The sequence below is a fragment of the Pseudopodoces humilis genome, chromosome 2 (assembly GCF_049639895.1).
Source record: "Pseudopodoces humilis isolate 2021_Gansu_Grassland_sample_001 chromosome 2, ASM4963989v1, whole genome shotgun sequence".
In the NCBI taxonomy this organism is placed as follows: Eukaryota; Metazoa; Chordata; class Aves; order Passeriformes; family Paridae; genus Pseudopodoces; species Pseudopodoces humilis.
In genome coordinates this window covers 64,517,571-64,805,928 of record NC_142201.1, presented here as the reverse complement: position 1 = coordinate 64,805,928, position 288,358 = coordinate 64,517,571, and the positions used below count along the sequence as shown (strand labels likewise).

Below are 288,358 nucleotides of genomic sequence, written 5' to 3'. Positions count from 1 at the left end.
ATGAAATTATCTGAAAAGGCATCTATATCCAATAACAGGGGTTTTAAAATTAAACTACACAATGTTCCAGATAAAATATTCTATTTATCAAGCTACATAACACATTTAGCATGAAATATAATGTTTTAAGATGCACATAGCTAAAGGTGTAATACAAAACCATAGAATGGCTTGGGTTGGAAGGAACATTAAAGATCATCAAGTTCCAAACACCCTGCCATGAGAGGGACAGCTTCTACTATACCAGGTGGCTCAGTGCCCCATCCAACCTGGCCTTGAACACTTCCAGGGATGACGCATCCACAAATTCTCTGGGAAACCTGTTCCAGTGCCTCACCACCCTCACAGTTAAGAATTTCCTTCTAATAACTGATCCAAACCTCTGTCAGGTTAAAGCCATTCCATCCTGGTCCTGTCACTACATGGCCTTGGAAAAAGCCTCTGTCTAGTTTTTTTGTATGTTCAAGGTGTGCTGGGTGAAGAACTGGATGAAGGGCAGGCAGGGCTCAGAGGGCTGTAGTGGGTGGGCCTGCCTGGTAATAGGTCACTAGCAGCATTTTTTCAGGGGTCAGTTCCAGGGTCAGTTTTGTTCAATATTTTTAAGTGACAATCTGGGTGCAGGAATTGAATGCATCATTAATAAGTTTGCTGGTGATACCAAACTGGGAGGTGCTGTTGACTCTCTAGAGAGACAAGAGACTTTGCAGAGGGATTAAATAGCTGGGAGCGTTGGGAAATCATTAGTGGGATTAAATTTAACAAGAACAAATGCCAGATTCTGCACCTGGGATGGAGTGATGCCAGGCAAAAGTATAAAATGGAAGACAAATAGCTGGAGATCAGCCCAGCACACAGGGATCTGGAGGTTCTGGTGGATAGCAGGCTCAATATGAATTTTATTGCATGCTATTACTAGTTATTATCTAGTGCAAGCTCCCATCTGGGGTCTTTACATGGAGAACTAAAGAATTTGAAAACCATAAAGCATTAATTGGGTTAATGAAAACTGATCTTTTACAAATCTCTTCTACTGACCAAATCTTGAGTATATGATTAGCTTGTCACCACTACACAAAATTCCATATCGATTTTGTTGAGTAGTGTTTTTGTTAACGACTGTGACCAATGTCTCTGACTAAATCACCATTCAGTCAAACTGTCTAGAATGAAAAAGTTTTTAGTAGTAGTGAAGAACAAGTCCTTTGTCTCTTGTATCTAAAGATTTTGCAGGTCTTGTTAACAGCCAAAGAAAATTCGTGCTAATACAAACATTTTTATGCTATGAGGTAGTTTTGTTCTCCAGAATTTTTCTGACTGAGGCTGATTCTAATAAAGTTGATTTTTGAGAAACAGTGTCAGGCAGCAATAAAAATAAATAATGTACTGTTTGATTCAAATTCTATCTGGATGCAGACTGTTCCCAAATTCTTGTCATAAGTAACACCATCCAAAAGTACTGGTCCTTGCTTCTAGTCATATTCCAAGTGCTTTGGATGGTGTTGGAGTGAACAGTGGTGACTCATTTAACATAGAGTCATCAGCTGGACCTGCAATTTAGACTTCAGGAAAGCATTGCACAGATGCCAAAGCCACATATTTATTTGATTTATTTATGTTTGAGGAGAGAAGACTCCTTTGGAACCCCTGAGGAATTGTCTTCTCTGTTTTCTCCCCTGCATCCTTGCGGCCCTTGTGGTCCTTCTGCCCAAGAGGAATGGGACACGCCTTTGTGAGCTGCCAAACTCTTGTTAGCCTGGAGCTGGGCTCTTATCATCCTCAGCTTATCATGAGAAATACAGAAATATGACCCAATGGATTTAAGCACCTTTGGGAAATCTCCACATAAAATAGAGAAAAATGCCTTCCACAAGTGGAAATGATCTTCCTTTTTCAGCTCAGGAACTGTATTTAGTGCATGAACATGTGGTGTGTTCCTTTCTGCAGGGTACTGGTGCCATCTTTATAATCCCTGTGAGGCTGATATATAAGTGTACACCTGGATGGAGGGGATGGTGATATTGGAGATCTGCATATTTTATGTATGTTTATATACATAAAATATATATATAAGGCTTTATATATATATAAGGCCTTTATATATATAAGGCTAATGAAATAAGATTATCATGTTCCCAGTTTCTTCATAGTTTTGTTTATGAATGCTGGCGCAATGCATTTGAAAAGCTGTTGTTTTGTGTCACATTCTGACATTCTGTCCATGGAGCAATGAGATTCCATACCCAGCATTACAAGCCACCTAGGCTCTCTAAATTTTCTTTCAAATTGCTGTGAATTACAACTTTGTATCTATGACAGCCACTTAGCACCCACAGAGACTTATCTGCCCTGGTCTGAAAATAATTTTCAGTAGAAAAAATCCTTCTGAGAAGACATGAAGTTTGTAAGGAGTGTGGATTCATTGCTAACTAAGCATGTTTTGAGATCAGATTAGAGTGAGAAGGATACTGGTGTAGGCTTTGATCTTGACAGCATGTGCCATCAAACAGGCATATTTTCCTCCTGCCCACTGAGAACCTGACTGAGATTGGTCAGAATTCACACTTCTGATCATGAATACAGGAGCTGTAACCTTGGTAAGGCAGTGAACTGTGTCCTCTGACTGAATTGTCCTCAGCATAGTGCAAAAGAATGTAAATGACCATTTTTCACTGAGGTAAGCAGCAGCAGACTTGCAGGCTCTTCAAAGTGTTAATTTTTTGAATTGTTCTTTTTAATACAGAGCCAAACACTTACATGATACACTGCAAAAATTACAGATGCCCCTGCATAATTTTGCAAGTGCAAAAAAAAATACACAACACAATGCTTTACTCAAAAATTGCTTCTTAATTAAGACGTGCAGTCAGATTACTGTTTAGTTAAATTCCAGGTGTCCTAGCGAGCCGTGTCTATTAGACATATGTCTCATATCTAAATTGACTTGAATGCAGATGGAAATTTGGAAACATGGAATTTCTTAGAATACTGTTTTTCAGTTCAAATTATTATACTGATGTCATTCAGAGTATTAAAGTCTCTAAGGAATAGAAGTCTGGCATTTTCTAGCTGAGACAGTTCTAATCATACCTTCATCAATCATCTAAAATTTATTTCTAATGAGACTTTTGCAAATGAAATAAAAAATATTGCAACATACTTAAAAAATTATTTAATAATTTAATGGAGGCCTTAGGAGCTTGAGCACAACAAAATGACCATGTGGACTGGAGAAAGACATAAACAACAGGAATGTGAAGAGGAAGTGTGCCCAGCAGGAAGGTTTGCAGACTTGTGGTTGGGGTGTAATTTACTTTTCACATCATTTTGAGAGAGGCTAATCTGCAGCAATCTCTTCACCGGCTGCTGGTTGTAGCCATGCCTGGAAATAACGACAACATTTATATTTCTACACGTAACAATACTTTACACGAAGAGGTTTTCCATGAAGCAATGAGAAGTTTCATATGCTGAAGAGCAAACTAGAACCATTTTATGACTCTCATGTGTTGCAGTGTGTTTTTTTTTGTTAATGGTATGTTCTGTTATTACCTAAGTTGATGGTTTGGTCCAAATGAGACCCTCCCACTCCATGCTGTCAATCTACCCTGAGTCCCCTGTCAATCTGTCTTAGGCCCACCGCACGCTTGGAATTCCTCTTCGGAAATCCCCTAAACTTTGACGCTTGATTAGTCCATGTGACCCAACTTTCCCCCCCACCTCCCTCATTGGATGATGATTTTGTGAACCCTGTCTTTTACCCTCCCCAGGATATCTCTGATTAGCTGATGCTTTGTACCCTCACTTTGAACCACCTCCCTATTTCAGCTGTTGCACGCTCACATTTTCTGTCCTTTGCCCCCAAGATTCCCCAGAGCAATAAATCCTCTATTATCCCATGCAAAAGACCTCCCTCTTGTCCTTGTCTCCTCAGAGCTCAGACTGACAGCCAAAAAGCCGTAGAGTGAGTGCTCTAGTCTCACCTCGGGTCATCCTGCTCCTGGGGTGTGACCCACTCCTGTCGCGGGCCGAAGTGATAGAGCCAGATAAGCTCTAGCGAGATGGGTTACTCATGGGTGTCAAGGAAATTATTTTCTTTTCATTTGCCCTCTTACAAACATTTTTATACTAAATTTCCTCCTAGCTTCTCTTCTGCTTTCCTTATTATAGCTGCTGTGGTTAAGGTATAGGATTTAAACCTTGACGTTATAGTAAAGGTTTTATGAACAATCACGCGTGAGTTACTTTAGGTACAGTGGAAAAGAAATGCTTAAATTGAGCCTTCAGGCTCAACAGGAATTATAAAAGTTTTGTTACAGGGTTTTTGTTTTGAGTTTGAGTTTTTCTGGAAGATGGCAAAAAAAAAAAATCTGCTTGTCTGTTCTGCATGAAATTAATGCAAATTGCCTCCAGTGTCAAAAAGAATATAACAAATAATTTATACTAATTAAATAGCTTGTTTTAGCTAGCTCATAGCTATGCTGTGACACACTGTGACATTTACTGATTACTTACCTTATAGCACAATTGTCCTTTTTTCTATTCATTACTACTTATTAGGCATTTGTTTCTATCATTGGTGCAAGTGCCACTTCTTTAAATTTAATTCTACAAGTAGATATAAATCTTCCTATTGTTAGTAATCAATGTTTCCATTTGAGTATTTCTTTTGGTTTTTCTCAGCTTTTAACTTTTCCTTTTTCCTTTTCCTTCTTCCTTTTCTTTTTCTCTTCTCCTGTAAATTTAGATAGTCTGTAAACATATAGGCTTAAAAGAAAGTCTTTTTAATGATAAAAAGAGAAAGAAATTTTTGGTTTCTCTATAAATTTTCACAGTTGCTTTATTGAATTTCTTTGAATTCCTCTACACTCATTGTGCTTCTAGTGAAGCAGAAATAAGAACAGATTTTTTTGATCTAAGCGTAACAATTACTGTAGATGTATAAGCTGCTTTCCTACAACTGATCTTTCTAATCTCTCTATGACAATGAGACTTTTAAAAAAGTTATGTGATAAAGATATTCCCTGCAAGTTTGCAGGGTCTGTGTTACCATATGCTTACAATCTATAAACCGCAGAAACCTAGACAACCCAATCTTTTGTGTAATCTGCTGGAGGAAGAGGCTTAAAGTTTGTTATTGTTGTGTACAACTCAAACAAATAGCAATTGTCCAGAGTTGGTAACTTTTTAAGCCTGAAAAAATAAAGCTGATAAGCTCCAGCCAGATCTAAACTAGGTACTTGAATCTTGCAAGTCTCCTGTGGGAAAACTGGCAGCATTTCTAAGGTTTGGGAGAAAATAAGCAGGAAACAATTTAAACATTAGCCTGATTGAAAGATGTTCTGGAAATTTTCCAGGAAGTTAAAAATAGTAAAAAATAAAACACTCATGCATAAAACTTCCTAAATTATTTACTGATAGATAAAATTTCTCTAGAGGCTTCTTTGATGAAATAAAGCAGTTATGGGGGCTTGGTCACTTCATCTTAAGTTAGGCAGGTGAGAGATTTCATACAGCACTGTTAAGAGGTATCAAGAAATGTAGCAGAATGCGCAAGTATGAAAAGACAAAGTTCAGAGCACAAAGTTCTAATGTTCATCTTATGTCTGTGGGTCACATAATTGTGTCTATTGAAGTACAACTCCAGTTGCATATCAGAAAGTATTCTGGTGTAAATCAATGGGTTTTACACCTTTTGGGTCCTAGTGTCATACTCTGATATCTAAAGAAAACCTGATATCTAAAATACCAATCTTAAAATATCATCTGTGTGGTCCTTCAAGGCTCAGATTAGCTTTTCTTTCTCAGTGTGAATAACTTATGCTTTCTGTGTAAAAGGTTCTTGTTGTCAGCAGTATCTCTTTCATTTGCATCTACTTTTAATTTTTTCTTTTCAAACAGAGATTTCATGGGGTACTGAGGTCTACATTTAAGAATGGAATAATGAAGTGGTGTCACTGATCATTTAATCTTCTCTTGCTGGGAGGAAGCATTCTGGTTTGTTCTATCTAACAAGGACAATTTTAATTTTATTATTCATTTAATAATTTTCAGTCAATATGTAATTATAGTGGTTTTGTTATTCTTGGCAAGGCATATTTCCCAGTCTGTCCCTATTCTCTTTTCTGATGTGGTGCTTGTCTTGTGGTGCTTTTTTTAACACATTAGTGTGAAAATTTCTCCAGAAGGGGTAAATATCATTCTAGTTCAAAGGATACTGCTCTGTTTGAATATATGAAGTCAGGACCACACTACAGGGTAATAATTTTGATCCATGCTTAATTAAAATAAATAGTTTGCCTTCTGGGAGACACCATGAATTGGTGTGAGGTTAAAACCCATTTCATCCATGGAAATAAACTAATACTCTCTTATTTTTTAATCCTCTATAACCTTAATAACTTAGGTATGGCTTTCCTTAATACTGGGGAGAATACTAGTAGAAAGAAGGCAGGTGCTGTGCTTGCAGATGTAACCACACTCTGAAGTGTGCATTTTCCTTCCAGCTGTGGAGTCTGGCTGCCTGGAGCTCTGTCCAGTGAATCTCTACCTAAGGCAAACACCGTCTGCACTTTATCAGGCAGCAGCCAATGTCTCTGTGTCATTTCCTCACTTACTATGGCTGAAGGGAAAGTGGACCTAAGCTTCAACCCAAACAGTGGTGAATACTTTTATCTACTGTGGTTCCTTAGGCATTTAAGACATTATATTTCCACATAAGCCAAGTAACAGTTACTTAACTCCACAGGAAACTACAGAAAAATCATACTACAAAATTTTCTTGATAGTTCATACATAATCTTTGTTAAGGTGATAAGACTAACTGTTCAACTAGACTTCTAACTTGCCAAGACAAGGTCTTTCAGATGCTGAGTGTTTTTACTGTGCAATTAAGGGAAAACATTTTTTCCATCTCTAATCAATGTAGAGATAACCTTATTCAGTGTATTCTAAAATCTACTCTAAATGTTAAATTCCAGTCTAAGGTAAATATTTATGCTCCTACATTAGTCAGTAGAAAAAAACGTAGATCCAGGATGTTTTTCTTCACATATGAAAAGAAAAACAAATGTTATGTATGCTTGCTTTAGAGTGACACAAGTCATATTCCAGAAAATTTATCTCGCTTACAGAGTGATCCTAAATATAGGATCTTAATTAATTAATCACTTAATTCTAGTTATCTAAAATAAGTAAGTGGACTAGCTAAAATATATATAATATATATAATGCATCTAATACATATACTATATTATATATATAGTATATGTATTATATATACTAGCTAGTCCACATACTTACTTTATATATCTGGAATTAAGTGAAATTAATATTAAGTGAGATAGTCTTTAGTTAATTATTCTAATCTAGTAATTGGATTAGCAAAATTTCCCATGAATGAATATATGATAAAAAACAATATGTGTGTTTCAAAATGGGAAATGCAAGTTACATATAGATATAGATTTTAAATTCATAGTTCATTTGACCTTTCAGCCAAACCTTGTAGTGGCAGCAACAGAAAATCTCACAAGTAACCAGATAAATCTCTGTAAGTCTTATCTTGAAATTGAAAAGGACAATATGGAGAGAATTGCTTCTTCTTAGACTATCTCAGATTTCTCTCTCAAGCACTAGGTAGACTATAAAAAACTATATAAATACAGAATTATCAAAAGTTTCAGTAGTTTGAAAGGAAATTTTACAAACTCCAAACCCTCTAGCTTGGTCAGGAACAGCTTTCTTTAGATCAGGTTGCTCAAATCTCCATTGAAACTTGGACTGTTCCAGGGGTGGGGCATTTCCAGCCAGGCTTCAGAACCTGTAAGCCAGGCAAAGATACCAAGAGACCTGCATGGATGAACAAGGTGGGATGTTTCAGATGGATATTTCTCTATTTGATAAATATTTAAATAAAATTTTCACCTGCTCATTTAACCAAATCTTCTGTGTTCTTTTTTATCTAATGCTGTAGCACAGGGACCTTTCCAAAATATATGTCAGTTTCAAGGAAAGGGCAATAAGAGATTTTTGATTCATATCTTCATTCTCACTACATCAAAGACTAAAAAAAAAGGTGGACTTCATCACTATGAATAAGTAGAGTGAAAAAAAGACATCTCCAGCCTGACAGCACTGGGCTCTCAAATATCATACTACAGAAAAACCTCAAAAACTTTTTAAATTATATTCCTATGCACAGACTGCAAAACTAGATATTGAACTGCTTATTCTTTTTGCTGAGTGTCATGTGTCTTTCTGTAGGTTGGTCCATGTTTAAGAGACACAGGGAAGAGATGACTTTACTCACAGGAACTCTCTCTAAATTAGCATTTATGTCCCTGCAGAGGTCTGGAAACCCAGAGTGTGCTAGGCTATCAGTAATTGCCAGCTTGACAAGATGAGATTTTCTTGTCCATTTGTATGTGCCTGTTAGACTGGGCTAAGTGCTTCATTTCTGCCATATCTAAAAGTCACCATGTGGTCAGCATATGGAGTCATCTCTACAGGAAACTCAGGATTGTTTTGTAGCTCTTGTATATTTTCTTGGAGGAGAAAGAGGGAAGATTCACGGTATAATAATATCTTTTATCCTTCTGTATTTTCCAAGAGGTCATAAGATGAGTTTGGAACTGTGAGCTCCTAGTCTGAGTGACAGTGCAAAAGAAAAATGTTAGGAAAAAGGAACCATAACTTTATTCCAATGTGAAGAGACACATACCCTCCTACTGATTTCCCATTCTCACTGCCATCCGCAAGTTGGGATTTTATGAGGTATTAAATCATGAAAAAAAAAAATATATATCTGACACAAACAGCCTGTTCTAGAAATGAGGAGCAAACTTTTGATAATGAAAAATGGAGTTGCAATATTGACACTTAGACAAAAGCAGTTTGAAGGAAATAAGTTCATGTCTTCTCTTACTTTGAAAAGGAATGTTTTTGTGTCTTCAGTATTTCTTCTCTCAGGAAAAAAACCCAAACACTAGGAGGCTTAGCAGATTATGTGTCTGTTGGGACAAAAAACCCCTCAGACTTGGCTTGATCAATGTCATGTTTTCCAAACTTGAAATGATACATTAACTGTGCTTTCAGAAAGACACTTTTTACTAGGAAGGCAAAATCTGACTCATAAATTGTTCCCTTGCATAAGTAATGCTGATTGCAGTTTATATCAAGGATAATTTTCACCTCTCCAGTTGGGTTATCTAACAGCACAAATTCAGTGGCTCAGCTGGGAAAGTTACAAATTTCATAAATACCTGGCCATACACTTGTAGACATTTCTGGGGATACACTTGGACTGTGCTATATAAAGGTGTAAAATTGTGAGAGAAAAGAAACTTTCTACTGCTCAAATAAGCTACATGGGAGTTAAATGCTTTCTGCATTTAATTAAATTATTTAATTGTTTAATTGTTAAATAATTTAATTAAATGCAGGTTCCTGCCTCATTTTAGCCTTAAGTTCAAGCATAAAACACATTGAGAATGGATTTTCTGTCTCCAAATATGTTGTGGAAAGGAGTTCTATTCTGCTTCCTTCAGGAGGTTGAACTGCTTTGGTGTGTCTGGAACTCCTCAGAAATAGTCAGGAGGGAAACATGATCTTGAAGGCCTTCTGTACTTGCTGATACTCACCTGGCTGCTGGCCCAGCTCCAGAACAGGCTGGCAGGAACAAAATTTTGTTGCGGTATTTTCTAAATTTCAGTAAGGAGATGTCCTCACTTTGGCTGCTCCTGTGTCAGATCCACACACTCCATGTAAATGGCAAGAGAAAGGGCCCAGAGAAGCTAAATTTAGTCACAGTGTGGATTGTAGTGGTGCAACCCCTCCCTGCTTACTTGAACCTGAGCTGAACTGCTGAATGGGAAAGGATGTCACCACTGTTGGGTGGATGGTGACAACAATCATGATCTTATTCTTATTCTTATTCTTATTCTTATTCTTATCCTTATCATCTTTAGCAAAGTTCATCTTCTGATTAACTTATCTGATTAGTTTCATTTATACTATAAGGTTTGAGTTATCAACGGGTGGGCTTCCATGAAAGAAGGAGGAAAGCTTTCTGAGCTACAATATAGAGACAATAAGGAGAAATAAAGCATACTAGTGGTAAAGTCAATATTCTCAAATACCTCCTCAAGTTTAAATAACAAACTTCATACTGCAAAGGAGGGCACTTTCCTTTTGGAGTTACTGTATATTACTTAAATCATGAATATTCCTTGGATTAGAGGAATTATTTAGAGATGCTGTAACTTTGAATTAGTCTTCCCAAATATCTGGTGACTGGCTTGATCGCCGAGATCCTATCTGGTTTGGATTGTGCTCTATGTGTGTAAACAGCACATTTCAAGGATTTTGTTGTTCTGTGATACAGCATGAAACTATGCAATCAAACTGAAAACATTCCTTCCTAACCTGGCAAAAACCAAGGTATTTTCTTACTTTGGTGCAGGTGTTGCTCACTTGTCCCCATGTAACTAGAAGCAGGATCTAGCTCAAGAATGGAAATACCAGATGACTAGAAAATATGAATATCTTCCTTCCCATGGAGATCACCTTAGTGGTGATCTCACAGACATGTAAAAATTGAGCATGATCCAAGTCCTTATGCTTTATATTTCATGCAAAAAGCCCTTCACTGAAACTATGCGATGTGGAAAATATGCATTATTTAGGTATACCCTGACATATGTGACTGATTAGGGTTATTAGCATATGCACATATTTGCAAGAAAAACAGGGCCTGGTTTCAATGGTACATGTCTTCTGATTTATTTTTTAGGTGTACTTTGATGCTTTTTTTAATCAAATATTTATAAATCCAGTGATGAATGAATATCGCTTCACCAGTTTAAGCATTAATCCAACCAGGGCATAGAAAAGCTGATGATTCATTTTTCAAGAGAGAATTTTTAATGGGAATCAGATTATTCTGTGATTTTTCCAGCACTACATGTATTTATTAGCATAATAATTATTACCATAGCTAATGGTTTCACAATCAAGATAATCTTTCATTAGTAATGAATGGAAACGAGATGCTTTGCCATAAGCTTTTCTATAAGTTTCAAGTTTATTATAAAGTTACAATCAGGCTGATACATTTGAATGTTTATGGCTTAGATAATCTTTTCAGTCTTTTCTCAGGAGTATCTAGCAGTTATGGGCAGTTACCTTTACTATTCATCACTTATGACAGTGCAGAGTAAACTGATAAAAATTAAATGAGAAAGTTCTGTTTACATCCTCTATTACTACAGCTATCTGTGTTCAGGGAAACACTCCAGGTAATTTGTATGATTTCCCTTCATTTTTCCAACTGTTAAAAAAGGCTACTCTAAACTAATTGTTTTGTTTATTGGTGAATGTAGAAGAACACACTTCCTCTGGGGCAAACTATTTCAGACAGATGAGAGGAGGTGAATCATTCCACTGACTACTGAGAAAGCCTGAAAAATGAGGCTGGGTAAGATATCTTAATTTTGCTAAATAAATCAATTTGAATTCTGCTTTAGAGAGGAAAGGCAATACCTTTTATTAGTCCAGCATTTCTAAAGCCTTGAACACAGGATGGAGGTGTCCATGTACAAGGCAAAAACTGGGTATACCAAACTCAGTGTTACTCCACAGTAACTTGCTCCAGAAGAAAAAGACCGCTCCATCCTTGGGAGTGCTGCCAGAAGGAACATTTCTATATTTGCACGTACTGAAATGGTAGTTTCAGGAGGTGATGTGTCTGCCTGCCTAGATGTGACACTGAGGTTATGTGTGGTAGCAAGTTATTTGTTGGTGCCATGGACTTTTTCTTACATTTTAACTTTCATTTTTACTTTAGTGTGCCAGTTACTGAAAACTGGCAGAATGTTTCAATCCATCTTTTGTGCAATTTCTATATATATATATATATTTTTCAGGGTTTGAGGACCCTAGGTTTAAGCAAAAGTTTGCTTTATAGAAAAAAGTCACACCTCTGCTTGTCTTACAAAGTCAAACACTTGGAAACACTTTTTATTGGACCCTGAAAAAGAGAAGGCAGATCAGCGTGACATGCTATTCCACAGGGAGGTAAGAAACAAGACACTGTTCTATTATCTCCCCACAGATCTCTTTGCTTTTTGGTCTTTGTGATTTCCCCAGGATAATTTGCTTGCAAAAGACCTCAACACATTGAGGGGTAGGTTTATCAGAAGAAGAGCAAACAGGTCTTTGATCTTGTTCTGTGCTAGCATGAGCAGAGGTAACACAAGCCTACATCACCACTTGACACAAAGGCTGATGGAAATGGCATAGTCCTTCAGCCACACTGTCCCATCATGCACACATGCATTTCTTTGGAATTTTTGTTGTCTTGTGCTTATGGCTGGATTGTTGTACTGAAGCCATTTCTAATTCTACATTTCTCTCTTTGCTGTTCAGAATGCACACTCTTGTGCTACTTTGGCACAAGCTTGCTCCCAAAGCGATGTTGATCTTCTATTATATTCCATTTAAAATGTAACTGAAACAACAACAACTGCATGTCTGAGAAAAACACAGTTCATAAGCTTACTTAAAAAATAGGACCAAACCAGATATTTTCCACAAACCTTGAAAAATTCTATTTTCGATCAGTCAGTTATTACATTGAGATAATACCAGTTAGCAAGTACTAAACTTTGTACTCAGTTTTGTTTTCCATGTTTCTGATAGAAGTTAGTAAGGATGATGAAATGATATGCCACTTTTCAAATCTAGCTAGGACAGACTGTTTGGGTTAACCTTAATGCCATGATTTACAACTCCTATACTGGCTGTTCTGTGGGGACGTTCTAAAGGTACAACTCTGAAAAAATAGCAAAAATTCAATTGCCTGTGACCCTATGGGTTCAGTGCTTTGAGAAATCATATGTTTCAGAGCTGTTTCATTTCAGTGCTTGCCTACACAGTCTGTGTGCTGATGAGACCTGTTGCTCTGCCAGAAGAAAATTCCTTTGTCTGAAGGTAGTGCTGGAATTGGAGGTCCAGCCCTTAGCCATCTGCTCATGAATCAGCTTCTCATATTGCTCCATTGCTCTTTTACCTCGAGCATTATGTTAAGCCTAACTCATATTAAATGGTGATTGAGAGGATTGTTTTAATCCTGAGTTAATTAAGTCCCCTCCAGTGACACTTCTGCTGCAGAGACTTGTTTGTCGTAAGTGTATTTTTTGTCTGTTGGCTGAAGGAGAGCTGCTATTCCATCCCCTCACTGCCTCAATGAGGTAAGGACTTGTGTTTAAGTGTTTAAACTCAAGACAAGCCTGAAAATGTTGACAGATAAGGAAAATAGTTTGAAGAACTCCAGTTCTCAGTAATAATCCTGTTGCATGGAAGAATCTGCCTGCCATTTAGTATGTCAGCCACCTGGTCCCATACTGTGTCAAGGGGTTGTCCTCACAATACTTGACCTGGCTGCTACCTGAGACATTGTGATAAAAAGATGCTTTGTAAAAAAACATGAAGTTTCATGTAAACCAACCACCATCAAAACACATGAAAAAGTGGTGCTGTTTTTCCACTCTTTTAAAAATTCCATAGGAACATGAGTTAACACAGAGCAAAATTATACTTCTACTGAGTTCTGATAAAATATGACAATATAAAGAGGAAAGGTACAAGTACATGGTTACAAACCAGAATCTTGCAGGAAAAATCAATCTTTGGAAGCCTGTTGAATAAATAAATTTATTTTTTTATTATGAATGATAACTTTTGCTCCTTTTTTCTATTGCAATGACATGTGAACAGTTTTTAAGCAATTTCCCTCATTATGGATTCCTTTTTATATGGAATGTAAAAAAAACCCAAACAAACCATGGTTTATATACATCACTTGGATTTGTACATGCAAGTACAAAGAGATGAAGAAAAACCTTCCTAAAATGCAGAAGAATCACTCAAGTCAAATTCAAAGACAATTCAGGCAATTCAAATATAATTTAATGCAAGGATGAAAACTCGGTGTATTAAGAAAGAGTAATTTAAATGTCCTGCATTTTATTACTCCTGAAAGCATGTCAGACCATGAATAAACTTATGAAAATAGCTCCTTATAATCACATTTTTCTTTCCATATTATAACTTTTGCTACTCTAAGTACTAATAAAATTTAAATCATGAAAATGCATGTTTGAAAAATAAATAAGCCAACCTTAATTATATTTAATACTGGGTTTTTTTACCATTCTAATCAGTAGCCTGAGATGCCTTTGTTATGTTGTATACCAGCTTGTCCATATCACACAACCCATAATTAAGGTTTTAAGTTGCTATGTAATATGTGGTAAAGTTTTATGTTTTCATAATATATTTCTCTGCAACTTCCAAAGCACGCACCTCTGATTATATCTGCCAGTACACAGCCCATAATCGTAAGAATATCAAAATTCCTGAATGATGCAAAAATTTTCATGACAGCATATGAATAGATGTCACAGAACAATGCCATAAGGGAAACAAATGCATTGGTAAAGTCTCTAGCTGTGTAGTCTGACATTTTCTTTAAAATAAGAGACACTTTTTGTTTTTGTTTTTTTTTTTTTTGACTGGTATAGTTTTTAACTTGATAATTTAATTATAAAAAAAGAAAGTTCCAGATTTGGGAAAAGATTAATTTGATGTAAGAGTTTTGGCTTTGTTTTTGTCTCAGAGAAAGCAGCAGTCTGCAATTTAATTTACAGACTAGTTCCTTGAGTCAAGGCTGGCCATAGTTAACCACATCCCCTGCAGTGAGTTGGGCTTTTGTAGTTTACCTGTGTATCTGCAAGTTGTTGGTGCACATGGGATAAATCCTCAGGTGACTGCCTGAAACAGGCAGCAGTGTTGGTTCATTAATATAAAGGTGGGATTAGTCAGCAGGATGTTGCCATCTGCAACAACATGAATCTTACAGAATGGCAAAGTCTTGGAATGTTTGAGGCTGGAAGACAGCTTTGGAGATCATGGAGTCTAATCTCTCTGCTCAGAGTAGGGTGGGCTACAGCAGGTTGCTCACGGCTTTTTTCAGCTGGCTTCTGAGTATCTCTGTACAGAGACTCCACAACATCTGTGGGTGAGCTCCAGTGTTTGGCCATCCTCACACTGAAACATTTTTTCTTTTGTTTAAATGGACTTTATTGATCCATGCTGACTACTACCTTCTTGTCCTTCTTACATTCAGAAATGTAAGAATAGATATGCAATGTGGATGATGATGGAAGCAGAACTAAATTAATGACCACTTTTTTGTCGTGTGTTCCTGATGTAATTAATGTCTTTTGTGTGATTTTGGAAGGACTTTTAAGAAATGTGGGTGTAAATGTGGCTGTCTTATTTCTGTGTTGTAAATGAGGCTGAGAGACAGATTTCTGTGATTAATCCATGTAAAATAGCCAAGCTTCTGGATTCAGCTTTCAGTAAGAAAACAATTGTTTGTAAGAAGTTCTCGGTGTACTTCAGAAACCTATGGAATTGGGGTGGTTTTTTCCTTCCTCTTTCTTTACTTCATGGCAGAGATTATAGTTTCCTTAATTTGAACCAGTTGAAATGCTCATTTGAAGCAGAGGTGAAGGCTTATCCTTGGATCTATGAAATGGCTCATCAGAGGGATATAATTTCTGTTGTAACATGCAGAATCATTGAATGCTAGGGACATTTGTGACAGGTATGAACTGTCATAAAAATATTTTGTCTGTGGATAGATCATGTATTTTCCTTCTTGGGGATTTGCCTGTTAAAATAGAAATGATTTGCAAAACACAAAATTTACATCTACTGTCCTCCCACCAGCAAAATTAGAAACATTCTTTGATTAATCTCTAAGTAATTCAATGACACTTATAAAGCAGTTTTACAGGGCATTAAATAGTTTCAAAAGTAAAGTATGGATAAAATAACCATTTAATTTGATAAATCACCAACACAAATATTAGCTAATTTTCAAATGGTTATTCTAATTAAATCCAGGCTTCTCAAAGCATGGAAAGAACAAATAACAATACTAATGTAGGGTAGCACTCTTGTTCAATTGCTGAAGAAAGAGCATTTCATAGGATAAAAAGTGAGGTATTATTTGTTTGGGTTTTTTTTCCAATAGTTCCTCTAATTTGCCTTTGGTGTTACTTTTCCTATTTACTTTTAGAGCCCTTAGAATTTACTCTTTTTATTAAAATCAAAAATTAAAGAAACATTACATTATCACCTAATTTTCAGGCAAACCTTCATCTGTTTTTATGCTGTGAGCCAACATAGGCTCACATTACAGGTTATGAGCCCCAGGCATCTACATACTTAGCAGTCAAAGAGCTCGGATTAAAATGTCAAGTAATGTATAAATTTCATCATCTGAAATGGTAAGAATATACATGAATGGGTGCAGAAAGCAGGGCTGATAATTTGATGAAGAGAGCAAAGCTGGATTCAGATAGCTCATTTTTAATGCTCTTTAACAATAAAGTGTTTTGGGGAAGAAACAAACATTTAATGAAGTTATATCAGTCTCAGTGGAGTCCCTATGTGGATGGTTCCCCTGACATCCAAATGAAAAAGAAAGAGTTAAGAAACCAATGAATCATCTTCTGAATTTATTTTTATAAAGTTGCTTGAAGCATCAAAACTGCAAGCATTTACATTCATACTTAACTTTAATTGCATTTCACCTAGAATATTGAAGCCATATGTCTCACAACACAAAATTTAACCACCTCAATGTGGTGTTGGAAGGAATAATTTATAAAGAGGACAGAAATTCAAGGAAGCATTCCTGTTAATTTTCAGAAGTGTTTGAGAATAACATTTATATTCTCATTTTTGCAGAACGTGTGAAATGATCCTGAGGCATGAGAAGCTTGAAGGAGCACTGTAGTTTGTAAAGCAATATAGTAAAAATACCCTGGAAATGATCCCCCACCCCTCACAAAAATGCTTCCTGCAAACTAAAGCACCAAGAGAGAGCATTAACCCAAAGTAGGAGAATATTTGTAGTTTAATTTACTCCTGTATTTCTGCTTATGTTATAGCCTGGAGAAATAAGCAAGTCTATGGGAAAAAAAAAATTTATTCTGCTTATTAACTGTTAAAGCTTGTATGAATCCATTAACAATATTAATAATAAAAGTTCTTACAACCAATTCATTGCTCTTTTGTAGAGAATTGAAGCAAACTTTTGAGAAAAATATGCTTCTGGTGAGCTTGCATTGGTTTAAAAAAACACCCCATTTCTTCTTCCAAAAAACCTTTGAAGCACAGTATTTAAAGAGAGAGCATATTTTGAGAAAATAATTAAAAAAATTAGAATTCAATTATCATTTTACAAAATATATATATATATATATATAGTTTTCTTAATTTTCAAAGTCTAAACATGATCTTTATTTTTTTTTTCAAACCTTGTTTCTGTTTAGGAGAAAAAGGTCATTTTTTTTCTTTAAAAACAAAAATTTTGAATTATGAGATGCTTTAGATGGCATAGAAGTGTTTCTGACCGTGGGTTTATAGGTAGCTGGTGTTATTGTTCCATTAGCTTCCTCACCAGTCAAGGCATATAAATACTGTCCATTTTACATGAGGGCATGAATGCCTTGTGAGTTACTTCCAGCAGAGACAGAGGAAGCCTGCTATGTTAACTAAAACTATTTGTTAATTTACTAAATGTTTTAGTCACTTAACACACACTGGCAGTGTAGTAGAAGTCTGTCTAAGTGGGCGTTAGAAAACAACAGCAGCAGCGAATTCTGCATTTTCAAAACCAGAAAATTAAATGGCCTTGTTAGACTAGAAGGAAAAGGAAATTATGCTATATTTTTTAGCTAGTATGTCTTTCCTGATGGTCAGAAAGAAAAATTATGGGGTTTATTTCCTTTGACAAAACAAGTGAAATGTACAGGTCCAAAAGAAATGGTCTCTGTACACTGGGGACAAGTGAGCTCATACTGGTCAAAGTTTTCTGAACTTCTAACAGGGACCCATAAGCCAACTAAGGTTTCTTAACCTCTTTGAAGCCAAGTTACTCCAGTTACATGATGGCAAAAATAGGAGTACAAGGCAATCAAAAGACATAATATGAAATACTAAAAAATCAGTTGTTTGGAAAGGAATGAAAACCTTCTTGCCTTGTTCTTAATACAATTCTTGAAAGTTACTAAAATGATGGTACTGTCATCTGCATTTTACCATCTGAAAAAGAGTGAAGTTGCTCATTGCTTAGTTATAATAATGTAAGGAATTCTTTAAAAATCATGGTTTTAAACCCTCTGCAAACAAGTCTAAGTCTGCAACTTGGAGTAATTTGGAAACACAAAGTGTTAAACACAAATCTTGCATAATCTTAAATTATTGGAAAAAATACAATTCTGAGACTAGTTTTTCAGGCTAATTGTTAGCTTTTTATTATGATCAGTCCTCTGCAAACCTGAGATGCACCACAACAAAGTGATGTCCTTTTCTGAGGACCATGGAATACCATGGAATACCAAAAGTCAAAGTGTTGCACTGGAATGCTCACGTTATTCTCCAGTTAAGCCCTTTGTGAGGTGTTTATTGCAACTATTTGTATTGGATACTACAGGCAATGTTCTCTTTTCTTCCATCTGTGAATCACAGATGTTGCCTGTTTTGCTTTTCAATGTACCATTCTGCTTTTGGGAAATAAGAATACAGAGCATTTCTGGCTTTATGAGAGACAGAAGAGTTTTCCAGTAAATGAACAGCACATTGGAAAAAAACAGTATTTCATTTTCTCAATGGATAAGCAGCAAGGTCTTTCCAAAATTATAGCTTAAATTCACAGAATGTCTTTAAGTTTGCAGAGTGGCTGCTTGCCCGAAGCCATGTTGAGGTAATGCCAAATGCCAGAGTACTTATATACTTTGAAATAAAGTCCATATTCAACAGACTACTGCTCTTTATTTCCATATTTACTTCCAGTTTAAGCTAACAGAAAGATGGTCTGAAATAAGTTTGGGACCTCAACAATATGAACATGTCTGAAAATTTGCATTGATCATATGTAATGGATTTGTTCACATGTTCTTACAGCTGTAGGAATGTATTTTGGATATCACCTGGTTAGGTGGAAAACTTATGCTGAAACATTTTATTTTGGGAAGAACATATTGTAGTTGAAGATGCCATTTAATGGCATTGTTAAAAATCCATTATGCATATCTCCTGCCAGCTGTCAGAGGATTTGCCCAGTGCCTATGGAAATGAGGGGAAAACTCACCGATTTCAGTAAGTTTTGCTGGTTGACTTCATCACCATGTTATTCAGTGCATGCTCACTTCTGCTTCAAGCACTTCCTCACCTTGGCACATGCTTTAACTTTTCTCTAGCACTACTATACTAGAGAGGAAAAAGAAAGGAGTGTTAAAATGGGGTGGTGAGCTAGGAACAGAAATGAACCATTCAGTGGCCTAGTATTCTGCTGTGGAAATGTATTATGATTGAACACAGTGGAATAATTTGAGTAAGTGGCTATGCCCATGGAAAAGCAATACTGTGGATTGTTTTTACCACGTAGGAAAGATTTTTAAAGCAAGTTACTCTGGATTTTTGGCAGTTCAATAGGATTTTGCCATAAATTTTATTTATATTTCCTCTGCAATGAATGGAGAGCCTGGAAATAGCATTTCTTATTGCCAAAAATATGTGAGTGTTTGTATGTAGATGTAGTAGACTGAACAACATGTACATTAAAGATTAAATTTAATTCCTGATGAAAACCGAGCTGTACTTGCTTGTGATCACTTGGCCTTTACTCAGTGAGGCTTGTTAATGATTTCCAAAGTAATCACACTTCCACTGGTCCAGCATCATAAAAGAGAGGGATTACACAATACTGTACCACAAACAAGGCTTTATGACAGGTTGAGGAAAAGCAGCTGAGATTTTTCTATTCTTGATTAGACCATCTTGAGAAGAACCTGACAGGAAAAGGGAAGGAAAATGCTCTGGAAGAGCAGAAGTGATCATAAAATAGTTGGAGGTGGAAGGGACCTTCAAAGGTCTCCTCAAAGCCCCCTGCAATGAGCAGAGACATCTTCAACTGCGTTAAGTAGGGACATCAAAGGCTGCTCAGAGCCCCAGTCCAAGGTGATCTTGCCTGCTTCCAGGGATGGGCCATCTACTACTTCTCTGGGCAACCTCTTACAGTGTTTTACTACACTCATAGTGAAAAAACCCAACTTATATCTAACCTAGATAGATCCTCTTTCAGTTTGAAACCATTACCCCTTTTCCTATCACTGCATGCTCTTGTCAAAAGACCCTCTCCAGCTCTTTCTTAGGCCCCCTTAAGGTACTGGAAGTCTGAAATATGAGTTTTATACATCAGAAGACAATTACCCATGCTTTATAGTTGTAGATTTGACCAAGGGAACAAGATAAATCACAATGGTAAAAGCTATAATTTCACTAGAACCATAAAATAATTTTTAAAGAAAGTTTGCCTAAGCTGTATAATAAACCTTTTTCCACGTGGATGCTGTAAAGGGGTTTGACAGTGGCTGGCTCAAGGGGACAACCACCAAAGGAAATGTTATATTAGTTGAAGGGAATTTGCTTAAAAATCTCTGATTATTAACCTGTCTATGGAGTGTGAATTGTGTGGGCCTATTTCCAATATTTTCCAGCTTTAAAGCAGGCTTCAAAGACCTTCTTGTGTGGAGTTAATTAAAAAAATTGAGATTTTTATAAAGACTACAATGGACGATTTTATTTTGTTTAATTACTCTACTGGAAAAATAGCTGATTTTGATTTGGAACTCACTGAAATAAACCCCTCTTTGTTAGGCTAGACCTGCTTCTGATTCACTTCTACAGAGTTGAGATTTGCTTTTCAAGTGTGATTAATTGGCAGTCTTTGATATTATGATTAATTAAATATCTCATCCAGACCCTCTAAAAGGTAAAACTCAACACACCTCCAGTTAATCTTAGCATGTTGGTGGAGAGTTGCTATGAAACCACTGGGATTATACATTTTCTTTGTGCATAAACCAGCAAGTAGAATTACAATGCTGAGGTTACTAGGTCATTTTCTTCTGTACAAACAGATAAATAATGTTTGTCTATAGCTACTGGTGATACAGTACAAAAGTTCAACCTTCTCTGAATTCCATTTTTATGCATGCAAAATACATTAAATAAAAACACATTTGAAATGAACAAGAAAGAGTCACATTTTTTTTTTGTTTCTTAATTCCAGAAATGCCCCATTTTTTTTTGTATACCAGCTGTTTTCTGTCTTAAAAGGAAAGAGCCCATAACTTGGTACTAGTGCACAGCTGTGACAACTATTTTTATTTTTTACCTAAAGACACAAAATAATAAAAGTTAAGGATAAAACATTGTAATCTTCAGTGTTATGATCAGTTCCGTGGGGAAATTAATCTGAAAGCAAAAGGGAAAACCTCTATCCTGAAAGATATATCAGTCCTCTTCTATTCCATCCCCATATTTGAATAACACGATGTGACAGTACCTAGAAATCATCTCTTTCCACCTTTTCCTCACCTGCTTTTCAATCTGATGAAGCAATATACTTCAGAATAGGAAAATCTATCTATCAAAGAGAGCCCAAAAGAATTCTGTAAACCAGGTGGCTGTTATAAGTATTGAAGCAAAAGGACTGTGAGAAAATGCTTCATTGTCTATGGGGGATTTAAAGTGCCTTATAAAGGTTACTAACTGAGCTGTCTGTGCTTTGATAACATGGATATACTTGAAGTGCCATCCCATTAAATGCTGTATTTTTGGCCAAGTGTTAAAAATGTGATCATTTTAGTCATCTCAGATTCATGTTTTGAAGGTTTTGCTGGTTTTGTCTGGGATTGAGCTAATTTTCTTCACGGTAGCTGGGATGGCATTGTGCTTTGGATTTGTTCTGAAAATAATGTTGGTAACAGGAGGATATGTTTCACTGAGCAGAGCTTACACCTTGTGAAGGCCCTTTCTGCCTCTCTCTCCACCCCATCAGTGAGTGGGCTGGGATGAACCAGAAGCTGGGATGGGACACAGCTTTGACAGCTGATCCCAACTGACCAAAGATATCCCATATCTTATGGCATCATGCTCAGTGTATAAAGTTGTGGGAAGAAGAAGGGAGTGTTTGGAATGATGGAATATCTCTTCCTACATGCCTGTTATATGTGATGGGGCCCTGCTTTTCTGGAGATGGCTGAGCATCTGCTTGCCCATGGCAAGAGTTGAATTAGCTCCTTGTTTCGTTTTGTTTGCCTATTAAACTGCCTTTATCTCAACCCATGAGTTATCCAACTTTTACCCTTCTGTTTTTCTCCCCTGTTCTGCTGTGGGAGGGAGTGAATGGCTTAGCTGCTGGCTGGGGTTAAACCATGACAAAGATCTGCTCAGGTCATGGGCACTCTGGCTGACTGGAGCTGCAACTAACCACAGTTTTGCTTTCCTAATCTTTCAAAAAATTTCACATTTTTTCCTTCCAACATTCTATAAGCATTATGACTCTAACTATGGTTCTCATGTGACTGTCTGTCTTGTTTATGTGTTTCTGTATATCTTCTTATCTGGGTTTGCACAGACCTCTAATGAATTTTTCCATTCCTCCACTACACAAAGCCTCAGCCTAAGTTTGAAGGGGATAAATAATACTGGCATATTTCTTTAGAAAAATACAAAGTTCATTTTATTTGCTTTGACATGGCCATTGTTTAAGAGGGATGTTATTTTTAGTTCTTCCCAGCCTCATAGACCCTGACTTATTTTCTGGTTTACTGGAATTCATCCTTGGACATAAACTGTAGTAGTACGTGGAAAAACCTGATCTTTTCTGAAAAGGATGCATAGCTGATTTGTCTCTGGTAAATGCAATTTTCCATCAAAACTTGCAGTCTGTAAAAATATGATGTTTCATATTGACAGAGATTTCATATTGACAGATTTTTCTGACCTGCTCAAATATATGTGGCATACCTTCCACTGAAAATAATATAAAACCCCAAGCCTGTAAATGAAAATTAAAGCATAGCAATGACCTGTTTTTAACTTGTGTTAATGTTTATTCCATTCATTTATCTCACAGTTTTTTCTATTGTTTTAAAGTGAAGACTATCCGTCTTTACATGAGCAGTTGACAAAAATTATCATGTCAAAGGAATGTAGAGGTAAGAGCATTTGTTTGCTTAAAGACACAAAGCTGATAGCGAGGCAAAGAAGTATAAGGCCTGAAAGCAAAGATGGAAAATTGCTGAAGAGAAAGACTCTATCAAGTGGAAATTTTATACTTCTCTTATATCAATGCCTCTGTGCTCACTCATTATTTTTAATAATCAATTTCTTTCTGATATTGACAAGACATAAGTCCCTTTGCTACATAAATCATTGAGAAATCAGGAAGAGAGTGTTCATTTCTGCATTACACACTCTGATGTACTTGGACAAGGGGGAAAGGCATGATCTGTCCAGAAGACAAATCCTTCTTGGTGTCAGGTGTAGAATTTTAAAATAATTTAGGTTGGAAGAGCCTGCCAGAGATTCTCCATGCTCAGAAGCCTGTGGCTCAGGTAGGTTTGGCATACAGCTGGCAGGAGGAAAAACCTCACCTCATCTCCCATCCTCATTTCTCTGGCCCCTAGAGCTGTGTAGCCACTTTTGGTATGATCACATCTGCCCTGGCAGTGTCACCAGTACCCATGCTGGTGGTTAGAGAAGGATGACCTCTTTCTTCTTCTCAGAGAAGGATGATCTCTCTTTCTCCACCACCCCATATCTAGGTTCCTAGCAAGAAATACTTCTGCAGAACAACAGGTCTAGAACCAGGCCTCCATTCCCTGCAGCAGGAGTCCCAAACCACATAAAATAAAAAGTTCTGCTGTAGCTAGAACATGCTTATTTCTTAAGAAAAGCTCCAAATCATAGAGTGATTTAAAAACAAATGAGATTTTCTTCAGTGCTTGTCCATCTTCTGTCCTGTTTCCTGTATGTACAGTCTCTGGTATACTGCAAAAAGGTGTACAAATATGCCCTTCCTATCAGGGGAACATGTCCTTTCCAAGTCAATCAATACCCTTAAGAGTCTTTTTGAAGATGCATTCTGGGTATAACTGAATACTGAATATACAAAAGTCTTTGTGTGAGCTGCCCTTTTAAGGGTACTGTAAAGGGATTTAAAAGAGAAAGAACTGAGACATGCTCACATGGCATTTGACACATTTTTATGGAAGAAAAAATCTCCACATTCAACTTATTTTCCACATGCCAAGAACTTTGATGTCTTCATGCAAAATAAAAAGAAATGAAATATAAATTAGTGCAGAAAAATCAACATCTTTGTTTGCTCTCCTCTGGCCCAGAAGTTGACTTAAGTCATCTTTTCCCATTCTTTTTCCATTATAGAAGTTCTACGTGTACACACGTCTCCAAGTTTACTATTGACATTTATGTTACTCACATATGGCAGTCATTAACTGCTGCAAAAATGTACCACAGTTGATTTAATTATTTTTCTAGAACATTATTTAAGGAATTCAGGTACAAGCACACGTTCCTGGAGACACACTTTATACTTTGTATCACCTTCAACTGAGGAAAATACATACGGAATTTTGGAAATAACATTATATACCTGTCATGACTTACTAAAACATCTGATTCATTTCTCAATGGAAAAATTAAAGGCAGACTCAGTATTTTGCAACCGGACAGATTAAGCTGCAGTCTTGCAAAGAAAATTAGTGAAATATATCAAGCTCAGAAAACTGGAGGGGTCTTAACATTTCCTGATTTCAGAACCAGTTCGCTGGTACATTATGCCACCAAGAAATGTTTTTCCTTTGTGTCTTTTGACATCAACCATTACTGAATAAAGGTTAAAATATGGCTTTCCTGACCCATCTCTCTGGATTGTCACCCACAAGATTATTTTCTATCACGAATTTTAAACATCTTGGTCCATTTTTATGGGTAAAGGTCACTCAGTTTTTACACAGCTTTTGAACCAGACTTGTTTTCATGACTTTTCTTGTCTTCCAATGGCATCTCCCTTCCTCAGCAACATCCTCAGGATCACTCTTGCCTGTCCTAGTCTCCTACTTGTCCATACACCTCCTTTTCTATCTGCACCTGATCTGACCCTGGAAATGAGGAATACTCTTCAGATGATGCCATGAGACCCTTGGCTAGACTCTAACTCCTCTCTAAACAAAAACTATGGAAAATCACAACTACGTAAACAGAAATCGACACTGTAAACAACTCTCCAAGGCCAGTAGGAACTTGGCAGCATGAGCAGCCCTTTGGCTGAATAGTATTGTGGTCTTCTGGGTAGAGGTTAATTGATACAGAGCAGCAGAATACAGCCTTGTCTTTTTTCAAGTTGCATTTCGACAAATATTAAGTCAAATAATGCCTGTACTCGATATGGTGTCTCATTATGAAGAACTTCCTTTGTTAAATTTTTGCAAAATTTGGAGTTATAAGGTCCATATTACTAAAGGGAGGTAAGGAAATTTTTAAACTTCAATTCACCCGCCTCTAGCAATCTGAACATTAACTCTCTAGTGCAGTCTTGCTGTTTGGGCTCTCTGCGTATTTGTCAGAGAGCAAGAGGTAACTCCATGATTAATGAGAGATATCACAATTTTCTTTCCTTCTGTGCTTCCCTGCCATAAAGCAAGTGTCCATACTGACTTGAACAAAACTGAGGTGTTGTCATAGTGAAATTTAATTTAAAAGCATTTCTGGATTTTGATCTCCTCTCAATGTCACTGTCATTCTATCAGAAGGGAAATTTATGTGTGCCTGTTAGCCACATTTATTTATTAATGTCACATTTTCAAAATGGCAGTTTTCACAACGTTTTCTCCCCACAATTTTTTTTCTCTATTACAATTAGTTCTAATTATGTATGGAAAAATACAGACAATTCTATATATAAAAAAAAAATTGACTTATCAGTTACAGTGTTTAGTATGCCTAAAATGTTACATATCTATCTATATATACATAGATATTTCTATTTCTATCTCTATCTGTATCTATCCGTGATAACTTTTCAACAAAACTAATTTTTATGATTATCTAAATGAAAACAAATGTTAATAATGTCCCTGAAAATTCCTGGAAACTGGAAGAATTTTTTTATCCCCTTTAGGGCTGGTGATATACTTCTATGAGTTTATAAAATACTTTGTTAGGCCAGTTTACATTTTGAAACTTCTACTTTGTTGCCAAAAGTTATAAAAATAGTTCCCAGTGTAATGTCAATGATTTCATTCATAGCAGCCGTGCAAGAGAACACCCACAGCTCACTTCATGCAAAATGAGGTCTTCAAAGAAAGTACACAGATTGACAGAGGAGTTATGTGCTTGGAGAGATGTGTGATGGGTTGAGGGAAAACTGCTCCACCCTGAATGTCAGCCCTGGTGAACATTTTATCCAAATCTGATTTTGCTGGGGAAAAAAACCCAACATTCAGTCAACTAGCCTGTTATGCTAGAAAAAAAAAGATTCTGCACTTCATATACAACCAAGGAGCAGTGTCCATGTGAAACATTTTTCCACTCATTGATAATTGGTAGGACATGAGGTAGTGTAGAATGTATATGTATGTCTCTGTGTGTAGAGAGAGAGAGAGAGAGAGAGAGAGAGTAAATAGATGTATTTCTTTTTGCCACACAGCGTATTAATTAGTAGAGTGTGACACATATTAGAAAAGATATATCTAGAAAGCTGAATGACCTAAATGGGAATTTCTTCAAGCTTGTAAAAGCCCCTAGAGCTCAAATAATAAGGAAACTCTGAATTCACCCTGAGTTAGGTACAGACTGTGGTTTCACAAGTATATCACTATCAATCATGCCATGTTTATGAAGAGAAGGCATGACTTGTTTGTGTCTCTTCAGCTGCTTTGTCTATTTACTTGGAGTATCACTAATGTTATGACATGAAATATGCTTAAAACAACAGAAATCCCAAATCAGCAACTTTCTAGCTTCTTTTGACGAGCTGCTGCATGTTACTTCACTTTTTCACTGAAACGTGCGTGCTTTGAGTTAGCTTAAAAAAAAAAATCATTACTGCTTCTCTGGGTCAGCCAAGAAACAGAAGTTTGTGTCCAGCTTTTCTGAGGGTACTGCTATTTATCATAGAGTTTTACAAATGTGTCCAACAACTCCCTTCTTTACAGCACTCTTCAAAACATGCCTGTCGAAATTTTGATTTATACTTCAATTTCAAAGTTAGTCTAAAAGCAAACTTAATGCTGGCAGAAAAGTGCAACCACAAGTTTTCCACTGTTCATGAAAAACAGATTTTGTTTTCCTTGAGAGGCTGCACATGTACACATGGGAAAGGGTTCAGGACTTTCACAGGCAACAAGAACATAACCAAAACTACAAAGGAGGCAGGACACCATGCGTTCTTGAGAGGTGTTTGTGCTCCTCCTTTAGTGTCACAGCCCTTTCTGGGAAGGGTCTGTGCTGCTTTCAAGGCCCCAGCATCCTTCCTTGCAGCGACCATGGTCATAGTCATAGCACCTCGTGGAGCAATATGGCATGCTGGAATAGGATTTATGGAACAGCTCAGCTTATATTTTATCCTTGCTGCTTCTCAAAATATTCAAACTTTATTTTTTTATTTATTTTTTTCCACAAGCACACAGAGATTTGTCAGTCATTCACAGGACAGTAAATCTTTGCCTTTTTTTAAGGGATGTCCTATCCTCACCTCCACACCTGTTGTCTTTGAGGCCTCAGTGGGCTCATGAAGGGACTCACTTGCATACACTGCAGGTTGGACTTAGCATAGATTGTAAAACCAGATGCTGTAAAAATACATAGTAGGGGATGGATTTCCTAAATAAGCAGGGCTTCTGCTTACCCTACACTTTTGCCTTATTGTAATAAGACTAATGCAGGTTTACCCACACACTTTAGAATGAAACATTTTGATGCTTGTCCCAAAGAAGAGTAGGAACAGCAGGAAGGAAGCAGAGGTATTATCTGTAATATTCTTTCTTATGTTATGTGCTAACAGGCAATGTAGGGTGACTGAAACAGAAGGAAAAGAAATATCCAAAAATAGGATGTGGTTGACATTAGTCATATTCAGCAATTCTCTCATACTATGGAAGTTATTTTGCAGATTGCAGTGGTCACACTCTCGAGGGCTGATGATAAAAGAGGACCAAGACGGAGAAAGAAAGGGATAATGTAGCAAACACAGAGATGAAGTGGGCCAGGACAAGCCAAACAGATTTTTTTTTCTATCCTTTTGGTTATATAGAAGAGATTTTTTGTTTCAACAGTAACAGGAAAACAGTAAATTATTAAATGATGGTCTGAAACTGTGGAGCCTCACTTCCCCATTTGCTCCCTTGATTAATGGTTTTGAAGTACTTAAAAAACCCCTGAAACCCTGCCCCATATCTGTTTGCCTAAAGAGCCTGTATAGCCTGTGTATCCTGGCTGCTGCTGATTGTCTGAGAATCTGCTGCTGAGAGTGAACATTAGATTGGTATATAAGAATAACCCTTCTGTTCTGATTTATTAGTAAAAGATGTACAATAACAGGAACAAAAATAGGCAGCAGTGAGGATTGCCAGTGGATTCATGCAGTGGGAGGACTTGCTTAGAAGTTGCTCATGGTGTTTCACAAGTTATTTGCAAAGCTTTGTGAGATATTTGTGCTGTATGCTGGGTGTAGTGGTGGTTCTTAGGTTTTGGGTATTTTTTTAATTGACTTTACAGAGGCTGTGTTTTCATATGTATTTCTTTGGTGACCATACCTGGTTAAGCAATATCTTCCATCCCTCTTCCAGACTTTGCACAACCTCTGAATAAAATGTTTGTAGAGCTGTTTTCTAAAGTGGATTGAGAAGATGATCCAGCTGAAGACAAAACAATTTTTCTTCCCAGCTAAATACATTCCTCATTCCAGTGCAAATTACAGTTCATTAACCAGCTCTGCTTATATAGCCCTGAGTGACATGCAAAGAAGAAATGTGCTACACAGGCAAAGCCAGCTCAAAGGTCATAAATGCATAGCAGAACCCCAAGAGGGTTTCACCCCTTTTCCCTTGCCCACAGCCATTTTTTCCTTACTCCTCCAGTGCACTGGCACTGAAGTTAGGCAGATTGGGTGACAAGAGGGCTCAGGAAGCTGGAAACCAGCTGAAAAAGTAATGGACTGTTCCTGATTTGGCTTTGTTGTGTTGTAAGCTATGTGCCAGTGTAGTTCCACTGTAGGACAGACTACATTTAAGACTTAGTGTTAGACTTTGGCATCTATGGGTTTTTATACTCAAAGCTTATACATCCATCACCTTCTCTCTCTCTTTCTTGTCTGAATAAAGCTATAAAATATTAATCCCCAATTTGCAGGACTTACGTAATTTTGAACCTGTTCTAAATTATGTAATATATCCTGAAAGTTCCCACAGATTAGAAATTTTTCCTTATTTGACAAATGAAGTTGTCTTATTTTCAGGAAAAAATACGAAGATATTAGAGATGACAGAGTTATATTGATATTGTCTGTGGCCTCTTCCACACAGAAATGCAGAAATGCTGAAGAAAAAAATCTGACTAGATTTGCACATGTTCCTTAGTGAAGAAACCAAGTAGTTACTCCGTGTTATGAATTCAGAAACAGGGTATTGGTGGTGATGAACCAATAATAACCCATCTCATGGACACGGATAATTTTCTTGGTATTAAAAAAAAAGTACAGAAAAAAAAGGGCAGCATGTGTGCTTTCCTTTTCTAAGGAAAATCAATATCCTGCATTTCTAGTATTTCCTAGTGTCCAGCCTGTCTCATAATTTAAAGCCATTAAATTTTCTATTTGTTAATGTTAAAATACTTTATTCTTTCTGTCTTCAAATTAACCATGTATGTATTTCAGCAGTTATTATTCTTTCTCCTCTCACAATTGTCATTCTACAGCATTTCCATTTTTTTCAGCTCACTTCCTCTGCTCTCTTCTAAACTTTTTGCAATTACCTTCCACAATTAATTGATGTGTTTTATCCAATCTTCCACTCCCAATTATGTTTTACCTCTAGTCTAGCATTCTTTCTACTTTAAATAGAATGATTCCTCAGCGCATCTTTTTCAGACTGTACCTCTCTTCATATGTTCATGATGCTTTCTTGTTACAACATGGGTGCTCAGTTTTGGTGGTTGAATCTTATCTCTTCTTATGCTTTTTTTGAATTCAGATAAACATGTTTTGGTTTTTTTTTTCCCCCAATATATATTTCACGTGTCTGAGTATTCCTTCCCAAAGTGCATTTATCCCAAATCGCATTTATTGAATTTCAGTTTAAATTTTCTGAGCATGTTGCCAGTTTGTGAGCATTTAAAATTCTGTCTCTGTTCTCCACAATAGTAGTAGTATTGCCTATGTTTAGTTAATGTTAATGAATTCAGAAAATAATTTCCCTGTTTTACAATCCCCAAAAATAACAAAAAAATTATGAATACTGTCATAAAAAGACAGAATGGTGGACTACATTTAATGATTCACTGCTTAGATAGTGTTATTGCACTTATAAAAAATTATTAATTAGTCAGGAGACTTGTATTTTCATGAGGACTGGTACATAAATGGAAAACATAAGCACATCCTTTGCATTTAGTATCTTAATACTGCCTTAGAAAAATGGTCTCTAAGGCCTGGTGGGACAACACATTCATCTTCTGGTCCATGGCATGTCCAGTGACTTGTTAGCAGTGATCTCCCACATACAGTAGGAGTGGCTTTAAGCCATGCACTTTACTTGTTTGTTTTGGCAATTAAAATACCATCTGCACATCAAAGACACTTTATTACTGTTTGAAATTTCTAAACTTTGATGCGTGGGCAGATATTTAGAGCCAAACCAAAAATGCTCCTGCTTCTAAAGACTGCATAATACAAAGTCTAGTCCAGTAAATTATTCTTTGGAATAATGTGGTTTTAAGCTGTGTTTACTTTCAAGAATCTGATCTGCAGGAATGTGGTCTCCTCATATACCTCATGAGAGTTCAGCTTTGTTTAACACATGATAGGATGTTAATCTCCATCAAAATGTATACCCAAAGCTCTTAATCAATCAGGGCAATGACAGAAATCGTGGTTTTGCCAACACAGCAGCAAGTACAAATTATTCTCATGATCTCAGGAGAAACTTGTCACAGGAGTAAGGATGAATGTAAACTGTAGACTGGCAATTCAAACAAAAGGAGTTGTGCTCCTGCCTGAGTTAGAGATGGTTCTAAAACGCTACAGAAATGGGTGCCTGGACATGCCTGGATAATCCATGCCTGGTTAATCCATGCCTTCCCCAGAAGACTGTGAATCTGATTCTCCATTCTTTATTCCACTGATATTTTCAGAAGCAGCTAAGAACCACGTGTGATTGCCGATGGGATTTCAAACTGTGATCATTTCCCCATTACAGGGACCTTTGTCCAGCTAGATATTCAAGCTATAGCAGGAAGTGGGACCCTATCTCACTCTTTCTCAGATGTATGTGCTACAAGATGTGTGTAACAGCTTCTTACCATTATCCTGCAAGCACAGACAGGCCTCACTCTGCTTAGAGTTCAGAAAGTCTGATCCATATTCCTCCAAATTTTTGGTTACAATTTTTTTTTACTTTTACTGTCATAAATCCATGAAATTAATTTAAATTACTTTAAAAGTATTAATTTTGTGTTAATAAATAAATGAAAAATAAGAGACATCTGTTTCCCAAACTGATTTTAGGGAAGAAAGCTGAAGCGGGAAAAACAAATCTTTACTTTTTCTTAAGACTGCTCTCATACATTTTCCTCTAATACAAATAAAAAAAATTACACATAAAAAGATCAAATATCACTTTTCTTAGAGAAAGAGACATGATTGGAAATGTTCTTTCCCTTTTAGAAATGAGAGGAAAAATTAAATAGTAGTTAATGAAAAAAATACAAAAAGTTGCATTAGACAAATAGCACTAACCATTGTCTGTGATAATTTTTTTTAAAATGATACTGTTAGAAAAGCTTTGCTGCCTGTTAAATTCATTACAATGAAACTTCTGTGACTCTTAAAACACCATTTTACATATCTTTTACTTGAACATGGATGCACATTACTGTTGCTCATTTCAGCAGTAAAACATTTTCTCAGGTGTGTTGGTCAAGCAAGTGCCAAAAGACATCATGTGGGGAAAAATTCGGGTAAGCATGTCTCCTGACATTTTTTAAACCTCAAAATTCCCGTTGAAGGAAGTACAGGCATAGGTGGTAGTGGGCATCCTATAAGAATGAAATTATGTTGTTGAAACATAAGTCATTGCCTTAAAATAAAAAGTTACTGGTTACATTTCCCTTTTTTCAGTTCTTTCTGTTGAAGCAAATTTTTACTGCAACATTATTATTTTTCTAAAGTAGAAAGAAAGAAAGAAAGAAAGGTCTGTTTCACGTCTGTAATGGGATTAAATTTGCTTACGTGTCTGAAAAAACTTTGTGTCTTAAGTAGCTATGTACCCATATTTCTTAAAGAAAAGGAAATCCATTAATTGAAGACACATTTCACTAATACTGCATTTAACTTGAAATCTAGCTTATATGTGAATGAAGGAAATATTTTTTCCTCTACTATTCAGACTTTACCCTGAAGCTGTAGCCAGAATATTTGCTCTCAGTTAGGAGTAAGTTCAGCTGAAGCCTGTGACTTCTGAAACTGTGTGTTGGTGACTTAGGACAAATGTAGAGTAGCAAGCAGGTCACAGCTGAAAGCAAGTAAGCTAACCTCATCATCAGTGGATAGCTACCCACACCTTCTGACAGCAAGGATTCAAGCTAAAACTGAAGACAGGAAATCCTCTGTGATTTAGAATTTATCAAGTGGCAGGTGGCTGAATTTGGAAAGCTCTGGATTTTAAAGCTTGAGCTTACCGGTCATTAGTTTTAGTTTTCAAATGCTGTCATTCCTTGACAAACCACCCAAGTTAGTACTGAACTAAGGTATGTAACTATATTATAGTATTGATTTGGCTTTGGGGAATGTCAGCTCCAGGATTCACAGGGAAGGTTCATATCAAATTTCTGTCTGGCTGCAGATACATATAGAAGATATAGTGAGAGAGAGCACCGTATTTGAGTTAAAGGCAGTAGTAATGATTACAAATAGAAAAGGTAAGGAAAAGATCCAGGCAGTTGCATTTGCTGTCACAGATTATTTCTTCCTCAGCAGCATGAAAATATTTAGGAAACCTCTTGAAAGGGAGAGTAATTAAAACATGAATGTTAAAGAGGAGTATTGTAAAGAGCAATGCACATTTTCCGGAGTTGTATGTGCCAGACTAATCTGATAACTTTCTCTGATGTGAGAGTTTATTTTCTAGGCAAGAAAATGTGCAAGATTTTATCTGTCTGTATTTCTTCAACACTTTAGAATAGGGTGTTTCTTGAAAAATTACTAGTTAGGTAGAAATAAAGTGGATAAGCACGGGAATTTTGAGATAGGGGATGAGCTGGCTGAAGAGAAGATAATCATAAAGCATTTTGAGATTTCAAGGCCACTTTCTCGTGGCTCACCTTTCACTGTTTCCATTGGCAAACAGATGTTAGAACACTCATATGCAGGAGACGTATTCCTTGTAAAAGGATTCATTGGGAGGATGTCAAAACTGCAACATCTGGAAAGAAGCCATGGCTAAGTTCACATGCACAGAAACCAGTAACAAGAATTTCTAATGTGGGAGTTTGAAAGTTATCAGAGTACAGTAAAGGGTTCAAATGTGCAATGATCTACCAGAAACTTCTGACTTAGTCATGTATCACTAAGATGCACGAAGCAGATGTTAATGTCATGCGCTGTGTAGCACTAAGAAGGACGCATTTCATGTCCTGTGGTCCCGTCTGGCTAATGTCTTTTAAAGTAAATGAGGTTAAATTATAACAGTTTAGCAAAGGGCCATTAGTGCTACTGGAGGCATGGACAGCCTGTGCAGGGAGTACACAAAATAACTTCTCTTATATGGGAGCACTAAGGCAGGAATGGGACAGAGCTGTTCTTCATAGAAACTAAGGTGGGGTCTTTCAACTACATGAGTTGAGGGAGGAGGTTCTGTGACAGCCTTCTAATGCAATAAAAGGAGGCAATAACTGTCTGCTTGCAAAGTGATACTCTACAGACTCCTCAAAGGTCCTGAGCAACACTGCTCTGTGATGCTCCATGAGGCTGAATTCGGCCTCAATTTACAGCATTTCCCCATGCCTTTTACTCCAAATCTTCCTCAGATTTCGGTGCAGGTTTTTTGATCTGTGGTATCAAAGTTTAAAAACCATTTCCATTAATTGGAGTCATCCACTAGTGAGAAAATGGAATTTCTAAAACCCTTTCCAGCATTTTGCTAAATCTTTTCCTGAATAATAATTTCCATTTTTTTTTCCTAAGGCTCTTAAAAAAGCCAGTACAGAAACAGGCCTGATAATAATTAGGGAATTAGCAGAGTGCTACCTGAGGACTTGCAGGCTTGCACAAAACAATGAAAAATATTTACAAGTTAATGTTGGGCTTGGGAAGATATGTCTTCAAATTTTGAATTAAAAAAAGAGAAATGTGAAGAAGACGGTGCTTTTTAAAAATACTTAGAAGGCAGCTTCTGAACGGAAAAGGGGGCTAAAAATAATCACAGCTATTAGAATGAACTGGAGCTCCTTCAATATTTTCTTTATAAAACAGTGTTTGAATAATCTTTTGAAGTAACAATATAAAACATTGATCTATTTTAATCCTTTGTAGGAAAGATAGAAACATAATACCGCTTTTGAAATCTCACATTTAACTTACCCAGATAGTCCAGCAAATACTGAATGACAGCTCATGTTCACTAAATTCAAAACTATGAAATTATAAATGTTTTTAACTTTTCCCCCAACATTTGCACATCCATGACTTTGCAGATCCAGTGTGGGAATGTCCTGAGCAAAATATGTCCCTGAACTTTCAGTCTATGAGATGCTATGACTTTCCTCAGTGCTAAAAAAAACGTTATGGAAGCGAAGGGATTTTGACTTCAGCCTGTGGGAAAATGTTTAGTTTTGACATTTCAGCAACATCATTAAAACACAAAATGTTGCTTTTTTTTTTTTTTTCAAGATCCACAGATTGTATCAAGATCTGTTGACTGAGCATTGGAAATCTGGCAAATAGACATTGCTGAGGCATGTGGGACACACGTGCTTGTCACACTGTGCTATTACAGTGCTTCCTGTAGGGCTTTTGGTTTAGGTCAGCCCAAATCACCCAGGTAATCCAAAACTTGTGGTGTGAGAAACAGCATGGATCTAGTGACTTTTCCTGTTTGGGACAACCTTAACAATTCGTTCAGTTGTGATTCCATACCGCTGGAGTAGTGCCAATGCCAGGGATTGCTGATCATGTTCCATTTACTACTCTGGAAGTAGCAATTTTAATTTTTTATTGCTCTGTCAGCTAAAAGGCCTTTACACTTGCAATGGAATAAAGTTATAAGTCCTGTTTTCTGTAAGCAGGCAGAGTACCTTTTCCTCTGAATTCTGAGGAAACAAAGAATAAAATAAATTATTTAAATTAGCACCCAAGTACACAGTTAGAACCCCATCATCTCAACTGCATAAAGTTGCTGCAAATTAGAGGACCTTCACTAAATCACTGTAAATTGCACTGTCCTGCTGACTGCAATGGAAGTATTTCAACTAATATTATCCCAGGATCTGGATAACTCAAAGCATGTCATATATACACTTTTATAAACTTAATACAGGTAGTAAATGTTTAATTCTAAGTTTGAAAAGGTCTCATTTTGTTTGCATTCTTTTGTTTGGCAGTGAATGAGCCATAGATGCAGGTAGTTAACTGATGGGTGCCTGCAGGATACATTATGACACTGCAAAGCTGATGTCATCCACTGCTGGTTTAAATAATATTCACTGAATGTTGCTCTTTGCTAGTTTTACTTAATTTCTTTCTATGTATACTTTCTTGATTCATTGCAGTGTGAGTACACATGCAGGCAGGGACTAAAATGAATTAATTTTCTCTTTTAGGAGCTTTTGAACTCATATCAAGACTGAAATACCTGAAGGATTCTGTTTTGCTGGAAACTTTGTTCTGATAGCATACATGTGGCATGGGAATCACCCCCTCTCTCTTAGGATCTAAAGGTACAAACTGGTGAACAGTTAACATTTGTTTCTCCTGTTTTTGACACATACAGGAAAAGTAAGATATTTAGGTATTTCCTTCTTTTTTAAAACTCTAATTTTACTGCTTCTTTAAGCAACATTTATGAATTGGATTTTGAGATATTTTCAAGCACAAAAATCTATTTGGGACCTATGGTAAACAAATCTCAACTGTTCTCCAGTCTCTGTGCATCTGGTGTTTTGCCAGTTGCTTCGATGGGCCCAGAATCGACTTTTGCCTTACAGTTCACAGAACTGGGTAGACCAGAAGTCCTAGTATGACAAGCAAGCTGGTAGAAAACTTAATTTAAACAACAACTTCAATTCCTTTAACATGCGATAAAAAAAAGGTGAAATACCTTTATTTTCCTTTTTTGCCCATGTTTAGTACTGAATTGGGTAAAAGTTTGCTCTGTTTTCTGTCCAATAAGTCCTCAAAGTTGGGTACTGTGTTGTCTGTGTTATGTCCACTTTCTGCTCCTTCTCTCAGGAAATTGTCTCAGATTATTTGAGGTCTTATGAGCGAATTACAGCTCAGACTAATGAATGTTTGTAAGAAGTCAGCCAAGAGATTGAAGTGATGGAAAAAATTTTGACGCTCACGATGTTCTCTGTGAGAAGAAAGGGAATAAATCCATACAGTTTCAAGATGCTGTCTACTGATGGCAGTTTCATGAGGGAGCAACATTTTGTATAAAATGAAATCTACCGGGGGCTGTGTCCATGGTGTGCTATTGGACTTCAGTTCTCATTGTCCATATAATTCCTAGGCTGGTTTAAGAATAATCTGACAAAAAAACCCAAAACAAACCCAAGGGTTTTTTTGTTTTGACCTGGATAATTTTCCCAGCCTGAGTCACCAAGCAGCTGCATGGGCCATTGCAGCAATACAGAAGCAGCTGCAGGGCAGACATGAGTGAGGCGGGGGAAAGAGGGAGGAGGAACCCGGGAGCAATAAAGCATGTACTGCTGTTGAGTAGAGTTTTCCTAGGAAGGGAAAGGAATGTGTGCCTGGAAGGGCCTGGCAGGATACACTCTCACCTGACATGGCCTGGAAGCCTGTGTTTCCACTATTCAGTCCATAGTCCCCATTGACTACACTGAGAGCTTGTGCATCTCTTCCGTGGTGGACACCCTCATCAAAACAACTGCAGCAAAATTAGGAGGAGCCTGAATTTCATATTTAATGGTTAGAAAGCCACACTTGGATCTATAACCTAAATCTAAAGGTGGAACATGCTTTGACTTGTGGCCCTTCATTCTTGCTAGTATTAGTGGGCTGCAGTCGTATACTTTCAAATATGATACTACAAGGATTAGTAGAACAGTTAGGAAAGTTTTCTGTTAATCCTGGCCCCAGTTTCTTCATGCATTGTGTGGGTGCTGGAAAAGTATCCACCATTTGTACTCTGCTGCAAAAAGCTCAAAAAATGAAAAGCTCAAAGTGTCTAACAAGGAGACACACATACATGGGCAGAGCCATCTCTATACGGAATATCTCGAAAGTGAAGTGGCCTGTAAGGATCACTGAATCCATTATTTCGTCTTTCAACTTCAGCTCTTTTCTTTAGAAATTTTGATACTCCCCAGTGAGATTTGGAATATCTTCCAGCAGAAATCCAGTTTCAAGAAAACACAATGCTTTGCCGTATTGCAGTCAGCACTCAGTGAAAGAAGTTTGCTCCATATGCAGAGAGGAGGCTGTGAAGCTTAATTTGTGGTAGTGCCAATTACTTCATTTACTATCTTGAGTAAGGGGCAATGGTGACTAATTGCAACACACCAAATTCAGATTAAACATAAAGAAAAATGTTAATTTCAGGAGAGATGTAGAACCTCTGTTGGAGATTTTCAAGAACTTATACAAAGCTGTGACTGATCTGGCATGGTTTTAGCTCATCCCCCTTTAAGCAGGAGATTGGATTGTGCCATGCCTAGAGATCTCTTCCAGGCAACATTTCCATTGACCTGCACTATATTACTTCACTTCCAGTTGCCTGATTTCTCTGATAGTGTCTTTCAGTACCTGACATAATAATTTGTCTTAAAAATTTTGGAGATCTTGATGTTACTGCAGTCCATATGAATAAATATGGCATTTGGGAAAACATCCTGTAAATTCTACTCTATTGATCTAGCAGCTTTTTGATCTACACATGAGCTTTGGAAATTCAATTTGTACATTAAAATTTGTGTCCTGCCTTATTGCTGACATACGGTGTATCTGATATCCATGAGGTCTTCATCATGTTGAAGAATTGTAGTCTGTGGAAATAAATATGAGCATTTAAAAAAAAAATTCTGTCTGTAAGACCTTCCACCTAGAACACTTCTGTGGTGTTTTTCTTTACCCATGAGCTTTTGAAAAAAAATTTTCAAATACTATTTGCACGTTAAAATATTTGTACTTTGAAATCTACTATGCAAATAGTTCCTTTCATAAAATCAAGAAAATAGAATGTTAAATATGTACAGGAATAGTTGCCAGATGGCAACTCCAGAGCAACAGTCTGGAGCTACTAAATGGAAAACATTCTTCTTTATTAGTTCAAGGCAAAAATGTATCTGTTAGGCACAGCCCTAAGTCAGGTATTTAGCCATAAACCACCTCCAAGTTCCCTAAGAGACAGTCAGGAAATAACCTTTAATCCTATTGAGCTGAGACACGTCTGTGGTTAGTTTGAGAGAGAGATGTACCCTTCTCTCCTTCCTATTTCTGCAGTCTAAAGCACAGCACAGTTCCAGAGGATGGAGAAGTAATATCTCTGTCTATTTTGTCTCAAATTCTCTGGCTTTTTCTTCTAACTTATGGCACTCTTATATAAGAACAAGTTAGTAAAATTTTTCTTTTATTCCTCTTTCTTCTCTTGATTATTTTATACTAAAATTTCAATTGGCTACCCTGAAGCTGTATCAAGAGAAAGCAATGACATAGAAATAATCATGGCATTATTGAATTACTGTACATTTCTTTTAGATAAATATACATTTTATTAACATTAACCTGTTGTCAACCTTGTCAAATCATTATAAAATGTTCAAAACAGATCATGTGCCTTAGTAAAAAATGAAATATTCAGATATTTTTTTAAACCTTTTTAGATGGAGAAGATTTAAAATATTTTTTCAAAACCACAGATAATTTTTATGGTGCACCATATATTAACACAGATTTTTATAGCATGACTCACTAAAGAAAAATAATCAAAAACTGCCCTACCCAACTTGTGAACTACTGAGGACTGTTCACGCACTGTGGAATGCTTTATTGAAGAGATTGTTGCAAGTAACTGAGGCAGCACAAGTTTAATGATGTAGTTGATTATTTATACATGGTTACTTTTCAGTGAGATTAATAAATAAATAAATAAAAACATTACCACACAAATTAATTTTAAGTTGTAATATTCCTTTGAGCAAATCAGTATTGCAGATTATTCAGTTTTCTTCTGAAATCAGCGGTTCATAAACCCCTCCAAAGTGTCTATTTTGAAATTAGAGATTAGCTTGCCTTCTCTGAAGGCTCATCTAATTTCTTTCTCTTAAGAGGAGTATTATTACTTTTCCCCTCCCTTTTTTTTTCAGAGCTACCTCCCAGCCATCTGTACCCTGCACTGTTGCCTGACATCATTCTGCACCAAAGACAGATTCTGCTTTTGCTAATCTTCATTAGGTTTTATCATCTGTAAAATTACCTCTAGATCTATAATTATTTTACAATGGGTATGCATTTATTAGAGCACTGAAATCAGACAAAATCAATCTGCTCTGAAGGCCATGTCTACATAGCAAATGAATGTGTGGTTGCAATTTGTGCTAGCTTTAATCAAATATACCCAGGAAAAAAATATAACAGCTCAGGTTTCAGCATGGACTAACATCCCAATGGGCTTGGATTGACTCTGCAAGTATCCTTGGCTACAGGCTATATTCATGTATTGCAGAAACCTGGGCAGTATGAATTTAATGCATTGCTAAGCCTCAAACACCAATGGCCAATCAAGTTGACAAGCTAGAACAGGATGTGGCTGGATGGGGGGGCTGAACAGAGGCACGGCAGAGCCTTTTTGGGGCCAGCTTCTCTTTTCCGGCAAATGGTGACTGCACAACATAAAGGACTGTGCGAGTGCAGAAGTGGGGTCAAGAAGTGGGCATGCAATGTACACTGGAAGTCAATCCAGTAGAGAGGGATCAACACCACCAGAAGACAATCAAAGGCCCATGGCCCATGAAAAGTAAGGCTGAGAAGAATGGACTGTTCATGTTCATTCATTTACATGAAGAGCAAGAAACCTAATCCCAAGAGAGGGAAAACTTGTCCCCAGGACCCTGGACACCCTGAATCAACTGAATCATTGGACCCAGGACGGGTGATCTTTTTTCCTCTCCTATCTGATATCTCCTTCATGCTCTGCTTCTTGCCTCTAATTTTGTATTTTTATTTCTCTTACTATTAGAAGACAGGCACAAAACATATACCAATTTCCATGCCAAGTGTGTAGTTTTTTAATAAAACTTAGTGCACTTGTTTTTTTTTTTCCCCTTTTTGGCTTTTACCATTCTTTTTTGACCACGGGTATCTATGCATCTTGGATGCTCCATTCTGTGTAGGAGTGGGATGCAACATTTTTACTGGTTTCACAGGCAGAATACCATATCATCGTTTTCTTGCAGGGACATCCTTAACCTTAGAGTAGTACGGTTTTCATAAACTTAGAGAAATACTGCTTGTGGGTAAATGATGATATTCGCATACATTTGTAAAATTTCTGCCAGGTCATTTCCATAGAAGCTTCTCAGTACAATACTGGATGAGACAATGATTGAAGCACAAGTTAAAGAAAAGAGTAAAACACTTCTACAAATCTCTTTATTGCTACTTTACAAATAGGCAACTTAAATCAACTGATGAATACAAGTTGGTGTATGAAAAATTGTTTATCAGTTATCACTGATAAGCACTTTACCTGCTGATTGCCACTTTTGAGGGTTACTTTTCTGATTTACCTTCCTCCTTTTGAGCTTCCAGCCAGCTGAACCTTTTTCACACACCTCAGGTAGAAGTTTTCGCTCCAACACTTAGAAGACAGAGACATAAACAGTTTATTTACAAGCATGGTCTGAGAAGGGTAGTCAGGAATGGATGCAAATGTAAGCCTCCTTCAGGCATTTCTAGAAAGGGAATTCTGTTCAGGAGAAGGAAACCATCTTTTCCTTTTTAGCAATTCATTTCCATTCCCCTCTCCAGATGTTTATGTCCCTTGGGCTGAATATTGAATTGACAATCTGTGTGACTGAACTCAGAGTTGGCCGCCAACAAAATTCATTTGAGAGAAAGAAAAATAAATATTTGATTGGTCTTACAATGAAAAATAAATAGCCTTCCTGTGAAATGTGGGGACTGAGTATTCTTTCCAGTGGTTGTTCTCCAGAGTTTATTACCTTTGCACATTACAGTACAAAATCCTGCTAATTTCTAATCCTGGATGAAACGAAGTTTAGAAATCAGAGATTTGAATCTTTTGAGGTTGGCTAAACTATGGCAGTAGTAGTAAAAAAAAAACCCATGCATTTAATATTCAAATAAAACAGTGCTTCATTTATTTATTTAAATAAGGCTGCTAAATAAAGAGAACCAGGGATATGCATTTAGAATACATCTATCTAATTTGTGCCATATTAATTATTTTCACTGTACGAGTTTTTTTATTGGGATTACTAATTCAGTAGTAAAATAGAAATAGAGAAATACAAATAGAAATAGACAAATATTGTAAATAGAAAATCCTCACAAAGTTTCAACACAGGCAGTTGTCAACACTGACAGTAAAAAAGATTTTCTGCTGGCTTTTTTAGATATTCAAACATGAGGAAAATCTGTTGAGGACAAAGAAATGAAATTAGACAAAGTGGAACATTGGCATCACAACAAAGGCGATTAGCAGCCACAGATGGTACAGGGAGGTGAAAAAGGCTGGTGTACAATTGCTATATCACTTCTGTAAAAACTGAGTCCCAGGGCAGAGTGGTCTGCTCTGTGATTACACTCAAAAGGAACAGGAAGTCAGGAGGTGGTTTCACAATCCAGTTTAAAGTACATTCCCTGATACTGACTTCATGTTGTGGGACAGGCTGTTGTGGTCCCTGTGGCTTTATTCTAGCCCTTGTTTGTTTCCTCATGTCTTTGATGCTTTTGTCAGCAGCAAGTCTTGAGCTTGAGGATGTACCAAGTGAAAGGGTGCTGAGAAGCAGCAGCTCATGTGCTACTGGTACGGCTGAGACAGTAGCACTGTCCCTGGCCTTTTAAAGGTGGTCATGGACAGCAAGTCTGTTACAATACCCATATAAGTTCCAGGGCCTTTAGAGCAATGGAAGATTCAAATACATTAAGGAAACCTCTTGGCTCATCCTGGCGTAGATTTTCCAAACTGTCTTCTTAGCGTATTTATCTCTTAACTTTTGGTTTTAGGGCACACGGTTCAGAAAATAAAACTGATCTGGTTTGGTCTGCTGGTTGTGTTAAAGAAGGACCAGACAGGCCTTTGCTACTTCCATGAAATGGATTCCATGATCTCTGCAGATACTCTGCTACAGGGCTTTGCTCCCCTGAGAATTACAAAGTGATTTCCCAAATCCATCCTGTGGGTCTGATTGTCAGTAGAACTGGTGGGCATCCTTACAGTACCATTACTGCATCTTTCTTTTCTCCCTCCCCTTTCAGCTGCCCACTAGTTTGTCATTCTCTCCACAAAGGAAAAACCTAGTTCCTTCTCAGTTTTCTCATGCTTTGCTTTTTAGAAGAAATTAACCAATAATTTTCCTGAATATATTATTACTCCATACTTTTTAATGGGTCACAGAATCTGCCCTTTTTTTATAATTAGAAGATCATATTTCTTACTAATTTTTTTAAATGTTAGTGGCCTTTTGCATCCTCATCTGCCACTCCTCTGCCTAGCTGTGTATCTAATTCCTTCAATGTGTTTTCCACCCTCTCAGTTTGGTGTAACTGACCAACTTTCCAGAAATATTCTATTCTTTTCCTAGTATTTCAGGAAGTTAGTAAACAAACCCAGTAAATGTATTTATGGGGATCCTAAGAGAAATGCATCAAGCACTTCAGGAACAATCATGGCTATTGGCTCTGAGAATCACTCCTCAGACCTATGTACACCTTGTGATGATTTCCTTGGCTTGCATATGGAAATTCCACATTTCCTTGGCTTGCATATGGAAATTTCACCACAACAGTGTCAAAAGACTTATAGAGACATAAAGCCAAATAGTACCATGTGTTGGCTTTCCTTTACCATGCACCATGAGAGAGAGGAGAGTTATTTCAGTGGTTGAAAAGCATAATGGGAAATATGGTAGCATAATGTAATTATATATATTACACTCCTCTTGTTCTGTTTTTCCCTGTCATTAGAGGTCTGGGGGTGGATGTTGTCCACATTTCTTAGACATATGGTTTTATTTAGCTATGGTAAACCAATTTCAACTGGAGGGTGTATCTTCCTAATCAGGAGTAGCCTAATGCTATTGTCTAGGCTGTAGGAGAGGCCTTTATCCAGTTAATCCTTGTCGCTAATGGGAGGCTGCACATGATGCTATGAAAATTTGTCCAACAAACCTTCTGCAAATGAAATCATAAAAGGATTTCCATGCCATGAGTGCAGAACTAGGCAAAAATTCACCATGCAGTTTACAGTAAGAAAAAATAGAAAAGACCAAGAGCTGTCTGAGAGGATGGGAAGGCAGCATTGTTTCACAGTTGCAGCTCAGAAAAAATGAGCCTTTGAAGTGTTTGAAGCTACAGTAAATTTTCAACTGAAAGTTAATTTAAAAAGCCCCTGTCTATCATGGATAATCTTGTTTTCTCAATTGTCTACATTATCTACATTATTGTCAATTGTTTTCTCAAGTGCCTACATTATCTACATTATCCTTTCTTGGAAATAATCAGGATTTGCTGAAAGTGCTTCACACCAAAATTGGGACTTTGGGACAGCATTTTTTATTATTTTATATAAAAATTTCACTGAAATAATTGTGATGTGCAAATTTCTGTTGTTACATTGTTCATGATCCAAATATTTTACTGTATGTTTTCCTGCTTCCTCATTTGTCTCCTAAAGTGTTACAGCATCTCTACTATTCTCTTCAAGAAAAATAAAAAGACAGGTAATAATCCCAAAATCAGCAAAAAGGGGGTCATAAACCTTAAAATATTTTAAAATTATCCTAAATAGGATCACACTAATGTGTGAATATCTGCTAACTGTTCCAGAAGTACACTCATACACAGTGGTGCATGACAGAGATGAAAAGATGAAAATTTGGAGAAATCTTTTAGCCTATAAATAATATTAATTCCAGAAAATATTGCTATTTAGTGGCTATGACTGCAAAGACAATACAAATACAATTTCAGATATCATTATTATTATGGAAAGTAACATCACTTTACAGCAGTTTGGAATGGAGCATAAAATGGAAGCTAGGAACAGAGCTTGTGCCCCAAGGTTTTGATCCTCTTCTCCTGCTGCATCCCTTCCCTGAGAGCAGGGAGGCAATTCCCCAGGGGTTGAAGTGACAGCCTCTTTACCATTTTCTGAAGGGCAAACATGCCAACCTTCTGAATACCCTCCAAAGACTCCAAAGATTGCTAGGATTTTTGGACACTTGGACTTGTAGATATCATGTTGTCTCGTTTTATAGAGTGCTTTTCACCTAAGCTCTCCCCACCAGCAGCAGGGTGTCCTGGCACACTCAAAATCCCTGTACATGCTTGGCTGCATCTCTGGGTGCTTTGGACATGCCTGCATGGTGTGCAAGGCTGTGGCTGGGTAAACATAACCTGCCTCTGATCAGTGGGGTATTTCAGCCCAACAGGCCAGCTGGGCTTCAGGGAGACACTGGCACACACCAGCTCAACCCACACTGGATCTGGCCTGTATCCCAATATCCACTGTGCAACCAACAGGCCATTTTTTAATTCCACTAGATATAGTCTGAAATTCCTCTTAAAATAGGATGTGGGAAGCAAGCACAGTGCTGTTAGACATAAGATGTATCAAATCATAACACTTGAGTATGATTCAGTACCCAAAGCCATGAGCTATTCCATGTTTCTGCTTAGTATAAGCTGTCTGTCTGCGGGTTCCACCCACTTGCTGTAGTCACAGTGAAATCATTTTTTATTTACCCTTAATAATCTTTTTAAGAATATTCTTCTGGAATGTAATTCCTCAAACATGCACAGCATAAGGTTTTGGAATTTTTTAAATTAAAAAATGTTACTTCTTTAATATTACTAGGAGAACCTTTCTCATTAAAACTAAGTTGAACATTTCTTAGCTTTCCTTTATTAGGTATAAGTTTAAAATACAGACTCCCTCTGATTTCCCACTGGTATGTTGTCCCCAAAGCAATGCAAGTCCTCCAACAGGAAACAAATAAATCACAATTTAACCCAAGTACAGCCTGAAATCTGGTTTTGCTTTGCACAGCAAATATTGTGTTTCATTTATTTTTTCTGTCCTTTATATATTCTGGTAGTTTTTTTGTCTTTAACTGTACCCATATTTTAGTCTGTTGTTTCATATATGTATTTTACAGAAAATAACTATCAACAAAGATACCATTAAATCTCCAGAGCTTCCTTGTTTCTTTCTGCATCTGTTTTTGACTGTGACAACTTCTACAAGACCCATTAGTAATGTTCCATATTGTTTCAGTATCTTAATTTTACTTATATCCTATACAGTTATCAGGTCACTGCTTGTTGTTGCTGTTGTTTTCATTAGATACAGTTTCAGATGCAGGCATCTTTCTGCTCCATGAGGCTCACAATGTTGATCTATCCGATTTTAAAACCATCTGTATGCAGAGACGGACCTGTTTTTGGATGCACTCATAAAAGTAATAATTTCAAGCCTCTAAATGTCCAGGTACTGTCCAGAAGGAAACAGTCACTCTATAAACGTTCAAAATAATTTAAATTTTGTATCAGGGTTCTGCTTATCTCCCATTCTGTTGTAGTGTTGCTGCAGTTAAGCAATGGCAGCTGTTTGTGACATGTAATTATTCAATTTTATTATTTATTAAATATTGTGAAATTCAGAGATCGCATTAGACTACAAATTTTGACATACATCTAAGGAACTGGAATGTGTTTCCTGAAAATTTTATTTTCTGGATCTCATCAAAGCTTCCATAAATTTGTAAAACTGATAACATTCTGGGGTGTTGTGAGGTGACCTGACACTTCCTAGAGGCTGGATACCGTAGTGAAGAAGCAAGGTGACAAAATGTTGTCAGGGAAACTGAGGGTGCTTTGCCCTGGCATCTCTGCCTTACAAAATTCAATGAGAACTTTGGCCATAAAGCTTAGCATAATTACCTACAATGAGTATAACAGCTTCTTTTGAGGACATTGTATGGGGGTGGAAGATAACATACTTCTCTGTTTTAATGTGTGTGGAAGAGTTGCTGCTTGGCTATCACAGCACTTCTGTGGCAGTGGAGCCTGCCAAGGAAATGGAAAGAAGCAAGGGCACATTCCTACCACTAAATTCAATACCAATAAAAGGGAAATCCCTGTGACTGGGTATGAGAAAACCATGTAGGATTAATAAAATTAGTGTGCTATCTGAATATTGTATGTGAAAGAAACTGGGTTCACTTAATTAATAATTAAGTTTCACTTAATTTAAAAGTTTGTTATCTGTGTAGCTTGTGCATATGAATATTTTACTACTGTCTTGGGGTTTATGGAGCGGATTCCCAGATCCTTTTCAGTTCATAAATTAACACACTGGACTGAGTCCAAGCAAGTGCTCTGTCTGAGTTGAAGCCCAGTGCCTTTAGAGAGCACTCGTCAGCTTTCTGGCAGGCGCAATGTTGGTCTTGCACTGCAGTGCTTCCCAGGGTCACCGCTGCAGGGCAGATCACACAAATACACAAACCCATGCTTGCTTTTCTAAACAGAGACTTAAGCACAAGGGTACAGAATATTCTGTGTAATGACTCATGATTTATTCCCCCCTCCTCCTTCTTTGTTGAAAACTTAGTATTTTGCTACAAAGGCTTGAGAAGCTGCTGTGCTTGATGGGTATCAGGAGGAGCTGTGTAGATCTTCACTACGTTCAATAGGGAAGGGAAGATTTTCTACAACCACTCCTTTATTTTGTCCAGGTTATGCTGAATATATGTCAAATATGTATAAAGTGAACTTGACAGCAAGGACCTGTGTGCAGGAACTAGCCCAGTGGGGTGTTACACCCACAGACTGGCCCAAAGTATTTTCTTTTGCCTGCTCTCTTTTCAGGACCTTGTGTACTTTAATATGGTGACGCTTCAAAAGGACAGGTGCAGAGTGCCTCATTCTAGCAGAGAAAGTATCATAGAAGCTGTTGATATAAACCTCTGCAGACTGAGGTGAAATCCAGGTCTGTTCTTTCTTCAATGAGGACCGTGGCTAGGTAGGAGATGGCTGTCACCATCATAGTCTTCCTTGCCTCCTTCTACAGGTTTTTTAAAAAGAAATGTCACTATTCCACCGTAACATGTTTTAGCCAAAACACATTCATAAATATCAGACCTAACAGATCAGATCTCTCCATCATCTTAAGCAGATGAACATGTGGATTTCAAATGAGTGATAGGATAGGTGTCAGTTTACTGAGTTCTGAAGTGTTTCTGGGACTATGAACTAGATACCTATGCTCTTCAAAGTAGAAGAACAAATTACGCACAGAACCTGCATACTTTTAGCTTTAGGTGATCTGACCATTGAAATGGCTTTTTCTCAGTCACAGCTTGGGATTTATGAAGCTAAATTCCATTTAAGAGGCATATTAAATGCATAAGCCTCTTCCTGGATTTGAGCCAGCCTCCAGCCTAGGAAGCTATTTGGCCTAGTGGCTTAACGGGTATCTTGCTGTGTGAAAGTTATCAACATGCTGTAAAGTGAGCCAAGTTCTCTCAGTTTCACAAAAAAATTCCCTTAACTGCCTGAAGCCCTGTAACATTTACATTGGTGCAACTTGGAAATTCGTCCTGGGAATTAATTTTCTTCTACTGGCTAATTTGTAGCATTTCTTTGATAAATGGCAAGAGAAGAGCTAATTACTGTATGTTAAGGATGTATATTCACACTTAATGAAAATGGTAACAGATCATGGTTTGAGAGTGTGAGAAAGTTATTATGTGGAGGTAAGAGGTAGCTTGTTAATAGCCAAAGCCAGTCCTGTCACACTCTGTTTACATGACTCTGATGAATGTGCACGTCAGAGATGTGCTGGGTACAAACTGTTACCCCTGGAGTTTGCTTTCGGTGATGCACTCCAAGGAATGGGAGCCCTGAGCACAGCTGTGTAAAGAAATGGCACGGAAGTTATTTGATTTCTGAGAAAGCACAGATCTCGCTTCTCTGCAATGGGCTGTCTAAAGGTTCTTCTGAGAATGTCAGCAGAAAAAGCTTCTGACCTCATTCTTACATGGAGTTAGAATTAGAACATGTGAAGCTTACTATAGTGTAGGTAAAAGAGGCCATAGTTGAAGGAGGAGATTCCCAATTGGTGAACTTGTTAAATATGACTAAGGGTGATAAAAGGAAGAAAAAGAATGTAAAAAAGTGTTGTTTCACTAGCTTGCTGCTTTGCTAGACCTGATGAAGATTAGGAGTGCCTTTGTGCGATGGAAATACCAAATGAATGCTTTTATGTTCTATAAAGTTGTGCAGCAGTTTGCAGTGGACTGGCAGTCCTGGTAAAGTCACACAGGTGTGACACATCCAGACACCTGAGCTCTCTCCAAACGTATGCTTTTATTTTCTGAACTTGTCAGTGTAAGACAGCCAGAGTAAACAGATACAACTTGCATTCACAGTAGGAAATATTCTGTTCTCCAGGCTGAACTGTCCCAACTCAGTCTTTCTTCAGAGGAGAGATGTTTCAGTCCATCATTTTCACAGCTCTTCACTGGACTGTCTCCAATATATCCATGTTTCTTTTTTATTTTTTATTTTTTTTTAGGAGCCCAGCACTGAACCCAGTTTTTCAGATTTGTCTCACGCGTTCCAAGGAGAGAATGTTCACCTCCCCTGACCTGCTGATGATGCCAGTTGTTAAGTAAAAGCTGCAGTTGCCAGGGTATTTTAGAAGGAATTTGGTGTGATGTGTCACATAGACTCAGATGTGTTGGGCCTTTTAGGTGTTTCTAAGGAACCTGTCATCCCTGTATCACAGCAGAGTCAGCTGTGGGACAATTACCTTGCTTGCGGCATCTATTGATCAACTCAGAATTTCAAAAGCTGGGGGAATAGTCAATTTGTAAAGTATTGCTGTGCAGTTTAGCAGCCTCCAGTACTTAGCAGGAAGTTAAGGTGGAGTGTAGGAATGAGGTGAGTAGGAATGCCTCTGCATAAAGGGGCCCAGTTTCTGTTCCAGCAGCATTTTACACAAGTGAACACTTATGTCAAAACTGGTTCTTGATCAGTTCAGTGTTACAGGTAAGGTGTGAGCCAGCTTAGAGATTTCTGAGTTATATTGCTAATGTTTCAGAAAAGGCTGGTAGGCAATGCCAGTAATGCATATATTGTTCATTACACTGTCATTAGTTCATTCTCTTTTGCTGGTATTTGGAAAAGGGTAAATGCTATTTTTATCACTCTTTAAATGGGAAAGGAATTGATTTCCTTACTAGTAGTACATAGGAAATGTAATAATATTTGTAAAAATATTACCTTATGAAAGGTTAGAATATTTCTTTTGTGCCTTTGAATTTTTCAATCTAGACATAACTGTTGAATTATAAATCTTGTTTTAAAAAAACATCTGGAAAATTCAACCATGTGATTTTATGAGTCATTAGTTAAATATTTTTTGTAGATAATTTCTAATGAGAAAGGATTGTGTCCCTTAGTGTAATGACAACGAAATATCATTGTCTTTGCCAACTCTCTAAATAATCTCTGAAAACTTTGATGCTGAGCTGAAGTCAGTGTACTTAAAATGTATTTACACAGCTTTGCATCCAGAGATTTGCTCCTTCTGTAGATGAAGTGTCACTGAGACTGTGATGGGACCACCAATGAATTCTTGAGTGATTGAGTACTGATTGACTGAAGTACATAAACTGTACTTACTGTCATAGGGTAACATGATTTTTTTTTCCCAGTAACTATTGGATAAATAATCAATATAATATAATTTTATAGTAGACCTTCTATCAGTTTGTGTAATTTGGTATATTCTCAAATGGCGTTATGAAGATGCAGTTACATCTGTCCTAATGATTAACTTCTGGCTAACAAGCTGTGTTGAATTTTTTTTAAGGAATTAATCCATATAAAACACATATCTTCTTGTTTTCTTTGTCAAATGAAAAATTAGAAATAACAAGGTTTATAAAAAAATATCTGATAAGAAAACAATTATTTTTAGATGCAGTTTAATCACATTTCATACCATTTCATCAATTTTGTTCTGAAATTTCATTTTAAAACAACAACTGAAAGATCCAAAAATTCTTAGATAAATGTTTCTTCCATTTTAAATCAAAATTATTCTGTGGGTTATGGGTATATGGGTGTATGGGTTAACATACGTGATTAATCAAAATAAAATAACAAGTTTTGATATTATATATTTGCTATTCTTCTGAATACATTTTTCCCCTTTCATTAAACATCATTTCATCATCATTAATTTTGTTTCTTTGAAGATCAAATCAGTAATGCAAAGATTAACTGCTCTAACTACAAACACATGGAGATAAGAGATCACAATGTTACTGAAGAATCCTAAACAGCAGTAGGACAAATGAGTCATGATGCTTTTTATGCACTTTTCAACACACTCTAGTATGGAATAAATGAGACAGAATTGTTGGTCTGAGAATTACAATAGATCACCTGACATTTTTTTAGAAGGCAACCAATATTTCTGGAAATCCTTTTTCAGTGCTTATTGCAGTATATCCTTTCTTTATAATCAGCACAGTTTCAGTTAAGAAAATTTAGTCTGATGAGCCTCATGTGAACCAGAATCCAAATCAGTAGTGAAGAAATTCAGGTTACATATTTTTCTTTCTTTTATTTTCTTCAACAGCCTAAACTGGGAGTGTGCCGCTTAAATTTTAATTTATAAGGTGGACATTGGCTTTTAAAACATTTCCCTGCTCTTTAGCTGACAAATTGTCACGTGATTTGCAAAACACCTAGGTACCCAAAACTGGAAAATATTCTGCGGTACTCAATTCTGCAGTGCCTAAAAGACTGGTTCCTGGCTCTGGGATGACAAGTTATGATCCCACAGGGGGAGAAAGGATCTGTCTGGACCAGGAGACCTCGGACTGATTTCATGTAACCTTTGTTTTAAGCTGGACACAGAGGTGCTGGGCTGGGGTGAGCAAGCTCCTTGGTTTGGAAGATGTTGCTAACCCCTCTGTGGTACCTCTGCAGTTATATGGCCCCATGGAGAAGGCAGCTGCCCACCAGAGGCAGGAGAGAGGGATCTGCTCAAGTTCACACCTATTGTTTTACTCACCAGGTCCTCTGGCTCTGCAAGTGCCCCAGCTGAAAGCTCTTCCTTGAATTTGAGAAACTCCAGGCTCTTTGTGTGATTTATGGGATTGTGTGAAGCTATAAATCTTCAGCTACAGCTAAGTGCAACAATGATACTGTTTGTGTAACAATTTGCGTCAGTTTTGCTTGACCACATCTGTGTCAATGCCGAATTGCTGAAGGACTGAGTAATGGCTGTACAGAGAGCATGACTGAAATAACACCAGGCTCCCTGGCCACCAAATGGAACTGCTTCAGCTTCCCCCAGTTCTCAGGGAATTACCAGAATTACTATAAACAAATCCACGAGAGCTTCAGTTAACCTCAAGCAAAGTGACATCCTTTGAAAAAAACTGAAATAAACCCTCTGAGGTTTAGCTGGCAGAAATGTCCACCAGCAATGCCCAGCTGACCTTTCTGTATGGAAGAACACTTTTCTTCACAGGATAGGATATACCCATCACCATCAGTGTCTGGACCAGAATGCCAGAGAAACATCAGGAGCTCATTCTCTTTCTCTAGCAAAATTCAACTGAAAATTCTCCAGCACTTTTAAGGTTTGAGTTTTACTTCCTCACTTCTGAATTTTGGATTGGTGCCAAAAGAGGAAATACTTGACTGCTGTAAGGTGCTCTGTTTAGTTTTTCCACAGCTGAGAATAAAACTGCCAGAAAATGTGTAAAAAACTATAATACTTTGTGAAATTTACAACCAACATCTATATGGATAAATCCAACATTTGGAAGAGATTTAGTTTTAGGTTAAATGTTTGACCTTTATAAGGGATGTGTAAGATCTAATGGGTGCATGCTAAGACCAGCCTTTGACACAATCAGCATATTTTCACATGGTCGACAAGCTGCCCATATAATACCTAATTGCAAAAGCAAAACACCAAGTCTGAGACTGAATCAGTGCAGTTTATTTCAAAGGCATGACAATAAAAACTTCTCCTATATAACACACTGCCCTTGGGGTTATTCTACACTCTATGTGTAACATAGGTGAATTGTTGTAGGAACATTTAGAGAACTTGCAAGAAATTGGTGGAAATGGTTTTTTTTAATGTTTCCCTTTCTTTGTATCCAGTAAGTCTGTTACCTAGAAGAAAACCACACATTTTTAATGAGTTCCAACTGACCATTCTCTCACTTATGGTTTTCTCTGTTATTTACATATACTTCTTCCAGAACTTTTCCAGGATTGCAGTCCTTTTCCAGAATCATACTGAATTCTATGCAGCCAATAGAACTGAAAATCATGTTTTCTGTTTTTTCCCTTTTTTGGAACACTTCTTTAAATATTCCTGTACTTCTTTTCTCCAAAAAATTATTCAAGGTAATCTCTTTTTATTCTGAGATTTGTTCTGTTTCTTTTATTTCCTAGAGTAGAATTAATCAGATACAACCAATTAAAAAACATTAAATTCTCCAAGTTTTTGGTTGATATTTTTTTCATTCTACTCTTGAGAAAGACGTTTGCTCCTTGTCACTGGAGCTAATTTTGCAAGCAACTGGTCAGACTTGCCTGGGGAGCACTATTGCAAGGGATTACAGAAGGCATCAGGTTGATTGACAGCTTTCCATTTCAGTGTTCCTGCTGAACAAAACCTCCAGTGCTCTTGGAGCTGCTTAAGAACTCAGCAACTACATGGTGTTAGTCCCATTTAAGGTTTTGCCTTGACTTTTCTGATACCCACCCTGCAGGTTGGCTTAGTTTTCATTTCTTGTTAGCACTTTCATCTTGCTTCCATTCTCTGTGTCTTTTCTTTGTGTGCTGAAGGGGAACGAAGAGCTTATATGCAAATCAATTATATTACTTTCTTGCTTCATTTACTGTTTTTCCAAGATTAGGCATAATTTGTACTTGTGTTGATCTCTTTATTTCCCTCTATGGTAGTGCCAGCTCTGTTAGGTAAATTTCCACATTTTTATATTTTACTTAAGAATACTGTGACTTGTCACTGCCCAAATGCTGGGAGCAAAGATATTTCTCTTCAGTTATTTAACTCACACCTTCAGATCTTCAGACCTTCAGCTACAGCCCATGTATTCTATTGTGGTTTTTTGACCATAGTAAGTGGGAATAGTCATGACTTACTTTGAGAAAAGAAAAGAAACCAAGGGTTCTTTTAACAATTTTAAGATAAATTCTGATAAGAATTTTAAGAGTTAAAATGAAAATCCTAAAGAGTGAAAGATTTTTTGGCATGAAATAACACATGGCAACAAACAGGAAAAATGCTTTTAACTGCAAATATTGGACAAAACCCCAAAATAACATCTCAGTAAGCAATTCTCATGACTTAGGGAGCCGTGAAACCCAAAACAGACAGAACAAATGCAACAAAGCATTAAATTGCGGTGTTATTATCTTTCACAATATATTTGTCCTGTATCTTTAAGCCAGCAAATACACTCGTACAGAGGAAACCAAAAACTGCTGAAAATTGCCAGATTTGACTTCTCAAGAAGCTGAAAGATGATGATGAAAGTCTGTGAAGTAATGAGAGCTTTTTAAAGGACCCAGATGTGTTTAAGGAGCAGATGAAGGTACTCATCACGTTGCATAGCAGAAGCATGTTCTCCTGACAATGTGTGCAGATGTTTTATGTCACTTATCCTAGAAGTTAGAAACATAGGGGCAAGAAAAATGTACTCTGAATGTATGACTTATGAGTCCTGGGGCCTGTGGCTTTCTCCCATGTGTTTTTTCTCTGAAGAATCATAGAATCAATCATAGACTCACAGAATCATAGAATCACAGAACCATAGAATGGCCTGGGTTGGAAGACACATTAAAAGTCATCTAGTTACAACCCTTCTGCTGTGGACAGGGACAGAGCTCAGAGTTCCATCCAGCTCCTGATAGCTAATCAAAACCTACTCTCTTTGAGAATAACTAAATGTTTGAACTCATAACAGAAAAATCATGGTGGTTTAGGCCAGCCTGGAGAAGCAAACTGTGTGCTTTAATTCAAACACCTTTATTGTTAAAATATTTATGACATATTCTGGCTCTTTGATCTTCTGAGATAAGGAGGACTTCATGATTGATTTAAGTAAAAATCAGACAAAAAGTAATGAAGAAAAATTTTGAAGCACTAAGAATCTTTAGGCCACTGACAGATTTTTGTCTCTTTCCTGGAACTGCATAATTGAATTTTAGGCACTGAAATGTATGTAAATTCATGTTAATAATTAAAAAAGAACAAAACAAAAAACCCACCAGAACAAATATACAGCTCATAATGGCTCCCTGAATCCCAACTTTTAAGCGGATAAATACTTCTAAAGAAACCTTTTAGTCATGTTATGTTTTCTGACAATGTATAAATAATTCCAGAGAACACTTCAGTGGAGTTCAATGCAGTGTTTCAGAAGGTATAATTCTAAAGTGCTAAATTATAATAATTTGAAACCAAGTCATTGCTTTCAAATTACTTTTCTGGCATGTAAGATCAGAAAACAGGGTTGTTATCAATTTCCCAAAGGAGTCTAATGACGGAAAAAGATTCATTAAACAGAACAGTTCTATCAAAGTGTAAAATTACATCACATATGGTGACAACTTAATTGTCTAAAATGCAGAGCAAAAATTAATCTTCTCATAGAAAGTTTCAATTTCTTTGAGGGGAAGAAATAATTACTAATTCTGCATAAGCCCAAAATATGTTGACTGCAAAGCTCCCATGACAATCTCTCCTGGAAAGTGAGTACAGTTACCTCACACGACTGTGCTCCTGAGCCAAGGTCAGGAACATAGACTCATACAACCCCCAAAGCATTGAAACAAAATCCATTTCCACCATTAATTTTTGATGCTTTCTCAGTGACTACTTTATTGTACATTTCCCTGCCATGGAGACACTGTGTGTAGTCATTTATGATGAATGATTCTGCCTGCTGAGGAATTTTCTACCTTCTGCACTGACAAGGGAGAAGAACCCTGAGGGACATGATTTTCTGCACATCTTAGGGACAAGAAAATGGACACCTGTGGGAAAGTATGGAGATTAGACACTTCAAGCTACTTAATGGGCACAGGAAACTCCAAGGATCCCAGCTATAAGTCCTTGTTTTCTAAGAGTTTGGGAGGTTTATATTGGTAGTAGCAGTAGTATGAGTATTACCATTAATCTTGCGATTTTATAAAAAATATTAAGTTTCATGTTAAATATTTATAGTTTATGAAAGGGAAGAACTGAACATAACACTTAAAGGATATGATCTGACAGAAGAGCAAAAATAACTTTTTTTTCTATATAAATATGATAGAAACTTTCTTGGATAAGGGTAAATACAAGCCTTTTTCCCTTATATGTGACATATACTCTCTTAGTAAGAAGACATCACATATTTTGAATGGTTCATCATTTCTTTTAAATAAGAAGGCAAGCAGTGTCTTTTACACTTTTCCTCTCTAATGAGATAGGACAATGTACAAACCATACATAGTCATAATTTTCCTCATGTAGTTTGTATATTAAATAGTTTTATCAGTGACCTCTAAGCATTTTTAAGGCTTTGAAAATGTATTATTATTATTATTATTATTATTACACTGAAGGTTATACTCTTTACCAGAAACAATACTTATTTTTTATTATTTATTATTATGTCTATAGGCTTTATTATGTGTTGGCTATCTTTCTTCATATAATTGAAAATTATAAGCACTCCCTCAAATGCTTTTGCATTTTTACAGCTAGTTAAAAACTGAGACTGTTTTGTAAATGTTTTGACAATGAAGTCTAAATACCAAAGATTAATTCTAACACTGGATACCTTAAAAGACTTTAATGAAGATAGCCAAATACTGTGTATGCTATGCATCAGGCTTACATTCATTACAATGACTCTTCCTTTTTTGGGTGAACAACACTCATTCAGGCTGAGTGAAACAAAGCAAATTCCTGATTTAGAAACATGAAATATCCTCTGGATAACTCAAGTGTTTTTGTACTTACTGAAAAGGAGACTGAATTCACTGTCGTAGGCTTCAGTTTTGCATAGATTTACACAGGGCAGAAAGCCTTATTGCCCAAAGTTAAAGTGCCAGAGACTTTCTTGTGTTCCAGGATGTCTGTGTATGCAGGCAGAGAATGCCCAGGGTGATTGCACCAGCAGCTGCTCTTCAACCAGCTTGTGGAAATAGAATGTTTTGGGCAATAGTTATGTGAACCCATCTGCAAATCACACAGAATTGACATTTCAGCCAGCTCCACCATCAGTGCATTTTCAGCTGAGACATCTCATGTATTGAGTCTAAACTGCTAGCAAAAAACATAATGATAAGAGCAGTCTTAAAATACTGAGATTGAGCTGGATAGAGGGAACATAAATCATTGCCAAGTGAAGCTTGGGGAAGTAGGTACAGCTTTAGCAATGGGTGTTACATCCCATAATATAACCCGCCATGAAGGATGGGGTCATAGTTTCTACTTCCTTTGCTTTTGTTGCAGTATTAAAAAATCTATCCTAAGAAAAAATACCCCAAACTAAACCAAACTAAACCAAAAAACAAAACACATAAACTAGGGCACAGTATTATGCCAGAGTTTTGTTATTATGTTGGAACATTCCTTGTGTGAGAAGACGATGATGACCATGCAGACGATCTGCTTGGTCTCTTCACTAAGTGTCTGCCTGACCACACTATGGTGTGCCTGAACATATCCCAGTAACCAAGTGAACATCATGTCTTCATCTCTTCTGCTGAGGACTCATAGGATTCACCTAACAGGTGGTCAGGCTCTGGTTACCTAACTTCTTCAGCTGTGTTTTGCCCCCGAGACCCTTCCTTTCTGAGTTTTGTGGGTGGAGAAGACTTTTAACTGTGGAATCTTTGGTCTTAAAGGCTTGTTTCCTTGCTTGCCCACACCAGCTTACCGAATTCAGCACATGACTGCCCTTGTGCATATGTTCTTGGGTGTTCTTCTATTGGAAAATCGTAGCTGGTGAGATGACAGTTTCCATAACCACCACAAATGTGTCCCCAGGTCTGGAAAGAGAAAACTCTCCCAGGTTCTCCAGTTCGGGCATATGTGTGATGTTCTCCAAGGCAAAGCATTTCTTAATTTTATCAGCAGAAATAAGGTCTAGTATAAATGAAAAGTGATAAAAAACTCAGGACAAACACCTATTGTGTTGAAAGCTGTAATAGAGAGAAATGTTCAACCAGGCAGGTCTCCACAGGGAGGTCTTTATTGCCTTGTGTAATTGCTTGAACAGCTTTGTGGCTGCTCTTTTATCAAGGGTGAACACACGGTATTTTCTGAGCCTGTAGCTTTCTGCTTTCTGCTGATAGCTGGTAGCTATGCATAAGTGAATGAATCTGCTTCAGGGACATCATGCCATCTGAAGAGAGTGATTGTATCCATGCTGTTCGGAGTCAGCTTCCTTTACAATGGATTGGCTCATCCACACAAGTGCAGGAATCCAAGCCTTCTCTCAGCCCTGCAATTCTTTGGTCTGTGCCTATCCAGAGTGTCAGAATGTGAAGCCTATGTTGCTGCCTGGCAGAACAATGCACCATGAGCTTCCATAGAGAGGCTGCATCCAGTATTTACAAAGTGGTAAATTTCTACTTGTGTCCTGTGATTATGTGTTCACTTTAAGTTGTTAAAAATATTTTTTTAAAATTAGGAAGATATGTACTGCCAAACTGCTATGGATATCTGATGTGACAAAAAGGATGATGGGGTTAGGTGGAAAAAATAATTCTATTAGTTATTGTGTGAATAAGCTGGGCCTGCTTCAGGGAGCTCCAGAATGCCATTATCTAAAGCAGACTCCTTCTTTATTAGATGCAGCATCAGTAAACCATATTCACTAGTTACACTTCTGTTTCAGTAAGTAATTCCCTTGAAAAAAACCCTGAATATGAGTAATTTACATCAAGCTTTGTTTTAACTAACATTGTCTTAGACCATAACCCAGGTGTTCCATTTTGCACACTGGTACTTGAAGGCCAACAACATCTGCAGCTTCATCTAGGTGACAGTCATAACTGAACTCTTCCCTTTCCCTGGATACTGAGATACCAAGAACCATAATCTGTCTGTTTACTGTAGAGCAGATGACAGGCTTAGGTACTTACCTTCATTTCAAAGTCCAAGAGGAAAATTATGTCAATCCAAACTACCCACACTTCAGGACCTCCCAGTCACAACTCCCTTTGTTGCACTTGGCAGGTGCTGGAAGCAAGACTGTCTCATATACCAAGCCATTGACACCACGTGTTTGAAAGTTTTATTGAGATTCAGAATCACAACCACTTCTTGTTAGGTAATTTAATAAATTATGGATGGAGAGACAGTACCAAAAGAAAGGAAAAAAGATTATGATGTAATCCTGCCTCCACTAAAATTGACAAAGCTTTCACCAGTGTCTGCAGGAGTAGGATGTCTCCTCCCAGATTGTATCCACCTACTGTCTCTGATGAAACACCTCTTAAAGTCTGTGTCCCAGTGATATATTTTGCATATCTCAAATTAATCTTATGAAGTGACCTTTAAATCAAGTAATGGATCAAGTAATGAATACTTCAATTTCAGCCCCAAAGAAAGGCTTGTGTAGCTTAAAGATTGTTACAGGTATAGCCATTGCCCCCAAAAAACTCTTCTTTTCCAGTAGATTGTTGAAATAACAAGGAGAATAAAAAGAAATAGTGGTATCATAGAAGGAAAATTAAACAACTAAATTTCAGAAGTAAAAGTTTACCACATTAAGTAGTGCAGAGAAATGAACATAGGGATATGTCTAACTAGGGAAGAGGTTTTTTAACTTGATCATGATGTCCTTTTGTGACCTGAGAGTACTTCTAAAGTGCAGGGTTTGTGCATGACCTGCCATCACCCTCATGTTCAGGCGAGCCTGGGTCATACAAGGATTTCCTCTCCACACTGTGGTTTTCCATGGGGGAAGACATGGTGACCAGAGCAGAGAGTGAAGCCAGACTGGCTTCTAATAGTGCCTCATCACCCATGAGCGAATAAAAGAGAGTCTAGGAATGGACATACAAAAAGACTGGTTTTTATTTTAACATTCATTACTATTTATGTGGTAATTTTTCACTGCAAAAATATTTTTAATAGCATTCAGACAGAAACCACAAAACCAAAAGCCATAACCTCACAATCTGATTATATGGCAGTGTGGAATTTTGGACAAGGAGAAAACAACTTATCCAAAAGAGTTGTTTAGCAATTGGTCTAAGATCTTAGTGCTGAAAGTGTCAGTGTAGGGCATTATAATGATTTAATGGTTTAATGACTGAAACAGATTTTACCACTGAACTACCCTTTGAGCAGGAGGACAGTCCATGATTAATGGCATGGTTGGGTACTTTAGCACTGCTAAACCACAGGCTCATAGGTAGCATCTGACTGCCTGCCTATATAAAATTTAGAGGAGCTTTTTTCACGTGGCAGTTCAGAGTGGCTGGTTGCTGTACTAAGCTAATTTAAATTGTATTATATAACTGGACTGCAAATTTTGACATTTCCAGTTGAGTATCCAATTAAAAAATGTGCAAAACTATAGACATGGTAAAATCACGGTGACTGTGCACATGGCTTACATGGACAGATGAGACAGGCACTTTCCAAAGAGTTCCATCAAACAAATTGAAGATGCACAAATAGCTTATTTCCTGTCTAAGATCAACTAATACAGCCCAATTTTTTACTTGCTATGTCAGTTATCTGTGCTCCTGCTCACAGGTAATTCTGGCTGTGAAACCATAAACCCAGGGGCTTTCTGAACTTTGAAACTTGGGGTCTGCATGTCAAGAGCCAAATGAATTGAAATGGTTTCCTTGAAGACTTTCAGACCAGTAAGATTTTCAATGATGAAACTGAAAAGAATGCTGAATTTTATAACCATCTGCTGCAACAACTTTACTGACAACTTTACTTGATTCATGAGGAGCGTCAACAATTACACAAAGTAGTTTTTCATTGCACGGTGTTGAAAAAATAATTTGACTTTGGGACAAGAAGGGAAATGCATAGGGGCATTTCCAGTTCATAAGAAATCATTCATAAATGCAACTGAATCTCTAAATAATTTTTAGAGCTCTAGTTTGCCTTACTGGAGTAGTGGGTTTGAACCAGATAACCTCCAGAGATCAGCCCCACCTTAAACATGTGGTTCTCTGATTTCATGAACCACACATCCTGAACTTACATGGCATCATATAATGGCAAAAAAAGAAAAATGTCACAGACCTATAAGACTATCCACAAACTAAGTCAAAGTCAGTAGTTTGTTCAAAACCAAAACAGTTTTTCAATTGTACAGATGTTTCAGGAATGTACAGATGTACAGGAAAATATGAGTGAATGGATTATTGTCATATTAACAGGGATGTTCATCCTTGGTATAGATTAAACAGTTGTCATTTCTGCTGAAGGACTACTTGGTGGAATGCATCTGCCTTATTTGATGGTAGGAAAGCCAGAAAGGGGAACAAAATATAGGAAAAGTGGCTCTGAATACAGTATGAGAGAATGACTGTGGGAAGGTAACCACTCATCTGGGTAAAGCATTATGGGCTGTAATAGTGGGAAACAATCCAGGCTTGGCAAACAGACTGATAACATGATCTAATAAGACTTTTCCATCTGTAATGTCTCTGATCTCTTCCTGGAGAAATAACAAATACACATTTGATATGAAACTCTTTTGTTCCGGACTTGCTTCTGTTTGGATTGTGGCATGACATATCCCTGGCTCATGTTTTTAGAGTTCTTTCTGAGGACTGGAGGTGGAGGGGAGTACATATTCAGGTATTGTTCCAAAATAGTTAGGTTTTTTTACATACATGAAGATCCATTATCTTGGCAATGCTCCTGGGGCTTCTGCAGGCTTTTACAGGAGGTGAGGGTCTTGCAGTGGTTACATGCAATATTCCTGGGTTTTTGGCTCTATGGGGATAAACCTTTCTAAAGACAACCTCATCCATATTTAATTTCATAATTCAAATTCAAAATAAAACCCCAAAACAACAGAAATATACTTCTTATTTCAAAAACGTTCTCTGCCAGCACACCTCTTTAAAACTTGTACTTACTGTATTTCCTGTCTCTGTCCAGCTGGGATCCAGAAATGAGTTATCCTTCTGCCCTCCCTGGAAAGAACAGACTTTCCTAGTTATGTCTCAACTGCTTTTTTTACTAGAGATGGAACTAGAGGGCTCAGCAGTCTCACCACTCCATCTATATCTTCAACCACCATAAAGGCACTTTGTAATCATGGTTTTCATAGAAGACAGAAAAAGGTCCTACTAGGTCCTCCAGACAAATGGACCTAAGCATCTGTAGATGGATGGATGCGGGATCTGGATTGACCATGCACCATGTTGACAGAGTGACAGGCAAGCTCCTGAGCTTTGAGGGATTGCAGGGACACTGACAACCTTAATAGGTCATTTTCTCTATAGTCAGCAAGCTGAAGAGACTGGGGTAAACTTCTGCAAATCATACCCCAAGTCACTTCTGCCTATGCCCCTGAAAACATCCCCTCTCTTGCCAGTACTTTTTATGATGCATTTTTCTCAATTAACAGAAGTGTTTTAATTCTGTTTAGCATTACAATCGCATCACATGGCTTCAATATGCTCTTGACTCAGGCCACATATTCCACTGGTGAGATATACAGATGTTCCAAGTGAGAAATACTGCTTGGAAAAACTGTTAAGTATTTCACTAAGAAAAACATTAAAATACAATTGGACTAGCAGTTAGTGGTATAAATGCCTGCCTGTGATCCAACTCAGACATGTTTAAAACAGCCCTAAAATGTATCAGCAGGAGCTATCCTGAAATTAATTAATATTAAGCAGGCATGCAGAAAGTAGTGCTCCTCGTTTCTTAAACATCCAACACACCATGACCAGCAACATCTTGCACTTCTTAGTGGCATATCCCTCAGCAAGTTTTCAGATGACACAAAGCTGCACAGTGCAGGTGACCCAAGAGAAGGATGGGATGCCATCCAGGGCAACCTGGACAAACTTGAGAACTGGGCCCATGAGAACCTCATGAGGTTTAACAAGTTTAACTGAAAGGGATGCACATGAGTCAAGCACTAGGTGGTAAAAGAAACTGAGGACAAACTGATGGTAGTGTGGATGAGGGCTGCATGTGCCACTGGATCTAAATGCACAGGCAAAATCTCTAGTTATGTTTTTACTTAGTAGTATAGATGAAAGATAAAATCAAAGATCAAGAAATCAGAGCAGAGAGTAGATGCATCAGATCAGAAAGCGAAGAAAGAATGAAACCTGATACATTTGGATTGGCAAACATTATGATCCAAAGTTTAAGTACTGATGCCATTCCTCTGAATTTTACATTCTATCATAGAGGTTATTTTTGTTTAGCAAGAAAGAAATCCATAAAAGAAAGCTTGATGTCTGTGGTATTTAAAAGATGCTAGTTAAAACAGCAAGGAAGAAGGAATTGTAATATAGTATGACATTAGGAATAAATTAGTATGGCTATAAAGGAGACTGAAAAATCCCCTGAATAGAAACTGCTTCTACTTTTGAGTCAATAACATGCTGGGGTCCTAATGAGATATTGTCATTCTGATCCTAATTACTTGTACCACACAAAATTATTCTCCCCATATAGAATCTGCAGCTAATTTTCATCTTTTGTGTCAGCTGTGAAGCTCAAATCCCATCTATCACTGAATGTTTTAATTAGTCTTGGTTGAAAAATAATATATATATTGAATCAATTTTTTTTCCATATATTAAAAAATATTAATGCTATACTGAAAAACAGCCCTTGGCAATATTGAGAGGCTTGCTTTTTCTAGGGATGCTAAAAAAACATACCTTTGGAGGAAGGAGACACAAAGGAGAAGGTGAACATTTGAAATCTTCACACTTGGATTTTATGCAGAAAAGCAGTGGAGGCAAATCTTCCTTTAGCAATAGAACATGAAGCCCTGTGCCACTCTAAATCTTAGAAAATCCCACATGATCCAATTACACATCTTATGCTATCACTGGGAATTCTGGAACTCAGTACTCAAATGAATCAGTTCTTCTTTCATTTCAGTTGTGCTTAGGCTTTTGTATCCCTATGCAGACCCTCCAGCTGGGATTGGTGCTTGTTGGTTCTGAGCTTTAGACAGTAAAAGAATTAATTACAATACAACTGATCTCTAAGGATCTCTGCCTCCACCCACTATTTTCTTAGAATACTTTGTGGACAAAAAGTAGAATTTTTAAATTCTGTTTTGCTGTTCCAGGCCTTTTGAGAGATGAACAACATGAAAGGACATCCTTGGTTTACATTGGAGATGGTCACTTGCTTTTTTTCAGTTGTCAAAATGGAAATGGCATATTCCTGGCATAATTTTTCAGATTTCACACCATTGTCTTTATAAAGAAATCAAACTATTCATTTTATTTTACTTAGATCATCTTTCATATTTTGTGATCTTGTAGACTATTGCACTTTCTGATGGCAAAACTGAAAGATTTGGGAACACTGACAGTTCAAAATTCTTCTGCATTAGTTTTCATATAGGATATCAAGGGAAGCAGAAGAAATGCTTTGAGAATTCCATCACCAACTCAGCTGGACATTCCTGCTTATAAATACCTGAGATCCTATAAGGAAATACAAAATACAGTGTGTGCTCTATTGCTAATGAGAATTCTAACTTGGTAGTGTGCTAAACCCCTGTTTAATCACATTAGGTTAATTTAAATTGCTCTGAGGTGAGGGGAAATAAATAGAAGGACAGGAGAAGTTGCAAGTTCTCCAAATTTGCTCTGATAAAAGACTGTCTGTGTTGACACAGAAATGGCTAAGCATATGAAAAGCAGATAAAAGAACATGCTGATTTTCTTTCTGTATTGGGTTGTGGAAATATTCTTGTTCAGATAGCTAGAAAAAGCCACTCCACGTAAAGAAATGTGGAAATGGAGCTGGGCAGACATCTCCTGTGGTCTAAGAAGGACTGAAAGGGACGATGTATCAGGGAAACAAGTTTTCATAGAGGAGTGCCCTTTATATACTGTTGTATTTAACTTGTATTATATATTATTATTATATGATATATTAAGTATTATTAATAGATTATATTGAAGGGTGAAGTATGAAATGTATTTTAGTGAATACCAGATGCTTTAAAATGTTATCGAAGCAGAAAACATACCAAAGTTAAGGCATGTCACAAATTCACACATTTATTCCTAATTAAAAAGATAAAATTGTCCTACCACAGGATAGGTTTTAATATATTTTTTTGCTACCTTTTATTTTCTTCCCATTTTCTGTCCATTCATCATCTTCCATTACCATTCCATTTTCTTCCTTACCACCTAATCTTTTTTGAGAAGAGAACTCAGACACACTCTTCTCCTAAAATAATTCCTATAATTTAAAATCTTGGCTGATAGCTCACAGTAGCACAGGAGTGAAGAAAGAAATTTAAACCCAATGTTTTAATGACAATCAAATGTCTCAGGGAAAGGTGGCAGCTTCAGTTCACCTTTTAGATAGTCCTAAGAGCTCTGATGCTGACCTAAAAGCCATCTAGCCCTTGCCAGGGTTAAAAGCTGTGCTGCCTTAAAGCGCTATCACAGTAGATACTGAGGTTACCATAGTGACATGTCTGATGGCCCAGTACATTTATCAATCAATGGCCCACAATTTATCAATCCCATTCTCAGATAGCTGTACTGTTCTAGGAGCAGTGTTTAGGGTATGTCATTGTGGAATTAGGGAAGGCTTTTATTTGTTTAACAAGAGTGATGCAGTTTAAGTCCAACAGCATGTGCTAAGTGAGAAAGGGAAGCATCATTTTGCTTCTGTGAAAGCATATTTTACAATTACAAGTTAGATTAAAAATCTAAAGAACATTTAGAATTTTCTTTGCTATTAAAAATATTTACAAATTAAAGCAGGTACAGTTCAGCCAAATTCTTTATTGAGTACTTGTTTCAGAACAGAAGTAGAAAAGCATGTTAGACAATGCCTCTGATACTTTGGTCTGCAATATTAAGGAACTTTGAACAGGATTTTTCTACTCCATGAATAATTGTGCTTCCCCTCTTTATGACAAAGGCAGACAACTTCTATAAGTAAAAAATTAGAGTTATAAAATTGAATAATTTACAGAAAACTCCACATTAGTACCAGACATTAGCAAAGCATGTTTTGATACAAAAGCTTTCAGACCTGGCCTCATTTTCATAAGACCTTTTTCCACGCTGAGTTAACTGTTTGCATGCATTTTATTTATCACTTTTATAATCCACTTTAATAATCAAAAGACACATTTAGGGAAAAATGAGAAAACACTTAAGAATCTCGGTATATGTACTGTTAAAGGATTCCTTTAATGGGAATGTGATTTCTTATAAATAAAAAAATCAACATGATCTTTAATGCATTGCAAGAAGCTCATAATGTTTGTTTTTTTTTCCTTTTTTCAAGAGCTTCCATTAGCCAAGTTGCTAGAAGATATTTGGATATGCAATGCAGGACAAAAAAACATGATACATTTAATATAAGGCATATTTGTTTGCTTAGGAAAGGTAACATTACTGGTATTACGAATTTAAACATATGCTGAATTTTGACTTATCAAAAGCATACAATACCACTGAACCAAAAGTGCTATGTTAACATCTCATATTTCCTTTCTATAAAAGTCACCTGAGGTGATTTTTTTTTTTCTAGAAATTATCTAATTCCACTTATATTTCTTATTTAGTGGAAATAATAATAATAAAAAAATACACTCTGTATTGTTCCCTGCTCCATTTTTAATCCAATCCTGCAAACACTTACTAACCAGCAGAAGGAATCCTGGTTCTACAGAAGTGTTTGGACTTCCAGGATCCCACCCTGCATAGTGCTTACTATCAAGAGCAGTAAAAGCACCTCCAATGGACTACTCTTAGTGAGCACTGTGCTGGCAGTGAGTATCTGCAGCTTCACATCTTTTTGTGGATTCATGGTTCAGTTTACATTATGTCATCAAAACAACATCATTTTCTAATGTTCTCATTTAAAAAAACCAAACAGTTCCTCTCAAAGACCATGCTGTTAGTTTTTAATTCTGTGAATTCTGTCTTGGCAAGATTTTAGGAATGATCTAGTCTTGTCCTTCTTCTTGCTCCTCCTGCAAAATACGGAAAAATAACTTTAATTATTACCTATAATTATATATAACATAGTAACAGTGTATGCTGTATTTACTCATGACGTGAAAAGGAAAGACGAAGCCTGGTGCTGAACATTTCTCTCTTGTGCTGGCAGCTGTGAAATTAAACTGTTATTTCAGCCTCTTCATTAATCAAAATAACATAGATTCTGAGAGTTATAAATCCTGTGGTGGAGCATCTCAGAGTGCCATTTTCCCGGTGTTTAGACTCCAAAGTCAGACTTCACTTTATTGGCTTTTTTCTGGTCTTTATTCTTGTCTGAAAGTCTTTAAGTAAAGCACATAAGCTAGGTTGTTTTCAGATATCAGAAAAAAAAAAAATTAGCAATTCCAGATTTTGTTAGTTTTTTTAATAGAAATGTGACTTTTTCTTTTGAAATCTGTATTTTTAAGAGGTTTTTTTTTTAACCCTGCTCTTAATAGAACTGAAAATAATATTTGATATGTGTTACAATGTTAAATGTATGGCTTTTTTTTACCTTGTGCCCTCCTGGCTGGTTGTGCTTTCCGTGCAGGTGCTTCTAGAAAATAGAAATGTTGCAGTCAGAAGTTATTTGCTGAAGCCTTTGAATTAAAACTCATTAGAAATATTAGAAACTAATTGCTGACTTTAAAAGTTTGTTATTTAAATTTTTCAGTAAATTAAGAATTTTGTTCCAGAAGCATGTTGGCTTGATCACCTGAAATTTGAATGCTTATAATACAGTTCCCACATTTTTTTCATATCCAGTCGTCTGTTAAATCTTAGTAGCATTTAAAAGGTATTTTTGCATTTTAAACATCAGAATTAATCCATTATCTGCACTGATCTTCTATAGACGGTTACATGACGTAGGCAGGTGTCAGGGCATTTTGTCCACACTCTTCTTTCATCAAACACCATGTGACACTTCCAGTGAAGTACAAGCTCAGGCTAAGGCACAGGACTCAGTCCCAGCCTTTGGCAGCAGATGTCCAGGTCTGTTGCATTGACATTACTTCAGGAATTACTCAAAACTGAAATGCTTGAAACCATCACAAGGTGTTGGCCACATTTCCAGCTGTGTTCAGAGCTTGATTTGTAACTGTAATTGTGAGTCCACAGTACAATTCCACATTTAGGGTTCAGTTAATTTTCTCAGGTAAAAGGTGGAGCAGAGCAAGGGCTATTGGATAGGTACCACCCCCATTATATATAACCTTTTTCTTTCACTTATTCAGGAAACCGTGGACATGTTTCCCCTTTCTCATCAAGCCTTGAGACTTTTGTTTAACCAGATGTCTCCTCATTGGGAGGAAAAACATATCACAAGCATATTCTTCTGTCACTGCCACAGAAATATTACTGCAGTAATTTTTCCTTCTTTACAACCATGAAGTACTTGTGTATTCACTTAACAAGCTGCAGCCAGTTCTCTTTTCATCCTGATGTACAGGGTATATAAATGCATAGCCCTGAGATACAGGCTTGACTTCATTCCAGCTGAGACTAAACACTGGCTATCTGCACCACTGTGGCAGAAAATTCCAAGCTCTCCACTGCCCTGACAAGGACAGAATATGGTCCATCCAAAGTATGCTTTCCATACTTATGGGCTTCCATACCATTAAGCTTTCAGATAAGCCTCGTGTTTGAAGATCACACCCATCTGTCATTTTCAGGCAATAAACGACTCCCCAGCATTCCTTGTACTACTCAGCACTAAAGCTGTACAAACACTGTATAAGCCTTCACTATTTGGCACAGACTTCAAAATTAAAAAGGCAGAGACACATTTATTTCATTTCATTCTTAAAAAAAGGCATAATATTTGTTTTCCTGTGTATTTAGTTCAATGGCTGACAGAATAACCTTTTCTGCATTATGAGAATTAGAATTTAAAAAGACATAAATACAAAAGAAACCCTAACCAAATTACTTCTGAACTTTGAATGAAGATCATTAAACAATGGTTGTTAAACTCGAAGAACAAATTTCTGGTATAAAGGCAGAGTGAATTCTATTTGGCTCCTTTTGAACTTCTATTCCATTCTGGTTTTTCAAATCAAGAGCTTCCCTCATTTAACAACAGGACAAAGGTAAAGAAATTCCAAGGCCCTGTGAGACATTTACTCAACCCCAGAGGTTATATTCCCTGCAACCCGCCCACTCCTTCACAATGCTGAGAAACCCTGGCAGTAACAGATCACATTTACACAGACAAGAAATAACTCAAGTTAAAAGCAACTCACGTGGTCTTCTTCTGTATGTGCTGCTTAAAGAAAAGTAAATTCTTTATAGTGCATGTTCCTTCAAATGTTTTACCTAAGCTTTGTGGTTAGGCATTTCCTCTTGTCTGCTATGCTAGCCAAGTCTTTTAGTTACTTTTATCCACAAGATAAGCCTGAGGATTTTTCTTTGCAATGTCAGTGAAAGAATTATTTTCCAAAACAATTATAAAATTCTTCTTGCTAAAATGCTGGCTTCAGACCTAATAATTTTTATGCATAGGTACTGTAAAACCTCATGTGGAATGACCAATTTGGACAAAGCAGCTCTTAGCGATGCTGAGTTTTTGACAAACTAACCTTCCAGATGTACTTTCTTGATTTCTCTTTTGATAATCTGTGGCTCTCCCTCAATTACTTTAGTAACCTTGGTGTACTCAGTTCCAGCTATGGTAAGCATCAAAAACAAATGAGTTAAATCTGGCATAGCATTTTTCCATATGCAAGGAGCCCTCAGTGAAAACAATGTCGTTTATGGGCGTAGGTGTTGTGGGCTGGCATGCTATTCATGCTGTAAGTCATGTTATCTCTAGGGATGAGTCATTCATTGCAATCTTGGTTTAAATTTTTGCTTCAGCAAAAGCCACTAATTGTTTTAATCAGTTCTGGATATTTTGTGAACATAATTAAAGCCCATATGAAATAATCCATTTGTTTTGACAGCGATAATACATTTGTTTGTGACTGTATTCAAATTTAAATGATTAAGGAATTCTCACTAAAAAAAAAATTTATGTAGACAAGAGGGCCATGAAGCATTATCAACATTATCACCGACAACCCTAAAGCAGCATGTGTATCTGCTTTTATTGGCTTAATGTACAGTAAGGTATTATGGCAGCCAAGGGTAGCTGGTAGATAAATCATGGAAAAGACAGAAAAAAATCAAACTAAAGCAAAAGACAAATCTGCCTACTTGGTCCATTCTGTTAAGCGGGATGCTTATGCAAACTATCATATAATAGCAAGGAAAATAGCAAGAATTCAAGAGATGATATTGTCTTCTTCAAATATCCTAGAGAGAAACCGTCTCTTTTCCATACATCTATACACCCTAAGATGTGTCTCTATAGATCACACTACTATATTTAAACTATATTTAGTTGTATATCTGTGTATCTGAGGGTCATTACAAGTACAGTTATACTTGTTAGATTCTGGCATCAGACCTATCAGTTTTGAACAGTTCTACAGAAAAAGTTTGATCTTGCTCCTTGTTGACTGGTTTAAACCAGTAGAACAAAATACAGTATATAGAGGAATTTTCTGGCTGCAATTTTTTAATTTCCAGCTTTTTTTTTTAAATAGTCAAACCAGAAATAGGCATCTTCAGATAGCAAATCTTTTCACATAGCTAGGATAACTAGCTAACATGACTTAGGATAAAATGAAAAACACTCTGGAAGTTTTTTGTTTCTGTCCAATATTATAGATGAATTCTGGCTTAGGTCTGTAAAACTAAGATTCAGATGTTTGAAACAGAACCAAGAATTACAGTCTACAAGAGTTATAGCTGTATCTTGGCTTTTCTCTAAGACTAGCTGTGTTGTCAACCAGCATATGTAAGTTTGGTGGTCAGCTGTTCGGCTGTTCAGCCATCAGGAAATTTTTATCTGACTGCAGTTTAAGTCACATCCACACAATAGTGCTTTTGAAAAACAATGAGATTTAGTTCAGTGAACTAAATGTGGATGCAAGTTATTTTACTGGTATTCAACCTTGTAACTTACTGAAAAGTGAACAAAAAATTAAATGGATTAATTTAAAGTATGTCAAGAGAAGAATCCATCCATATTTTTGAGCTTCTGAATCAGTTTTAAATAACATTTACAAAAAACATATCACTTAAATTCTTTTATATTCCCCATTGCTATTATAAACAGTTCTTCTAATCTACGTTGAGCAGAGAACATTCCAAATTCATAGATAAATATTAATTTCATGAGCAGAAGTTCTTTTACTAGTTTTCTACAACTACTGGTTATATACTGCCAAAACTGTTAGAATTAAGAGAGCAAGAAAGAAAGAAAACCATTCCTTGGAATGCTGTATTTGAGGACAATTAAAGTTAATGTCTGGATATCCATCACCTGTAAGCATTTAAAGAAGATGTTATACATGCCTTTAATTATTAACTTGAGGGCAATGAACATTCATTTCTGAAGAACTGATAAGTAAGATGAATTTGGCTTGTTACAATACGTTCCATTACATAAATATTTTTCACATATTTAAATTTGCTAAAAAAAATGTTGGAATAAATCTTCATTGCTCCCCTGAGTTTTAATTAGGTAACCTTTTAAAGACTGAAAAATACTAATTTTTTTTTTTTTTTTTTTTTATCAATGGCATTAAGAAAATCGATTACTCAATCTTTGGTGCTTCCATTTCATAGATATCCGGCACTAGAATACAGTGTTCTCTTTTTTCCATTAAAATTCCACTTCTACTACATCAGTCTTTAAAATGTTGAGTTCAACATATCTGAGAGGGGTTTCAGTTATCATAACCTGTTGCAAAAATGTTAGTTATAATACACTGAATTACCTCCCTGCAGAAGTCTTTTGATTTCTTCATCTTCCAGTAAATGACCATCACCTTCAATAAATTTGGTCACTTTGGTAACCTCTGATAGGATACAAGTTATGTCAAAAAAAATTGATTTATACAGAACATTTGGCAATCCCACAAGAGCATATTTAATCCTCTCATAGCGTTTTTCTGAATTTAAAAACTCATGTTATATTATAAAATTCCAAATAAACACTGGAAACACCATATTTTATTACAAACATAGCATGCTATATATTAGACCCAGGCAGCCTCAGATCTAGAGCTGACTGAAATAAGAAGATCAAGGACTCACACCAGAAGGTTACATTTGGAGGGTTCTGAGGTTTAATTTCTGGGTAAGATTTTGCAGTATTAACATAATTTTTTAAAACATGGAATATCCATTCAGTAATTACTTGTGTTATCTATAGAGATATGTGTGTATTAAAGAAATTAAATAAAACAAGCATACTAACCTTCTTCAAGGATTTTCTTTAGCTTCTCTTCATTGTCTGAACCCCCTGCAGTAATTCTGGTATATTTTATTTCAGGACCTGGAAATTATAAGATACTGATTTTTATCAGATATAACAGGTTTGTCCTTTAAATTATTTTTTCCTATTTAATACACATGGTGATTCCCTGGTTAACATGCTGTAATCTGCTTATATGATAACTTTGTTTTTTACCATTTCCAAAATTAAACTGAAAGTTAAAAAAGAGTAGTAGAATTAGTTGTGAAAGTAATTAGCCAAATTTTTCATAATTAGAGTAATTACCTGCTCACATTCTTAGAGTAAGACAAAATTTTAAACACTGTTGTATTAGGTCATAGATCAGATATTTCTGAAGTCCATGATTAGTCTGACTTGACTGTTGCAAATAGACATTTTTGCTTTTATTATTGCTATACATCATTTGAAGACTTAGCATTTGAGACTCCTTATAACATTCTACAGTTTTAAAATAAGGAGATACAAGTCTGAAATGCTGTCACTTTACATTATATTTACCATTTCATGTGGGATATCAGTGAAACTTGAATCCGAGAACTGAGAAAATTATATTTTATTCATCTCCCCTAAAATTTTTGCCAGAAAATAGTCCCAGGTTTATTCAGAAAACACTAATGCCTTAAATTCATTCATTTTCATTGTAGTAAAAAGCTGTATGATAATAACTTAAGCAGGATTTTTTATTTCTGTCTTTCTCAAATGACTTCAATTGAATTTCAATATTTTCTAAATAAACTGAATATTAGGACTTCCAGCTAAGTCAATATCTTATCAAGTGTCTTTTCCTTACAGCCTCTCTAGCAGACAGAATTTTAAAGGCAGCATTCAAACTGATATTTAAGCAAGGTGATCAAAAGGTGTCAATAGGAAACTCCATATATCACATACTATGCTTAAATATGCCTCAATCCTCTTATCAATTTCTAGGATGCTTAAAGAAGTAGCTCTGTAATAGGTCAAATACAATTGAAATTGGCCAAGGAATTTGGGAGCTTTTGTGTGAGAAAATCAAGGGATGCAGATGCATATTGATTTTATTTTACATTAGCTGTATCCAAGTGTCTAAGTTGTGGATCAAATCCCCACGTTACAGAGACATAGAGATCTTTTTCTGAAATGGCTGTCAAGAGAGCCTGGGATGACATGCAAAAGTAGGCATCTACACATAAAATATCTATGTTCGATAAAATGAAACCTTCCTGCATTTATGTAATCCAGAAGTTCAGAAAAAAATGTTTCCTTCTAAAGTAAGAGTCCAAAAACACAATAAAAGCAGTCTCATTGTGAAATGTTGGCAAGAAGCTTTCAAAAGTAGACACTTAGCAAATATATGAAAATAAAAACTAAAAAAAGAAGACAAATGTTCATAGTTTTTGCATGCTGTTAAAATTTTGTTGCCATTTATGTATATGTGTGTGCAGGACACATGGCCATCCTTACAGAGACAGTGGGAAGCAGGGAAATTCATCTGTCAAGGAAATGCAGTTTAGGCACTAGGACAGAACTTAAGATATGTTACCTTAATATGTTATATGTTAGGTGGAGTTTACTAAGAATGAATATCTCAGCTTAATTTACCTTGAATAATTCTTTCTTCTGTTACCTTTTTCTCTGTCACTTCCACAGGTCGTCCATCAATGATTTTGGTGTATGTTTTAATAATTGGTTCTACAAGGATTTTTAAATTCAACGCATTAATCAAGTAATGAACTTTCAACTATTCTTTTTGAGATGTGCAAACTGACTGAAGCACAGAAGGAAATACCATAGAATATTTTGCAAAAATGTTCAGAGATCAGGAACTAAATCTACTCAAAACTTAGGATGATCGAGTGATTTTTCCTTTAAAACCATCCTAGATGTGAACATCTCAATGCCCTTAGCAAAGATAAGGGAAGGTTTACCTCTCTTTCTCACAAAAACTACTTATTTCTCTTTCTGACAAAATTCCCTTTCATCACAGAATCACGTACTACATATTTCATTGCAGGATAGCAATGAGCAAATAATTCTCGACTGAGATACATGCTATGTCAGCACGTAGAGTATTTCTAAACTGTCTTGACTGCAGCTATGGAACACAACTAGGGAAAAAGAACCCAGTTTTTTAAAATGCATGAGAATTAAAAATATATGATGCAATAAAATTGCAGCCCTTCACAAAAGTCTTGTTAAAAACAGAATATCTGTCTAATATGAATCACCCAGATAAAGTATAAACTGATGGGGAATAGTGAATGCTAATACAAATTGAGTTGCTGAAAGCATACCAACCTCCATGAATCACTTTTGTTATTGTCTCCCCTTCCCTTACTATTTTGAACTCAGGTTCCCCTTCAATTAATTTAGTGAGCTGTGTGATAGATGGGTCTGTGACATAGGAAAAAAAACAACAAACAACATGTTACAAAGAGTCAGAAAATACTTATAGTATTCCATGGAGGTGAGATGAAGCTTGCATTTTCTCCCCCTACTTTAGATAAACCAGATAATTGTAATAGAGGGCTGTTTAAATCTGAGAGGTTATTTGTGGCAGCATTGTACAGTCTTGTGTTTCCTCACACAAGATCTTAAATATAGATCCTATCGTACACCTACTTTTTATAATTTATTTATTTCTTAATTTTGTGTATATGATATTTTTAATGTTTGTTGACAAGTTCCAGGCAATAAACCAGATCCTCAGCAGTGGAAAGGAAGTATTTTTCTATATATTGGTAAGAAGGCTCTGCATTTTTACAGATATCTTATAGCTTTTGCTCCACAGAGATTAGCATGCCATCTACATAGTGAGAGCTTTTCTCTTTTAAATTATTTTTATTATTTGCTGCCTTGGAAGTTCTTTTCTTTGTTGGAGTTTCTTTTGTTTTTTGCTTTGAGTTTTTTTATGTGTCGCTTTTTTTTTCCTATTTATTTAAGACTTGGCCAGTAGTTGAGCGACTTAAAAAATAAAACCAAAAAACAAACTTCTGAGATCAGCTGGAATGGCTGCAAGGATATTTATCAGCATTACTGGCTATCATTATCATGGATGAGGTCATTTTGACTACAATGATCCAAATGTATCTCTGTCTGACATGCTAAAGCAGGAGATACTAGATATATTAGGAACATACCATCAATTAACAGTAATAATCTGGTTCCTCTCTAATGAGTGCTGTGGGACTCCTACTTAAGAAGCTGCTGTAAAACAAACTTTCTTTGTTCCTTATTCAGAGACAGAAACTTAGCATAATCTATCTTTTTTACTTTCCTTAAAAATCCCTTAAATATATTTATATGAATTTTTGTAAAAGTTGATTGTGCATTGATTTTTTTCCATAATTACTGATCAGGATTTAACAACAGCTTTTAAAGATGTGTGGCTCCTGTTAATTGTTGAAAAAAGTAAATTTAGTCTACCTTCAATAATAAAAAGCAAAAAGGTTTTGGTTTTTTTTTCCAGTAACGAATGATTGCATAGAGTAGAATTTAGAGGTAAATAATTCATTTATTTGCTGCAGACGAGATGATATGATAGAATTATAAAGAATCCCTCTTATTTTAGACCTCTGTTAATCTACTCTGAGTTCTAACCAGCTGAACAAGCCATCATTTTTTTATTTTCTAAGAGGTGTGAATGAAAAACATTTATAAATATTTTAAAGGAACTGTCTTAGAAGATTCATTCCCTTGCTTCTGTTTTAAACTTTGAGGAATTTTTTGCATGTTGAGAATCCATTAAATACCAGTTTACATTGATACAAGTGATGAATATAAATGAAATAATGTAAAAGTTATATTTATGAATGTTTATAAATGTTTTATTTTTACATTTTTTAATAACAGTACCTTTTCATGTGATTGATTCAGGAGATGTGTGCAAAGCAAAAGGTGAAGGCATAGCCAGCTATATTGCCTAGTATAGGATCAATCTATAAATCTAAAGAATATTTTATCTGTTAAGATTTGAGTTTCAGTAAGATTTAACTCTTTACATCTGTTTAATCTTTTAGATCCCATATGTGCCCAGGTACAAAAAATGGAAGCACAACACAAGCAGAAAACACTGAGACAGGAAAAAGTACACGTCCTGTTTTTTATGGAAGTTGCCCTTTCATCATGGTCTAGTTGTACATCCTGACAAAAATTAACATTTAACTATGACAGCTTTTATCTACAGATTGTTGTGGATTTATGTGGTTCTGATGGCATCTGCCACTCACTACTGTTACTGAGAAAGCTCAGAAGTGACAGATTTGGTTTTATTTGTTCTATATCTGAGTCAATTATCAGCAGAAAGGCTGCACTAGCCAGAGATCAATCCCTGGAGTGTGTCCAGAAGCAGAAATACTGTACTGGAAATGGAAAGGAGTAGCCCTTCAGTACTCAATAACTTTTTTTTCTCTGTTTGGTGAATACCATTAAGTTATTTCAGTTAATTTTCAACTTCTAAACATTCTGTAAATCACCTAAACTATATACTCTGTCTCTGGGTTTAACACAGCAGAAGAGGTACTTTCAGAGAGTGATTCATCCTCATCACAGGAAGATCTCTAAAATAGTTTGGATGAATTACCATATGAAATAATCTATCCATTTATATTGCAGTGTGGATCTGATTTAATGATGGAGACTAGGCAACAAAGATCAGCATATATGTTAAATGGCCTCTAATCCTAAATGGGATGAAGCACAGACAACTGAAAAAGTAAGCATTTTTCACTTCTTCTGGAAGGAAGTCCTCCCAGAAACACTGATTAAGCAGTCTGGATAAAATTCTTTGCATGACATTTTTAACTGCCTTTGTCAGCTGAGATAAAACAATTTCCCTTTCAGCATTTTTATTTCAATGGGAAGCTGGATCTCATCAGCTTTACTTAAGTTATAAATCACAAGCGATTTTTGCAGTCTCATCCCCACATTTTTTTCTCTTCAGTCCCACCACTAATCTTTAAGTCATGCTCTGTATGGAGAAATAAAAAAAGCCAAAGATTGGGTAGATATAATTTTCAGGCAACCAACAGATATTGGTAGTTAGAACTGATTGAAAATTACAGAAAAATGAACCAATTTTTTCCTTCAAATTATAGGAAACATATCTACTTCAAAATATCTGTTTTTATTTTTTAAAAAAGGAAATGTTTTAGTTGAAAAAAAAAGGTGATAAAATAAATTGAAAAGAGATTATTTAAGATATTTTTAAAAACCCATAGAAAAAGGAGAAAAATTCATTTGGAGAGAAATGGGTAATCTTTTCATACAAAATATTTCACTCAGTTCTAATTTCAATATTTGTATCTTTGCTTTTCCAGCAAAGTGCTTAGCATCCTGGAGTTGCTAGGTATAAAATGCATCCTGTTAAAGAAATATATTCTATATATATTCTGAATATGTATATGAACATACACAGAAATATATATACCACAGGCCTCATTTACCTTCCTTTGTGACGATAGGCTGGACGTTGCTTTCAATTATGTTAATTTCTGAAAATATAGAAAATGGAATATACAGTGCATTCCATTCTTAAAATGCCTTTGAGGCAATGGTTACTTTGATTTGGTCTCCTCATAAGGATGTGGATAATAATTGTAGATATTAATGGGTAAAGTAGCAACTCAAAAGGATCTAGAGTCTTAATCTTGGTTCTGATTATGAAATGTTTATCCACTCATGTCACCCGCAGACAGAAGCTGCTGATACGGTATTTGCCTTTGAGCCTTATGCAAACCGTGGGTCATGGTACCTGTGATGATGTATGGTACATAACAGAGAGGGCTTGTACAATTACCCACACAAAGTTTTGCACAATTCCCCTCATGCCTCATGCCTGAGTATTGCCTTTTTCATTAGGGAGCTGATCAGACACACACAGGAAACCTGCTGGAATTCAGAATATAGGTAGAACATAACAGAAAATATGCCCTTGGGAGATCAAGTTGTCCCTCTACACCCAGGACAGACTCAAGTATTCATTGAACACCTCTGATAGTGATTTGATTCACACCCATCCACTGGAGAAGCCCACACTGATAGAGGTTCCAGCCTTCTTAGTCTTTCATTCAACTCAATCTACAGCTAAAGCTTTCTGGATGTCCACATTGACCTCTCTAGTTTAATTTTTACAGGCATTGCTTCCTGTGCTACTCTCACTGGCCATGGGAGGTAGAATCATAGTATATCTCAAGTTGGAAGAGATGCATAGGGATCATCAAGTCCAACTTCCTTCCTCTCAAAGGACTACCTAAGACTAAGCCATATGTGTTTGTCCAGAAGCTGCTTGAGCTCTGTCAGGCTTGCTACTGTTGTCACTTTCCTGAGGAGCTTGTTCCAGTGACCGACCACCCTCTGGGTGAAGAATCTTTTTTTTAATGTCCAGTCTGAGCTTTTCCCAAAGCAGCTGCACTCCATTTCCTCATGTCCCGTCACTGGTCACCATACAGCAGACCAGCACACCCCCTCCACTGCCCTTCCTGGGGAAGGTGTGGATTGTGATGGGGTCACTGCTCAGCAATGAGGTCACCCCTCAGCCTTTGCTTATCCAAAATGAGCAAGCCAAGTGACCTCATCAGCTCCTCCTAAGTTTTGACCTCAAGACTTTTCACCATCTTGGTAGTCCTCCTCTGGACACAGGGCACAAAACTGACTCCCAGAACTGCCCCCAGCACTCGAGGTGAGGCTGTCCCAGTGCAGAGCAGAGCAGGACAATGCCCTCCCTGCCTGGTTGGCCATGCTGTGCCTGATGCACACCCCAGGACAGAGTTGGCCATTTTGGCTGCTGGGGCACTGTTGACTCATACTCAACTTGTTATCAAGGTGAATTAGTCCATTTTTTGTTCCAAGGGTTTTTAACTTCAATACGCTCATTCCCAATTTTCAAAAGTCTGATGTGACGCTTTCACTTTCTACTGTGAAATATTCACATAGAACTACATTGGAATTTAATAATTTGTCTAAATTCATATTGCTCCACAAATTTACAGCAGGATCTTTGTCTTCTAACAGCTTGTTTTAACACATACTCTATATTCAGAAATTAAATGCAAACCTTAGTAAAGGCTGCAGGACAGCTAAAAGGGGTATTTTTTTCACATTTACTCCCTAAAAAGAAAATATTCTGAACAACTGCCTCCCATTCAGGCCTCATATTTGCACATATAGGAAAGAGGGACAAGAGGTACACTCTGTCCCTCTGGAAATATTTATGAAAAAGAAAGTATCTCAGCGAACAGTCAATGCAATTTTGGAGAGTAAGTACAGTACAATGTTATATCTTAGAGAGAGATACAACTGTTATGCATCAAGCACTGAACCTTGGCTAAAAACTGAAAAACAATCTTTTCCATATGTATCTTGTCTACCCCAAGAGTTTGAACAGCTTACTTCAGGGTTACTTTCCAGTCACACATCTGGAAAGGGAAAAATACAGTAGCGCAGCAGCCAGAAACTTTCTACTTTGAGTGTTTCTCTTCCTTTTCTTCATTGGCACATCTTACTTTCCCAGAAATGTCTTTCCTCTTTATTGAAAAAGAGATGCACAATTCCAAATTGGAATTGGCACCACTTAAAAAGCAATATCCAACCCGTATGGAAGTATTTAAAATGAACTTACTGTAAAATGTCAGTGGAATCTCTTTGAAGGTACTGTCACGAACAAACTATAAAAACAGAAAAGCAATTTATTTAAAATTTTTAAAAAGTAGCACTTGCTTTATAGTTTCCTTGTGAGGGTGGGTAGGATTCACCACTTCATTGGTCTAAAAGTTAGGTGATGCTATTTGTCAAGGTTCTATCATTCGTTGTTGAGGGAGAATGCAATCTCAAGAGGATAGCTGAGATAGACAAGGATGTCTACTTTTCTTCACATGATGCTGCTGGCTTTAATGGCATAAAAATTTGGTCAATCTGTATTTTTTTCAAATAAGTGATTTGTTTTCCAAGAGTGATAAAGTGAACTAAAGATTTGGGCCAATTCATACTGAAGTTATCCAAATGCAAATATTCTACAGTTATCTGGCATTGAAAAACATAAATTATAACTACTGAGTTATATAACCCTGAGTGCAGGGTATCATTCATGATTGTATTTGGGTAACTGGGAGCTATTGAATGTGCTGTCAGCTGAAGAAAGAAAGGACCAGAGAATCACTTAGGTCTTATAATGTGCTCAGTTTCACAGATCCTGCCAGAAAGACAGAGGAAAGATTACTGAAAGAATACCTTAATTTGAATGTATTTAATCAACTTCTTCAGTATTGTGAGCAGCTGATCATTTCCAACAGGCAGTTCTGACAAAAGAAGCAGGCATGTAAGAGGAAATATACAACTGTGTGCATTTTACTTTGATTTACAATGATCAGGAGGTGCAATAATTCTCAAATACTCACACAAGTGTGTACTCAATGTATATTATTCCATATCAGCAGAAAAGTTAGCCTTTGGCTAGTCTTGTCTTTCATATACTTTACTTTCAAAAAATTTCAGAATCTTGCTAAGATTTCAAGAAAGGCTCTTCCACAAAATGAACATTGAGGAAAATTTCCTCTTTCAAATTCCACATAGGAATTGTATCTTTAAATTAATTAACTTTTTAAAGTTATTGCAGTTACATAGCATGTAAACAGATTTAAAAGAGTGGGTATAAATTTAATGAAATAATAGTTACCTGCTGGATATAGGAGTTTGTCAATGACATGAATGACACCGTTTGTTGCCATGAGATCAGATTCTCTTGATTTCAGTTCATTAACAAGAAGAGTGTCATTCACCTGGTAAAGGATCAAAAGAGAACCCAGGTTATCAGGGACATTAGAAAACAACCCTAAACCTATTATAACATTTGGAGAAATGCATGCCATTCTATAATGTGGATAGACACAGAATATCAAATCTCTGTTACAAGTCTGTAGCAGGGAGATATTTTCTATACTTAACTGTTTTCAAGTAGAGTTTGCCTCCTTGGATAGTTTTAAGAATATTTGTTACACCAGGCTCAAAGCCGCTTCCAATGAAAACTCCTTGTGTCAAGTGGTAAAGAAGAATATTCCTGAGAGCATTTTTGTCTCCTGTGTAAAAATAAAAAAGTAGGAATAAAAATTAAATAGTAGAGAATTGTTCTTCATCGGAATTCTAAAGAATCACTTAGACCTGAGCTAGAATGAAACATAGTATATAAGAAAATACCACAAACACATACAATTTGAATTTGTTAAAATGATGCCAAAGGGAAAAAGCCCAGCTATATGACAAAAAGGTACTCAGAACATAATCACAAAGATCCTATGAGCAATCTTCTACGAAAGAACATAAAAGGGGTCAATGGAGCAATTAGAAGTGCTGTGTTTGTCTGTTCTTACAGAGGATAGAAGCAGGTTGGAGAAGTTGGGAAAGGGTGAAACCACTCTATTTTAGGGATGATTTCTATATTTCTATGCTTGACACTCCCATGTGGGATGAAAATTCCCATGTGGGATGAAAAGATATAAAAAAATATCCAGTATTTTCCTAAAAAGAAATGTATCCTCTAGCCCAAGTTAATATCCTGATAGGGCTCTCTGGGTCTATGGGGGTTGAGAGTCATAGATGGGCTGCAGAAAAACCACAACATGCCCAGGAGACAGTGTATCAAGCAGAGAAGCTTTAAAACACATCTGTTTGCCATTACATGGAATATTGACCATTCTAAATTTAATACTAGAATTACATGCTGATATTAGTTGTTATTGGGAGTTCCAGCATTGGGAAAAAATGCAGTGGGAATCTTCTATGTTCATAGTCTTTTCCTGATGTCTGTTTCAGAGAATATTTTCCATTTTTTCCCCTGTGTTTTGCTCTGATCACTGATACTAATGCAATTTACTTCACTACTGAAATGCAATTAAATTATCTTTTTCTTCCTAGTAAAATTAGCACTGATATTTTGTGACTGGGCCATTCATAGATAGCATTAAGTTACATAAAGAGCCTAAATATGGCCACTCCAAAGATTTTTGTGCAAACTATCAGATTACCTTTTTAACTATACCACTATAGTTCCTGGTTAAAATAATCTCTGGTTTGTATCTTTCTTAAAGATAAACAAAGTATTTCTTTATATTTTTTTTAAAAAGTTGTAAACTTTAAGTTTTAATCTTTATGGAGAAGGCAATATAATAACTCAAAAGAAAACCAAGTCAGTATTCTAGAAAATAATCTGGCACCAAAAAAAAAAAAAATCTGCTGTAAAAAAAATTATGAGGGCCAAGGAAAGCATTAAGTGACTGAGTCACAATGATAGAAAAAATGGTGCATAAAGCCCCTTGAAAAGCAGAAGGGCAAATAAAATTGTCTTGCTAACTACAGAATTAGTCCAATATGGCATTGGCCTAGGACAACTTCTGAAGACAAAAATAATAAATGGAAGCAACACTATGGAATAAGATATTGAGGAGTGAAATTTAAATTCAAAAATCAGGTAGGAGTTTTTTTCCAAAAAAAGCATTTTCTTTGTGCCCAAGAAGGAGATAATTTAGGGGATTCCTAAGACCTGCTCTATGCAAAAAGCTATACTGCATAAGCAGACAACTTTTGTGTGAGAGGTGCATTAGTCTCCTTTCCAATCCATTTTTCTTTGCTTATAATTCCAGGTTTTTTATGTTACTTACTTATCAGTATGTCCTTGTCATCATCAGTCAAACCTTTAAAGGCATCATTAGTTGGGACAAAGAGAGTCCACTGTCCAGGCCGTGACAGAACATCATCCAAATCTGCAGCTTTCACCAGACTGAGGAAAACACTGTTTACAACAAACAGATAAACCACAAATACATTTTGTTGAAAAGTGGTAACTATTACTGGGTCCAGGTACTTAGATCCCCAATTTTTATTTCTTTTAGTGCTTTAATTTTCAAATACTTTCACTGTTTCCCAGAAATAAAGATAGGGGAAGAGGAAGATGAGGAAAAACAAAAGAAAAAAAAAAGGAAAAGACAGTTATAAAAGTAGCGGCAGGATTCATCAAATAAAACCCTCTGCAGAGCAAACAGATAAAAGGAGGATGCAAAGGATAGGTCTTGCTCTAGGAGTATTGAGGTACTTGTAGGAAAGGGACTGGTAAGTACTGGAAAGGTATGCAATCCTGCTGCACCCATATGGAATTGTACTGGTCATTAATTAAAACTACAGAGTCCATAGCATTTATAGCTCTGGATGTATCATTCAGTTCCTTCTGTCCCCTTTCTCCTCTAATTCTAGTGTCTTGCAGTCCTTCGTGCTATAAAAAACAATTCTAGCATAGAGTGTGGAAGCCTTTTCAGGCTACAGCTGAACACTTTTTCTTCCCCCACTTTTTTTTTTTTTTTGTTATGTTATTTGTGTAGGCAATAAACTCTTCTCTGCAATCCCTGCTCTCAAAACTCCAACAACTCACATGTTCACAGGCCAGCACTTTTTCTCAGACCTCAAAGCTGTCAATATTGCTACTCACCTAAAACGCTTATCATTTCTCAGCATTTCATGCAAGGTTTTTTCTGCTGGATTGATGATCTGTCTGAAGATGTGAATAAAACCATTTCTTCCTTCTTTGCTTCCTCTGACCATGCATGAATTTTCAATACATACAGCCTTATTGAAAGAGAAACAAGTGTAACTGTTTACACAATGTTAAAAATAACAACCATATATATTTCTTGCAGTCAAATCATGTATTCTTGCCAGGAAATTTGGCACTGCTGGAAAAAGCTGAAATAGCAAAATCTAGAATAAAATAGCATTGTGCAAATATTTTAAAGTAACTTTTGGTTTGTGTGTGTGTGTGTGTTTCCCTTGAAAATGCTCTTAATTAGTTCTAATATTGAGCATTAAAAATTTGTTATCAACTGAGCACCCAATCTGAAATTGTTGCATTTTCCCAGAGTTCTCTATACAAACAAAGCTCAGATTGAGGAAGATCATATTTTCATTTCTTGCTGTCTTAAAAGTTTAAGGATTTTTTGCTAAATAGTCATGATGGTAAATGTTGGGAGTTTCAGTCAGCTTTGCTTTTTATTGACTCTGTATTTTCATAGTTGGATTTGTAGAAAGACTCATTCACTTACTGTGCGATACACGAAGACTCTAAGTAGTTTTCCTCCAATAGTTTCCAGCTCTTGTCCATTGTACAGTTCATTGAGCCCAACTTTCACTTTTATAATGTGATTCTGCAGGATTGTTTTAAGAAGACGTTGGTCCAGCCTTAAGGTGTCATCTACAAAGCCATTTAGACATTAATTTATATTCATTTATATAGTGAATTTTTATTCAAATAAAGTTAAAAGACTGGAAACACTGAATCTTTCTTTGAAATGTTTGAGTTAAAGCATGGTCTGTGCATACAAAAGGCAAATTATTTTGACCAATCCTCAAATTCAGTTTACAACTTTTGACACAGTCATGATTAATTACTATAACTAATATGTCTGATGATTGATATGTGGGCCTGTTCCAGCTTCTGAATTATTGCTATAGTTTGTATTAGTTAGTCCTTTCTATACGTGTGCCCAAAATCTATCCAAATTTGCTTCCATGGTAGTGAGACAACACCCTAATTCTTTGAGAAAAGGCAAGATGTCCATGAGGTCACCTCTGCAAATATACAAACACCTGTTTTATGGTATATTTATATCAGTTTCTCTCTGTTTTAATGCACTAAGATATACTAACTTCCTTATATTTCCTGGTTTAACTGGGATAGAGTTAATTTTCCTCCTTGCAGGTCCTATAGTGCTGAGATTTGGGTTTAGCATGAGTATAATGCTGATAACATGCTGATGTTTTGTTGTTGCTGAGCAGTGCTCACATTAAGCCAAGAACATCTCAGTGTCCCATGTTCTGCCAGTGGGCAGGTGCACAAGAGGCTGGATGGATCATGACCGGGAGAGGTGATTCCAAAGTGATATTCCATGCCATAGAATATCATGCCCGGTATATAACCTGGTGGAAGCTGGCTGGGAAGTGCCAGTCGCTGGCTGGGCATAGGTCAGTTGGTAGTAGGTAATTCTATTGTGCATCACCTGTTTCTCTTAGGTTTTAATTTTACTTTATTATTATTTTATTTTATTTACTTTTTATTGCCATTAATAATATTAGTACTGTTAATATTCTTATTATACTTTTTTACACTTGTCAAATTTTTCTTATCTAAACCTATGAGGTTTTTTTTACTTTTTTTTTTCCTTGATTCTCCTCCCCATCCCAGAGTGGGGGAAAGAGGGGAGTGCATCAAGTGGGGGGAAAGATCAAGTGCATATGTGGTACTTAGCTGTTGGCTGGAATTAAACCACTGCATACATTTTCTGAGAATAATTAAGTTTTGAATCTAATGGAAGTAATGTAAAGATTAAGGAAATTGGCAGTTCATTAATATCTTTCCATTCCTACAATGTTTCTGTGCCTATTTTGTATCTTATTTTAGTGCTACTCTTCCCATTAACAAATGATGTGACTGAAAACAAGTTGTGCATGAAGTTCTATTTGTCTGTGATGTTCCTGCAGTGAGACTTAGAACAAATACTGTGGGTTATTTGAAAAACTGTTAGGGTAGCATACATTCTTGTTTATGTTGGCAGTCTTTTAGGGCTACTAACCTGAGAAAGCACCATTCAGAGGTGCCAGGAGAGTGTACTGGCCTTCTGGCCTTAGAGAAGATGCCAGACCTAGCTGTGCCACCAGATCCGTAAATGTAGTCTGCTGAGCACCCCCGAGCTCAATGACTTGCTTGGCTGCAAATAAAGAATTAAGAAAAGGTATTTTAACACACAGTATCTTCCTATTCCTGATTTGGATTCTCCATGCTTACCCAGAACTATATATCTGGGGGAACCTGGGTAAGGTTATTGAAAATATCTTCAGAGCAACAAGTTTTTCATACACATCACTGACCAGAATCAGGAATTAGCACTTGATCGATGAGGTGGATAACGCCATTGCTTGTTACAATATCTTTGCGTTTCACCATTTTCACTCCGTTCACAGTCAGACTTTCACCATCACAACCAACTTCAACAGTGTTTCCTTCCAAGGTTTCATAGACAGCTCCACCTGTGATGGCTTCTGAGCACTGGAGAGTATTTAATATATGGAACTTCACAAGAGCTGCAGAGAAAAGATCAGGAATTTAATAGATGTGTTTGGACACATATTCATATAATTCACATGTAGATGTAGAATAAATTATTCCAGCTACACTAATTTTTATTAATTTCATTCAGATGATATTTTATTTAAATTTAATGATACTTTAGGCCTCTAAATAACATGCATGGCCAAAACTATTTGGCATCCCTTATATTATAAAAACTAGATTGGTTATGTTACAATCTGCTGGTGACTGCATATGATATGCTCCAAAAGGACCTATGAGTACAAAACTCCATAGGCTATGCAAAGGTATGAGAGAATTTAATATTCAGATAGCCCTGCATTTCTAGACACGGGAGTGTCTATCAGACCTATGAAGCTGAACTATTAGAAAGTCAATGTGCCCCTCTATTTTCACAGATCCTTTTTAAACTGTTTTAGAGACTAAGTTTTCAATGACTTTCTATCCTTAAGCAAGTGGAAAAATTAGAGACAGAAGAAATAACTCTTCCTACACACATGAAAGTAGAGGTGCTTAATTCCAGAGCTATAAATAAATATATATATATTCTGCCTCCTGATCCACTCATGCATATTTCTCATTTGCAAAAAAAATTTAAATACCTTCAGAAGCCACCTTGTCACCCAGGATTCTTTCTAAAACTCCCCTTGGAAGTCTCTCAAAAGCTTCATTAGTAGGAGCAAAGAGTGTGTAATGACCAGGTCTTCCAAGAATATCCATGACACCTGATGTAATGGCAGGAGCCTGAAATATAATTTTTTCTTTTAATGCTGATTGTTTGAAATATTACCAAAATACATTGTCTAGTTTTGTCTCATGCCTGCAGATACTTGAATGCTAGACTGAGATCATAGTGTTTTAAAAAGATAGATCATGATCGCTATAGAGAGATGAAAAAATTGACACAGGATTTTTTTAAGCTGAAAACTAGAAAGTATTGGTTTTTATATAAAGTTTTCTTAAAGAGATTAAATGTTGTGGTTGCCTGTAACTGTCATGAACTGGATTTGAGGGATTCGGAGGATCTTTTCCACATTTATACTTCTTCATTTAAGATACCTTTTTTAGCATTTATTTAAGAGATGGAAGATGGAAAAGTACAACAGTTATTTGCAAACCAATGGCATATTTTTTTAACTATGCAGCATGAAATCCCATTACACTGTGCAGACATATTTTTCAGAAGATGGAAAAATTAGAAACTTGGAAAATTTCTGATCATACTTCCTCCGTGCAAGAAAAATCCTTCTTATATGCATCTACTGATGCTCTAAAACTTAATATGTTCCAGGTTCTAAAATTTATTTGGTGTTTTTACCTTTTATCATCCATTTTGAAATTGTTTTTATTTATCTAGCACAGACACTGTAACTTCATGCTCACATTTCATTTTCTCTGTGCTTGAAGAGAAGACACTTTTTAGGTACAGGGACACATTCTGTCCTATTGATGTTGTCTTTTTGTATAGCTAGATTTGCAATATTAGCTTGAGCTCTTGATTTAATTTATCTCTCTCTCTTACTGAGCTAATCCTTCTTACTTCCAGGTATCATAAAGAAATAAAAAAGGAATTTAAAAAAACCCTCCTTAAATAAACAGAGAAGAGCTTTTATTTTCATCCACTTACCCTAAATGATGAAAGATCATCCTCGACTTCAATGAAATCTTGAATGGTATTTCCAACAGCAGTCAGGACACGATCAATGACATGGACAACACCATTGGTAGCAATCTGGTTGCCATGGATGATCCTGGCACAGTTAACAGTAACAACCTATATTTGAAGAATCAAGTAGTAGAAGATAAAACATTAATTTGATCACAAGCTTGGAACCTGACTCTCACAGACTGACAGTGTATGTACTGTACATTGCATATTCACTGTTGTTGTTGCATATTCACTGTTCAGTTGGGTTTTTTTTCAAAATTTGAACTAAAGCCTTGTAAGATTTAAAAGCTTGACTAAGCTCCTGGAAAGGTGGCAGCAGATTTTTTCAGGTTACATTGATTTCATATTCATGTTTAATTTCTTTTTGCAATTATTCTGATTTGGTTTTACTTATCTGGCTAATATAGTGATTGTATTGATTTTTTAGTGAGGCAGCCTGTAGACAAACAAACATTTTGATGTATTTAAGACAACAAAGATGAGTGACTTTACTGGGAGGTTTCTAGCGTTTATAAAAATGATGTTTTTTCTAGACAAATAATGGATGTGTGGCCTCCTACAACCTTCAATACTCCTACCAGGCACTCAAATTCAAATAGAAGATCTGTTTTAACATTATTTAGTAAAACTATGAAGATAAACAGTAGATTTTCTTATCAAATTTATTATGATCTTGTATTTTGACCACAAAAGGCTTTGTCTTTTATGAAGAAAGTTCATTTTCATTTGAACTTGGATTTCTAAACAGCACAATGTTTACTCATTCTTTCTTGGTGATTAGTCTACACAGCAGTCAAAAGTTCTTCGAGAGAATATTTATTGTTGTTAGTGGCAACTGACTTGGCAGATGGTAAGCTTTTGATAATATATTATCTTAGTTATAGAAGGAAATAAAGGCTACAACTAAATAAATATCTTAGGAGGAAAAAAGCGAATAGACTTACCCCATTAGGATAATGGTTAATAAGCAATTTCTGGCCATTATACATAGACACCAGGGTCATGCCATTCTTAAGATCTTTTGTCAACATGCGCTTGTTTAACATGTGGTGGTGGAGAGCATTATACAGTTCAATATTTACATTGTCAACCAAATTCCTGTGAATTTCCTGAAGAAAAAAATGAATTTAATTAATTAGAAGCTTCAAAACACTCTTCCACTCAGAAAAATGTATGCATTGCTTTACCTTAGTATATGCCTTCAACATATTCAGTATCTGTTAGGGAAGACAACTTTGATTCCTACAAATCTGGTTCTACTTAAATGATTTTTAAGTCTGATTTGCTCACAAATGGAAGATGAGACTTCATCATAGACAAGTCATTGGAGGAGCTTGAACTCTTTGTTATTTAACTAAAATGGACACCTGAATTACTGACAATGTACAGTCATACATCATGCAGGAATTCCTAGGAGTTTCCCTGAAACTATGTTAATAAATGTGTCATGCAAATGCTTAAATAAGAAGCAATTACAGTGGCTTAGCACTCCTGAAAGTAAACCTCTCTTGCTCCAGAAATGTATGTTAAACATGTAGATTATTTAATTATTACTTGTATTATGTCCTTCTATGTCTGAAATCTCAACATCATTTCCAATCTAATTTATCCATTACTAGCTGCTTCAGCTAAAATGTTTAACTCATGCACATGCACACAGACACACACACTTACTGAATCTAATTGGTCCCAGGCTTCATTGCTTGGTGCAAATAAAGTGAATGATCCTCGCCCCTCTATTTCTTCTCTTAGTTTTGATATGTCAGAGTACCGCTGTGTGGAGGTAGCTCCCACAATACCGAGTGTACCATAGACATGATCAATAGGAGCAACTGAAATAAACATGAGGTAAGAATACTGTAAACTCTTCAGTCCCCCAGTTTATCACACTCAAATTTCCTTTGTGTCTTTTGGATGCATAACAGTTCTGAAACTGTTTAAGTCAGTATTAAACCACATGTTTAGATTAAAAATTTCATTGTCAACATACTTAAGAATCATCTAAGCACATCTGCTTGCTATTGCTTTTTGTGTTTTTCTTAATGAAAAATTAGATCAAACAAAACTGAATATTGTAAAGTTTCCTTCAGAAGAGCTGTTGTATTTTGTATTAACCCAACATGAAATGGGAAGCTATCCATTTATAATCAGAAAAAAATTCAGTGGAGTGAGTCTCATTCGGCCACAATCGACCAGAATTCTTTTTTGTGAAGCCTCTTACTCTTCTTCCAGTGTCTGGTTTATGATTCACCCAGAGAGTAAGAGTGGCCATGGTCTCACAGTTAAAACATGGCTGCATGAGAACAGTGTCCATCTGTCTGAATTTTAGGCATCTAGAAGTCAATCATTTGCATGCAATCTAATGGTTCTCGGCTCTTTTTATGGTTATGAAGAAGGTGATTCTAGTCTGTGACTGATCTCATCCTAATGTCAGCATCTGAAGGGAGATTAATTTATCTAAACAGACTGAACTCTGCATTATTGAACATAAAAGGATTATTTCAGACATAGGGAACAAAAACTATGAAATGTATTTATTCTCATACTACCCTTTCCTGCTGCCATTAGTTTTATTTTCACAAAGCAGAATAGCATAAATAGGAGAGATGAAGAATTTCTGTCTTCATTTTCACTCTTTCTTTGATAAGGGCTATAGGACTCATTAGGTAAATTAGATTCAATTTTTTTCAGAAAAAGGAAAATACAAAATTTAGATATGCTCCACCTTGCATCCTGGCTTTCTGACCACACTGGTATGCTTTAGACTAGTCTTGGATTTGATGGGAGTAGGAATTAAAGCTCTTCTTTGGCAGCTTTGGGAACTGAAGATACTATCAATTCTCACCAGTCCAGGATCTGGGAGGAGCTGGGAAATTCAACCTAAACTCTGTAATCAAATTCAATGCTAGCTGATTTTTAACTGTGTTCACCATGTGCAAATGGAGCTGTGCAGTCTTAGGCAGTGCTTCTTAAAAAGAGGCAATCATTTCTCATGATGACCACCTTTGAAACTCTGCTGTAATTTTAATTCTTTCCATATGCTGACTTATCCATAAGAAAATAAGCTTGTACCTGCAGGACATCCTCTTGTACCATCCATCTTCATATAGCCAGGACAGCACTCATATAAAACAGTTCTGTGGGATATAGACAAAAACACAGTTAAATAATATACAGGAGAAATAAACTAATTTTAGCTAAGTCTAATTCAATTTTTATTATCAATTTTTCATTGCTAGCACATACTCTCCAGCTATTCCGCCCTTTTTTTTGTCATTCAGCCTTTTTTGTATTGATTACAAATTGTCATATTTTACTAAATGTAAAGTTTTTAATTTAATGAATAACTGTTGTCATTAAATTTAAGCATTGGGAGGGAACACGGGATATAGAGTTACCAAAAGATGATGTGACTAGAACAGCGGCTGAAGAACATTAATTTATCTATTGTGTTTTGAGCAGATTATGGCATTGAATGAAGAGGGAAAAAAAAGATGAGGGCATTAAAATAAAATCCTGGTCGAAGGGTTTAAAGGAACAAGACAAATTTAAATGAACAGAATAGAAATTCAAGTGACAGAACTACATGAGGTCACCTACATATTTTTATGTTATTGAAATGAACAAGTATTTTGGAGAAGGCCCTGTGCATTGTATGGTGATAAAAAACGGGATAAGAGAGCCTCTGTTTTGCAAGGAAGAATCGGAAGAAGCTCAGGAATGAGGGAGAGAACGAATTAAGAACAGACATAAAACTGGTTATAGAGACGGAAAACACTAAAAACAGGATGGATGGACACAAGGGAAAGTTCACAGGTAAGCGTAGCGAGGATGAAAACCAGAATACAAGAAATCAAAACCAGAGTTTAAAAAGCATGTCATCACGGCATACAGAGACTTTAGCATTGCCAGGGGCCAGGAAATGTTATTTAATTATGTCAATAAAGTTCTCTCATTCTCAAATGCACATAAGCCACATGTAACAGCAAACCAGGGCTGAATGATGGTACTATAACGTAATGTTCATTTTAAAATTGTTTCTTATAAGATATAATGTCTTATTTAATAGACAGAAATAAGAGTTCTATCAATGACTTGTTTGAAGAATTCTCCTCTTTTACAGGAAAATGCAAATTCACTAAAGTTATCACAGAGGTAATTTTGGCTCCTCGGAAGAAATTTAATACTTTAAACTTCACATATTATTTTTCAAATTAGGGTACACTAATGTAAGGTACATGGGACACCATAATAACATCACTGTTTTACATAATAGATATATTTTTATAGGTGTGGCTGATGTTGGCAGTTCAAAAGTTCTGAACACTAATTCCTTGAAGGTTATAACTGTGTCTTTAATCACTACAGTCCAGCTTTTAATTTGCAGAATCTTTGGCTGCAGCTGAGTACACTTCTCTCATGTTTCGTAAATTAAAGCTGATGAAAAGTTAACCATAACCACATTAAAATGAACAGCTTATTTAAAAAAAAAAAAGTTGGACTTAATATCTTCAACATCCAAACTAAAGAGATAAAGAGATTTCAAAATAAAGTAGACTGGAAGAAAAATAATAATAAACAGCATGATTGGAAAACTGAGGATTATAATTCGTAAAAGGGAACAATCTGATAGAGGTGGTGAATATGACTTTTTTAAACCAGCTTTTATTTCTCCATGGTATAAAAATAATTTTTCTCTATTCCCTCATATATATATACATACATGACATATTCACCCTTCTGCCATGTGCATATTGTCAACTGAGAAGCCATATATTGAAAGTATTCATATAGTTCTTTTAGTACATCTCTTTCTTTAAAGCAATTCACAGAAGGCTATTCCTTGGGAATGCATGGATAGCATACAATTTAGACAACAGATTTTTAAGCTAATGATAAATCTTTTATTCTTAGTCCTTCTTGCATCCTTTCCAGAAGCAAATGATAAAACATAATAACCTGATTATCTGATTAAAAAAAAAAATTGTAGCAGAATAGGAATCAAAAGGTTCTCCCAGCTGTGTGAACTGCTTTGTCATGAGAAAGTATTTTTTCCTTTCCTGGAATAGAAAATCTTTCCCCCTCATCCCATGGGAAGCTATGAAAGATTGCAGTTTTATTAGCTTTTGGAAAAAGGAAAGAGGCTGCTGAGTTATAAGCATAAAGTAAGACATGGCAAGTTCAATCCTCATACCATATCCAGCAATGATACAATTAATGAAAGACAGAAAATTGGCTGAAGAACATAGTTAAGAAGAAAATGCTTCTTCAGCCAAGCATTACAAGATCAGTGCCTTTTTTACCACATATTTTGTTATACACAGCCCATGCTTCTTTTCAGTTATCAAGTTCCCACTTACATTATTCATGTTCACTAACAGTTTTCTGCAGTTAGAAGGTTCTTTAGCTGCGCCCAAAATGTAAGAAAGATGGGGTGGGAGAAAAGAGGTTTGTATGGAGCATCATCCCACAACAAGGTTAGCAACAGCCAAAACTCAGTGCAAGATGCATTTCCTCAGTACCACCCGTGTGTAGGCACAGCACACAGGGGAAGTGCCACCTCAGACCAGTCCAGAAATTATCCTCATGTGCATCCCTACTAGTTCAGTAAAAGCCTGTGGCCAAAAGAAGAAAGCAAGCAATTATTCAGATAAGAAAGCAATGTTGCATTTTTAAGCTTTTGCTGGGGTTTGTTTCTTTGTTTGTCTTGGGTTGGTGTGTTTTGTTGTTACTGTTTTTTAGGGGTTTTTTTTTAGTACAACCTTGTCCTGACCTCATCCAAAGGAGTATATTCCAAAGGAAAAAGACAGAACAGCACCACCTTAATCCTTGTTATTCTTGGCTAATAGAGCCACTTTTCAGTTTATTCAAATCAGCTCTGTGACTCATCTGTTTCTACTTCTTGCTGGCATGGAGATAAAATACTGCTGAGAAACAGTGGAAAGACTTTTGGTCCAACAAATCCTGATTTTAGGAAATTTTATGTTGCACCCTATTGTAAAAGGGAATTGCACATTATAAAAACTTTGAACATTTTATAGATATAAGTTAGGGAGGATTTGTTAACATGGAGATATTGACATGAGAAGAGCTGTTGTCCTTTGTATTAGCATTCTTATTGGAGTAAACCGTTCAATCTTGTCTGTATTTCTGGTTTTACTGTGCAAAGTATAAAACTCATTCATGGCTAAGACTGTGTTATAACAGATACTTTATTATAACCACAAAAACCCCTTAAACAACCCTCAGGAGTTCTATGACTCAACTTATTCTCACACACATTCTTTTCCTCATCTAGCCTTGCTCTGTGAGTGTTTGTACAACAGTAGGGGGGTTAAAATGGAAGGGGGAGAGCAGGTAATAATTTTGTGTAGACTGTCATGACCAAATCCACCCAGCCCTACTGCTCAATGTCTTCCTCTGGCTGGCTGTACTAGGCTTCTTGAGGCCTTACACAGGATTTGTTAAATATTTTATAACTAACGTTCCTCTAAATTCAAGTCATGAGGAGAACGAAGTCTCCACGTGACTTCAGTTTGATGAGTCTAAATTGCCTATTGCTTCAAATTATTTTTCCTAACACAGGAAGTTATCTATCAGTGCTTAACATATTTTTCTTCTGGAACTTGGCAATGTAATGAATTCCCTCAGACTGATTCTGAGAGTAGGCCTTCTCTTATGGAAAGACATGACATCTATCTAGGAATAAAACCACAGAAGTAGGTTGTTTTCCAAAACTGCCTGTGAGAATATTCAAGTTCCGCTCTAAGCATTTTCAGGAAATACTATTCTTCCCAATGTGTCTGTGGTAGAATAAAATTTAGTGCCAAAGTTGTCAGTAGTATGGCAGACTTTACTGAAAAGGTGAAGTATTTTGGATGACTTTCATTGTGCCCAGAGAAGGAAAGAAGTCAGTATTGCAATGCCACCTGGAGGAGAAGTACAGATTCTAATATAAGCAGTTTGTCTGTGACATAGGGAGTTTTCTAATTGCACATTTTATTATTTCAGTCAATGGAGAATAGCTTGGAAGCAGAGCATACTTACGCTTTCTTTCCACAGATGGCTTGCTGGTACCAGTTTCTGCAAGTGCTGAAGTATTTCTTTTTTGTTCCCATAACTTGCTGAAGAGCACAGACATTTGGGCTATGGGTGCAGTGAGAAACATTTTAAAAAGATGCTTTTGCACATAAAAAATTCTACATGAAATAGTAGCAAATACTCTTCCTGTTGAGTGAGAAATCAACATCTGCCTTCAGTTCCCAGGACAGGTGTGTTTTGAAGTAGCCACAATGCAAGCTCTTGGGACTACCCAGCTGGATTCCTTGGCAAGTCCACCCTCCCTGCAGCGTCAGAAGCTCCCCCTTCATTCTGGTTTGACCCTGTGTCTCTGATGGGCAGTGATCACCAGCTGTGCCTAGGCTAGTCTCAATATCCATTTCTCCCTTCCCCCTGTGAAGTGAATTACCAAACACCGGGGACCAGTGAATACCATGAGGCTCCTTTCATTAAAGTTTTTGTCTTTTGCACATCTGTGCAGCTGAAGGTCATGGGGAGGTGGGGGAAGAAAAGTGCCTTGTTCTTTATGTAGAAGGAAGCCCTGTCTTCTGTAAATCAATCAGCTATTTTGATTCCCAACCATTTTGAGTACCGCAGGCACCTAAATAAACATTCTGGGAATTACTGGGGACCAAAGGGTAAGTTGGCATGCAAATAAAAGGAGTCACAGACTTCAGAAGAGGAATACATGTTCCTAGGCATGGTGGTGTACAAAGATGAATTTCTTATGGTCAAATTCCACGGAGCAAGAACATTCCATCCCTAATTTTTATACTTTTGCAATTAGAAAAATTCATCAGTTCAGAAGTTAGAATATAAACCTTTGGAAAGCTAAAACAAATTTGAAAAGTGTGTGTGTGTGTGTAGCAGGCAGTGGGAAGATAGGATGGTAAACAATTCTTATTCACAGAATGTTTTTCTTAAGAAGACTAGGGGAAAATATCTTTAGGCACATGTGTTTCCCTGAGACCAGCTGTTCAAATTATTTCCATGTCTCCAAGCAGCCTGGCTTGTAAGCATTGCCTTTTGGAAGCCCTGCTGAGCAGCTTACTGCATTGCTCTAATGGGAACAGAAGTTTCACAAAGGATTCCCAGTATATATTCCCATATTAGAAAACATTCAAACAGAGTTCATGGTTTTCATCAGGATGGAATAAAGAGAGCAAATACCGTGGATAGCTATCAACTCTGCAAAAGTTTGAAAACATACACTAAATATTTCTGATATCCCATTACAATACTTACAAACTGAAATTAATTTTGGTCATTCTGAATCACATTTTACCCATTGAGAAACAGTGATTTTAGATTTGTTTCCATTTTATGAAGTTTAACAATATTCTGTCTCCTTTTAGAACTCCATGAAAAGCTTTTAATTCACAAACAATTCTTGTAAAATGAATTTTAAAAGAAAATTCTAATTGCATGACAGTAAAAATTGATAGTGAAACATTACATGTAATATAATGCTAGAAGAAAGAGGAGACTAAAGGTTAACAATTTCTTTTTAAATTAGAAATAGAAGCCAGTTACTTACCCCTGGTCGCGTGCCCTTATTCGACTATGAGTTAAAATCTTGTCATAGTGAGCAAAAGCAGCTGCTTGTTCAAAAGCAGACAACAAAAAAGTCAAAAAGGTGAATAAGAAAAAGATCTTCATCTTTAGTCCTCTGTTGCTTCTGGCAAGTCTAGAAGAGAGAACTGGCAAAGGGTCTGGAGAGCTGACAATTTATATACATGTTAGAAGGTGGTGGGAGGGAACCACAGGATCAACCTGAAACTTTGTACCACCCCCCTTAAAACAACAGCTTTTGCTGCCAGATTCAGTAACCTAATTCAGTGCAATACATTAACCATATAAATCATTTCTTTTAATCCCCAATTGATTAATTTGTTCCTTATTAGAGAAGGCTTAACATTTTATTCTGCTGACACGACAACAGAGAAAATTTGAGAAGTTTGGACTTTGACTTATGGTTTAGTATTTATAGCACTGAGGCATCCAGAGGTCACGATCATTGCGTGTGGTTTAATTCAAACCCAGAGGAAGATGTTGTCTGTTCCCATAAGAACTGCATTGCTTTCCTTTGTTTTGCATGTCCTCACAGTTATCAGCTATGAGCTGTTGATGAAAATTTCAAATGCGGTTGCCAATAACCTGGAATAGTATTTTTGTCTTGAGAGAAAAAAAAGCTGTATTAACACACATTCTGATTATGAAGTAGTCGCTCAGTCAAATGCAGTATTAGTTTAAATATTCGTTTTAATTCTAATGATAACAATTCCTGATACATAATGCTTTCATTCAGAGCTTTATGTAATATATGATTACATATCATATCAAAATCACAGAGCATCTGAAAATTTGAATGTGTACCTTTCAGTACTTATTAGTCAGGCCTTCAAAGCCTCTTGTATGGTAAAGAGAAAATGTAATTCTGGGCTGTAATTGAGGAAACTGAGGCAGAAGTGACAAGCTCAAGCCTCCTATGAAGGGATAGTCTTAAGGCTCCAAGGACAGTTGGTGTGTAGACTGCAATCTAGGAGTTTGAAATTTTCATGTCAAGGAAAAAATTCTGCCATTTCAATAGATGTGTTTACATAACACTTCATGGTTTCTAAGATTAAGAGCAGAGACATTTGGTTCAATGGTGTGTGGGCTTTTGTTCTATTGTGACCTCTACACATCCAGCTTGCAAAAACTCAAGATAACTCATGAAAGTGTCAGCACCTCTTGATGTGTGAAATCCATGCCTGAAACCTCACTGACAGATCACTGATGGAGGTGATGGGTCATCCCTGTGACTTCATATTACAAGCTTTAGGAGACTATCAGCACGGTGCTCTTATTTCTCCCAGAGCTTTTTATTTTTTTCTGGTCTTTGCAGCAAGAAATATTCAGAAGTATCACATCCAAAGTGCTGAGCTGTGATATTTCAAGCTGGTAATTGGCCTTAGTTAAATAGTCTTTGCAGTTCTCAATTTAAAGGTAAAAAAAATCAGAAGATACACTGTAAAATTAACTTGAAAAACTTCAGAAAGTCACAGAACTGTCCCAGTAACCTGTCTTCTCTGGAGTCCTCCCCTCATAGCTGTGATCTCAGCATAGCTCAGGTTCTTCTCTTCCACACTTACCATGTAGCACCAAAAAATATTAATACAATTAATACCGCTGCATGCATTGAGCTCTGGTTTACATTACTCTTGTTTTCAGAGCTATCCACCACAGTAAATGATGGAGCAATCTGAGCAGGGAAACCATTTTTCTTTCCACAGTTTTCCAGTTTTCTGACTGGCAACCCTACCTCAAACCTCAGAGAGTCCCGTTTGTTCTCTGCATTGAGTACCGTAGGCCATAATCCAACATGTAATAGCAGGCCTGGTGACACCATTATACTATATTTAATGGGGCAAGCTTTAACAAAAAATAGTAAATGCAGAGGTAAAGTTTCCTGAAATAAAATAGCATAAGGAAATAAAATAATGAACACAGGTTTAATTTTCTGAAAAGAATATCTAAATTCCTGAATGAGTTATTCTGGTGAGTGCTGTATAAACCTACTGATCCTAAAATGGATAAAGCTTATATTTTAGTGGAGATTACTTTCTTGAAAATATCACCCCAAGAATAGTGACACACTTTCAATTTAAGTAATAAGCAATTTAAACAATAAGTAATAGCAAAAGAAAACAAAAAGCATAAAGAAGAAAAAGGTCCAATTATATGAATCTTATTCCTCCTTTATGTTTGTTAAACTAGATATAAAAACCAGTATTGGTGTCAAGTTCTGTGTTGCTTGTGATATAATGGCATGCTGAACTGCACCCCTGAGGAACCATTTTATAATTTGCCAAATAAACTACTGCTCTAGTTAGCCAGTTCTTTATTCACTTGTGCTTACTGCTACTTCATTTATTTTAATTTGTTGTTTATTTAGCACATTGGCTACCCCACCAAGCTGCCACCTTAGGTTTTTCTCTTTCTTCAGCTAAATGCTTTGTGTTATTTTATTTCCTAAGTGATGTGATGTTGAAGTTCTAAGTATAAATGTTAAATATTTAATAATAAAAAAGTAGATGAAAACACCTCATGGATTTGAATTATTATTGTAGTAATAGAAATCTTCATTATCCAAAACAGAAGGAGTTTATCCAAAGAAATATCTGGGATAAGAATGGAACAGATGATGATTTTCATCTTCCAGGACACACACATAATGTCAAGAAGCAAAGTCTAAGGCATCTGCTATTCTGAACAGTTTATTGTATTTCTCTAGAGACCTCTAGTGGAGAGAAATCTGTAAAGTCATTTTCTGAAACCTATGTTAAGTGCTTACACTAAGCAGTTATTGCATGATAAGCAACTAATTTTATTATTTCTGAAGAGGATTAGTTTAACTATATGATACAAATTCTTTGTATTCAAGTATTTAGGGTTGTGAATAATTTCTTTTACGTCAAATTGAAGTTACAGAAACATCTGTCTATTAATAATTTGTGGCCAATCCAAAAAAGGGAAATCTAAATTATAGTAATATGGTTCAAAAGATGCCAGTAATAATTCTGGACTTCTCTCTGATCCTTTACTGCAGAACTTAATAAAAATGATTATGCTCCTGAATATCAATTATCATTCTTTTAAGTTTAAATTTCATTTGGCACACATTGTCAAATATTGTTTCTCCTTATATTTCCACCTTTTTTCAGTAACTAAACTTACTCTATTCATTACTCTGTCTTTCCAAGTTTTAGCAACAGGAGGGTGTTTATCAAAATAGCTTCATATTATTTCCCCATGACATGACCCAGTGAATGTATGACATAGCATGTATATATAAATATATATGGGAATTAAATCACAGGAAACATTTCTAGATGTAGAAATACAAAGATAGCTCATAGCCATCTGAATTTAGAAGAGAAGAGATGGAGAAAGGAAGACTCAAAGTTGTCATTCTGGTGATTTAGAGCTGCAGGTATTAATCAATACTTTGGTTCCTTCCGTATTGTAAGGAAACACTCATCTTTGGATAACCTCAGAAGCTATAGGTATCTGGTTTTAAGCAAGTCAACAGGAGCTGTAAAATTAACCTGATCTCTTAGGAAGTGCTGTTTTATTGTCAAATTTTGATGGAAGAAGAAATATTCCTAAATGTTAAAATATCATGTACATACTCCAACATTTTGTATAGTATGAATTTATTCTATCATTTCTATGCATAATGATTAAATTTAAAGATCAATATCTACAGATATAGCTGTCTATATCTATAGATATCTATCTATTTATATCATAGATGTTATTCTAAACTAAGACTTAAAGTATCTTGTATGCCAATTTGTGGATCTGTTTTGCTTTAGGAAAGTATATTTAATGGTGATTTACAAACCCAGGGAAGGATTGCTTCTAATTAATCTCTCAACAGTTTCTCATTGTATGGACTGAACCTTCTTATGCATTTTGGGAAAAATATACAGCCCCAAATATCAAAATATTCTGCTTTCTCTGTGTCGAAGTGACACTAGAAATCCCAGCATATGAATTGCAATGAGCACATGGTAAAATATCATAAAGTACAGCAGTAAAGCATGTATGGTCTGATTCCTCAATCTTGATCTGCATATTTAGCTCAGTTACCTTGGAAAATTAAGTAAGGATTAGCCTTAGTCCTCAGGAAAAAGGAATGTTGATTTCTAGTCCAACAGCAGATGATGCTGTTGCCATTGGCAAACAGTTGTTTTCTTCCTTAGAGAATGAGCACCTCTTCTGACAAGGCAGACTGTGATAAAATCCAGTGCATTCTCGACTTCTTGTGCTTGTCAACACATGGCAAGTGCGACACCGAGATAAGAGCTGAGGGAGCCAATCAATAGGAGTTAAGAAGTCAATCAGGCAGCAGGAGAACGTGGTAGAGGGTCCCAAAGACACAGTAGATGCTACAAGGGTGTTCGTCTTGTGCACCACTAATTGTTTAAGGTTGCCCTGGAATTAGATGGTACGACAATGAACTACACTGTGTGTTGACACTCTCTATTCTTTACTGCTTAAAGGAAAAAACACAGACAAGCAAGCAAAGAAAAACCCTGTGAATTTGCCAGTGCAATCCTATTTGTTTAGTTAGTGAACATGCCTTGCAAACAATATTTTTTTGGTTTAGGTTGAAGTGACAGCAAATTGTCAGTAATATGCATCCTAAATGGCCCAATTAAATGCTTATTTATTCTTCTGGAAAGCTTTTAGAGATTTCAAAGGTCATTTAAACTATTCTAGTGCAGGTAAAAATTACCACACTTCTAGTTAATCAAAAGGCCATTTATTGCAGTGTCTGTATTGCCATGAACACTAAGGTCCCCAGGATGTGTATACTACACAAATGGTAGCTGTTACATCTGGTTTGAATTTTGTAATGGCTACTGTCAAGTTAAGCTAAAAATCCAAAGCTTCTTGGTATTTACAGGCAGCATAATCCTGAATGCCAGGAGTCTCTCCTGTAACAGCCAGACTTCGAGACCTAGAACATACAAGGGCGTGAATCAAAACTGTAGGAAAGATGCTGGATGTGGTGGTATGGTGGCTGGCTGTTTAGTATGAAAAATATGGGAATAATCATTATTTATGACAAAAGAGATCTTTTAAGTTAGTCCTTTGATCAATAACACCATGATAATAAAAGAGCTACTTTTGCTTTACACTAAGTGTAATAAATAAACAGTTATGAGTTGCTTGAAGAGAAACAAATACTTGCAGGTTTTATAAGGTTAAACATAAGAAAGACAACATCCTCAAAAACATGAAAATAAGAATTTCCAAACCTGAGGTGTGAAACTTTAAGGCTGAACTTGCTCAGTTCGAACTTGTGTATGTGTGTATGGAAGGGAAATAGATTTGACATTTAAGTTATTTTTCATTATTGATTTTTTCCTCAAGTTTCAAGTGCACACGACATACCAAGATAGAACTTTTGCTAAGCAAAGAATGTAGTAGTGTCAGCTGCATGTGGGAAAAGAGTTAGGCAACTACATTAAGTTTTTTGAGAACAATCTGACAGATTCTCAGAGATTTCAGGAAACAGACTCATTAATATTGTTAGCAAAATCTAAAATTCTTGTTCTGATAATTTTTTTTAAATGGAACTGACATGAAACTGAATGCAAGATTGATCTGTGATAAAATGATGATAAATATTAAAATAGATAAAAGTATTATTAATTGAAAAATATAACTATAAAATTAATATAATTCTATTTACATGGGTGACTATAAAACACAGTTTAAAATCTTGAGTTTCAAGAGCTACTGAGAAGCCACAGCTTCCCCTCAAACTGAGCCGGGAGGGATTTGACCCTGGCTTCCCACATGGTGCAAAATATCAGGCTCTCCATTTGTCTGACATTCAAGTTTTTGTTTACTGCCCAGAGCTGAAATGAAAGTCAGGGAACCCATCCTAGACATGATAAGACATATTGTCTTCCTTCTTGCATCTACATTCCTATATAACCTGTCTGGAGACAGGACAATTGTCTGGTGTCTCTTTCCTACAAACAGCTACAGTACCTGGCATGACTTTTAGGACCTTCTTAGTATGTGATTAGGCTACAGTATTGTAAATATGGGAAAAAAAACCCCAACACAGTATGGGTTGTAAGCCAAGGATTCTCCATATAAATCTTCGGTACAAAAAGTAGTTTCTTTGATTTGGAGAAGTTTAAGACGTTAATTTTGCTAAGAAACAAAATACCTCTTCCAGAAACTGAAGGTTTTAGCTTTTAAAAAATTATGAGTTTACTTAATAAGATCAATAAATAGCTCTACTAATAAGAACTTGATGCTGAAGTGCTGTCTTATACCAGTGAGACCCTGCACTGTGCATAAACCAAAGGAAAATGAATAAGACCTCAAATGTGGCCAGATTTTAGTTTTTATAGACAGTGTGATAAGGTCAAAACTTAAATGTTTTTATGACAAAAAACATGGTACTGTCTTCACCACGAATATTTCAAAATACACAAGTTGTCTTCTGAAGGTCTAAGATGGCATGAGAATATGAGTGATGTCACCTTTCTAAAGCAGATCACACAAACCAGCTTGAAGAAAAACAAACCTGCTCTTACTAGATCTCATATAGATTCACCCACACAGAGAAAGTGTAGCCCTATTAGATGGTTCTGACTTTCAAATTAAGATTTCAATTCATCAAGCCATGTGAGCACATTTATTGCATTTTAGAATTTTCAAAGCATTCATGGTCAGATTTGATCTGTACTGTGTGTATCTGGATGCATTTTTTTTCACATTTGCAATTGTGCACAGTCCTTTTATTACACAGTCCTTTCTAGAATATGTGACTTTTTATAAGGAGTAACACCTACTGTAGCTTTTATCATTATGAAACTTTGTTTGGGTTAAAGATCATGACTTACAAGGCAAAATTGCTTAAACAAAATCATGAAGAATATAATCTCCCTTGACAAATCAGTAGGTCTAATGCTGCATGGTTGGAGAAAAATTGATTTTCTCCTTGACATGGGTAGAGATTTGAGAAAAAGATTAAGGCTATTGGTACTGTATTTTGGAGAGAAAATCAAACATTTATGCGTAATGTCAGGCACACAATTATTATTTAACTGGTTCAGGGAGTTACCATAGCAATACAATCCAGTGGCTTTCGAAACATCTTATTTATCTTAGTCGCTGGGGGGAGGGGTTATTGTATTCAGAATCAAGCTGAATCAAAATGAGAGAATATTTTTTTTTACCACAATTACATCGAACAGCCCATAGCTTCACAGAATAAGCTTATTGATTACAGATCCATCTTTTGAAATCAGCCTCACTCCTACAGTTAATGCATGAATGTATTGTGAAGAACCAAGAGTAAATCACTTGAGTGGTCACTTTTCATGTCATAAGGACCATGACTTTAACTGAGTCTTGCTTATTTTGTGGTGTTTGTAGAACACTAGAAATTATAATTAAATGACACAGCTCATTGGTATGTGCTGGCATCAGCACTGGTGTCAAACCAGTGAGAAAAAGTGCAATAGGTAAATTCAGACCTTGCTTGATACGCTTTTCAGTAACACAGCTTACTTGTTTAGCAGGCAGCATTTATTACAAGCAAGCATTTCACTATCAGATGAGCTCTTGACGCATTAAACATCAATCCATAGGAACTGGACTGTAACACTGGCTTTCAGAAGTAAAAAAACATGGAATGAAACAAGAATCCATGTCCTCAGAAGATCAGAGATGTAGAAAAATAAAAATCTGGTTAATTAAAGCTCATGAACAGATCTTTGTTCAAAATGACTGGATTTGTTATGCTGATGAACAAAATTACTGTTTCATTATTCTGTGTCTGGAAACTGTATCTGGAAAAAGATAAGTTTTATGATTTCTCATAATACCTAAAATAGTAAAGTTTATGCCCAAATACTGTACTATAAATCTTGGATGCCATATCTTCCCTGAAGATAATTATGGCAAAAGGAGACTCAATTTTTTTGAGGAATCAATTTTTTTCGATTGTAAAAAAATTTTATACCAGATTGTTTGAGCGATTGGTTGAATCTACATTTTGCAGTACAGACTATACCAATAAATTACATTCTACAGATGGTACCAATCTCTCAGATCATTAAATAAATTTTAACTTCACTGAATATGTTGATTTTTAATGAAATTATATCTAATAATCTATTAGACACGTGGCTGCCATCTCCTTAAATACCTATACTGTGATTTTTCTCACTTCTGAACTATTGAGTGCTGTAGAGTATCAATATCAGGAAATTAAAGTATTATGTGTCTGAATGATCCTTTGGCTACCCAAGCAAATAACCAGTGCCTACAGTTTGTGTAAAACTCAGATTGCTAACATTGCTTAGTGCTTATGATGTGGAAAAGATTAGGTTCTTTGACGCTATTAATACAAAGAGAAATCAGTGCATACTGAGTTTAGGAAACTCCTCACTGCTGCAGGTGCTATCAGCAATAGCTTCTGACTTTGGTCTGGTTCTTGGAAATTCACACTGAATGGTCCTTCCAATGTCTAATATCTGTCTGCAGAGCCCACCTCTCCACAGCAAATAGTTTAGACAGAAGCTGAAGAGAACTAGGCGCTGGATAACTGAGCTCGTATACAGCACATTGCTGCCCTTCATCTCTGGAAGGAACATTCTTGAGCAGAAGTGATTAAGTGAGAGTGCACATCTGACTATGGGCCTGCATGCTGGATAGTGCCAGAGCAGCCAGGGGCTTCCCTCTGCCAATCACAGCTATGTCCTGCTGGCTCAGAGCAGTTTGGCAGCACACAAACACTTAAATACCTGTTCCACAAGGTAAAGGTTGGGATATGGTGCGCATCCTTTTTTCTTCTTGAATATTCATGGTGAAATATCAAAATTCCTGTAGTATTACTTGTCTAAGAAATTATGTTTAACACCATAAGAAAAATCTGATTCTCCTGATAAAAGTTTTAGTCTATTAACTATTTGTGTTTGAAGGCAAGAATGGTTTTGTTTGGATAAATAGCAAGATGTCTTAAGGGTTTTTCTTCTCCACAGGATTCTGATTAATATTACTTGCTCAATACAGAGGTTCTCACGACAAATCTTTTCAGCTGGCCTGGAGCTGTATGGTTTATGAAAGGAAAAATAAACAGGTTCATGTATTTCAGTAATCAATCAAGATATAGTTCATATTTAATTCCCAGACATTGCTTTATTTATATTTCTATCAGAATATTTCCTTTCCTTTCAGGAAATGAAGAATTTCCTTTCATGAAAGGAAATGAAATCTTGAAAACTGAGAAGAAACTCTCACAAACACTCTGGAAGAGAGAAATGATTAAAAAAAACCAACTTAGAAATGGAGTGACTACAAGCAAATGGATGAAATGAGGTGCACTGTAAAAGAACTGAAACTTAACAAAATCAAGTTCACTGAAATCCCCAAATAAGAGAATGAAGTCAAATGAAAAGAGAGGAGAAGAAATTGATGAAATTAAATGCTTAAAGAAAAAAAAAAATTCTCCACCGAAGGAAACACAATGAAATGGCATGGGATGACAAAAAGTGCAGGAAAAGGGGCTAGAACTTGCCAAATTAATCCTCATTGAAATCTCAAGATTTCATTTCCTTTCATGAAATGAAGAAATCCCTTTAAAAATAAAATCTCAAAGTCAGAAACCAAGGCGAAATAAACTGACTGGGGGGGACATACAATGAAATTAAATAAAATTAGAAAAAAGAAAACTTAAAATGCAATCATTGTAATCAACTGTAATGAGATAACATGAAGTGCTCCCCTTTGCATGCCTTTTGTAGTTTTATTGTACCTGGAGCACTGGGCTTTGCAGTTTCCTGAACCCTAACCCTAAGCTAACCCTAGGTAGAAATACAGAAATAACTTTCAGCCTAGTGCCAAGCAGAAAGGCATGCAGGGAGCAATGCTGGGAAACTGCAATGACCCTTATGGCAAAACTTTGGCAGTTGCAGTATCCCTGGAGATCTGGGATTTGTGGTCTTCAAAACCCTAACTCAAAACATATCCCTAAATCTAAGTGTACAGTAAAAGCCACATTACCAGACACTAGAGCAAGGCAAAGAAAATGCTGTGAAAATGACCGAAACTCAACATAATTGTTCCCAGTAAAATCTCTCTATCAGGGAAAAAAATCAAGAAAAAGACATAAGAAACAATAGAAGGAATCATTATTATTATTATTAATAACAACAGTAATAATAAATTATTAATAATTTTAAAATGGTAAATGCAAAAAAATAAGGCTTTGGAAGGAGGAAATAATAAAATCAGAGAACAAAGTGTAACAAACATCTGGAAAGACCACATCCTGAAAAAAAAGCCAATGCAACAACACCAAATATTTGGAAAAATAATGGCAATAACCAAATGAACTGAGATTAAATGAGAAGGAGTCAGAAAGGCCAAAACATGCCAAAATTGTTCCCATTGAAATCCCAAAAATCTGGGAAAAAAAGGGAAACAAAGAGACAGAAGAGAAGCAGAATAAAAGAAACTTAAAAAAAAAAACCCGATTGGAAGTGAAAACAAGAGAAGAGAATGGGATGACATGAAGTGCAGGGATATGGACTGAAGCTTGCCCATTTGATCCTCATTGGAATCACAAGATTTCATTCCCTTTCAGGAAAGGGAATAAATATTGAAATTGAAGGACAGAGTTGAACAAACACTCTGGACAGGAGATATGGTCAGTCCAAAATGAAACTGAAAAAAAAAAAAGAAAATTTGAAATGACATGGCTACACCCAAATGTACTGAGATGAAAAGAGGAGCAGTGAAGAGAATCAGAACTTGCCAAAATTATTCCCTTTGAAATCCCTACAAATCTGGGAAAAAGTACAAATGTAGATATAGAAATTAATGTGAAAGAATTATTTGGCAAATATTAAACAATCTGAATATGAAATGAAACTAAGGAGAGATAATTGGTTAATATGACGCACAGGGAAATGGATCAAACTTTTCTGCATATTTGCTTATAGTGTTCGCATTTTATTTTCTTTTCAGGAAATGTAGGATTTCCTTTCAGGAAAGGAAATTAAATTTTGAACACAGAGAAGAATATGTCACGTATGCACTGGAAAGGAGATATTATCAAGTAAAACACAGGTGAAAGGAAGGCAGAAAATCTGGGACTGGCACCACCAAAAAAAAATTTATTTAGAGTAAATTAGGTGCATTGAAAATGGCTGAAATTTGCCAAAATTATACTTACTGAAATCCCCAAGTCAAAGGAAAGGACAGGCAAAGAAAACTAACAAATGAAATGTATGATAAAATCTTGCACAGGAAAGAAAACAATAAAATAGCATGGGATAACATGAAGTTCAGGGAAATGGTCAAAGCCTTGCTAAATTGGCTGTTTTCAGCCATTTAGGTTTAGGGAGGGGCTTTCTCTGGCCATCACAGGTGCAATTAACAGGTAGCTGGGTAAGTGCTTCCCTTTTTCTCATCAGCCATTCAGGTCTAGGGTGGGGCTTCCTCGGGCCACTTCCTGTTGGGAATGTTTGAGGCTGCCAGTAGTAACGGGGGATGGTGAAAAAGACACTTGCATGAGTTGCAAACAGGTGAATGATCTCCTCTGTCTGGTGGCCAAGCCTAAGGAGGAAATAGAAAGACTAAGGAGTATTAGGGAAAGTGAAAGGGAAATTGACTGGTGGAGTTTCACCCTTCCATGCCTGAGAGAAGCCCACCAGGAGTCAGAGGACTCTCACGCCTCCTCCTAGCTGGCAGAAGGAGGACACTTAGTAGATGAAGGGGAGTGGAGATGTGTTCCTACCTAGGGAATTAATAAAAATTCCTCCTGATCCCTATTACTTTCCCAGGGGGTAATTCAGAATAGGTATGAGGCTTTGGATCCAGAGGGTCAGCCAGATGACATAGAAGAAAAATAATCTGTCCAGTGGGTCTCCCAATTACACTTCATCTGTCAGACAGATCACTACTTCTGGCATTAAAAAGAAGAGTAGTTGTAGTAGGAGACTCCCTTCTGAGTCCCTTCTGAGGGGAGCTGAGGGTCCTGTATGTCAACCAGACCCATCCCACAGAGAGGTCTGCTGCCTCCCTGGGGCCAGGGTATGAGATATCACTAGGAGCCTCCCAAAGCTGATTCAGCCCTCTGATTATTACACACTGATAATACTCCAGGCTGGCAGTGATGAGGTTGAAAAGAAGAGGTCCAGGGAAATTTAAAGGTACTTCAGGGCTCTCAGTCAAGTGGTTGATAGGGCAGGAGCAGAGGCGGTGTTCTGCTCAGCCCCTTCAGTGGCAGGGACAAATGATGAAAGGAACAGGTAAACCCTCGTTATCAACAAGTGGCTTAAGGACCAATGCCATCAGCAGAATTTTGGGTTCTTTGAGCAAGGGACAGCACCTGGCCCACTGGAGCCAGATGGGCTCCTTCTGTCTATTTAGGGAAAAGGGATTCTAGCCTATGAATTGGCAGGACTCATTGAGAGGCTTTAAACTAGGTTCAAAAGTGGAAGGGTAAGCATCTAGACTTTCCAGAAAGAAGCCAGAGTCAGGGGTGCAATCAGCAGCCCACTTGAAGTACGTGTGAGTGAATGCATGCAGCATGGGTAACAAACAAGAGGAGCTGGAAGTCAAGGTGAAACACCAAAGCTATGGCATAGTCACCATCACAGAAATGTGGTGGGATGACTTACATAACTGGAGCGCTGCACTGTATGGCTACAAGCTCTTCAGAAGAGACAGCAAAGGGAAAAGAGGAGGAACCGTGGCTCTTTATATTAGGGAGGCTCTTGATGCCATGGAAATTGAGACTAATGATGATATAGTTGAGTGCCTTTGGATAAGAATCAAGGGGAAGGTTGACATCCTGCTGGGAGTCTGCTATAGACCACCTAGCCAGGATGAGGAGGTGGATAATTTATTCTACAAGCAGCTGGAGAATGTTTCAAGATCCGAAAAAAGGTCAGAAAAAATTCTTCATTGAAAGCATGACTTGGCAATAGCATCATCTGCCCAGGGAGGTGGTGGAGTCACCATCCCTGGATGTGCTTAAAAAAAGACTGGATGTGTCACTCAGTGCCATGGTTTAGTTGATGACGAGGTATTAAGTTAAGTCATAGATTGGACTTTACGATCTCAAAGGTCTTTTCCAGCCTAGTTAATTCTGTGATTTTGACAGAACCAGCACGTAAGTGAATAGTGTTGTGCTCCCTTGGAACTGGTGACAACATCGCAGAAGATCAACAAGAAAATCCCAGGTGAGATTGCAGAAGTCGACTAATGAAAATACTTTAAATGGCATTTTAATATTGTCTTTCTGTAGGAAATAGATTTTCCATGGAAATTATTTCTTTTCTAGTTTATTGTGAAGCATTTTGTCTTTTGCAGTGCCAACAGCTCATTTCAGGTTTATAATTGCTTTTATTTGGTCTTTCATCACTTATTTCTCTTGACCATTCTGGGTAAATCTTGGCTCAGTATCATACATCTGGTTCTCTCTTCATCAGCTCTAGTGTGTCAGTGTGTGGGAATATCTAAGTTTTCAGAAGTTATTCATGTTCTGCAGAAATAGAAAACAAATAAACAAGCAAAAAAAAAAAAAAAAAGTAGCTTACAAAATGAAGTGCTCTTTCCCCACCATACATGGTCCTTAATGAATAAACTTTCATAGTATTCATTTCTCTGGGGAAATATGAGCCAGATTTGGGTTAGAGTTTGACTTCCTAAAACTCAGGGTGTTTGGACTGATGTTTTGGGTTGCTCTGTTTTAGACAGGCTTAAATACTGAAATACTTTCACACATATATTGTGCTTTTATATTTTTTCTGTTATTGTTACTATTGTTTAGACATGACTGTCAGAGGCCCTAAACCATAGTCTATGATTTGGTAAACAAATCGTTATTATAGACTCTTAAAATCAGCACAGCACATTTCTCTGTGGCTGAAATCCCAATGCTTCCTCCATGTGATTTCAGGTCAGAGCTGCATCATTCAAGGACAATAAATTCACTTGGGAAATGATCAGAGAGTACTTAGATCTTGGGAAGTTACAATCCTGTAAAAAAAAAAATCAGTAGAACCAGTCCTCAGATTAGGTCTCTCATAATCTCCTGATTTGCAGTCTCTCAGTTAATGAAATTCTTAAAAATTAATAAAATTCTGGGTGTCTTGCAAAGCAATGCACAAAAGCAAATGAATAATTAAAAAAAACAAATGCTGTAAAAAAGGTCCCTCTAATTTTACTTAACAAAAGTGAACTAAGAATGTTGATATTTGCTACTCTAACTAATTTCATAAAAACAGATCTCTTTCAATTTTCTTTTCTCTGCTTTTTCTTGATGTAGAACTGGATTTTGTTAAAGTAGTCATAGAGAAAGATGACTTCCATGCTTTTCTAGCTGCATTCAGGAATTGGATATGGCTGAACAATATATCTGAGTACCACATGTATTTAATCCAAGTAAAAGTATTGCTAGTATTCCTTAGTAAACTATCTTTTAATCCTAAGGACAGAAGGTCAAAGGCAACATAAAATCTTGCATTATTTGGTCTTAGTGTCTACTTCTAGAAACAGGTAGCAGAAAAATGCAAGATATTTATCTTTGTTAGAGAGTTACACATTCTCTGTAAAAACAAAGTGTAAGGGAAGATAAGCAGAAAAAAAAAAAGAATAAAAATTATTGCACAAATAAACATCTATGTAGGACTTTGAGTTTCTCTGAATGTGTTTGAATGCTTATTGTGTTGGAGACAAGTTGACACTTTCAGAAAATGATGAGGTATGTATCACCCATCTTGTAAACTCCCTTTTGTATGCTAAGAGCATAAATCATTAACCAGAATGAGTTACTTTGCAGCTGACATTCTCACTTGGCTACATTTAAAGGCAGTCTATGCTGTCCATTGAATTTATTAAAGGCTAGATCAATGCTTTCTGATGTTCTCAAGGTATTAATTATACTAGAAAACCTCATGAATCTCTAAAAACGGAAAAATCTCTAGGGTTTTTTGCTTGGGGTTGTAGGGTTTTGTTTTATTCTCTTCTCTTTAAAATGGGGACTGGAGTTCAGGAAAAGAAGTATTTCAATCCACAAAGATTTGCTATTACAGGAAAAAAAAGTATTTTTACTAACCTGTGAAATTGAAACACAGGGATTCCTAAAACATTATTTTATCTTGCTCACTAACCATGGACTTTTATTGCCTGTTTAAACATCTATGGAATAATTTTATTGTGAATTTAAAAGCTGAGCATACAAAGCAAATATAGATGGTGCTATTCCGGCTTTTTCAGTTCCATTGAGTCAAGTATGCCAGCTTATATGAATTAACTCTTGATTCCATGCAGTGGAAGAGTTTGCCATGAGATCTGCATGTGTGAAGTTCTCTTAGTAAGCTTCAGACTGGAACCAGCCTTTCTGGAAACACCTGGTTTCCATCTTGAACATTTCCTCTGTCTCCACTGCAAGCACAGTTCTCATACTCTTAAAGTGCAACACTGATTATGTTGCCATAAAGATACTTCTTTTTTAACAAGGACATCCTCAACTGTATTGTTAAAGAAGAAAAGTGAGAGAAAAGATACTGACAAAGCACCATGCTGACCTGGTATTCATTTCAACTATCAGGTTTCTAGTCATAGATAATGAAATAAACTCCCTCTTAAATGTACAGTAGAGACAAGGATCTCTATCAAAGACAATTATTCTGATGTTAAACACCTGAAATTGAAAGCTGCATTGGGCCTTGAGTGTACCAATGTGGTACCAAAGGTTACAAAGGACTAAAGGCCAGAATGAAAAGGCCACAGTAGTAATGAGCAGTGCAACATCTACTGCCACTCAGCACTTGGCTGTGGCTGTGGTAGTCAACTAAAGAGAGCAGAAAGTTTAATTGAAATGAAAAAAGCATAACTGGTTTAGATGACACCCAAAGAAACCCAAGGCTGAACAAACAGTAGTCAGAAAAAAATTACATAGTTAAAAGATAGTGGCTACCCAAAAGTATAAACAGTTGAAATGATTAATGTGTATAAATATTTCATAGCTATATTTAACAACAGCAGAGGGTTTGATTAATTTAGGAAGAGAATTATGTGTAGGATGGACCTGTGGTAAAACTGCATTACTAAATCCTCTTACAGTTCTAAATTCATGACGGTTGAAGGTTGAAACTTTTAGTTGTCTTGATATTAATGAGAAATGACCTCTGCTTCATTCTTTACACTTATACAAATAGGGCAACTTCTCAAGTACTAAAGCAGTGGTTACTGAACTTGATTTTGTGTAGATCAATGAGTTCAACTCCTTTTCGTATCTGCTGGATTGAAATTCATCCTTAACTGCAACAATTTATTTTGGAGTATATGCAACTACTTAGACATAAACTGTCTCAAAAGATCTCCAATCTTCTCATGCTCCAGTGAATGCAGGGTCCATAATAAAAACTTCAGCTAGTGAAAGATTTTAAACACCAGGAAGCAAGATTTTCTCAACAGAGATTAGAGTCCCTATGTTAGAAGATAGATATGCCCAAGGATAGTTTACTGGTGTTATCAAATGGTTGCCTGACGTGGAAAACAGGCAAACTTTGAGCAGGGATTAGAGCTGGGGAGTTCCCCTTTCCCAGGGGTAAATACATAGTATTGTGATTGTTACATGTACATTTACTAGTACTACTGCATACTACCACCATCATTACCAGCACTATTATTTACTATTACTATTTACCAGTACTATTACTTTTGTGTGGTTACGCTACTCACTGAACTTTTGGAATCTCTTGAGACACTTTAAAATGAAGATGTATTATGCTGTAGTCTAACTTGTACCTCTATATTCCCAGAAGAATACTCGATACAAAATGTTTTGAACTGTATTCAAAAGTTTGTTGTCTCTTCACAATATTTAAGTGTGATTTACTTCTTTTCTCTTTCATGCTGCTTCTCAGAATATGACAAAATATTCATCTGAGGTTTTGAGAATAAGTGGAGTGTTATAGCTTGCAATATACTTATAGAATTTAAGAGGAACATATAATAATATCTTTGTGTCTCTTTTCTGTGTTATATTCCTGTAAGGAAGCTAAGTGTCAAGCTTTGTTGCCTAAGAATAACATAAAATTGGAACAAATGTTGATTTTAAGTATGCTTTATTTAATAGACCTATGTTTCGGTATTTTGATGTAAGAAAAAAAAAAAAAGGCACCAAGAGACTGACCACCTGTTGCTATGCAATACACTGTGTTTTAGTATCGTGCCCACCTGCACTGTCTTTGCTGCTCTGTCTTGTATCCACTCCATGACTTAGACTGATGCCCAGCACAGTGGGGTCATGATGTGCTGGTGTGGTTGATATTTCACATTGTTTCACTGTGTTGGGAACTTCATGCACAGGAGAAACAGGCTCTTCTGATGCCAGAATAATATGCAGAAGTCTTAGACCTGTTGTAGTTAACTTGTTCTGATAATGGTGATGTTTGGAATACAAACACAAATACCCTGCTCAGGCACTTTCTGTCTGGAGTGAAACCATGTGGCTGGATTGTGTTGAAAGCTCTTTTGAGCAAGGACTGTCTATTTTGCATTTGGCTAGTGTAAAGGGAGTAAGCTTAGGACCTGAAGGCATTACAAACCATGATGAAGAATGTGAACCTGAAAGCAGTAGTGAAGGACTGTCAACTGGGATATGGAAAATTTTGTGACAATGTGACACATTAGCTTTATGGCATTTTTAGCAAAAATGTTACAGTACAAAAAAGAACTCTCTAAAAGAGTTGACCTAATACAAATGATATGAGGTTGTTCCACCATTATTATTATTTATTTCTTTTTATACTTGTAATAATTCAGGTGCTTTCCAGACAGAAAAGCTGCAGGCCCTGCCCCAAGGAGCTTACAATCTAATGGTGGACAAGGAGAGAGACGTGAAGGAGAGAGGGTCTACAGAGCAGTCAAGAGGCCAAGATGGAAACTAACCAATCAAATATAATTTGAACACATTGTTGCAAAGCTATACAAACTATTTTCCAATTATGACTCGTATTTTCCATTTTAGTTTAACTGTATCTGCCATGACACAAACAGGTGTGGAGGAAGGAAGCTTTCAATATGTGAGATCAGAGAGAATAGCACATGAGTGAAATAGAGCTGGAAAACTCACCTTAAAGTATTGAGATGAGAGGGGTTTGCCTGCATTTCCAAGACACAGTTCAGTACCAGGACAATTTAGATCCAGAATGACATGGCTTTAGGCCAGGTCCTACAGGTTTACATGGGATAGGTTCCATCAGAAATGTAAATGTACTCTATGCATCTGGAAGCTCCTTAATACATCCTAATATGAACTACAAAATCTATCATGGCAGGGCTGGGGAAGTTAAGTATGAAATAACAACACTTTTGTGGTATATTCAGAGGGGAAAGAATGATGTTGAAAGTTGGGGGTGTTGGGGGTGCCAGTTGTAAAATGAAATTTTTAATAATGTAGGACACCAGCCAATGATTTAAAAACCCCACAATGTTTAATTTAAAAAAATACTGGTTTTAACTAAGACAGTAAGTCACTCAACAGTTATGAAAAATACTATTAGGTTTTCTTTATACATTTAGGTATGTATTATAAAACATCCAGTCAGATTCCCCCAAACTGTAAAATTGTCAAAGAAACTCCCTTAAAGCATGTCTTTCAAAACTTCTCAACAAATTGCCATATTTATTCAAGTACTCAGGGGAATCACTGTATGCTTGTTTATTCCTGAAGTATCTTTCTCTTAGCAAATGCAGGTGTATTGTGAAGGCAGACACTAGTAAGCAGCTGAATATTAAAGTGCATAGGTTGTCCACATGAGGAAAAAGAAATGGTTGAAGAAGCAGTATCTGTGGTGATAAAGGATTCTTGGGGAGTAATCCATCATCAATTTTTTGTAAGCCACAGATATTTCTTTTCCTATAAGAAACATTTCTACAGTCTTCAAACCTTGCAAATGCATTTCTAACAATGGTATCAGGACAGTCGTACTCCTCTTGCTGTGAGGGAGAAGTTGTAATTAAATAATCAAATAGACCTATTTTTCATAATTTACAGGTATTCATATTCCTTCAATAAATAAAAGAATATAATTTATCTTCTGATTATGTATAGATTTTGACACAAGGTTCTAGCAATTTAAATAAATGACTATAATAGATTGACATGAATTATGCTGGCAGGAGCCACATATGATTATTATGGTGCACAGAAACTTTTAAGAACCTACAAAGTTAAATAAAAGCTTACAAGTCTCTTAAGCTACTTTTTATTTGCATAGAAAAATATTTATCATAGGAGTCAACTATCATATGAGAGAAATTCCATTTGTTGTAATTGAAAAAGATAGCTAAAAAGTTTCTGTGGGTTATTGCAACAGTACAAGAATACAAGATGCTTCCATTTATTAAAAAATGTAAAACAAATCGTGAAAGCTAAAGCAGGCTACAAAACAGAACGTCCTCATATTTTCTTTCTCTTGACTACTATGTTACAAGATCATGTGCCACAGTTGAGTACTATAAAGTGTAATTCTGCATAAGCTAATATAATTCTTAAAACATTCCCCCCCAAAAGCACTATGCAAAATATATATATTTGTAAATGCTTCCTCCTGTAAGCATCACAACCTTGTTATCACATAGTCGCCCTGAACAATTGTTTCCTGTTTCCCATCAGAGTCAATGCTAATGTCCAATGCCTTGTCCAGCTGATCCTGCTGGGTGGCAGGCTCTGAGTTCTGTAACTCCATTTTCTCTGTTTCTGAAGCACAAATACTTCCCTCTTCCTGTGAATCCAAAGTCTTGCTGGTATTTTGTGACTCAGCTAACACGCGTTTTTTGCCAGGACTTCGGAAGTTTAATTCACAGTTCACGATCAATTCTCCCTCTTCCAGTTCATCAGTTTTCTCACATTGCTCTTCTGCCTGTTGACGGGAAACTTCTTCAGAAACGGTGTATATTTTGTTTGTACTCTGCTCCACAGAGTTTGTTTTTGATTGATGTCTGTGAAACAACCCAAAATTTTTTATGTCTGTTACAAAGTTCACACGCTTTTGTTTCTCCTGAGTGGGCTCTGACACCATCATTGCTGAGCCATTGCTTACATTATGTCCTTCAGAGGCAATATTGGCTGATCGTGGGTGAATCATTGTTGTTATGTCAAAAAGGCTGAAGGGTTTCTTCTTCCCTTTCTTGTTTCCTTCGCTCTCGCTATTTTCTTCATTTTCTGACAGAGAGGCAGTGTCTTTACTCATCTTTGCAGTTTGCAAATTAGACAGCTTGCTTCCTTTTAACAAACCCAGGACTTCAAAGCGAAAGCTGGAAATATCTTGTTTTAACTCCTAAAAATTAGAAAGAAAGATGAAACGTCAGAACATCAAAGCTAATTTGACTTTCCTTTTGAAATAAGAAAAAAAAAAAAGAAAAGGAACAAAAAAGGGCTTATGCTTGGGTCAGGAATAAACTTTACTGTCCGCATGTTGGCACACCTGGCATCTTCAAGGTTGAAGATCTTGCTCTAGGAAGCAAGTTATATGCTACCTGAATAACTGAGTGTAAAAATATGCTTCACAGTCTTAAAATATTTTAATAAATTACTAAAACAGCTATAAACATAAAAAATAAATGCGTACCTTAAAATTTTCTTCTGTTAATCCTTCCTCAGTTTTGGCATCTCTTATCATTGCTGCAACATACCTTTTAACCAGATTTCTCATAACTTCCTAAAAATATAAAGTATTGTGTTAGCTTTCTTCATATTAGTAAACCTACACTCACAGGCTCTGCTTGGGCTTTTTCATGCTTTAGGAACATGACAAAAACTATACCAAACCTTAGGTCTGTTTGAAAATTTGTTTTGCTTTTTGACTACTTATTATCCTGAGAAGGGATATGTTGGGTTTGACCCAAGGTATGTCTCCTGCCAGCAAAGCCTGGCAGCAAGAAGTTGCTGATGCCTCATGAGGACAGCAAATCTGGTGTGGCTGTACAACTTTATTTCCATCTATTCTCTCTCAAGCCTCCTGTGCTGTGAGATGCAGTGACTCTGAACAAAAATAACAATTCTAGGTTTAATTGGCTGTGACAGGTTTTCTTATGCATTTTGAACTAATGTAAACTTTCAGCATTCAGAAATCCTCTGCCAATTAGTTCCACAGTACGGAGTAAGATTTCATTTGGGGTTTTATTTTTAACCTTCGCTCTGGTAGTTTCCATTGTTGTCTTCTAAGAATCCTAGAAATTATTTAGGTTGAAAGAGATACCTGGAGGCTGTCTGAGTCATGTCAGGGCCATGCCCACTAAAGTGCTATATATCTCCATGGGTGAAGATGCTGCAGCCTCCCTGAGCAACATTTTCCAGTTCTTTACTACCCTCACTGTGAAGATAATTCTTACTTTACAGAATTTCCCTTCCTTCAACTTGTGTCCATTTTGTCTTTTGCATTGTACCTCAAAGAAAAATCTGTCTCCTTCTCTCTATGACAGCAGTTATATTCTCCCTTACTTACTCTAGGCTGAAATCTGAGATTCTTATATGACAGTGCCCCCCTTGCACTTGGTTCCCTTCCAGTTTGTTAACATCTCTCTTGCAGTGTTGGGCCCAGATGTGCCATTCTGCTCTAGATACAATCTCACAAGTGAGGGCTGGAGGAGAATAAGTGCTTCCTGCAAAAAGCTGCCTATACAGCCTCACTAATGCAGTGTAGTACAAGTGTGGTATTCAGTTTACAGATAAATAACAAACCACTGCTCTGTGTTCACCTTCCTCATGATTTTATAGATGCCTGTTGTAGTTCCCACAGCTGCCTCTTCTCCAGGTTGAAAAAGTCCCAGCTGACCTAGTTACTTCCCATATGGGATTCATTAACTGCCAAGCCTACAGCTCACACCTTGTTTAACTTACAGCCCTTTTAACATGACAAAAACTGAAAATAAAGCTGAAAATTACTCATTGTGAAATAATAATCTAAAACAAAAAAAGGTAGAAGCTGAAGAAGGAAGGATGAAAAAGAATTGCTTACAGGGGTCTAAGTAGAGGGGTTATTAAGGAAGTTGTCTATGGGGGACTAAAACTGGAGAGATGAAGAGCAAGTTCTGATGATTCCTGGCAGGCAGGAATTTGCTTTTTTTAAAGACAATCCATGTTGCAATGGGAAAAATACTGGATTGCATGTTAATTCTTTAGAAGATAGCCCTTTTCTCCAAAAAGAAGACAATAATATTCTCAAATGCTTTTGTTTGAACATCAAAAATACTAAGCTTGTTTGTTTAAGATAAAATAAGATAAAATCAGATTTTATGGGTTTTTTTCCTTTTATTTTCCTTTTCCACTTTCTCATGAAATTCTTCCTTTTTTGTTTTTTCCTCATGAAGACATTCTGAAGGCATAGAAAAACAATTGCCCAGAGAATAAACATAGGCCTGTACCTGGTATTGGTGATGTCTCCTCAAATTGTCAGCTGCACGTCTCTGAAAAATAGAAAAGAATAAAAAAAAAAAATGAATCCCTGTCTGGAAGTAAAATACTTAACCATAGAAAACAGCATGCCTGTGCATTATATGGTATCTAGCAAGCTGAGAGAAAAGTTTCAAAATCTGTTGAAAAATGACAGTTTGAAAAAAACCCTATCATTTGCTTTATAGAAAGGAGAAGGCTGCTGTGGGGAAGGCAAAGTGGATTTTCTACATTCTTGTCAAAATGCTTTTATTCCTGCACCAGCATGGACGTGGTGGGGCAGCCAGGTCACAGGTTGCAGAGCCCCAAGGTCAATGATCTGAGATAGAAGTGGAACAATGGATCATGTCACTCACTTGCACAGACTGAAGCACATTTTACTGAATTGAAAAAAAGCTTGACTCATGTCAAGGTAGATTTTTCTTGGAGGTACACAGCGAAAGAACAGGAATTAATGGACATGAGTTACAAGGAGGGAAATTCTGTATGGAAAATCATCAACGCAGTGGTGTTTGTAAAGCCATGGTGTTAGCAAGAGACTTGCTATGGCTCCTAATGTCTCATCTAAGATAAAGATAACCAAAACCTGCACTATAAAACTATTAATGAGAAAGTTCCCCCTTAGTTCTCTGCTAAAACCACTTATTCACAGAGAGGTGTATGGAAGAAAGAAATGGCTTTCAACACAGTTTGGTGTTGATAAGGAGGGAGAGCAAAAGGGACAGTAACTCTGAAGAGGAGCAGCAAAAAAAAGTGTGGTAGAAAAGAATGAAAGAATAGCCCAGCTTTCAAGCAGGTGTTGTATTAGATTATACTGCCATACCTAAGGGCTGCCCAGAAAAAGAGGGGGAAAAGAAGGCCTGAATTATTTTTTTCCTTGAATTCCTTTTTTCCTCAATCGCATAATGAGTAACATATCCCCCTCCTCTACTTTAATTATCCCTAACTGGTGAAAGAAACACAGCTTTAACTTAGACTCTCACATCTGCTGCTGACAAGAAAATAATATGTCTGACCACTGACGGTATTTCTACAAAACAGAACACTTAATAGCAGCTTAAAACAGGGTGAAAGGACATCCAAGGGACTTATTAAAATTGACCTCAGTTACACAGCAAGGCAGATGTGGCAAGTTAGTTCATAATTTTTTTTTTACTTGAAAGAAGTGATGAACCTTTTCCCTGTTCTTGGAGTCAGTTTACACTTCAGGGTTGATTTTTTGTTTGCAATTAATTTTGAGAGATGCAGTGGCTTTGTGGTTGGGCTAGCAAAAAAATAACAGAAAGGGGGAAAATCATTATTTCCTAGTCAGTTTGAACAGTCACTGTGGGGCTTTGTACATCAGAATGCTTTCTTCAGTATTTTTCTAGATTGTGTTTCTCCATCTATGCCTCGTCAAAGAGAAAATGGATATTTCTTGTGTTTCAGGATGGACGGATGGGCGAGCTTGCCCATCACCAGGGCCAGAGGGGACAATGCAGCCGTGAAAAGGCTCAGACCCTCAACACACGAATTTAGCTGTTTTTTAGAAAAAAATCTCAGTTTTCTGGCAGTTGACCACACGGTGGAGATGTTTCACTCTGCACTAAGAGAGAGGACTAAGGGAGTCTGTGGCTAAGAGAGCTCTCAACAACAGGTCTGATTCACAGGCGAAGGGAAAAAGACTTTAGGGTGCAATTGAAACACACTTCGGGTAAAGTTAATAACTCCTAAGCTGATTCTTGTCTTGCACAATACTTCCTGCAGCTGCTGTCTGCTCTGCTTTATTTTACAGAAGTAAATAAAATAAATGCATAGATTTAATTCTGGATCTGTAAAAGAACCACCTATATAACATTTGTCCGTTTTTTTGGAACGAATTCAGAAACTCCCAGAAACAGATGCTGTGGCTTTTTCAGTTAATGTAACGCTAACAAGTACAATTTGGGATAACTAGGTTGAAAGATTTGTGTAATAACGTGTCAGAACAGTTCTACTGCACTTAGTTGTTTTCAATCCACACCACCAAAAAGCTGAAAGAAAATGAATTTAATTGTATGTTTTCATGCACAGCTACATAGCTACTCCACTGGGAATTACACATACATGTAACCTATAAAATTTATTATCACAGAACAGTTCACTTATCTCCTGTTTAAATGTTTAGGTTCTATCTCCAGTTCCTAATCATCTTTTGCTTTCTTTTGAAAGCAGAATGAATCTTTGTCGAAACACATCTGAAAACCAGGCTGTTCACTAGAAATAAAATGTCATTAGCATTCATATTGTCCTTATTTAGTTCTCAGCTGGCCTGCTTTTCTCTACTCGGTTATAGTCTTATTTAAGGTTCGAAATTTGTTTCAAGTTACCATTATTCTATGTGCATGAAGAAGTTGAAAATTATGGCTGGCCAAGGGATAAAAGTTTAATTTGACTAAAAATAGCAACGGGGTGGAAGACATGGTTATTATGCATGTTGAATGCAACAATGAAATTGAGGGGCCTACTACTGTCGCTTTCCAAGAGGGGGCACTAATATCCTTTAGGAAGCTGTAATAGTAGCTCCACTAGAAGTGATAATTATTTTGATTTTCCTGTTTATGCCATTCCTAGTAATTTGCACTGTTTGAAAAAAAATGGTTCTTTAGCAGTCGAAAATTTAATAAAATTTTATTACTTATTTTAATGTGTTTTATTAAAATTATATATTATAATATGGGAATACAAATCCAGTGTTTGCATTTGACCTTAAACTGCTTAGTGATAAAGGTTCAGCAAATGGAGTTGTTGTCAGAAGTTGTGGGATATATTCCTCATCTTGAATAGAAGCATCACCTTTAAAGGATTAGAACTTCTCTGTGTTGACAGAAAGGCTTCTCCATGAAATGGTTCTTGGCTGTACAAGGAACACTCCAGATTATTGATTTCCATGCCAGATGGAAGGCGTTATTTCTTCGCTCAGCTTTCAATAACATACATTACAGAGAAAATACAAAATGCTTATACTGACTTAGAAATTGTATCCTTTTCCACTGGGTGAAAAAATAATGGGAGAAGGGAAAAGGAGATTTTCTGTGACAAATGATAATAAAGTCATGTAGGTTGCTCAGAAAATAGCATAAAAATCTGGATAGTTAGAAAAGAGGTAACTGTTTATCTAAGCATCAGATGCAAAAAAAAGAAACTACCAAAGTTATCTCTAGCATTCCTTTCCATTTTCACTTCTGAAAGGCTTAAAATTATAGGTAAAATACTTTTTGGTGACTGATCAGACGCAAAGTAGAGTGTAATTTGAGTACCATTTGTTCTGGTGGGACTAGGATTTCTATTCCCATATATATTTTTTTTTTTTTTCCCTGAAATAGCAATGGATTTGAGATTTCAGTATTAGCCTTGACAGTTCTATAAGCCTTGTGCAGATAGGAAAACCTCAGCCTAATTAATAGAATTATTATATTACTAATCTGACTCCTGCAAAGGTGAGCTAACTAAATTAATAGAACTGATATAGATATAGATATAAATTATATAGATGCATGTAAAGAGCAGCACACAAGCATGCACTTATTTCAGAATTTTAAGTGCAGGAGATAACTGATAATAGCTGAAGAAAATGCTGCATACCTGGGATATGTCAAAATGACAATATAAAAATATGCTGAATTCGGAATAGTAGAAGAGCTCTGTCTGATTCATAGCAGAGCTGAAATATTAGTAAATCACATGTATCATCCTGGCCTTCCTTCAGCTGAAGCTGTGGCTAGGGAAGCTGCCATCAGCATGGCTGAGCACTGTCTTGCTTTGGAGAAAAAGCCTCTCCTTTGAAAAACCTCCCCTTGACTTCACCAGCCACTGCTTCAGATGTCCCACTACAACAAAGGACAGAAGAACCACAGAACTGACATTCAAGGAGAAGCAAATTAATTGGCTTTTTTCAGAGGCACCTCACATTGCTACAGACCCTGTTCCTGCCCGTGGTAGTTTTGTTACAAGCAGCAGTGTAGATGGTCCTCCCAAACAGCCATGTCATACTTATTTTTGCTGGCATTACCCTTCTTCCTATGGGCCAGATAAATCGTTTCACTAGAATATGTGCTGTAAACTATCCTGACCCTGAACCCTTTCTTTACACATTCTGCCTGCATATACTGAACTCTCAAGTGTACACATATATAAATTTTACAGTGGATTCTTGACACATTTGATTTGATCCTTGACTCAGTTCTAGCTCATGATTCCTGGCTTTTTGTTACTGAGGACTTTTTGCAGAGATCTTGCATAATCCTTGCCAGCTCCTTTCTGTCTATCATCTATTTTGTATCTTCGAGAGCTGACTCACTCTTTGGATGCACACTATTGCTTCTTCTACTGGAAAACACCATAGTACGTCACTGCTGATTAGTGCTTCCTAATAGGAAAGTTAACATTTAGAGATATCAAAACAGAATGTTTGGAAATCTGAGTTCTGCCTTACAGACTATGTGGCATCCATCCATCCATATAGCCAAGATAAGAAAATCATGTCATAGCATTCTTTTTCTCTCCCAGTCCTGGTTGTAGGGAAGGAGACAGAGTTTATAATGCAGGATTCAGTGAAAAGGAATAGATCCTAACAAAGTTTATCTTGTAGCTCAGAGGCCAAAGTTATTACAGGGCAGATACAAGTGAGCTGAAGTAATCTGAGATCCTTGAACAAAAGGCAGAGAAAACTCTTCGTTAACTTTCGGCTGAAAGGACATAGAGGTTCTAAATTTAATTTTTGATGTAGCTTGTTGGGACAACTGAAATAGTTCTAGGAAATCAAAGCTGAGCTGTAGGTGATGGGAAATTTCCCAAAACCAGAAAGAGGTGCATTTCCTCAGGACAAACTATAAGATCACTGTAGTGATCCCATTTGTTTGATCCCATTGTGGTGATTTAATCTCTTGGAGAATGTCAAGCTAACAGCATCTATCTGGTGGTTTGCATCTATCCCATGTAGAAATCAGAGCACAGAGTGCATATGCACATCTAACTTCATTTTGGAGCTTGGGCGAATAACTGGGTCTGGAAATTGCAAAATGTTCCAAATTCACATAACCCTTATGGGGCTTGTGTTATGCTGAGGAATTAACTGAAGAACTTTATAGTTCTATGAGATGCCCATATGGTGGACTGAATCTTCCCGGTCAGCCACAGCCCCTCACTTTTTCCAGGCAGCTGGATGTGTGGTTGCCATGATGGCTCTGCTGGTGAGCTCTCTGCTTCAGAAGGGGTTTCAGCTCTAATTCCAACTAAGAACCTATTCTGCAAGGGAAACCAGTGATAAATATGGCCCTACTGCCCCAGATGCTTTAGGTATTCCGCTTTCAAATAATAATAATAATAAAAAATGCAGAAATCAATTAAAAATATGCCACATCTCTCCCTCACTGATGTCCTCCACTCCCAAGCAGTTCAGTAATTAGTGGTTCACATTCAAATCATAAGGAAGCTAGGTTCAGTTCCTTCTCTTCTGGTTCTCCCAAGAGAGCACCTTAGTCCATGCAGTATCTTCAAGATACTGAGAAGGAAATTCTTGTTGTCATAGCTTTTATGCTTGGGGTAAATAATTAAATACCCACTGGAGAATAGGAGTAAATCTGGGTCTCATCAAACCAAGATATTTGCTTTAAATGGTACCTGCTCCTTTCTTCAAACAGATTTCATCCTGAAGCTATTTGAAACTGAAATATACTAATTAAAAAGTTTGGGGTTTAGAGATTTTGGGGGATTTTAACTTAAAAAGAAAATTCTGTTTAGAAAAGTTCTCAAGCAGCTTGGTGCATAGACTCCCTTTGACCCTTTGCTGCACCAGTTTTCCCAAATCTAAGATGTGTGCTTCTTGAAGGTGGTACTTATGTACCCTAGCAGGAGGTAGGTGCAGGAAGTAGAGATTATCTTTCTGAATCCCCTTCCACATCATGCCATTCAGCATAGTGCTGGGAGCACCCAGAAGAAATATCTTTCTTTACTATTCCACTTATCCAGGAATGAGTTTACTCCCAAATCTGCAGTTTGAGAGGGTAAGAAAAAGGAAAAAAATATTTCCTTATCCCAGATGGAAGGTCTGACCAGAAACATTGTCCTGAAGGTTTAGCTGGGATGTATAATGGTATTCTGTATCTGTCTCAGTTGAACGGGAATATTGTGTTAATCAACCCTCTGCTATACACTGGCATCATACCATTAATTTTAATATCATTCTCTCAGTTTACGCTAGCTAATCATCCATACCAAATGTTTAACAAATGCCTAGAAGCATTGCCCACTCTCCCACACACACACACACACAAGTACATCACTCTCTCTCTTGACTTTTTCTTTCTAACAACATCTCATACTTTCTCCTTCTGTTGGTCTCTGCATTTACCTTTTTTTCACTTCCTATATTACACAGAGATGTTTTACTCTTAAAATTATTCACCATTCATGCTAGTTCATGTTTTTTTTTTAATTTCTATATGAATCACTGCTAGTCTTTCTTAACTTAATGGGTTTTTTTTCAGTGTGTTTCTTGTAGCCCATTACTGGTTTGTTTCAATGTCACCCTCATGTTTATTAGCTTCTTTTCCTGGCTGTTTCTTCCCTGTATGTACAAATATGACAGCTAAGTGAAACAATTTTGCTTTCACAATTTAGATACTGGCCAACAATATCAGTATATTGCAATAAGCCTGAGTCAAAGCTTTCTACAAAGAGGACAAAATCTATTTATCAGCATAGTAAGTGTGAATTAGTTTTATATGTCACTTTTCCTCTTTGCCATATATCTGTACATGAACTTGTTCCTCCAAGTACATCTAGAAATTAAACTACATTCCAGGGTATGGCAGCAGAATAAATAGGAAAAAATTATTACTCCCTTATCAAGAAATGGGGAAGAAACACAAAGAAAAAGTTGATATAGTAATAGTCCCTCAAAGAATTGTATCATACCCACTGACTTCTTTGAAATGGATGAAAGTTTTTTTTATAAGAATCAATAGCACAAGGACTATACCCCTTTCTTTTTCCCCTTACTCACATTTGACTCTCATACTCTCACTTAATGCTTGGCTGAGTTCCTAATAGACTTGAAACACTTATATTCATCAAATTCTTACGGTATAGAGAAAATGCCATTATCCACATGTTATCCCAAATAGTCTTCTTCGTGCTAGAGCTGGCTAAATTCAGTCTAGTTACTGAGGTACTGACTTGCTCATGGGAAATGAAGAAAACATAACTAGAGAGAATTAGTTGTTGGGGGTTAGAATGTTGCCTGAATATTTGCACTGACAGTATAGAAAATCTCTGTTGCTGACAGGTATCTCAAGCAGATGAAGTTAGGAGGGAAAACTTCAAATCTGCTTTACTCACTGCAGTTACCAGGGAAAGTAAATGGCTGAGGTATTACAGAGGCATCTGCTGAATCCAGGTGCAGGACTATTTTTGGTTGCCTTGTGTGTCTTTCCCCTTCTTTTTTTCCCCTAGAAATGTCACTGCTAATCAGCAGTATCAGAATATGGTATGATTTCAGAGTGTGATTCTGAAATAGTTCTACCTTTAAATTCAAGAAAACAAGTCCAAGTAAATGCTGTTACCTTTCAAAATTTCATTTTTTAATGGGAACAGCTTTTGCTAAGAATGCTTTTATGGTAAACTAGAGACACAGAGACTATCCCATGACGAATACTTCATACATGAGTCTCTGGTTCATGGTATTTCAATTATACACTTTATTATTAATAATTTGAGTTAGAAATTAGCAACCAACAATTCTGACACTGGCAGACAAGTATACACATTTGATCTCTTGTACTTTTTATTGCTCTTAATCTTTCTTGCACTATCTGTAGATGAAGCACAGTCATGGTTCATACTATCATTGTACAGGGATTTGATGACATCGACACAAATGTAAAAAGCTAACATTCTTTGCTAGAATTATTCTCTAACTCATATGCTCATTATTTGACAGTTCAGACACCCTATAAAGCTGAGAAAAAGTAATCTATATAGCAAAGAGGATGATTACAGGTAGAGTAAATCACACAACTTACCCCAATTGTTCCAAAACTTTCCGGCTTTCTTCTAATTTTTTTCTTGCAAAGGTGCCTCCATAACCATTTGATCAGATACCACAAAGACTTTGGGCTTGGTATGACATTAAAAGGAGTGGGCAGAGTTCCTCCTTCTTCAAAGTAACTCATCCAGAGTTTTGTTCGAGCAAACTTCCACTCAATGTCTGCATGATCCTGCACACAAGAAGCACGTCATCAGCACAGATGTTGCTGTAATTCAGGAGGTGAAATGAACCTCTACAAAAGTCTGAAAAACTAAAACTAGAACAACCTTGAAATACTAATGAATTGTCTTGTTCAAATACTGACATCTTTTGACAGAAGGTCTTCAAGACACAGCAAAACTAAGCTGCTTTACCTCAGTAAGGAAGTGTTCAATATGTAAAGTACATATATACTTTTAAGCACTTCTACTGTTACAAGATGTTAAATTATTGGAAGTCTCTCAAAAAACAGAAAAGGTAATTACAAGCAGAGAAATACTACATTTCTGGAAGAAATTATTGTTATAATAGCAGCTCACCATTATCCTGCATAGATCAGTCTAATTATGCTACTCTGCAGCAGCTTCAACAAGTCAGTAAGGCTCATGCATCTTCTTAGAAATTACCAGTCCCCAAAATTCACAAATTGGTTATTCAACAAATCATGAGGTTACTAAAACTATTGAGTCAAGTATCTTTTTTTCCCCTACTACTTCAGAATTCTATATCTGGGATAGGTTGCGGAGTGTTTTTTTTATTTTTATTTGAATTTTCTTATTTTTACTTGACATTGTATTTCTTTTGGAACCTCTATAGTATTGTATAATTCTGAAAATTTTGGGAAAATGAAAGCTAAAGTCCATGGAAAGGTATATAAATCCTAGCAACTGAACAAGAAGTTTAAATCACTAATGTTAGATTTGTATAGCCAAGAACTTTAGCTATAGGTCTAGCCTTGGCCAAAAGTAACAAAAACAACAATTTAGAAGTTGTAACTGGAAAAGTATACTACCTACAGCCCAAGTTTTGGTGAGTGGTACTACATTGTGATATGGTTCACTAGACTCTGACAACTAGAGTTATACAAACACAAGTGGTCAGTTTTCCTTCTGTGGAAACATTTGTAATTTCCAAATTGGAAAAAAAAGCACATTTTAGTATCTTGAGACTGTGAAGCTTTCTTTTGTTTGCTTTCTGCATGACCATATTTGAATTATGATATGATGAATCAGTGTTTATTTTTCTTAGTCTCCTTAACAGACAGTTTAGAAATAAAACTACACCAATAGCTCTGGTAAGGATAAATACAGTTTTCATTAAAGGAGGAAACAGGACACTGTTGAATGAGAGGATGTTGAGAAGACATGACCTTTTGTTTGAACAGCTAATGTCTTTGGAACATGGGCACCTATTTCTGTTAACTGTATAGTTAAAAAAAAAAAAATAGCAGCCTTTCAAATGCTAATAAATATAATGTATTGAAATTGAAGCAGTGACAGAACAATCCTGGGCAGTCTTTTTCTAAGAAGAGGTTCCTGCACAGGGCAGCTTGGGCGGGGCTGCAGCCCACGTCACTGCCAGAAGCATCAGGACACCCTTCTCAACCCACGAGCTGGCTTCTCCATCAGGGTCACCTCTTCCCCATTCGGTACTGTGGGGAAATTTCCCTCTACCCAGTCCAGCTTGGGTCTGGTTTTATTTGTCCTTTCAGAACAGTGCAAAAGAATTAGAGTAAATTGCAATATTTTCCACAATGTCCTGTCTGTGAAATGCTTTACTGCCAGAAAAATTGAACGTAGGAACAGAGAGAGGGTATATATTATACATGATCTAAAACAACTTACAGCAATGAGTTGGTAAGAGTTATTCATCATGGCTATTAGCATGTTGAGCAGAACAACCAGAGAGATTACATTATAGGTGCCAAACATCGTGGCCCCAACAAATTCAGTGAATTCATGCCTCGCTTTCACGTTGGTCACATAGAGATTGATGAGTCCAAATATAGACCAGAATAATGACTGCAGTGTTTCAAATAACCTGAAAAACAAAAGCCAGAGTAAATAACTGAATAAAAACAACACATTTAGTTTTCAGGTTGTTCAGTTTCTCCCAAAACACACCAAAGTTCTTGACTAGCCAACACAGAGGGAATATCTTTCTAGTAAAACAATGGCCTAGTGTTTCAAATTTGGGCCTCTAGAGAGGAACTATAAATAAGATTCAGAATCTTATAAATAAGATATAGAGAAGTATCTACATATATATAGATATATATATCTATATAGATATATATAGACTCTATAAAAAAGCCTGAAAGCAAAAGGCTGATTTTGTTCAAACTTAAGAGAGATAAATACAGTTTCAGAGATCTTATGTTTGACACCTTCTTTTGAAGTATTTTGACCCTTTGCTTTAACTATAAGGGGTAGAATAAGGATCCAAAAGTAACTCAATGATTGTGTTTCGCCAGGATGTTGAGAGAAGTATGGTATCCTTATATTATGCAATTCTGCTTTGTTGAGAGCCACTGAGATAAAAGAAGTTGAATAATTAGAAAAGCATCATTACCATTAGCACATGTTTTGTTTTGTAAGGGAGACACAAAAAAGACAAGCATGTTTCTTTCAAAAGAAACTTGTGTTTTTATACCTAAAGCATATGATATTCCCTTAGAGAAGTTTGTACAACAGATAGGAAGCTAGTAACAATGATGAACTTTAAAAAATAATTCCCTGCAGCTCAATAGATTGAAAAATTTTCCCTTGTGTTGTGTGTTCAGTTACACTGTAGTGTCATAAGAATGGTCCTGGTTAGACTCTGCTCCTTGAAAGTATGGAGCACATAAATCATGACAGTTTGCCATGACACACCACCTTCTGACACTAGTACTGGTACTTCCCACTGTTTCCCAGATGAATATTGCTTCCCTCAATGCTGAGCTCTGAAAAATTTCTGTGTGCTTTTCTGTTCAGATCACAAAAAGTTTAGACCTGCGTAGGCTTTATTAATATACAACCTAAATATGCTGTGCCTGAGAAAAGTTACTTGATTAAGATGATATAAAAGCTGCTATTTTTGTAAAATTATTTCCTCTAAGAAAGATGCCACTGGTAATAAATATATTTAATAAAAGCCTAGATACACAGAAATTAATAGGGAACAGACATTTATAGCGGTAGTTTGGTTCAGGTTGGAAGGAGAAAGACAAGAGAATTAGTGTTCATTTGGCAGTGTTTTGGTACTATAGATGAACTAAAAAGCTATAATGAAGTAAAATTGATTTTAAAGTGGAAGAAAAAGAAACAGTTTATAACAGAAATGAGAAATTTGATTGTGTGGAGTCAATGGAATCTTTGACTGCATGTTTTTTTACAGTCTATCACATTTGCAAGGAATCTTCAGGTTTTAGAACACCAGACTAATTTACTGCCTACAGGTAGACATGGAAGAAATGCAGAGTGACAGCTGCGTGGATGAACAAGGTCTGAACTGGTGACCTTATGCAACTCCTAATCCTACTTATCTTCCTCTTATCTCTATTTTACCTTTTATCTTTTGAGATATCTTAAATTGTACAGACTTCACTGTGGTATGAAGTGAACATTATTAGAGTAATGAGATGTTATTTTTTAAAAATTTTTATTATTAGGGTAATATTAGATATGTTGGTCAGGACACCACTGTAATACCAACAGAAAACTGAGGTTCTTTTCTGTAAACAGCATCTAAGTGATGAAAATATCTGGGAAGAGGGGGAGGATAGAAATAAATAGCTACTTACGTTGAAAAGGCATTATTCTGCTTTTCACATCGTATTCCTTTGCAGTTTCCAGGTTCATTTGTCTCATAGTAGAAGTACAGCTGGTTCAATCCATTTGCAAAAGCGAGCAGCACAAGGCAGTATATGAACAGAAACTTCAAAATGTCCAGCAACATTCTTCCTAGAGATATCTGCAGAGGTCCCAGGTGAGAATTTGCAGTGAATAATGAGATCAAGCGCAGGGAGCTGAAGATGTTTGCGATTGCAAACAGGGCCTCAGCCACCAGGGTTGGATGCCACATGTCCCAGCTCTCCCGTGGAACTAACCCACTATACTGAAAACAAGCAGAAGGGAAGAAATTACTCCTCTGTTTTGATGCATAAACAAGCACGTCAGTTTCTTTATAAGCTGCTTAATTAATTTGCAGATATCACAATCAATTTTCACAGTAGCAAAATTCTTCACAGTTTAAAAATTCTGACACTGCAAAAGGAACAGTTTTGAGCACCCTGCTTTTTAGAATTATAGAAATCTCCAGCTGTACGAGCAGGTAATTTATTTCTTTGAAGAAAAGTGCAGAGCTGACAGTGATGGATAGAAACGCACAAAAACTCTGGCAAGTAGGAAGAAAACATTCAATCACCGAGTAAGTATATCACTTAATCTCTAATACTGGACCAATGATGAAAAAGATGTTTATTAATGAACCATAGCACACTGCTTATGTGTCTCATTATCAAAGAGTCTGACCCCAGAAACTGTGAGTTCTGTTCCAGCTCTACCAAAAAAAAATTCTTGATGATGAAAGATACTTGAACTGAGGCTTAACTACTATGGCAGACCCATTATTATTTATTTGGTCTCATTAATCTGTTTTATAGAACATATCAGAGGAGGAAGCCCTCCAAAAAGAGGATAATAAGCAGATTTCAAAGAGGGACCATTGTGTTATCTGTATTTACGTACTCTAGACCACACAGATGCACCTTCAGAGCTCTTGGGCATGCCCTGAGCAGTAAGGAAAGGGACTCCATGTGTCACTGGGGCCAGATGACACAACATAAACAGGCATCACAGCATTTCTCCACACTTGCCCTACAAAGAAGGTGATCACTCTCAGAGTGGTTCAGGAACACCTGAGTAACCTGAATATACATTAAGTCTGTTAGAACTGATCAGGTGCACCCCAGATTCCTAAAGAAACTGGCTGATGTAGTTCCAAGTCATTCACCATCATATTTGAAAAGTCCTGCCAGCCACAAAGTGGGAACACCTATCTTCTGAGGAAAGGCTGAGACAGTTGGGGCTGCTCAGTTTGGAGAAAAGATGACTTTGGGGAGATCTGGTGGCCTTCCAGTACCTGAAAGGGCCTCATAGCAAAGATGGAGAGAGACTTTTTACTAGGCCCTGTACCAATAGCAACGAGCTAATGGTTTTAAACTGAAAAAGGGTAGATTTGGACTAGTTATAAGGAAGAAATTTTTTATGATGAGGGTGGTGAAACACTGGAACAGGTTGTCCAGAGAGGTGGTAGATAACCCATTCCTGTAGACATTTAAGGTCAGGCTGTATGAGGCTCTGAGAAGCCTGATCTAGTTGAAGATGTCCATGCTTATTGCAGAGGCTCTGCAATAAGGACCTTTAAAGGTTCTTTCCAACCCATACCAGCCTATGATTCTGTGATTCTATGATCCAAACTGTGAAAGGGAACTGGGCATTGTTTTGGACACTAACAGCTGTCACAGGCCCCACACCAGGGTTTCTCTTACCAACTGGTAGTGCATGTGAAACTGTCCCAGTGCCTCACAGCAATTTCTGGTACAATGCCATTTATTATGCCATTTATATTATGCTTGTTATATAAACAAGCAGCAATAGCAGCTGACAGATTTGTGGATGTGAGGATGAGAACTGCAAATTTGGAAAAGTCCATTAAAGAATTAAGAATTACTCATCCTTACATTTCTTTCACCTGTGATATTTTTTCTATACAGAGCAGTGAATTAAATCTAAGACCTGGGAATCATAGATCAGTACACTCTTCATTAGACTATCCTTTCCCTAATGATTATGTTCATCTGCCCCATCCACTATGGTTCTTTAATTCAGTTCTGATTGATTCAAGATCAGTGATGAAAAACAGGCAGTAGAAAAGAGAATTTAGTTACCAGAGACAACATCTAAGAGATAAAACAAGAAGGAAAAGCAAAAGAAACTATTTTCAGTGCTTTTGAGAAGGGAGAGCTGAAAACTCCTCAGCATGATTCCTATAATGTCTTTCTCTGAATAATACTTTACAACACATTACTGCAAATTCTCATGGCACTTTACAACCCTGACAGCTGAACACTTGCACCTATTAAATAACTAGGAATAATTGTCCATACAAGCAAAGACTGGTACTGAACAATGCAGTAGATACTCAGATTAGGGAAAAGTACACAACATAAAATACAGTCATGGAGAAATGTAAATAGCATATATAAAACTGGGAAGAGATGGAGTTTTTGGTAGAGAATCAAAAGCATCAAACTGCAAACATATTTTAGGTGAGGGCAAGTAGAGGCAGGTTCCAGGGAAGTTACAGATGTGGGGGAGTTGGGAGAAATGTAAGGAAATACCCTTCTGAGAAATACATGGAACTACAGGACACTGAATAAGTATAGCACATGATATACCAAGCCAGCAAGAATCAAGTTTAACAAGTCAGGTGTGGACAGCCATATCTTCACCCTGCTGCCTACTTTTAGAGTCAGCAAAGAGAAGTGAGAATTTCTAGAGCAGTGGGAAAGCAAATATCCCTCACACAAGTGAGTTGCTCTTTCACTTTCTCATTTTCTCCTCATTGATTGTTGGGGAAGGGGATAGACTGTCTTACAGCTGTAGTCTGGCAAGATGTATCCAATGTCACATTTTCTAGAAGAAATGATGTTTAGCAGAAAGGTGAGGAAAAAAGGACTTTGTCTATGTTGTCCTGGATAAAGACACAAAACTGATTTTTTCAAACATTGAGAAAGATGAAATGACCTTTCATTTGTGAAAGGGAAATCAAAGGCACAACTGATATTTCAGCATAACTGACTTCATTTTTTGGGCCCATGTGTTTCCTGCATGTTTGGATAGAATTCAGGAGGTGTCACAGTCGTAAGCAGGGAGTGATAGCTCTTATTTTAGTGCAGAAGAAACATAATTTAGGAGACTGGAAATACTTGGCACAAAAAAAGTGAGAAAGGTGAAGGTCTGAGAGATAAGTTTGAAAATTGTCTGTGAAATATACTAATTGCAAGAAGACAGCAAATAATATAAAGGAAATAATAAATATAAGAGGTCTCTAAGAACAAACCCTTATTGATTCCACTAACCGGAGCAGAGGATGCTGAAAAGGAATCCAGAAATATTAAAGAAAAACTTAGAGAAAAAAGCAGCTTTCATGTGAAAAGGAAAATATAGAAGAGTAGCGAAAAGACTAGGCACACTAAAATCAGGAAGAGTGAAAAAAAAAGAAAAAAAAATGTATCTTGGAGCCAAACCATGGAAAATTGAAGTATTTTTTCTCTCACTCATGTTTGTTAAAGTCCTGCTCTACAAAGGATAAATAAATTAATATTGTTCTAGGGAGTGGAAAATGGTAAGAGAAAACATAGCAACACTGAGTTTGCTGTCAGTCATGATCTTGATACTCTGCAGTCCTCTGTTTGGTGACCCTGATGAATTTCTGCCCCCCCTTGAAATGCAAACACAACCTTTTGACATGTAACAAAGCCAACCACCACTTAATTTGATTAAATAACACCTATTATTGGCTCAGTGGTTGAAGGAAATTTACATGGCACATCAATGGAAAATTAAGAACAGCAGAAAACAAATTGAGCAGCATATAAACAGTAGAGTTTCAAGGCAAATATATGATGCTTTTGTGTTGTCAGCCAGGGAATGCAAGATAATAATTCTTGATCCTTACTCAAAGGAATTAAAATGCGTATTCAAAATCTGAACCATTTGCGAGAAAAAAAAAAAGCTGAATGATCACTGTTTTCCCATTAAAACAAAAGCCATGAACTCTTGATCTCTTGGAAGCACCACATGAGATCAAACAGACATGTAGATCAGGCTACCTGAATGTTTAATGGGCTGATGGACCTCAGTCTAAGGTGACCCCCTTGTTTCTGGTCACAAATAATATAAATTTCAGGAAAAGTACTTCAAATCTTTTCCTGAAAAGTCATATGTAAATGTGAACTCTTCCTATTTTAAAATGAATGTACGAATCCTTGCATTCATTATGTGGAATTTCAAAGCAGCAGTAGGAAAGGGGCAGAGGGATGGCCAAGTGGAGAGCTTTAAAATGGTAATTACGTAGGAGGAATCGAGTCCATAATTTCTCAGGGGTGGAGAGGTGTTAATCCTCCTATGTAAATGGACATTTAGTCTGTGAATCTGGTAAAATATCAATCAAAACCATTTTACAATGCAAACATGTAAGAAGACACTAGCTTCTGCAGAACTGGTGTCAGGAGAGATATATAATCTTACTTACTACTGAACAAAGTAGACTTGACACAGTGACCATTAAGCCAGTAAATGTTGAGATAAATAATGTACTTTAGCTACTTTTCAGAGTTCTTGTTCTGAACAGGAATTTGTTTCTCTACTAGATATTCATGCCAGTGACTGACGCATGTTATCAGTGATATGAAATGATATGATTTGTAGTAGAATTGGAACCACTAGGTCCAATACTCACGTTTAACAAGTATTTAAGATAAAACAAGCAGATTCTGCACACATGTTGGCACTGCACTTAACTTTACACATCAGAACAAAATAAATTATATTCAAAAAACATAAAAAGAACCATTTTTTCTTAACACACAATGAATTCTACCTAACACCCTCCATAAAAACAAATGTGTTTCTTAAAATCTGTCATGTACTTCAAAAAAATTGTGACAATGTACTACATATTATGATACTTTTATGGAGAAGAGAGCATTTTCACTGGATATATTGGATAATTTAGGAAGACCTGATGTGTTGATACAGAGACTAAAAACTATAGGCCATTGAAAATTATAAGATGTCCTTATTTTATTTGAATACTGGCAATAAAACAAATAACTTTGAGTTACCTTAGCAGCTCTCTCATCCTGAAATTATACTTTGGTGAATTTTAAATTACCCCTTCAGCTACTCCAGGTAATATCCATCTACTCAACTACTGCATCAGTCACAGAGCCTTAAATGGGCAATAAACACTATATTTTACTCAGGGAATATTTATCACACCGGAGAGTAGCATGGGGTCACTCATAATTTTATTCAAGATTGTTGGTTAAAATGTTTTCTTAGGTGGCTGGAACTGATCCATAGAAGATAGAATAAATCTAAGAACTGACTTTATATATTTGGTTCAATAAAGACAGAATAGCTGTAACTTAGAAAAACCTGACTCACAATGCTTAGGAAAAGAAAATTAAAGCTTTACATTAAAACATACTGGTTACATTTGGTATCCTCACAATCTCATCTGGCATAGTGACAAGGAATTCTGTTGAATGCATTTGAAGGAATGTGGCAGGGTATTAAATCACGCTTGTATTCCTCTGTTCATTACTTCATCATGTGTGTCAGTTGACTAGCACAGCTTTTTTAAGCACTGTATTCATTATGATTAAAATGTAAGCACTAATTTGGAGAGTAATGAATGCACATTATCCCAGATACTGTCACCTTGGAATCCGATTACTGTAAGCAGAAGCCATTTGGGAGATGAAAGGATTATAATGCCTTCTAATTAATATTATTCTGAAGTGAATAATTGGCCATCTCCAATGCTTTGGAAACATCTATTTTAAATGAGCAGTGTGCTTTGTTACAAGGGACAGTGAAATGACTATTTATTTTTTAGTCACTTTATGATAAGGTGTCTTTGTGTATAAAAAGGCATTTCATTAGCTTTTAAATGACAATTCACCACTCTTTGGACCACCTTCCCCTTTCAGGCTCCAAATTTCTTTGAGTGAGAAGAATTCCAAAGGTTTGCAGCCAGAGACCCAGCATGTCAGAAACCTTTTGTCAAAGAAGGCTGATGTGTCAACACATCCCAGGTCTTTGCTCATCCCTGCTCCGGACTGGCTGACACACGGACCTTTGCGAACAGACAGAAGATGACATAAATTAGAGCTCCTAAGTTCCTCCATGCCTCTGGCAGGGCTGCTGCAAGAACAGCTGCTCTTTGAGGAGAGGAAGTCACAACTGGCTACTTGATGGCTCTCTCCTTGTCCCACTCAAAAGTATCTTGGCAGAGGAGGGACTCTCATTCCATGAATACAGAGCAGTACTATTGCAAACTATAAATTATCGTTGGCAGCAGGGAACTTGAAAAAGCTGAAGAACAATGCTGATCCCAGTGGCCAGTAAAAATGGGCTTACCTTTACTTGGATGTGGTAAGAACTCTATTACAAATGCTAAAATAATGCTTTAATTTCCTTTCATATCTGGTTTCCTTGCACCTGAGACCATTTTTTGCTCAAAATATCTCATTTTATGAGGAATTTCTCTTTCTTTCATATTATGTATTCATGTGGAATACATACAAAATGTCCACACAACATGTTCTATGCCTTTGAAAAGAAGGGCTGTTCTGCTGGAAGGTACTAAAACCAGTGGAAATATAAGACTATTCACAAGTCCATGAAAAGAATGTAAAAATGAACATACCCAGTCTCAAGTGACCATTTTATCCCCTTCAGTTTTACTTTCTCATGTTGCACTTACAATGCATTTTCAAAAGAAATTAAAATCTTGCTCTTTAGTTCCCCCCACCAATTTAGACTACATATTTTGCCAGTAGACCTGTCTGAAAGTTGTGTAAAATTGTCTTAGAGGCAATAATTTCCCACTTAAAAAATCAAAGATTAACATAAAATGCAAACATTATAAAATATTACGGGTCATTTTCATTTCTCAAGAAATTAATAATATGACAGTTCAGGAAAAAACAAGAAAAGATTGCATGGCCCAAGAAGAAAAAAGCATAAAATCCAATATTTTGTTTGCTCTTATACTTGTCTAGTTTCCTGTTATTGCTGCAGAGGATTCACAGAGCACATCAGACATCTCTTGCATTGCTAAGCCTCCAGACCTCCAAACACAGAAGAAAGATTGAAGAAAGCTGATTTAATTTATCTTAAAAATGTTCCTTTTTTTTTATTATTTTACAGTTTACCTTTGAAAATGCAACAATTTTCAAGGAGATTGTTGCCAAGTACAAGGAGTTCATTACAAAATCCATGAGGTTCCACCAATCATGAATGTAGTCCTGTAGTCCACCATCCCACATCTGTTTAATTTCACCCCAGATAAAACCTGTAAATAGAACATAATTCATTAGGCACGAATATTAAGTTAAAAAAGACTGTGACTATTCTAGACACTTAAGTCATGATAGATTGATTATCCTTACATCAAATGTAAAGGGAAGGTGGATAAGTGCTCTAAATTACACATCTAGTTAGGTGAAATTTCATCTTTCCACTGTTTCTGGAATTAATTTGTCACGCAAACCCCTCCCCCCCCCCCAAAAAAAAAAAAAAAATCTGCTTGTACAATTTCTTTGGTTTTCCTCAATCTCTTTCTCATTGTATCCTAAAACGTATTAAAAAGGGCCTTAAAATAAGTTACCAGTGTCAACGCAGTCCTTGGCAACTGATGCAATGCATTTCAGACTGGAAAATTTATGACTGCGGAACTCAATCCAACACAATATATTTTGATTGGAACCCACACAATAAGGAAGAGAATTTCTATTGTTACTGTCAATGCTGAACTAAAGTCTCCCTTTTCCATATGAAAGAGTAGTGTCTGCAGAAGAAAGTCTTTTGTTGACACCTTCCCTTGGGACATGAAGGAACTGAAACTGTTTTCAGGTGTGCAGAGTATACATTGTGCTAGACACAGTGAAACAGAAATATCCAATCCAAGTGGGAAATCTGGCACATTGTCTGACATGAACTTGGTTTAACAGCTTCAGAGACAACTGTGTGGAGATTCTTTAATGCTATAAAAATTAAAACCACTCCGAAGAAGATACTCCACGTTACTGTATAATGTATTAATGAGACAACATGGGACATTTAGATGCATATCTCACATTATTATCTATAGAGTTTTTTTGATAACAATTCCATTACAGCTTTTAATTTTTCACAGTTAATTATTTTCTTGTAGGAATTTCTCACTTTGTGCTCATTAGAGGGGCAACATTCACCAGAAATAAGGCCAATCTCTTACATATTGATGCTGAGATACAGTCAAATTAACATGGCCTTTTTTTACCTGCTCTTTTAGAAAATGATGAACAGATTTTGTGCAGGGGCCTATAGAGTTCTAAATTTTCTTACTGAGCTTAATTCTCTCCTTAAACCTTATCATTTTGTCTCAATGGGTCTTCTGGTTGCCTGGATGGAAAACTCGTGATTTTTCTCAAACATTATCTCTAAGAAGTAATTTCTGGCCTACTCTTGTTTGTGCCAGGTAGGTTTTTGAGTTATAATAATTTAATTTTGTAGTGTACTGTCTTGATTTTTCTGTCTCCTGATTTCAAAAGGGGAAGTTCTCTTCCTCAGTAACTTCACCCTCACATCTCAGACACATGGTCCCATCTTGTTCTGTGTGTCATCACCAATAATCACAAGCCTCAGGAGTATCTGAATCATCTGATTGATCCAGCAATTTTTATTTTCATAGGATTAACTTTCAGCCATGCTGCCATCACCCTGTCAGCATTCTGCAGACCTGGGACAACACACTGAGGAAGAACAGCGCTGGGAACAAGTAGACAGGAAAGTGGGACATGCCATTTTACTGCCTATGAAGGCCTAGACAGGCTGATTGCAACTCTGTAGTGTATCAGCTAAAAGTAACCCAGAACACATAGAACTGTTACAAAGTGAACACTTATTTTCAAGGTGCAATCAGTTGCACTGAGTGAGAGAACAAGATAGATGAACATGATTGCACGGCAATAGGGGTCAATATCCTCTAAGGGCACACGCTGCTGCACTGCTGGTAGCTGCCCAAGTGCCATCACAAGGGCAGCACGCCTACCCAAGGCTACTAGGGCAGGCTCCAACATGCCTGCCCATTTCAGCCAGTTAAATGACTTAACCATTTACTATTCAAAGACCTGGTCACTCATGATGTGCAGTATGAACATGGTGACAGCAGATCTGCCTCTCCCTTCTCTCCACAGTCCTCTCCAACCTTCAACACACAGTCCATGAACTTGCAAATGTCTCTGCTTGCTCTTCTACTACTTTTCAGGCATAACTTGTTGACACCTAACCATCATCAGGTCACAAAAGCAGCTGTTTTGTGTGCTGCTACATCCCCTTCACATTTCAGACACTGTTCTGAATCACTGCTGCTCCACCTGCATTGTAGCACATAAAAATCACCACTGTGCTGCAGAAGAATTCCTGGCTCCAGGCTCTAAGCCTAAGTCTGTGTAATACAGATATGGCCCCTAAGTCACATGTCACTGAGCAGTGCCTTACTTACTTCATTTAAGAAATTTTCACTTAAAAGTCACAGCGTCTTGACATTGGCAAGACAGCTACAGCACAGAAAGCAAACAGCTGCATTGACAGGAGATCCCCAAATAAAAAGGCTTTGCAGAAATCAATACGCACATTCATAGAATGAAATAAACTTTTTTGTAATTCTGATCAGAGTTAAGGATTCTCTTTAACATACACTTTGAAAAGACAGTGATAGGTTGGGATGCAAAATAAGATGAATGCTTTAACAAGAGGCTTTAGGTTAATTGAAGTCTTCAGCCAAGATATTCTATGGTTCACAACCAGACAAAGATGTGAACTGACATAGACTGCAATGAGACTGTTCTCTGTAAGACTGTTGCTCAGTATTGTATGCTTTGACAGCCCTGCCTAAAATATAATGGGATTATGTACAGATTGAAAAAAAGTGCTGACTAATGCTGCTGCAGTTGGTCTGTTTTGTGAGTGAAAAGCCAGACTGTTTTCCAAGCACTTCCTGGGCTCCAGAAAATGAAATGCAATTTTAAAGTTGACATTAACAGAGAAATACTGACCTATTATAAAATAGTGGAAGACAGTATATAGTTGTTGTAAATTTGATCATTTTGAATTAGAAACACAATTAATCCAAGCTACCAGAAATCTGGAAGTCATTTGTCAGTTGAAAGTTCTGAGTATACTTTGACATTGTAGGGGTAGGTAGGGGTTCTAATTATTTTCTTGGTTCATAATTTTTATGTTCATCCTGATGCATGTTCTTTTCAAGAAAATAGAAATGGAAAACTGGAAATCCCATGTTTTTACCGGTTGTAACAGAGATGTGATAGTTTTCTCTTCTTGCAGCCAAAGCACCTAAGTACAAACTCAATATACAAATACAGTTACAGAGATCCTACGTGACACCAGAGAACTTGAAGTTTCGCTGATGGATAGATGGATACTACATTTGTGAAAGACACACAACCCACATGTGCACAGGAGAGCTGCCCACACATGCATTATTGAAAGCAAATCTTGTCCTAAGTTTGATTGCTCAAATTCACATTTCCAGGGCAAACTCATCATGAAAGCTGTGATCAGACTGCAGCTACCAGGTCTCCATGGAGAGGGATTCTTAGCAAGGCTCATCTGGAGCAATGAATGCTGGAAGAACTGGACTCTAGAGTTCTGTAAGTCCTCCCAAGTGAGACTGAAGTGCTATCCTAGAAAAGTGTGCTCTGAAACCCCAGAGCCTTTACGCAAGGCTGAAGATGCCTCTAAGGCCCAGTGAGCTTACATGACGAAGGTATTTTGAACAGCAAACCTCAGAGATTGCCAGCTGTGCTATTTAGGTTTAATTTACAGCAGCCAGAGGCTTTGGAATCTTTTTTGTAGTTCAGAAGTGTATCTTTTTACAAGAAGGAAGTGTCTGGAGGAAAGAAGTCAGACCACCCTTACCTCCACAGGCTCTGACACAACATGCCAGTTTTCAGGAAAAGACTTGAAAAATCTATGTTTTTGGGTTTTTTTTTTGTTGTTGTTGATTTTTTTTTTTAAATACATCCAGAAATCAGAGCAGAATTATCTCTATGACCTTGCACACTTTTGTACTTGGAAGATTTATGGATAGCTGGATACTACCTGATTTTATTATGCAAAGAAGCTTCAGGGCATTTCCAAACATGACCTGACATGATAGAAGAGCAGACATGCAGTGACAAGACTGTCTAATAGAGGCACTGTTACAGGAAGGAAAGAGAAACAGAGTTCAGGCAGTGCCTGATTATTAATGTGCCAAAGCAGCAACATTACTGCAAACTGACAGAGCTCATGTCAAAGCTACACATTCAGAAGCAAGAAAGCTAACATCTCAAAAAAACAGAGGGGGCAATGCCAGCCTGCACACATTGTAAAAAAAACAGTATTTTTGTTGGGGAAAAACTGCTAAGAGGAACCAGCCAAAGACAGGGAGTAGACCTAAAGGCAAGAGCCTTTTTGGCAGTCAGACTGGGGACGAATTGCTTGCTCAAAGCCCTCTTTAGCTCCATGGGAGGAAACGAGAATCTCCAAGGCAGTAATCCTGACATCTGCAGGTGGGTCAGTCTTCCCACTGGCTGAAAATGGAACCATGGAGGATCAGGCTTAATTAAAACAGATGTCTAACTTCCATATGCCTGTGTTTAACTGAAATAATTCCACTCAGAGCAGATTTCACTATTTTAGTTGGATATTCTTTGCTATGTTCTGTTTGTCTCTTTGCTCCAACTGTGTCTTTCCTATCTCTTCACATCAGCTAGATTTAACACCTGCCTCTCAGACACTCACCTATCCATTCCATGCTGTTATCATTTATTGCCACTTACAATGAAATTATCAACATTATGCAGCTCTTCCGCCTCATTAATCAAGGACTTAAATTAAAAAGTTGAGGGTAAGACTTTCAAATACTTGCTGCATTGTTTATACCCACATATTGGAGCAATAAAAGAGAAATAACAGCATGGATATTTTGAAACAGCCTGAGATGACAAATTTCATTAAATGCCCATGGTTTTAATGGGATGAAATACATAAATTCAGGGTAGGAATCCCACAGACCACATGGGGCCCTGGGAATGACAGACACCATGGAGGAGAGGTTTTGGAAAGCATTGTGGATTATTATACGTGTAAGCTGATCAATTTCAACCATTTCACTGAAATCCAGTTTGCCTGACGCAAGAAAGGAATTAAAATTGATCAGATAAAATTAATTCAGAGAAAAAAAATTAATTTGTGAGCCAAATATTTTTTTTTGCAGCAAAATTTTCTAAACATTAATGAAAAAAATGGTTTCTTCTAAAATAAACCTTACATATCATAAAATAAGTTTTATTCAAAGCAACAAAATGCAAATACATCTTAGAAAAACAAAAAAAGCACTGAAATAAAAATGTTCTTAGAAAAATAACATCTTTCATTAAAATTCTCACAATACTTTTAAAAATCCTTAAGAATTCAGAAATAGATATCACATACTGCATATGAATAATGTTTAGATGCATTAATAAATATACACTAATAAGATTATCTTTTATTTTAGATTTTTATCTAAAGAGATTGGATTATTTAGAGATTTTCATTTTGAATCTGTATTTCCAGTCTTGAAATCTTTGGATATTAGATACTGAAATGTCTTTTCAAAAAAGTAGACCTACTTTTCTTTTCAAAAATTAAGACTGATGGCAAACCTTGCAACTTTGAGCAGGGCAACAGCTCAATAGTGTTACAAAAATTCTCAGTTCCTTTGGATAAATCCTTGGATTAAATACTATGTTTTAGTGCTGGCAGGCAACTTTTGGTTAGAAAACATTTTGGATCTATCCTGTTTGATCCTTTATAGCTACCTAGAGCTGCAATTTTACTCTTAAGGAACTTAAGGATCTCTTAGTCTCATGCAAAGAAACAAACAACAAAGAAATAACTTCCCTCTGAAATCCATTCAAATGTTTTTTAGGTTCTAAGGAAAAAACTTGGACACAGCCTATCTAAATTCCTATGTTGCACTGAAACTTGAACAACTGCAAAAACAATTTTCCAGCAACTGTGGAAATTCACAAAGATTTATGCCCTCTCTAAAACACTGCCTTTTGTTGTTTATAATTATAATTATGGTTAAAGTCTTACTGTGAATAACAATAACATCAAAATTTGTCAGAGAGAGATATGAAAGGCAATATCCAAACTATGTTTGGTCTCAAAAAGTTTTGTGAATCCCTTGCTAATTTTGGCCTTACCTTTCCCACAAAAGGTTGGTTGCTCTGTGCTATTTCTGTTCCTTACCATTAAGTGATGGGAAGCAAGAGGTTCTTTGGGGTCAAACTCTGCATGCCAAGATCAACAATAGCCTTTTAGTATGCTTCTTGGAGAACATACTTTTGCTGGGCTGTGAAACCATTTAACTGACAAACTCAGCTTTGCTCTGCTATGTGATGTAGTTTTTCACAGATACAAGAAGTGAGAGAATCTGCTAATGATCTAAAGCTCAGTGAAGCAAAGTCCTTCCAGAGAATTCAGTGAGTATTAATAAGGCTTGATAAAGCTCTTCTGTATTACACCTGGGCTGATGAACTGATCTCTGCTGAAGGTATATGAAGGTAACAAGAAGCATCCTGGCATAATTCAGGGGCTTCCACTCTCTGGAGCATATTTTGTTAACTGGGTACAACTATTTCAAGAAAACATGCACAAAATCAAACACACACCTCTGGCTTTCCCATGGATAAATGGCTGTTTGTGAGAGGAACAGTGCACAGTTCCTGGGTCCTGTGTCAGGCAAAGAAGTGGGAATGACATGGCCAGAGGCACCATTATAAGTACTTCCCAAGGAAAAGGTCACCTGGCTTTTTTTTTTTATTATAATAGAAACAAAACATTTTTCTTTGGCCTTCCTTTTGGAAATAACAAGACCATTCTAGATCAAATCTTAAAGTACAAAAAGCCACATATCAGCCAACATCACCAACAACCAAGGAATAAAATAAAATAATCTATACAGAAAATATTTACCTTAAATACTTACAACTTGAGTTAAAGTAATCGAGTAAAATGTCCTATTATGGCAAGATACAGGCAGTGTGGATAAGAAGTGGTCTCCTGATGTTTAAATAAATAATTTCATTACTGAGTCTAGTTTTGGAATACTTAGCAAAGAAAAGATATTAACTGGCTGAAGTGTTCCTAATGGAAGACCATCAAGCTAAATGGGGTCTGGACCACATGATATACAAGAAGAGGTTGAGGGAGCTGATTTTGTTTAGGCTAAAGAAGAGAACATGAATGGGAAGTTAATATAATCGAAGCTCAGTTGGTTAGAACATGGTAATATTACTGCCAAGGTTATAAATTTGATCCCTGTATGGCACATTCACTTAAGAGATGGTCCTTGTGGGTCCCTTCCAACTCAGAATGTTCTGTGATTCTGTGTTGCTGCTGTCATCCACTAATGAAATGGCTAGTTCTGAAGAGCTGGAGCCAGACTTGTTCTAGAGTTGCACATTGGAAGGACGAGTGATAATGGTTGCATATTGTGGCATGGGATATTGCTACTAGTATCAGGAAAAAAGAGTTTACCAGTTGCTAGACACAGGCACTGTGACAGAGAGGCTGTGAAATATTCATCCCTGGGGAAATGAAAGATCTGACTGCACAGGAACCTGAACAATGTGACCTGTCTTTGCAGGTAGCCTGTGTTGAGCAGTACTTTGGATTTAATGGCCTTTTGTGGTCATTATGTACATTATCCTTATTATTATTCCTTAAACAAAGTTGTGTTCCTGCTTTGTCTGGGGTTGTTTTCCTCCTCTGTGCTATATATGTCACTATTAGTTATCTACTGTTCCATCTCACCAGCCATACTACCTTCTATATCTGCTCCCTGAAACATGTCGGTTCATACTAAATGTTTAATTTTTTACACAACACTTTCCTGACCTAATTTAGAAGATGATGCACACTGTACCTGCCCCCTCTATGATCAGTTATTTTGAAGTGTCTTGCTGTGCCATCAGTTTGGATGTACATTGTGCTAAGGACTGACAAGACCATACACTCCCATACATCCCACCAGCAGTTTGCTAACCACAAATGTTTGCAATTTTGCACAATCCCAAACATCCACATTCTCTATAGATTCATGTACTCCAATAGTATAAACCATTCTGACAGAAAGGATGAGGAACACATTGTTCAAGAGATCCAGTAAGACTGTATTCCTGCTCCAGGCAGGCTTTTGAACAATGCAATTAAAACGAACATTTAAATATGACCATAAAAGAGCAAAAAAACTCATCAAAATAAATTGCCTGAAAAATGTCCTTTTCTGCAGCCACTCTGAAAAATTGCCAGGGTGCTTTTTAACCACAACTACTGAACATTAATTTTTTCTGTTTGATGCCTTTCTCCTCTGAATTTTGTAGCATTTTCTGGTGAAGCACATGCCCACTGTGAAAGACACTTAGTACACTCACTGCTAGATTTGAGGCTATAGTTTAGGACCAAAGAACAGCTATGACAAACCTACAGGGATCAACATGATCCTTACATGAGCTGCAGTTAAGCCACACAGAGAGTGAAATTGGGTCTTACTTGATTTTCCCTCTGAATCACTGCTATCACACTCAGATAATACTCAGCAACTGGATGGGGAATATGATGATAGAAAAAGCTGTTCTTCCTTACTTTTTTCCCCAATATGATATTCTTGATTTTCCTGTTCATTTTTCAATGGTCATGGGTTCTCAAGTATAGAAAACAGGCCTATATTTCTGTAGTGTAAAGCAACAGTTAATAATTGGATAACAATTAATTTTCCTTATGAGCCAAAGCTTGTTTCTTATTTGTTTAAGTGCAAGGACAGGAGATTCTGACTCTTGTTACTGAGAAATTTTTCCACAACTACTTCTTAAGGTTGTGACAGCCTTGTAACAGTGACTTACTCTTCCACGGATAATCACCACATACTGGAGCACCACTTGTGTAATCATCTAATCATATAAAAGACAAAATTAATGCAGAAGTTTCCTCAAGAGACTTTTAAAGTGTAAAATTGATAGTCTCCATGGAAATGTAGCCCAATACAAGTTTTTCCTCTGAGCCTCCTACTCTAGTGACACTTTTAATATGTGCTAATTATGCACATTCAGCCTTCTATTACATAGTAGTTGGAAAATGCTAATTACTATTTTCTCACTGGAGAGCTTAGGTCACTATGGACTGTCTTGAAACTTCTTAAGTTGCATGAAATGTCTGTGTCCTGAAGCTCATGTTGACAAGAAACCTGCAACAGTGAGCTCTTCTTCCCCTCTGAATTTTAAGAGATACAGTATTAAAATGCAAACTACATCCACAGCTATTTGAATTAAGCAAAACAAAACAAAAAAATCTATTGTTTAAAATATTAATAGTTTTGACATGTAGTTGCTGCTCCAGGATATCCTTTCCCAAGGAAGTATTTACATGGTCATGTTGCAGGTTTCAGAGAAGAAATATAACCCTAGAGCCACACTAGTTTTGACTCAAAAGACAAAATTTTTTGTTTACATCCAGAAAATGCAGAAGTATCTCTATGTACCTCAGAAATAGTCTCCCTTGAAGAGCGCTTCATTTACTCTTTTTAAGGATACTGCATAATTCTAAGCAGTATCTCTATGAAGAGATGAGACAACAAACTAAATCGCAGCCTAGAAACAAACCTTAGCTTATTGATAAGGACTTAAGAAAAATATTGAGCTTATTAAAAGATGACTAGACTACAGTTTGTATGTATATGAATAGGAAAAGAGCAGGGTTTGGCTGAGATTCATTCCTTTAGAAAAACAATCACCACCACCAAAAATGCACTGAAAAAACTAACCAACCAAAAATCCATCAAAAAAAATTAACAGAAACAACCCCCTCAACAAAAATCAACCAAACAGAAAAACACAACATGAAAAAGACTTAAATATACAAACAAAAAAGCTAAAATAAACACGTTCATCACATGCTGTGAGCTGGAACGTCCTGTGGAGATGTGTGTCTCCTTCAGTAGTACGGGGAAATCAGGTACCAAATGAATTGCTTTAAATTATGATGGGTGAATCTGAGACCTCCTTATTTGGCTGGGCTAAGGCACTACAGCTATCAAAACCTAAAGCTGAGCGCAGAAAATGTGAAACTGGAACAGGAAACTGCTAGTTAAGAAACACTAGAGATCAGTCTGCAAAATGCATCATTTTGGATGCAAGAGATTTTGGAAGGCATGGTTTTCCTGAACAGCACCATCTAGACTGACTCCAAGCTATTTAACCAATGGTATCAAAATATTGACTTTCATCCATGCTCATGAGCCTTTGTTTACGGAAGTGGCTCCCTTGACTTGACCTGTATTGCTTGCAGATGAAGGGTTTGTTCAGCAGAGGCATGATCCAGCCATATGAGTCTATACTGAAAATATAAATGTTGCTTTTAGAAATGATAGTCATCTTAAAAACCATAATTCTCAGGGTTAATGGCTTCTTCAAACAAGTGCTTCGGGATGCTGAGTTACTTAAACATCTTCCTAAGTAAACAACTGTGTCAGAGGTTGAGGGCACTAAAGGTTCTTTCTCCTCCCACGGAATGTTTTCTGGAGAGGAGCTAGTCACTAAAATTTTTGAATTGCCTTTACCAGAAACTAGCTCTTGCCCTTCTCAAATTGTGCCTCTTTCTTTCAGCTCTATTAAAAGACAGGTTAATGACAAAATCCATATTGGCATGTCAAGGGCTATGAGTCAGCAATGCATTTGTTCGTATTATCCTTTAGCTCCAGGGTACTGTGAAAGCTGAACAGATACTGACCACCTACTAGTTTGGAAGGCCAGACAGAAAAGATACTAATATCTCCTCCGGGCATGGCAAAGCACAGAAAAGCATCCTGCTCCTCCTCAGTATTGTAGCATTTCTTTCTAAGGAGGTAATGTATAAAGATAAGTTTTTATATTAGTTTCTTGTTTCTGAATGGTATAAAACTGGGAAAATTAACTGTAGGAATTTTTTTCTTTTAATATTTAAATGTGAAACTTACAGAACTTAGTCTGACTTGTCTGTAAGAAATACCAGTCTAGACAACCTCCCAGACTGAATAATTTCTTTGCAATAATCTTAGATTTTGGCTTTTTTAATCTATTAGAAATATTTACCCAGTCAAGGAAAACACACATCACAGTGAAGGCTAGTGTTGAGGACTGCTATACTACCATAGGGGAAATCCCAAAAAATTCAGTTCACCTTTGGAAGGCAGGTTCTTCAGTGATTTGTCAGGTGCTTGACAAATAAGTGTGGGCAGGGTTTGCAGTCATGGACACTTGTTTTGCTAAATGAAAAGCAGATGTACACCTGTCTCCTGCTTCCCACAGTGCTCTACCAAGGTACATAGAGAGGAAAATCCAGTGAATTATTGTTCTCCAGAATATCAGGCACAGCCAACAAGTGTATTACAAATTCAACACTGTGTAGTAAATTATATGAGATCAATGCAGCCAAAAGCCTTGACAGTTGCATTGCTCTAAAGAAAGCCACATGTTTGGTAAAATGGAAGATACACAGTATCCTAATGAGAAGCTCTGGAAGAAGTAATAGTATCAAAATCCCACCAAAATTTCAGAAGTTTTTGTGCTGGTAACTGTCTATGTGATGACAATTTTAATGACTATATCAAACTTAAATTCTTGCAGTCAAGACTACGAAGTTCCTCCTTCTATAATTTTATTTTAGACAAATATATTTGCCCTGAACTGGTCCAACTTGTGTTGATTCTTTAAATAAGAAAAAGGGGAGAGACCACAGCAAACTGAGAGAAATTACCATCTGGCAGGGTAGACAGGCAAAGTTAGGGAGCACCTAGGATAACACCAGAATCACAGGAAGGAAGGATCACGTTTAAGGATGGCATGGCCCACACAAAATAGGCTTTCTATAAGACCAGACCAAAATTTTAATTTTAAACTATGAGGATAAAGAGGTAAGTTCGTTTGTTGTTTTATCTTTTCATTTTAAAAATGCTAGGGAATTTTCTTATTCTTTCTGATATAGGATATTTGGTTTGAATTGAATGACAAGTTCTTGTACTTGAAAAAATACTCTGTGTGTATATTTTAATGAAAATACTCACTTTAAAATGCTGATCATCACTATTTGCAATAGGTACATCTGTCATTTAGAAAGGATACTGTAGGTAACTAAGGTTAATAGTAATGCTACAGAAATTGCTTTATGCCTTATTTCCCTAAATGAAAAATAATTCCTGTAGCAAAAGGATTCTTTTTAAAAGTAGATTGGCAAATTAACAAAATGTACACTTAGAAGAAACAGGAATATTTCTGGTCTGGAGAAAATAGATATTAAAAAGAAAAACAATATGTTTCAGGGCACTGCATAATCATAGGAAGGAATCCTTGATATCTTTTGTTTTTCCTCACTGTAATCTATCAGATGGTGACACTCTGGATTTTCAAACTCTACTGTCTACATTGCCAATTAACTTGCTGTCTTGCTAAGCACTGGAGGAGATGCTTGACCATTTGCCTGCTTTGGTAGGTTAATAATTCATGACAGAACTCTGCTGTATCCTGCCTTGGGAACGCTTGGCAAAACCACAGTGGTCAAAATACTTTTCACTGTATTGTCTTTAGTAATACATTTACCCAGGACCCACGGTAATATCATCCACTCGACGATGGTTGGTGGGGGTCCCTGCATGCTGAGGTCTGACCTGTCGATGTGCTGAGAGGCAAGCAACAGCAGGAACAGGAAAGTCAAGTACGATGCAGTATGGCAGATAAATTTGATAAATGGCTTTCTGATGAACAGCCCCAATGGGCTTTTGGGAGCTATCAGGTAACACACAGAGAAGACTGGGAAAAGGAGTCCTATCACAACACATGTCAACATCTTCACTGCCCAGTGTCGCCTCCGCCATCCAGGGAACTCGTCGTACCAGCGGGATGCGAGCAGCTGCTGGCAGTTGGGCTGAGCAACAAACTACAGAGAGAAGAAAGGAAGAGAGTTAGTTCCTTGCTACCTCTGTAAAGTTTTTTCATTCTGTGTATCTTTAATAGATAGATATTTAAAAAATTCAAATAAATCCACAGCCTGTGCAAGCCCACTCATACTGATGATACCAGTAAGATAGGGCTGGGTCAGCCCGCCTTTCTTTCAATGCCAAAAGTATAGTACAGAGAAACAAACATTTACTTTTCACAATAAAGCTTCACTTCCTCATTGGTTGAGTACACAAGGAGTCAACAGACTGCAAAACACATGGACTTAAAACCTGACTTGAAACTGAAAAGCAAGTTCACAAACACTTTTATTATTTAATCAGCAACATTTGTGGAGAATTCACAGAACATGAGGTAGAAGTTGATATGAAACCTAGGAGCACAACTGAGGTCTGCAAACAATGAAACAACTCCACAGTCATGAACAAACTGTTCTCAGTGTGTTCCCTGCTAATTCTCTAAAAATCAGGTTTACATGCTTTAATACTGACAACACTCTTACAGATGCATTACAAAATGCTTAAACAATGTGAACTAAGCACTAGCATTCCTCGGTGTTTCACTAACCCTTGTCAGCATACACACCTATCCTGTGCCATACTTTACGGTCTATCTGTTACCATGATGGAATTTTATTTTTTAGAATATGATCCTTAAAACTGAATTTCACAAAGCCCCCCCAAAACCAAATAAGTATTTAATATTTTTCAGATAGCTTTTCAAAGAAGTATATATCAAGGTTTTATGTCATACTTTGATCACCACTTCATATTTCCCCATTGTTTTCTTTTATAAAGGTGACATAGAGTAGCAGCACACAAGACTTGACATAAAAGGCATACAATAGAAGCAACATATGTATCAAAAAGGGCCAGAGTTGCATTTGAAAAAAAAAAAAAAAGGAATGAAAATAAGCATTTTCCTTCTCTGATGGTTTGATGCTGGCTGGTTGCCTGGTGCCCAACAATGCTGCTCTATCAATCCACTCCTCAGCTAGGGAGGGGAAAGAAAAAAGATATAAGGAAAACCTTGTGGGTCAAGATAAGGACAGAGAGAGATCACTTACCAGTTACCTTCATAGGCAAAAGAGACTCAACTTGGGGCAATTAATTTATTACCCATCAAACCAGAGTAAAATAATCAAAAATAAAATAAAATCTTAAAACCAGCTTTCTCTCACCCCTTCCTTTTTCCCAGGCTCAACTTCGCTCCTGAATTCTCTATCTCCACCCCCACATGATGCCAGGAGATGGGAATGGGGGTTGTGGTCAATTCCTCATGCTGTCCCTGCCACTACTTTCTCGTCAGGGGGAGGACTTCTCACACACTCCCCCTGCTCCACTGTGGAGCTCCTGCCATGGGAGACAGTTCTCCACAACTTTCTATAACATGACTCCTTCCCACAGGCTGCAGGTCTTCATGAGCTGCTCTATCTTGGGTCCCTTCCATTGGGTGCAGTTGCTCAGGAACAGACTGCTCCAGCATGTGTCCTCCATGGAGTCATAAGTCCTGCCAGCAAAACTGCTTCAGCTTGGACTCCGCTCTCCACAGGACCACAGGTCTTGCCAGGAGCTTGGTCCAGTGCAAGGTTCCAGTGGGTCAGTCTCCTGCATCCACATGTTCCAGTGAGGAGCTACCCAGGGGTGCAGGTGGATCTCTGCTCCACCATGGACCTCCAAGGGCAGCAGGGTGACAGACCATGGTCTTCCTCAGCAGAGGAAATCTGCTCTGGCACCTGGAACACCTCCTCCCTGTCCTTCTCTATTGACCTGGGTACAGTGCTGTGTTGCTCACATGTTCTCACTCTCTTGTACCCTGTCTTGTCCATCTTGGAGTATCTGGCATTGAACATGGGAGAAAAGGGTGGAATCTTCTGGCAGTATCTCACTTAAGCAGCCCAGCTATCAAAATTTTGCCATGCAAACCCAATACACTCACACATGTATGAATGTATTATGCACATACAGTGAATTAAATCATTAGCTGAATACTTAGTAAAGCTATGCAGAAACTTTTTTTCTCATTAAAAAATTGTATTTTTTCACTAAATAATTTCAGATTTGAACTTGAATCAAATGCATCTATTTTGGGATCTAACATTATTTTGATAATATTTATAACCACAGGAGCCAAGTTCCTTTGGGGATGAATAACAGGTAACTTTTCAAACTGTTTCTAAAATCACTAGGATTACTACTGGTAAAAAATGCTCTTCAGATTGGAATGAAATGAGAGTCAGCATGCATCTTTCTATATATGTCTGGATCTTGTCAGAATTGATTACCTCAGCCAAATTTAAACCTGGTGTACATTAATGAAATGTCAGAGTCTCTTGTAGAGACCCATTTGCCTACTAGACTCCAGCAGTGACGCTGCCTCTGACTGTTGTGAAAGGTAAGAAAATTTACTCCTACTGTAAGGATCTTGAAAACGACCTTAAGGAAGAGCAACAGAGTGTAATCCTGTGTTAGGAAAAATGCATTCTTAAGGTTTCAGGTTGTTTCTTTCAAGGTACAAATGTCTGGAATAATAGTGTATGTAGTCAGAGCAGATGGTTTCAAAGTTATGTTTTTGCCAAGTTTATTTTGTCTAAAACATTTTTCAACTTAATTAGCTTGAGTAGGTACAGATCAGTGCTTTCCCTGACTAGTGAAAATGTGTGACTCATGGAATAATTCCTCAATAAAATATTTTTTCTCTTTTTGCCCATGGCAGGTCCATGTTTGCTTCCTCCTTTCCATAATATCTTCCCATTACATATCCTCTCCCCTAAAGTAATCGGTTCCTAAGTCTGGCTTGTGCCCCCTTACTAAAAACCCTTGGCCACTCTCACAGTGTTGGGGAACCTACACTGTGAAGGAACATCTGCCAGTGGCCAGCAAAGGCTGGTAACAGATGTTGGGGACTTACTCCTTGCCAAGCACAGTTAAAAGGGAATTAATTTTCCTGTTTGCAATGTAGGGAAAATTAAATAAAAGGCAGGAGTTTTTCCAATGACCAAATACTGGGCTACCCTAGGACTGGGCACACCAGAACTGGACAGAGGTACCTCATGCCATGAGGAGATCCTTGCTGAATGCACCATCTGGAGGATGCTCCATGATGGGGTGGGCACTGCACTGCTTAGTTCTAATCTTTAAACAAATTAATATGCAAAACTGCCAGTGTTAATCAAAAAAGCATTTCTGGGCAGGCTTAAAAAAAATGCCTCTTGTCTTCTAATACCCATATTAGATTTTCTGGTGTTGGCACTGTGTGGCTAAGGTACAAAGTGTCAAGGATGGTGTTCTGAGGCACAGGAAGATTTTCAGTAAGTGCAGAAAAGTTTCAAATCCCAGACACTGAAGAGACAATTTTTAAAGTAATAATTTCATAAGAAATTAACAATCACTTTTCTTCAAAATATGACTGTGATGAGTTCTAGCACTGGTTGGATTCTCTGATTACAAAAGAAAATGTATATAGACTAGACATTTTATATGGCTGGAGTCAGAGGGAGCAGCCTTGGTAATGGGCTTTATATTACTTGCTTGACATAAAATACGTAAGAAACAACTAATGGTATGGTATGGAGCAAGCATGTAAAATCCTCTGTCTGCATTTAAAGAGCTGTATGCATAGGGAAGCAGTTCTTGTGCCGCAGGCAAAGGTCTGTAACAGAAAACACAACACAGTGTTTTTATCTACAGATAATATAATGCATTTCTGAGAGGTCCAAATATTCAGTTTCATGCTGGTGTTTATAATGTAACAACACGTTGGCAATGTCCTGAACCAACAAAAATATCTGTCTCTTCACTGAAGACTTTTCTTAATAGGTCTGAGCTTCATTTGCCATATAACATTAGCTATAAACCAATCCAAAGTTTTCTTCGTAAATTTGGAAAATTATCCCTAATCTCTTGCTGAAACTTCTTTTAATTTATCAATGAATTATATGACATTAGTAAAAATGTCCAAATGAATTCTCACAGGCTTGACTACTACTTTAATTTTTGTGGTCAAGAGTTCATATGCTGTGAAATATGGTCAGTAGTTATAGCTCCATTTATTACATTAGCTAAAAAATGAAGGAAGGTTTTGAACACAGAAAAATTATACCCCGATGAAGGAAAAGTGTGCACAGCAGAGAACCCTATGGTCTTCTTCAGCTGCACAGAAAAAGTGAGTTTGTCCCTTCTGGTCCTTGTGGAGAACCAGAGGAAAGGAGGGAAAGATGTTGTTTTCATGCTTCATAAGTAAATATTTGAGAGCACACAGGAACTGGGGGCAGGGAAATCTTCCTGGGACTCACAGTGCTGCCCACGTAGCCTCTCATATGCATTACTCACAGGTAACAAAAAGTTAAATAGATCAAGTAATTTAATCTGTGATTAATATATTTTATTTGATTAATATATTTTATTACTGATTCCAAATTCTTATTACACTTTTAATTTATCCACTGAAAAGCCTTCCTCTACAGAAAAAAATTAGCAAAAGTCTTGATCGCAAAATTCTCTGGTCAACTCACATTTATATTATAACCATCAGAAACCTTTCTATTACAAAGGAAGAGTAAAAGTAGATGGAAGAAAGACATGCTCCAGCACAGGACAATTCCTTTGTAAATGGATGGCATTACATCTAAGATGAACATATATTAAAGCTAAGTAGACACATAAGTCCCCTGATGAACTTGGAGATAAAAAAAAAAATGTATTAAAAACTATTTTAAGCAAGTATTTTGTGACTACCAGAAATAGAAATACTCAGTGACATTAATTTGCCAGTTCTGCATTGCCTATGCCAAAATATTTTCACTGTATTATAATTTTCTTCCTTAATTGGAGAGATTTGAGGTATTTTATTATTCTTGAGTATCTTTTGTACTGTCAGTATTATGTTATTTGACTTTGACATTGTCTCCACATAATTAGCAATCAGCAAGTTTATATTTTCACATTATGATGGCTTCCAATGGCTTTCAACAGTTTGTAATTACACAAGGGATTTTTGCTATATGATTAGTCCCGATTTCACACCTTCCGCTCCTTCATAGAGTCTGTCCATCTGAAAATGTTCTGGTATTCATTCTCTCACTGTCGTGCTGAGATTTGGCTCTTCCCTGAGACCACTGAAAACCAAAAATTATTCACAGTGCCAGCAAAAACAATCTGGTATAAATAATAATAGAGCCTGATTCTAGTGTTATCCAAGCATACATAACACAGAATTTAATATTCACTACTGATTAAATCTGATCTTTGGTTTTGCTAGAATACATCTTTCTGTCAATGAAATGTTGAAGAAATAACACAACTCATAATATTCACTATATATGGTCTTTAAAGAAATAATATATCATCAGAGTAAGTTGTCAGCTCTTTACCATACCACAATGTTACCTTCAAGTATTTATTTCACTGTATTATGAAATACAGAAATATATAAAAAACCTCCACTTGTAACAAGTTTCTCGTTTTTACATTTATAAAAGCAGCCTAACAAAATCTGAGGTCCAAATTAAATTCTCATTCTGACATCAATAGGTGGTTGAGTATGTTATATAAAAAAGGATGCAATTTGTCATCTAGAATTGAAAGCTGTCAAAGAAAATTTATTTCCTTTCTGACACATGCAAGCTATGCTGTAGCACAAAGAACTATCTCAGCATTCTCTAACAGATGAATGTTAAAGACATTTTTGAGGAGGAAACAGTGGAAAACATTTATCATAAACTTTCTTATTAATACTTTTATGAAGTCATGGCCAGATTCTCTGTTGTGCTGTGCTGTACTGCCATTACAGACACACTGTAGGAAAGGTTTGCTCTGAGGTCTGCTGCTTTGTCGCATACACTTCCCAATGATTGTGCTCCCTTTTGACAAGACTCAAGCATAACTGCTTTTTCTTCCTCTATAATACTTTACTTTACATATTTTACAAATTTTCATGGATATTTAAAGAAAACTTAAGATCTTCCATTTAGTTTAACTTCAAATTCAAATGTCAGTATTTTCTATCTATTGTTGTGAAAGGCATTGGCACTAATGACAGATTCAAGTCCCAATCTCACTAAGACGACTCCCAAATTCGGTAGATTTTTTCTCCCTTTAGAGTTGTCACTGCGTGTTCTTTTCTATATCTTCCCCCAAAGGCTGTATTTGAGAATTTCAGTGCTTACTCTGCGAGGACTGCTTCATGAAGACAAACAGCATTTAATTGCAATTTAAATGCTTTAATGTTATTGACTAGATCAGTTCTTCGTTTTCCTTTCCAAAAGCTAGGGACCGTGTTCTGGATTCCTTTGGGTACAGTTATAATGAGTGTTTTCTGCCTCAGGCCAGAAACCCTGATTCCTGCACCAAATCCTATGAATCTTCTCAGGTCCATCCCTTTTAAATCTTGTGCCGGCTGGAGCAGACCATCACAACAATCATGATTTGCGCTGGGTGCAAACCACTGGCCAACTTTTACTCAGCTCTATCTGCAGCTGTGTCCTTAAGGGGACCAAGGAGCTCACTCAGTGTCATGGTTTAACCCCCATCTGGCAACAAAATACCACAGAGCTGCTCACTCACCACCCCATTCCTCTCAGTGGGGTGGGGAGGAAAATTGGAAAAAGGTAAAAAACATGGGTTGAAATAAGAACAGTTGAACAATTGATTAAAGTAATATAAAACAACAATAAAAATGATAAAGTAAAAAAAGGGAAAGGAATAAAACCCAAGAGAAACAGGTGATGCACAATATGGTTTCTCACCTACAGCTGGGTGCTGCCCAGACCACCCCGAGCAGAGATTGGCCCCATTTAACCAGCCTCCCCCAGTTTGTATATTAGGCACGACATTCTAAGGTATGGAACATTCCTTTGGCCAGTTTGGGTCACCTCTCCTGGCCATGCTCCCTCCCAGCCCATGGCAGAGCATGGGACACTGAGGTGTCCTTGGCTTAGGGTGAGCACTGCTCAGCAACAGCAAAACATCAGCGTCTATCAATATTATACTCATGCTAAACCCAAAACTCAGCATTGTAGCAGCTACTAAGGAGAAAATTAACTCCATCCCAGCCAAAAACAGGACACTTGGGATCAGAGCACCAGACCACACCACCTTGTATATGATCAGGACAACCTGAGTCACATCAGATCCCTTTAGCAGAGCAAATTCACAGCACAGATGCCTTCATCATAAAATCCAGAGCTTACATTCCTCTCACCAAGAATAGAGTACAATTCCAGGGGGTTTTATTTTAATTATTCTACTGTGTAACTTCAAATATGAGGAGGAAGGAAACAAAATAAAAGGAAAATAGAAAAGTAAAAACTGAAATGCTTTATTAGAAGGATTAATGACATTGCAGCTTTGAGTATTTTAAATTTCTCATTTGCTACATCAACATAAGCAGAAGCTCTTGCTTTGATTCATTACTCTTCTCAGTAAAATGAATCATTACAGAAAAAAACCTATTAAATATCTATTAAATAAGTCAAGACTAATCTATAATTGCAGTGATTCTGATTAATTGCTTAGAAAAGGCAATGGCAACTGAAACTAGAATTCAGTTGTTAGGAACCAGCTGTGCCTGAATAGCTTTGTTAGACTTCCCAGTGGTAAAGGAAAATGAATCAGTTATTGGGCTTTGAGATGCCAAATTATTGGGCATCATTGGGATTAATTATTGGACAAATCATTGGGATGATTGTGTAAAATAGGTCAAAACTTCAGAACTGTTATGTTGGTATAATACTTCTAGCTCCCACTCTGGGCAAGTGCTAGAACCACCATAACTCAACACATTTTTGTAGGGAAAAAGAATTACAGAAGCCCTGTAAGTATCTGAAGAGAAAATAAAATGTGAACTTACTTCTCTTCTACTGGTTTTGCACACCTAGCTGGTGTATTTCTATGCATAGCAAACAAAAAATAACACTGGTATTTCTATGTAAAGTCCTGCATTTGGGACAGAATAACCCTGTGCAACAGTGCAAGGTAGAATTCATGGTCTAGGGAGAAATTTTGCAGAAAACACCAGTAAGCAAGAAGATAAATATGACTGGGCACATATTTGCTTAAGTCTCTGTCATTTCAATCCTATTACTTCCAAGGCACTCTTCATATACCTCTGACATCAAATTTCCTGTCTGTACCAATAGTTTCTACAAAATACACTACCTCACAAGAGAATAGAAATTGTGGCTGATCATTCTCTCAATATTCATTCTAACACTGAATAAACTGAGACTATAAACATGTTTTCTTTATAATCTCAGAAGTTCAAGATCATTTTACAAGACCAAAATCAGTATGTACTCTAAAAAACTTCATATACCAACACAGGGAATGTAAAAAGAAAAAAAAACACACCTCTGGGACCAGTGAGCTATTAGCAATTAAAGCTCCTTTCCAGCTCAAATCATTCTATGACTCTACTTTTCTTACATTTAAGTTGGTTCTGTGACCTGCATTGGTCACAAAACATTAGCTGTTTTTTTTTTATTGGTCACAAGCATTAGCTAGTCAGCCAGAAGGTGTTAGGATCCAAATTAGTTACAGTTTCACTGTGTGACAGAACCAGTGAGTTCCCTCATATCCAGAACATTCTACCACTTTGTCTACTTCTGTAGCTGCCATTTTGCCAGAAGGAAAAGTTACAAATTAATAAACAAACCTTTCAAAATTCATGAGGGAGCTGCAAATATGTTGAAAGCAACTAAAGCACAGAACACAGTGAGAGTTTAATTGGAGAAAAATTAGCTAAGAAAAGCTTTGAGTGAGGGATGGGTAGGAAAGCAACCAGAACAGCTATATTCTTCCTCTGGGCATTGTCTGCTCATGTGAGAATTTCTATTGGCATCACTAGAGACCACCCTGTTCCTCATTTGCTCAGCTTCTTGCAGAGGCCAGAACAAAGCAGAGTGTCATTCTTAGTTCTGCTTTCCTTTTTTGTCTGTCCTTTCAGACTGGAGCAGGGTATTGAGTTATTTGAAAGAAACCTAAAAGCAAAAATTTTAATGCTTTACTTCCATAATTTTCAATTTTTTTTTGACTGTTTCTGTGAAGAGAAATCTTGTATCAGTGATATTTGTTGCACTATTTAATATTTTTTTTGTAAAAGCAATGGTAATCACGTCCCATTAGCATCAGGCAAATTAAGCTTTCACTGTTAGCTTAGCTTTATGAGGTGCTATCCTGCATCCTTATGTGAAAAATGGATATTAAGCATAACTGTTCTTGACTCCATACTTATACTGTTCTAGCCAAGAGAGATTGGAGTTGAACTCCAGGGTTTCCCAGTTTCTTTAGAAGCGACTGTTTATGACGTGAAGCTTGTGTGGAACTGAAGAGGCCAAGGTTCCCCATAATCAGTGGGAATCCAGTTCCTGGAAAGCATAACATTCATTTGAAAGCTGACTGTATACAAAATTAGAGGGATAAGGGAAAAATAAAAACACAGACTGATTTCAAAGGAATTCAAGCTAAATAAAGCAATAAACAGCATATTCTTCTGTTGAAAGTTCTTTGTTAATGTGTAGATCTAGCTTTGCAGTTTCATAAATACTTAGGAACAGAATGTATACAGTCAATCTGCTTTTCTTTCTCTTCAAATACTTTAATGCTTTTTATCTTTAGGTTCCTCTTGTTTAACTTGGCTGTGTTTTTATCTAAGAATGCTGAGGGCTGAGAAATCAGATTAATCACCCAGTTCCTACACAAAGACTAAACTGAAATGGTAAGTCTTTGGCAAGGATGCTCAGTGAGCATTACTCTGAGACCATTTTCAGAAGAAATGCACGTGAGTCTCTAACAGATGAATCAGTTTTATCCATCAAGTGCAGCCATGTACAGCTTCTGCAGTTTAAACACAAAATATTAATCTTGGAAAGTATCTCAGGGGAGGATAAATGCTTGCTCCGAACTCTTGCTTTCCAAAAGCTCTTTTGCACCTAAGAATAGGCTGTGGTTGAAGAAAACTACCCTCTCTTGTGAACAGACCTAAGAAATACTGTGCTTTCATGTAATGGGAAGATACTTACTACAGCTGTTAATGAAAATCTGCGTATCCAGCATCTGCCAGCCTGGATAAATAATTACAGTCCTTGGATAGCTCTTTCCTCTTATGAAGCTCTGCAATTTGTGGAAAAACATTAGAGTTTGGTAGTTTGGAATATCAAATAAAAACCTGGAATTACTCTGTTGTTGTAAAGATGTCTGAACACTGCTGCTTTCTTTCATGGTGAAGAATCAGGGTGATGAAGGAGTCAATAAAGAGCCCATTTTAACTGACAATTATATAAGCATCACTTTTTAGGATGTTCAGGCCTCATCTACACTGAAGAAATCAGTGACTGAAAATTTGACCCCAACCATCCCCACTACCTATTGTCTCTTGCCTGGTTCCATTTTTTATTTCTTGTACAGGTCTGTACGAGGCAAATGTGCAACTTTTTGAAGTCTGCATACAAATCCCTTAGCATCACTCAGTTTTGCAGTTTGGTTGTGGTCTTCTTGCATTTAGCAGTATAGAGAACCTTTCAAAGACCAGTTCTTCACTCAATATTTTATTGATTTACATTATACATTTCTGTCTTAGACTGGTGTTTCTAAAATTTATTGCATGCTTCTAGTAACTGGATAACTCAGGGGATATTTTTGTTTGGCCAGATTCCAAGCATTCTCTTAGGGCATAATACATCAGCTCATACTACTAGGCAAAGGAATATATTTTCTTTTAAAGTTTGGCAGAAAATGACCAATTGTTAAAAGCTAGAGGTGGAAGAAACATACATGTAAGGATATAAACAAAGATTGTTTCAGTCCCTGAAGGTTTGAGGCTTCATTCTTCCTTGACAAATGAAAGACAATTTGTTCACCATCAGAGAAATATACTTCATAGGCTGTTGTCACTGCCTGTATGACATACATGCCCTGGCCTCTGCTCCAGCAAGTCATAAAGGGTACATTTCCAAGAAAGAGCTGCTCTTTAATCCTTGGGAAAGATACTAGTACTCTGAGGAAATATTTTATTTTCCCTTTTTTTTCACTCGTCTGTGATGTTTCCTGATCATATGCATGAAAGCATGATTCTTTAAATTGAAATTTATTTGAGAATTGGTGATACTTTATAATTAAGAATAAAGAAACTTATTGTATAATAACACATAAGTAGGAACAGAGGTTAAAAAGCCCAAGTAAACATACAGAAAACCCCTGAAGCCCCTATGTGACATGCAATTTAAATTTAGATCATATGTGTACCTTTATCATCCTATATATAACGTACAGGCTTTAACAAAATCATCTGGGTTGAAGACTTCTGTTGTGGTCCACAGAGACCATTCTGGTGATGCCTCCTGAGCTAGTAGCTTCAGTCATCTCTTTCTCCACAAAATCCAGCCTGCATCTGTAAAGGTCTCATACTAATACTATAAAACATTGTAGTCAGGAAGCAAAACCACTTCTTTACCACACAACCCTTTTAAATTTGCACCCAAAATACCTACTTGCTGAGGTAGAGGTGGTGAGACTCCAGTTTCTCTTTTTTACTTACTGCTGCCCACTCTGTGCCAACCCTGACAGAATCCATAGCTCTCCCAAATGCAGCCTCTAATAACACAAAAAAATGGTGACATCTTCAACATCCAAATGATTCAGTGAGAGGGTGAGAGAAATGGCAGCCAAAAAACTCCATACTTCATAACTAAACTATATAGTCAACTAAATTATATTGTAATTGTGCAGAGAAACAGCTGCAGGACTCTGCAGGATTTAACTGCGAGCTCCTTTAGTGCTTCATACTAGAACTTCAAAGATAATCCAAAATCAGTGCTTTACTCTGGGGACTTTTAAAAATTCCAACCAGGGATCTGACACAAACTCCTTAATTCTCTAACCCTGAAAGCTCACAAAGGTATAAACTCACCTCCTCTTTGTAATAGAAGACTTGATGTCAGATGCATTATCACTGCTGCTTTGGGAAAATGTTTTTCTTCCTCTTAAGTACTGAGCCTGCCAAACTTGTTACAAACCCCAGCTTTTCCATGGAAACTGAGGGAAGATAGAAGCCAAAGGACCCAAGGCTGAGATAATATTTATGTTTTTATTGGCAGTTATTTATATTGGCAGTATTATGATTGGCCAATTTACATTGATTGTATTTGTGAAGGAAAGCAGTAAGGAAGGAAACTTCTTTACCTTTATTTCCTTTTAAAAAATTATAGGATAATAATTTTCATCTAAATGTTTTTAAGTCAATCATATCTGTTGAAAGTATAAGAAGAATAGTATAAATTTGATAAATAGTTCATTGTTTAATTATGTTGTTGGTTTTACTACCTTTTTTTCTAATATAAGTATTTGTGTTTTGTTCCTGTGAAAAGAGTATCTGTAAACTGAACACTTTGACATTCTATCTTCTAATGTAATAAATTATTTTATAGTGATCCATCCTTTTCCTTCCTCAATCACTTGAAAATTCATATTGCTTGATTACTTCAAACTCATTGAGCTATTTGAGAAGTTAAAAACCCCTGGAGTACTGCTGCAACATTAATAAGAACAAAAATATTATTTCTGTAACCTTAAAACCTATTTAGGGTCTTTATGTTTTCAGCAAAGATGACAGGTTATATACTGGCAAACATATATGAGAAAGACTAAGGTGGCCAGATTCCTTAATACCAAAGGAGAAGAGAGGCAGCTATGTGACATTCTCTGTACAGCTGATGGCAGAGGCTTCAAGCACACTGGCTACAGTGCCTATCTCCTCAGTTCCTGACATCAGATCAAAGAAAACCCAGTCTAGAAGGGACCTCAGCAGGGAGTGAGTTCCTTCTTTTTCTTTTCCTGCATGGGTGGCTTCTGCTTTATTTATTAAACTGCCTTTACCTTAACCCATGAGTTTTCTCAGTTTTACTCCTCTGATTCTCTCCCCCATGCCACTGGGGGAGAGTGAGCAAGCAGTTGTGTGGTGCTTACTTGTCAGATGGGGTGAAACCACTACAGGTATCTTGCTGAAAGTTGCACCAGAAAAGCAAGACAACATCAAATCAATATAGCCTTAAGTATTGATAAAGTCTTGTTTAACCATCACTCTTGCACTGTAATTTGCAGATCACACCTGGAAAGAGTAGTCTGAAAAGAAAAAGTTCTCCTCTTGCTAGGCTACTTTTGCCAAGGTTTAGTACAGAACAAAGGTTTTTTTCATAGCCAGCTTAGGAAGACATAACTGTAATTTACTATGAAACTATTATTTCTCCTCATTTAAGTGTTATTATGCTACTTACCTTTAATGTGATTTGACTAATACATTTTTTATTGAGAATAAGGCTACATGCAGTGAAAGAAAGTATTTTTTCACTGTATATAAAAGCTTTATCCTTCTTTTCAGTTTTTTGACTGATTTTGAATAAATTCACTAGAGGTTTCAGCTTTGGAAATAATGATGAAGAAGTGTCTCAACACAAGTGCAATCTTGCAGGCTGTCATAGCTCTAACAGTTCTCTCTTGCAAAACTTTCCATTTGATCTTCAGAATCTTTATGTAAAATTGAGAATTCTTCCTCAGACCAAAACTCTGGAATACAGCTTTGCATCATGCTTATTTCTCCAGGCAGACCCTTAGCTCACACAATGCACTAGAAGGGATTCCTGTAAACAGGCTCATCATTTCAGCTTAAGGGCCTTTTCTGGGTCTCAGAGAAAGAGAATATCAATATTAAAAAAAAAAAAATAGCCAATGTTAGTTACCTTCAGAAATTATGTGCTATTCTTTTTAGCCTGCATAACACCTCCAGTTGTCCCTTGTCACCTTTACAATAATGGTAAGTAACATGGGCAGTGACAAAAATTATTTTGTTCTTGAATGGCCTGAGTTGCCTAGAAATGTCTGTCTCTTCCTGTCAGTGATGAAGGAACCCAAGGCTGGGCTGCTGACATAGGTAACGTTGTTAAATACCTGAGGTTATGTGGGATGAGTCAGAAACTGTCAGCACCAGCACACTGCAGAATTGGTATTTCTAGTTTCTTTTTGTGTGCTATTAAAAGGCAGAAATAAATACTTGAACTAATATTATTAATAATGTGTCAAATATTTTTTTACATGATGTTACACTTCCAGCTTGTCTTAATGGCAAATGCCATGTAACTGAGTCATGTCATTTTGTGAACCAAAACAGGGTTGCTACTAAAGCCCTTAAGGTCAGCTATTGAAAACAACCTTTAATTTAAACAACTGCATTACCCTGATAATTAAACATTATTGTCTTTTATGCACAGCAGGCAGAGTAAAATATGTCGTCTTCTTCCACCTATAAAATCTGACAAGCCAGACCTTATACTTGACCAACACAGCATAGGCATGTTGCACTTTGTAGTTTCTATTTTCTGAAGACCAGCATTGGTCCTTCTCTCCCACAGATGTTAGACTCTCACATTTATCCAATACTACTCAGGAATGAAACACACTCAAAGAATAAAAGCCATGATTTGATGTAATAAAGAACATGGCAGATGATGTTCAACTCTTGATTTCTTTCTTCTCCTGTAAGTATGTATTCATTCACCTTGGGTTTTCCCTGTTCTCTGAAACATTCTACAGAATCCTTATCATGTCCTTGCTAGTTTGCAAGTGCTCAGTGACAAGTGAGACTATTCTCTCCATAATAAAATTTTTCAATTTCTTCAAATATTTTCTTGAAAGTTTTAGTTTTGTAAAATATCTCAAGAACCAACATATTTCAACCCTGAAGAATATCATCCCATTATTTATAGAAGAAAGCCAAGTGTATCTGCAAGGAGGACTTGATAATTGTGTGTAAAAATTTTCCTTTCTCTTTGAAAATATCCTAGAATTTCAAATGCCAGCACTCAAAAAATTGAACCCTATGTGACTCTCAAAATGCAAGTTCCACTTTGTCAAACCACTGCCATATTGAACATCTCTCCTAATTTTTCTACTTTAGTTCCTGGAGCTGAAAAGTTAAGAAAGTAATATTCTCTGCTCAAATCTGATCTCTTTGGAGCCACAAGAGCGTGTTCATCTAACAAGCATTTGTTTTTCTCATAAACCTTTTGTTTGACAATGGGTGCACATGTTGATGGATGAAGACACCCTTTGCTATTTTAATGTCAATAGCTAAGGCGTACACTAAATCAAAGAAGGGGTAAGGAAGGAAATGAAGATTTCTCTGCGGACATCTGGTGGAAAAAAGAGAATATAGATTAAAAGAATGAGCAGATAAGCCTAAACCAAGTTTGCTTTGGCTGTCTTGTTTTAATGTTTAATAAACACTCAATGGAGAGAGACAGGCAGTGGAAAAAAATTGCACTACAACAGCACACAGAAGCATCAGTGTCAGCATGTTCAATTTGGCCTCAGTTAAGAAGTTTCTCTTATTTTAGGCTAGTTAAATCTAGCACAGGATGGATTAGTTAGTTTTTGGACAGAAGGACAGAACACTTTGTGACATGGTCCTAAATATACCCCAGGTTTGTAGGGAAGCTTGTAGGTGCATTAGCAGGGACTCCTTCAAACCAACTTCTGCTGCTGCCAGTCTCAACAGAAGGGTTGTGCACTGCTGGTTAGGGGTTTGCACTACTGGCTTTTCCTGTTTGAGGCAGATATCACAGCAACATTTCTCATAATGAAGATTCAGAAAAGAAATTGAAATGAAAGATTTCCATTGTACTTCATTAACACAAAGTTTCCTCTGAGTTAATTACTTCCATCAAGTGTTTGAAATAAAAGGATGCTGATCTTAGTTCATGAATAGTTTAACTAGAGCTGTGATGAGAGGGTTGCATCCTGTGTGTAGCACATAGCGTTTAAAGGTTATTGATGCCTTCTGAGACATCATTAAATACTTACTGCTGAAATTAATTTCCCTTACGTGGGCTCAGAGCCTCCAGAATTCAAAGACTCTGTTACCACAGGGTAGAAATCGCAGTTGATGCAGTAAATTGTCTAACTTGCTTCTACATTTTCAATGCCTAGTGAAGTAATTCTTCTAAATGAAGCACACCCTCCTTACCCAACCACAGAAGCAGAGAGAGATGTCTCTGGAATGAGCTTAGATGTCTTATCTTGAACAGACAGGATCTCTCTCTGTGCATACCTCTGTCTGTTGACTGTATAAGGAATTTGTTCACATATTCTAGGAAAATTGCTTCACCACAACTAAATGCTGTATTAAGCAGATGTGCCCTATGATTTAAGAACATTTTTTCCTAGCAGCAGTAAGTACACCTTCCAAAGGGACACCTACACCTCATTTAGTCCTGCTCGACTAATTGATTTTCTTCTATAACAAGGTGAGCTGAATGAGGGAAGGCTGTTGATATTGGCCATCTGGACTTTAGTAAAGCCTTTGACACCATTTCCAACAGCATTCCTCCTGGAGAAACTGAAAGGTCATGGCCTGTATGGGAATATCCTTCATGGCTAAAAAACTATTCAGAGGACTGGGCCAAGAAAATGGTGGTAAATTGAATTATATCCAGTTGGCAGCTGGTCACTAGCATGACCCAGTTCTCAGTGTTGGGGCCAGTCCTGTTTAATATGTTTATCAATGATCTGGATGAGGGTATTAACTGCACCCTCAGTCAATTTGCAGAGGACACCAAGCTGGGAAAGAGTGTTGTTCTGCTAGAGAACAGGAAGGTTCTACACAGGGATCTGTAAAGGCTGGATTGATGGCTTGAAGCCAAGAGCATGAGGTTCAACAAGGCCAAGTGCCAGGTCTTGCACATGTGTCATAACAACCCCAGGTAACACTGCAGGCTGGGGGCAGAGTGGCTGGGAAACTTCCCAGTGGAAAAGGATCTGGAGGTGCTGTTTAACAGCAGTTGAACATGAGCCAGAGTGTGCGCAGGTGGCCAAGAAGGCTCTGGCCTGTTGCAGCAATAGAGTGGCCAGGGTAGTGATTGTCCCTCTGTACCCAGCACTGATGAGGCCTCAAATCCTGTGTTCAGTTTTGGGCCCCTCACTACAAGAAGGACACTGAGGCGCTGGAATGTGTCCAGAGAAGGGCAATGGAGCAGGAGAAGGGTCTGGAGCACAAGTCTGATGAGGAGTGACTGAGGGAACTGGGAGTGTTTATCCTGGAGAGAAGGAGGTTGTGGTAAAGTGGGGGTCAGTCTCTTCTTCCAAGTAATGAGGAATAAAATTAGAGGGAATTACCTCAAGTTGCATTGGGGAGATTTAGATTGGATGCTGGGAAAAATTTCTTTACTGAAAAGGTAGTAAGAGTTGGAACACGATGCCCAGGGAAATGGTTGAATCTCCATCCCTGGAAGTATTTAAAAGACGTATATATGACACTGAGGGACATGGTTTAGTGGTGGACTCAGCAGTGCTGTGTTAATCATTGAAGTTTTTTTCCAACTGAAAGGATTCCATAACCAATTGGAAGAAGACTTTGTATGTCTAGCAGATAATCTACTCACCTATTTCATACTATTTAACCATCTGTGGACTTCCTATCTATAAACACAGAGAATTTTACATGATTTACAAAGCAAAAATATGACCTGGTTTAGAGTACCTGACTCTTACATGGAAAAATGTTTATCAAATTTTTTGAGTACTATAGCTGAGAGTCTGCAGAAATGGGTCTTCTGGAGACATGGACCCAAATGTGTATATATCACTCCTCTCAGTTATGCAATTCATAGACTAAACATATCCGCCTTTGGTGTCAAAAATGTCCAAATATTATCAGAGTCTGGTTTTTGTGAGGTTTTGTTATTTTTAACATGGAGACTTCTAAGTGCTCCTTTGCAGCCTTTTGACAAATATTCATATACACAGTGACTTGCTACACATGGCCACTGTGTTTCTGCTTATGTTTCAGGTGTGGGTTAATTTTAAACACAGAACAATTCTTAAGATGCTGCTTTTTCCAAAGTCATTCCTGCTTACAGAGTCAGGAATTAATTTTTTGCATCTGAAAGACTTAGAATGAGAAATTCATTACAATTAAACATTAAAAACATTACTAAGAACATAGTAACTTTTCCTTTCAATAGTTTAAAACTATTTTCTCTAGGAATTGCTAAAATAGTTTTGAAAATCAGTAATTCTTGCTTTCTATCATGCCTATGCCTATATTGGTTTATCTAATAATATGATATGGATGATATTAGTTATAAGAATTTAATTGGCAAACATGTTAAAGTCCAAGTGGATTTAGAAGTAACTGCAGACCAATAAAATCCTTTATTTCATTGAAATGAAGTGTCTAGACACAGACATGAAATAACAGATTTGAAATTATTAGGCATGTTTTCATTGAAAATTTTACTGAATTTCTCACATTATTGTGAAGCATTTTCATTTAACTGAGGCTATATTTTGCATAGAAAACTAGGAAGAACTGATGATTCCTTTTTAAAAAGTCCTCTTTTGAGCAGAAACAAACAGATGGTTTTCATTATTGAAAACAAACAATTTTTTTTTATCCTGCAGCATTACTTTCCCAGGAAACACAAATTGATCTGTGAAATCTCAATATCCTATTATCGTATTTAATATTTAATTTAGTTTGAAGCTGATTTCCCTGAAACATTTTCCCTGAAATTCTTTCTAATAAGACTTGAACTCTTGTTAATTCTTTAAATATGCCAAATTGTTAAACGAACTCCCTTTTTCACTCTGCCCTTTGCTAGTACACATTTTGCAGCTTCTCACAACTCAGAAAAACAGGTCCTGCCCCTGGGAAGGGAGAGAATCTAGAGATTCAATTAGAGGTATTTGGGAGAGTTTTAGTAGTTATGCAGCTGCATGAGTAGTAAACAGAGAGAGAAATGAAAATTTAGAATTTTTTTATTCAAACCTTTAAGAAAGTTAATTCAGGATCAGAAAAGTCTTAGAAAACTTAGTTCTGGCTTCTTTAGATGGGTCTCATCATGACACATAACTCTGGATGGAGGCTAGATAAACTACACACTTACTTTAGGCTTTTAAAGATAAAAGTAGAAAAAAGCTTATTAGAATCTTTCCGGACTGCTAATTTGAAATGTGAAGAATTTAACCTATTTACATCCTATTTACAATATAAGTTATTCTAAATTTGCCAGAGATCGTGTATTTGTTGAGGAAGAGAAAGATGGTCAGCATAACCTAAGAATGGAAAAGGTAAAAATGAAGAAAAAAGTAAACCCAAACCAAACCAGCCAGTGTTCATTCATTTGAGAAGTGAGAGGGAAAAGCTCAACAGTTACATACTCAAAAATTCCTATTTCTTCTGTGTTGATATGAGAATGTCTAATAACAAAGCAAAATGAGACACTACTACCAATAATTATTATCTCATCCTGCTACTGTATTTGAGCTTAGACAGCTATAGCTTAAATGAAATGGGACATTTAGCATGAGGCAAAAATGAAACAGAGATATAAATTACTAGTGTAAGTATTTAAATTGTTCTAATTAAACTTACTGTGAAACCAGATGATACTGATTCAGCCTATTAATCTCCCCTTCTTTATCTCACATGTAAGGGAAAATTAGTAAGCATTGTAGTAAGCACTTTTTCACATTTTTGTAGTTATATGCTTAATACCTAAACAGAACCACAGCTAAAACAAAGTTAACTAAACAGTGAGAGAGACTGGGTTTTTGGTGTGGTATCTCCGTTAAAAACTCTGAATATATATGACAAGAAAGCACACATTTTGCAATGAGTGGAAAAGATTACTATCTACTAATCAATAAAGAGAGCTACTGTTCTCTTTTACTTAATTGCATTCCTGCACCAGAGGTTTGCAATCAACTTGAACTCAGATTTGCCTGTGAACCACATACAAGGTTTGGGGTTTGCCTTCTATATTCTTATGTGGAGCTGCAATTAATTCAGATTAATATTTGGTTCAGAAATCAGGGAAACTTCTCATTGCTCATTGTGTGCTTAGAATCTATCACAATGAACTTGTGTCAGCGTTCATAAAACCAAAGTGTCCCTTACTTGAGACGATATTGGACAACAAAATGTCTGTGCCCAGTGCAGGGTGGCTCAGGTTCAGGAAACCTCTCTTTGCTGCTGGCTGTAGCCCAGGCAACAGTAGGTGTCAGAAACAAGCACCACAAGCTTCAGCAACATGGCTTTGCTTACAGTCAATTGGCCCCAGTGGTGCAAAATGAACAGAAAAAAAATGGCACTTTGGATGTTCTGTGTGCTACAAAACCTCACATATTCTGCAGATACTGTTCTGGTTCTGCTCCATAACTCTGAGCAGATATTAACCACAGTCTTGCCAGACATTATCCTGCAAGGTAAACTACAGACTATAAATCTTTCAACCTCATTAGTTATTAATAAAGAAGATCGATGATTTTATCAGGAAAGTTTCTTTGTTAATAATACATTGTAGGTTACCTCTGACCTTACTCCTTGGACTGAGAATCGATATCACTGAGATGCCTTTAGACAGCACATGAATGAGAATCACACTATTATGGCAAGAGTGAAAGGAATGGAAATGCAGAGATGAGCAACTTTCACTGCCCAGAACCTCAAATCCAATTGGCATAAAGTTCTTGGTTTGTGGAAGGCCCACTTCAGAACATGAGAGAGAACTTGGAGAGCTCTAAAAATGAATGCACTTTCTCAGCTTCCACAAACACAAGGTTTTGCAGGGGCTTGCAGAACACTAAGCACCGTTCAGTAATTTCAAGGGACTTTCTCTGTTCATTACAAGGCATTTCTAGATCTACATTTAAAACATCATGTCATTTTGGAAAGCCCTCAAAAACTTTGAGCTTGGTAATTTTCTTTACTCATGGCTGTCAATTTTCATTTCTTTACACAGTGAAAATTCTTCACCATCCACTTGCTTGCTCCTGCAAGTTCCCTCAATCTGCTGTTCTACACCATCCTGTCCTGAGAGTAAACCAAATTATGTTATACAAAGCCTACTTCACCCCTTTACGAGACTAAATTCTAATATATCTCATGTTTGCTTACTTAAAATGCCAGAAGGAATAACTGCTAATAATTTTGGGCATTATTTTCAAATTGAAGTGATATAGGTAATACTTCTGAGCACTTAATCATAAAAAACAACATGAAAGGACATGTGTCATTATTTTTGTCACTTTCAGCTGCAATTTTTGGACTGAGACTGGACATTCTGAACAACCAGAATTGCTTACTTGTGGAGCTCTGACTTCAGCCTCAATATGGTGTTAGAATGTCCTTTGGTAATAGCCTGAATAAATGTTAAGACATTAAGGATGGGTTGTAAGATAAGAGGGGAAGACAATGCATTCTTATCTGTTTGTTGCAGGGGAGCATTTAAATAAACAGAAATAGTAGTTTTTAAGTCTGGAGCAGTACCACCTGAAAATAATTTATAAAAGCAGTGAATATATTGCCTAAAACATTACTATCAAGAGCTCCTGGCTGGATTCCAGTGCCCAAGCTAAAAGAATCCCCTGAGCCCGGAGGCTACTGGATTCAGCCAAAAGCTGTGTCTCCTGTAACATCCTTAGCACAAGAAAGACCCTGATGATGCATTTTTATAATGATCTATATGGACCAGGACAGCCAGAATCCAAGCAATTGTTATGCCTGAGCTAAGTTTCTTGAGCTGCACATACCAGAATACTGTAGTAATGATCAGAAATAAAACAGCTGAACAGTTACAGAGGCTGCTTCAGCAACCAGTATGGAATACATTTTAGAACACATTTAGTAAACCTTGATTTTACTTCAGCAAAAATCAAATGGTAGAGATAGTGGGAAATATTTATAGAAATGAAAAATGTGTGTAAAATATGAAAGATCCACAGATTTGGAATTGTGTCACTAGATCAGTGTGGCCTGACGTTTTCTATTATGAAGAGTCAATTATGTAATCAGCTGTATTACTTCAACTTAATTAGGCACAGCAATTAAGCCTGCACCTATAAAAAACATTTCACCCGACATATGCCTATAACTGTCTCTATCTCAAATTAGAAAATTTGAGCTTTGTGTTAAGGTTTAAAACAAACAAACAATGAGAGGTCAGAATTTTATTTCATTGCAAAAACAGAAGTCCAAGCTTCAGTTTCTTAACTGACTGTAAGACAAGATTGGCATTTCAAGAAAGAGATAGTGGTTGTTAAATCCAGCAAAGTAAGATCTGAAAATAATTTAGGAAGGCAGTGAATATGTTGCCTGAAACATTATACTATAAAATACAAAATTATGCAATACATTTCCTGAAGGAAAAAATGTTTGTTAGAAGACTTATGAAGTGAGAGACCAATTGAGGTTTACTTTCCATTTACTCCAGTAGTTCCCTACCTCCATGGTAGCTTCTTAGGATTACTAAATTGTATTTCAAATGAACAAAATAATCATTAAATGTTTCTTCAAACCTTTCTAACATATTTAATAACTTAACACATTTACTATTATATTTTGCAGAACAGAGATTTAGCAGTGACAGACAGACTAGCTCAATTTAACACAGATGTTTCTTAAGCATTTGCTGTAATGAATATGAACAAACACTATACATTTACATTTGTCTTGCCTATAAGCTTCCATAGTTCAGCTAACTTGGTATGTACTGTTTCCTAATTAGATAATGCAACATATTCTGACATGATGAAGTGCAGGGATTAGGTGAAGGTTTGGAAATATCAGGGGAACTGTCTTTCTAACTCATTTTTGTGTCTTGCTTCTTTTACTTTTGCATGTAGAAAAGAACCTTGAGTATTTTTAAAAAAGATATGCTGACATCCTCTGATTCCAACTGAATGTACACATTGGTGAAGCAAATGTATGAATTTTTAACTGCCATGGACACCAATATCCAGGTATTTCCATTTTGAATTCTTTATGAAAGAGAATCTGAATGTCAACATTTTTAGGAGTCATGCACAGACACATAAACTTCTGTTTCAGTACCTATGATAGCTACTTTTTGAAGAAACCTCTCAATAGAGGTGCTTCTAGTATGTGTTTAAACACATAGTTTCCTTTTTCTGTCAGGATTTTTTTTGTCAGGTCCAAGTTAATTTAAAGTATGCTTTATATATTTCTCACCCTATTACTGAAGAGCACTTCAGAGCACAAGTACTGAAGACTAAGTCTATTCAGGTGTAAGAGAAAAAAGTTTCACAGAATTTGTGCTAGAAGAGAACATTTTAAATTCTGATACTATCAAACTGTAACAACTATTCAAATTCATCTAATTAAAACTATAAAAAGAGCAGAAACCTAGTAGAACAAAGAAAGATAAGCAGAAATTTGTCTCAGTTAAAAGGATGTATTTCAGGCTCTTATCTATCACATTACTACTACTGAGTACGCTTAAATATTCTCCAGCACACTCACCTCTTTTTGACGGTACTTAATTGCCAGTTTCAATCTTGCAAGATCATTACCACTTTGTTCTTCTATCAAGCTATTATCATCTCTGTAATTAAGAATAATTTCCAATTCCCTGGAACTCCGTGTCTGATCCAGGAGATCTTTTGCAAATTGCTTACATTGCCGTGACAGTTCCTCGTACTCTGACTTAAACTCATTTTCGACTTTACTCAGCTCCTGCAGCTCCCAGCTCAGTTGAAAAGCGGTAAGGAAAGGATCCTCACTGGACAAAGCAATCAATGATGGGCTCGCCAGAGCCTTGTAGATATTGAGTCTGGATCGAGAGTGGCGAAGGCTGTCCACATCTGAGCTTGAGACACATTCGACACAGTTACAGCGCACCTCGTGTGGCCTGGGCACAGAAACCCCTTTCTGCACAAGGAGCTTTATGATTTCATAATTGTTGGTGTGGGCAGCCAGAATAATAGGTGTGATATCCGGCGTAAATTCTGAAAACTGCTTGTCCAGAAGCACTGGTGGCACCTGTGAAAGAAGGCAAAAACCCTTACAGGCTTCCTCATTGAACAAGAGTTATAGAAAATTAAGCTAAAAATGGTTTACCAGGTAATACACTTACTGATGGATTTTTATTTCTGTCCAGAGTTGAAGGAAACTCTTTAACAATTCAATTAGCTAAGACAGTGTCTTTCCAGTCAAGGAATTAAACATATAAACAAGGAATTACATATAAACAGCGTGGGATTTTTCATAGAACCTGTTTATATGTGAACAACCTATGGACATGATTTATTAGAGCAAATTATTAGATAAACAAGGACAAGTTAGACACAAATATTCCTCCCCTGTCCCTTCAAATGAGCAAGATGGAAATTTTTTATTGTCTCTCACTGGTTTATCTCAGTTTCATAGGGAAGAAAGAATCATGGCGGGCATAACAGTGAATCCCTGAAGGAAGCAATGACCACAACACAGGCAAGTTAGAGTTAGAAAATAAAATGGTCAAGTAAATGAGAAGAAAATATGTGTTTTCTTAAAGAGAATGTTGAAAATAAGGCTGTGTAGAGAAACAAAGATACTTGCTGCAAAGAGCTTAATGTCTTAAGGCTCAGTTCTACATTCACCTGCTCAAAAAAACATACTCTGTTTATAGGAAAACAGGGGAGATACAAGAAAAAAGACCCTAGAGACCATTTTTAAAGCCTTTTCTTATATGCATTTCTGTTTTGTCAGTCTTCTTTATGAGAAGACTATAAGGTTTTTCATTTTAAGCTTGTTTCTTTATTTTACACTACCAGGCTCTAAAGTCTTTCCCAGGTCAAGACAATTTGTTCAATTAGTATGATTAAGAATGGAAGTGTAATTAGCCAATGTCAATCAAAAAAATGATATTGGCATCATTACAGACTGCCTTTGGTCCACAGCTCAATAACCAAGTACAAAACTCAATCCACAGAGCATCACAGAGAGGTGCTCTGAGTGATGCTCTTTCAGGAGGAAGAAAAAAAGAAAACATTTGACTCAAAGTTATCTGAAGGCTAGAGAAATAGATGGCTATTGCAGGGAGGAAAAAAATTTTGATGGAAGTCTCATGACAGCACCATGGCCTCACTGCCAGGTGGAAAAAATACAAGTGGAGTGGGAGTGGTAAAATGTGGATGGAAAGTCAAGACTGGAGATCTGGCATTCAGGAATGTAATCACACATCCCTAGGGAAGCAAAACCTGCCTGGCCATAGTGTATTGCTGACCTTAAGTAGCTGTGCCAGATTCTGAGAAGGTATGTGGAGTCAACAGGCAGAAATCCCTTTTCTCCCCTCTCACGCACTCAGACATGCATGCTTGGCTTGGCGCTGAGTCAGGCTGGCACTGAGTTTGTTTCAGCACAGGACTGTGGGCTGACTGAGCTGGCACACCCACCCTCATGATCCCGTGCAGAGTGTGCAGCTAACCTCACAAGTGAGTGTTCACAACCCATGGTTCTGAGCCAAGCAGCTTCTGTGCAACTTCACTTCTGCTTTCTTTATTCTGAGATAAAAATCTAATGGTGTAGTGTGTGCAGAGAAACATGGGTTAAATATTACCCGTGAGTTACGGAACCCAGCTGAGAATATACTGAAGGTACACATGGATGAACACTTGGGTACAAGAACAAACAGAAGCTCTGAGGGCTGTGCCTGGTCTCAGGCCAAAAACCACAACTCTGGACATGACTTCCCAGAAGACCCTGTGGCTCTGCCCATGCTGCTCTGTCAGGTCTCTTCCAGGGTACCTCTGGGACATCTGTCACCTCCTGGCTGGACCTTGCACAGAGCCCACCTCGGGATGCCCAGGTGCCTAGATCATCTCATTATTCCTGTCCAGTGTGAACTGGGCTTGAAACCCATGTATTTTTTCTCTCCAGTCTTTGGTGTCAGTGGGGGAAGCAGGAACTTTTTTCAACCCCAATTCTCACAGGTTATTGCAATCTTAGATTTGTCTTCTTGTTTACTTATAGGGAAAAAAAAAAAGAACACTGTGCATACACACACACTTTTCACACACTCTCTAAATTGCAATAGTGGCCAGTGCTTTTGAGACTAGAACGGCATGCAAGTGGTGCTAGAGATTCAAACTTTGCACTAGTAGAAATGAGATTTTGGGCTATCATAGAACTGAAAAAAACTTAGAGAGAGGCGTGTGTTGTGTTCTGACAGTGTCTGCTACAAGCAGTGAGACTCCTCGTTGGCCTCAGGTTCAGGGTACCAGAGAGGAACGGAGAGAGCTGCAAGGGCAGAACACTCAAGGTCAGAAAGCTGTAACTTCAAACTCACTGACTGCTCAGAGTATAACTCTGTCACTTCACATGTCGCTATTGTACTTTCAGATAGTACTAAAGTAACATTTGCTTCAAGCCCTGCCAGAACTGAAGGCTATCTTAAACATATCATCAGCTGCAAGCTCTGAAAAACTAAGACACAGCTTTAAACAACATGGCAATACAGTGACTGACTTGTACATGAGGTCCATTTCCTTACAAGCTGCGTGCTTTTTCTCATAGCTCATCAAAACCTTTCATCTTAAGATAACTCAGATTCAAGGCTAATGCACACATTTTGGAATTCATTGCATCAGAGTTTACCCAAATATAGTAGTATTTATTATATCTTTTCAGCCTTAACTTACAGAAACATTTAAACTTAAGGGCAAACCCTAAGACTTCAGCTTTAATTACATCATGACTTTAACTGATCCTTTAACTTCTATTTTAAGATTTTGTACTAATTTAAATGAAAGAGAGAATATCAAAGTAATAAGGTCACACTATTCCCTCATCTGAAGCAAAATGAAGTACTTATCTTTGAAGTACAGAGCACTCTCCTGGCATTGAGAAAATTTCAACATCTAACAGTTGACCTGGAGTACTTGCTCTTAAGTTATCAGACTTACAATGAATTTTACTTTCAAACTGCTAAAAATAATGTTTGCGTATCTAACAATTATTTTAGATACCAAGTGGAATGTTCCTCTTCAATGTGCTTATATTCCCTGTATGGCCTGTAAGCTCTTTTGCTATGACAGGATGAGAAATCTAGGTTAAATTAATGCTGGTTAGGTCTGTGACATTTTCCTGTCCCCATAACATCAAAGGAGAGACCAATTATTGATGATCTCTTAGACATCCAAGAAACAGAAAAATATAACAGTCAATTTGGAAAAGGAAGAATGTAAACCCCACATGTGTTCTTTTCTCCATCTACATTACTCAATAGCTCTCACTACTGCAACATCTCAACAGAGAGACTGAAAACTACAGGGTCCATTTACCTGCTGTTTAAGTGCAAGATCTCAGAACTTATGGAAACCTATTTCCTTGGGCAAATCTTGGCCAGGTTCCCTGGCTCTTGCTCTTGTTTATTTATTTGCAATTATTTTGTCTTTTGTTTGTAAATCAAAGCAAATCCCACTTAGTTTTGGGCAGTTAGGGGAATAAATTTCTAAGTCATGCCCATCATGACAGCATGATTGGAGGAAAAACCTAAAGCAAAAGTGAAAAGAGAATATAACACAGATAAGATGAATACATATGTCAGAGTACCAGGTTATATAAGGAAATTTATATTATTATGAGTGTGTCATCAAAGTCTGAGCTGCTTTATCACTATTTCTCTATAGCTGTCATCAGTCAAACACCTTGAAATGCTTAACTCTACATTTCTGTACAGCCCACAGCACGAGTTATCCCTATGCATACACAGTTCCATGCTTTACATTCTGGCTTGCTGAGTTCTTCTCTTCCTTGGTTTGCTATTATTGTATCATTATTGTATCACCTGAAATACATCGTGATTACGACAATGGAAGTAGCTCCCCTGGGAAGGGCTCAAAAATTCCTCCTACCACAATTCCTTTACCATGGACTAAGTATATAATAAACATCCAGATAAGTTGAGTAACTTAGAGATATCACGTCAAGATAACTTGAATCAGTTATCACAGCACTGGAGGGATCCTGAGACTCATGTTGAAACTATCCTCACAGGACCACACAAGCAGCAGGACTGCACTGGTGGCTCCTGATTGTCTGGAAGTGCTTGTCCCCATCCCAGGGTGTCCACTGTGTGTTGCACAGCTGGCATGCTGTGTGGCCATCAGGGATGTAAGGCAGGCAAGTGGATGGAAGTGGTCGAGCTGAGCTCAGGGACAGCATCATTTCGGAGCAGTGTGTGTGACAGTAGCCATGCAACACCCATCTGCTACACTGTCATTGTCTGCTTTCCAGAGGCAACTTCCCTGGCCTCCCTGCAAAGGACTCTACTTGTTTGTTGTCCTTGAGCTCATTACATTTCCTAAAGGTAAGGACCACACTCCTAATCTGCTACTGAACTATTAACTGTTGTTGGATAATATTCTACCTCTGTGTCTATTTCTTTTCTTTTTTTTGTAGGAAACAGACAGAAAACAGATATAGAAAACAGGGGTCTTAGGCACTGTAAGCTGACTAATGATAGCCTGAGGACTAAATGTAAATGTTTTAGTAATACCGTGACTTCTTAAGAATACATACTCTCATAAGATTTAATTACAAATTTTCATTTTCATAACATTTCATTAACATTTTCATACACACATTTTATCTCAGTGCTGGCAAGGTGCTTAATGCTCATCTTCCAGATTTCTTTTCTCTGGAGTCTAATGTAATTCCAGTTATGAATTAAAGCCAGGTAGATATAGCAAAAATTAATAATTAAAAATCAGATTTTAGTGTGTATGTTTTTTAATAAAGTATTCAATATTTTTATTTTTTTTATCTTGAAAAGCTCCTTTATTCCAATATTTCCCTCTAATCTAAAAATAAGAAGGGCCAATCCCACATTTTTTCCAGATTAAATTATTGTGATTATACTATATGATTATGACAATTCTAACTATTAATTTTACAAAATGTCCCTAATATTTTCTTGTGAAAATATTATATTTCATGTCATGCAAGAAAGACATCTAGCAGAGAGGCGTTCTGATAAGCAACCCAAGATATATATCTAATTTTCTATAGCTGAAATTGGGTAAGGTAAACACTCCCCTTAGCACAGAGCTCAACATAATTTATTCTTCAGACACAAGCCACGTACTGACTAGCTCAAAACTTGATTACTTGGCTATCTCACACTGGTACTTACCCACAGTTAGCCATGGCTTGTGTCTCCTAACCTGCACTGCTGGGATACAAGACAGGTATTGCTCAGATGCACCTGCATTCATCACTTTGGCCAGGTCTCCAGGATGTGCGAAAAGAGGGTATGATCAGTTAACGCTGAGCTTGCTTTCAATCTGTCTCCTGCTGGTAAGGGGGGAAAGGCAACATTCTTGCCTCTGTGGAAATGCTTCTCGATATACATCACATGTCATAATACATTTCCAAGGCTCAGGCCTAAATGCCCTCATTTGGTGGCAATATGAATCACTGTTAGCAAAGGGTATCTTCTCCCCACTTAGAATAGTGTTTCATGTAATATCATATCCACTTATTTTTCTGAAAAGTTACTCGCAGCTTTGCTGGGACATGACTGGAACAGGGATGTTTGTAGTAATACAGAATCCCTGTCACATTTAAGGAGGCTTCAGTGCTTGCCTTTTTACAAGTCTATGAAATTTGAAAACTTAAATTTAAAAGATTGAGTTATTTTCTTCCATTTTTTTTCCAAACACAAGCTGAGTTTTCAAAACCCTGGATGTGTTTTTTTTTGTTTTGTTTTTTTTTTAATCAGCTACACTTAACCTACCCCAAGACGTGAGCTTTCTAATGCTTGTTCATGCTCATCTTACTACAGCTGAACCAATTTGTGTGTCACAAAAGTCACATCATGGACTGATCACTTCCAGTCTCCATGACAGCCACATTGCACAAAAAGCATTAATGTAACACATTAAGGAAAAGAATTTGACCAATCTGTTCCTGAAGCTCTGCAGTGGTGGGTGGAAATGTCACACCATTTCTTCACAATGTTTCTGATACTTCATATGCTTTACCTTTGTGCAGTTTAAGCCCATAAATTCTTGTTCTGTGAAATACGAATACAGGGAATACTTTATTTCTTTGTTTAGTTTCTGTCTCTTAATTTTTCATTCAGACTTTCCTTATGGGGGCTGGAACAAGATAGCCTTTAAAGTCCCTTCCTGCCCAGGCCATTCTGTGATTCTACCATTGTATATCCGTGCTCATTCTGATGTCATCAGATGTGATACTGACTTTTGGAGAGTAATATGGTATGGTCCAGTCTTTTTATGTTAGTCTTGTTTCAATATTCCCTGCAAAACCATCATCTTAATTGTTTTCAATTCCAATACATACTTGGTTGATTATTTCTGCTCCACTTAGAACCTTATATTTTTTCTTACTGAACTCTTATTTTTCAAAGAAATAATTCCTTGCTTGGCAAAACCCAAATTCTAATTGTGTCCTGCCTTGAGATCCCCCCACATTTTCAATTGTCTACAGAATTAACATGACCTCTATTTCATCTAAAATGTCATGAATAATTGCTCTGATGGGGACAGACCCCTGCAGGACTGCTCATTTCATCCCTCTGTTGAATTCATATGTCCTGTTTCACCAAGTACTGTTGGCAAATCCTGTGAGTGTGGTTTTCTTAGACTCTGATTTGAGTGACAGTTTATGAAATCTTACAAATCTCAAGCTATATGATATGTACTTTTCCCCCCAACACAGAGAGCTTGCTATTTGGTGATGAATGATAATTATACTGTTATGACAAGCTTTGTTCCTGACAAATCTTGTTAGGCTGCTATTCATGTCTATATTTTCTTCTAGGTGCTTACAAGCAGAATGTTTGACTATTTTCTTCAGGATAGTCCCTGCTGTAAAAAACTATAGATTTCTTTTCTTTGAAAAAAAGAGAATATGAAATGGAAAGGAAATGCTGTAAAATTAATTGGTAAGAGTTTTCAGACAGAAGCAGACAAAAAGGTACTGGATATGATAGGTTTAGGACATTAATTTGCTGGGTAGGATCAATGTCAAAGGGCTTCAGTGCTTTATTTCTCTCTCTCTTTTTAATTATTTTTTTTTAATTTCTCCTCCCTCTATCTCTGAAAGAACTCTGATCCAAAATACTGCCTGTATACAAAACTTCTCATTTCGAATTAATACTCAATAGAAGACTGACAGGATATTTAGAATTTGTTTTCAGCTATGGAACTTACACTTGCTCTCTTATACAATTTTTAAGCAGGTAAAGGAGTGTTTCTAGTAGGAGTTCTGGGCATTGCTTGACTGCTCAAAATGAGGACTGACAAGCAAAAACTGTTTTTACTCAAGGGACAGTGAAACAAGATAAGTAAAATGATTTGGAAAAAACATGAGACTTGAGAAAGAAGTAAGATCTTAATATAGAAAGGATTAAAAGAGAGCTTGAATTACTTATTTCCATCATGATAAAACTCATATATACCTTTCTCAGAGTTTGCATGATGTATAAAGTCAATACTGAAATGACCTGAATGTTCAAAGGGGGTCCTTTCCATCTGAATTTTTTAAACACATGCGTAGATAATTTTCCCAAACATTGAATGGTTCATAAAGACAAAACCATTTTAATGAAGCTTAGGTCTGTCATTCCATTTCCTGAGAAACTGTATCTCTGGTCTGATGAGTAAACTGTGGAAAAGCTCTTGCTTTTCTCTGTTCATTTTTCTTGTCCCAGAATGGCTCCAGCAGTCAGCTAGAGAGGTGGAAAGAAATTGTCTCGCTTTGACAACGAGTTTTTCAGAGAAATGTCAGAACGAAGGAGTTCTCAGAATCTAAGCAGGGTCGTTTGTTTATCCCTGAGCTTCTTAGATCTAGAAACAAGAAAAGCAGTCTCACTGGCTATGGAATTATAAGGATTGTTTCTGAAAAGGAGCTTTTGCAGAAAAGATAGTAACAGATTGGTGGCCTCCCTTGGTATCAACAAACTGCTTAGGAGATGTGTCTCAGAGGGTGGGAATTAGCTACATTTCTTTGCAGCTGATTGCAATTATTTAACATTGCAAAATAATTTGTGATGTCTTCATGGCTGGGAAGGAAACTGAATGTTTCAGAAAATTAAAAGGGTTATACTCACGAAGAACAAAGAGGGAAACAGGCAAATTCACTAAACATTTACAGAAAAATATTTTCTCTATTTTAAAATATTAAAATAAAGAAATACAAATTATCATGGCAGAGATAAAGAAACCTGTTTCATAAGTACATTGTTCCCAGTATGTTATTCAGTGGTTTATTATTTAGCAGCAGCTCTATGTTTTGAACCACGCTGTAAATTTCCCATATTTCACAGATGCAAAACAGAACATTTTTTCTGAAGTATACAGAGGAGACCAAGGCTCACACAACTATGCTAGGATGTGCTGGGAATGAAAGATATATTTGAGAGGCAAAGGATTGAAAACTGAATTTTATTATAGGTTGGTGATAGTCTCAGCTGGATTCAATTCCTTAACAATAGACATTTTAAGATCCGCCTTACAATACAAGAATCAGTTGAACAATCCTCCTGGTTATGAGGTTTTGGAAACATGTAAATAAACAAGAGAAGATTGCTAGAAATAAAAATAGTACTTTTGAATTCCCACTGCAAAGAGATCAAAGGAGAAATGGGAGAGACATGCATTATTATAACTTGCCCTACACAGTGAGAGACCATGGGCAGAAGACCCACAGATCTCAATCTGCTATATCAAGGGCCAAAACATTAACTCTTCCCTGAGAGGCTGCTCTAGGCAGAAAAGATACTGGCTTGTTTATATTGCTCCTTTAATGCTTATAAATTTGTTAACTTCTTAAGTTAAATTGGATCACCATATGTACAAACAATTGGCAATGGGGATTTCTAGACCTTAGAAGACAAGAGTACCTCAGTCAAAAAAAGTTCTGTTTGTTGAACCTCTCATTCTTAACAAATTTATACTATTTGCCTCAAAGCTGATTCTTAACATGTTTTCAGGCATTGAAAGACTGTTAAAATCTTTAGATGAAACTATCTTTGCTGTTGATGTGTTGTCAGGAAGTGAAGGCAGGTAGGTTTGGCAAAAAAGATGCCAGGCATAGTGGCTTATGAAGATGACAGTACAGGACCACTGACTGTAGAAGGCAGAAATTTGACATATTTTTTTTTAAATTTGCATGCTGTCCTTATTCTGATTGTAAGTTTGGCTGAGTCCTGTAAAGAGGGACTCAAAAAACATGAAAAGAAGGGAAATCAGCACAGAAAATGTGACTTCTTGAAGAGAAATCTGACTTTTATGCAGACCTTACTTTTTAATTAACTTTCTAAAGATTTGGAAGCTTGTTGTTTTTTTTTTTTCTAAAGGGTTAGATTTATTCTAGACTTTCAAATATTTTTGGTAATCTGCACATATCTCCTCATGGTAGGAAAGTACTTCTAGCATGAGCTTAAAACAAGAAATATGAAAATATCAGTGTCATGGAGTTACTTTACCTTTAAGAAAGTTTAAGTTGCTGGGATGTGCCTGGCGTCTTTTCTCCTGACCAATTATCGGTCATTGCTGAGAATTGACAGCAGTTTAGGCCATTGAAAAGTGGGATCAACTTGTGAACCCTACCTTAAAGTGTAAAACCAGAGCTCTCTTGGTTCTCTTTGTTTCCTGGCTGGGAAGGGCGGCAGAGCCCCAGGCTTCCCGCTCCCTGCCCAGGCCATGCGGCCGGGCGGGGACTGGGCTGGGCCCAGCGTCTCCCGGCCGGGGGATGCGGGCCCTGTGGAGGGGGTTTTCTCCGGGCTCCGGCCGGGCCGGGCCGAGCCGATCTCTGGCTCGGCTGCAGGTCTTTTGCTGTGGCTGGATTCACTGGAGACTGCTGAGTGAAGAAGGAGAGGGGCTCTGGACCTGCAGCGGGCTGGGCGCGGCGACTGCACTCTCCAGAGCAGCCATGAGGAACTTTCCATCGCAGACGGCTCCAGCTCCTGCACCGGCCGAGGCCACAAAACTACCTACAACAGCCTGGGCAAGATTTTAACTCTTTCATTTCCCAGACGAGACTTGCGGATTAATCTTTTTATCCAGACAGAGAAAAGAGAGTGATCAACATGAAAAGAGACTTTATAAACTACTAGTGACAGGAAAGAAAAGAAGCTTCAGAAAAGGTAGAGAATTAAGAAGATGCTTTAATTAAGCTGAAATATCTTTCTGTTAAACCTATGGAAATGGACAATAAGGTCTTGAAAACACTCCTTTAATTCATGACAGTATATAGGGAGGAACAGAGTGTTCAAAGTGTAAATTTTGAGTAAAAAGTAGAGTAATTATGGTACAGTGAAGTGCTGGAAGATTTGAAGCCTTGAGAGGCAATGAGAAAACTGTTTTCTAGTGAAGCTCACGGAAACAGATGAAGAGACTTTTTTGCCTTTGAATAACTTATCCTTAAAAAATCCCATCCCTAGACTCATGGCCCATACACACTTAAGAGTGATGTGAAAAATGGGAGGAGTGGGCTCTAATAACAGCAGCTCTGGGCAGCTAACATTAGAGCAATGGAAAACTATAACAAAAATAGTTTTTCTTGTGAGAAACTCCATAAATTAACAGGAAGAAACTTCTGTTTCCCTATAAAGACTGGTGAAAAGACTGTAGCAAGAATTGGGACTGGTTTAACCATCAAAGTTCCAAAGGTTTTGTCTCTTTTGTCATGTGAACAAGGGAATAGTGGGTAGACAGGGGATGAAAAGGTTTTTCTGGAAGTTTATTCTGGTGTTCTTATTGTAGTTTGTCAATAAACTTTCTTTTTTTTCCCTTTTAAGTTTTATGCCTGTTTTGCTCTTTTTCTAATCCATATCTCACAGCAAGAAATAAGTAATTTTCTTAGTTATTGGTTTAAAACCACGACAATCAGCAAATAATTAAAGAAAAGTACTTAATATTTCCGAATCTATAACACTTCAGGTTTAGGTGGAAGTTTGGTCTGCCAGCAGTCTTTAAAATAAATCTGTATTTCTCATCACAAAAATTTTCTGGATTTCTGCAAACTGCTAAGCCAGAGAATTAGATTCATAGCTGGGAAAAGTCATCCTCAAGAACACTGCCTTCCTGGACTCTATCTGTAAGGCTCCTGATAGTCAGAATTTTTCTTTATGTTGCCAATAAAAAAATGGCTTATCATTGTGTACAGGTCAAGAAACTGTCATGTTTCCCCATATTTTGGCATTCGTCTTTTGCTACTGCTTCAACTGTGGAATATTATGATTTAGCATTTGCCGCAAGGTGATGGGTGCATATTATAGAACACATTGCCACTTCAATACTGAAATTGCTAGCAGCTCTGTCTGATGGCACAGGCATATCAGCTCCTGGAGTAATTCTTTAGTAATTGTCACAGGTTTTTCTACTCATCCACCCACCTTAGCTCTGATGCATATAAACACAGACAGTTTGGGTTTATTGCCAAGACATAATGACATTTATGTGCAGCCTTTTTTGAACTTCAAAACAACCAGCAACCTTCTAAAAACCCACAAACAATACTTCTGTAAGTTCTTACCTCCATCTCATATGCCATCAGTCAGCTCCACCTTTACAGTGCACCTGTGCTGCATGCTGTTTTCATGTGCCCAAATGGTTATATCCAAGACTGAACACGTGGATAGGCTACTACATGAATTTCATCCATAAAATGAAATATCCCCTACACAGCCTCTCCCATTCATCCGTCTATCAGTATGTCAGAAAATTCTAACTAATCAGATGCCACTGGGAAGAAAATACTCAGCTACCCACTCAGGCAGCTAGCAGTGGAAAGAAACAACTTTTTGCCCTCACGTTCCACTTCAAGAATGTGTACTTGAAGCCCAACAAAGAAACTCTGCAACGCCTCCTCCATACTCATTACTAGCTAGACTGTCATTAATCACAACATTCAAAAAAGACAGTTCATAAACTTCTGTGGGAGACATTTTCAAAACAAAAATGATGCTTGAATCTCAACAGAAAAAGAATATCCCACATGAGATTGTGACTGGTATTTTGCAAAGTTACTGGAAAAAGAGGTTTAGATTAGAAAACTACCAGGCATCATGCAGTGATCATAAAATCTTTCCTTCTGCCTCCTCTTGATCGATACAAATCGCAGTTCAGTTACTAGGGGAAAATTTGAAAGAGCATTAAAAAATACCAGGTTTTAAATTTATGTAAAGTCCATTGCAGGCATGCTGGGCCTACAACCCGTACGCATTCCCTGGTCTTCTCCATCAGGGCCCACTGTCACCAGGAGGAAGTACAACCCTGACACAGGAGCTTTTCCACATACACCATTGGGCTGTATAGCAATGCAGGACTGGAAAAATGATATCCCACGAGGCTTGGAAAGAAAACACTGGGACAAAGCTGCCTAAAAACACATTAAGGGATACTGAGACTGAAGCTGGGTTACAAGTGCAGCTCCAGAGAAGAGCATTGGCTCCATCTTGGGACCCTGAGGCTCCTCAAAGGGCAATTTCAAGAAGTCCAAAGATACTAAGAGACATTAAAATATCAGAGTGGGTGATGTGGCCACATGTAGGGAATCTCCTAGGAGATAGGAGCTCTGTCAGAAGAGCAGCATCTATGCTGCCAGTTTGTCAGGAATGGAAAATGACTCTTCAGGCTCTGTGCTACTTTCATGCTGTTTCCTGACTTATCACTTTTAGACTTTTTCTGTTTCCGGGAAGGCTGCCTGAGCAAAGGCACTTTGCCTGCAGAGCTGTCTGGCCTTGTTGTCCGTACCCCTTCCCAGAGAGCTTAGGTGAGTGCCTGAACATCCACAGAGAAGTCTGTTCCACTGGCCTAGAAACTGTACTGTACAACATCCTTGATGCTTCCTCACACGACCATTCCCCCATCTTGGCTGTTCTCTTTCGTTCTCTCCAAAGCTACATAGCAACACTGATAAAAAAAGTAATCAGATGTTGAGACACATTTTGGCATATGATCAGCCACTGTTTTTTTCTGATGAGAATTGCATCAGTAGATTCAAGTGAAAGACAACTTGTACTGTTGTCCTCTTGTTTTCTACCTTCCCACACTCCAAGTAATTATCAATCAGATACATGCGTCAAGATTTATAAAATATAACTTTGGCCTTTGACGGTAAGACAATGCCCGTTCTCTCCCTACCTCCAAAGAAGCCCCACAATTTGGGATTTCCTATCAATCACGTGATGGCTCTTCCTGTCCAAGAGCTCACAATGGCTGCTAGCACACTGAACAGCACATAAATACCACAGCACTCCTGAATCCACATCTGGTTTGCCAGATGTCAGAGCTGCCATCTTCTCACACATGAATTCTCATCTCACCCATCCTTTCCAGAAGCCATTCCTTATAACGGCCCAAAAGCACAGCTTGCTGTGGTTACTCCCTCCACAAAACGTTTGTCTCCTTCCTTTCAGTTTTTTCCCTACAGATGAAGGCTAGAACATACCATACCTAAAGCCTACCATGACCAGAGAGAGTACTAAAGAGGCCGCTACACCCTGATAAGGAAGGACTGCTCACAGTCTGTCTGAAGAGAAAATGGTAACCTAAACGCTGAATCTTTTAGTCCTTCAGAAATGTCTCTATATTTAAAGTTTCAGAGGTTTGGGTTTTTGTCTCTTCAAATATTTTTTCCCAAATATTCAGACAGCAGATTGAACTCATCCATTCTCGGGCCTTTGAGAAATTGTCATGAAAACCCATGAAACACAACAAAAAAAAAGTTGTATATGCCATGGACTTGCATTTTTAGAGGCCGACACATTGCCAAGCTGAAGCCTGCCTCCCTGGCTTGACTTCGGCAGAGTAAGTAGAGGCAGGGCTTCTGCACGAAGTAGCTTATGATGTGACTTTACTGCTTGTCCTGGGAGAGCAAAAGGTCTCTGAGTGTTGCAGCATGTGGATAGACTTTATTTCCAGATTCCTACTTCCAGCACTATGCCAGTGATTTCTACTTTTCTCTGCATGTGAGCCAGGCACATATCACAGTGGTCATATCCCTCCTTGTCCCAAAGTTCTTATTCCTCTAGTAATAGTAAAATCCTCCCTTGCATTTGCAAATACCAGTCTGGCATTAGCTCAGAATTTTTTTCAAACATCTGCACAGCTATCCCTAGAGTGTCCACATTAAAAATGCCCTAAAGTATCACAGGACTGACATATAATAGTGAACAGAAAGCCTAAAAGCACTGTCATGTGCTTTTTTTCTGCTAGTCAGACAATTCTGTAAACACTGCAGTCAGGTTTCTGAGCCCTAAAGCAAGTCTGTCAGCTAATACAATGCTACATGGATTCAAGTCTAGAAACTGAGATTTCAGCTCCACTTACGTGATTTGCAGCATCCTTACAAGGCAGCTACACCTCTGCTTCAGTCTTCCCTGAATATACACAAATATCTAGTGGTCAACCACCCAGCTAATGATCAGTGCCTGGGTTCCTTAAGCAGTAGAGCACACTATGATTTAGATAAAGGTATTAATTTTTTTATGCTGCCTAACCACCGGCCCATCTGTGGATGATGCAAGCAATTTAACAAGACAAAAATGTTTTCTGCAGATACTAAACTTAAAAGAACAACTTTTTCCCCCCCTTCTTAATTTGGATTCAGCTATCCATCAGGGTAAGCAACAAGTGATTTGGCAGATAATTCAGGACATATGGCTTTGAAGAATGGTAATTTAAAAGTACTTGGACAAGTTTCCTCAACTCATTCACATTAATTTGTGCTATTTTCTTTTACTTGTGCTCTAGCAGCTGGTACAGCTAAAAAAGTATAGAAAATATAATGAATATAATGCAAGTGACAAAAACCCCGTTTTCCTGAGCTGGATTAACATACAGTGCAAAAACCTCACTCAAAAACTGAGCAACAGAAGGAGTTCAAAGAGAACTCAGAACTGTTAAACCTATATGCCTCATTTGTAGTCACCAGGTGGCACCAGATGAATCCATATATCGGTAATTAGGTTAAAACAATTGTAACTGAGGTGGTCTTTGAAATGCTGAGCACATCACGCATTAGGTAGAGTGATTAAGGAGACTGATTAATAGACTAGAGGATTTAGATCTAACTAAAAACCTCTGAACATTGTTTTATAGTTTGTGGGTGCAGGGGGGGTGGGGTTTGTTTGCTATTTTGGGGATTTGTTAGGGGGTTTTGTTATTGGAGTGCCTTTTTATTAGTTTTGTTTTGGTGGGGTTTTTTTAGTGTTTGGTTTTTCTTTTGTGTTTTTTTTGTTTCTTTGAGGAGAAAGTGTAAATTAAGATTCAGTGGCATCTCCTAATTTGGAAATGTTGGTTATAAAACTTTTCCAAAAACGAAAAAATTGATTACTTCAACTATGTGAATTGGTTTTTCGTCAGAATTAAACATATTTTTACATTTGACCCCTTTTCTTTTGAAACACTTAAAATGTTTAAAGCATTAAATTTTGGAGGATAACCAGTTCTTTTAAAAGAAACATTTCAGCAATCCTGAAGAATTGTAGCTTTCTCTTGATACAAGAGGACATCTTCTAGCTTTCTGAAATTGACAATGAAAATTTGAATTACATAAGAAATTCTATGCTTAAAAATTATTTTGTTTACAAATATAGCTACATTATTGTATGAAGTGAAACTGAAATTAGCTATGCATCATATATAGGATATTATCTCATGAATATAAAAAAATAGTGAGAGCTAATTCATTTATTTGTGAATCACATCAGGTTTTTTTGCAGAATTTCAGTGTTTATAATTTTTATCACTAATTATATATTTGAGAAATTGTTTCTTGCGCTTGGAAATATTTAGCAAGGTGGGTTTTTTTCTATTATTATCTGTCTTCTGTAGAAATAAAACTTTTCATCAGGGACCAAAAAAACCCAAAAAAACAAAAAAACAAACAATCAAAAAACACAACAGCAAAAAAGGTGAAAGCTTGACCTCACTGAATCAATGTCAAAACTCCCACTAACTTCAAGGGGCCAGGATTTTACCACACATGACCAGATTTATTGGAAGAAGGAAAACTAAACAGCCAAAGACGTGATGTTATTAAAAGCACATAGTCCAAAAATTAATCATTGTATAAACAATATGTCAAATATTTACAAATACCAGCAATCAAAAAGTAGAGTCATAGTTTGAAATAGTTTCAAAAGAAACTTGAAGGGGAAAAAAAAACTTGAAGAAAGAAAAAAGTAAATAATAAAAATATATAAAAGTATATAATTCTGAGTATTCAGATTTTATATCTTTAGCCCATTGGAATGATTTTTCAGCCAGAATGTACTTTTTCATCATATTAAATTCATCGTGGCATTGGCATTTACATTCTCTTCAGCATGCCATGTTCCTAAAAATGAACCAGTGTGATTATCAGTGTATTATTACACATGTGACAGCCATAGAAGGTTAATTGTTGTTAGGATCCCCAGTGCATACAACAGAGAACAAGCATAAGCAACCTGTTCATTAAAAAGCCATTTTTATAAGCACTGGCTGGCAATCAGTGCTTGCAGTGGCGATGAGCAAACCTAGCCTTGTACAGACACAAAATGAGCTGTCTCTTTTGAAATTATTTATGATTATTCACACTTTGCAGTAAGACCCCCCCCAGCAAGTACAAACAGGGAAACCAAGAAAATGCAGGAGGGGCAGCACACCTCACACTTTTAGAGTTTAGAGCCAGCAGTGGACACTGAAACAAGATGCTTAAGCTTCAGCACAGAGGATGATCCTCTAGATTGGAGCAAAGAATCCTGTGGATAATTTAACATGGTAGCATTCACACAAAAAGCAAGCCTATCTATTGTCTGCTATAGCATGAAGCTCACCTAATACAAGTTTCAATGTTTGTATTCAAGCATTTTCATTACAGCAGCAGTGTCACATACGAAAAAGTAAGAAAAAGCCTGAAAGTCTGAAGAACAGTCTGAAATTTAGTCTACAATTTATCTATTGTAAGATGAATTTGTAGACTCACAAGGCCAAAAATGGGTTATGCTGTCTTGAAACACGTAACTGATAAAGACAGCAGGAGGAGCTCTCCAGCGATCCCTAATTTTCTCCACTGCCAAGGGGAGCCCAAGGAGCCAGACCAGAGACAAGACACACCTTTGGATGGCTACCATCAAATGGCATGAATTCTGCCCTGCAAATGGCAACTTCCACTATAGAGGCTGGATAACGGAGACACAGGTGTTTCAACTGGTTTGGGGCTGTGCACTGATCCTTCAGGGTCTTGGGTACACTGCATTGAGAAATTCCTATGCACTGTATTCTCATCTGCACTATCAGCTGAGGAATAACAAAATGAGACAAACATAATGTGAATATAATTTTCTTCCCTTTCTCTGACATAAATCTGTTGTCATTTTACAGGAGCTCTGCTTTTGGTATCTAGAAGAGAAGGCAGGCACACACATTTGCAGGAAGACCTAGTGTATTTCCTTCTTTCCATAACAAAGAAGCATAGAACTCATATTATTTTATCAGCAAAAATTATCCTTTTTACCTATTATCTGCAATTCTATCCATGGCAAGTATATTATACTATAATTAAAGTATATTGTATGCATTATCTGTGAAAGGGCTGTAATAATTTCAACATACTATACATTAATAGAGTACCTACAACACGTAAAAGCTGAAATTGATGAAAATAAAATACAATAGTATAACTACTTTTAAGGTTTTTTGTCCTAGCAGAGCCCTAGGAATATCAGAATTTATGGATCCTGTCTCCACTATTTTCTTAAAATGAGAAAGATTTGCAAGAGGCTAGTTACTTCCCAAAGATCTCTCGAGGCAGTTCAAGGGAAAGCAGAATAGGTATCAGATCATGAATGAAACTATAAGAAATGATTTTTTTCTTTGAGAGAAGACAGGGAGAAAGGGAGGGGAGTTTGCACCTTTTTAGTTCTACTTCATAGGATGGATGACTGCTTGAGACAAGACTGATGTTGTGATCAGCTGGGTCATGTCTACCAGTTTTGCCTGAGCTGGGATATGATGACCATGGATGGGTTAAAACACTCATTGACTTTTATGGGAGTTTCATAATTAATTCAAATGGACTACATATTAATACTGTTCTCTTTGGAATTATTTGTTTCTTTGAATGATTAAAGACTTTCCAGTAATATCTGCAGGAATAATGTTATCATTATACAGAGGGGAGTCATGGGAAAGACAGAGAGACTTTTATCCAAGGCCTGTAGTGACAGGAAAAGAGGCAACAATTTCAAACTGAAAGAGGGTAGGTTTAGAATGGACAGAAGGAAGACATTTTTTACTATTAGGGTGATGAGACACAGGATCAGGCTGCCCAGAGAAGTTCTGGGTGTCCTATCCCTGGAAGTGTTCAAGGTCAGGTTGGATGAGGCTTTGAGCAAACTTCTTTAAGAAAAGATATCTCTTCCCATGGCAGGATGTTGGAAGTAGGCTTAAGGATCCTGACTCAAAACAATTTCTGACTCTATGATGTATAAACATAGATGAATACAATCCATACAGCATCAAAGTAATTGATTTTCTGATTTTAAGTACTGTGTGCAAGGATGATGGTTGGTTTTGTTTTTCTTTTTCTTACTCCCTTTGCACAGTTCTTCTCTTTACATTAGACCAGACTACAAACCTAGGAAATCATGCACTTACCTGCTTCTCTCCACTGGGCTTCTTGTGATTTAACAGCAGCTCCACGGCCCCAACCACCTCCTTCCGTATGGCATGCAACAGAGCATCTCCCACATACACATTAAAACTTAAGAGCAGCTCAATGAGCTCAAGGTTCTCATTTTCAATTGCAATAAGGAGTGCAGTTCTTCCCAGGGGATCAATGCAGTTAATATTGATCTTGAAATAAATTTCTGCCTCCTCCAAAGCTTTCTTTACACTGGCGTAGTCTCCTTTCTCCACGGCATTCAGATAGGCTTTCTCTGAATGAGACAGTTCGGATTCTGCCCGCACAATGCGAAGAGGGATACGATCTCTGTAGGGAGCATTGACACTTCTTTTGTAGTAGAACTGGGCCATATTTTATGCCATTCTAATACTTTGTCTCTGCAATGTGAAAATAAAGATAAAATCAATAATTGAGCTTCAGGGTATGGTGCACCAAATTAATATTTGCAATAGGTAAGTATTTAAAACTCATACTAAAAGGTGATGCTGAAACGTACAAAATGTTATTTATCAATAAACACGTAAGCAAAAGTGGAAGCCAGAACACTGCTTATTTGTAACTTACCAAGTCAGAATACCATTTGCTTATATGCTTCTTTTAAATCTGTGGCAAACAAGAAATTTTATTATACAACATAGTTTATCACCAAAAGTGTAGCTCCACTTTATCCTTAATCTCTTCATTCAGTTCTGCAAGGACTTAAAGAGCACAGTTGCCTGTCTCAAACACTATAAAGTCCCCAGACTTTGCCATGGGAAAAGCACAGAAGGGAGTGACAGGATGGTGAGATCTGGTTAGCACATCCTCGTCAGTGCATCCAGACAAAAAAATCCCCCTGCAGAAAACGGTGTAGAGAAGCAACTGCTCATACACACATCGCTGGTCAAACAAAGATCACCCCAAGTTATGAGAAAGATGGCATCTGTGACCACTAACAACCAACAAAGCCTCCCTCTACCCCTCAAACATGCCTCTGTGGATATCTTGAACTTGGACTGTAAGATAAACCACTACTGCAGGGACTTGAGATAAGTTATAGGTGGTACTATTGTCCAAGTGTTGTCTCAGACCTAGGGGGAGGTTAACAAAGCCTGGGGAGGAGAATGGATCGCTCATAATGGACATAAAGAATGTAGAATTTATGGGCTGCAAGGAAGGGCAATTCTAAAGCAGTGCTGAAATCAACTCTGACTGGGTAAAAGCTAATTCCAATGGAGAAATCGTCTTTGACATCCAACAACAACCCGTTTGAGGATTGTGTGTGAACAACAAAATACAGCTTTTACCTCCTCCTAGTCCTGCTTAAATACCCTGACTTATCTGTGGCAGGCACAGACTGCACAACTCAGTGGTGAGCTTCCCTACTAAGACTTTGATTCAATCTCATATGCTATTAGAAAAACATTCACATAAAATGTTTTTCCAACCAGAGCTTACTAACTTATAAATAAAAAATCAGAACCTAAAAGGAAAAACAAAATCCACAGGAGATCAATTTCCAAGGACTGGTAGATAATAGTCACAGTTTTGATTCTGAACTACTCAATTCTAAACTAGAATTAATACTGAAACATGGCAGCTATATAACAACTCTTAAATCTTACATATAGTAAAGCATATAATGTCTGTGATTTTATTCTCTATACTTTATTCAAGTGCTTTTAAAAAAAAAATTCCTTCTAACAAAATGACTTTCTCCTGGTTCTATCTTCCACCTTGGGGAAAAAAAAAGAAACAAAAGAGGAAAAATGACAAGAAAAAAACTGACCTCAAAGAACAAGGTCTACCAAAAATATTACCCTCTGCTGTTCAGTTGGATTTTCAACACCTTATTAGAGAAAGAACTGTAGCTTCTTGTAATTTTCTCAGCTGATAATGCAAGCTGCATTAACCCATCACCTTTTCCTCCACTTTCTTCAGTAAATAAAACAAAATCTCTGTTGACATTCTATAGCCACCTATAATATATTTTTTTATTATTGTGAGATTTTCATTCATCAAAAGAAATAGTCACTAAACTTTGTGAGGAACACAGTAATTAATCTGCTCCCTTTGTTCTTAAGCAGTGCAATGAGAGATATATACAAAGGCTGTTACTGAGTTGTTTTCTTTGTTTTCCAGAGCAGATCAACACAGTTTTACATAGGAAGGAAAAGGTAAAGAAGACCTATGAGGAAGAACTCTTCCCCATATCCATATGGATGAGGAATCACCATCCCTTACAAGATGTCTCCCAGTTCTCCATACAGGATGGTACCAGTCTACAATCTGGGCTACTTGAGGTTGCACAGTCCGTGGATTATGTTTTGTTAATCTCAGTCTGAGTAAAATAAAATTCATATCCGTTGCACAGTTTTATACTCCTCTAACAGATACCACATTCTTAATGTGCTGTATTTTACCACTTTGCTTTTCATTCTTTCGTTTCAAAACTGCAAGTTCAGTTCAAGGAGGTGAAAATTTTTACGTTCAGACCCAAATTAACAGACATAAATGTAGCTAACAAGGATGTATCTATAAGAAAGGTAGACTGCCATATTCTATGGACAGCCGGGACACTTGGATTTTCATTCCCCTGTTCCTAAACTCAAGTAGATTGGGTGCTGGATGTGGAAGGGCATCCTGCTGGACTCCACCTGCCACCTGACAAAGTCTTAGGTCTCAACACAGGCTCTATTTCATATCTGTCAAGCAGATGTCAAGTTAACTCACAAAAATGTACACACATTATTCAGTTTCTCACTATCTACAGAGTTCCCCAAGATCCCCAAAGAAAACTGAGGGACTGCAACTTGGAGGGGTGGGGGGTTAATGCTAAAGCTCTTCTCTCTTGAAAGCACATGAATAAACAGATCACTGTCTCCCAATTTATTGTGAGACTAGCGATGAATAAACTTGTATCAATAAAAATGAGCATCAGAGATGTTTATTGTAGAAGAGTACAGTCACCTACAGATGGGATCTCTTGGCGTTTATTCAACCATATTTGCTTCCTCTACATATATGATCATATCCTATTTTCCATATATGATCATATCCTGAATTGCATTTCCCTTGTTTGCTGTCCCCCTAACCCGAACCAGTCACAGCCAGATGTGAGAGGAAAATTAGAGTGAGCCACCAGCAGGCACCAAGGGCCTCTGTAACAAGCCACTTGTATTACTGCTCACAGACATACTGCAAAACTTTTGGAGAAAGAAAGAGACCCCAGGGACAACACATCTCCTTCAGCAGATGGGCAGGAGGAGGGATACAGATCTTAGTATCCACATGTGAAACTTCTGAAATCCTCACTGACACAACGCTTCTAAAGATACTTTATTTCCAACACTGACCACTGTTAGATTTAATATAGCATTATAGTATATAAAGATAGATAAATATAGCATTATACTGCATAGCTTCTTCTATATCATCAAAAGCAAACTTCTGATTTTGCTCATGAGTTTGTTTTTCAGACTGTGTGCATGAAAAAAATAAAAAAAAAAAAAAAAAAAGAAGTGAAATTTCACAAGTAACTATGGCATCACCCTGCTAAGGAAACCAGAACATTTATGACAAGTGAATAACGTGCTGATTTCTCTGTGATCTTCTGAAACTATTTTATATGCACTTTTCATGGCAAAGGAAAGTTTCTGACATTTTCTAGGTTCGTGAAAGTATGAAATTTTCTTTCTAAAATAGATCTGTGACATACCAGCTTTAATCTGACACAGAACCCTATTTGATACACAATAAAAATGATGTTCAAAGAGAGTTTTGGAAAGCAAGACTAGCTCTGATAAATCCCAGTCCAAATGAAGCATAAAGTTCCTTCTCTGTCAGTCACCAGAACAGACTGTTTCATTTCAATATGAACAAAAGAAATGCAGATAAGCCTTTGATTTCTGAACCCAGCATCAGTCGAGATACTGCCTTATAACCAAATGTCTAGACAACAACTTTAACGTGCTCTAGCACTGGGGTCAACTGGATAGGCTGTGCCTGTACTGTTAGACATGACTCACCCCAAAACAGCACAACTAAATGAGCACTGTTTTCTGGGAATAATTTGGGGTCCATGCTAACTCCTACACTGTGCCTGGAAAGTGTGTAGGAAGATGTTAATTGTATTGAGCCAGCAATTGGGTTGATTCCAGGGACTGCTCAAACAACTTTGGCTGCAGGTGATGGAGTTTCACCTGCTTTCCAGCACTGTTTATTTTACAATTGTTATAGCTGGCAATACAGTATATGGGGGTCCTCCCCTGAAAGTAATTTTTCATTGTTAGAACTACAATCAGCTTCAGATTTGAAAGCTAACAATAGCATAAGTAGCAATTTGGACTTTAACAATGATTCACACATGCAGGATGCAAACTGAATAACTCAGTAGGGTGTACATTCCCCATAAGGCTGTTAATTTGGAAAAGAGCTAAACCTCTTGGTTTTGTTCTGGTTTAAAATGCCCTATAACCAAAGTTTCAGTAACCATGGACATTACAGCTGGAGTGGATGATAGGAAGCAGGCTGTCATGTTGTCTTCTTACATCTCTTCTAGCTTCACAGTCAGGAAGGCAGGACATGAGCTACAAAGAACAACTTTTAGGCTCCAAGGTACAATGGTTATATGGTGGATTAAAGTCCATCAGCATTTTATATCAGCAACTTAAGAGACCATGATCTAGGAAAGTCTAAGTCTGAGACACTGAATATAGTAAACCTCTGATGAGGTGACACAGAATACTCACTTTGATATTTTTTTGTAAAAGACAGGATGCATTTTCATAGCATTTTTGAAGGGGTTTAAAGCATGGTGCTTCATATTTAGCATAAAGATGGTCTGTAAGTTTACTTAATGCTAAATGGGAAGAAACTTTTACCTTCTAGGGCTGATGTTACACCAAATCTTAGCTGAGAATTACAGATTCTTGTAACAGTGACCTTTGAAGTCTACAAGACTACTATCTGACTGAAGTTTGAGAAATACCAAAATATAAATAAAAGACCATTGAGAGACATTAGAAATTAGTAACAGATCTTAGAGGGGTAGGATGATTTGGGCTCAAGCAAGATTTGGCAAATCTGCATTATTTTTTAAAATAAGAGATATTCAAGAATTCAGTTCTTCAAATATACCTAAAACTGAGCCTAATTTCATTTACCCTATGGGCACAAATCTGATAGCTCACCCATGGCAAAAAAACAAAATAGAGCATCAGTAGGTCACAAAAGTATAATTAGATGACAATATTAAATTATTTCATCTTCCCAGTTTATTTGAACTAGAAAAAGGTAGTCTTCAGAAAAATACAAGACGCATGGTTACCTCTTGTTGATAAGTAGCAGTATGCAAATGTCCTCAGGAATCTGGAAATTACCTTGAAATATAGAAATCTTCTTGCTCAGAAGGAAATAGTGACATGATTAAACCTGCTACCAGAGCAAAGGAGAGAAAGACTGCTTTCCACTGATTGCCATGAACTTTGAATTTCTTTGAAATGATGGAGCATGAATGATGTGAGTCCAGCCTACACACTGTAGGCAGCCAGTTTAGGGTGGTAAGGACAGGGAAGGCAACAACACAGATAACGATCTTAATGAGTGACTGCAGCCTCCAGCTGAATCGACCTTCCTGTCTCATTGGCTGGTGGTATTCTCCTGGGTAAGTTCAAGGAGCTCTCCAAAACAGTTTTCAACTCCAAAACAGTTTTCAAGATAAAAGTACTTCAGTGTCATCTGGCTACACAGAAGGCTGCCTTCCAGCATTTCCAACAGTAGCACTGACCTAATGCTCTGTGGATGTGATCCTGCAGCAGCCACACAGCACGGCACCATTTCTCAGGGGATGCAGGGAGAGGGCTGTCCCTGCACATGGAGAGGGTGGGTGGTCTTTCTCCAAATGAGAAGAGGATGGGAGAAGAAACCTGTACACGATCTGTAGAGAAAAGGGTTGGGCAGAAACTACACTGACTCTGCAAGTTAACTTGAGGAGGAAAAGAGAGAGGATGCAGATTAGGCTGGCAAATACAGGACAGGAACATTACTTGTGGGAATTATGCTACAAGTAGCAGTGACTTTTCTAAGTTTCAGGGCATGTTTTTACACAGAACCACATGTCTTCCCATGCTTCCTATGATGAAGTACAAGGCAGCTGCAGTTTGGCCAGAAAAGGGAGAGTTTGGGCAGACTGCCCAAATACTTTTAGTAAAGACTTGCTAATAAAAACACTCCACTGTGGGTCCATTTTCAGATGTACAAGCTAAGCCAGCCCAAGGATAAGCTAAAACACTTTTCAAGTATTTAGGGCCAATAGAGAGCCAGCTGTGAGGAGATTTGTGTTCATACATATACCCTCACATAAGCATTTTAGTACTGGCTGCTGCCCTCTGAGTGGTATATGTATTTTGTGGGGAGCCTCAAAAGAAGCTGAACTTCCAAAAAACCCAAAAGCTGCCAATAAATAAAGGCTAGTTAGGGAAAATTGTTCAAGTTTTGGAATTTATTGGCCTGTTTTCACCCACATCGTTAGTGGTTTTTCCCTCACACTGCTTAAAGACACTTGAGATAGTATATTTTAATAATTTTACTAAAAGACTTCATGAAAAAAAAATCAGGAAAATTTATTACCTAAGCTCACCTACCAAAAACTCAAGTAAAAAGAATTATAATGATCAATCAAATTGAAATCAAATTGACATCAAAGCAAACCATTTAAACTCAATAACAAAGAATTTAGTTAGTTAGGTAACAAAAAATGTGGTTAAACAAGCCTATAAGAAGATGATCACCCATTGGTAATATACCCCTAGGAAAGAATTTGATTGAAATAGTCAAATATATAATTTGGTTGGTTAACTTGACTAACAGTGAAACCTATTTAATATCGGGACCAAAGCATGACAAAAACAGTGGTATTTTTTTTCCTCAAGGAATTGTACACTTATATGATGACTAACCCCTTCCTGCCCTTGTAGCAATAAAGACTTCAAAGTGACAAGCCCTATTTGCCAGAAGTCACAAAATGACAGTTTTGTGTCACTCAGGACCTTTAAATGTATAGCACTGAACATGCCATTATGAATAGCTTGATGAAATATTATATAAGGCTTCTTAAATCCAGAGAAACAGTTCTTTCCAGGAATTTGCCTGCATGGCCAAATTGTCATTTATACATATGCCAAAATAACAATTCAGGATTAAAAATCTCCTGCTAAATTACAACCGGAGTGAAAAATATAAATAGTAACAATAAGAGAATTCTCATTGCTAGTGAGTGATGGCACCAGAAAGCTGTCATGTGGATTCCCTGGCTGACACAGGCATGTCTGTCACAGTGCTTTATAGATCTGTGACCCAGCAGCAATTATGTGAGACTGGTAATAGCTCAAATACTTCAAGCACTCTTCAGGAAGTTTGTATATTCTTATGTGAGAGAATGTCAGAAGAAGGTACATCACTGCATTCCAACACAAAAAAACTTTAAAAATAGATCACCTGAAACTTTGAACAAATCTGTCTCCTCAACACTTCCTTAGGAACTGCTTTCTGAGGTAATATATAATGTCTCTTCTTCTCAATAATGAATCCTCTCTCAAACACATTAATTATTTCAGCATCTTATGCACAGAAAAATTATATTTGACTGATAAGAAAATAGGAAATAATTGGTACAGAAAACTTTCATTGTGAAAAATGCATCTTGCCAATACTTCCAACCGGCAGAAGATTAATTCTGCATTCTTTTAGCCAAGGTTTTTACACATCTACTTGAAAAAGTAATCCATCCAGATTTATGTTTGGAAGTAGCAAGCAAACAGCTTCATTTTGAAGCACCTGTGTTATGCTTTTTTCATCTTAAGCCAGAGGATACAAGTTCATCTAAACACAAGCCAGCCTAACTTGGATTCTCAAAACTTGGCAAGACAACCAAATAAAAGCTGAAGAGATGAGCAAGTAACATTAACATTTCAGGAAAGTGACAGTTGATTATCAGAAACCCCCTGAAAAAATATTTTAACTATCAAGAAACTCAGATGTTATGAGAGATTCACAAACTTAAGGATATAAATACCTCATCTGAAATCTGACATAAGGCAGGTTGAGGGAAAATGGCTTCCTGATCCTGAAAAGCCAGAATTGGAAAAGGCTTCCTAAGCCACCAAATCCAGCCAACCCAGGCAACTTGCACCAACAATCTGACTCTGGAAAGATCAGATTCCCTGTCAGAAGTAGCTGGGAATCCCCTGCTTGACCCACTGCTTCTGAGAGTGATGGCAGACAGAGACTCATTTGTCCAGTATTTGTCCAGTTCCTCAGTCCTAAACAATGTTCAGCTCTTAAGGACTACTGAGAGGATTATCTTTCTTCCAGCACAGCTGAAAAAACGCTATCCCTCTTTAGACTTCATTTGGCCAGGCTGCACAAATACATCTCCCTTACAGCTCCAGACTATTCCCTACACATTGGTGCCACCTGAAACACCTCAGGATGCTGTCCCCAGTTGCTATCCTGAAAAGGCACAGGTCCCCTCTAGCTCTTATGCCACACCCCAAACCCCTGGTACCCTCAGGCATTCAACTACTAATTGATGTCTACAAGTGGCCAGCTGAATTTAACTCCTCCCGTGTTTGAACTTCGCCTATGTTTGCACTACTGCTTTGCCACACCACTTTTTATAAGTGACCAAAGTGTACTTGTTAGTCCAAGGCACACTTTCCTGCCTTACATGATTTCAATAATTCTCTGTCTCATGCTTGGATATTTTACTTAATTAAGTTCAAGACCTACAATCACCTTGTTCAAGACTACATCATAATCACCAGCTTGTAATCTGCTGATAACCCATGTTCTTTTCCTCCTCAGTTGTTTTCAGTCAATAAAATTCTGGTAAAAGGAAAAAAAAATCCTTTTTAAAATTATTCTGTAAATGCTCATGTAATTTGCACTTTTAGATAGGTTAGAATAACCTTTTGTACTCTTCCTGCAATAGTGGGATAACTGGTCTCAAGGGCAAAGCAAAAGAAAGCTCATAATGCATGTACCTAATTCTGCAATGATGCATAAATATATATAAGAACTTCTTTTCTTCCAGTAATCATCTTCTTCCCCAGAGCTTGAGCTTTAGTCAGTTTTCTCTGCTTAGACTTATCACACAGGTCTCTGCCTCTGTTTGTTAGTAGTCAGTAAGTCTTTGACTCCATGACCTCTTGTGGTTAAGAATGTAAAATGTTCCCTGTGAACATCATGAACTTTGTATTTGAAGACTTTGTTCTAAATATACACACCACCATTTTATTTTATTTTATTAAGATAGGTGGAATATAAATATGAGCCTTCCTTCCTGCCTTCCTGCCCTCCTTCCTTCCTGCCCTCCTGCTCTCCTGCCTTCCTGCCTTCCTGCCTGCCTTCCTGCAATTATCAAGTGGCTAAAAAGAGAAAGTTTTACTGTTTACCCTTCTTTCCAAGTGAGTTGAATGACATGCACTCCTGCCTCTTACTAGTGAATATAAAGGTAAACTTTTTAGATATTAACCACATTCAGTTGTGTCATACCTCAATGCAACCTACCTAAATTTAGACTGCCTACTAAGGTTCCTAAGCTGGAATGTATTTACCCTGGTCTCTTCCTAGAGCTAGTGGAAAAAGAGAAGGAAAATCCTGCTGCAAGCAATTCAATCAAATCTCCATTTCTTTCTTTTGACTGGCACAGCTGGGTATGAATCTAGGCCTAAGCATCTGCATTTGAAGAATTCTCTGAACCAAAGATGTTCAGAAAGTTCATTTTGAAGAGAAAAGACCGGAAAATAAGAAATTGCATTTGTTCAAAACCAAATGAATACAAATGTACAAAGGAAGACAGACCCTACCTTGATTAGAAATATCAGGAATATCTCCTGATATGCAGGTTCCTGTCACTATTGTAAACCAAATACAGCAGAAATGCCAGTTATGCCTGCAATAATGCAGATTATGAGACAAATTTATTTTGGAAATGTTTCTGTTTTCAGGAAAATTGACCCCAAACCACACAAAGAAGTTGAGTTTCAAATAGATATGTGGAAGCTGTTAACATCATTCTTCACTGTGCAGGTGTGTCCTACACTCTCTGCAATCCCCAGCATGCTGACATGTTACAAACTACAAACTCAGCTGCTAGTGATGGAGTTTCCATTTGCAATTTTGTTTTTTCTTCTAAAGATGAGAGTATATACAAGGCTGAGTGTAACCCAAAGATAAAGCCAGCTGTTAGTACAAGGCCATATACTTCTACTGACTAATGTTGATGCTTTGTTTTAAAAGTAATCATTTTATTGGCTCCATGCACCTACTACAGTATCATTGCAATATACAAGTTGTTTAAAGTACTAACTTTCAGCATAAAATTACTCATAGCTGATAATCTAGCAGATGCATGGAATCAAAAACAATAGTGGAAATCTAACGATGACTCTGTTAGAAATTCCATGCACAGGAGATGCATTAACTAAATAAGCATCAGGTTATTCTGGCCTGGCAGCAGCATCTTCCCTGAAAGCACAGCCTAGCACACGTTCTTAGAGCAACATTCCCTCCAGCCATTGCTTCCCTGCCACTGAAGTGGTGTCCTCAGCAGGGCTCTCCACTGGTCCCTGGGGGCTGCGCTGCCTCCCGGGGCTCACACTACCTGCCAGGCCACCCACAGCCAGCTGTGCTGGACACTGCTCACTGCTGAAGTGGGTTAGTGCCCGGATGTTCTGGGCACTACAATCACCAGCAGCTTCTATTAAAGGAAATCTGAAATTATGGCATTCTTTCCATTGAGAGTTACAGCTTCAGACATGCAATAACCCTTAACAAATAATCAGGAAATGTTAACATAATGCCATCCATCATAGAAAGAGTCAATACTATTTTACCAGTGTTCTAAGGAGAAAAATCAGACAAACAACTGAAAATAATTCCATTTAGAATTAATGTTTGTGAATAGAAAGAAGAGTCCTTTTAGGAATGATTAAGAATCAAAATATTCAAAGTGATATTTTCTTACAGCAGCAAAAACTTCAGGCTGTTAGATACCAGGGATAGCACGTTACTGAAACATGGATCCCTCAGTTTTCTACACTCATCACTTAATTTTCAAGGGGGAAAATTAAATTGCCACTGGTACATACTGTGCTTGAGTGCTCACCACTGGCTGTGTAAGGAGTTGCTGACTGAGGTTTTAATATTGCTCAGAGTAACAATTCACATGGTAAAACAAGCAATTTGTTTTTCAGAGGTAGAACTGTTTCTGGACTAATCACACTCTTTTGCTTAAATAGTAAGACAAATGGGACTAATTCAAGGGTGGTATAATTTAGACACTGCCTTTACAGAGTAGTTCCAAAGCTCATTGCAGTGGCATGTCAGTGAGAACTTAATCAAGCTAATTGTCTCAAAACATAAGGTCAACCTCAAGGTAGAAATACCAGCTGTTAATAAAACTCTTCTTCTCAGAAACAATCACTCAGTTTGACTGAACAAGAGTGTCTAGACACTACAGATATCAGTAAGAGTGAAAAATGTTCACAATTTTTAGCAATGGCTTAGCAACTGATGGGACCTGGCCAGAAAAGAAATTGTAACATAAAAAGAGATGGGCAGTGGATCATGCAACAGAATGTGTCCATTGTAATATATGGTAAATAATACAGAATTGAGAATTACACCCAATGGCAGTGGACTCTGAAAGTATACTCTCGTTTATTTCTGAAAAGCAACCAACTGTTTGGATGAGAGCTGTGTCAAAGTGCTGCATATATTTGACAATCATTTACTGGCAAGTTTTTGGCAAGTTTTTGCTTTAGGCAATCTCGTGTCCTTAGACTACTTCTTTTGGGAGAATAAAACTGTGGGTGGGATTCAGTTCAGGGTTAAGACACCTACGTTAAATGTCTAAATGCAGACATCAATATTTGAGATAAGTCCCCAAACTCCCTCTGTTGCCAGTGGATAACCAGGATGAGATTAGTTTTCTAAACAGAGAATGACCTTTAAGATATCCTACATGCCTGATACATCCTTGGGAAGTGGCCAAATAGAAAATACCCTTCTTTGTCCACAGGTAGAATCCAAGAAGGATGCCATATCAGATGTCACTAGACACATACCTTTTAGCCAACTTTATCACAGCTTTAGTCAGTAAAACTAGCAGCACTTGGAAAGTGATCTGACTTGCCTTAGGGATCGACATGCCAGTCAGCTCCAACAGGTCATAGACTGTTTTCTCACCTCGCACACCTGTGGACACCTGCATGAATACCCTGTGCGGGCCTGGATGCAAATCCCACGTGGTGAGAAGAATTCAGTTGGCTGAATATCGTGTGTAAGGCCGCAAGATGATACACTGAGGTTTCAGATATGACCTGGCCCAGGTGAAAGTCATGACAGGCAGGGAATAGGCTGCCTCTGGGGCAGGTATCATCTGCCAGGCTGCACACAAGGAGGAACCAAGGAGTTCACTGAATTTAGATGCCTGTGGGGGAAGGAAGAATGCAGACCATCTGCTTTAAGGCAGCTGCAGCAGCAGGGGTGCTGCTGTCAAACTGCTCCCTGGCTGTGCAGTCTCTAGAAAAGCCACGCACAGGGGCAGAGAGACAGAAAGGAGCACACCTCTTCTCCCCGTGGTGTCAGAGGGTCAGCAAAAACTGAGACATCAAGGCTGCTGGCAACATCCAGCAATGGATGGGAGATGCCTGTGCAGCTTCACCTCATTGCATGGGGGGAGTTTGCCATGCACTTGCTGCTACTAATAGTGAAATCAAGAATGTCTCCCGTTAAATCAATATCTAATGAGAAAATTAAGATATATTACATTGGCAGCCATCATTTGGCACAGATGAGGCTGTTGCAGGCACTGCTCCACTTTTGGGACAATCAAAGTTTTGCCTTGACACAAAGTGCTAACAGGCAACCAGGTGTTATCATCCCACAGCTCGATACCCTGTTACTCCACATTTGAGCAAACGTCAGAGCCCTTCTGGGCTGCCATCTGGTTATTTCTAATCTATGATATTTGGCTCACTCCTTGCCCCACTAGGGATATATATTGCTAGGGTTAAATTAGAGTTGCCAAGATTTTCCAATAACTTTCATAGATACATGATTATCATATCACATTAGAAAGGCAAAACAGCACAGAATATAAATGATGGACACATATGCATGTATTTCAACACTAGGACAGAATGTTTCACAGTCCAACACACTTCACTATTCAAAATGCTTTCCAGATATTGCACTGGTATTTCACTTTGCTATCTCACACCCCATTAGTTCTAATTATACTCAACCCTGAGCTATTTAGGCAAATTTTGCTAGCAGCCTGCTTATTGACAACCACTCATCCAAGTTGTTTTCATCTATGACTTCAACTAGAAAGATTTGGGGTGAACTGGCTGTATGTTTGCCTTTTCCTATGGGACAACAGGCAAAGCTTTCTACCTCACTCACAACTTCTTGCTGTCACATTTTCAGGGGTGACAGCATCAGGTGGCTTTGATGTCATGTCCCATCCTTGAAGTCTTCATCCTTACCTTTTCCTTCACATTCTTCAATCAACTTATTTTATCCACACCTCTCCTCCAAAAAACCAAACCCTCTTTCTCGTCTCATAAAACCTGCCCAACCAAACCCAAGCCAGACTAAACCAAAAATATGAAGTATAAAGGAAATTAAGCCAGCTTTCTTGAGAACACTGTTAGTAGACTATCTGCAAAGCTTCAGTTTGTGTCAGGTGAGAAGGCAGAAGTGAGGAATTGAATTGGCTGGTGACCAGCTCTACTTCTGCAAGTCCAGCCTGATTTGATGAGAACAGATGAGCAACCACTAAAATAGCTAATCTCTGCCACATTGCTTTTAACTGTGCAAAGAAAGGCTGATCAAGAGCAACCACCAAAGAGGAAGCAGGAGCAGGTGTACCTGTGCCTGCAAGACACGAGCCCTGCTGTCTCAGCTATATTCAGAAAACCACCTGCTACCACACAGATCTGCATGTGACAGATCCAAGGCATAAAGAAGGCACCAGTCTCCTTACTGATACTTGCTTTGTGCTCCTCAAAAGCATGTGCAAAACTTGAGTGGGTCATGATAGCGCACTGGAGCTTGAGCATTATTTTTTCATGCTGTCATTCCTAGAGGAATAGATACCCTAAGGCTGCATCTGCCTCAGCAAATATCACAGTACAGTAGGAGCAGAGCTTCTTGCTGAGAACCCTATATTTCAGGAGATTTACCTCAGATGAGCTCTATCCGTCCTGCAGGCCGAGCTTACAGCTTACACTTTAGCAGCTGGAGTTGGCAGGAACACACCTGGAGTCAATGAGATGTCTTTGGATCCTGTAGAGGAATCTAGTCCACAGGCTCCAGGCTTTTCTGCAGTACCAAAAAAAGCATGGTAGGAGGGGAAAAATTAGGAGGGAAAAATCACTTAAGAGGGTACTTTGATGTTATGATACTAGATTAATGTAGATGCATCTACAATAATTCAATCTCCAGTTTTCAGTTTAGGAACTTCAGTGCTGACATAAATTTCTCTGATCTTTGAACACCTAAGAAAGTTTCCCCTAGCCCATTGGTATTTGACAGTATTGCTGTTATTTCCATGGGTCTTGGTGGCTGGTACATTAAATTAACTTTTTTTAAGATGCACCTCACTTAATCAAGGGAAGAGTTCAGTTACCTATATGACAGCATGATCTTTAGTGCATGATTAAATTCTTACTCTTGGTGTTGAGTCCCTCCCTCCCAAATTGTTCTATGATTCTATGAGTTAAACTCCCCTTCTTTGTGAAAAGACTGTTGCCCCCAACCTATCCCCCCACCCTTCTTCACAGATCTAGAGGAAATTGTTCTCCTTCAAGTAAGATACTCAATCTTTCTCTTGAAAATAAAAGTATTATAATGTAATTATATTATAATAAAAGTATAATAATATATAAATATTATAAATAATTTTTCAGGAGGATTATCTTAGATCACTTCTTTCAAATGAGAAAGACATCTTATTCTTGATGTTCATGAAATGGTTCAGTGCTCAGAGAACTTGGTCAAATCTTGAACAAAGCAATACAAGACTGCTTACAGGTATATATTCTAATCCAAATGTTCTGAAACATAATACTTCTGATTCCTTCTGAAAATTCCTTCTGAATTTTGCCACTGAAAAAGAAATTCAAAATTGACTACAATCAGGGAGAAGGGACGAGAGTGTGATGCCAAAGACTAGCACTTAGAGCACTTGCTTGAAAGAGACAGTGCTTAGTTCTGCATTCAGGACTGGCTAGAAAAAAAGGCTCAAGAGATAAAATAGAAACTTTCTGGTAGGCCTTTTACCAAACACAAAGTGAGAATCATAACAGAGGACTGCAATGAGAGTATGCTCAAATTTATTACATGGTCTACAAATCGAGAATATGAACTGAAAATAACAATACAATTTTCACCCTATAGACTTTTTGATTGTCATTTGCCATAGCAAAATGTTGTTCTGCCAGTGTGTAATGTTAATTTTGAACATGCATTGAAAAGAATTTAGACTTATGCTTTCTATGTATTCTGTAGTACAGATCAAGTAAGCAGAATATGATGATTAAAAAAAGCTATTCCATTTTGGATGACACGACAGACTTTAAAAATTAAAAGTCTTAAACTCTATCCATGATTTGTACTGACCTCAACAAGTCAAGAATGATTTGTCTCCAGCTACTTTTTTTTCTTCTTGATTGAAAACAAACCTCTGCGGCTGTTTTTCCAATTTTGTAACAGTTATATATAACAGACCAACAAGTGTAAAATACTGTGGGCTTTTCAACTATTCAGAAATTCTGCACTTCTTGATAATGAAATAGTGCTTCATATGACAGGACAAAACAAAATGATTTTATACTTATAAATATATCTGGACTAGATATATAGACTCCTAGGAACAATAATTGAGGGAATTTCCAATTGCTTATGTTCATCTGAAGTCAGAACCACCTCTGTCATCTAGGAAATTGTGAGAGTTCCTGAATTAATTACCATGTGGCCTTTTTAGAAGCAAATCTGCTTAACTGTTACCACTGTGCTGAGTGTGAATAAAGATGCTTTGTATATTCTTTTTCTTAAGACAATGTTCTCTGCACACCACCCACAAATGCCTAAATAGAGCTACATTGTATTTTGATACTATTTCTGATTATTACTAAAAGAAATCTAAGAAAAGCTCCTCACATGAGAGAGAGCTTTGTTCTTCTCAAATCTTTGCTTTAGGAGACATGGCAATATTCTAAGTTGCAGGGAACATTTGGACCAGACATATCTTCATCATGGATGTTTCCTTTGAAAATACATTGATATGACTTAAATCTTCTACTTGCATATTTTACAAAATGCAGGTGGAGGATAGAGACAAAGATGTCAGATAAAGGGGATCTGAGATATTCCCTTCTGCTTAAATAACCTTCAAAGTGAATCCAGTTATGAGTTTTTTAAATAGTTGGACTTTTGCAGAATGACCAAACTCCAAAGACCATTTCATCACACTTGCTATATAGAGTTTAAGGGAAAAGGCTGTCAAGTTGCGTCAAGTTAATGCACTACAAATAATTACCACTCCTATAACACCATCACTCTCTATAGCAAACAAATCAGTTGCTAAGTGCAAAGTTCTAAGCTTTTGTCAGCCAACTGGTAAATAGTTCCAACTCCTCCACCCCAAGCTTATTAATCAAGAAAAAATGTAGCTAAAATAAGATGTTCTGAATTACATCTTCCACCATGGTCTAGCCAACAAAAAAAAGATACCTCCTTACTTACATAATTAATTTTGTTGGAATACCTAGAAGATAATACCTGAAACACAAAGCAACCTTGGTTGCTGTTGTTCAAGTTACTTCGGAATGTAAAAGAAGATGTAAAGAAAAGCAAATGGACCTACATGCCCTGCATCACATGCTATGCCAGAAATCTACCTGGAAAAAAGTTGAGACTTTTTTCTGTACTTTTCCTGCTCTCTGGTCATTAATTCAAACTCCAAGTGTACCCAAGGCTACCCACTTTAATAGCATAACCAACTTATTGGTTACCATATTTCAACCTGAGTGAGAAGACACAGGTAAAGAAAAAAAATCTAATCATGAAAAGATGACAGCGCAATGAGTATCAGTAAGTTTGAAAGTGAAATGGATGAGGAGCATATTGGAGTGACTAACGCCAATAGCTCCTCAAGACAGACACAAAATCGGGCAATTGTGAAAGCTTCCCATGTCCTGATACTATTTCTTCACTTGTACCAAGACAAACAGACAGTTTCATCTTTGCCCACGACAGTGAGATCATCATTTTTAACTGGCATATAAACTGTTGTGGAGGAATTCCTCCCACCTAAGTTTAGTTGTCTAAATTTAGTTGTCCACAGTAGTCTTAGTTAAATTTAGTTGATTAACTAAGAGGAGTTCTCCTTTACAGTCATTGTAGTGAAACAGGCTGCTACAGATTCCTCTGTATGTATATATATATATATGTATCTTAGATACTTTCTTTAGGATCAGATTAATTCCTCCTGGAGACCTTGTGGGCTACAAGGGAGGCTGATGCTGATTTGTTTGGATTTAGACGTGTAAATGAATTAGAAAGACTTTTAGTATGTCATCCAGAAAATGGATTTAGCCTACAAATTCTTTCCATGTGGGACACATGAGTAATGAAAGGCAGCAAGAGACAGTTTAATTATGTATTAAACTGTGTTTGAATAGATGGTAATTTAGATCTGCAGTACCCATGTTTATAGATTTAGAGTTGTTTTGCACAGTGGAATTAATATTAACCTTTATAACAACTTCAACAATTATATTTGTAAAATAAAAAGTGTGACATGCCCAGTTTTTATGTTTGATAAATTATTTGCAACTTAATTAAAATAGGTCTTACTTTAATTCATCTTTTAAAGTAGTTGTTCTGAAGCTTAAAACATTTTATCAATTTTGTGAGACTGTAATATAGTTTCTTTAATAAAGTTTATTTTTATTTTCATCTACTATAAAATTAATTTATATTAACATATTTGAGTGAAAACCCTGTATTCATTCACATATTCTTTATACAAAAGGAATTATGACTCTGGAAAACTTATTTTTCCCTTTCTTGTTAGGTGAACATACTGTCCTTAGTACAACATGCAACTTTAAATTACAGCATCACCATATGACAATGCCAGACGCATTGGAGAACTCAGATCTAAAACAGTACAATTCTTGGATTTTAAATCTTTCATTCATGCCACTGTGAAGGTCAGATGTTGATGTTTTGAGTTGGTTAAGGACCATGGAATGTTTTGCTTCTCAGCTTAGAATATTCTTCCCAAGCAGCCGCAGGGTTTGTTCCTGGGCCTAAATCAAGACTCAAAACATTCCACGACCCTTTGCCTTGTAAACTGAAACATCAACATCTGCCCCAAATACCAACCCTCCAGAAAGAGGGCACATGGGATGACACATCATCACAAGTATTCTTACACGTCATTTGGGAAGAGCCACCTTCAACCACCACAGGACTTGTAAATAATTAATTAGATTTGAAAACCCCATACTTTTACTAATAGGGTTTTCAGCTGGTATAGCTTAGAAAGAGCAAATTCTAGATGTCAGGTTCTGCAAATTTTGCTTTTATTTTTGCAAATAATTTGGCCATGAGAGAAGCCAGAAAGCAGGATTCTCTAGACTTTCTACTTCAATGGAGTGTGCGCTGCAGCTTTTGAGACCTGGAAGAGGGAAACTTTAATTTACAACCTTTAATTTCACGTTATTTCATACAGTTTCTCCAGGACACTTATCTATCTTACTGAAGACAGAAGAAATAAGTTGTTACTATAAACAAATACTTCACTAGTATTTCTGCCACCATTTCCTATTTTTAACAATTATATTTATCATTAAGCTTTGTACTTCAGATCGTTGCTTATGTTCAGAACTATTTCTTTTCTATTTTTGGATCTGATCCTTCAGCACTAAACATTTCATTCCCACACAACTGCCTTAAAGAGACAGTAAGAACACATAGGAACTACAAAAATAAATGTTTAGAAACAGCTAACCTTGCAGCATAGCATAGCTGCCATGTAACAGAACCTCAACACCTCTAATATATCACAGCTTTTTCCTTGTGGATCCAAGAAAACATCATGGTCAACCACATGACATGTGTACCCTTGACAATAAGCTGTGAAAACAGCTGCTTAGTACTTAGTCCACTGCGTATTTCCTGTTTGGTTTTAAGCATAGAAAGCTCTTCCGTGGACAGCCAATTCATTGTGAGAAGCTTCTACCTCTGTCAAAGCAGGACACAACACTACCATCAATTTTATGATGAAATTCTACTTAACAGCTAGTTTAAATTACAAGATAGTCAGTAACAGATTGAGATCATTGATCAAAAATAAGGATGAGACTAGACTGAGACAAAGGAAATGTGCTAACATGGGAAGATGTCATTAATTCAAGACTGCAAGGGGTCACAGAGTGATCCACACCTTTAGAGAGGGGAATCATGATCCAGTACAATAGCTTGGGAAGTTCAGATGCCAGCACCCAGGAAAAACAGCTGCAGAAAGTGGCAGTAAAAGGGTGCAATCTACTGCAGACTGGAGAAAGCGTGGAGAAAGCAAGCCTTCACTATCAGGAAGGAAGAATACAATGGTTTAGGAGGAGAGCGTCAGAACCATCACCAATTCCCTTCAGAAGATTGCACCCTGGACAAAATATACTTCACAAAGAACGGGATGTGGGATAAGGCTCATGTATCAGGGGACTCTCCAAAATAATTCCAGTATCCCCCCCCAAAGACATAATCTATGCCAACCAAACCATTGTCTGTTCCCATAGCATTTTTAAAAGTGTACTGTGTTTACTGGTGAGTGTGGCTTCTCTCATCCAGCTAAATGACCTAAATACATGAGGAAAATACTTGACAGACATCTCTCCAAGGCTAAGCAAGAAGTGTGTGGAATGACTGAAGGCTTCTAATTAATTAAAGGTTTTCTTCCCTCTCTGGATCATGTCAAGATTCTTTACTTCTTATCTTTATTTGAGTTGTTGGGGGGCATTTTTAATGAATCAGTGACATTTACTCACTGACTGCGCAACGTACATCATCTCCTAATGCACCAGTTCTTATATACCACTTCTACTTCAACAGAAGAGCAGAAGAGGTTGGTAAAGTTAATGGGAAAACAAAAACCTGAAAGCTAGATGGTGTGGAAATACCTAATTAAAGTTGGAGCAATAATCTCTGCTTTGCTGATTTCCTTTGTATGAAAGAAGAGAAACCCAGCAATCATAATCTAAAATAAGTACCACTCCCTGTAGCCTTCCTGAAAGAAGACACTGAAGCTGTGCTGGTAGGCTAAGAGTGGATTCAGTCCTTCATTAATGTCACCTTGTGTTGGGTGGTGGGAATGCCAGCTCACAGCTGTACAGCTCTTTCCCAGGGATCCTACCAGTGCCTAAGTAGTATATGTAAATGTCAAGTGAACAGTGTGTGGACACACATCTTCTCTCCTCTGTATTTTGGTCAGACCTATGTTTGCTCCTGGATTTATTTGCTGTTACTGAATCAAACATGACCTCCAGCTTGTGATCTGAGTATGTAGCTCCTCATGGTGTGGTACAGGAACCAGCTGAGCTTGAAAAGAAATGGTGGAAATAAAGGCTGGTTTTCAACACAATTCCAGCTTGTGGAGACCATAGCTGAGACACAGTGTTGTCAAATCTGCCAATAAAACTAAACTTCTTTCTTGGTATTTTTTTTTCTCCCTTTTTCCTTCCTGGGCTTTAAAGATGCTGAAGGGCCTTGAGGGGAAGCCGTATGAGGAGTGGCTGAGGTCACTTGGTCTGTTCAGCCTGGAGGAGACTGAGGGGAGATCTCACTGCAGTTACAACTTCCTCAGGAGGGGAAGGGGAGGGCGGGCACTGACCTCTTCTCTGTGGTGACAGAACACAAGGGAATAGCCTGAAGTTGTGTCAGGAGAGGTTTAGGTTGGATATTAGAAAAAGGTTTTTCACCCAGAGTGTGGCTGGGCACTGGAACAGGCTCCCCAGGGAAGTGGTCACAGCAGCTGCCTGAGAGAGTTAAGAAGCATTTGGACAATGCTGTTGGGCATATGAGGGCACAGGATCCTTGGGGATGCTCCTTTGCAGGGTCAGAATCTGGACTTTGATGATCCCAGTGGGTCATTTCCAACTCAGAATATTCTGTGATTCTATGATTCTTCATATTATTTCAAAGTTAAAGTTTCATTAGATAATTTGTTCTTACATTTCCCAGTGTAGCTACTTGTTCCACCTTGGTGTAGCTCCAGGCACTAAATATTGCTGCAGACAGAGCTGCAGGAACTATTTAATTTAACCTCTCTAAAGAAGAGAGAGTGTATAACAGATAAATTGTACTAGCTAATCTCTGCTATCTTACCCAGCACAGAAACAACCCAAGGAAATGTTCAGGAAAATAAAGCTAATGTGAACAGACTGCTGCCTGGGTACTTTCTTTCTCTCCTCCTCTCAGTACAGAAAACCTTCAACTCAGAGGCACAGAGCCCTGGGTATTCCATTTCTTTGAAAACTCATGCAAATTTAGAGCAATTTGCATTCAGTTTGACTCTCACTATTCTGTTTATCTTCTCTGTTATTTATCATAAAGTAATTTTGCAGGAAAATTTAATAACATGGAAAGACTGTGCCAGAGGTGGCAACTTTGCTCCAGCTGCCCAGAAAGCCTGAAATACACAATGCTTGTAATAGCTGGTTAGTCTGAGTGTATTACTTGGCCCATCTCTCCTTTGCAGACTTCCATAGTTAACATGTTTTATGTCAATAACTCATAACTGAAATTACATTAAAAATCTGTCATCATATAAACAGTTCAAATAACTAATGAATGTGTTAATCATCTCTTACTAAAGACTATTAACTAACAGCACTAACGTGCTGCCAAAAAAAAAAAAAAAGGATTCAATCTGCATGCTGAAATATAACAAAGTCTTTTAGTTTGGGGTCGTTATTTAATGACAGACTGAGACTTTGCAAAGGATCAAAATGCCATTTTACAATGGATTTTAAATTTTCAAAATTGAACTGTGTTCCAAATTAGACTATTTCAATATTAATCAAGAAGCTGAAATGCCGAGATGGAAGTGTGGGAAGAGAATACATTGATGAACCAAAAATTTAAAAAAGAGTTACAATTTTGACATTAATAGTGCATTTAAATAATTTTAAAATGAAACAAAAAATCAAATAACTAAAACTTTCTGAGACATTGTTCCAAAGATATCTAAACTGATTATTTCAACATTCTGGAATAATAATCTCCCCCTGAAACTTTCATCCAAAATAAAACTCTGATATCAATTTTTCTGCTAAATGCTGGATGCAATTTTAATTTGTCTTATTTTTAATATCTCTTGGTTTTACTGACTTTTATTTGCACTGAATGAAACTCAAGAATCTCATTAGAATTAATTATATTCATATTTTTTTTTACTTTAGATTTCAGATGCAGTGAGGTAAATTTTTTTAACTCTTCAGTTCTAAGCCAAACGTATAAAATCTGTGGACACACAATAAATGTAATATGAACTACCTGAAAAAATGTGATCACTGAAGATGCTCCTACTATATGCAGTAGGATCTGCATTCCTACTGTAATATTTATATTTTTTAAAATATTTGAGTATTTATCAATATCTTTAATATATATTATAAAAAGTGATGACATTTCTGTTATGGATTACATATTTAAAGACAAAAATCAGTTTTAATTATGTTAAAAAAGACTGGAATAGAGACACTAAGACAGATTTTTTGATCAGAACATAAAGTTACAAATACAGTGTATGTGACTTCATTAAAAGCAGTCACATAATCATTAAGTCCCATAGATACCAAATTATATTAAAAGAAATTTCTGCCCCTCATATGTTTCCACACTAGCTCTTGCAAGTAAGAACTTCATATTTTTTTGATAAAGTCAGAGAAATGCCACATAGAGATTCAGGGTTCTTCATATGAAATATGCAAATAGCAGCTATAAAAGATTCAGGTGATCTGCATAAAGCACCCTCAAGCAAGGTTCATTAGACCTTAATGGAACCAGAATTTTTTTTAAAAAAGTCCCACGTGCCCATGTTTAACTGCCTGAAGTAAACCAAGAGCCAAACCACGGCTGATTCATTTCCTCAGTAGCTGTTTTGCTCATGTAAAGACCTTCACACAAAAGAAAGAATTAGCAAGAACCCAGATGCACTGCAAAAGACACTACAAAATGATCTCCATACCACAAGAAATGTAGGTTCAGGCCTTATTATGCCCTAACTGTGCAGGTCTGCCACCATTCTTGCTGCCTGTGAACATCTGCCAACCATCCTGTGTCACTGCAAACTGCTTTCACAGGTGATGCTGCATCCTCTTATGGGAAGTGAGAGCCTCTGACCCATTGATGCCAGAGGACGCCCTCATGCTTTGAGAGAATTTAACCAGTGCTGGACTGTCCCACTCACACATGCTGAGAGGCTGGAGTGAAACCATTTGCAACCTCCTCCTGAGCCCTGGGCTCCAGGCACAGAAACAAAGACAGAACTGGGGACCCCACTGCCCACGTTTAGCCTGACATGGCTTGTGTCCAACTGTAATTCTGCTTGCCCAGTAGTTCTATACAGAGGAATTGCATGGCTTGTCCTCCCTGGGTATCTTGACCTCAACAACACAAATGAGGCTTTGATCTTCCTTGGTGTCCTGTTTCTTGTCTACTGAGGTGGGTAAAAAAATAAGCTTCAGCTGTATTCAACCTTCTACTGAGGTAAGAGGTAAAACAGCCATATGATTTATGTATTATTTTCTCTATCTTTGCTTTTGGGCAAAGAGACACAACCACTGGGACAGGAATAGGAATAGGAATAGGAATAGGAATAGGAATAGGAATAGGAATAGGAATAGGAATAGGAATAGGAATAGGAATAGGAATAGGAATAGGAATAGGAATAGGAATAGGAGTAGGAATAGAATAGAATAGAATAGCATAGAATAGAATAGAATAGAATAGAATAGAATAGAATAGAATAGAATAGAATAGAATAGAATAGAATAGAATATGAGTATTTCAGCTGAAAGGGATCTACAACAATCATCTAGTCCAACTCCCTGAACACTCCAGGGCTGACCAAACATTAAACTATTAAGGGCATTGTGCAAATGCCTCTAAATATTCCCCAGCAGCAGGAATGCACACCACAAATTGTTTTCTCACAGTTTTTGCTTACAGATGGGTGTGAAGATTGTGTGCTTTTGGTTTGCTTGGTAAAAATTTACCTCAGCTGTATTTTGGTCTTCATTGCCTGTAGGATAGGTGGGGCTGCAAGACAATGCAAATTACATATCAAGTAAATGAAAGTAAGAATAAAAAATAGTCTCAGTAAATTCAAAAGTCTTTTCACAGAGAACACGTCATCAAAAGACAAAAGTTTTCTCTCACAGTTATTGTAAAGAATGTAACAGTTAAACGTTATCTAACTGTAAAAGTTAATTCAGAATTACACAGTTTTATATTACATATTGAGAATTAATCAAGAGAAGACAGAGAAGAGCAAATCAAGCAATATTGAATAAAACCTGCTACATTTTTCCTTATTTTTCCTAATTTATTCCAATATTGCAGCTCAAATAAGATTCTAGTATTTTTAATCACAAAATTACTTGTTGAAACACTTTGCTCTAGTAAGAGACACTAGAAGCTAGATGCTTGAAAGGGAAAACCTGAAGCATTCATTTTAATTTCATTCATATTCTTTTGATTGACAAAAGAAAATTACTTTCCTATTTGTGGTATATGGCAGTGACACTCATATACTCACTGAAGTAATGTGGCAGTGATGACTTCAAAGTACAGTTATTGCAAAATACACATTCAGGGAGATTCTACAGTCTGCTGCTACTACTCATGAAAACATGATAAATAATGGAAGAATTTTGTTTTCTAGCAAGTACAGTTCTGGACTTCACAGTCCCTCTGAGAAGTCTCAAAAAACAGCTGTAAATAGAAACAATAAACATGCTTAATTTCAGGTCTGTCTTCAAGTTTACAGCACTGTGTCTGCTACAGCAGAACCAGTGGGACATCACACCCTCCCCAGAGAGGCATAGTGCTGACAGCAAGCCTCACCTGAAATTGTTCCCTGAATGAGAGATTATCTCTCTTTTCCAGATGAAGTCTGAGGCTGAATTTTTTTATTGGCTTGGTGCACAGTGGCACCAAGGCAACTGATGGTTCAGGGAATGTGTCCTGATTCCTGATGGTTCAGGAAAAGTCCAGTCTCTGCTGTCTTAGCAGAAATGTGAAAGGGAAGATGAGCTTTTACTTGACTGAAAGTGCTGGTCACCATTCAGATGAAGACTTATTCATGGATTTGCTATGTGGAGAAGGTGATGACAGGGAAAGCTGTCAGTCACAGAGCTGCCCATCAACAACACTGACACCCCATGCTTCTTGTTACACCATAAAAGGGGCCATGTCCTCCCCTCCTCTCCCCTCCCCTCCCCAATGAATCACAGACCCTTTGGCCCCCCTCACCCTCGAAGCCTACAAGATATTGATAAGGTTATTTTGCTGCATTTGGTTGGCATTTAAGATCTACAGACAGCCTTGGGCATGCAGTGACAGGAAGAACAATTTAGTAGTAGCATCAGCAGCAGAGGAAAGTACCTATTTCCTGTGAAGATGTGTTTCTCCAATTGTAAAGACCAAATTATATTTTATTACAAGACTGCACCAGCCACACTAGATGAAATTTGCCAAACATTTACAAGAGGTAGCAATTCCACAGCTATCACTAAACAAGGTTGTGTAGTGCAGACAGTGCTAAAGCAGCTTCCGCAATAGAACATAAAAGCAGAATTCTCCAGACTTACCATTTATGGAAAAATTTAAAACTGCATATTTAAGACCTGTGCTTAGAATAAATATCCACCTCTCTGGGATTTTAGATGGAACGTGATTTTATGAATTTTCATTATGTCTGTGCTGACATGTCAGAATGTCTGACATCCCAGGCTGGCCCAGAGGGGACACACTAACTGTGGTGGACAGGGGAAAATGGTTCTCGTGGCTGTGTGTGCTGCAGAGAGGAGCAGATGTGCTTGGGAGACAGTGTCAGAGTGGAGCACCAAGCATGATGGACCAGCATGTATGTTTTTCCCCTGATAAAGGAACATGGAACACTACCAAATCAGACGGTAAAAGCTTTTACTCATCATACTCAGCAAGACTCGCATCTGTTCAAGTTTCCATGACCACAGTGTCCACGACAATTTGGCAAACAGCCACAGCACTGTCCAGAGACAAATTCTGCCAATAATCAGTAGTGAAGGAGCTAGGTTTTAGATAGCTTGATCACAATGCAGTGAATTAGTGAAAGACTGAACAAGTCATGAAGAGCTCTCCAACCATGGACCTCCCTAGGATTCCTCAAAAGTGATTATGCTGCTATGCCAAAAGCATTCCTAGCTAGAATTTCATCCATAAAAGCCAAACAGCACTGTAGGAGACTGTCCTACCAAGCATGATTTCCTCAGCTGCTAAGAACACTGGAGAAAGCATCAAAAGGAAATCCCCTCCCAGCAGGAAAACATTCCTTCTTCCACTTCTCCCAAAAAGGAAAAAAAAAACCAAAAAAAACCCCTACATCCTTTTTCAGGCCAGTAAGCCTAATGCTTGCCTGAGTGTTTCCATGTTTCCTATATTTTCTAAACTATGTCTGTCAAAGTGAAGGACGGGTTTTGAACAGGAACATGGCACAAAGAGCCAGTGCCTTCTACTGCCTGTATCTTTGATGTGAGGATGGCAGACAGATGCCAGTTGCCTTTCTGAGATTGACACACAAACAGGAAATCTTTGGCCTGAGAGTTACCTCAGTGCAATCTTGTGGGGCAGTGTGAGACTTTGGGGGGGAAATGCCAAGGGACAGTGTAACTGAAGCATTGCTGGGGACACTGAAGAAAACACATTCATACTTTCTGCTCTGCCATCTCTTCATTTGCTCACACATGGCTGCTCTGAGCAGGGCCAGTGATTTGTTTGTCTAAAATGGCACCTGTGATGAATTAAATTTAGAGGAGGGACATCAATAGGACTATAAATAGTAAATGCATTTTCACAAAAACAGAGCTAGAAAAACACAGAGCTAGAAGACTGTCCTTGATTCAGCAAGCACTCCAGCACTTACTTAAGTCTCAGTGAGGTTTAATGGGCTTTAACAGTACTCTGAAGACTTTGCCCTACACAGCATTCTGAGTGATGATGCGAATGCACAACGCATATAAAAGATTAAACATATTTGGTTTATGAAAGGCTTATCATCTTTGCTGGAGTTGAACCATTTTACATGAAGCAAACCCCTAAGGAGACCATTATTTCAGGTAATTTTGTTGGCTACATCTACTTACAAACTTTCTATTTCACTTCTACATCACACCCTGCCCTACACAAGGACCTCAGTTAGACTGAATAATACATTCCAGAATTTAGGTACAAAATTATGCATAAGATGTCAAGAAATGTGCCAAATTTTCAGATCCTTGAATGCTAAGTGATATCAAGTATTCAGAAGAGAATTTATTTTGCACATGTGGAGATTTCTTATTTTTGTAAGCCACCATATAAAAGCAACTTCTAATATAAATAAAAGCTAATTTCATCTGAAATGCAAGCAGTGAGGGTAATTAAAAGGAAATAAATGTGTAGTCAGTGAATCTAACTTTGGCCTCTTTAAAAAAAAGTTTTGTGGAATTGTTGAACTTACAGATCACATTACAACATATTTTCTTCCTACTCCTTAAGACATTCATCCTGAACTATTAAAACTAAAGGAGCTTCTGAGATCACTGTGTACATAAACTAACTCCCAAGCACCTGTTCAGGAATGAAAAATATGTTTTATTTCCAGAAGAATGGCTCATACCCCTTCACCTCCATTCAAAAGGCCAAATAGTCACAGATACTGCAAAACTGAGTAAGAGAACTTCTGCAAGCAGCTCCACATCACAGAACTATATATACACTCATATATAGCCACAGTTGTTCTTGTGCTGGTGAGAACATGCTTATGTAACATGCTTAGGAGAGACTCTTAGGAAGGGGAACAAAAGATTTCAGAATAGCTGTACTTCTGTTCAGCTACCTGGTGAGCAAAGCATCGGGCTGGAACTCAAGATACCATTGGGTGATACTGGGTGAGTCACATTGCCCAGTGACTCACAGAATTAGGATTGTGAAACTGATTTTACCTGGGACAAGAACTGCATATGGAAGAGACGTTACTCTCATTCCAGCTGGTGGAAAATATGACAATACTGCCCTTGCTGGACTTCATGAAGAAGCTGCAGACTGACTTGATTCAAAACTCAGATGGAAGCCAACTTTCACAAATTAGAAAGCTTTTAGGATGAAGCCATTGAGCCTACTCATATATGCATCCAAAATGCACACAGGCATACTGGTCTGGATCAAAAATACTTGTGCTAGCTATTAAAAACAAAAAGGAAAAATGTGAGCTCTACAAATTATATCTATTGTTCTTTATAGAAGTTTGAAGCTTCTTTTCAACTATGAATGTTTGTGGTCATATGAGACCAACCCACTGTGGCCACTCCATAAGGCAGTATTTTTCTTTGAAACACTGCATACATTTTGTGGCATTTACATATGCCTCATTGTTTTGGGATAAACCTGGACATTATCAAAAGAGGCATGATCAGCAGGATGGGGGAGGTGGTTCTTCCTCTTTACTCTCCTCTCCTGAAACCCCACCCTGAGTGCTGCATCCCACTGTGGGGTTCCTGGCACAGGAAAGGCAAGGAACTGCGAGAGCAGGTGCAGAGCAGGGCTATCAAGATGATCAGAAGGGTGGAGCTCTCTTCCATGAAGACAGGCTGAGAGACTTGGGGTTGTTCAGCCTGGAGAAGAGGAGGCTTAGGGCTGACATCTTCGCAGCCTCCCAGTACTTAAAAGGAGCTTATAGAAAAGCTGGATTGGATTGGGTGTTAGGAAGAAATTCTTCACTATGAGGTTGTGAGGCACTGGAACAGGCTGCTCAAAGAACCTGTGGATACCACATCATCCCTGGATGTCTTAAAGGCCAGATCAACCCGGTCTAATGAAAGGTGACCCACCCTGTGGCAGTGGGGCTGGAACTAGGTGATCTTTAAGGTTTCTTCCAACACAAACCATTCTGTGATTCTATCACTATATGAATTAAACAAAAAACACACAGAGATTTTCAAAAATACGGACCAGATGCTCTTATGAAATGTTTGAAACTATTTTGAATATTAAGTGAAAACACTCAGAGATAAACAGATATTGGGAGGTAACTCCATGCAAGAAAAATGCAGGCCTTCTGTAACAATTGTTAATGAAATTAAACGCTACATGAAATTAATGTCTTCTCCCAGACGAACTGGATGGTAACAATTTCAAAAGCCAGCACTTCCCTTACAAACAGAATTTAAATTAAAAAATAATTCATTTTTTTTTAGGAAAAATTAGGAGGTGTTTTCTGGTACTTAGTATCACCTGTGTGAACAGCACAGATGTGATTATTTTCAAATAAAGCTGTGTAAATTTTTAAACTTTTTCTCATTGCAAGCCACATATTTAAATATGCCTTGGGCTAAAAGATCTAGAAATTTTGTCCATAAAAAGTAATTGTTTAATGTTAGATTCTTTAGCTAAAAACAACAACAAATGCAGTGCAATTTCTGAAAGCTGGCTTCTTGGTTACACTATGGCAACTATTTTGCAATTTTACGTATTCTTTCTTAAGCAAAAGTGAATAGTATTTATTGCCTATAAATAGCAGAAGTAGCACCACCCACATACTACAGTGCTTATTATACAGTTCTCTGCTGAAAGTCTGCTAAGTCTCTGTTTTGGAAGTAACTCCTAGCAGTATTTTTTATATATATATGGTCTTCCAGTTCTTAACTCTTCTGACCACATACCAAAAGCACTACAAAAAATCCAAATTACAGACTCATGGAAGATGAGATCACTGACTCCCACCATTAACTCAGCATGGGTTATGAGTCTTCCTTTTGGCATTTTTTCTTGTTACTGCCATCTACGTGAAATGTGCAGTCCAACCATACTCATCTGCAGTTTTTTATGTGCCTTTATAAAGTGTGATAATTTTTTCCAAGGCAGTAGTTATTATTTACACCTTGAAAATGCATAGTCTGATAATGAGAATGAGATACAGGCTTATCTCCAGTAACATAACCAGTCCATTTCAGGAAGAATTACTTACTCCACATTCTGCCACTGTTGTGACTCCTGCTGGTTTTCCTGTCCTCTTCTTCCCTCTTCCCTTCCAGTCATAGCATTAGCATTTATGACGAGTATAAACAGACCATACTTGGCAATTGTAAGATCTAGATGCATTGCTTGGGAATATATTTCCAATGTCTGCCGTTTTGCTTTGTTCCTTCATTAGATTTGCTTCCAGCAGTACTCATGAGGTAGAGATCTATTTAGCCTGGCTGGTATAAATTCTCTCTTCCCCTGTTTCTTCATGACTCACTCTTGATTCTCATGCACAAGTTAATAATTTCTATTGATAATCCATAGTATACGTGTAAATAATTTTTCATCCCGAGCAGCCTTAAAATGAAAAAATGCTTACTTTTAATTTTACACCAATGAATAACTACAATTTTGGATGTTTATTTTTTTATTCATGTTCATAAAACTGGATAAAAGGTAACTAATCACTGACTGATCCCTCTGTTATAATGTGCTTTTATTAATAATAACTATGCTATGTGATTCTTCAGGTAAACAACATCTGCTTTGGACCATTGCAAGTACATACAATGGCATCAAGAAGAAAAGGAAGAAACTGGTTAACCAGAACTGAGACCTTTTAATTGGAGAGGCATTAAGATACAATGTAAGAAATGCTGGTTTTGAACTAGCATAATGAGTTCAGGGGAGCTAAGCTTTGGGCTGTAGTGGATTTGCATGACAAGATTTTCATGGGCATGGGGGAAACCACTGCAGTTGCTTCTGTGAGAAGCTGCCAGAAGATTCCCTCATGCCCTACAGAGCCAGTGCCAGCCAGACCCAAGACAGACCTACTGCTGGCCACAGCCAAGCCCATCAGTGACAGTGGTAACATCTCTGTGAGAATATATTTAGGAAGGGGAAGAATGGCTGCACCACAGCAGCTGGACAGAAGAGTGAAAGGCACAGCCCTGCTGACACCAAGGGCGGTGGAGAGGAGGGGAAGGAGGTGCTCCAGGTGCTGAACCAGAGATGCCCCTGCAGCCAGTGGTGCAGACCATGGTGAAGCAGCTGTGCTCCACAGTCTTGGGAGGTCCATCAGGGTGCAAGAGACCCATCTGCCCCTCGCTGGGGCAGCTGAATGCCCACAGGAGGCTGTGACCCTGTGGGAAGCCTGCACTGGAGCAGGCTCCTGGAAGGACCTGTGGTCCCATGAAGAGGGGAGCCCACACTGGAGCAGGTTTCCTGGCAGGACTTGTGACCCTATGAGGGACCCACACTGGAGCAGGTTTCCTGGCAGGACTTGTGACCCTATGAGGGACCCACACTGGAGCAGCCTTTTCCTGTAGGACTGCACCTCATGGAAGGGACCGTGCTGGGGTAGTACATGAAGGACCGCAGCCTGGGTAAGGACCCAAATGAACCAATGCAGGCTGAGTCTTTATCCTTCTGAAAGAGTAATGGAAATGTCTGGCATCCCAAGGGTTTGTAAAATTGTCAAATGGTGTGATCTATGTCAGTAACATCAAGATGCTGAGCACTGCAGGAATCAAGAGAATATTTCAATCCCGTATCAAAACATACCAAGAGCAGAATAAGCTTTGCAGTGCAGTTCATGAGCAAAGAACCCAGCAACATGACAAAATGAAAACCACAAAGCGGTGCTGTATTCAGATTATATACTGACATGAGATACAGACTTTGTGGCATTTCTGAACTACCAGATTATCATCTCTAATGCTGTGGCCAAGACAGAATCAAATTATTTTTGTATTGCTTGCAATTAAAAAAACATTATAATACAGTGAAACACCTTCAAGTTTAATAGTTCCTCAAAGTTTGGAAATGTATTGACCATGGGCTTCTTGATTACTCAGGCTTCCCTCTACTTTGGCTGTTTATATACAATAATGAATTTAACACCTTTTAGTACTAAGGAATTGACATCACCCTTTGGCATGCGTGGAGCTTTCAAACATTACTCTGGTGAAAATCAGATTTGTTCAAGCCCATGGCTGGGTTATGTTTCTGTCACTGCCAGCTGAGGGGAACTTGATTATCCATGCATCCAAACAGTCCTATAATATAACTTGTAAATTTTTCAGGTAGATGTGAGAGAAATGCAATTAAATGATGACTCCTTTTCCCAACAGACAAACTGGAAAAACAAATGAACAGTTAACCTTTTGCTAAAGGATCTCTGATTTATTTTCTTTGGATGACTTAACAAGAAACACATACACTTAAATTATAAACTTCAAGTCTGAAGAAAAAGACAGATTTTTACTTTGTGATATGTGTAATTAGAGTGCGAAAGACAAAAAAGAACAGTAGATTCTGCATGGCTCAGTGAGTGCTCTCCCAACTCTTATTTTCAGTATTATATGACTCAGTAAATTCCTATTCTCTTAAATTCTACAGTTCCACAGCCTGAGATACATTTTTAAGTAACTCAGAACAAGTTCAACTGGGCAGAGACTGTGAAAATTCAAGTGAATAACAAAAGTTCTTCTACAACTTCTATTAGATCCATATGCTACAGTGAGTAATAAGCAGAATTTTAACACATGTACAGGAACTAAAGGACTGATTACTAACATTAGCAAGTATTTCTATAAGATAATGATTTGGGTTTTGCAGTACTGTTTGATCTTTATTTCAATAGCAGAATAAAAGTTATGGTCCCAGCATTGAAATAGACTGACATAAACAAGACACAAGACATTTTATAAATCTTCCTTTCTTGTCTATGTGTAAATGAGTTATGACCAGTTACATGCCTCAGCTACCTCTGCCAAGTTGGCTTCAGGAAAAGAAAAGAAGTACTCTGTAACTCTTCTTTTATAAAAAGGGACAAGGCAAACAATTAGGAGTCATGGTTCCCAAAATCTGAGATGAATTTTCTCTCATTACCATGCCCATTTCCTGTCAAACAGAATTTGCTTCACTCATACTAATGCAAATGTGTATGTGTCTGGAGTTTCAGAGTGGTATGCAGGACTGAACATGCATTTCTAGGCTCCTTATCTCAAAAAAAGGAGTAGTACTGGAAAACCTTCAGACAAGATGTCGTGGTTTTTGTCGGCCGAAGGAGGGGGGGAGGGGAAAGAAGAAGATACGACAGGGCCTTGTTACCTTCTCAAAAGCCAAAAACAAAAGAAAACAAGAGAGCTCTGACTGTACTCCTTAAGAGAGTGTTCACAGGTTGAATTCACTTTTTAATGGTCAAAACTGCTGTCAGTTTTAAAAATGACTGATAATTAGTCAAGAAAAAAAACTCCCATCAGCCACCAGCAGTTTCAACTTCCTTAGCTCTCAAAACCACCTTAAAAGTAAAGCTACCCCATGACACAAGAGCAGCAGATCGATTAAACCTCCAGAAGACCTTCCAGAAGAAGAATGACTAAATATGGTACAAATATTCAGCCTGTGAAAGGAGGACAGATGGAAGGTGTAATGCAGGTCTGTGTAATTATGGGTGTCAAGGACAGACATGGATTAATTGTTCATCAGCTTGTCAGGTATGAGATCCAGAGGCAATCAAAAAGGCAGTAAGAGTCAGATTCAAGAAAAAGAAAGCTGGTGAGACTTCAAGTAATTACTTGAAGAATTCATTGCTGAAGGATAGTGAAGATGCTAAAATTTTCTGTGGGCTACATAGAATATTGGATGATTTGATGAAACAGAAACCCACAGAGGATTGCAAAACACAGAGAAACTGTATCTGGCAAAGAAAGACCCTGCCAAGTACTACAGCAAGTGAAGGTACTCTGTTACTGTACTCCTGTCTATAGATAGGCTTTTTTTTGCCACTGTTAAACACATGCTACTATGCTTAAAAGGCAGTAAACTGTGACTGTATTCAAATCAGCTGAAAAATTTCCAGTAACATCAACACTGCTTATTTTCTTCATTTAAGGTATTATCCTCCAGATTGTAATCCACTACAGTTTACAAGTTCATTGTGTTACTTCAAACAAGTAATGAGATTTTCATATCTGATACTCAGGAAATCAACACTTTTTTTCTAGAGGAAGTAACAGCACAATTTTTACAAAAAAGGCACAAATTATCAAGATCACTTGACACTTCAAATGGTAGTCTTTCATGTTCAATTAATTTTATTTGGAAAAAAAAAAAAATAGAAAAAAGAAAAAAGAGATTGTTTTCATTGCTTAGCTTCATCTATCTGTTCCAGTACAGGATATTCATTTTCAGGGATCTGTTCCAACTCTTTCTTTGTTTGGAGTCTCTCCTACTTGACTGCCAAGACACTGTGTAGCTCTTGGTCTGTGTTGCTTCTTATTCAACAGCTAGAGAAAATTAAATATGCTTAAGATTCTTATACCACCCAAATACATGATTCATTTGATTCTCAAAACCTGCCAGGACTGCTACAGTTCAGCAATTACATCCACAACACTACATAGCTGACTTTTGGTGTCACTCACATGGTGTTATTTAAGGCTCCAGTGGTATTATCATATTTTGTTTTCTCTGTGCTTTCCCAGGAAATTTTAAGCACATACTCATGTCCCCTTTGATTTCTTTCATGTGAAGTCTCCAAAATGGTATATGGTAAAATGTTCCATCCTCTACTGCCAACACCCCAGCAAGACATTTTGTCCCACCACTCAGAGTGTCTCTCCATCCTGACCACTGCTAAAATATCAAAGGCATTACAACTCATAGTTTAAGTAATATCACAGCTGAAATCAATGGCAAAGCAAACTTTGACTCAGCTAGGTAGGCTGGGGTTAAGGAAATGAAAAATGAATTAATTACTATAGGATTTCTGTTTAAATGTGCCAGGTCAGAAAGCAATGAAGAGTCAACGTGTGTAAGTACAACAACAGTACTGCAACACTAGAGGTGCGGTGAAATAGCTCTATTTATTGTATAGCCTAAAAACTATTGATTCTCAAATTACTAGTACCTTTTTCACTAACTGGCACTAGGAAATGAGAGGAAGTGATTTTTGTACCTCTTCGAGTCACTTTGATATTGCTTTACTGAACTATTCAATCTTAAATCTACTTGTAGTGATCCCCTTCCCCTTCAGCAAGCCATTGTTTTATCTAATCCTAAAAACACTTGGAAATCTTACCAGTATTTGCGTATTCCCTGGTGTGCTTCCTCCTGGTCTGTGTGTTTTACTTGAACAGTTTCGTAATCTTTTGGAATTAAACAGCTGTTAAACTTTCTTTTGAACAGGTGTTAATTACTATTGCTTCCTGATCGCATCTCTAGTCCAGTTTATATCTTTAATCCTATAGCAACTTCTTTCCTTTTTTAAATATTTTTTTTAAAAAATAAAACTTGAAATAGATATTTTGGCTATGTCCTCTCCTTGGTTTTAGCATTATACCAAAATTGCAGTCACGTTTCTGACCACTACTGAAACCCCTTAAGGCAGCAGAAGAAAACGGGAAAGATGAGGGCTTCAGTTGCTACACTTTTTGAAACTTCAGCCCTCTGATTAGGAACAGATCCATTGTCAGCAGTCCACAGATAATAAGGTATGATGAATTAGGATCTTTTGCTTAATAAATGAGTTTCAGAGGTTCTTACAGCCTCTTGTATACTTGAATAAACTTATTTACCTTAAGAGGACTATTCAGTTTATTTATATTGGAATTCAAGGTTTAGACATCTGGAGAAGGAACCCAAATACTCTCAGGTTTGTCTAACAGCTAGCACTAGGACAGACCTTGTATAGTTTGGGGGGTTTTGTACAACACAGAAAATAGTTATGATTATTAAAATTTGAATATATGATTATAAAACACCAAGGAGATAAGCACTAGGCTGTTAAAGGTAAGAACTGTGAAAACATGTCTGAAAATATAACACCCAAGCAACGAAGAAATGAGCTGAATTATGGACCTCAGAAAACATGAGTGTGGACTTGATCTGTTCTTCAGAACAGCTGCTACTGGCTTCATTTAAGCTGGCAAATCTATTTTGTGTGCAGCTTTTGGCCATCTTCATTTCTGACCTGGTAGCCATTTGTAGACAGACGAGTGCAGAGATGATCAAGTCAAATGCTTGCATTTATTAATTTTGTCATGGTAGTACTTAGCACTCATGCTTGTTTGATTAAGGAATTTATCAGTTCCACTGCATAAGTTACCAGCTAGTACTGAGAGGGATAAATTATCTGCAGATGACAGATATTAATAATCAATGACTCAGAAGAAATACAACTTTTTTTGTGTGACAATTCTGAAAGGTTTAAAATATTCTTTTAATATTGTTTTAATTTTAATATTAATTAATGTATGACACCAAGAACTGAAAAGTAATTTCTGTGGACCAGTTTGTGACTAACTCAAACATGGTTACCTAGAGAAGCTGAATGGATTGGCTGGCTTTGATCCCTACAGGTCTTTTAAACACAGCCACCCTGTGCAGCTACTTAATAGGTCCATGCTAAAAAAAGGGGGCAACTTACTCAGTGTTTTGTAGACAGGTGAGTGCAGAGATTATAAAGAGGTTTAAGACGAAAAAGATGGAATCTTGGTTATGTGTCTCCTGTTTTTACCAACAAAGGTATCAGGGATTTCAAGTTACTGTTTTTTCTGAATCAATCAGCAAGGACCATATCCAGGTGCACGTCCCAGGGCAAGTGAAACTGTCAGGCCAGGATGATGTTTTCTACATTGGCTTAGATGACATACACTGCTTACTCTGAAACCCTCTTTTTCACTGAGACTTATTCTCCTCCTCTGTTCTCACAATGGTTCTTACACTCAGATGAAGGAGATCACGAAACACAATCTGGTTTCTGCCTTCTGCCACTGCGATGACTCCTGGTGAAACATCCAGCAGGATCCTGAGGGATCACATTACAGAATCATAAAAAGGTTTGGGATGGAAGGGACATCAATGATTATCTAGTTCTAACCCCTCTGCCATGGACAGAGGATGATACTCACTAGATCAGGTTGCTCAAAGCCCCATCCAACCTGTACACTTCCAGGGACAGGGCACACACAGCTTCTCTGGGCTACATTTTCTTTTTTATTTTATGTACACTTTGGTCCTCAGAAGCAGGTTTCTGAGGAGGCTTCAAAACTGTGTAGCACAAGAGAATTCTGCCTCTTCTCAGATGCTTTCCCTGACAGCTGCCATGTGCAGTTCACCGCAGATCAGTTAAAAACTTTATTGCTACACTTACATGAATCTGCTAATAAATATACTGCTGTGCTTTTAATTGCATGAGTTCTAACTTCTACTTAAAAGTCTACAAAAAAAGTTCCTTCTGGATAATAAACAAAGTGAAAGATAATAGATTAGTCAGTCCTACTCAAGCTGTATTTACTACTAGACTTGAGAAAAAAATTCCTTTATAGGAGCTGCGTCTAAGTTTGCACATTGTCAGAGCTGTCAGCTCCATGGACACAAGTTGCTGGCTTTTAAGAAGCTTCCACTTCTTGGGAGTCTCTAAATTCACAGGAAAAGTAACTGCCTCTAAGTTTTCCATGTCCTGGTAGGCTGCCATTAAGTTCAGTTCACATGTCCTCTCTGTTTGGGGTGGCAAAGAAGCCATACTTGGCCAAGAGCTGGACTCAGTCACTTAGTTCTTAAATCTTATAAACAAGTGCAGAGAGATAAATACTCCCAGGCAACGAGATACTGATATAACTCTGTGTGCTCACACAAGACAGACACTTTAAGAGGCTGTATTTCTGAACTCTGGGGAGCTCTTCTCTTTCACCTGCCAGAGCAAATATTAACTTTTCATATGTGTCTGCTACACAGTGCACATAAATATTTCTCTCCACATGTAAATGGACACATGTTCTTCTCTTATGTGTGTGTATAAAGCTCTATATGCATATACACACAAAACTAAGGACCATTTATAGGTAAGGACCTATAAATGTGAATATTTTGGCACAGAATACAATTGGAGCATCCATAAACCTGGAAATCATTCCATCATAATACAAAGTCTGGTGTCACAGTTGACATAAGTAGATAAAACATTAGCCTGTGTTACCCTACACTCAGTGAAATTTATGGGATTTACTGGAAGTATTAATAACAGCTTGAACATACTTAATATGTAATAGTACACTAGAGTTCTGCTTATAGTAGAGACTTCCCAGACCGATTTTTTTTTTTATTTGATGTGCTATAACCTTGAAATTGAAATTGGTTTTTGGAAATTCTATAAAATCCTGTTCAGAATGGCTCCTGAATGTCTTACAGACGATTAAAAAAGAAGTCTGGTTTAAAAACTGTACATGTCATTCCCTACTTGATTTTCATTCTTAAAGTCAATTTCCCAGCAATGGAAAGATGAAGGAATTCTTATAATCAGATGCAGTGAGATTTTAGACCTTGTTAACTACAGTAGTATATTTAAAACAAAGATTCTCTGCTTCCCTCCGTGAATATTCCATATATATGAGTCTGTCAACTGCAACAGCAAAAGGTATTTAGACAGAGAATGGAGAAAATTTTATAATACACAGGACAGATGCTGGTTGCAACCATGGCAATAATTGCAAACAGATGAATGTTTCAGGACTACACATTTTTCTAAAATACTCAACAATGAAAAGATTTTGGATTAGATTCTCGACAACTCATAATTGCATTGACTGCATCAGAGTGGAAGAGTAAACACAATATATTTTTCATAAACTGCTAAATTATTGAGAAGAAACTAGAAGCTGTCAGAGCACTATAATTCTCTTGAAACTAAGGGGACAAATTTTCTAAAATTACATCATCTTTATATATGTAGGACTGATGAGAAGGCAAAATTGTTTTATTTTCTCTTTTGTAAAATTTCACATAAGAGTGGTGTAATTTCAAAATATTTTGACCGTTATCACCACCTTAAATTCACTTGTGATCTTAATATTTCCCTAAGACCAAAGAGCACACATAGTTGCAATGTACAACAAATAAATACACAAATAAATTAAAAAGCACAAAGCTTCTGGGATTTTAGGAACCTTTAAGATATGCAAAAGTGGCTGAAGGAGTTTTTTAACATGGTATCTTTGGCTACAAAATGGCCTTCTTAAATGACAGCTACTTCCATAATAAAAGTATGTCATAAAGGGAGTTTTCTCAGGGAATTCTGGTAGAGAAAAGGGAGAAATTTTGAACAATGAGTTGAACATCTGAACCAAAGTCATACTTCCAAGGCAGAATGCAAGCATGCAAAGCACAAACATTTTAAACATATTTCTAACATCTGAGAATTTGCTAAAGAGATGTTGGTTTGTGCATTATAGATATTCTTCTTTGTTGTCATATGTAAAATAATCACCTGAACTTTCAAATTATACTTCTTAAACCTGGATTAAGGAAAATGTGAAAATGTCTCATACTGAGAAGAGGAACAAAGCCAATGCTTAACAGGAAGCACTTCTGAAGCTGCTTTCAGTAGAACACCAGAACTACTTCATGCTTGAATACTTTCTTGAATTAAAGTTAAATTAGAAGGAAGCATCTTAATTCTTAAGATGAATTCCATCACGTGCTGGCCATAAAGCTTTGCTATCATGAGCAGTGGATTGGTTTAGGTAATTTTTATTGTAGGCTTTGTTTTTCAGCAATGGGTTTAAGTAAGGAATGTTAAAATAACAGTAAGTAGGCAATTTGTCAAGAAAACACTAATGGAGTAAGATGACTAAAGTTGCCCCAGTACACATGTCAACCAACCCATTATGTTTCCAAAAGAAAATCAAGCCCTTAAAGATGTCTATTATCTAACTGTCACTGGGAGTATCATGGGGAAGATGAGCATGAGCTAACCTACTTGAGTGTGCTAATGTCTCTCAAGAGGCATGGTCTTCATTGTCCTTTATTTTCTTGATTGTTCTGAAATGACACCACTTACTGTTTTGACCACTTCTGTTTTGAAATGTCAACTTATTTCTATCCTCCTCAAAGTCCCACTCTTGCTCTTGCTATCTCGCCCACATTCAGAAAATCTTGGTTTTATCAGAAGCCTGGTTGTAGATTATCACTGAGAAGAATAACTAATAATAAACTAATAATAACTAATCAGTAATGATTCTTTCTAAAAATAAGGACCCTGACATGTGGACTTTGGGTAGTGCAAGATACTACATCCTAAATTACTTGTTTCTGGGGTATTAGTAACAATGCCCTGAAGAACTTCAAAGGCTCTGAGGACTAACAAGAAAACAAGTTCCTTGAACATATCCCATCACACAGACCTACAGACCCACACACAGGTACTGCTGGCCCAAACCTCTCCATTAAACACAAACTAAATCCTCTTCAGTCTCAACAAGAGCTCACCTACAACTTCTTGACTTAATGTACTGAGCAAGTGAGTGGGAAATCTGAAGTTAATAAGGGATATGGGTGAATGCACAGGAGCACATCAATTAAGGAGACATTGGTAAAACCCCTCCCTAAGGGTGCTAAGCAAGGAAATACCCTACCATGAGAGTAATGTTTCTTTAACAAAATAAACAAGGTAGATGGCATACATCTAGATCCTATGCACTTGAGAACATTTTTTAATTATAAAAACTTATAAAGCTAAATCCTGTCTGCACTTAATCCAAATGAATTCTTCAGATGGACAAAATCCCCACTTGGCTTAAAGCCAGCACAAGCAGTAGCAAAAGGAGGGTTGTTTCTAGGAAGTGAGTGCACAGGAAGCACAGTGGGGATGAATGAGAAATCCTTCTTTGATCCTAACCCATCCTTGTGCAGTCAAGCTAGTTCTGTCAGTCAGTGAAGCTCTGAGGATGGACTAGTGGCCAAGAACTGAAACGCAGTCCACCTCACTGAACATCCCCTGCTTCCCTCCTCTGTGGGTGAAATCATACTGAAAAGAAGGGACTTTCAAACCCCTGTTCATTCTGCTTGGTTTAAGTATTTTGAAAAAAGTAATTTTTAAATAAAAAAATAAAAAAGAAAACCAAAGAGAGTTATGTGGAAGTTTAGTTCTACATAAAAACATTGCAGCAAAATAAATGTAATCATCTCAAATCGCATCAGTATTTGGTACAGCTGGCCTCAGTGCATAAGCAAATATGTTCAAAGTTAATATCACTAAGTTCACTAAGCTAAACAATCATGAATAAAATATTTTTATGTAAGTGGACAGACCAAAATATTGTCTTGCAATTGCTCTGTATGAAGCATGATGCCTTTTATGAGAAAATACAAGAGTAGTTACAGACTAGGAGTTAGTGCAAATACCTGCCTATGCCATCAAGTTGAAATATGTGATCTCTGTGCCATAGGTACCAGGTTCTTTAATAGATTAAAAAAAATAGTGTAACACATTCCTCATATTAGGCTTAGGAAACTTCATTAATCATTATGTGATACAACAAAGTACTTCAATTTAAAACATGCGAAAAATAAAGCTGAGACACATATTCACTAAGCCAGGAATCCAAAACACTGACATCCAAGGCTGGTTTGTCATCCCAATTTTCCCTCATTACAAATAGGAAGAAATGCACTCCCTGCGGAGAGCAATTAATTTCCTTCAAGATATGTCATGTGAATCACCCTATGAAGTTACCAAGTTCTTCCTAAAGGCTATACAGACTCAGAGGTCTGATGCTACAGTGTCTAGTTTAATTCAAAGACAAACAGTCAGTTACTGCCTTGGGAATGACAGTTTTGTAGCTAAGAGGCTTAAGGCAAATTAGGCAACTGTTCTGTAGGCAACTTGGATTTGGTTTTATTCATGGCCAAAATTCCCGTGTTGCAGTGGTGTTGCATGTAGTGTTGCAGGTATAAATGTACTACAGAACACATCAAATTTAAAAAACAAACACACTGTGCCAGCATAAACAACTCCAAGGCATTGATCACTGCTCTCATAGCTTTAAATCATTATCATCAGAAATGAATGGCCAGTACCTCTCCCAATCTAAAAAATAAAAAGTTGTCAGTATAAACATAAGCGGGATACAAATGGGATATTTTAGCTATTTTTCAGCGGAAGATAGACATAATCCATTCAGCAATCAGTGCTGAAGTGCAGCAGAAGGATTGCTTTTGAAGTGGTCAATAATAACATTTCCACATAGACATCAGTTAAAACTATTTCATCACCGAGAGGTAATTTCTGTATTCAGTGGACTAAAGTACACTGTGGCACTGGCAATACTGAGAACACTTGAAGAGAGAATCTGTGTTTTCCTTCCCTTGCTCTACATACAATGTGTTCTCTCTGGAAGACAGACACCTTGCTCTTGGAGGAGGCAGGATGTGAGCACCCAGAACTGGGTGTTCTTCTTTTGCAAGGGTCCAGCTGACACTCCTGTTTCCCTTGGCACAGCTAGAAGCTGTATTTCAGCTAGCCAGCCCATTCACAAACTCCTAAAAATTTTGAGAACAAACAAGATACTTCAATTATGTTGCAGACATCTGTTATTGTTATGATGCATCAGTATCTGGAAAGACAACAGGGTCTTAAGACTCCTTAGAAGAAAATCAATGTCTATTTACTGTCTCCTCTGAAACTGCTTGTTTGGTTGGGTTTTTTAAGTTTTTTGACACCAATAGGGTAAGGTTCATCTCACCTTACTTCAGCTGTGTGAAATCAAACAACAATCAGCAACAATAAGTATCTGATTTCTTTCCACTCTATGGCAGGTATAAATCGGATGGATTAGTTTGTTCACAGGAGGTTTCTGTTTCTCTCCAGTGACTATACAAAGAATGTAGGTGGTTGGTGTTTACAAACACAATCTAATTTGTGGGACCTAGGTGAAAAAAAAAACACAGGCCTTCACTGCAAAAATCCCTTTTTACAGATTTTCAAAATTTTCCATTAAAATATTTTTTTAATTTAAATTAGTATAAAGAAATGTACTAGGGGTAATCTTAAATCAGACACAATATGACCCTTCATCTTCTGCTATAATCCTATTGTTCATTCCTTTAGTCAAAGGAAGTAAATCGGTCTGGCTTACTTTTTCTAATGGAAATAAAACTAGCAAATCAAGGCACAGAATACAATATTGACTGACAAAGATAAATTTAAAGTATATGAATTTTTAGAAGAAAAAATATTAAAGAAAATACCATTTTCACTGAATGTAGATCTAGTGCTCTATCTTAGTCCAGTGCTCTCTGTCCTGACAAACTGCTAATCTGTTAAAAACATCTGTATGCTAGGGAATAATACAGATTTCATCTCCAAATCTTTGATTTGAAGTCCCCTGTAGTCTCGTGATTTAGGGCACTACAGAAGGATCACTGGTGAAAGTTTAACCATTAATTTAACAAACAGCCCTGATTCTACTAGAACTAACCTCAGGCCCCGATGAGAGTGGGTACTTTAATTAAATGATGGTTAGGAGAAGAAATTTGAATTCTCAGTGAATCTCACAGAGTCTACTGCAAGAAGGTCCTTACTGGCAGAATGCCTACATCTCTCTAGGAGATGTGAGGTGTAAGGAGTAGTGAGGCTTTCAGGCCAGGACAACTTCATACCATACATTTGGTCATGCTTTATGACCTGGGTTAATAATCACCCCCACTACTTAACCACCACAATCATCAGAAAGTTGCTGGGTTCTTTGGCAGCAGCTGCCTCTCTATGACAGACACGAAAAAACCAGACATCTGAGATGAAAAGTGACAAAAATTTAAGTAGCTATTGAGAGTTTGCATTAGACTCTATGTTTTGAAGAATTCTGTGAAAGGAAACTGGATTGCAGAGGTGGCAGCTGGCAAACTCCCAGAAGTTCTGAGTTCATGCTAGTTACAGATTTTTAAAAGTTAGCACAGCAGCTTGGAGCATGTTTGGGTTTGTTTGTTCATTTGTTTTTTTAAATGTATGTTTTAGGCTGATTATAGCAACCATTTATGCTGTACCTACTGACCTCTATGCTTATTCAATCTTTATGATGTACTAGCCTGCTCTGCACAGATGAAATTCAGCAAATCTGTCTTTAAGAAGAAAGGTTCCTTGTCTTGGAGTTTGCTGCATGGTTAACAGAGAGACAGTCAGCTGTGGAGGATGCTTGTTCTGTTATAAAAGATATGACAAAAGACAGAGCATGTTTTACTCCCTGCTTCAGCCCCTCCCTTTCCAAGAAAGGAAGAGAAACACTCCAGGTTCTCCCTAATAACTGGCAAACAGGTATTTCATGTCAGTTCAGGGTTATCAAATGTAGCAACAAAAGGTTAGCCCGCATGCTCCAAGACCTACAGGAGGCTGAGTCCTCCTGGGTGCCAGCTCACAATCAACTGATCCATGCTTTGCCTGACTATCTGGCACAAGGACATGAGGAGCCCAGGACTTCTTTTGCCAGTAGAGTCTTGGGCGTGAACACAGTTAGCATAAGCTTTCTGATTCTGACTTCTGATTCTGAGCCAAGGAAGGATGTACTTGTGGTCCTTAACACTGGTATCAGAACCCCTCTAAAAAAACAAAACCAAACAAAAGGTCTTGTTTATCCTGGAAAACCAGCATATGAGCTAGGAGTGGAAGAGCTTAAGGGCACCACCACATGGCTTGACTGCTCAGGGGCTGTCCATGCACCAGTGGTGGAATGGAGGCCTTTGCCTCCTGAGGAAAGGCTGCTTGAGCCTCAGAAGTTCTCAGTGATACGTGGAAAGCATCTCCAGAAGAATACTATAACCACTTTGCCCGAAAAGCCCAGTGAAAAATCTTTCTCCATTTACTGTTCCCCTTTCTACCCACTGCATAATATACCAGATAATATGATTATAACAATCAAATGGTTCATCTGACATGCACAAGTATGTCAGAAGTTTTTGAGATTAATATATTGAGCACAGACTCGGTGACCAAGAAATTGCAGAAACTGTCACAGACTTCAGAGATTAGATTGAACTGGTTCATAATCTTAGACAAATGTACAATTCACTCAAGTTTAAGGAAGTTCTCCTGTCCCACTTCAGCCCACATTTGCTGAAAAATACCTTAGCTGTAAAAAAAAAAAAAAAAAAGTAATTTTTATCCAAGGTTCTTTCCAGTTTTCATCTCACACCAGTCAATATCTAAACTAGAAATGCAGTTGTAAAAGACTGGAAGAAGTAATTTGAGAATTTAAACCAAAACAGACATTTGAAGGGAGAAGAAAAACCTCAAATGAAACCAAAACAGCCCGCAACTCCAAGAAGAACATGATACAATAACAAAGACATTTATTTGTTACTTTAGTCTTTGTGGCACACTAAAAACCTCTTAATTCCTTTGAAAACTTCACTGTACAAAGAAATTGTCTTATTTTTAGAAGTCCCTCTTTTGTCAGCCTCAAATTCTATTTGACTGAAAGGTAATGCTCCTTTGAAGGACTTCTGCATGCATATCTGTTACAGAAAGATTTAATTTGCTCAGCCTTCCCCTGTATTCACTTAATAAAACTATATTAATTAATATGTACTTAGTCAGGAGCTTTTTTCCCAGCAACAAATCACAGTGGACATGAGGATTCTGGCACCATTGTTGCTGGTGTTACACGAAAGACTATGCTATACTACTTAAAGTAGTGTCAGTGTAATAAAGCATGGGCAAGTTTGGTTTATCTTCCTCAGTGATTTAGAACTTCTAAACCAGATGGTTTACTCTGGAATTTTGTTTTGTCACAAAACACAGCGATAGAAGATTGATTTATACACAAAGTTTTACCTTCAACCTTCCTTCAGCAATTAAGAACACTGTAGTTGAGAAAGTAAAAAGAACATAACCCAACACAACTTAAAACTGAATAGAAAAAGTAATGATAAATCTGACACTCATAAAGCCATTAAATGTCTGAATAGAACAATGCTCCATCTATTTTTATCTGCTTTTTTTTTAAACAGGTTATAACAGTCTTTTCTTCCTGCTTCTATTCTGCCTTTCCATAAGATAAGTTATGGTGACTTAGTCATCATTTTCAAAATAAATTCAGTCCCTTTTAACACTGACTACCAGTACCACCAGAGGCAAGTAGAGAAGCCACAAAGGATTTTCCTTGTTGGTTTTGACACCTCACTCCAGTGAATCAAATCCCAGAAAAAGCTGACAGATTAAACAGTGTACTGGTATGTACAGTACCAGTACAGGTCTCAGGTCTTAGGAAGAGCAGTGATGCACACTTTTCCTTGCCATTTAAGTCAGGCAATAAACACACATACACGAAGGGAAAAAAAAAACGTTTTTCCTACGTGAGTCCTTCAATATATACTCGGTGGTCTCTGCACACTGAAGAAATGCAAGGCCACTGTCACCAAAAGCAGAGCCACATTGGTCAGGACCCAATGTTTTCAGTAGATAAGCAAAGGTATCTAAAAAAGATAATCAAAATCATCTGTAGTGACCTCAATTTCACTTAAATTTCAGCTAGCAGTATTTGGCTCTAAATAGCATGAGATAAGAAGAAATGGAATTTTTTTCTGGAGCTATTTTAAGGGCAATGACTGCTATACATAGAGTCAGAGTAAGTGGCTGAAGTTAAATTTAAAAGACAGACATATTTTTGTTTTCCTGTTTCCAAATAGAGTCTCATCTGTTCCTAGGTCTGAATAACAGAAGAAAAAACAGAGAAAAAAACACAGTAAAGAATGCCATCCTCCTGCAAACAAAACCAAGGCATTTCAGTGTAGAAGGCAACACCAAAGGAAAACCATGCTTGGTTTTAGCTATTTTGATATTGAAGGATAAAGCTTATTTCTGAATCTTGCCTAAAAAATGGATGCAAATTCAGGTCTTCCAGAATTTCTGCTATTTTAGAACAGGTCTAAAGCACTCTCATTGGTGCCTGGCTTCTCTAACTGCACACAAAACTATTGCTTAAGTGAATATAGTTAATTTATGGAAAATTCAGTATGCTTGCACAGAAAACCTTGCTATGCTATCCAGGTGTGGGCTTTGAAGAAAGTAACAAAAACACTGAAACGTTCCATGTCACTGCAATACAATTAAACTTGAAATTTCAAGCAAACTGGACTTAAAGGTACTGTTCTGTTGATATTTAGTGAGTAGAGCTTAAAATACTTCCATTCTGTCTATTCTGCATCCTACAGAAAATATCTATGTGCACTGTTTCTTAGAAATACTTATTTCTCAGATGAGACCAACATGTATCTGTTACCTTTTTTTTTTCTATTTTGTTTGTGGAGTACCCATTCCCTGTAACAAAAACATGTAAAAGAAAGTGGTTTTATTTACTTCCACCTGAAAGGTGTTATAATGTTGGAAGAGCCATCTCACAAGTCATGTGTAGGGAAATCTAAAATTCGGTTGTCATGCTAACATGAAGTCACTCAACTAAGTCCAGTAAAACAAAAGTGCATAAATTATGCCTTCTGGTAAAAACAGGGAAATATTAGATTAACAAGGAGCTTTTGACAACTGTAGCCACAACTACAGCTGTGTGCCTCGGCAGAATGCTGAATTTCTGTCGGCATTTAAACCTCCAGAGCATCAGCTGTTGCTTCCCAGCAGGACCATAGCTTCTCTCCCATCTCTCCCGGCATCAGGGCCTTGCCCGTGTAAACCCCCAGAGGGGGATGAACCCAGAGGATTCATGAACCTTCCTCTGCTCCAGGAGCCGTCCCACGGCCCACTTCACCCTGCTCTGCTCCCGCCACCTGCATCTCGCCGTTCTCCAGGTCCCTCCCGGGGGCTTTCTGACAGGACCCCCGCCTTCCCGGCAGGGCTCCTGCGGACTGTGCCGGCGGCGAGCGAGGCCGCTCTGGGAGGGACGCGTGCGGGGACACCGCGGCTGCAGGGTGCGACATGTGCTCTCCCGCCTGGCGCTGCCGGGGCCGCTGCTCCCAGCGCCGGCAGCAGGCGGGGGGCGAGGGCGGGCCGGCGGCGCTGCCAGCGGAGCGGGCGGCGGATGCGGAGCCTCCTCCTGCCCCGCGGAGCGGCCCCCGCCCGCTCCCTCCGGCCCCCTGCGCGCCCCGCTGTGCCGCAGGTGTCACCCAGCGACCGAAGGACGCCGCTTCCCACGGCAGCGGCTGCCAGCGAAAAATACGTTTATTACATACAAGAGGAAGGAAGAGATCCTAATATTCCTCTGGACTATCACCAAGGGCCAAAGGCGTGCACGATGTCGCTTTATGCTGCTTGAGTCGGCGCAAAAAGTTACCTTAGACAGTCATAGGGACTTCTTTCTTCCTTTTTTATTTTTGTTTGCTTGTTTTATTTTGTTTTTCCCCGGAGGGTCAAAAAAGTAATTAATGGTTCAGAAAGAGAATAGATCAAAGTTGATGAGAACTTACTTGGTTTAGGTGCTTGCGTTGACAGCCGGCATCTTCCGACAGCAGTTTTAACAGGTCACATTTTCCCATGGAAGTTGTACCCTTTTCAATCCCGTTTGTAAATTAAATCCCTTCAGAAGGTGTTTGTTTTATTCACTGGCTGCCGTCCATCTCAGGCACTATCCACATTTTTTACTTTATTTTCTCCATGTTTGGCACACATGCAGGCGCTCTCGGACGCACGCCGCGAGTCAGCGGGTGCCCATCACCTCCGGCCGGGGGGACAGCGCCTGCCGCCGGGCTCCGCTGCAACAGATGAGAGGCAGGCTCTTTCCCGGTTGCTTAGCGCGGCATCTCCTTGTTCCCTCGGGAAGCCTCATGCCGGCTGCAAAAAGTAACAGCTCCTCCCGACGCGGCGGTCCCCTCCGGAGCGCGGGCTGCGCGGCGCGGGGAGAGATGAAAGACACCCCAATACCGGCAGAAGGAGCGCAGAGGACAGCACGCCGGCTTTCTCCGTCCCCGCCGCTGCGCTCTCTCCCGAGCCGGCCGCAGGCTCTGCCTCGGCGGGCGCCGTCCCGCCGCCCCCCGCCAGCCCGGCCGCCGCCCCCGCCGCGCTGCCCCCGCGCCCGCGCCGCGCCCCCCGCCGCCCGCCTGCGCCCCCCCGCGGCCGCGCCGCGCACCGCGCCGGGCTCCGCGGGGCTCCGCGCACAGGCCGCCCCGGGGCGCTCCGCCGTGCTCACCGGCCGCCGCCCCGGGCACGGGGAGGAGCGAGAAGGCGCCCGCTGAGGGATGGAGCGGGGCTCGTCGGCGAACCGGGAACCGCTCGGGACCGCTCGGAAGCAGACGCACCAAGGAGCAGCCTCGACTCCGCAGAAAGTTCGCTGTTACATCGCTCGGCATTTGGGAGCGCCCTGACCCGCTCCATGCAGCCGCGGAGGGGCTCTGTGAGTCCGCCTCCGCGGGGACCTCGCCCGGCGCGCTTCGAGCCCGCAGCCGAGGTTTGCTCCAGGTGGCTCGGCCGACGCTCCCTCCCGAGGAGCGGCAAAGGCTCTGCCCTGGCTGCGCCACTCGGCGCAGCCTCCAGCCGGGTGGTCCCTGCCCCTGCTCCCTCCCAGCCTCGCCCGGTGCCCCTGGGTCAGCCCGGCCTGGACCTTACGGGACCGAGCCGCAGCCAAGATTGGTAATAGCGGAGCAGAGGAAATGAGGCTGCTCAACACCCAATTCCTCACTTTACTTTTCCTTTCCCTAAAAGACTGTGACAGAATTTAAACGCACGAGATTAGAAATGGCAGGAAAAAGATACAACGTGCAGAGACAGATGCATAACAGAACATCCGTGTCTTTGCTGAGTTTTGTTTGTTTGTCTGGGGGATAATATAAATAACAATAATAATAATAATACTAATAATAGTAGAACAACGACAATAATAATACTGATTTGAGATTTGTTTAGACTCAGCCCCGCGCTGGGGTCTGGACACGATGCGCACAGGAGGCCACCTGCCACCACGTGCAGAGCGTGCCGTGCCCGGGCGAACATCCCCGGCTGGCTCCCGCCTGGCACCGCCAGGGACCGGTTTCGCACTTCGCCCGTCTCTTTGGATGAATAGCTTCCAGCGGGGCTCCGAGAGAGAAGCGGGTGAAATAAGCCCAGGGCAGCACCAGGCAGGACCGAGTCTCAGCGGGGCGTGCAGCGTGGGGCAGGCAGCCCAGCCGCCAGCAGCCCCTTCGTTCCCTGCAGCGCCGGGACGGGAGTGTCCCTCGAACTGCGTTTCATCTGCCTCGCTGGAGCACACCGAGGAGTGAAGCGCTTGCCAAAACAGGCGAGCCTGAAAATGCCGCTGCAGCAAATGTGAAGGAACCGCCAGCCACAGCACACTCGAAGGCAACTGTGAGAACAGGAACCAGACCACCAGACCTCCACGGGCAGCAGAGGTGATGCAATTAATCTGCATTAAGCTGTGCAGTGAAAATGCCAGATGGATTCTGCTCTGGGACTTCCACGGTTGCAGCATCAAGTCCCTGCATCAGACTGCTGTGTGAACCACTGGCATACTCATTTTAGGTGTGCCCAAGTTAGGCACTGCTGAGATTTCAGCAGAAACATGCTGCCTTTGGGGGCCTGCTCAGAAAGCAGCCTCATCCCGCTGGGCAGTGTGCAGTACAGGCAGGCTGTAACAGGTCTCTGCAGGTGTCTTCCTAAGAGATGTCAGAGGAGATCAACTCGTGTCAGTTCAGGTACAGCTCAAACACCAAAAGCAGCTGCTTGGAAAGCTGAGCAAGTCATTCTAGTAAGCACACGTGCATGTATGCAAATGTCTGTGTAGACCCATATGTGCATATCCACACCGAGGCAAGGAGAGAGCTGGGTAAATAGAGGCATGCTAGAGGGCCTGAGAGCCTGCAATGAAGGCTATGGCTGCTCCATCAGATTTCGTTGGAACTGGCAATGTGAGCACATCAAAATATTATTGGAGCATTTGTGCCTCTCGTGCAGGCTACCAACACTGCACTGGTATTGCTCTGTATTGCTACAGATTGGAAGTGTAGTCACAGCTTACTTTCAGAGGCACTTCCCAAAGAAGAGTGCTTTTTTCCCCCCACATATTTCCGTATTAGATCATGAGAAGCCAACTTCTGTTTTGAGTGTAATATTTAATTTTTCACAAGCAAATACCTCTATAATTAACAGTATTTCCTGTGCCTTTTTATTCATATTGTGACATTTCTACTCTGCAGGGGTGAGCGCAACATGGCACTATCAATGTGTTTTACGTTTTCTGGCATTTTATGTATCATAACCCATTAGCAGTCTCCCGTGGGTCTTCCCAAGCTTGTAATTCCTTATTAAACTAACGTTCAGATAAAATCTCTGTGGTATCACTCATGAGAATTAAGTAAACAGAATTTTACCTCTGTTTCAGGACAGTGGAATCAGGATCTTCGCAACATTTTGAGTGTATTCCTGTTATGTTTTATTCCTAACGTGGAGCTAGCTGCCAAATGTTTCTCAGCAGTAAATACTGTAATCAGGAGAGGGAAGTAAAGGGGAGAAATTAAACATTCTGTGAAACCTGTATCACATACTGAGGTTTTAGGGGTACATAAACAGCATGATTGGGCCTTCCTATAATCTGCTCACAGTGTCACACCAAAACAAGTACCCCTTAGGACCTTCTCCATTTCTACCTCCCGTGTTACATCCTCCTTCTCAGAACACCTATTGACACATGCTCAGGTGCTGACTGTTTTCAATTCAGCCAAATCTTATATATATCCAAAAAAACAAGCAGACTGGGATTTTCCCTTCTCTGCAGTTTGTGCAAATATCACTAGGATATATCTCTTGGGTCTATTTTATGAACAGAAAAACACAAGATTAAAGACAGCTTGATAAGTAAGGTAGAGTTGGAGCATTTAGGAAATACTAATTGATTTCACCTTCTAATATTAGTGAGTACAAGGTAAGAAGAACTGCAGTAGCTGTGATTCAGTATGACTTTACACAAATCAGGTAAACTTGACTCATTATCCTTAAAGAAGAAAGGAAAAAGCAATGCAGACATTTTAACCATATTTGGTCATTCAATACCAGGTAAAAGATGCCAGAATATTTTTATGTCTCAGCTCCTTTTCTTTATGTGTGAATGAAAACTTTTCTTACTAGCATGGACATTTAGGAGGTTAGGAAATTTTCTCCAAGATGGAGATTTATATGTGTAAGAAAGAAACTTAAACAAATTATTTAAAATAATTTTACTCAATTTATTAAAAAGTTCTTTATATTAGTTTTCATTACTTTGAAATAATGGAGAAATATTTTCTTAGACTTCCTATTATTCCCATTTAATTTTAAATATGCTTCTAGAAATCTATTGCGCATTAGCAATGATGTAAAATCACACAGAACAATAGTATCTCTTGCTGCAGTTTAGATTTTTTTTTCATGTTTGTTTTGGAGACTACACTTGTACACAGAATAAGGCTTATGATTTTTTTTCTCTGTATTAATCTAATTCATGAAATCTGTAACAAGTTAATTTCAGTAATTCTATTGTTACAGACCATGCAGTTCTCCCAGACAGAACTTAGCAAGTGGCAAATGGTTCTTGCCAGCCCACACCAAGCATTCCATACTATTAAGTCTTTCCTTCCACATAACTCAGTGAATTACCATTTATGTACTTAAATACCATTAGACAAAACTCAAGGTTCTGAGACTTGAGAAAAAGTGATTCTGTTTATTGACTGATTGAAAAATATGGATTCTGTGAAAGAAGGTGAGGAATCCCAGTCAAAAGCTTTCATTTTCTATGAAACATTTATTGGCAGAGATATCATTCTTGTGAAGGTTTAGTGGGGCAAAAGGGTTGTGAGTGAAGACAGAGACAGAAACGTTCAAGGGAAAGGAGAAGCAGAGGAAGAAGAGAAAAAGATCCAGGGATGTAAAAAAATAGTAACACTTTCTTTTAAACAAGCAAGTACTGATCTCAGTAGGACTCTTTCACTCAGGTTGTTTTTCTATGCCAGAGTAGAATCTTAAAGTATATTTCTTTTATGTTTGTTTTTGGTTGGTTTTTTGAGTTTTGATGGTTTGGTTTTTTGTTTCTTTTTTTCATTAAAAGGTAACAATAAGAATAAAAAAACAGGACAGGTGAAACACAAGTGAACCAAGAGAAGAAATTTACAATACCAATATTTGGTACTTGGTCAACCTTAATTTCAGGTCATGACAAGCAGGTTCTTGTCTGACTTTTTCTAAAGACTTGCAAGTTATTTAGGTAAGAAGATATTTGGGGTTTGTATTTCAATACAGGGAAGAAAGTTGCTTAGGTTTACTGACAGGTAAATTGCTATTTAATTTTATTATTGCAGTTTAAATTGAAAGTATGAAGAATTCTATGTAGATTCCCATTTTATTACTATTTATATCTCAACAATTCATATTATTGGTGGACAGTAAGCAATTAAACTTCTTTTATCTGACTACGTTCATTAGTTTCACAGAATTCACATCTGTTATTTTTATTGACTACAAGCTCTTTCTCCTTTCTTCTCCTAACCAGAGTTTTTGAATGATTTAAGCTTGTTTTTCTTTACAGAGAGACTGGAACTTGGTGCGATAAGCTGCACCTCTTTCTTTTGCAACTTTTTAATGTTCATGTTTTAATCACTAAAGTTCTTGGTGTTTTTCAAAGTAATTTAGTTTTTGTCCTCTATGATTATTTTCACATCTGTGCTTCCCAGTAAGCACTTACTTTCTGTCAGAATACTCAGCTGTTACATTTTGAGGTTTTTCTGGCACAGTCTTCCAGTGTTGAGATTTTAGGAAGGAAAGGTCTAATAAATCAAACCCTGTGCTGGAGTGGGATGTGGCTCCAGACTAGAGGCATCTAAATTCAGGTGTACACATTTGAACTCCTAAGTATTTTAAGCTCCCTGTAGAGCCAATGGAAATTTATTCAATACAGTAGAGAAAAGTTTAGCTTTGAATGTGTGTTTTGAGTTCTGAATGTCTAAGCATTCTACTGAAGGGGACAAACCCCAAAGCAGTGGTGCTTTTTGCTGTTTGAGGTTCATAACACTATCCAAGATGCCTGCAAAAGGTGAACAGGTGGTTTTTGACCTGCCTTGCATTGCCTTGCCAAGGAAATTGCCTTATAGGTGACCTGTATGTTTCTATAGGTTAGACCAAATATTCTGTGAGCTTTTACAGGCTTTGGACACCTATGCACTGCCACCTGAATCCACACTATGTCCCTTTTGGCTCTAACAGGAGAGCAAATCTCACGTATAAACACCAGCATGATAGACACACAGAATCAGATGTTTGAATCTTCATCCTTAGAATAACACAGCAAAAGCCTTAAGACAGCAAAGTTTGTTAAAAGGAGTAGAAAGTAAACCTAAGGAATGATCCCTTTTGCATTTTTCTGAGAGAGCTGAAACCTTTACTTTGTTTATAGGGTTGGTATCCTGGTAAAGGACCTGAAATCTTGGAAAGAAGTGGCATATTTGAATCAGGAGATAAAAGAAAACAAGAGGCAGGATTCCAGGGCACCTAGCCAGACATTTTAGGTATCTTTAAGTATGTGGAATAAACAGAACGAAATGTCTTGCTACACAAACAAAGCTATAACTTAATCAGCAAAACAGAGACTTTGTAGGATGAATCAAAGGACTGGAGTGTTGATAGAGAGCAGTACAGGCTGTTCAAGAAAGAAAGGCTGGGAAAAGGGGAAGGCAACATCACGTTACCAAGAATGTGTTTATGATTTGTTAAAAGAGAAGGCAGATACATCGTACATCTCTAAGAGAACTAAATACAAGGTTTCAAAAGATTGGTCTACCTCAAAGCAGTGTGGAGAAGAGGTGACTTAAAATCTTAAACACACACACAAAAAAATACATTCTTGGGGTTGTGGTACTGCTATTTTACATACTTAAGTGGCAGAGTGTATACCTAGATTTTATTTGCTCTTAATGGTGTGAAACAGCTGAGAAATAGAAGATGAAGGCCTCTAAATCTGGTAAAAGTGAGTTTGAAATAATAGGATAGAGACCAGCAGAGAACAGTACCTCAAAAAATTAAGGTGGTAACAAGAAAACTAGTAGACATTGAGACTGTATTACCAGGAGTGTAACATGTGAGAAACTGTTGTTTTGCTCTAGGTGAGCAGAAGTTTACATCAACTTCAAACCTGATGTTTGACAGAGGTGTAAAAAGAACCTCCTGTAGGGAGCCCAGAGCTCATCTTGATGGATAATGAGGTAATGTGATCTTTCAGGAATATTTCAGCTGGGCTTCCTATGCTTGAGAAAAGATACCTTTAAGTTGTGTCATATAGTTTATGGATGTGAAAAAGAGTGTACTAAAAAGACAGCTAACATATTCATCAGAAGTAGTAATCAATTTTTCATCTTAGCAAGGAAGACCTAGACTACACATAAGGAGGATGTTCCTAACTATAAAAAGAGTTAAATACTGGGAGATTTCACATCTCCCAGTTGTGGAAATTTGTGGAAGCCATATCTTTGAAACATATGAACCTTTTTCTAAGAGTAGGGGTTTTTCCTACTTCAGGATTCTCTAAGTGTCTGTAATGAGATATTTTTTCTCCAAAACTTGGTGTACCCCTTTTTATCAATGATATTTTGGGAAACTGAGTTTTCATGCTGCTAAGAAAGACATGCAGCCAATCTGTTTGCACTCTCAGATGCCATTTGAACAGCATGATTTCACTTTGGAAGCATATGTAGCTTAAGAGACCAAATACTGTTTCTGTCCTGGCCTTTACCTCTGAAAAGGGTGAATTTCAGAGCCTGAACCTCTGAAAAGGTTCTTCCTTTTGGACAGAACCCTATAAAAGCCAGGAGGGTACCAGTGCATTCAAGTGAAGGAATTTGGCTTGTGTCCATTGTGGTTTAAAACAATGGATTTTCAATGAGGAATTCAAGTGCCTAACCACTGTCAGTCTTTTAGATTCCTTAGGATACTCTACAGGTCTAAGTAGGTGTAACCCCAGCCTCTGCACCCACCCAAAGAGCAGGAGGGACATTCCACTGTCCAGGAGCTCCACAGAGCCTAAAATGGCACCAGGAAACTGACTCCTGTCCTGAAAGTGCTTTTTTTTTGTAGTTTTATCGCTTCCATATTTTCTTTCAGCTAGCATTGTGATAAAACATACATATTTTTTTTCCTTAATCTCTACTTGGAACTCTGTTTTAAATTCAAATCACAGATTAATTACCCAAGTTTTCAAAAAAACCAATTAGTCTTCTCTCTTCACCAGACAAATACATCAGTAATACTTTTATCATCTGAGAAAGGGAGAAGTTTTTTAGATTGCGTGGCGTTTACAGTGTATTAGGGATCTGGCTCATAAAACAGCAGAATGACAACAGTTCAGCTCAGTGGTGGGTTGTGTTGAAAGTGTGTAGAACCTGAGAGCATATAAAATTCACTCATTTTGCAGAGAGGCTCTAGAACAAGTAGAGGATGGCAGATATTCAGGTTTGAGTCATCACTTCTCTTCCTGCCTTGTAAATCCTTCTTTTGTGCTGTTCCTGAGACTCAGTTTTCTTTCTTATGATATGGCAACCCTCTTTCTTTATCCCTTCATTATAACTGTGAACTCAGGATCCGGGAATAAATCATAAATATCTGTAAAACCATTAAAGACCCTGTAAGTAGGAACAACAGTTACTACAAAAAGTTTGCTTAGAATGGGTGCTGCACTGATTATCCATTTTGGATAATAATAATTAATCTCTTTTTAAAAAATTGTTTCCATTAATGTAAAGTGCTGGAAGTGGATTATTTATATATATAAAGGATTGCTTGTAATAAGACTTGCTGCGCATATTGAGACTCACTAATAAGAATAATGGGTATGTATGCTTGTTATGGCATATTGATGACATTGAGAGAGGCAAAGGGTATCAAGAAGATATCAAAGGATGTTTCAAGATTGAAGATGCTATCCTTTAACAGTTGAAAGCAATTTCTTTTACTATACCTTTTATGTTTTTATATAGCTAGGCAAAAATGAAGAGAATTGACTCATGTTTTTTTTGTTACCATTTTAGAGTGCTCTGATTTTTTCTGATTTTTTTTCCCCTTTTGTCTGTGAGACAGCACAGTATGAAATTGGGTTCCAGGATTTCAAAGTGCTTAATGCAGTCTTTAGCTATATTTTTGTTATTATATTCTCCAAGTGATATTAAACTATGACAGAAACGTACTTCACATTTGATTATGTGTAACAGAAATGCAAGATAATTTGTTGCATAGATTTCCAGAACATTGCTTAACCATTAATTCTGAGAGACCTTCTCATTTATCCTAAAACAAGAAGATACCATTATCATAGATATTGTTATTCCAGTGTGTTGTGGCCATAGTTATTAGCTGAAGAGAAGTGGCAGAAACTGGGCAGGGCAGAGGGAGGAGCAAGCACTCCCAGAGAGAGGATATGTCTGTGTCACTGTACACTTCAGCCCTGAGGTATGGAGTTTTGGGGCACAGGTTTTCTGCGGTGTTCTCCAGCCAAGAAAAAGCCACTGGATGGTGCTGTGGAGACAATTTGCAGTCATGGCACAGACCTGCAAGGTGCACAGCCTCGTAGGCTTCTGTGTGAGCTGTGAAAGAGGCTCACACAAAGATTTAAATTTACCCTTTTCTCACATACTTTATAGAATCCCATGGTAAATTCTAAGTCAACGAATAACAACTGCAATCTTATTACAAAACATGCATCCTGTGTGTGTGTGTGTGTGTGTGTGTATGGGTATCAACTTTTATTGAAGGAAACTGGTCAAGACTTTATGTTGGTTCAGTATCATTTTCTATGGCACTGCACTCACAATAATATAGCCATAAAGCTGTTTGATTTATTTGGTGGAGGTTTAGTAGAGCATATAATCTCTCTGGGCATTTTATGCAGGTAGTATTTGTGCAGAGAGCATTAGCCTCTTACCACTTGACAACTGACTTCGTAGGAGGGAGAGGAAACAGCTTTGCTCTGTCTGTGCCCTGCCTCTGGTCACTGCTGCACTTGCTGTGGGCAGGGTGAGTGAAAGCATAATTTCCATCAGTACTACGGTGGGACCACTGGGGGATCAAGAAAGTAGAGATCTATTTAAGTCAGACCCCCAAAGCCTCTGTACCTCAGGATAATTCAGCACTTGGTGGTCAGATCTTGCTTACACGGGTGCCTTCTATGCAGTTCTAAGAACTCCAGTGAGATCCACATCAGCAGGTGTTAAACAAGTGCCTGTATGAGATACTTTCTTACATATTGCCACACTGCAGCTGATGTAGACAAAATGCTTGTTCACATTTCACAGACAAAAAAAGTCTTTTCATAGATGGGATTCATCTTGCTGTAGGAATGCCATTTTCTCCTCAGTCACTACCAAGATCCAACAGGGCACTTTGCCTCCTGTAAACATCTGCAGAGTCTCATCCTCATAGCCCACAGAGACACAGCTGGCCACAGCCTTCAGGGAAAGGACATGTAAGTAATACTGCAATTTGGAAGGAGGACTTTACAAACATTATGTCCATGAGTGTGTGAAACAGAGTTACATCATCTTAGCTGCATCCTTGAATTCAAGTTTGCTTGATAAGCTGATTTCTTAGTGTCACAATCACTATTGCTCAGATATCAGAGGGAGCACTGAAGAAAAATATTGAAATAGCTGTTTCATTTTTTAAATTTGAAATTGCTTGTTCAAGATAAGTTCCTTAAAGTTTCTCTACAATAACTCCATTCCAGATCACTCTTGAGTATTTAGATTTTGCAAATACTCTGTTGCATTCTCTTAAATCCGCCAAATCTCTGAAAATGTATGACTATGAATACAGTAAGTAGAATGATCATGGAGATAAACAACAGGAAAATACATATTTTGTATCAGAAGAGAGATAATGAGGATACATTTCTAATAGTCATTCAACATTATTCATGTTTCTATAGAGGAGCAAATATTTGGAACAGCTGGTCAGATAATATAAAGTAGAGCTTAAAGGTTATTAGCAATGCTACTGAAGTTATACATGTTTTTGGTGTAAAAGAATGGTAATAAATAAGTGCATTTAGTGATATTAGGATATTTAGTGCAATAGAATAGTGTGTGTTTGTGTAAACAAGCACAAAACTCTTGACAGTAATGATTCTAATGAATCTAATGATTTTGCCCAGTACGACTTAATGGAAAAGAACTTACAGACATGGGAAAATATGAATATGAAAATCCAAAATCTTTATCAATAATTGCCTTCTGGACAATGGTTAACAACATATTAATTTTAAAATATGCACAATCTAATGCTGGCATTTTTACTGAGATTATGCACTTTTCACCACTGCTACCCAATGACTTTGCCTAAATTCAAAATATAGTATTTAATGTCTTGCTAGAAAGCCTTTTTCCCCCCACTCTCTTAGATAATTTTGTGGGTGGAAATACTTCTCTGTATAATTGTATTATTTATGCAAGTGACTGTCAAGATTTTCCAGATTTTTTAGGTTTATTAAACGTGTTAAAATTTATGAATAGTTTTTCAAAACTAATGAGATTGCTTGAAAAAATCAGATTTTCTAATCACTGAGATCCTGTGACTGTTAGATCATTTTCTTCCATGTAATAATTTTATGTCTACAGAGACCTTTCTCTCTGCTAAAATATTTGTATTTGTCATCATTTAATTTTAATGTCAAATCACTTTTTAATTTAAGCACCATTTCATCTGTCACTCCTATGCTTTCTTACTTCACACATGAATAAAGTACATTTTTCATGCTTTGTCTCCTAAACAATGGTTGCCAAACTAGTCAATATCAACAATCTAAAATGTTAAATTTGAAAGTAATTTAAAAAAAAATAATTATAATGATGCTTTCACATCTTGTTTCTATCTGGAAAAAATATTGAGGTCTGATGGCTTATGATATTAATATATTTCATTTAGAGGAAGTGAATCTTTAAAAAGTAGCCTGCTGCATGATTAGTCTTAATAAAGTACTTAATAAAGTATTTCTTAATGAAAGAAATAACTTGTGTAGAGTATAAAGAGGAAAAAACCACCATTATATTTAAATGAACAGATTTAGTGAAGAATATATGGTTAGATTATTTTTGGCTTTTGGAGAAATCCTTCAGGAGGGGAATGGTGTAAGGGAATTCTCTTCATGGAGCACAGCCACATAATCTCCCACTTAAACTTCCCAATTTCTCTGCCCCATGAGAAGACAGTGCTGGTGCTAGGTAGCACTGATTTTGATCTGTAGTATTAGACATGAAACAATACCACACTGATGATGAGAAAGAGTCCTCAATTATTTTCCTGATGGGGCAGACATCACTGGCTTCATTACTGGTTTTCTGCCATGAGCTAGGGCTGCTGGAGCCGGGAGGTGTGTGTCAGCCCTGAGCGGCACAGCGATAAATATTCTTCATTGTTATCTGACCAAGTTATACACTCCCATTAATATAGGTCAGTTCAAGTGTTGCTTGTATCTTCTTGTAAGGGTAAGGGTTTTTTTTGGGTAACAAATGTCTCTTGCACTGATATACAGGCAGCCTAAGATATTCAAGAGAGTTCTCTGTCTCCTTTTTATCTCATGTTCAGCCAGCCTTTACATCAGCTTAATGGCACAGATAGTTGTACCTCTGCTCCCTTGAAGCATACTAGAACATTGCCAGTCATCTTCCAAGCACCAGGAAGTGACAGTCAAACATCTGAATGGGTCTGAAATATTTTCTGGATCCCTTTAGTATTTCTCTGTGGCAGCACATGCCCACAGAGGCTGTGCCAGCTCAGCAGGGTAGGCTTCTCCATTCACAACGCCCAGCCTAGCTGGCAGCAGGTGCCTGTCACTTTAGGGGTCCTGAGGGCAGGAATGGGCACAGGGACCTGCTGCTTGTGTTGCCCCCTCCCTCCCCAGCATTCCCAGACAGCTCTCAGCTGCCTGCTCAGCCTGAGGCTCCCACACAGACCACCATCCAAACTACACCCTCCTACCAACTATAACAGAGAAAATACCTTCTATGTATAGAATTCATCCAAATTTCTCCTCTATTTCTCTCTTCTAATTCTAAAAAAAACCCTCATGCACTGTGGGTAGTGTATACCATACTGTAGTTGTTTTTTACCAAAAGATGATAGAAAGAAACTATTTTAGTAGCCCAAAATGTTTTATTAATAAACCTGTTAGGAGCACTAAATCATGTGACATGCCTGAACTTCCCTGGATTTTTAATTCTGGATTCAATTATATGGCGAACTACTTTTTTAAAGGAATTACTCATTTTTTTTAATTTGCAGTCATATCCTCTCTCACAATTTATCTGGCTTCTACTAAAAGTTTAAAAGCTGATTAGATGAAGAAATTTTTCAGCAGAAGCAGAACCGGTAATTCTGAAAGTCAAACTCAGCTGACCTTCCTAGGTATGCTCAAAAAATGCTCTTTAATTTTGCTTTTTTGATATGTTGCTTTGAAGTATTTTTTCAGTTATATTTTCAGAATTGTTTTTCAAAGCCACTGAAGCTCACATGAAGGTTTGGAGGAAGTTAGCTTAATACAAAATTGCCTCCTATAGGAAGTTAACCCTGTATTGTGCATGCATTTTTATTTTTTTATTTCTTGGCAAAAAATGGTCTCAGTTGCCATCTGTTGCACATTGCCAGATTCATATGAGAAATAAATCTTCTGTGACAGCAGGACATGACTAGCAATTTTCTGTCTATTGCCTGTAAAATCATGTGGCTAATAAAATAGAAATCCATCTCAGATAATGACAGAAGCTGAAGAAAAAATAGATAGTCTTCCATCCTTGAGTAATTAATGACTCAACATAATAATGAGACAGTGTTTCAATTGTAGCATTTGCTCTAATGCCTTGGTGTCTCATAAGAAATTTTCCAGTTAAAAGCAATAAATGGATATGATTTTTTTTTCTTTTTTTTCTTTTTTTTTACTTTATATCTTTTTCTCATTAATCTTCATTAAGGAACTTCCAACCCATGATTTAGAAAGACCCAGACACTAAAAAATGTGTTTCCCAGACTAGTACCCAGTCTGCTTGAACACATGGGCGACATCAAAAGATTTATAATGATCTTGCTCACAAATAGCCTTGCCTTTGCAATGGAGTATGGTAAGGTTTCATTTTATGTCAATAAGGATACACAGAGTGCATCTGCATTTTAAGACAGGGGGCAAAATCACAGAATCTGTGCATACACTGGTGAAACTAAACTACGGTAACTGGGTTTTTACTTGTTTGGGGTTTGGTTTAGTTCTGAGGTTTTGGATTTTTTTTTTTCTTATTTGTCATTCTCCCCCTCCGTCTTCCATACAATGCATCCAAAACATTCAGAGGACTGTGCCAAAGTAATATTTTTTAACAGCAAGAAACAGAGGTGTAAGATGAATTCCCAGGGGCATGACATGAACTTGTGCATGGGTGTTTGCAGACCAATCTCCCAGACTTTGCTGGGACAGTGTCAATGAGGGGACAGTGTCACCACACCTGCCCTGCCATGTTTTTCTGCATGTTCCTCCCCAGTTTTGCTGTGGGGGAAACATGCAGAAGAGAAACTCCAACATTAAATAACTTTAATGCTATATGTAAAATATGTGGGGAAAGACCACAATATGGAGTGCAATAAAGAGGTAAAATTTTTGACTGTGCAAAAATAGCCAGAGCTTCACAGCTGCTATGTAAAAGCTGCTATGTCTTTTCCTCCTATTGTTTTTAAAGCCATATAACCATGGTGCAAAATATACTAAATTATTAAAATGAAAGAATGGGCTTGAACACTGGACATCAAGTGTTCACACAGATAAGGGCTTTTATTTTCCAGGCCCCTCTAGTCAGATATGAAATAAACAACACCAAATGACAGCAAGTGTTTACTGACCCTCATGCTTTCATATTTAAATTTGTATTCTTCGCAGGGAAGTGCCTATTGTAAGAAAGCTATATATATGTTGATCTATTGCATCAATATGAGATGAATAAATGAATTTTGTTGGCATGAATGAGCATAGTTTGGATATAATAACAATGTTTATGTGCTCTGCAGTGTATATTTACTGATATTCATTTTCTTACAATCATTTGCTCTTGTTCTTTTTTGGACTTGATTATTACTGAAATTTCTTGATTCAGAGTATATTTTAGTTGTCTATTGTGCTCATTTATTGAAATTCAGAACAACTATATTGGTTGTTTATTTCTTAATAGATTTTTTCTTTTTTTTATATATCTGGAGGGATAATTCTACTAGTCACTTGACAAACATGCTCAAAAATAAAGTCATGGAAATGCCTCATTTTCCTGAAAATAGATGTTGTAATACTTTAGAGAGCCAACAGTAAGCTTCATTTATTGCATGTTGGAGTCAACAATATCCACTGCAAAATATTTGTATAGATCTATTTTTGCATAAGTAATCTTTATCCGCAAGAAAGTAATTACAAACGTTTTAAAGCACATTTTGGTCTATGGTTAAGTGTTCTTTCATAGCCTACCTTGTGTAGCTTAATGTTCAAATTTTATAAATTTAAAATCTTTGATTTATTTTTTAATTATTTTAAGATTAAAGTAATTCAGATCAGACTTTGTGTCATGTTCATACATTATTAAGTGGTGATTTTAAGTATTTACACAGAATTGTGTTAAATTATTAATTATTAATAAAACTACCTATCATATTCATTATAGCTTTGTGAGGGAGGCATAGGGCCACCACAGAAGCCCTGTGTGCTGCTGCAGACCCTCTGGCCTCATTGTCTGTGAATCTGGGGACTAATGCCAGTTTAAAAATACCGATGAAAAAGACAGGAGGATAAAATAAACTGGGAAAGCTGTGCAGCAGTCAGCATGTCAGCAACTGGGTGAAATTAGAGCCTTCCTAAGCCTTCTCACCAGTAAGAAGGTTGATGCAATATCCCCTAACTACAAATACTATTATTTGCACTACACAGAGGGAAATGAGGCCTTTCACTCAAATGTGTTAGAGAACATAATCCAGTAGCTCTTAATAATTTATTTAGCTCAGCACAATCAGAGAACAAACATTATGACAGAAACTTGGAAAGAATAAGTGATCCTCATCTAGCCCCAGGCAAATTGTATAGAACACAACAGGGCTGTCTGGCAGACAATATCAGCCCCAAGGCTGTTTCAGGGAAACAGTGAAAACTACAGCAAATAACATATTGAGAGAGAGAAAAAGAAAAGAAGATACCAGTGGTACCATATAAAACCAAGAATGGATAAAAACTTTACAGTTTCTGGTCAATGTTTGATTAATCAGAACTACAAACCAAAATAATAAAACTTTCTAAAGGCATTTCTTAAATGATAAAGATTTCTAACGAAATAGAAATAAGTTCTCTCTCAGATGGACAGGCAGGCAGCTTGCTCAAGGATGAAACAGTAATCAGCACTGTGAGAAAGACTCTATATATTATAGCTGAGACACTCTCAGGAATAAATTTTATTTTGTTTTCTAATCAATTTGTTGATGGGAAATAATTTGTAGTTTTGTTGAATTTCAGAGTTGAGTTCAGATTTTCAAAAATTTCTAGAGATGAAAATTTGGAGCACTGATAGCAGTAATAAGAGACGTCTTGCTTTCATTTGTGAAAGATTGTTAACTACAGTGGCTGAAGTAAGATCTGGGTGCTGTTTTTTAAGAAAGAGAGAGGAATCCTCTTGTTCAAAGCTTTTTATGTATAAATGGTCATCACCCATAAACTTAAGTCTGTGTGCAGTTGTGAGACAACATCTTGATACATATTTAGAATTAAATTTTTCAGGGCAATTAACCAAACCTGAAGGAGACATCACAGTGAACATGGTTTCTCTCTAGGTAACTTATACCCAGAGTTTGATGTTCTCCCCAGTCCCCTGTGCAATACCAGACACATGGGACTGGCCTGCCCTTTGTGGATCCTCTTGTTTCCTAATTAATGTATTTTTGCAATTGACCCAGCCATGAGTTACACCAGTACATTAACTCTGTTTCTAGTCTGCTGACTGGTGAAGCACATTGCTTTTCATTCTGGTACAGGCAGGGTGATACAATGAACTATAGCCCTGAAGACTGCTGGTAAAGATCATATTCAAATCATCCATTTTTCTAAAGATTTCTGGAAATGCATTGCGTCTTTCAAAATATTAGGGCTATGTGTTTTGCTATAGCCACGGGCAAGGATCTCTGCAGAAACTAATTTCTGGTTCAGTACCTCTTTGAAGAAAAAAAATAAAAGATCTTCTCAACACATCTATGACTGTAACTCTTTTTTTGGCCATCTTCCCCTTTAGTCTAAAAAAAATATGGAAATAATGAATTAAGGAAAATACATTCATTTATTAATCATGATTTCATCCTTCCTTTTGAAAGCATTTGCTTATCAGCTCTCTGTTTATTTAGAGACATTACTTAACACTGTGTTTTTTTTAAATTACCTTTCTTTTATATTTGGTGAACAGCTCCAGAACTAAATATAACAATGTTAGCTGAAGAATAAGAAATCCTTCATTTACAAGGGGTGGGAAGAAAAGCAAAACAAAGCAACACAATACTCTGTTTTATCTTTCATAAAAAATAGACTGCTTTGACGTGTTAATGAAATTCATGCTTCTGGACAAGAATTCACTGCAGAAAAAACATTTCTTACCAATAAAATAGAAACATCTGTATGAAAAACAAGAGGTAGAAGCAGTCATTAAACAGAACATAAGAGTAATATGCAACTGAGTAAGGCAAGAAGAATCTCACACTCAACTGAACCTCAAAGGTATTTGTGGTATGCAGAATGCAACTATCCAACACAATTTCCCACCAAGAATCAGGTCTATCATCCCATTGCTATGGACATCCACTGATGGAAGTTTTTACAACAGTGCGTCCTGCATCTGGTTGTTTTCCAAACAGTGGTGCTTTCTCTCCATAAACCAGCAGGAATCAAACTTCACATTTGCATGATGTGAGGGCCCTTTTCCCATCTCTGATACTCCAAAGTGTTCTATGAGCTGTGGAGGGGCCTGTTGAAAGATGAAATAAATTGTGTGGTCATGGCAGAAAAACCTAAATCGCTTCTTGTGAGGGTAATTATGGGACATCCAAAAAAACCTGCAATACTTTGGGATCCACTGATGGTGCTCCTCATCCAAGAGAATGGTGCAGTCAAAGGCTGCTTTATTCACTCCACCTGAAAGTTTCCCTAAATTGCAGTAGTGTTACACATTCCCAAAGATAAAAAGAATATATATGAAGGTGTAGTGGTATAGATACACCAATTTGAGTTTCCCGGACAATGCACCAAATAATGTGGTGGATTTAACGCTGGCTAAAAATCGCCAGTGCACTTACTCATTTCTTGCTGTGAGATAAGGATTAGGAGAAGGGTGAAACAGGCTTAAAACTTAAGAGGTATAAAGAACTTTATTAACAGAACTACAAGAATAAGAAGCATGAGAATAAAACCTCCAGAATCCCTTTCCTCCCCCTGTCCATCTTCTTTCCCAGCTGACAACGTAGAGACAAAACCTGGGATGTTAAAATAGTACCAACTATACAATGATCTTTCATCAGATCTTGTAGGGAGAGGAATTTTCTCTTGTCATGCCATGGAGACTTCTCCACAAGAAACTGTTCTCTCATGGCTTTTCACTTCCATGAATAGCAGCTGCCCAGGAAAAGTTCTGCATTGTGAAATTCCTCCCACTTTCACAGCCCTCCTAGAGACCATGAATTCATGGGGTATAATTTTAAGGATGAGTTTTTCAAAGGCAAAGGTTCTCTTCATCTGTCTCTGTGATCATCTCTGGGAACAGTGGTTTTCTTCTCTCCCTGGTGGAAAAGGGTCTTCATCACTCTCATCTCTCTCTGTGATCATCTCTGGGAACAGTGGTTTTCTTCTCTCCCTGGTGGAAAAGGGTCTTCATCACTCTCATCTCTCTCTCTTCAAGCTTCTCATGGGATCACAGCTACTCCAACATCTGCTTGGCTTTATCTATGGATGCCTCTGCTCACATCTACAGTTTGAATACTTCATCCCCCCATACTCTCTCATGAATTAAAGTGGGTATTTCAGTGTATCATTGTCCATCTCCATGGTACTACCAAAAGAATTTTTCAGCCCAACAGTAAGGCATCTCTTCATTCACCTTCCATCTAAGGCTTTACTCTTTCTTTATTGACCTCAGTGTCTTCATGTTGTCCTCTACATGTCCCCACTTTGTCCTTTTCTCTCACCCGAGGAGAGAATCGTGGTCTGCAGGTCTCATCTGTGCACTGAAAGGGTTCAATTTTGCCAGGCCTGCAGATGGTCGTAGCAGTGGCCGCCACAGACGTGATGATGGATTTCGTGCCAAGCTGGGCCCCTCCCTCTGCCTGGCAGCTGCTGCGAGCTGGGGGCTCGGCCTGGAGGTGTCAGTGAGGGCCAGGGTGGGGCTAAGTGTCAGCAAGATGTCAGCAGCCATGGTCCGGCCCAGTCTGTGTCTGAGCCCCACAGCCTCCATCACTGCTCGGGAGCTGCTGGAGTCCAGCCCGGCCTTCCCCTGGCCACACAGGCCGTGGGGGAGCAGGGCCAGCCCCACCAGAGCTCTGTTACCTTCTGAGGCTGGAAGCCAAGGCTTGTGGTTTTTAAAATCTGGATCTCACAGAGGCAGATCTAATTTCTAAATGGTTCAAAATGTTGTCAGCTTTCAGAATTAGCCAGCTATTGGCCTTTCCCAGGAACAGAGGAAGCTCCCAGCAGCTTCTCTTAGAGAAATCACTTCAGTGGGTGGTTTCTTAGTTCTTCCCCAAATGCCAATCAATGTAAAACCAGCGCAGATGGTTAGAAATTAGGGTATTCAAATTTTCATAAAATGGGTTCTTTCCTAGTGACAGAAGACAGAGAAGCCAATGAATTGAGATTCACTTGCAACAAAAATCATCTCCAAATGTGCTCATCTGAGTTTCTGAAGGAAAAGTAGGGCCATGTTCAAGGGAAAAAAAGACAGCTCCCACATGCAGCATCAAAATAATGCAATAACTGGAATTCCACCCTCCTCTTTCCAGCACTAATAATACCAATGGAGAATATATATGAACTGGTGGAAATTGTTTCTCATCCAAGGTCTTGAGAACTTCAGTAGTCATTAATAGAGTTGTGTGACAGTCAAGTGGCTTCCTGGACTTCATGTAAGATTTTTCTTTTGCTCCTCAGACTCACTCTGGGAGTTTTTTCCTTCATCAAACTCTTTACACTCAAAGGAAAACATAGGGTAATATTTTATGTTCTCATGTAAAACTACAGAGCTTTGTAAGGTTTGCAGCGGAAACTACAATGCCTCCCTGGCATATCCTCCCATGGTATCAGCAGGTGTCATGTTTTGTGGATTATTTAAATCACATTGGAAGGTTATAGTTAGGAGCCAGCATGAGCACAGAGAAAAGGAACAAAAGAGTTTCAATAACTTACCAAAACTGTTATTTCAATTTATACACAGAAAAGAAAAAAAAAAAAAAAACACCTCCTGAAGTCTCTCAATAACTATTGGCAAATCAATGCACTTTAATAGAGATCAACAAAGCACACCTTGTTATATCCTGCCACTTACTGACAGAGAAGTTCTTACTATGCTGGTAATAATTATTATGACTTCATCTTACTGACTGTGGTGGATAACATTAAATATTCTATTCCTAAATTTGCAGTCAAATGAGAGGAACAGATACTTGAATTGGTGATAAAAGTATATCACAATATCACAGATAGTGACTTAGAAATCTAATTCTTTCCTAAGAGTCATTATTGAAAAAAAAAAAACCCACAAAACAAACCAATCACTCAGGACTTCTCTGTCATTCAGTCTTCATTTTATTTGGTCTGTGAAAGGCTGAAGTGGCAGATTCTTCCCTGCTCCTGTGTTCCCATCTGCTGTTGACAAAACAGCAGGGGAGGAAAAGACTAATGAAAGAAGAAATTCTAGATCATTGCAATTGTTATTTTATTTCATATTATGAAATTAGGTGTGGTCCTCATTTCATTCTGAGTACTGTGAATAAAGAATACAAATGTTCCTCAAATCTCCAAGATGAATGTTTACCTGCTAGGAGACAGACAGAATAAATAATCATAATACTGAGAAGTGTCTATATTTTGCATTTAATTAGTATCAAACCCAATTCAAAATTATGTTATTTTCCTTGCCCATGTTATGTCTTATGAGGAGCAACACCAGTTATCTAGCTGATTACATTAGCATGAATCACTGTAAGTAATTTGACATTTAGGTCATTGTTTTGTAGCTGGGAAAAACAGTTTGATGTTGACTATAGCAATAAAAATGGAGGACTAGGGATATCTGTAAGAGGCACTGAAATTCATTTTAGATTGTAAGAGAGAATTAAGTACATACTACCATGATGTTCTTCAAAATATTTGCTTAATTAGTTCTTGAAAACCCAGTTTTATTTGAATTTTCTGACCTTGTAATGAAGTTTGCTGAAGTGCTTTAGCTAGCCTCAAATCAGAGAGATTTTTTTGCTCATTTTAATAATATTTCTTCTAAATCAGATTTTCTGCAAAGTAAGTTGGTACAGCTCGTCCTGACCATAACAGATGGAATAACCCATCATCATTTTCTCTTCAAAGACATGTTCATGTCTTCTGGTTGTTTTTCCAAGTCACACAAAATTACAACCCATCCATGCTTTGTTCAGGTATCTTGTTTTCCTACCTATTATACTTTTCTCATTCTGTCTCTTGTTTACCTCCCTTACCAAAAGACCTATGCCTTTCCCAATGTATTTTTGTTCACCTTTTAATTTTATATGATTCTTTGTATATTTCATTATGTATTTATTTTTTCCTCTATTTTCTCACAACAGGCTTTTCTGTGCAGCCTTAGGACTCTTTCAGTAGACTGACACCAAACTTGGCAAAACTGGTAGTACATCAACAAAGAGTGGGGATGCTGCTGGTATGTGACCCTGAAGAGATTTAGTCAAACCACCCTGGCATTCATTGGGCTGTTCGGTGGGGTCCCCATAACTGGACACTGGTTGAGTGCAATGGTCTTGACTTCCCTGGGGGCACCAATAGATTGATCAAATATAAAGAGTTCAAGGAAACTCCTGCCTTTCACATGACACTCCCCTACAAAATATGCTTACTCACCTGAACCATGTTGTTCTTTGGAAAAACATCTCAGGAGCTCTCACATATTTCTTGAGCTTTTGGAAAATTGCTATTAGGCCGTTTCTTTCTCTTCATTTACAATCACAAACAGTTCTGTTGGAATTTCTTTCATACAAATTGGTTTCCATCTTCATATTCTTAATCACTTCCTCGGAATCAGATCTAAACCAGCAAAAGCCTGATCCATTTTTCCAGTTTCTGTAGGAAGTGTCTTGTCCAACCCTTTCAAGAAGGTTTTGGCTCATTCTGTTGCAAGTGTTGATGGTCATAAGTATTTCAGCCCCCCTCATGTTCGGATACAATCAAAAACAATCCTATCCTAAAATAAAAACAATGTATTTTCAAAAGTGCTGAGTACAAGAGTTTCATTAAAAGAATCTTTTTTCTTTTTTTCTATTACTTTAGTGCTAGGAAAATCTACAATACCATACCTTCTGTAGAGTCTGATATAAAGACCACAGGGACTAACAGACTTTTTTACTGGCACAAATGTTCTTGAAGTATATCCAGGACTACACCACAGAATAGCTTTTGCATATTCTGTAAAAATGCTTATATTTTACTAACTAATAAAAACCCCAATGCATTAACAGTCAGAGGAATAAGCAACAGTAGTAAGAGCAGAAAAGCAGGAGAATAATACTTTTTGTGAACTCATCACTTGAATAAGTGTGAATTCCATAATACTGGTTTATAACTAGCAATCTGATATTTTCAAATTAATGAAAAAAATAGTGTGGAATTATGTTCCTAATTGTTTCCTTAAATCAATACAACAATGAAAATCTTACCAAGTCTAAAAATTCCTTAAATTGATTCAAAGTTCCTTTTATAATGTGTTTTTTTTTTTTGTTGTTCTTGGGGCTTTTTTGTCTCATTTCGCTTTTTGTGGAAGTAGAAATCATTGATGTGGAATATCTCTTGCAGGTCTTTTGAAATAAGTCTTGAGGTTTTTTTAAATTCTGATTTCTTTAAAGTTATGACCATAACTTTAACATAAAAAAAACTGCAAGGTCCTATCTCTCTTAGAATAGTGAAGAAGCTAAAGAAGAGATTTCATGCCCTGTAGAATTTGTAGAAGCACAGCTGAGAATGTCGAATGTATTTGAGATAAGTTGCCATGGAAAGGGGGTTCAGGTAAGTGTGAAAAAGAGTGGTTTATGCTTGTTCTGCCTCTGCAAAATTATTCTGTAGAGTTCCGCAGATTTCAAAGCAATTCTGTCCCGTTTTCTCTTTGAATTCTACATCTACATTTTGTAGTTGAGAAACAAATCTGAACAACCAAACCCAACATCTTCCTAGTGGAAACTAAGTTTTGATTATGTATATTATTTTTAAAACCAGACACTATTCCATGAAAAGTTTTAATTAAAAAACTGGAGTTATACACATAGGAATCTCATATAGACTCACTGAAAATGTGTATTTCCATTTAGAAATGCTTCTGCCCTAGAAGTTAGGGTGTGATTTCCTGCTATCCCTACTTTCTCCTTCTGGTTGCATTCCCCAGTCAGACTCAGTCTTCAATGATTCACTAAAGATAGAAGTCCCAGGATCAGGAGGCAATAGTGCATTACAGAAAAATGTATTCTAGCCAGGGAATCTGTCATATGGAGGATGGAAGTAACAAAAAGTATTTGAACTGCTTTTACTATCAGTCTGGGGTAAAAGCTGTCACAGTCTTTCTGTATAAAAAAGTCTGTTTTCAAATTTTTAAGTATTTTCATCACTTCATTTTCCAATTAAATGTAAACAATTGTTATGAGGGGGAACAACAGCTGTTATCAATATCTGCTGAAACAAAATATCTGTGTTTGAATGTTTTATCCATACAGGAATGAATGAAGCCCAAATATATAGAAGCTATGGTAAGCTAGCTCTAATTATACCTTTTAGAAGGCATGAGAATAATTTTTAGATAGCACGTCATTGTCGTCTAAGTTGAAATCCAGGTAGTACAAAGTAGAATGTAGAAGTAGACATTTCTGTAGGTAGCTGAGAGGTGATTTTTCCTTTTGAATTAGTTCTTCATATTGATAGCCATGAGATTTAGAAGTCAGGAGGAGAAGTATAATTTACTATTGAAACTGTGCAACAGCTCCCGTAAACCAAAATTAGAGCCAAAGAGCCAATGCCAAGAGCTTTTTAATGACCCTATGAAGCCAGTATGTTTTCCTATTTATAATAACACTGTGAAATGCACACCTAAAATGTGTCTGATTAAATTGGGTTGAAAACACAGTAAAATTTCATTAGAGCATATCTGTGAACATACTCTAACTGAGGAGCTTTGTCTAAGCCTGATTTTAGAAACCTTATAAAGAACAGGCCATAGCAAAATTATTGGTAGAAAATGACTTGTGGAAAAGGATAGCCAAGATAGAAAGTTCCCACTGGACTTAGAATGTGAAATAGGGGTGTCATGGTCTGGATTTCCTTACTTTGATGGGGAATACCCTATGTTTCTAGTACATTAAGTATCACTTTAGCACTCCAATTAGAAACCAAATATCTGTTTTATTTGTCAACCTCCACAAAATAGAGTAATAATGGTGAAGAACAGCTCCCAATAAATAAAGAGCCTTATAACTTAAAACTAGTGGCACAGGATAATTAACTACATGTCTGCAAAGTATAAGCAGCAAGGAAGCAGAAAAATGACAGATATGTCTATATCTGCCTTGCTTTTTTTAGGTCTGCAAACTGTGCAATTTGCATGTTGTCTGGGCCATTGTTAGAACAGCAGTAAAACAAATAATGTGTTTTATTTCCAATACTGCTTAAACAGATGCCATTCCAGAAACTTCCCTGTCAGAGACAACTCCAGGGGTTTCTGAAACTGCTGTCAGGAGACTAAATAAAAGCCTAATAAAATGAAAAGCTGTATTGATAATTTCCCTCCAGTCTGACAGCACTACCCTGCTGACCTTGGAGTGTATTTTATATTATATTGTTACCTTTCTTGATTACTTGTTAGGTTGTGGGTTTGAAATTTTAAACATCTTCATGTACTTCTTAGTAGTAGCAGTGACACTTGTAGTGGTATTGTGATTCCTGGAGGTCAAAACTAGATTCTCTGCTGATGTCTAAGGAATTGATTACCTCTGTCTTGAAGACTGACTCAAAGTGGAGTAAAACACACAGTTATGTTTCATTTTTTCATAACAATGTGCACCTCAATACAACTAGCCCTCAAAACAATGGCAACAATGATGTTCACTACTGATTTCAGCTTACACTAGCAGTTTAGGCATGTATCCAGGATTATTGCTATGCTTCTAGAGATTTCACTGATGTCTGTGCCATCATGCCTGTATTAAAATCAACTGAAGTATGGCTTCCTGAACACAGGTAGATAAATCAAATTAATATGGAGAATATGAGAATGAATAAACATTAACTCATCAGCATGATGAAAGGGATTTTTAAAAGATCTGTTAACTAGATTTTCTCATTTTGGCAGACATACTGGCAGAGAGTATTTCAGGGAAGGATCTAGGATGGATAATAAAGCAATGTGATTGCATGCAGCTGGATTTGTTATTCATCTGTCTTTTTTTGGACTGTGACACTCTGTAGGAGCCCTGTATACAACAATATGTAACAAAAAAAACATAACTACAGAAAAGCTTAAATAATTGAGTATGGAAAAATCTTTAACAGTGATGTTTTAAACTACATCTAAAGCTAAATATGGGGTTTTTGCCTGTTATTGACACAAAGAGTTGGTCCCCTGGGTGAGACATTCACTCATGCAAGGAGAAAGCCAGGAAAACATACACAATGCTTTAAAATCTTCTTCTGGATATACAATAGAAGTAAATGTACGTTTCATTGGCAGAAGACAAATGTAATGATTCATTATCCCTTGCAGTTTCTGAGAAGTACAAATAAAAGTCTGATCTCATCAGCTATGTCTCTGAATCAAACATATTGCTATAGCCTCTTGATTTTTCTTTCTCTACAGTTTCTTCTAAAGCAGATTTATGCTCTTTATTTCGACAATTCAATCAGGCTATATAGAAAGAAATCGCTCCTCAAAATGTTTACAAATTTAGACTGACCTTCAGCAATAACCCATTGAAAGAATTACTCTTTCCATAGCATGACACTGTGTTCTCCTAATATTGTTGCTTATCTGTGTTTTATCACAGATTTATCACATCTCCCATATGCAGTGAAAAATAAATTTGGTGCATGAAGTTGAGCCTCTCTTTTATTTGTAGCAGGTGTTGGCTCACTAGCACTTTTAAATTTAGTCCCTCCTGACTATGAGAACAAAATGTTTCAAATTGGCCTGGTTCTGACTTTAAAATCTGAGCTGGGAGATAAAACCAAAGGGGTTTACAACTTTAAAATTAAAGGAATGGCCTTAAAAAGATTCAGGAAGATATCTTCTAAGGCAATACTCATATGTCAATGGCCCTGTGTTGGGCAAATTATTGAAAACAGACAGTTGCATTTCTCAGCCCATTAAAACTTTCAAGACTTCAAAAACTTTCAAGACTTCAAAAACATTCCCATTTCTCACCCAGTATAAATAAATAAATAAAATAAATTATGTCAAAGTTTTCCACAAAGAAGCATATACAAACTGAGTCCTAAGTGGTCAAACCTCTGTGGTTGTGGAATTCTGCATTCCACGTAATTGCCTTTACCCTTAGATTTACTGGTCTTCAAGGCTTGGTTTTCCTACCTTCCTTTCTTCTGTCTCTTCTTCCCATACAGCTTTAAGCTGTCACACAAAACCTGGTGGATACAACTTTTGTTCAATCACTGTTTTATCACCAGAAATCTCAGAACAGAAAACAGTGCAAGAAATTCCTGAGTTTATGTACAACATAAAGCAAGCAGGGCCGGAGTGTGGGTTTGCAGATTGTCTATAGGTCACCTTACCAGAGCAGGAGTCAGCCTTCTCCCTGTTTTGACAACATCCCATACCAGTTGGCACTGTCTCAGTCTCAACTAATTTTTCCTGACAACCCTGGACAACAAAGATTTAGTCAGGGCAGTCTCCTGCTGACAGGGTTCACATAGGATCTAGCCATCAGTAAAGCTGAAAGATTTAGCAGAACAGGTTGGGGGAAATGTTGTAAGGAAATGTCATGTAAAAGCAGGACAGCTGCTCCACATGGATGCACTTGAACACTGACAGAGATCAGGTTAGGTCACACAGCCTGTCATAATTTTTTTCACAACATACAGGCTCATCTTTATCAGTGTCAACCCAGTTAAAAAGGTAACCAACCATGTCCCATTGCATTTAGTTCAGTTTCCTGGCTGCCTACCTATCTGTTAGCAGATGGGGAAGGAAGGGGAAGATTCAGTGATGCACTTACTCAGCACATGTGTATTGGCACCCACCTGTTTCAAGGAGAAGCCTTTGAGAGAAACTCCTCTCAGAGGAGGGGGCTGAAAGCATAGTAGTAAAGTGATGTCTCATTTCACCCTCTGGTTGGAAAACTTCCTAAGGAAGTTGACTTAATTAAGAAAATCTATTGAAAGAAGCACTTGGAGGATGAAATAGGTGCAGTACTAAGTACAACTACCACTAATAGTTAAAAGGAATGGGTTGAATTTGGGCCTTCCTCTCTCTGACTCTGCACATCCCCACTTCTTATTTCTGCCACCATCTGGTAACGAAGGGCAGCCACTCTCCTACAAATGAGGAGAAATGTTTTACTTAGATCTCAGAAGGGCAAAAGCTCAACAGCTGGTGTGTAGGCTGGAATGGTGCTTGTAAGAGACAAGCTGAGATGTGGGCAAAACGCTTCTAGTCTTTTCTTCATTCTTTAGACCTTTTTTTCAGAGCTTTAAAAAAATATGTAGCTTTGTTAAGATCTATTCTCCAAACAGTGTGCTGTGCTGTCACAGTGCAATATACTATTACTATAATGCTGTTCTATACCATGAACTACGGTATATAGCATGATAGCTCTGTATTCAGTAGTCCTAATTCTGAGTTTCACTGATTCATATGCTTTCTTATCTGTGGGAAGGTGGTGTCATCTAGATCAAATGCTGAATTTGTCTTGAAAGCTGGTTTTATGTTAGAACATGAAGTTCTGTCACAAGGAAAAGGAGTATCTCCTGCTAGCCACATAGATTGCTCTTGTGCTTACTGACTGATGGATATGGCAACATACCCTGGAATTGTGGTCTGTGACTATAGTAAATAATGGGATGGCTCCACCTTGGAGACTGAGATATGAGATGTTATCAAAGCATACACATCAAAACTAGGAAAGGCTTTCACTTCTATTAGACAGCAATGATTTAAAAATCCCCAGTATTAGCAATCTCTTGAGTAGCTTGAACATAGCTTCTAGCTGGATTTATCTGTATTTCCATTTGCACTTAATTTACTTTTCAGATGGATATAATACTCTCATTTTAAATGTTAATGCAAGGCATTGAAATGATGAATAAAAATATAATAAAGGGTACAAAATGTCAAAAACAAATATATGGATGGAAAATGCATTGTTTCCATGTTAAAGAGCAATACAGACAAATACAAAATTAGATAATGATGTTCTGCAAAAATGTAAACTAATGTTTTCAGCCAGGCTGAAAGGTTCAGTCTTGGAAGAGTCCCTTATAATAAGTAGATTAACATTAGGAAGGTTAGAAGAATGGAACCCTTAATCAAATTAGACAACTAGACATAATAATGTTTAAAAAACCTTCTGAACACATGTGTTTTCTTCTCCTTTATAGACATTTGAAGGAAGACAGTATTTTAACACTATATATATAACTATATATATATAGTTACACAGCGTGTAACTATTTTGTTTCCAAATGTAATTATTAACCCCTCAAACTCATTTTCATGCATCCATAATATCATGCAATTGATTTCAGAGACTTATTTTTCTACCACAGTTATATTTAAGTTTAGTTAAAACATGATGATTTCTCACATTTTGCAATACAGTTACTTTAGAAATACTTTTTGTCTCAAAGTGAGTCTTTTCAATAACTTTTTAGTGCTAAATTTTAATGGAAATCTCCTATGTTCAGGAATAAAAATGATCCATGTTTGTAAATGGAATATAAATATTTCCTTTTCACTGTGCAAATAAATCAATTTCTCTAAGTTTAATAGTTTTCCAAACATTCAAATAATTCAAATTATTCATGGTTAGATCAGATTTATTTTCTCACTTCCTGGCAGAACACACAAAGCAGCAGAACATTTATTTATCATTGTGAATAAATTTAACATCAGAAGATTATTTATTAGATTTTTTGATCTTCAATTATACATGAAGGATTAAAAAAACCTGATTCAGAATACAGTTTATTCTTAACCTGTAAAAGTGTGAAAATCAAAGACTGTAGTTTAGACATATGGCAGATTGTCCTCATGTTTGAAAATGAGTAATATGGGACAATTATTTTCTGGAAAACGATAATTCATATCCGATTCAGTTATTAATTAACATTTTTTAATGCATTGTAGCACTGAATATTTAGAGGTAAAAAATGGTGAATAGTACAATATCAGCTTAGCTCAGCCAATGCAGTTTTGATGCATGTACCAGTAACCTTCAGTATTTATATCCACCAAATCTTTTGCAGAAGAGAATTTTTATTTATTAGACTAACCAATGCAGTGAGAAAAACAAACAAAATTTATTTGCACAAAGTTCCATCTTAAAGTTTGAAATGAAGAAAATCGAAATCATAAAAAACAGAACAAATAAATGACAACAGCAACAAAAAAAGAAAAAAAACAGGAAACCAAGCCAAAAAAAAGAACTAACTAAAAGAAACCATGCCAGACTCCTTAAATCAATGTAATTTTGTCTCTTCTTCAGAAAGAAGACATTCAGAAAGCCTTCATGTCTGTCACAGCTTTCTACTATGTACAAAGTCTTTGAAGTTAGGCAAGGTGTTCTGTGAACTTTATTCACAGGGTAATGTTCACAATGTTACATGATTTTCTACCATATTTATCAAAACCAAAAACATTTCTATCAATATGATACTACTCTGCTTCAGTATACAGCTTTTCTATATAATATTAATACTGAAAAAGAAAAGGGGAAAACCAGCGGTTATTTACTTTCACCATAAAAAAACATCTTTCCTGATGCAGGAAAATGCATTTAATCTTTGATTTTCATCTCCTTCCAAAAAATTCATCTAGATGACAGAACAGATTTGTAGCAAAGCTAATCCATTATATTTAGGAATAGAAATCCTTTTCAGATTAAAAAGAAATCCTTTCTCACCTTTTAGTGAATTTATTTGGCTCCTGGAGAGGTCTAGTGAAGATGAAGTATGATGCAATGAAAAGAAGATGACCACCTCCTATAAAATATGCCAAATTAGAGCTATAATAGGCCTTGAAATAGTCATGTATGCTAATGGTCATACATTCATCAGCTTAGCCAAACTGTGAGCAAAAGAATGTGGGAACAGCTTTTTTCAGTAGACCTGAAAAAGCAGGTTAGCTATTTAAGCAAAACACAATCTTCTTTAAAATTTTAAAGGCACAGAGGTTGAGGTTTATTTTGAGACTTATCAGTTGTAACATTCTCCTCAGTGAAAAAAAAGATGGCAGTTTCTTTCCAGAACCAGCCTTCGAGTAGACAGCCCTTCATGTTTACTTTCTGAAAGCTTTTCTTCCCTGAACTCAAGGAACAACAGGAAACAGAACAAATTATTACCTTTGCTTACATGTCCTCACATGTATTCTGACAAATAGGTTGCCAAAATGCCTAATATTTCCCCTGCTTTTACTGAAGTAAGACCTACTTAAAAATCAAAGACTTAATCATTAGTTTTTACCTTTTTGTGAGAAAAGTGGCAATTACTCATAGGAACTTGTAGAATTTATGAGTATGGATTTGAATCCAGTGTGAAAATTGTATCTTCTGAGACTGGGTTTGTTTTTTTCTCATGGGAAGTGTGTCTGTCCTTTACACTTGTAAGATTTAGCTTTAACCAGAGGAAGAATAGCCAAAAAGGAATGGAGGTAAGAAAATTAAACTTGTAAGGAACATCTTAAAAGGGGGAGCATAGTGAGGATCACTTGATCACTTCTGCAGCAGGAATTTTCATTGCCATAATGGCATCTAAAGTTAAGGGTCCTGCAGTAATCCAGACTGAAAACACAAAGACTCAGAGAATCAGCAAATGTAACTCATTTAGGGACAAGTTGTCCCTAATTTCTGGTGGTGTCTTATAGATCAAACAAATAAATGCTGCACGCCACTTTTGACATCCACTGGTGTGCTATGTCCCTTGCAGACCTCCATTAACATTATGTAGCCTATTTGTTTCTCCTTTGATAGTGACCAAAGAAAGAAACATTGGCTTTTTTCCTTTGTTTACTACTGTTTGCTGCTTAGGGCAGTATGATCACTTTTACACAGGAAATGCCAGGATTTTTTCTGCCATTAAAAACTGCAATTTGTCATTGGCTACAGCAGATGATGACTCTAAGGGGTAATGGATTATAGCCTCTAAACTTTTTTTTTTTTTTTTTTAACCATTTTATTTGAGTCTACACATACTCAAGAAACACTAGCATTTTAAATTATAGCCTTGTGGTTAACTTTAAACCCTGAAAACTTTAAGAGTAACAAAACTCATAATATAGGTTCTGAAACTCTTCTCCATGAAAACAAATAACACTTAATCCAGGTAGGCAAGGAAATCCAGGAATGAGCTGAATCCACTGTTCATATCTTGCAGATCTTTAAGCTAAGAGAGATCCTTTGATTTTTAGTGTCACCTGAGACTCTTTCAGCAGAAGGCAAAACAGCTGACAGCTTCATGCACAGCTCTATATAACCATATATTTTGCTCATTTTTTCTACTTCTATCATTTTGCAGCAGGTAATATTCAAGAACAAAGTCAAAGTAAAATTTTTAGGGATTCATGTAGTGGCCTGCCCCCATATGAATATTACAAACAGTATTTGTTATTCTGACAAGCACCATGTCTTTTTGTTACAATGATGTAATTTACTGGTATCATTAGCAAAAACATAGTAAGTACTTATTATTAATAGGTTAGTGGAATGAAGCTGGGTCAGTGGAGGTTTGGGTTGGGTGTCTGGAAAAGGTTCACCCAGAGGGTGTTTGGGCACTGGAACAGGCTCCCCAGGGAACTGGTCACAGTACCAAGCCTGAAATAATTCAATTAGGATTGAACAATGCTCTCGGGCACGTGATGTGACTCTTGGAGTATCCTGTACAGGGCTAGGAGTTGGACTCAATGCTACTGATGGTTCCTTTCTGAGTCAGCATAATCTGTGATTCTATGATTCTTCTTTTGTCACTTTATTGGTGTATAGACCCAGAATTACATGTTTGGTTTTTGGTTGTTTGTTTTTTTTTTTTTTTTTTTTGAGGAAATACACCTTAAGTCAAAAGCTAATTGTTAGTATTTTAAAAATTATTACATTTTATTACAGTCAAATTCAAGAATAGTTGCTAATCCAGGAGTAATTGTTGCATAAAGGAAAAGAATACACCTATGCAGAAAAAGTGTCAGTAACTATAATAATTCAGTTAAAGTCATTGTGAAAATTATTTTCTTATTTTCTATGCTTTTTCCTAATTTTGGGCTCACTCTTCCTCTGCTCCCCAGGGTCGTAAGCTTGCTGGTCTCATCCTAGTGTTGGCAGAGAAGATGTTGCAGGAAATTTTCAGCATCTAGAGTCCTTGATAGGAAGAAGAGGATGCCCATGTTGACACTTTCTACTTCCTCACTCTAGGATCCATACAGGGTCGTTTTTGTATGTTTGGTGATACACTTTTACACCATGAGCTTTCTTGTGTGGTCTGCAGCTCTCTGTCTCAACCTGAATTTATTAGTGACTACTTTGTTCTCTGTGTTCTCCCTTTGCTTGAAATCCAGTCCTATGTTTCTGTAAGTGACCACTGATGGGGTATTTATAGCCATAAGGCCTCCAGTGCGAGCCATGGCCCCATCTCTTACCATCCCATTCCATATTCCCCTGACACATCCTGCATCTCCAGTTCCCAAGTCCTCTGCTGTGGTATTGGGCCTGTATTTTTCTACACTGCAGGATAAAATTCCTGGGAAAACCCCAGATATTAATCACTACTGAAGCACTGCCAAGTTGCAACTTCACCATCAAATACCCACCTTGGAACAACACTGATGCAGTGCTCACCTGTGGTGACAAGAGACAGTGGCAGTAGGTCCCCACAACTTTTGTATCCCCAGATGTTTCTCCTGTTAAAGGGAGGAGATGGGGAGGAGGGAGACTGTCATTAGAAATCAGAATTACAGGCAGCAACTGGGGCCACAAGTCAGGTGATGACCGTGTTGGCAGAGCATGGAGCTGAGAACTGATCATATGGGAGGAAGATGGCACAGAAACAGCAGGCTGCCTTGGACTGAAATGTTGATGTTTCCATACTGTGGAATTCAGCTAGGAATTACTCCTTGAAGATTAAAGAATAGGCAGGCATCCTAAAGGCTCTCAGTTTTGTGTGCCTTTATACCTTGAAGAGGACAGAAGAGATAAAGAAGCCATCATGGAGTGCTGAGAAATCAAAAAGCAAAAAGCCTCTTTTTCTGGAAGATTTTAGAGAGCCAGTTATTGTATATAGAGGACACAATATGCTGTCAGCTAATGACAGGCTTGTGATTTTTATCATGAAGCACTTATATTTCAAAGAATAAAAACCAGAGTGCAGCAAGCAAGCACACAAATATCCAGAGTATTTCAGTGAAGAAACACTTTGCTAAGATTTATTACAGGCAGTTATGTAGGGGTGACAGATTACTAGGAAAACACCAGATTCATTTTGACGGTATTTAGGAGGTTCATATAAATTGAGAATTTGAAAACACATTTTTTCTTCATTTTAGTTCATTCTGTAGAGGGTAAAGCAGCTTCGAGATGGGTGAAAAACTTTGGTTCGCTCCACCAGGTATAGCAGCAAAAATAAATACTGTGTAATCTTCTGTAAAGAGTTGCTGGAAATTTCTGTTTATTGTCTGTCATTCCTTTTTGATCTTCTTTTCTCTGTCTTCTTTCTATCCTTGTTACCAAAAGATTTTCCTTCTCTGGCAGCAATTTCAAGAAGGCAACAATAACCTTGAATCACTGGATGGTAGGAGCTGAGCATTATAAAAGATTCAGACTAGCAGTGTTTTTTAAAAAATTAATTTGAAGTGAGAAAGTTTAAAAAGGAATGGGGGAGGGGGGGAGGGAGGAGGGAGGGAATGCTATCAGCCCAAAGTAGCAACTTTTATTTTTTCCATCAGAATTTTTTTTCGTAAAGCGTGATATTTCCTTTGCTCGTGTTCTATTGTAAAGAAGGTAAAAAATAAAACCAACTGATCATTTCCCATGAGCCAGAAATACAGTTCTCTCCCACTTCTTCCTTAAGTTTAAATTATACTGGTCTAAAAACCAGCAAACCATCACCCTGAAAGAAGTAGCATTTTTCATTCAAGAGGTCTTTTTAATTTTCAAGACACCTACAAATAAGGTAGTTATTTTGCTTCTGGCATTCTCATTCCTTCTGGATCCTTATTTGTATTGTATTGTGCTTCTGAGGGGTTTTTTAGCTAATTAAATTTCTAGAACCATCTGAGCAAAACAAAAAAGATTGTATTCCAGCCTAAAATTTTTTTTTGACTCCAGAGGAATGCCCTTTAAAAAAATAATTTTATTTGAAATTCTATTCTAAATGCTTCCATGATTCCTAAGCATTCTCAAACTTGTTGCTTTTTAAAGTTTGCTCTCTTCAATTTAAAACTGGTATCTTAGAAGTTACAGGCTATTTCTACAGACTACAGGAGAACTCTGCACAAAATATGTACTTTATTTTCAGAAGTTCAAAATCCTCTCCTTTTCTCTCTCTATTTAGGTTGTCTGGTAGTGGAGAATTCTAATGACAGTATATTTTTCATTATAATCTAGATGAATTCTCTTTACTAAAACAACGTAAAATTTGGGGAGAAGGTTTGAACATTATCTAACAATAAATTTCAAATTTTAATGGCATTAAATCCATAAATATGTTTACTTTTAAAATTTTTTTAGGAAGAATAATTTTTACTTTTTATAGTTTCATATATAGAGTTTCAAATTCATATTCCAAAATGGGACTTTATTTTAGAAAATTACTTTCATGCAGCTAGAAAATGCAAGGGAAAAGATCTCAAACCACATTTAGATGTTGGAAGTTCAAGGTTTGCTATTTTTCCACTGGAAAAAGCACTGTTTTGGTGAGGGATACGGAAATTATGGCCAGTTGGTGTGTGTCTGTGCTTTTCACTCTGCTGATGGACAGAATACATAAGGTTTGCCTCCTTGGGCAGCATCTGCAGCTGTTCCAGTATGAAAAGCCTTGAAAAACTGCCTCCAAATTTGATCATCACTCTGTGCATATTACCCTGCCCAGAGGGTCACTCTTCATTAGCTTGACAAATGTTGAAGCAAAATTCAACCATCATCCAGTGCAACAGGAACAGCAGTGTTCTAACTTAAAAGTCCTCCGAAACTCAGTTTTAATCAGTAAGAATTTATAAACTCTTTGTTAACTGGAATTTTAATTATAAATCAATGTTTCTTAAAGGACATACAATATCAAGACCAGAAAATTGCACTTTCTGTTTAGCAATAATTTAAGAAGAATTGAAGTCCTGAGCAAGTACCAATCTGGGGATGCACACATCAGAATAATGTGTTTTCTATATTACTTATCTTCATTTTTCCTGATATTCCAGTCAATGTGACCTGTTGTCATGAAAGTCAGGGATAAGATCAGTGTACTAATGCATGTAAAAAAGTAACTAGGAAAAGAAAAACTTGCAGATATTGAGCCTAGGTTTTAGGATGCCATGTGGATACATTACCTGCTAAACTTTTCCAAATGCTAGAATTCGTAAAGCCTACTCTCCTGTTGGAAAATTCTTTTGTACTCTCAGGCACAAAAACATTCCAATTTTCTTTTTCAAGAAGTGACTTATTTTGTACATGAGAACGATATGAAAAATATGCAAGTTTACTTTGATAATTTTAGCCTGTTCTGAGACATGAATGTATAAACTTTTGGCTTTTAAAAAATCTAGAGATTCCACTTTTCTAAGTTCATTTCTTAAACTTGTATTTTCACAGGGAATTGCATTAACCATTTAGGCAGTGTCAGGTGGGCTAGTTAAAAACTGTAACTAATAAATCTCTGCTGGATATACATTTCCAGACTAAATATAAAATCTGAAGAGCTGACATAAAAATGGTCACTGAGGCATAGAAGGATGTAAGTCAGTGGAAAGGAAATCACCTCCAGGCACAGCCTTTGTCATCTTAAAATAAAAAGAAAATCCAGGTCCTGATTGCATTACTTTGCAATGGGTGATTGTACTGAAGCAAACGGCACTTTCAGAGTACAGTGAAAATAACCTGGGAATAAAAATCTGCTCTGAGTACTGTAGTTGTTAAAATAATCTGGGAATAAAAACCTGGTCTTTAACAATATAAAGATTGAGAAGATATCCAATGAGAATACGGAATCTAAATATGTCGGTACAGAAGTGCAGTGCCCACCTGTGCTAAGACCACTCCAGGTCTGGCTTTTGAAGAGAGAGGGGCTGATGACAGTGGGGCAGCCAAACAGCTTTGCTCCTCAGGTCCCCTTGCTGCCTTAATTGCAGCTATTGTTGGGGGTTAGGTTTCTTTTCTTTTGTTCCTTTTTATCTGTAGATTTTTTCCCATAAATTGCTAAGAAGCTAACTACTGGGCACTCAAGAAAAACAAAATATGTGGCCAAGGTCGAGAGAGGAGTATAGCATCTGGCTACACTTCTTCCTTCTCTGGGAGTTTCTCTCTGGCGAAAGAGGTACCATGGATTTGGGCAGGCACAGGATGGGGCTGGGGCAGCTGTGGGCTCTCTTGTTCTCGGTTTCAGAGGAGGATGGTTCAAACTGCTGCTTAGGGAAAGGAATTTGCTGCCACTGGCCTGACCCAGCCCGGAACTGCTTCTTCTGCTGTGGGGGCGAGCCTCTGCTTGTGAGAACAGCCACTGAACTGGGACTTTATTAACACCTACCTCACTGAAAGAGGGATCTATCATCATTTTCTTGGGTGCCTGAGATCCTGAGCCCAGCTCTCCCTGCCTTGCTGTCAGCTGGGCTCCCACTGCCCCAGCCCCGCTGCTTTTTCAGCACTGCTCTGGTATTCTCTACGCTGTAGCCCCACACCCCCTGCCCTGCCAGCACGTCCCGCAGTTCCAGATACTGCTGAAGAGCTTCTGATGTATCTCATCCACCACCCCAGGATTTTTGCTCATTCCTGTGGGCCCAGCCTGCTGTTTCCATAAGTCCTGAAGGGGCACTGGGACCGGCTGTCCCAGGGGGGTTTGTGAAGCAAATCCTTTCTCCCATTCCCTCCAGTCCCAGCCGAGCCGCCATTACGGTGTGTGGCCTCAGCCCGCGCCACAGCGCCCCCTGCCGGCGCGGAGGAATCCCTTCCCCGCCCTGTCCTGCTGGGAGCCACCAGTGCCCCCTGGTGGCCATGCCTGGAACTGCAGCGAGGGGAGAGCACCCATGGCCAGGAGGGGTCACTGGGGCTGATCTGTTTGGTGTGAGTGCCAGAGCTGCTGCTGTCTGCTTTATTGTACACACCAGTAAAGAACTGACATTCCTATTCTCATATCTTCAGCTGAGAACCCCTTTAATTTCGAAATTGTAATAATTTGGAGGGAGGGGGTTTACATTTTCCATTCCAAGGGAGGCTCTTGCCTTCCTTAGCAGACACCTGTCTTCCAAACTGAGACACCTATGCATATTGAGCCTTGTGAAATGCCTCTTTAAATGCCAGAGTGTGGTGGGTGTAGTTCAAAATTCATGCTGTTTCACTTTAAAAATGTACTGTAAAATTCCATGTCAGAGGAACAGTTTCAGTAACAATTTCTCTGTCTTCACTGGGGTGGCAGAAAGGTTGGGTTACAAACCTGCAGTAAGTCATCATTGCTGCTGTTTCAGAACTATTCACATGTATCTTATGAGTTAGGGACTTGTCATTTTGCATTGCTATTTTTATACACAGCACATGATATGGCTGACTCTCTTCTAATCTTCTGCAAGTGCATTCAGGGCTTTAGATCATGTACAGTATACAGTACAGTAACATGAAAAATTGTGTTCATTAGGAGATCTGGCACACAGAGAGGCTGCTTTGAAGTCTGGTTCTGTAACAAATCTTGCATAAGCTCTGTTGTTCAGATGTTGAATATTTACTAGAGATCCTTTTGCTGTAATGGAGATCCCTATTATTCCAGTTTAGATAATGTGTTACCCTAAGGAAGATATTTAAACCATAAATACTGTTAGCTGCATGTCACAGACTTCTCAGATATAGCAGAAAAAAACAAAACCAAACCAAACTTAAACAAAACAAAACAAAAAAAATCCCCACAACATTGTAAGGGAAACAGATGCAACTGACAAAAATACAAGGATTTTAAAAACTGCTAGAGCTTTATTGCCTCAGCTTTTCAAATCTTATTCCAAATATCTACTTACAAGTTATATATTGTCCACCAAAGCAGATATCCCAAGAAATTGATTGCCCTAGCTGACATAGCAGTGTTGTGAATTTATTCAATGTTTATGACTTAAAATTTTAGAGAGTAGGAAAAAAAAGAATAAATCTGTTTTGACAGAAAATTCTAGGCCTTTGAGCCTGAAATGTTTACTTTCAAGCATGTCAGTTTAGAAGTATTTTTATCTGGATCCTTAATGAACTTCCCTACAAAAAAACTTTGTGTTTTCAGTGTTTCTAGACTCTGTTAAGCAATTTGGCATGTTTGCTTTGGAAATGAAACTAATTGCTTTAAAACTGTGGAATCAGTATGTTCTTGAACCTATAATAGTCTGACAGACAGGGTTTTGACACTGGGATAGCTACAAATTATTCCAGGACTGGCAGTCTTAAAATACTGAAGCATGAAGTAAAAAATATCTGAGTGAGGGGCTAAGCCCCAGCCCCACCTAACATTGGAGTCTCCAAGTGCAAGAGATCCTGGAAATGCTTCAAACTTTGTTTCCCAGAGAAAATAGCACTTTTTTTTTTTTTTTTTTTTTTCCTAATGCTGTCAATGCTGCTGTTCTCAGCCTTTAAAGGTGTGCAGTGGATGTGGGCCCTGCAAGTAGCTGTGTGTTAGGACTGGATGCAAAGGTGCACACATTATACAATCGTTCCATTATCCTATTTCTTATCTGGGAAAAGAAGACAACACCAAACCCCATCCCTGCCCCCCTTCCCCAAAACATCTTCCATGATAGCGATATTCAATCTCCTTCCCCAGTGCTACTTGTCAAGATAGAAATGTCTGTGAAAGGACAAATCAGCTACTATTTCACATAGCATGCTGTGCTTCCAAAGATAAAGAGGTCCTCTTGGGAAAACGAGGGGCTGTCACACTCTTGGGGTAATACAACCCACAGAATGTTAAAGGTGATGGTTCTGGATGCAAAGTCTTGGCCCCTGGTTGAACTGAAGTATTTTTGGAACATTTGAAAGTGTTACTTCGAATAATACACTTGAGAAGAAACATCACTGACAGGCAACATGGACTGATATAAACTCTGCTATGGGATGTTCACAGTCAGTCTCCAGCACTGCAAACAATGCTCCCAAAGAGTTTTATATCTCCAAAGAGATCCCAAAGAGTTTTATATCTCCATAATGCTTTTGCAAGGTAATAGCTTAGATTGAAGATAAAATAAATGAGGCCAGTAGGTTTTGACTATGCTGTGCTAGACTGAAATACCAAAAAACAAGCCCTAAATTATGAAATCCCTCATGACCACAATAAAAAAATTGCTCATTGGATTGGGTCTGGGATAGAGAAAAATAAGGACTTTTTTTTGCATATGACCCATCCTAATGATCTACATTTGTTTTGCAGTCTGGCTAACACAAGGATTCTCATGTCCCCAGCTTTCTTGTCAGGAACCCTGTGGATGAATGGTTCTGATTTGAACCCACTTTCATGGGGAAGGAAACACCCACACTAGCAAATATTTGGGATGTTTTGAGGTAATGTTTTAAAGTGCTGAGCAATTACGTTTGCACCACATGAAGAAAGACACTGAGTAACCCTTTCTTGTTAAGTTACTACACACCTAACAGATTTCAGCCACCTACACCTTTCCCAGTACACCAGATGAGCATTTCATATATGCCTGAGCAACATGTTGCTGCCCCACTCTTCTCTTTTACCACTGTCTTTTCTTTCTTAACTGCCACTTGTTAGGAAGTTAGGAAACCCTCAACCCTGAACACCTAGAATAGATGGCTTAAGTTTTCTTTCAAGTTTTCATTCAGGTTAAATTAGGAATAATGGTTCATTTTTAAACGGATGAAGAGTAAAGCTGAGGTAAAAAAAAAGTACCAAAAAAGATTCTGTGAAATGGATGATTGGGTCTGGGCAAATAGATAATTAGGATGCATGAGACCTTATTTTTTGAGCATCTGAAGTGTAGGTGGACTTGAGGAAACAAAGCATTAAAGCTCAATTTTACATTTATTGTCTTTTCACACTTGTCTCCTGTTGTGCCACACTTGTTTCCTGTGGTGCCAGCCATCTGTCCAAGCCCATATGTTTGACAGGGCATGTCATGGTATGCCACAAGGACCTTGGGTACCATCCTGTATAGTCCAGATCTCAAATTCTGGGTTCTACATGCAATTCTCCTTTATTTTATATTTGTCATATGCCTGGGTGTGAGTCCAAGTCAAACATAAAACAAGAAGGCATGCTGTCCTTCAAGGAATGACAATCCCTTATATTTAAAATAAAGAGATAGAGCCAAAAACACAGCTAAAAAAAAATAAAAATAAAAGAAGTATATATAAAAGATAAGGAGTGCTGCTTTGGGCCTGGCTTCATGGGCCATTTTGGAGACTGAGGTGTTGGCTGTTACTATGGCAGGGGAATTTTTAGATAACAAAATTTAAGTAGACTCTGTACTGCACAGAATAGGATAGCCTGCATGGCAAAATGTCTTAGCAAGTCTATAACAAAAATTAGAGCCACAAAGCATGCAAACTAAAGGTTTCAGAGTTAGGTGTAAGTAATTACTTTTAAAGTAGTAACTTCCACAACCCCACCTCAATTGCATTAACCATATCATACATAGCACCCAATGTAGATTGAAGCTTGTTTTGTCAATAAAAAAGTGATTTGAGAATAAATCAGAAACAAAAACTTTTGCAATTGCATTTGTATTTCTGTTGCTTATTTTCAAAATACATAACTTTTGGAACGGGGACACTGCTGAATTAGAATGATCCCCAAATTGTGAGAAAGAAGAGTATATTGAGAGCACTGCAGATCACAAGTTAGTCTCTGAATCCTCTTCACACATTCTGTATAACCTTGGGTAGGTGACTGAACTTTGGATGCTAAGATTTTAAAACATTTTTGAGAATAAATGTACCATCATCCACTGTCCAACTTCATTGATTCCCTGCTGTTTAAAAAACTCAACTAAGAATTTCTAGAATAAAAAACTGGCTGTGTATAACATCATCCAGGACATTCCACAAGATTTTTAGTTGACTTTCACTTTCAAAAATGAATATCACATTCTAGTTTCAAGTGTTCAGTGAAGCTATTGTAAAGTCTCCTCAGTGAGTAACTAGGCTGACAGCTACACCTTTATTTCACCCTTCATTTTTCTAATCCAGTTTTCAGTATGGTTTGGATGTAACTTTGGCATTGAAGTACCCATTATCCATACTTTACTCTCAGTATAGGTATTTAAGGGAAGTCTTTATCATTCTAGGGTTTTTGATGTTCTAAATAGCTTCATCTTCCAGGATGTCATTACAAGGCATGACTTATGATTTCTCAGTTTCCAGATTGTCATACAGACCTCATCGATTGTGGCCAGTATATATGGTATGATGACAGTCACAGCTCTGTCAGTACAAAGGAAATGTAGCCACAAAAATCCTGCTTGGTACTGTATATTGGTCTTACAGATATCCTGCAAGAGGTTCAGCTGTTGCTCCTGCATCTTTCCAGAGCCCTCTCAAGGGACAACATTCCTCTTCACTGCCGACCAGCACAAGTTCTCCTATTCTCCCAATAACATCTATTTTACAGATATTTGACTTCCACTGATGGAATAAAAAAACTTGTTTTCTGCTTTCACTCATAAGATAAAGCAATCCAATCTTTTTATTGGGAACTTATCCTCTCCTTCATACTTATTTTTTTCAAAAATATCTGCCATCAGCATACTTTATCAGTTTTCTTTGTTAACGATCAACTCCTGTGGATCCTTGTGGTCCCTAAGAAACGCACTGGCTGATTCTCATTAGTTTTGAGATATGCCACTTCTATTTTTAATACAATATTGGTGCCTCTTATTAATACTATATCATTTTAGTTCTTAATCAAAATGTCAGCAATGTTGAGTCATGATCATTAAAGAAGTGACGGTTTGTTGCACCACCATCCATTACCTTTATTAACCAAACTGGGATCATTAAGAGAACAAACTACTTGGAAAAGATCTAACGGGTTTTCCTGAAGCATTAATCATTTTCTTAATTGTTCATTAGCAGAGTGTCAGCGATTCCTGTATTTACTGATGCTGGTCAGATTTGCCTGTTTTTAATTGCTTTGTTTGAACAACACTGTGAGGGCATAATTTCCCCTTTTCTCCCCTCTTCACTTAAATAAGTGAACACCATGGTCTCTGATGGACTGATTGGCCAGCGTCAGGTCTGTCTTGGATACCTCTGTGGACATGAAGGAAGTTTCTGGTAGCTTCTCCCAGAAGCCACCCATATGAAACCCCACATTACCAAAATCATGTCAGGCAAACCCAGTACAAATGTGAATGAAATTATGAAATTGGAGTGCTACAAAGAACTGAGTCACATTGAGACAAAGACTGGGGTTCTCATAGCATAACTTCAGTTATGTGAAATTTAAACATATATCCTAAAATAGCCTTTTATGCCTTGTTTATAATTACTCACATGAGATGATTGAAGTACAATTTATCCCACAGATGCTGAACAACTGAGGCTGGCTCAGCTGTCTTTTGTGGGTGCCCATCTGCTCCAAGCAATCCAAGGATAATACATTGAACTAGATGACTAACACTTACCAGGCTAAAGACAGTTGAAATAGACTCCATGCAACATGGCTGATCCAAGGAAGCCTGCAGAACAAAATTAATTTTTCAACATTCCTCACATCCTTTGGAAAAATGCAATCATTACTCAATTATTTTCAATTGAGATCGGAGTTTTCTGAAATAGAATAAAAGTGTCAGTTTAAATATAACCTTCATTCCACATTTAGGTTTTTTTAATTGGCTTTTCATAGAAAGCAACCCTTAGAGAAATGCCAATTATTGTACAGTGCTTCTCTCTAATAAGAACTAATTATTCCTCCTAAATAATATCAGTATATATTTATAATCAAGTATATATATATAATCATTGTATGCTTATTTGATTGTATGACTGTGTGTCAAAGCTTTTATTAAAAGGAAGGTAGTATGCATTTGAAATTATGAACTGAACATATTATTTTACATGTAAGTCTGTATGTGCTTAGTCAGAGATTGCCCCTCAGGAAAAAGGCCCCCCATACCTCAAAAGCAGTCTTGACTCTGGTTCTCCTTATTCTATGAAAATGCAGTCCTGCTTCCCAAAAGAAAGCAAGTTCCCTTAGTTGTTTTAACTCCTCTCTCCCATCAAGCCAAGCACACTGTCCAGCACTCTGAGAGAGAGGAAAACAGACTCTCAGAAAATTGAGACTGATCCCAATTCACTCCCAGTAAGGAGGAGAAGGGAGCTGACATACTTGATTAGTCATTGCCATCTCCCTGCTGCTATCAACACAATGCAGCACCTGTGGCAAGGAGCCAAGTACCCCTTTATGCTTCTCACTTGATGCACACATTCATTGCATTCACACATTCAGAATGTGATCTTTGATGATTAAGGAGTTATGTTCAGTAATGAGACATGTCCAGTAATGAGGAGTGAATTTTTCCTTAGCAAAATGTTATCTGTTTTTTTTTTTAAAAAAACCAAAAAAGCTTTCTGGCAGAGAAAAAATTGTAGCTCTTTAAATATTCCAATGCTATTAAAAATCTTAGACCTTAAAAAATGATTGACAATATTTCAGCAACAGGGAAGTGGTGACTGGGAACTTGTCTGTGAAAACAGATGGTGCTTGACACTTCTCTGGAAGAACCTGTCAGCCCTTTAGAACACCAGGTCATCTAGACTGAAGTATAAAAAGAGACTATTCTTGTCCTAAAATGCTTACTATGTAACTTTAAAAAAGCATTTGTGTATTAATTACCATGGGAAGACTCCAGACTTAGAGAAGGGACGAGTGGTGCAGCTGTCTGGAGAGAGCCTTGCTCTGGACTCAGCTGGCACTTTGCTGTGTGTGTGCATATCTGTGTGCATGTCTACACAGGGAAACGTGCCAGCATAGGTACTTCAGCAAAGAAGGTAAGGACTACCCTGAATTGTCCTATAGTCATTTGGTGCTGGTTGGGATGTCCTCTTTGATTTAAGATACCTTGAAAATGACAGGCACTTACAAGCAGCTTGCAACTTTCTTCAGCTTCAGGTGGAAGTTGTCAGGCTCCCTCCACAGTGCTTAAATGACTGTAGACATGTTTGTGTGCCTGAATCCTGCCCCACATACTATAGTGTGGAACATAAACTGTTATCTTCTGCTTTATGTATGCACCTTGTGTCACATGTCATGATGACCACAAATCAGAAAATCAAGGGGTTTATCTGCTCGGAACAGTTCCACTTCATTACTGAGATGGGTTTCTGTCTCATTAATTTCATCTGGTCAAAGTGTGGTTCAGTTTGCTGCTTTCACTAATGAGTCACCCTGTTTATACTGTGGCTTGCTCACTCACTGAAGTGTGGGAAGAGATGTGCTACATGCAATAAATTCAGCTGGCTTCATACACCAGCTTTGGTGTCCAAGACTGTGAATGAAGGAACTTCAAGTTTATTTTTGTTTTTGTTTTGCACTTTTACAAAGGGACATGGTTGAAAATGGGAAGTGACTAACAAGTTCTTAATTAAAAACCACTGTAAAACCAGACATGACACCCCTAAGAGAAAGAAACCTTTAATCTATATAGAAAATATGTACACCTAACTAAAGAAACTCAAACTAACTGCCCAGTGACTGATTTTCTCCAACAATTCACTCTAAAGTGTCCTTGTAAGCAGGTTCTTTATCCATTGAAAACAAGCTATTTTTATATTTGGGTCCATGTTATCACTTTGATTTGCAGAGGTGAGTATGCATTCTGTCCCTCTGCATTTTTCTATTTTTATTTCCTTTTTAGGGGGAGGGTGGGTGTTCCTTTTTTTTTTCCTTTTTTTTTTGCCCCTCTATAATAGCACTGTTGACAAATTTGCCATGGGATTTTTTTTATAGAATCATATTATTAGTCTACATTTCCAGGAGTGACTCTCTGTTCAGGAGTAGCCCTGCCAGCCTACAGCTAAGCAATGAAAGAGTGGAGCACGGGAATGTTCCTAGAGTTCAGGGACAGGATTGATCCTTTCTGTGGCTTAAAATTTGGGATGCGAACCAGGTCTGTACTGTATGTTTCTTATGCCTTGTTTTCTGTAAGTTCTCAATTCTGACCATTTTATTTGAAATTTATTTTGACCCACTTCAACAGCAGATTGAACTTCTGTTTTGATTGTACCTTGAGAGAAGCATTTCCGCATTTATCCCTGTCAGAGTTCAGTACTCTCTGACCAGAAGGAGGGTTCAGTCTTTTTTTTCAAATCTACTCATTTGGTGTGTATGTCATTTTGATTGTACAGAGTGCTGCAGCAATGTACTGAAATCATAAGAGAAAAATAATACAGCACTTGCATACTGGTTGAATCAGTGGTTGAACAAACCTGTTTCTCATTACCAGTCTCTTGTGTGCTCACTGTCAGGATGCTGAGCATCTCCAGTCCCTAGGAAAGCATGCATGGATTAAAGCCAAATCGAGCTGTCTTCCAATTTTGTTCTAGTAGTTGACCAGATTTTATACTTTGTGTTGGGCTGAGGCATGTGCATGTCCTCACAGCCCTGGCACACTGGTCTGGTTAGCTCAGGAAGACATAATTGTGTGTTAATTATCTCAGGGAATGTGATGATTCAACTGTGCAGCTGTCTTATCTAAAAACATTACCCTTCATTCTCCATGGTGTTGAGATAAGCTTAGCTTTCTTTATGATGCTTTTTTGCCTGAGTTCATTGGGGTTTTTGCCTCATCTGTGAACATTTGTCCACTGTGGAGGTGTGCTGGTCAGTCACAGCCATGCAAGAGCTGCTTTCTCACATGTTTAAATTTGCAATATATTTTCCAAAAAAAAGCATTGCATAAGTATTTATTTATATAATACTTATACAAGTATAAGTATACTTGTATAAGTATTACACCTCAGATTTTTCTTCTGAAATAACAGCATGCAAACTGCAGAAAACAGCAGCTACTTTTACCTGCTGACCCCTTTTAATTATGACTATAGCAAATTGTTAGTCTTCTGCAAACTCTTATGACAAGTTTCGGGTTGTTTTTTGGTGGGGGGAATATATTCTGATTTAAAGCAGAAAAATCTAATTATTGTGAAAAGGTAGGTACTTG

General features: G+C 37.4%; 2 protein-coding genes and 2 long non-coding RNA genes across 19 annotated transcripts; 2 read left to right on the top strand and 2 right to left on the bottom strand.

Moving 5' to 3' along the window:
• The first annotated feature begins 32,840 nt into the window (after positions 1 to 32,840).
• On the top strand, positions 32,841 to 39,888 carry LOC148184867 (uncharacterized). Its single transcript, XR_015771785.1, has 3 exons — positions 32,841 to 32,970; positions 36,040 to 36,156; positions 39,763 to 39,888. It is a non-coding gene; the product is annotated as an uncharacterized LOC148184867 (long non-coding RNA).
• A 25,796-nt stretch (positions 39,889 to 65,684) lies between these two features.
• Positions 65,685 to 96,957, bottom strand: POSTN (periostin). 16 transcript variants are annotated; one of them, XM_014249856.2, is made up of 24 exons: positions 96,627 to 96,957; positions 95,078 to 95,176; positions 91,103 to 91,167; positions 89,705 to 89,862; positions 88,975 to 89,139; positions 87,989 to 88,135; positions 86,964 to 87,105; positions 86,142 to 86,354; positions 85,847 to 85,981; positions 84,320 to 84,468; positions 83,710 to 83,846; positions 82,889 to 83,019; positions 81,180 to 81,310; positions 80,911 to 81,013; positions 80,466 to 80,533; positions 79,858 to 79,903; positions 77,684 to 77,731; positions 74,538 to 74,633; positions 73,842 to 73,931; positions 72,225 to 72,302; positions 71,743 to 71,823; positions 69,496 to 69,582; positions 67,428 to 67,469; positions 65,685 to 66,906 (listed from the first exon to the last, which is right to left on the bottom strand). In XM_014249856.2, the coding sequence occupies exons 1-24, from the start codon at positions 96,746 to 96,748 to the stop codon at positions 66,869 to 66,871; spliced, it is 2,571 nt and encodes an 856-aa protein (XP_014105331.2). In that variant the 5' UTR covers positions 96,749 to 96,957; the 3' UTR covers positions 65,685 to 66,868. The 16 variants fall into 16 exon arrangements, with proteins under 16 accessions (XP_014105331.2, XP_005516378.2, XP_087907075.1 ...); XM_005516321.3 differs by lacking the exon at positions 77,684 to 77,731 and having other exon boundaries at positions 96,627 to 96,956; XM_088050949.1 differs by lacking the exon at positions 69,496 to 69,582 and having other exon boundaries at positions 96,627 to 96,949.
• A 12,478-nt stretch (positions 96,958 to 109,435) lies between these two features.
• On the top strand, positions 109,436 to 114,574 carry LOC148184866 (uncharacterized). Its single transcript, XR_015771896.1, has 3 exons — positions 109,436 to 109,567; positions 109,785 to 109,863; positions 114,458 to 114,574. It is a non-coding gene; the product is annotated as an uncharacterized LOC148184866 (long non-coding RNA).
• On the bottom strand, positions 114,487 to 242,465 carry TRPC4 (transient receptor potential cation channel subfamily C member 4). The gene is made up of 11 exons (XM_005516324.3): positions 241,988 to 242,465; positions 193,444 to 193,848; positions 174,308 to 174,826; positions 150,644 to 150,980; positions 138,131 to 138,270; positions 130,922 to 131,235; positions 128,982 to 129,177; positions 127,133 to 127,327; positions 119,063 to 119,104; positions 117,268 to 117,357; positions 114,487 to 116,976 (listed from the first exon to the last, which is right to left on the bottom strand). Exons 2-11 carry the CDS (start codon positions 193,819 to 193,821, stop codon positions 116,257 to 116,259), a joined length of 2,931 nt encoding a protein of 976 aa, XP_005516381.1. The 5' UTR covers positions 193,822 to 193,848; positions 241,988 to 242,465; the 3' UTR covers positions 114,487 to 116,256.
• Positions 242,466 to 288,358: the final 45,893 nt, after the last annotated feature.

Coding starts and splice junctions, on each gene's coding strand:
- POSTN (XM_014249856.2), bottom strand. CDS start 96,748: ATGAAGATCTTTTTCTTATTCACCTTTTTGACTTTTTTGTTGTCTGCT. Junction 80,534..80,910: donor CAAACTCCTATATCCAGCAG/GTAACTATTATT, acceptor TTCTTTTGTCAG/AACTGCCTGTTGGAAATGAT. Junction 74,634..77,683: donor GCCTATCGTCACAAAGGAAG/GTAAATGAGGCC, acceptor CCTATGTCACAG/ACCCATCTATCACACAGCTC.
- TRPC4 (XM_005516324.3), bottom strand. CDS start 193,821: ATGGCCCAGTTCTACTACAAAAGAAGTGTCAATGCTCCCTACAGAGAT. Junction 174,827..193,443: donor AGCCCAGTGGAGAGAAGCAG/GTAAGTGCATGA, acceptor CTTCTTTCACAG/GTGCCACCAGTGCTTCTGGA. Junction 138,271..150,643: donor GATATTACCGTGGGTCCTGG/GTAAATGTATTA, acceptor TTCTATTTACAG/GTTTTATCTGGGGTGAAATT.